At 45.0% G+C, this 288,358-nt stretch overlaps 2 protein-coding genes and 1 pseudogene across 2 annotated transcripts; 1 reads left to right on the top strand and 2 right to left on the bottom strand.

Moving 5' to 3' along the window:
• Positions 1-13,671: 13,671 nt before the first annotated feature.
• On the bottom strand, positions 13,672-14,475 carry LOC123252074 (caspase-3-like). Its single transcript, XM_044681441.1, has one exon. The coding sequence runs from the start codon at positions 14,473-14,475 to the stop codon at positions 13,672-13,674; it is 804 nt and encodes a 267-aa protein (XP_044537376.1).
• A 15,812-nt stretch (positions 14,476-30,287) lies between these two features.
• Positions 30,288-30,972, top strand: LOC123252175 (annotated as a pseudogene).
• Positions 30,973-70,509: 39,537 nt separating this feature from the next.
• DLC1 (DLC1 Rho GTPase activating protein) lies at positions 70,510-279,700 on the bottom strand. Its single transcript, XM_044681134.1, has 17 exons — positions 278,660-279,700; positions 251,819-251,974; positions 248,874-249,020; positions 207,793-207,826; positions 99,808-99,879; positions 97,805-97,886; positions 91,183-91,246; positions 88,524-89,872; positions 87,588-87,755; positions 84,264-84,423; positions 83,977-84,175; positions 83,393-83,606; positions 80,608-80,722; positions 79,939-80,157; positions 75,342-75,559; positions 73,961-74,134; positions 70,510-72,336 (listed from the first exon to the last, which is right to left on the bottom strand). Exons 1-17 carry the CDS (start codon positions 279,698-279,700, stop codon positions 72,216-72,218), a joined length of 4,533 nt encoding a protein of 1,510 aa, XP_044537069.1. The 3' UTR covers positions 70,510-72,215.
• Positions 279,701-288,358: the final 8,658 nt, after the last annotated feature.

Here is a 288,358-nt window from a genome sequence, read left to right as displayed (position 1 = left end):
ATTGACTCACACTCTAGGATACATTATTTAATGAGTTGATCTATTGGTCTATCTCATTGCTTCTTATAAGTGATCTGGATTTAGTGTAATTGGATCATATGTAGTCTGGCTGCCTGTCCATTTATCCATCCATCCTTCCTTTCCTATAACCCTAGCTACTTTCCTGCCTGTACCTAGGGAAATAGCTGTAGAGAGCAATATTTTACAGTCTGAAGGCAAAAAATGATCATTTGGTTGTCTCAAAAAATTTTTTTCTAGTTACATGTAAAAATTATTTTACATTTATTTAAAAATTTTGAGTTCCAAATCCTTTGCATTCTTCCCTAGTCTTCCCTCCTTCATTGATAAGGCAAACAATTTGATATAGATTATACATGTGTAGTCATGTATAAGAAAAAGTCATGCATAAGAAAACAGACCAAAAAAACCTCAACGACAATAACAAAACCTCCAGCAAGCCAAGGAATATAAAGTAAAGAGTATGCTTTGATCTGAATTCAGACTCAAATTCTTTCTCTGGAGATAGCATTTTTCATCATCAGTTTTTTGGAATTGCCTTAGATCATTGTACTGCTGAGAATTCATTCACAATTGCTTCTCAATGAGACACTAGTCTTCCCTGAACACCCGTCCACCATGCCCTTGATGGAAGGGATGGATGAGAACAATTTGTTCCAAAAGCTCTGAAAGCAGAGAAAGTGGGTGTTGTGGAGAGCTTAAAGACCAAAGAAGCCAGGGTCCTCCACCGCATCCCAGGCCATGTCTTTGACTTTTGTCTTACCACTGGACTTTGGTGACTGGAGGAGAAAATGGGGCTGGTGATTTTGTGCAACTCTGCCTCACTTCAATCTAATTTATGCACAAGTCAAAAGATATCACCCAGGAATATTGATTTGTTTCCCTTAAGTTATGAAGGACAATCCCCAACCAGTCAATGAGTGTTAGCACTTTGTTGGATACTTAGCACAGGGGCATCTTCATTTATAACAGATATCTATCTCTAGTTACTTTTTCTACATTGATTCTCACTGGTTTAATCTATGAAGACAACATCTGTGTCAGGAAAGGAATTTGTCATGATCTCTTTGGCTATTTTTGCAAACAATATATGTGATGGGATTAATTTTTCTTTAATAGTTGATAGAATTCACCTGCTGTTTTATCTGGTCCTGAAGTTTTTTCTTTGGGAGTTTATCTATGGTTCCTATTTTTCCTCTGGAACTGGGTTGTATAAATCCTCTCTTTTTCTGATAATTTGGATATTTTATATTTTTGTAAAAATTCATTTATTTCATTTTAAGTTGCTGCTTTTTTGGTATGTAGTTAGTTGAAATATTTTATGTCTTAATTTGTTGTGCATTCGTTTTCATTTTTTATACAAGTAATTTGGGTTTCTTTTTTAGGCAAACTACTTAATAGTTTATAGTCAATTAAAAATACCTTTTGTTTTAAATTTAGTTAACTTCTCTTTAATTTTCAAGATTTCTATTTTGGTGTTTGATTAGTATTTTTAGTTTGTTGGTTTTAGTTGCATTCCTAATTCATCGATCTGTTTTTTTGTTGTTGTTAATAAAAAAGATTTAGAGGTAGACTTTTTCTCTTAAAAGACTACTTTGATTACATTCCTGAAGTGTTGCTATGTTATCTCATTATTGTTATCATCTAATGATATTATCAATTTGTATTTCTATGATTCTATCTTCATTTCTTCATGTAGTTCTTATTTTGAATACAAAAATAGTGGAAGGTTAAGTTGAGGCAGGAGCTAAGAAAGAAGACAGTGGATAAAGCATTGGGTCTGGAGTTAGACTCAAGTTAAAATCTCGCCTCTGATACTATGTGACTGGGCAAGTCACTTTACGTTCGTCTCCTCCATCCTCTGTAATTTAGGGGTAATAACAGCATCTACCTTTCAGGGTTGTTGTGAGGATCAAATGAAATAACATTTTAAAAATTTTATTTATTTTTTAGAATATTTTTCCATGGTTCATGATTCATGAATTCTTCTTCTCCTCTCCCCTCTCTGGAAGCTGTCAAGCAATTCCACTCGGTTATACATGTATTATTGCTCAAAACCTATTTCCATATTATTCATATTTGTAATAGAGTGATCTTTTAAAACCAAAATCCCCATTCATGTACCTATAGAACCAAATGATAAATCATATGTCAGTGATGGGCAACCTTTTGAGCCTGGTGTGTCAAAATTTGCCAAAAAACTGAGCATAACTTGAGTAGTGTGTCACTTTGAGAAAAAAACCCATAATTTTGTGATATTTATAGTTTAAATAACAAAAATGTATAATTGTAATATATAACTGTATTTAATAAACCAAAATAGGTAAATTAATATAGGTAGAATTGTCACCTATAGTGCACAGAGTGTCTACACTACAGCAAATGTTTCATCCTCAGCATGCAACCCCATACTTCTCTGTATGCAGCTGCGTGTCATCAAAAATGGCTATGCATGTCAGTGCTGACACGTCATAGGTTTGCCATCACTGTCATATGTTATTCTGTGTTTCTACTCCCACAGTTCTTTCTCTGGATACGGACAGCATTCTTTCTCATAAGTCCCTTAGGGTGCTGTAGCAAAAGCTATTACATTTGATTGCATCACAACGTTTCAGTTTCTGTGTACAGTGTTCATGGAGGTTCTTCCAGTTCATATAGAAATCAAGCAGTTCATTATTCCTTGTAGCACAATAGTATTCCATCACCATCACATGCCACAATTTGTCAGCCATTCCACTATTGAAGGATACCTCCTCATTTTCCAATTTTTGCCACCACAAAAAGCACAGCTATAAACATTTTTGTACAAACATTTTTCATTATCTCTTTGGGGTACAAATCCAGTAGTGGTATTGCTGGGCATGCATTCTTTTAAAACCAATTCCAAATTGCCTTCCAGAATGGTTGGATCAATTCACAACTCCATCAGCAATGCATTAGTGTCCCAATTTTGCCACATTACACCACCCCCAACATTTATTATTTTCCATTATGTCATATTGGCCAGTCTTCTAGGTGTGTGGTGATACCTCAGAGTTGTTTTGATTTGCATTTCTCTAATCAGAAGGGATTTATAACAGTTTTTCATGTGGTTATTGATAGTTTTGATTTCTTCATCTGAAAATTGACTATTCATATCCCTTGATCATTTGCCAATTGGGGAATGACTTGATTTTTTAAAAAAAAATTTGACTTAGTTCCTTATATTTAGGAAATTAGATCTTTGCCAGAGAATTTTGTTACAGAAATTTCTCTGTTTGTTGCTTTCCTTCTAATTTTGGTTGCATTGGTTTTGTTTGTACAAAAATATTTTAATATAATCAAAATTATTCATTTTACATCTTATAATGTTCTCTCTTTTCTGCTTGGTCTTAAATTCCTTCCTTTCCCATAGATCTGACAGGTATACTATTCTATGTTTTCCTAATTTATGATTTCACTCTTTATATTTAAGTAATTTTTCCATTTTGATGGAAAAGTTTGTTTTGGCATAGGGTGTGAGATGTTTATCTAAAGCTAATTTTTCTCATACTGTTTTCCAATTTTCCTAGAAGTTTGTCAAATTCTTGTCCCAAAAGCTGGGATCTTTGGGTTTATCAAACACTAGCTTGCTGAGGTCTTTACCCTATTCCATTTGATCTACCCTTCTGTCCCTAAGCCAGTACCATATTGGTTTGTGTGTGTGTGTGTGTGTGTGTGTGTGTGTGTGTGTGTGTTTTTTAAATTTTAAACCCTTAACTTCTGTATATTGACTTATAGGTGGAAGATTGGCAAGGGTAGGCAATGGGGATCAAGTGACTTGCCCAGGGTCACACAGCTGGGAAGTGTCTGAGTCCGGATTTGAACCTAGGACCTCTGGTCTCTAGGCCTGGCTCTCAATCCACTGAGCTACCCAGCTGCCCCCAGTACCATATTGTTTTGATGATTGCTGCTTTATAATATAGTTTGAGATCTGATAACACTAGGCCTCCATCCTTCACATTTTTTCCCCATTAATTCCCTTGATCTTCTTGATCTTTTGTTCTTCCACATGAATTGTGTTATAATTTTTTCTAATTCTAAAAGAAAAGTTTTCTTGATAGTTTGATAGGTATGGCACTGAATAAGTAAATTAATTTTGGTAAGATTGTTATTTTTATTATATTAGCTCATCTTACCCATGAGCAATTAATGTTTTTCTAATTATTTGGATCTGGTTTTAAAGTTGTGTTCATATAATTCCTGTGTTTGTCTTAGCAGAGAGATTCCCAAATATTTTATGTTGTCAAGTGATTAAATTTCTAACTGTTGTTGCCGAGTTTTGTTGAAAATGTATAGAAATGTTGATGATTTATGTGGATTTATTTTGCAACCTACAACTTTGCTAAAGTGATTATTTCTGCTAGCCTTTTAGTTGATTTTCTAGAATTCTTTAAGTATATTATCATATCATCTGCAAAGAATGATAGTTTAATTTCCTCATTACCTACTTTAATCCTTCAATTTCTTTTTCTTTTCTAATTTCTGCCACTAGCCTTTCTAGTACAATATAAAATAGTAGTGGTGATAATGGGCATCCTTGCTTCATTCCTGATCTTACTGGGAAGGCTTCTAACTTATCTGTATTTGCAGATACTTGCTGATGATTTTAAATAAATACTGTTTATTATTTTGAGGAAAGGCCCATCTATTCCTATGCTCTCTAGTGTTTTCAATACGAATGAGTGTTGTATTTTATCAAAGGCTTTTTCTGTATCTATTGAGATTAATCATGTGATTTCTGTTGGTTTGGTTGTTGATTATGGTTAATTATGTGGATGGTTTTCCTAATATTAAACCATCCTTGCATTCCTGGTATAAATCCCACCTGATCATAATGAATAATCCTTGTGATAACTTGCTGGAGTCTTTTTGCTGGTATCCTATTTAAGATTTTTGCATCTATGTTCGTTAAGGAGATTGGTCTGTAGTTTTCTTTGTTTTTGGTCTTCCTGGCTTGGGAATCAGTACCATATTTATGTCATAAAAAGAATTTGGTAAGACTCCTTTGCTTATTTTGTCAAATAGTTTGTGTAGTATTGGGATTAGTTCTTTAAATGTTTGATGAAATTCACTTGTGAATCCATCTGGCCCTGGGGATTTTTTTCTTAGGGAGTTCCTTGATGGATTATTCAATTTCCTTTTCTGAGAAGGAATTATTTAAGTATTTTATTTCCTCTTTTGTTAATCTAGGCAATTTATACTTTTGTAAATATTCATCCATTTCACCTAGATTGTCATATTTATTGCCATATAATTGGGCAAAATAGCTCTTATAATTGTCTTAATTTCTTCTTCATTAGAAGTGAGATCGCCCTTCTCATTTTTTGATACTGTTCATTTGATTCTCTCTTTTTTTTTTATTAGATTAACCAGTACTTTATTTTGTTTTTACAAAGTACCAGATCCTACTCTTATTATTTCCATAGTTCTTTTACTTTCAATTCTATTAATTTCTCCTTTGATTTTTAGGATTTCCAATTTAGTTTTTATCTGGAAATTTTTAATTTGTTCTCTAACTTTTTAAGTTGCAAGCCCAATTCATTGATCTCGTCCCTCTTTATTTTATTGATATAGGTACTCGGGTATATAAATTTTCCTTGAGTACTACTTTGGCTGTATCCTCTAGATTTTATATGTTGTCTCCTCTTTGTCATTCTCTTCAATTAAATCAGTAATTGTTTCTATGATTTGTTCTTTGACCCACCAGTTTTGAAGAATTAGATTTAGTTTCCAGTTCATTTTAAATTTGCTTCTCCACGAGCCCTTATGATTTTTTATCACATTATGATGTGAACAAATGGCATTTATTATTTTTGCTTTTCTACATTTGTTTGCAATGTTTATACGCTAGTATATGGTCAATCTTTGTATATGTACCATGTGCTGTTAAAAAAGTATACTTCTTTTTATCCCTCTTCAGTTTTCTCCAGATATCTATTCACTCTAATTTTTCTAGAATTAGAATTATTTCCCTTACTTTTCTTATTTATCTTTTGGTTTGATTTATCTTGTTCTGATAGAAGGTTGTGCTCCCCACTAGTATGGTTTTACTATCTATTTCCTCCTTAAGTTGTAATAGTTTCTCCTTTAAAAATCTGAATGGGGGGCATCTGGGTAGCTCAGTGGATTGAGAGCCAGGTCTAGAAACGGGAGGTTCAAATCTGGCTTCAGACATTTCCCAGCTGTGTGACCTTGGGCAAGTCACTTAACCCCCATTGCCTAGCCCTTACCACTCTATCTGCCTTGGAGCCAATACACAGTATTGACTCCAAGACAGAAGTAAGGGTTTTTAAAAAAAAAAAATCTGAATGCTATACCATTTGATGCATAAATTTTGAATAAATACTGATATGTCTTCATTATTTATGCTGACTTATCAAGATGTAATTCCCTCCCTTATCTCTTTTAATCAAATCTATTTTTACTTTAGCTTGTCTGTGATCTGAAATAATATTTATAGAGCTCTTAATATAACTTCTGGCAAATGGCAGGTAGGTACTTAATGAATTCTTTGTTTCCTTCTTACCAAACCTAGTATTTTCTTTTTTCTTTTTTTTTTTTTAAACCCTTACCTTTCCCATAGATCTGACAAATATTCTATTCTGTGCTCACCTAATTTACTTATATACTTGTCAGATCTATGGGAAAGGAAAGATTTTACAAACAAGCAAGAGTTAGAAAAAAATCACAAAATGTAAAATAATTTTGATTACATTAAACTAAAAATGTTCTTGTACAGATAAAACCAATGCTACCAAAATTAGAAGGGAAACAACAAATTGGGAAAAAATCTTTATAACAAAAAATTCAGACAAAGGTCTAATTACTCATATATAAGGATAAATCAATTGTACAAAAAAATCAAGCCATCCCTCAATTGATAAATGGGCAGGGGACATGAATAGGCAATTTTCAGATAAAGAAATCAAAACTATCAATAAGCATATGAGAAAGTGTTCTAAATTTCTAATAATTAGAGAAATGCAAATCAAAACAGCTGAGGTATCACCTCACACTTAGCATATTAGCTAAAATGACAACAGAGGAGAGTAATGAATGTTGGAGGGGATGTGACAAAATTGGGACATTAATGCATTGCTGGTGGAGTTGTGAATTGATCCATCCATTCTGGATGGTAATTTGGAACTATGCTCAAAGGGCTTTAAAAGAGTGTCCGCCTTTTGATCCAGCCATACCACTGCTAGGTTTATACCCCAAAGAGATCATAGGGAAAAATATGTGTACAAAAATATTTATAGCCACGCTATTTGTGGTGGCAAAAAAATGGAAAATGAGAGAATGTCTTTCAATTGGGGAATGGCTGAACAAATTGTATCTGTTGGCGATGGAATACTATTGTGCTCAAAGGAATAAAGAACTGGAGGAATTCCATGTGAACTGGAGAGACCTCTGGGAATTGATGCAGAGAAAAAGGAGCAGATCCAGGAGAACATTGTACACAGAGACTGATACACTGTGGTACAATTGAACATAATGGACTTCTCTACTAGCAGCAATGCAAGGATCCAGAGCAAGGCTGAGGGACTTACAAGAAAGAAAACTAGCCACACTCAGAGGAAGAACTGTGGGAGGAGAAATACAGAAGAAAAACAACTCCTTGAACACATGGGGCTGATGGGGATATTATTGGGGATGTAGGCACTAAAGCAGTGATTCCCAAAGTGGGTGCCACCGCTTGCTGGTGGGTGCTACAACGATCCAGGGGGTTGGTGAATAACTGTAAGGGGGCAGTGATAGTATGTGACAGGGGGTGCTAAGTAATATTTTTTCTGGAAAGGGGGCAGTAGGCCAAAATAGTTTGGGAACCACTGCACTAAAGGATAACTCTAGTCCATCTATCAATAATATGGAATTAGGTCTTGATCAGTGATACACATGTAAAACCCAGTGGAAGTGTGCTTTGGCTAAGGGGGGTTTGGGGGAGAGGGAAAGAACATGAAATATGTAACTATGGGAAAATATTCAAAATAAAAACTTAAAAAAAAATAAAACCTTTACCTTCTGTCTTAGAATCAATATTGTGTATTGGTTTCAAGGAAGAAGAGTGGCAAGGGCTAGGTCATGAAGGTTGAGTTACCCAGGGTCACACAGCTAGGAAGCATCTGAGGTCAATTTGAAATCTAGGACCTCCCATCACTAGGCCTGGCTCTCAATCCACTGCTGAGCTACCCAGTTGCTCCTTATCCTAGTATTTTCTGAAAGTGCCCAAGACCCTTTCAGGCAGGCAGGGTCCGGTGTATGTGGGTCTATTCAGCCATTCCTGGCCTCTCTCCCTTCTGTACTTTGCCTGTGAAGGCCGAGTGGGATCCACAAATGAGAATGTATTTGTCATAGGGCTGTGGAGTGTAGCTGCCCGTGGGCAGATGAAGAATGGTCTACACATTCCCATTGGTTTTGTCACTGTCAAGGTACCATGCAAATGCCAGTTATGATTATTAACTATTATTAGTATTTCTTCTTCCTTTGCCATTTCCATCTTTTCCAATTATTATATGTGCTGTCCATTATTGGGGCAGACGGTTATATTAGATGAAGTCAGAGAAGATGTGTTTGAATCCTTTATCTGATGCTTGCTGTCTGGGTAGTGTTGGGGAAGTCACTTTCTGTTGTCCTTGACCCTCATTTCCTCCTCCGTCAGAGGAAGGAGACAAATGTTTTCTAGCTATAGATCTAAACCCTTATCTACACTTTACTAATTCATTAAGAAAAACAAATTATCCAGCATCTCCTGTGACAAATACTATAGGCTGTGGAGAGAGGCAAGGAAATGGAATCCAGGGCACCTGGTGGATGGAATTTAGAGTCCATTTCAGGAAACAGGGCCTGTCTCAGAGTAAGGAGAGAAATGTCACAAGGCCTTCCTAGATTTCAGATTATGCACCCATAGCCTTAAAGCTGGAAGCTTCTTCATCTCTAAGAAGAGGGGGCTTAGAAAGCTGACTCCTAATGCTCGAGTCCCAAACGTCACACGAACATCCCCCGTCGTTTGGCCAGCAAGCGGCAAAGCTGAGGATCCAACCCAAGACACTGACTATGGGGATGCCCTTTCCGCTGCCTCCTAGAATCGAACTAGAGATAATGTAGCGGAACCTGTTTGCCTCTCTACCAATGCGGGTGGGCCGCTCGCCCTTCATCTCAGGATCTTTGAGTTGTTTGCAACTCCCAGTTGGTGAAATGACTTGTTCAGGTTTTATATATGTCAGAGGCAGGACTTGATCCCAGGTCTTTCTGGCCCTGAGGCAAGCAATCCGTGGCAGCTCTGTAATTCTGCTGTTTCGTGTGATAGACATTTTGGTAGGTCAGTTTTGTATTTCCACATGAGTGTGGGCTCCTTCTGGAAAGCTTGGGGCTCATTCCCTGATAACACCTCAAAATCTGGCAGGGTTATGAAGCTCTTTCCTGGCTGTAGCACTAAGGGAGTTTATTTTGCTTATGAGAAAATTCAGACCCTATAGGAGTAAGAGACCTTGAGCTCTGTTGGGTCTCAGTTCCCTCTGCTGAAGAACGAGTTGATACAAACTCCACAGCTTGATGGAAATTACCCTTGTCATCACTATTGCCAGGCAGCTGGGCAGAGCCAGGGAAGGGATGCAAAGAAAGGAAAATCCTTCAAAGCTGCCTCCACTTCGGCAGTGTCTACCAGGGCTAAACTTTTTTGAAAATTTGAAGTGGGTGCAAATCCTGAGCTTTGAGGATGAAAAGGCACTTTGGGTTTACCAATTCTGTGAAAGGGGGAGTAGGGAAGATCACTCTCCCTGGTCACGAGATGAGTGGTGAGGAGCATAGTGCCTCATCCCCTGGTACCAGTCCATGCCTCCAATGTTTGGATCCAGGTAAGGAGGCCAGAGTGGGGAGGGGGGAATGTGGTCAGCCTCACCTCAGATTCAAACTTGCAGTGTTCATTTCCTTTTTGTTTGTAAAGCTCTAGAGGTGGAAGGGACCTCTGTCACCATCTGGACCAACTCCCCCCTTTTGCAGAGAAGGAAACTGAGGCCCAAGGAAGAGAAGAAACTAGCCAAGATCGCAAGTTATCAGCATCTAAAGAAGGATTTAAAGCCAGAGCTCTTTCCACTTGACCCCATTGTCTCAAAATTTTTTTGTTTATCCCTATAGTTATTTCCATCTGCTCCTTTGTAAGTGTAACCTGAGGCCCAAAGACCACTGGTGTGGGACTTTCTCCTCCCTGATAGAGATCAATGTCCTTTACCTGTGGGAGAGGAACAGTGGAGTTGGCTAGAGGCTCTTCAGGTTTCTTCAGTCTCTTTGGGCACTTGTGGCTTCCATCTTTGAGAGAAATGATAAAAGGCATCAAACTCCATTTCAGGAGGCTGAAGGAAAGGCCTCTGGGATGACGTGAGAGGAGCCGGCCGCCACATCTCTGGCCTCAGTTTGCTACACTGGAGAAATTGGAGGAACTTGTGCTTGTAGGAGATCTGAGACTCTCTGAGCCAAGTTTACACTTTATGGAGAGCTTCCTCCCTCTGTATTGTCTCCCATGTATATCTTCTCTGGTTTCTGTTTTGTTATTGACTCGGATAGATTTTTTTTCTCCCAACCACTGTGTTATTATTTATCGTTATTATACAGCTGGTATTTGGTGGGAAGGTTTTGATACACAGTTTGGGTCCAGCTCAAACCTTGATATCACATCCCTTAGACTAACAGTATTTAAGAAGCAGATGGATATCATTCTAACCTGGTACCCCTCCTCTCTGAGGAGAGCAGAGTGGCCAGGCTTCTGGACTCAGTCTTCTGCTCCCACTCTGGGCAAGAAATCAAACCTCCTTTGGAAGAGGTAGAAGAAACTAGAAATGTCTGTTCTGCCTGCTTCTGAGCTATACTACAGAATCCTCATGCTATTGTTGAGGGCAAGGTGGAATGTCGGGGAACCACACAGCTACATAATTGTGAAAAACAATTAAGCAAAAAGACAATAGTAATGCAATGTGTGCAGCATTCTGCACCTTTCTAGTGAACACGTTTCCCAAAGTGTTCTCTGGGTCTGAGATGGACTATTGCATTATTGATTTCTCATAGAACAGGCTAGCTTCATCAAAGGCTTGTGACTTTCTAGTGTGGAAGGGTATTTTAAAACCTTTTTGGCAAAACTAAATCTATTAAAAATAGTTTTCCTTTAAAGGATATTTCAAAGAAAGATTTTATTTATTCATTCATTTTTTAAAAACCCTTACCTTCCACCTTAGAATCAATAACATGTATTGGTTCCAAGGCAGAAGAGTAGTAAGGGCTAGGCAATGAAGATTAAGTGACTTGCCCAGGGTCACATAGCTAGGAAGTGTCTGAGGTCAAATTTGAGCCTAGGACCTCCTGTCTCTAGGAGTGGCTCTCAATCCACTGAACCACCCAGCAGCCCCCTGCAAATATTTTAAAATATTTTCCTTTCAATCCCTTTCCAGATGTCTGGGGAAAGGCCCCTTGGAAGAAAGTGGGTGATAGGTTAGGAGAACAAAAGAGCCTTTCTTAGTGCAATGAATTAAGGGTGGTGACCCAGAAGAAAGTCATCTTCTTGTTTCCCTATCCACCTGGGGCCAATTGGCCGCTGGGGATCAACTCATTTCCACTGAAAGAATTAAGTTGAAAGAATTCAATGGAATGGAGAAGGGCCCTTAAATTTGACTTTGGGAGTCAGATTGATGGAAATGAATTGGATTAATCTATACTTCAGAAATGTTCATCCAGTCTGTATTTGTTGAGACTTCAGGAATATGTTCTCTGAAATTCTTGGGGCAGTCGTGTCCAAAAGCACGCGGTGTATCTTTGAACTCCAATCTCACATCTCCAGCTGCCTTTCAGACATCTAGTAGAGGCCATCTGAAATTCAGTGTTCAAAATGGAACCTGTTATCCTTTTCCCTAAATCCTCCACTTCTTGTCGTCCTCCCTATTACTGTGGGGGGGGGGGCACCACCCTCTTCTGGCTCATCCTGGACTCCTCCCTGTCTCCCCCCAGTTCCAATAGTTTCCTACTGAAGCAAAGACAAAAACACTCTGGCCTTCAGAGCCCTTCAAAACCGGCTTCCCTTAACCTTTACAGTCTTTTCTTAGACCTTATTCTAACACATTTTTTGACCAAGTGACCCTGGCATCCTGGCTATTCTCTCTGGCTCTCCCTCTTCTAATCTGCTTCTTGGCTTCCTTAATGCCCCACTTAAAATTTCACCTTCTTCAAAGCCTTCTCTAACCACTCTTCATTCCAGTGCCTTCCTACTGTTAATTAACTCCTAGTTATCCTATATATGTCTTGCTTCCTGTGTGTCTGTTTACATGTCTCCCCGTTAGATTATAAACTCCTTGAGGGCAGGGACTGATACATTTTTTTTTATCTCTAATGCTTAGCACACTATCTGGCACAAAACAGGTGCTTAATAAATGTTTACTGGTTGATTGATATATACATATACCTGCTTTACTAGTGCATTGTTTTTCTATACATCTATATCTATATCGATATCGATATCATGCATTTACAGACTATTCCCACTGTCTTGCAACAAAGTAAACCAGTTAAGTAAAGTAATACAGTAACCTTTTCTGAAAGTACTTGTAGCAACCCATAGCTTTAGCACCCCACCATCTTGTTTTTAACAAAAATTATTTATTCTTCCTCTCATGCTACCCTTCTAAGAAATTTGTTTTTCATTAAAGAAAAATCGTATTGATGTCAACTTTCAGCATTGTTCCTTTACAGGGTTGTCATCCTTTTATATGGCTCTGTTCCATTTCTTTCCTCAATTTCTTTTTTTTTTTTTTTGAATGTTCAAAATGCATTTTTTATTTAACAGATAAAAGATCCCTGCCCCATATCCCTTTTGTGTCCACAAACTGTGAATGGAACTGCAGCGTGTATGTTAAGAAAAATTCATCTCTAGATCTCCCTTGTTTGTTTTCAATGATTTTGCAAATAAAAGTCTGCCACTGCTAGTCTCTAGCAAAGCCATGATTCTGGAAGAAGTCCAGAAGACATCACACTGGATTATTTCTGTTATTTGAAAGCATACTTACAAATTTAATTTAAAAATCCAAATCGGAATGAGTGATCTCATTTGTCTGTGGAAAGAACTCCCAGAATGGAAACTCACTCCACTTATGCCGATCTTAAATTAATCTCAAATTTAGTCTTCATTGCCTGGGGCCTTGAGAGGCCAAGTGATTTGTCCCAGTCACATATTTCAAACAGGGCTGCAAACCAGGCCTCCCTGATTCCCAAGGCCATTCTTTTACCCACTATGGAATGCTGCTTCTCATAGTTTGGTAAAAAGATACTTTTAAAATGGGTTATCTATTCCATAGCACCCTCAAAACCCATGATATTGTATCAGTAAGAAATGATCTATCCTTTAAATCTCTAACTTCTCTTAAAGATTTGAAGATAAAATAGTTCCTTTTTATGAAAAATACATATTAATTCTTAATTAGCTTCCATGTCAAATATTTGAATTTGAAGTAGCAATGCATTTGTTCTAGTAAAAAGAAAGAGATATATATGATGGTTGTCTCTCAAAAGCTAGGCTCAAGATTTTTAATTTACCTTACCAAGGAAATGTAGTTCTCATCCTATCATTGGCATACAAATTAAAACGCATGGAATTTCTCAATGGAAAAAATACAGTTCCTTGGTAAGCATGGACATAATACACGGCACCTGCTTCTTTCCATGGAAGGAAATGTCTAAGGAATAAGATTCAATCTCTGTGGCCACCTTCCGATTGACTTGGGTAAGGAGTTGCATAATCTCAAGCTTGTGAGCATACTGTTTGAGCACTGCACAAAGTGCCTGAATAAACCACGAACCATCCTTTGAATTTCTCCAGGAATAATAGCCAGGGACTGTTGAATATGCATATAAGAAGTCAGCTTCAACAGGTATTTTCTGGCATGCTACATCTTCATCTGTACCACTGTCTGTCTGAACACCACTATCCAGCTCTGTCCCTTGGCATGCCTGAATAATAAAAAGCTTGGGTTTTCCTGTTAAGCTTCTACACTTATCTCCTCTAAAGAAGCATGTTAAACTTTTCAGTTCAACAGATCCATCTGTGCCAAAGATGACTCCTTCACCATGACTTAGAATCACACAAACAAAACTGCTCCTTTGGCTGTGATCTTCTCTAGAAACACTCTTCAAGTAGTTAATTATTTCTTTACAGGTCAGATTGTTTTTATCCCTGACTTCATATTTCAAGCTTTTGAATATATCCTTGAGGTTTGCTGCATCTTTTTCAGTGTCTTCGTCAAAATCTTTATTATTGATTATTACACATAGCCCCATTTCTGGATAATCCATTTTATAACTGTCTAATGATAGTCCAGGTTCCACTGAATTGCTATCATGGAGGCTCTTTATTCCTGAAATTTTGGTGGATTTTGAGTCTACTGTAGTTCCAGTGTCTTCCATGGTGCTTCTATTAGTGACATTTTCTTTGGTTGCCATCTTTTTTGGTACTAGACGCGGTCCTTGGAATCCAGTAAACTTCCTTTTTAAACCAATGGATAGTTTTGGTTTCTTAGAAGGTTTCAATTCTTGTGCATTCAACTTCGGTACTTCCGTTCTAACTTCCAAATTACTAGGGATGTTTTCAACATTTTTTACATCTTCAACTGTGATTAAATATCGATCACTTTCTAAATCAGCTCCAGGTTTCACCTTACACGGCTTCAAAAATAAACTCTCCAAGGACCGTCTTTTGTCATCATATAAAGTTGCTTTATTTCCTGAAGAACTTGTCTTCAGTATTCCATCTTGCCATACTTTTGATTTTTTCATCTTTTGATGAGTATATAGTACAATAAATTCTTGACTTGCCATTGTTTATGCTAGAGATAAAAATCTACTTGGGTCCAGGAAGTCTTCAGTAACTGCTGCAGTACTTGCTTATTTTGCCCTGAGCATATACAAGATTCACAGAGTTCGTCACGATGATTCCAATTAGCATCCATGAGTCTATGAACTGTTATATCCAATGCAGGTAACAGGAAACAGTCAATCAGGTTCAATAGAAGATGCCCTCTTTACATGTGAACAATGAATCCAAGAGTCCTTTTCTCCGATCTTTGTAACTGTTGGGGTGGTTATTAAAATTTCAAACGGGCCATCCCACGAAGGCTGGGTTGCCCCAGTGCGCTGGAAGTTCTTTATATACACTTTGTCTCCTGGATTCAGGTCGTGAAGTGAAAAGTCTATTGGTCCTGCTTGTACTGCAGTTCCAGATTCATGGAGTTCACGCAGTCTGTGTTGCAATTCCAATCTAGCAGCTTTATATCGACCGAAGCTCCACGGCGTGCTGCGAGAAGGCTGACCACGTGACAATAGAGTGTAAGCTGTCTGTGGTCTCAGGAGATGCTTCTTCCTCCAGTTCCAGACGGCAACTGCCTTTTTTTTTTTTTTTTTTTTTTTTTTATCAAATTTTAGTTTTCAATTACATGTAGAAAAAAATTGACAATTTTTCCTCAACATTTTGCAATTCAGATTCTCTTCCTCCTTTCCTTCCCCCCTCACCGCAGTGGTAAATAGTCTAATATAGGTTATATTATATATATACATATACATAACTAATATAGGTTATGCTTTCATGCAGTGCATATTTCCATATTCCCCATGTTGTGACTGAAGACACATAACATAAAATAAACAACTCATGAAGGAAATGAAGTGAAGGATGATTTACTATGATCTACAATCAGATTCCAACAGTTGCTTCTTTAGTTTTGGATTGCATTTTTTGTCAGGAGTCCCTTGGCCTTATCTTAGAACTTTGCTTTGCTGACAATAGTTTGGTCCTTTACGGTAGATCACTGTACAATAATTCTGTTACTGGATCCAGTGTTCTCCTGGTTCTGCTCACCTCACTTTGTATCAGTCCTCACTAGTTTATAAAAGTCCTCAAGACTCTTCATTTTTATGTTGATATTATAGCTAGGCTAGAAACTGGAGCACAGAGAGATACAGACTTCCTTTCCAACTGTCAGTTTGTACACACTTATTAAATGCCAAACACTGTTAAGTATTACCATAATTCCTTGACCTTTTCCTAAAGATGGGAACCACTTGGCCATTATGCTTTCCAGCTGACCTGTTGCTTTAGGTGATACTCACTGGCTCTCGGTAAGTAAGCTGTGTGTGTTCATTTTTAGACATTTCAGTAAGAATATTAACATGTTTTCAAGCTTCATTTTTAGTTTTCTTCTCGATGGTTGGATTAGATGATTCATACATAAAAGCAGCTGACTTATTTTTCTAGTAGGGCAATAGACTCACCCAGGTCACAGCTATAGTGACTTACTTGGCACCCCTTAAGGTTGCCTTGCAAACTTAATAAATCATTTGAGTGATTATAATCTAAGCCTTTTTTCTGCTTAGTGGTAGAAGGTCCAAACCACAGCCCCTTAGGGTCCACTCTGCAGCCTGTGCATCTGTTTGTACTTTCCTCACCTATTCACCTATTCACCCAAGGAAGGTACTGGCTGGGAGATGGAGTGGAGGCTCTAAAATCAAAGGAACCAAAGAGAGAGTCCTGCAAGAAGTCATGGATCTCCGTAATAAGGAAAAAGACTTGTAAAAAATACTTATAGCTGCGTTCTTTGTGGTGGCAAAAAATTGGAAAATGAGAGAATGTCTTTCAATTGGGGAATGGCTGAACAAATTGTGGTATATGCGGGTGATGGAATACTATTGTGCTAAAAGGAATAAAGAACTGGAGGAATTCCATGTGAACTGGAAATACCTCCAGGAATTGATGCAGAATGAAAGGAGCAGATCCAGAAGAACATTGTACACAGAGACTGATACATTGTGATACAATTGAAGACAACAGACTTCTCTACTAGCAGCAATGCAAGGATCCAGAGCAAGGCTGAGGAATTTATGAGAAAGAAAACTAGCCACATTCAGAGGAAGAACTGTGGGAGGAGAAACACAGAAGAGAAACAACTGCTTGAACACATGGGCTGATGGGGATATTATTGGGGATGAAGACACTAAACGATATCTCTAGTCCAACTATCAGTAATAGGGAATTAGGTCTTAATCAATGATACATGTAAAACCCAGTGGAATTGCATGTTGGCTAAGGAGGGTTAGGGGTTTTGGGGAAGAGGGAAAGAACATGAAATATGTAACTAGGGGAAAATATTCAAAATTAAAGTTAAAAAAAAAAAAAGTCATGGATCTCAGACCAAGAGTGGTCACAGCATTTCGCAGTTGGAAATAGTCTCTGGTGATTGTCCAGTCCAATTAGAACCTTGGACAATTGGTGGGAAAGGCAGCGCTACAACCTTTGACTGAGATACTTTGTATATGGCTAGTGCATGATGTGTTTTTGGAGAGTAAGAGTGGGTTTTGTATGATTTGCTCCAGACTGTGCATGATTACAGCATGAAAGGGGTCTGGTTACAGTGTATATACAAGTTACTGTGTAATTTCCATTTTTAAACATTTTTATTTTTTGTAAATTGCACAGGATAAGGATAAGATCATAGTTAAGTATTAGGAAGAGACACAAAGCTAGAGAGTTAAGAATAGAATTAGGGTAAGAAGAAGGATATTGGCATTTTTATAGAAATGGTGATGATTTATGCGAGTTTAGTTTATATTCTACAACTTTGCTTAAGTTATTGTTTAAACTATTTTTTAGTTGATTCTCTAGGATTCTATAATTATTTCATATTATATATTATACTATGATAATGTAATTATTATATTGTCTCCAAAGAGACATAGTTTTGTTTTCTAATTGATTATTCTTATTTCCTTCATTTTTTCTTATTGCTATAGCTAGCATTTTCCTTACAATATTGAATAATATTGGTGGTGAAATGGGTATCTTTGGTTTACCCCTGATCTTATAGGGAAGGCTTCTAGCTTTATCCCTAGTATAGATAATGCTTGCTGATGGTTTTAAATATAAGCTTTTATTTTTAATTTTTAAAGTCCTAACCTGTCAAAACTATATATTGATTGTAAGGCAGAAGAGCAGTAAGGGCTAGGCCAGTGATGGCAAACTTTTTAGAGAGACTGAGTGTTCCAACTGAATCTTCACAGTGTATGTGAGCTCCTTCCCCCACCTCCAGATTGGGGAGGGAGGAAGCACTCCCATTGGGCTGCTGGGCAGAGGGACAGGTGAAGTGAGAAATGTCCTCAGGCATGTGTGGAGAGGGAGAGGGGAGCAGCCTCCTTTGGCATGTGTGCCATAAGTTCCCCAACACAGGGCTAGGCAATGTGGGGGGTGGTTGTGGTGTATGAAAGTGACTTGCCCAGGGACACAGAGCTTAGAAATATCTGAGGTCAGATTTGAACCCTAGATTGTCTCTAGCTCTGACTTTATTCACCGAGCCATCTTGCTCCTCCCAGAAGCTACTTATTTTAAGAAAAGCTCCATTTGTTCCTATGCTTTTTAGTTTTTAGTAGCAATATGAATGTTGTATTTTCAAAAGCTTTTTCTACATCTATTGAGAATGATTGTTGTTGGTTTTGTTATTAAAATGGTCAGTTATGCTAATATACTGCACCAGCCCTGCTTTCCTGGTATAAATCCAACCCGGTCATAGTGTTTGATCTTTGTAATATATATTGTTGTTATCTCCTTGCTAGTATTTTTAACAATTTTTTCATCAATATTCATTAGGGCAATTCATCTATAGTTGTTTTCTGTTTTTGCTGTCAGCATCATATTTATGTCATAAAAGGAATTTTGATAGGGCTCCTTCTCTCCTGTAGCTTATGTAGTACCCGAATTAATTCTTCTTTAAATATTTAGTAGGATTCACGTGTAAATCCATCTGTCATTTTCAGTTATTTTCCCATTCTTCGTGTCACCATTTGGGTTTTCTTGGCAAACGTACTGTAGTGATTTACTATTTTCTTTCCTAGTTCCTCAAAGTGAGGAAACTGAGGCAAACAGAGTTAAGTGATTTGCCCAGTGTCATACAGCTAATAAGTAACTGAGGCCAGATTAGAACTCAGGAAGATGAGTGTTACCAACTCCAGGTCCAGCACCCTATCCTTTGTGCCACCTTCTCACAGCATGGCACCTAAAACACTATTGTCCAAACCTTAGGATGGAGATCCAGGACTAAAAGAGGCTCTCCACAAAGGCAATCATGCTTGCCCTTTCCAAACCTTGCATAGAATTATAGACTGCAGGAAAGGAAATCATTAGGTCCTTCTAGTCTCACCCATTCATTTGATAGAATAGATGGGGCATAGAAAAGGGGGGTGACTTGCTAAGAAGTTGCAGAATTGGAATTTTGTTGCAAGGCCTGATCTCAAATCTACTGGTCTAGTTCTGTAGGTGATTTCCTCTCCTGTTACCTCAAAGTCAAGCTTCACCCATGGAACAAAGAAGCATGCCTGAGGCGGCCATAACTCAGTGCTGGCAGATAAGAGTGAGTGATAGGAGAGGTGAGAAAAGCTTAAGCCTGGGGGAGAGATATGAGGAACCACCCAGTTATCCAGAGTTCTAAGGAGAGTCTAAGTGGTCTTGTCCTGGAAGGACCCAGCTTGGTGAGTGGGCCCCATTATGATAAACAAATACCATAACAATGTGTATACTGTGACTGTCTATCACAAGACAATTCCACTTTATCAATTAGGTCACAAATTCATTCCTTTATAAGGCATCTCTCCAGTCTTGGAGATATTCTGGCCCACCCTTCTTGGGTTTCTCAAACTGAAGGGATCTTTTCAGATGGATTTCTGGTAGACATCTGCCTAAAGCAAAACTACTCTCACAGTCTTACCCTTCGCATCTCTTTTATGGAAGGGGGAAGACTGTGGATTTAAGGTTGGGATGATTGGGGCAGCCCTTGACCTGAAGGTATCAGCAATTACTTATCAGAACCTATCTTCCTCGTGCATTTCTTTCTAGCTAAACATTGCCCAGAATTACTGAAGGTCCTAGAGAGAGACAAACATCCACATCAATCCCAATTGACCTTTAAGCAATCAGGATTTTTGCTTCCATAGAAAAGTGGGAACCTTCATGGTCTACACAAACTTCCTTTTGCTGGTATAACATCAGATTTGGAACCATGGAGTCCCCCATATCAGACCATGATTTCCAGCCTGGATTGTCCATAACCCTGGTATGGGACCTGGGGTGGTCCTGGATGGTGTTCTCCTCTGAGCTCAAGTCGTATCAGTTTTGCAGTTCAGAGAGGAGGTTCTCAATCTCCCAGTAGAGTTTTTTCCAAAAGAAAAAAAAAGTCCCATTTTATGACAGTGCTGGATCCAAGATACACTTTGATTCAGGACACAGCTGAGATTCTTCTCAATGAAGATTGAGTTGTTTCTGCAGACAAGACCTTTTATGATGATGCCATAATCCCCTGTGAACTTTGTACCCATTAAGTGCAAGAATCAATAAGTCTAACAAAATTGGCAGCTGCATACTGTGTCCTGGCCTAGTCCCTGGCCATAGATAAAGCTAATTTTAAACTTGGTGTCTTCCCCAACAATATATGCAAGGCACCTTGAATCAACCTCAGATATTGGCTTTTGGAGCTTCTGTTCTTCCACATTTGAATTTGTGACAAGGGGATTAGAAGCAGAATGTTATACCCTTTCTATGGTGTTCTACTTTCCCTGCTTCCCAACACACACAGTGCTCTGGATAGGGGCTCCAATGAAGATGTGCTAAGCACTTTGCAAGTATATTATTCAAAAAGTGAAACTATAATAATTGGTTGGATTTGCACAAGCCTCCATTTTTTTTTCCCAGGGGTTTCTGATACATAACAGTAATCCTTTGCAACTATAAATTAAGCTTCAGAAATGATAACCTACCAATCGAATCCCACTCTAACTGCACCAACTGGGCTTGGACTTGGAACAATCCTAGGAACCTTTCCTGATAAGATGATCATTATCTCACCAGGAGAGGCTCCAGAGATTTTCAGAGAGCTGTTAATCAGCCTATCTCCTTGACCCCCCAAAAGTCACTCCAAGGAGTTACTGTCAAGAATTTGCTGTTATACTCTGTCATTCAAGACAATCTGTTTTTCTTTTTTTCTTTTCCTCATCTTTCAAATGATAAAAGTGGGCTAATTTCTGTATCTAACAATCTCCTCTCCTTAGGAGAGGGATTCCCTCATACATGCTCATTCTGCTGAGAATACATTTAAATACCTTTTGCTTCTTCCTCAGTTTCTAGTGTCTTTTTCTCACACCTAGTTCAACTCTGTCAGGTGGGGTCAGACATGCAGGAAGATAGTGGAGTAACGTTATCTTATTTGAGATTCATTTTGGAAGGAGCCAAGAACTGGTTCAAGGAGATGAAGCATGGAGCATGCCACCACTGCATACAACTGACTTACAATGAAGTCTTCAACAACCACATGGGGAAAAGGAAGGCTGTCAGTTTATAAACCCATATAGGTATGGATGAAGTTCACGGTCTGAAATGAGGAAAATGAGAGTATAAGGAAAGATGATAGAAGAAACAGGTGGAGAGGGGACCATCAAAGGAGAGTGATGCCCCTATTTACATACATGAACAAAATCATAACTGATTTCTATACTAAGAATTAGATGCAAAATGGATGACCTATATAAATGGGGAAAAGCCTAAAAACATTTTGGTGTAAGAATACAAAGATTGCTGGTGTTCAAACAAGCATCCACCATGAATAATTCAGATGAACTTTGGGAGAAGGGGCATGAACTAGGGTAGAGAAAGTCAGTAGTAGGATCAGAAACCACCTGTAGCATGAACAGCTGTTTGAAGGAGAATGTTCCAGGAGACTCCAGGACAGGGCAGCACAGCTTTTGTCAGAGGGGTAGCCTATTAGAGGTGAGTGAGATATGTATTGTTGGACACAACCCATGTATTCGTTTTTTTTTTTTTCCTTCTCCAAATCTGTAGTCAAATAGGTCTGTCAACTCTTGGAAGCAAGAACTAAGAAGGATAAATGGGAAAACACTTTAGCATTTCTGGAACTGAACAATCATTTGACCTTTGGCGAGTTTAGTGTCTGATCCTACCTACTAAGTGGGCCACTTAGGCTAGAGAGTAAGTAGATCTGCTGAATAGTTTCTCTAGGAGGGTTGAGAAGAGAAATGGCCACCTTGGGCAGGGCAAGCCCATGATCACCTTTGATGGAAACAGAATGTCCTTCCCAAGAGGATCTTGGAACAAGATGGACAGACATTCAGAAAGAATCATCTTTTCATTTGTCTTTTGTTACTATGGGAGTACTACAGAGAAGCTTTAGTGGCTTTCCCAGCATGGAACCCACTAAAATCCTAAAAGACCTTCTGGGGAGGGGTCTCATTTTCTCTTTGCAAAGATTATAATTGGGGGATGGGGAGAAATAATGTACAAAGGACTCTCATTCTCCAAGAAACAATAAAAAGATGTTGATGAAATGGTCCAGAAACTATAGAAGAGATTTGGCAGCTGGAGTGGGGCTAGTGCAGAGGAATCATCAGTTCTTGTTGAGGGGTATTGAGTTAGCAGCTAAAACAAGGTACATATCAAGTCACGGGAGCCCTAATCAAGCCTCTTCTTTTGGCCAAAGACCACAAGAAACCCGACTCTTGAAAGGACCCAACTGCTTGATTCATGTTCATAATAGGAGTGATCCAGCTCTTTGGAGACAGCCTGGATGCATCACTTGAAGAGCTTTTCAATTGTATTTCCTGCTCTGGAGGAAAGCCAGGTGACTTTGTGAGCCATTTTCTGGGATCTATTAGCATAGGGTAGGTACATGGCCAGTCTTGGCATAGTACCTCTCTTTCTTAGGGTCAAGATCAGAGAAAAAAATGTTGGTTATCAGTGTAGAAGGCCATTTCCTTAGCTAGTTTTACTAAGTCACATCTATGCAGAAAGTAGCTTTATGTAGTGTGGGTGTGACTATGGTTCTCTGCCCTGTCTTGTTCTAGTTCTACTTCCTGTCCCATAGAAAGGCAAAAGCTCAAGAGGGCCCTATAACAGCACTGTCTACCACAAGTCTTATTTCCTCTTGTGACATCTAAGCAAAGACCTCATGAAGTTCTTCATTTTCCTGGTCTCTTATAGCTGAAGTGTCCTCGGAGTGTAACGATTTTTAAAACTCAAGTACAAATGACATTACATTTGGAATTCTTCTACCCATTAGGTAGTCATCTAAGACTAGGTTCAAAATAAAAATAAAAAATTCTGTCAGCCCTTGATTCCCAGTAAACCTTTCACCTTTGAGGGAGCCAGACAACTCTAGATGACTCTTACCCTTCCTAGTGATTCAGTGGGGGGGGGGGGGGGAACCTTCAGGTGATGTATCAACTTCCATAATCCTTTGTTCTAGAGTCCAAGGAGATGGTTCAAGAGTTCCAAGATCCAGAATTAATGACTCTTGAGAAAACCCAAGTGTAACATGTATACATAATACTATTATTTTATTACTATACTATAGTATTATTATAATAATAAATTATTTTATTACTATACTATAGTATTATTATAATAATAAACTTTGGTTATTGTGGTGCCAGGTAATTTTTTGGGGTGTCAAAGCTCCTGGTCAACGTCAGAGAAAAGTATCAGAAAGGTTAGGAAATATGAGAAGGCATACATGCCCAAATACTTGGGATTTGGTTTCCTTTTCCCCATTTTTCTTTTCTTCTGCCTAGAGCTGATGGTCTTGGACTAAGAGATATTCCCCCAGTAAAGGACCTAAAAGGAGGTCTGGGATTAGGGAGTAGAAAAGAAGGGAGAGAAAACTAGAACTATCAATGAGAAGAGACCAAAAGACCAATGCAGATGGTTCAGAGGACCATGGCTGGTTCATGACAAAGAACAGTTGAGCTGACACTTGTGCAAAGATGGCTAAATCTTGGTGATTCAATTGGGTTGGGTTCTGGTAGCCCCATAACTCTAATCATTTCCTTCACCTTTCCTTTCCACTGAGCACCTACAGAAGAAATTGCTTCAAGTTCCAAAGGGTGTCTAAATCTTGGCTTTTTTTATTCCCCCTATTACACTAGCTGAGATAACGGTGATGGTGGAACTGAGGCATGTTATCTGACAGTCTAATAGGCTGCAGGGACCTCCTTTTACTCCTGTGAATTAGGGTCATGATAGAGGGGAACAGAGTAGAGATGGTACATCCAAGTCCATAGGATGGGAGGGAAAATGAGTAATAATGAGGGATTTTGTCCAATCCAACTAGTCAAGTAGGGAATAGCTTTAGGGGGCCTTTTCACCTCATATTGGTTATTTATTGAGCCCAAGAGCACAGACTAGAAGAGGGGAGGAATAGGATATTCAAGAATACCTGGGACATAGTCACTGATGACATATTATACCCTCCTATCCTCCTACTGCTTAAGCATTTGCCTGGCCACACCCCCTAACTGCTTCTTGTAATGATAGAAACCAAGAGAAAGAGCTGGGGTGAGGCATCGCTAACCCTTGCCACCTAAAAGCCACACATCTTCTCTTTCAATGAAAGAAAAAAAAAAGGCAGTATATATTTTAACCATCTTCCTTTGGTTTTATGTCCCAGGTTGTGTTACTTAACAAACACAAGAGAGACTGTCAAGGCTATGAAATCCCAATAAAGCTGTGAAAAGTCAGACATTTCTATTCTCTTTCTACCATCTCCAGGAAAAAAAGGGAAGAAACAGCAAGGAAAGTCACTGGCCAATGACTTTTGGAAAAGGATCATTCTTAGCTTTTCATAGGGGAGGAGCCAAGAAATCACAGAATCTAGCGTCCCCTGTTTGGAGACTTCCCTGATTTCTTACACTGGAGACTGCCATATACCCAAACCCAATTCCAAAGGGATGATATTTACTGTCTCCTCAGCTCCAGAGATTAATGAAGTTTAGAGAAGGTTGGCCAGAAAGGAAGTGGGCAGAAGACAACAAGTGCTCTAAAGGGGGAACTCCAAGCTTCCTGAGCAAGAAGTCTAATGTATCCCATTGGATCTCAGTAGCATTTAGCTTCAAGGAATCTTCTTAATCTGTGAGGCTCCCACAATGTTTGTAGCTTGTCTTGATGAGGACAATTTTCCTAGAGTAGAGAGAAGTCAAAAAGATTGTCATCTGGAAGAGAAGCTGGCTGCTTCACTGCATAGACTCTTGCAGAAAGAAATGAGCAATTCATGTTTGGACATGGATCATCTTTGCTTTGTTTTTAAAGGCTAGCCAGGAGTTTGAATTTTATTTGTTTTTGAGCATATACCTTCTTAGTGTCAATTCTTTTTTCACCTTTGTTAGTATTCGTTTAAAAATATTTTTATTGCCATGCAAAACACGCTTTCATATTGGCCATTAGTTTTGTTTTTTTTAAGCCCTTACCTTTCTCTTGGAGTCAATACTGTGTATTGGCTCCAAGGCAGAAGAGTGGTAAGGGCTAGGCAATGGGGGTTAAGTGACTTGCCCAAGGTCACACAACTAGGAAGTGCCTAAGGCCAGATATGAACCTAGGACCTCCCATCTCTAGCCTTGGCTCTCAATCCACTGAGTCACAACAATGTATTGGGGGCAGCTGGGTAAGGGCAAATTCATACAAAACCAAAACCCCCAAATAAAGCTAAAAATGCACTGATGTGAAAGACTACTCCAAGAGTTCTTTCTCTGGAGGTGGAGAGCATTCCCCATCAGAAGTCCTTCAGACTGTCCTAGATCATTGCATTGCTGAGAGGAGCCAAGTTTTCACAGATAATCATCGTACAATATTGCTGTTTTGGAGTACAATGTTCTCCAGTTCTACTTAGTTAGCTCTGCGTCAGTTCCTGCAGATCTTTCTAGCTTTTTCTGAAATCTTACTTAATTCTTAGAGCACAATATTCCATCACTGACATGTACCACAATTTGTTCAGTCATTTCCCATTTGATGGACATTCCTCAATTTCCAGTTCTTTGCAATTATATGAACTGCTATAAATATTTTTGTACAAGTAGATCCTCTCCCCTTTTTCTCTCTTTAGGGTACAGACCCAATAATTTTATTACCAGATCAAAAGGTATGCACAGTTTTATAGCCCTTTGGACATAGTTCTAAATTGCCCTTCAGAGAGTTGTATCAATCCGCAGCTCACCAACAATGCATTAGTAATGGATCATTTGAGGAAAGACTTTCATTTGAGCTTTGCCAAACTCTTCTCTCCATTCTTATGTCTTCTCTCCATTCTCTCAAGGATCCCTCAGATAAGTGCCTGAAGCTCACAAAATGAGACAGGCCTACCTGACTGAAAAAGAAACCTGTGTGTCTAATGGCAAAAATGGAGCATAAAGGACAGAGAATATCCATTGTAGAAGAGACATTTCCTTGTCCAGAAAGAGTCAATAGGAAGGACACTGAGGCCAGAGTGGACCAGAGTGAGGGGACAGTATATCCATTCAAGAATGGATCCTGCTACATCACGAACAGAAAAAGGACCTTCAAAAGTGTGGCAGCCAGCAGGGAGAGCAGAAAAACATTGGATTTCTGTTTAGTTCTGGCATAGCTATTGTGGTCAGGGTCATGTAGTGACTAAATCACTCTCTGCTGACCTTCAGTTTCCTCCTCTGTAAAGGACTTGGGCAGCCTGGGAAGGAAGTATTGGTCTGAAATCCCATTTAATGATATACTTAAAAATACTAACTCAACTCAGGAGTTTTTTATTTCCATTCTCCAGGTGTTTGAGATTAGCCAAAGGCCTGACCTTTCCACAAAACCCAAGAAGGGACTTCAAGGATCATTTGAACATTGCCAGTCAAACATTGCAGATGAGCCCATCCTTCATCAAGGGGCAAATGGCAAAAGAAAGAAGTGGTGGTGCCTCTGCAGAATCTTGTCTGAAAAGGAGGCTGGGGTGATGGGGGAGAAGAGTCAGCAGAGCAAAAGGCGAGAAGGAGATGCCTGAGAATCCAATGAGCTGCAGGTGTCATGAGTAACAAAGGTCTAGATCAGCACAGTTGTCAGTCCGACTGAGGGGGGGGGTTTGACCCAGACAATGAGACCAGAGTAAGGTAATATAGCAGAGCTTTAATGGAGGAAGGAAGGGTGGGGGGGGGTGGCCTGTGCACTTAATTTTTGTCAGGGGAAAAAGGAAGGGAGACCAAAGTATTAGGTCAGGTAAGGCAAAAGTTGATGAAGCTAGCCTACTTTGTGGGGCATGAATGGAAGAGGTCAGGCCTGGGTCTTTAGCAGCACCAATTGGAAAGGTGGGAGGAGAGTCACTCTGCTAGCTCTGGTGGAACCAAGAACGAGGAAAAAAAAAAAAAATCACACCTCTGTACCTGTATTGCCTGCTGGCCCATTGGAGCCTCCAATTGGCCTGAGGCCCTTGCTATACTTGGAGGGAAATTGTCCCCTACACAGGAGAGGACATTTCAGATGAACCAAGAAGAACACGATCTCTGGGAGATGCTGACATTTTGAACAATGGAAATGTTGATTGCCCAAGTATAAATGAAGAGATTTTTCTATTAAGAAAAAAAAGAAATCTGGGCTCATTGGTGTTGTGTAGAACCAACTAAGTTTCTACCCTTGCTAACAGTTTTTTCTTCTTCCCACAGAGAAGCACACCAATGGTTAGGGCAAGGCAACTGGTGGAACTGGCAGGGTCCCTGCAAGCAGAAAGCCCTCTTGGGCTGAGCTAGAGAGGATCAGGGAAATGCTATTCCTCAGCCCTGTAGCCACAAAGGGAGAAGCAATTTATGAGGAAGCCAGAAACACACTTCCAGACTCATGGGTGTTTGGCCCAGTTCTGATTTCCCAAATTAGGAGGCACACCAGATAATGTAAAAGCAAGAGGTACTGTTTTATTGCAAGCTCGAGCTTGGGTCCCACAGCCTTCAAGGCAAATGGAATGTTGAATGAGGGGCTTAGCCAGCTTATATAGTTTGAGTACCAGGAACTCGGGGGCTGGATGTTTGTTGCTTTTTATTAACAGATGCTATTGTTTGAGGGTCTTCCTGTCATTCGTTCAGCAGATGTTACTGGTTGGGGTCTTCCTGCCATTCTGCAGATGCTGCTTGTCAGCTCTTATTATTTGGGGCTTAATCGGCTTCCCAGGCCTATCATCACTAGGAGCTTTAGCTTGCCCTGAGCATAGAGGACACAATCTAACAAAGCCCATAGTCCCATCATGGACAGCTCTCTATTTTATGGGAGTTTCACCGGCCATCTTTCCCTGCAGGAGGTTACAAAATCACATCTGGGAAGTTCCTGCTCTTTGAACCCAGAACATGAACACTGTCATCAGGAGGACTCTGTAGCTATACCTTCTAGGGTAAGTTTACCCAAGTGTAGGCAGGAATTCCATAGGAGGTCACGTGTGAAGAATAAAATGAAGGGTTCAAGAGTGACTGACAAGATCCAAGCTGTGACCTAGGGAACTTTGGCATGCGACAGAGTAGCAATGGGTGTACTTTAAAGCCAATAAGCTGATGCTACTCCTCTTCTCAGCTAAGATCTGGTATCCTGGAAGGAGACTGCTCCTCCTTCTGAGGATGGGCCTCCTTTCTGGCAAAAGGGGAAATTTTTCCTCCCTTCCTAGGCCTCTGCATGTCCACCACTCTTGAATTTGAGCCATGAGAATGACCAGAGAGAGAAGGGTGAATAATAGCCTGTCTGGTATAACCAGAAACCCGCAGGGATCACTCTCACTTAGGGAGATTTTTTCCAAGGCCTGTAGTCATCATCTGCTGATGAGCTTCATGTCATCCTAGACATGTGGAAGGCAGGCTTGGTAGCAGGGGACTTAGCTTGAGCAAACAACAAAGAATTATCAGCAGAGATAACCGGGGGTGGCGGGGTAGTGGAGATCTTCCAATCCAGAAGGTCAAATGCTAGGAGTCTCTTTCCTAGAGTCCTTAAAGAGAGCCAGACTAAGGACCCACCTTTCTCCAGACCTCTCAACTGAATGGATCATGCCCAGGTGACTACTGGGGTGGGTATCATCGGAAAAATAACAGACAGTAAATAACAATCAGCACTGGCTATGTGGAAGTTTTTTGGAAATACTTTTGAAGATTAGAGTAAGGCTGGGAGGGGAGATGGAGAAGAACAGTCCTAGAAGTCTTGATCTGTTTGTTCCCTAGGGCTTGCTCAAATATGTGTTCCTCAGCAGAGGACCTTAAAGTGGCTGCCATAGGAAGACTTGTTTCCTGTTCAGTAGGAGTGAAAATAGGCTCTTGTCAGTGTGAGGAGATGCAGGATTGGGTTCTTTGAGTCAATGGAGACTGTTGAGGCTATGAAATCCCAATAAAACTATGAAAAAACAGACATTTCTATTCTCTTTCTACCATCTCCAAGAAAAAAAAGGGAAGACACAGCAAGGAAAGTCATTGGTCAATGACTTTTGGGAAAGGATGATTCTTAGCTTTTCATAGAAGAAGAGCCATAAAACCCCAGGATCAACCATTCTGGAGAGCAATTTGGAACTATGTGCAAAGGGCTTTAAAAGAATGTCTGCCCTTTGATCCAGCCATACCACTGCTGGGTTTGTACCCAAAAGAGAAAATAAGGAAAAAGACTTGTACAAAAATATTTATAGCCATGCTCTTTATGTTAGCAAAAAATTGGAAAACGGGGTGTCCATTGATTGGGGCTTAGTTGTGGTATCTGATGGTAATGGAATATTATTGGGCTGAAAGGAATAATGAACTGGAGGAATTCCATGTGAACTGGAATGACCTCCAGGAACTGCTGTAGAGTGAAAGGAGCAGAACCAGGAGAACATTATACACAGAGATGGATATACTGTGGCACAATTGAATGTAATGGACTTTTCTACTAGCAGCAATGCAATGACCCAGGATAATCCAGCGGAATTTAGGAGAAAGAATGTTGTCCATATCCAGAGAAAGAACTGTGGGAGCAGAAATACATTAGAAAAATGTGATCAGTCACGTAGTGCAATAGGGATGTGATTGGGGTTTTGATGTTAAAGGATCATTAATAACATGGAAATAGATATTAATAACATGTAAATAGGTTTCGAACAATGATACATGTATAACCCAGTGGAACTGCTTGTTGGATTTGGGAGAGGAGAGGGGAGGGATCATGAAATCAAGTAACCATGAAAAAATATTCTAAATAATTAGGGAAAAAAAACAAACAAAAAAACAAAAACCCAGTACCCTAGGGCCCTTTGTTTGGAGGCTTCCCTAATTCCTTACACAGGAGGCTGCCATATATCCAGACCCAATTCCAAAGCCACTGGTTAAGAGAAAAACATGGCAGACACTGTGCTAAGGGTTTTTAAATCAGGATCAGGGTGGGGATGGGTGGCCTGACCATGGGGCTCAATAGGAACCATTCAGAGAGCAGACTGATTGTCCACAATACAGAGAGCATTCTAATGACCTGATCATGTGGAGCTCTCCTTCAGTGACATGGATCACATGACAGATCCCTTCAAAAGAGCCAAGAAAGGCAGCCTCTATTTAACTTCAGTTATTTTTCTGTCCAAGGGGAGAGATTCCATGCAGTGATTCATGATGTCATTTTACCTAATGAAGGACCATGAGATCAAGCAGCCTGTGTTTGGTGCAAATTACAACAGGGGAACAGTGAAGGCAGAAGCAGGAGGTGGCTGGGAAGGATCAGCTATTTATGAATTGACCTTTGCAGCAGGGGTGCCATTGAGTTCGGACAGTGAATGCTACAGGTGGCCTCCCAAGTTTCCAGAGGTGAAGTCCCCAATGGAGCTAATGCTTTCTCCATGCCAGCTGCCAATGGAATGTACCCAAACCCTTCAAGTTATCCCTATGCACCACCTCCACCTGAGTTTTATCCAGGACCTGCTATGATGGAAGGGGATATAAGGTACATGCTGTCCCCACCACCTCCATATCCTGGGCCCATGGAGCCACTCCTGCCCTGAGGCAAAAGCTGGCGAAGCTGCTGCCAGCACCTACTACAACCCTGTCAGTCCCTATAATGTCTACATGCCCATGGACCAGCCCCCAACACCTCCATAAACACCACAGAGGAGAAGAAGACCCAGTAGATGCACCTACAGTTCTCATCACTCACTTGGGTCCCTTATTCCCCCAGAGCCAAGTTTGGATTTGGTGGGGAGGCTTTTGTCAGACCTGGCCTTTCCCCTCTAGGCCTGTGTGTAGTTAGCAGTAACAAACATGGAGAGAAAGGGAGTAGCCTGGGAGAATTCCAGCTGGCTTAGAGACACTGATACCTCTCCTCCACCTTCATCAATGGGACATTTCCAATTTACTCCTATTGCATTTACACAGCATCCCATAAAGGAGGCATGGTTCTTGTCCAGCTTCTCAGCTCCTCCCCAGAACTCTTATTTTTAATTTTTTTCATTTGTTTTGGGCTATACTTGTGGCTCCTCCCAGCTCTGATCAGCAGAGTTATCTGTATCTCCTAGCCCTGGGAAGTTGGCTTGAACTCATGGTCTAATGGTCCCCTTCCAGTTCCTACTCATATTCCATCACTGCTCTCCAGCTATGAAGCCTATCCAAGTTTCTGGTGTGATCATAAGATTGGGCAGTAGAGTTTGCCCTCAAGGGTCCCATTGTTTCCATTCCTCTCCTTTTTGGGTGTCACCTGGTCAGACTTCCTTTTTTTTTTTTTTTTTTAAATACCACCACTTTGTTATGGTTTTTGATAGTGAGCCGGTGATGCCCAGGGTGGGTTCGGTGGGGGAGAATAAAGGGAAGATTGCTCAGCTGGGGGAGAAAACACATAAATGATTACTTGGCTTTGCTCCTTTGTATTCCCAACTCACGCTTTTAGAGGGTCTTGAGGGTCCCTCCTGTGTTCAGTGGGCTGCCTAGGTCCAGAGCTGAAGATTGCACAACCTTTCCCACCCTCCTTAGGGCTCTTCACTAGGGAGAAATCAGGTATACTTGGGGCCTGACTTAGTCCTGAGGAAAAAGGTATCTGCTGTCTGTCCCAAGTTTCATGCACCTAATTGGTGACTCTCCCCTGGATACACTAACTTCCTTTGATTTCCTCTTATTGGCCAGAGTGTGAGAAGATCATTATTTATTTGAACAAAAATGCAGTTACTTTACCCTATACCACTCTTCCACCTATAAGTCAATACACAGAAGTTAAGGGTTTAAAATTAAAAAAAAAATGCAGTTACTATATTAATGTGAACTAAGTGTTTTTAAATCTCTCATTTGATGTACAAGTTAGTTTCCAGTCAAAGTCACAGCTCATTTAGAGGTTACCACCTGTATCTTGGAGTAGAAAAGAGCCTTAGAGGTCACCAAGTCCAACCTAGTCCAATTTTATAAACTGGGAGGCCAAGGCACAGGAAAGTTTAGTCACAGCTGCTAAATATGTAAATCATGAAACATGATTCAAATCCAGGTCTTTCTGAGTCCAGCACTCATCAGTTTTCTACCCTGCCTCACAGTATCAGCTCGTGTCTATTATCCTGCTCAAATCTCTAAAAATATTTTGATGAAATGTAATGAGAAAAAGTCCCTAACCAGGATATAAAGACCCTTGCAGATTTCCTTTGGGAAGAAGAGAGGTCATGGGAAATGAGTAGAGAAGCCAGAGGGGGATAGATGCAGCCAAGCATCTTGCCTTCTCTAGGCATCATGTCCCTCCTCTCACATTTGTTGATCTGAACCTCAGACCAGCTCCCTTGAGGTCCTTATCTCACCAATAACGAATGGCTTTGTGTAATCATGGCTCAACATGTTCCTAGATTTGACCATTTTGGTTCAAGGGTCCCTGCTGAGGGACGACTTGTAGGAATAAATGAGATGGGTGCCAGACTGCCCATAGACCCACTTGTGATCAGGCTTAGGCATGGATCCCTTTAGGAGGGAGTTGAGTGAAAGAAGGTGGCAAGAGGATGAGGCACGGGGAATCCAGCTGTGGTCCTCAATCTGACCTTCACCAACATCTCTCTCCAAACACATGAAAAGGAAAAGGACGTTAGTTTGTAAAGTGATGCCTCAAGTCAAATTCAAGAGGGGATGACGTGTGAAGCCAGGAAATTGGGAGGAAAGAAGTTGAGAATGGGCCCAAGTGGGATGTTGAAGCTCTATATTTACACACATTCACACAATTAGAGCTGAGCATTCTGGAGTATGCTGGCACTGGATATCAAGTGGGTTCCCATCAACTGTGGAATGGCTAAATGAGTTTGTGCATATATGTACAGAGTTATTGCATTATAAGACATGAACAATATGAAATAAAATTCAGAAGACATTTGGGTTGGGTGCATGAAGTATGGAAGAAGAGATTCAGTAGCCAAAGCAGGCCAATTTCCATGAGAAGCACAAGAATTGGAAGGGAAACATTCCAAGCCCCAAGGACTGATGCTGGAGCATGCCTTTTGGCAGAGCGGTACCAAGTGAGACTTGGATCATCAGGCACAGCGAAACATGCTTTTTGGTAATCTTTCACTAGTTACAAGGAAGGGGGTAAGTGGGAAATGACTTGAGTTCAGAGGTAAGAGCATCAATATTGATTGCCTGGAAAAAAGATAACATGCCCCATAGAACTGATGAGCAAGTATTTCTTTTCCCATGATCCTAAAGAAATATGGATGTGAGGGAAAGTCAAATATAGAACACTTAGCAGAATCCTAGGGAATGAATATAGAATTAGAGATCTCAATCTGGAAGGGACACTCCAGAGGTCAAGTCTTCTCCTCCCTTCGTTTTACAGCTGAGAACTCTGGCCCAGAGCAGTTTAGTGAGCACAAGTTACTCAGGCAGTCAGTGGTGGGAGTGGAATTTGAACCCAGGTTCTCTAACTAGAGTCAGTGCCTTTTCCCATTAGACCCCACTAGCTAACAGAGTAACCGTTTCTCCACCCTATGTAATCGGACTCCAGTTTAATAGATTTCCCATGGGGGCTCAGTCCTGAAGTGGGCACTCCCTACCAGAAAGGCCAAAGTGGAAAGCAGGTCAGAACTCACTAAATTGAGTTTGCTAGATGCTGTGTCTGCTCCTCTCCATTCTAAGGGGAGGTCGGTCAAGGGGAGTTAAGACAGACCAAAGCCTACGGGCTGCTGCTGACCTCCCTAGAAACATGCAAGATAAAAGCTCCCAACACAGGAGGCCTGCCTCTCCTATAGATAGGCAGAGCGTGTGTCTGGTGGTTATCAGACACTCAGAATGGCCAGGCACCTCAGCTCTTAGAAATAAAGCCAACGTGGACCTCCCCTGCTTTGCCCACCCTTTTCAGTCAAAAGAACTAGTCCAGATGGATGCTCAAAGGAGGTCAGGGAAGCTCTCCAGGACCCAGCAGATCACTGCCTAATGGCATTTACTACTTTCAGATCAATATAACAGCCCCTGGAGAGTTCGCAGGGTGACAAGAAGCAAAATGAAGACTACTCTAGCCTTGCTTCTCCTGGGGAATATTACCATTTACTAGGAGATGGATAGAGCCTGGGGATGGGAAGTCATCAAGAGGGAAAGGGTGGTCCATGAAGAATTTCCTGAAGTACAGAATGACCCATAAAGAGCTTTGATCTCTATTTGTGTGTGTATGAGAAGGCCTTAAATTCTGGTCTTTATTAGGTGATTTGGCTATAATCATTTACATAGCACCTACTATGTGCCAAGTACTTTACAATCATCTTATTGGATCTTCATAGCTCTGGAAAGTAGGTTATTCTTATTCTGCAGATGAGGAATTGGATATAAACAGATTAAAGTGACTTGTCCAGAGACCTACATAGCAAATGGCAAAGGTAAGATCTGAACTGACTCCTTGCCACCTGGTCGCTACAACTCCACCATCTCTCTTCTCAAGAGCTTGTAGGTCAGAAACAGCAGCATTTTTCTCCTAAGATGGCACAGTCTCAGAAACGCTTTACCTGATCTACCCCATTTCCTTCTTCGGCAAATTAACCCTTGAGCTAAAGATGACATTTGAACTCCTTCGATGCAATAGATCATTCTCCAAACTTCTTCCAGATGCCAACATTCTGAGGGTTATGGGCCATGTTAGAAATGACAATGGCATGGAAGTTGTTTTCAAGCTGACATGGTTGGGGGCCCCCCAAATCAGTCAGTTTAGCACCCACCCCCAATGATCTTGAGTCTCATATAGCAAGCAAGTGGTCATCTGCCTTCTGTCCACAGCTTATGGACCACCTCAAAGGAAGGTCAATGGTGTGAGATACAAATATTGGGCAACAACGTGCTTTGGTTTGGGCCATGAGACTAGACATTTCAGATATTTCTTTTTTAAGATCTTTACATGTCTTAGAATTAATACTAAGTACCAGAAGAGTGGTAAGGGCTAGACAACTGGGGCGAAGTGACTTGCCCAGGATCACAAATTTCAACTCAAGTCTTCCTGGTTCCAGGCCTGTCTCTCTATACATTGAGAGACTAACTGCCCCATCAGATTATATTTCAATTATGTTTTTATTTGGGACAGGAATCTAAATCCTGGGTTGTTTCTAAACTCAGTCTGGGGAGGAGAGTAACATCCACAATCGAGGCCCAAGTTCAAGCACACCCTTGTTCCCTGGGACATTCTCTTGGCTGGAAAGAAGATGTATTCCTTGCCAAAGACCTTCACAGTTATTCAGAGAAATGTTTCTGGAAAGGAAGAGGGATAGAAGTAGCTTATTAGGAGATGAGTAGCTGCACAGATTCCATGACCTGAGAGTAGGCTCATTGCACCCAAGCTGAAGCAGCTGTGCTCCCTTATTGTGCTCTCCTCTAAGACCGAGGCTTCTCTGGATCAACACTGCTCAGAAGCAGGGCAAGGAGACTAGCTGGATTCTGAAGAGAGAGCTCCCTCCCCAAGAGTGTTCCTCCATAACTAAAGAGGACCCAGTGTTGGCTCTCCAATTTGCTAGTACAGAGAGAGTCATGTAGCCAAGCTTCTTTGGTTCATGGAAAGAATCTGACTGGTAAGGTGCTTTTCAATGAATGCTGGCACCCTAAAAAGGAAGAGGCCAGTCACAAGTCTGCTTTAGAGCTCTGGCTGAAGCCACCTTCAATCTATCTGAGAAAATCTGAACAATCCACTTAAAAAAAAATTAAAGAAAGGGGACAGGGTAGGTGGTTCAGGGGATTGAGAGCCAGACCTAGAGATAGAAGGTTCTGGATTCAAATTTAACTTCAGATACTTTCCAGTTGTGTGACCCTGGACAAGTCACTTAACTCTCATTGCCAAGCCCTTACCATTCTTCTGTCTTGGGATGACTATACAAGTATTGAGTCTAAGATGGAAGATTAAGGCTTAAAAAAAAAGAATTCAAACAATCTCCAGTAGTATGCTTGGAATTCAAACCTTGTTTCTGCTCCTTTTTTTTTAAGTTAAAAAAATCAATTGATTTGAATTTAAAGAATGAGATTAGAAAATTAGTCATTCTGTTGACATAGATATTTACTGAGTCTGTTTCTTATTGCCCGGATCATAGGATCTTCCGGTTTCTTTCCTCAAAGTTCTCAAGTGGAGCAGAGCTTCCTTTCATCTCCCCCCCAAGGCGGTGGGGTAAGATCAAGTGAGATAATGTTGGTAAAAGTGCCCGGCATGTAATTAGAGCTTATGAAATGCTCATCCCTTCCCCCTTTCTTTCTACAGATAAGGAAACTGGCTTTTGGAAGGCAAATTTGCTGCCCCTGGCAATGCAGGTTTTGAGTGCAGGGGCTGGGATTTGAGCCCAGGACTCTGGGCTAGGCAGTACCCTGACCTTTGTAACTGTGGATTCTTTGCTAAGGATCCAGCTTCATGATATACACGTTGCAATGTGGCAGCAGAAATTTTCCCCAGCCAGGTAGACCCTGGTCAGTCTGTGATCTGTAGTTAGAGATGAAGGTACACAAAAATACTCATTTATCTTGTTCAGATTCACCAGGAAACCAATGGTGGAGGAGTTAAGGGTATAGAGATTTTTTTAAAAAGGGTATAGAGATTTTTTAAGAAAAGACTAGAAGGGGGCAGCTGGCTGGCTCAGTGGATTGAAAACCCGGAGGCCCTGGGCTCAAATATAGCCTCAGATACTTCCCAACTGTGTGACCCTGGGCAAGTCCCTTAACCCCCAATTGCCTAGCCCTTACCGCTCTTCTGCCTTGGAACCAATGCACAGTATTGATTCTAAGATGGAAGATAAGGGTTTAAAAAAGAAGATTGAAGAGAAATTTAGTTCTGGAGCCAATAACCAGGAGTCAAACAGAGCGCCCCTTGCAGTATATTTCTATGGTCCTGACCAGTTTTCAAGACACACCTGAGTGGAGTTGGGGTGGTAATAGCTGAACCCAGGATCAAGGGGGTGGTTGGGAATTTTTGTGGTTCTCAGCCTTGCTCCTTGGGGAATCACGGAATTGAGAAGAGCTGGGTTCAAGTTCTGACCGACATGCTCACTATGTGACATCTCATAGGCTAGTCTTTACTCTCAGGGACACACACACACAACTCTGAGAACTGAGCTAGAAGGATTACTGATATGTGCCTGTGGATGGAGTCTCCACACTAGAAGCTCTCATCACCAGGGGAATCAGCCCTTCACAACTGACCTAAGCTGGCAGGGCAGGCACTAGGTGGTTGCTATCATTTTATTTGATGACAAGTAATTTCCTCTTCCCAGATCTCAGAGGAGGACACTCAGGTGGAGGGACCTCACAAGGTAGAACCTCACAAACCCTAGTTAGACCCCTTATAAATCCTGGCTAAACAAAGAAGAGATACCCAATGACTGGCCTTCTGAGTCTGCCCTGTGGGCACTAATGGAAAGGAGGACACCTGAGGACTGACTCTCAACATGGTACAGGAGAAGGTATTCTGGATGTTTATTAAATGGCCCTGGGGTCAGCCCTCTGCTCTTCTGCTACCTAGCTGTGTGCTCTTGGACCAGTCACTTCACCTCTGTTGTCAGCTGTAAAAAGACAACTGGCCTGACCTCTTAGCTCTTTAAAAAACAGAGAGGTTCAAAGTCCAAGAAAGCCCCTTAACTAGTCACCTCAAATTAAGTAGATAAAGTCATCACCTCAAGTCTACTAACAAGGAAGAAACTCCAGGCAGTACTTTTCTGCTGCCACCCATGGCTCCCCAACCAGAGAAAATCAAGAATAAAGGTCCTGCTTGATACTGGATTTGGGCCTAGGAAATGCTTCTCCCTAGAGACAATCTACTCCAACACCCTCCTTTGGGAGGCGAGAGATACAGAGGCCTAAAAGGAAAAGGGACTTGCTCAGGTGTCCCAGTCCTATTGACAAACAGGTGAAGGCAGGCTGAACTTGGAATTCAGGAGCAAGGAACAGTCCTTGCCTCCATCGGGTCTCCCAGCTGAGGGTTCTCTCTCCCTAGACCTTGGAAAGAAAAGTCTTTTCTTGGAGAAAGCAGAAGAGGAAGCATTTTGTTTGAGAGGTCCAGAGGGGAAAGAGGAGATGAAACGCCCAAGCCTTTTGGGGTGGGTTCCAAATGAACCTAGAAGGAACTCCATCCTGGAAAATAAAGGACTCGAAAAGATCTTTTTCTCTCTGAGGCTAACACTTGGTTCAGAGGAAAGCCAACCCCACCGCCCACCCCTCATCCCCCTGTTCCTGGGAAGAGCTTCCCCCTCTAATCCTAACTCTTTCTTTGCAAGGCTGCTTTAGAGGAAAGGCTCCCAGGAACTCCCTTTTCCAACTGGATCCTTTTATTTCCACCCCCACCCCACCCACTCAGCCCTTCACCTGCGAAAGCTGAGGTGGCACATGGTACTCGAGCCAGGGAGCATGTGGGGCGGGCTAAGCTCCAGCTGCAGACAATGATGGGACTTGGTTTTTTTTTTTTTTTTTTTTTTTTAAATGTACCTTTTCCTCTATAAATAGGGGTGGAGCGCTAGTCTGTGGGCTGGGAGGACCTTTGGGTATAGGAAGTTAGTCTTGTATCTCTTCAGGCAGAAGGAAGCAGGTCTGAGAAATGACTGGCTCCGAGTCGCCTGGTCCTGCCTCCTTGGAGGCTTAGTTGGTGGAGGCAGCTAAGGGATTCTGGACTTGGTCCAAGCAAGGAAACTTTAAGGGACTGTGTTGGGCCTGAGAGCTGCATGGAATCCAGTATCTAAGAAGAGATGCTTGGAAGAGGCTGAGGTTAGGGTTTGTGAGAATAAGGGACCCAGACGGCCCTCGTTCCAAGTCCTCAGCTGGTGCCGGCTCTTCTAACTTCCAGTAGATGAGTGAGCTGGTGTCTGTGAGGAGCTCCGTGAGCGCTCGTCATGTCACGTAGCGGGCATTCCTCTCTGGCTCTTCCCAAGTATTCCCCCTCCAAGCTGCTGTCACCTGCCTCATTCCCCCACATCACCCTTACTGTGTGGTTCATGAAACATTGGCCAGCGAGGGGATGCTCGCAGGACCGCGTCCACCAGCCTGGGTCACCGTCACAAGGGTACAGTTTTCAGGGTAGAGAGTATGGCACAAAGCGTTCAGAGCCCAGAGCGACATGGCTTAAGAGCTTTTGTGCTCTAGGGAATAAATGCCAACTAACTGGCTGCCAGGCAGAATCGCTGCTCTTCTGGACTGTTCAGATCTCCTGCTCAATGAAGCCTCTCCTTTGGAGCACTGAAGCAGGGGAAGCTCTTCTACCAAACAAGAGCCTTCATCCTGGGCTCTGAGCTCAGCTCTGCTCTCTAGGCTGGATACGAGGCCAATTTTTGTTAATTTCTGAATAGAAAGATTTGGGGTCCACTCTTTAGACTGAGGAATTTCTCCTTAGGCAAGGCTTTTGAAATATCCCCCCCCCCTCTCAAGCAGTAGATCACACTAGAGAACAACCTGCTCTTTTTTCCCATTCTACAACGCTTTTGTTCTAAATGTCACAAACACCAAAGAAAAAGAATATTTTCCTATCTCCTGTAGGAGGAGAGTATCTTAAAATGATGTCTCTTTGTAGAGTTTACTCTTCTATTTAAGTCTAAATATATTCAGCATGCAACTTTCATAGTTGTCTTGTTTGTATGTAATTCCTGATGACTGTCCTTCTGTTTTCTTCTCATTGGTTTTTAATTTGGGGAAGAACTATGTCATGAATCCCCATCAAATTCATTCTCTCTCTCTCTCAACAATGGTGGTAGTGGAAGGAACCTTATAAGAAATCTACAGAATTAGGAAAAAAATTCCCTCTTCTTTTGGATCTAAAAAAGGTCTTATTCTTGAATCCATCACCCCTAAGTGGGGAGCACACATTAACATCAGTCCTCTTGAGTCATGATTGGTCATGTTTTCATTGACAGCTCTTTAATTGTTCAAATTTCTGGGTCTTTGCAAAGCTATAATTTGTAATAGAAATTATTCTGCTTCCTTTATTTGTTCATACACATTATTGTTTGCTTTATTTGCTTATACAAGTCTTCCTACTCTCTCTGAAACAATCCATTTTATCATTTATACAATGTTGTGTTACATATGGTGCATCCACATACTGTGCTTTGTTTAATAAAGCCGCCATTTAACAGGTACTCTCTTAGTTTCCAGCTCTTTGCACTACAAAGGGTCCCTATTAAAAAAAAGGTAATTTTTCTCCTTTCATTTCAGTAAGGAAGAGATCTAATAGTAGTATCTGAGTGAAAAGGCCTGATGGCTTCAGTGACTTTAAGCATAGTTCTAAATTACTTTACAGATTGGTTAAACCAAATTACAGTTCTACCCAAAGCCCATCACTATGCACATTTTTCTCATGGCTTTTCTTGCATTTAATACTTTTTCCTTCTTTTTTTGGTAAGCTTTTGTCATTCGGGATATGAAGTAGAACTTCCCAATAAATTTTTATGTCTCAAATTATTGACTCAAAGCTTTTTTTTTTTTTCATGCATCTATTGAGAACTTGGGCTTCTTCAGAAAACTCTGTTCATCTCCTTGACAATTTATCAGTTGGAGAATGTGTTCTTTATTTGTATTTGTTGTTTAGCTTAAAAACAAGACCTTTATTGCTGAAAGTTGATGCAAAGACTTTTACTCAGTTAACTGTTTCCCTTTTAACTTCATTGATTTTGCACAAAACCATTTGGATTTTGTTATAAAAAATGGCAATTTTGATGGTCTTTATCCCTTGTTTGGTGGCTTTCTCCCCTTCTATAATTCTTTTACATTCTTTAAATGTATATGGTGTTATGAGTAAGATTAGATTAGCTGGTTATTAGGTATTGATTATGTATTGATTAGGAAGTACCTAGCAGGAAGGAGCTGGAGTTGGGAATTCCAGGTTGGAATGAAGGAGGAGGAAGTCTGTCTGTGCCCTGAGTGTGGACTGCATTAGTGGTAGGCAAAACTGTTGCCAGCCTGGGAGACCTCAGAGCAAAGGACACCCTGTTTCCTGTTTTCCCCTGGATCCTGTGTGGTGTGTCATCTAGCAAAAGGACAGATCTACAGAGCCAAGAGAGGAGGAGAAGTTTGAAAACTGGAGGGCAGTGCTTCAAGCAGAACCCTCTCTACTTGGTACCTGAGACAACTTTAGCTCCTGGCATCCAGAGATCATCAGTGGATTGCAGTGAGAATCCCAAAGCCACTAAGTCCTAGCTGTACTCAAGCCTGGCAGGTTCCAGGTTTGAGGCAGAAACCCAGAGACTCCATTTATAGCTCCTTGGGCCCTGTTAGTTTAGACTTAGATAAGAGTAGAATAAGTCCTTCCCTGTCCCTGTGGTTTTATCCCTTAGATTTTAAGTATAGAAATCCTTTCCCACCTTTTAGTCTAACATAATTAAAGCTGTTAAGTCCCTTTTACCTTGTTAGCCTGTTACTATACTCTGGTCTAGTGGAAGCTGGGTGACAGTTAAGATCAACTGCCATTCCTGTGGAAATCCAGTAAACTCTGGTCTCTTCACCCTGGTCCAGTCTGTCATAAATCCTAGAGTGTGTTCCCACAAACCACTTAGTTTATTGTAATATCCCTGGTGACCCCATTACCTTACTTATATTTTCCTACCTCTTATCTAGGCCATGAATCCACTTGTATGCCATCTTGGCCTTAGTGCCAGATGGAAGTTTGTTTGGTTTTTACTAGACTCTTCTCTGATTTCTAGTAGTTTTAGCTGTAGAGTGAATCCTTACCCCCATAGCTGGGGTCTCTGGTTTATCAAACATTTGCCTACTAGGTTGACTGTTTCTGGATGGTACGTTACTAATTTGTTCCACTGAATAATCTTTAGCTTTGATTGTTAAAACTTTTAGGATTGTTCGATACCTGGTCCTACTGCTTTTTCTTCTTTCATTATTTCCCTTGAATCTTGACCTTTTGTTTCTCTAGATATTTGATTATTTTTTTTTACCTCTATAAAATAACTTTCACAACTTGATTGGTATATTTAGATTTGTCTATATCTTCTGTGTTTTCCATTCATATAAGACCTGCATATATCTTAGCAGACTTCTCTAGTGGTTTATACAGTCTTTCTATGTTTTCCTACTTGAGTTTTGTCTGTAATATATGGAAATGCTAAGAAATTGATTTTATGTCCTGCAAAATCTCTGAAGACAATCTTCATTTATTTCTATCATAACCTACTCTTCATGTCTTCATTTTGTGGTTTTCTTGGCAAAGATACTGGAGTAGTTTCCTATTTCTTTAGTTGTTTTTTTTTTTAATAGATGAAGAAATGGAGGCAAAAAGCCAAATGACTTCCTCAGGGTCACACAGCTAAAAAGTGTCTGCGGCTATATTTGAACTTATGAAGATCCTAAATCTCAGTGCTCTATCCACTGTGCCACCTACCTTCCCAGTTGACCATCTAGTATTCTTTAAACCATCATATCATCTACACATAATTATAACTCACCCTTCCCCACCTATGTATATTGCTTTTTAAAAAATCTATTGCTTATAGCCATAATTTCTGGAACTATATTGAGTACAGTGGTGATAATGATTTGTCCCTAATCCTATTAAGTGTCTCTATTAAAGTCCTGTTATGTATAATGCTGTTTGGGGATTTTAGAGAGATTTTAATTGCCATATTAAGAATTGGATGATTTGTTCCTGTCATTTCTAGAGTTTTTTTTTAAACAGAAATGAATTTTTGTCAACACTTATTTTTGTATTGATATGACTTTTATTGTTCTTGTTAATATTGTCTATTGTGTTGATAGTTTACTTGATATTGTACCAACCCCTGTGTTCCTACTTTACACATGTTTATATTTGTCACTGTGGCCACTTTGTTAACATTTTATTTTTTAAAATCTTAATATATATTAGCAATATTGGTCAATAGTTGACTTCTCTGGCTTAGATGCCAAGGCCAATATATAAAAATATTTCTGAAAAGAATTTGTGTGGTATGGGAATTAATTTCTGATAGAATTTGTCTGCAAATATATCTGGTCCTGATTGTTTTCTTTGAGATTTTATTTATAGCTTACTCGGTTTCTCTTTCTGAAATTGGGTTATCTAAATTTTCTATATTTTGTTCTGTTAACCTATATATTTTATGTACTTTAAAATGTTCATCTATTCCATTTAATTGTTGAATTTATGTGTTGGGTATAAAAGTTTCTAATTTCCTTTGTTTGATGTGTTAGAATTATCTTTTTTTCATTCTGATGCCAGTAATTTGATTTTTCTGTTTTAAAAATGAATTATTAATAATGGTTTACTTTTTTTAAAGCAGTTTATATTTTCAGAAATTCATGGACGGGGTGGCAGCAATGAAGAAGTTTTGATATTTTATTTTTCTCTTTTTGAAATGTTTAGAGAGAAATTTGTCCTTATGGATTGTTTTTGCTGAATCACTAAAATTTTGGTAAGAGGTGCCTCATTATTATCTTTGAAAGTGTCTATTGTTCTTTGACCCATGAATTTTTAAGTTATTTTAGTCTTCTATTGGTGTTTAATCCTTCAACAATCCTTTGCTAAATATAACTTTTAATGTATTGAAATATAATTTTAATGAATGTTAAAGCAATGGATTTTAATTTTATGTCCTTACACATTTATCATGTTTGTAAGTCTGCTATGCAGTCTGGAAAAATATGTACTGAATATTCCTGTTTCCTTTGGTAATAACCAGAGACCTCTAATCTCTAAATTTTTCTTAAAAATCTAATTTTTTTGGAATCCTATTTAGGTCTTAAAATTCCTTTTAAAAACTAGGTTAGTATAATTCTGGGTACATCAATATCCACAAATATTATATATTTTTTTGGTTTTAATTCCTCTTATAACTCATCAAGCTTTTCCACTAAACATATGGACATTATATCATACAGTACATATATACTAAATTTTGATATTCATTGTCTAGGGTACCTTTCAGCATGCCTTTCTTGTTCATGTCTTTTAATCAAGTCTATTTTTTACTTTTGACTTGTATAAGTTCATGATTGTTACCCCTACTCCCCCCACCCCTTTCGGTTGCTTCCCACAATCCTTTTTATAAAGATGAAAGTAGGGTGCTTGGCTCTAGCAATCAATGCTTGAGTCAGTGCTCTAATGGCTTCTGTGCATAGCTACTAATGTTGGTTTCTACTGTCTTATTCCCTGGCTTGTTATGTGGTTTCTCCATGTCTCCTCTGCCTCAGCTGAGCCCCCACATATAATGTTCCACTTTTATCTTCAGTAGGGAAACTCCTAAACTCCATTTCTGTCAGAGAAGACAGTCAATAGAGAATTATCCCAGAATAGTCCTTTTGATTCATAATTTTCCAACTAGATAATTCATAGCCTGAAAAAGTCACATAAAACAGTTGCTGGGAAATCATGCACAATAACCATGTTTCCTATTAGATTTTCTATTTCTGAGAGTTAGAAAACTAATTGAATTAGGGTTAGAGTTTGAACTTGCTCAAATCTCAAAAGCTATACTTGTCATCAAGATGACTTTTTGTCATGAGTATTTCTCTTCTCAATTTGGTACAATAATATGTCCTCATTTGAAAAGGGCAGTACTTTATATTAATCCTTTCTTGTTTTATTTTTTGAGCATATGTGTGCAAATTCCATCTATTCAGTCATTTTAGTTTCATTTATTTCCCCGTGTTTGGGAAACACACAGGATAAAGATACACGCAGGATAAAGAATTCAATGCAATGTATTGGAGCATTTCATTATATCAAAAAGCATTTTATTTATTACTGTTTACTTTTTATTTATTATTTACTATGTCAGGCACTGTGCCAAGCACTGGGGATACTAAAAAGACAAAGGAAAAACATTTCCTACTTGAGAAGCTCAGTCTAAATAGGGAGAAAACATGTGTAAACATGAATCTATATATAAATTATATATGCATCTGTAATTTATGAATGTATATATGCATACAACTGGTTTCTGTCTGTTTGCATACAAATATACACAGAGATAAGCTATATCCTGTAGTATGATTTTGTAGCAGAAAAAGTTTGCAAGATGGGGAGAAGTGAAGGTTCCTGTGTCTGGTAACACTGGCCTCTGTCCATGGTCCTGAGTTATCACTAAAAGAATGGCTGCCACAAATGTAGGTGTGATATATTGGGGGGAAAGGAGATAGAGGGAAGGCATTCACATAAAGGGAGAATGGAATCTAGGAAAGATTTTTTTTTTTTTAGTAGGGGAGATTTAGTTGGGACTTAAAGGAAACAAGTCCTTGAGCACTTCAGGACACTGAGAATATTGGCAGTTATCTAAGTGATGATCTGCTGCTTAGATTATCTCTCAGTCAGAGTAGATCCATATCATCAAGCAAGGGTGAGAGATCTAGATTTTCTGAAACACTGGAAACAACAAGCAGGAAATCAAAGACACATCCAGATATCTTTCCTCACTTGCTTCTTAGCTTTGGAGTGAAGAGCAGACTCTCCAGGGTTCTAACATTCTAGTTACTGGCAGGGGAGAGATACAGATGAGAAAGTCAATGGGGCAAAATTCCAAGTGGCTTTCTCGTCTTTTCTTTCTGGCCAAACTTGGCTCCATGCTCCTATGCACCCTTGCTAGTCAATTTTCTTAAAGAAAAATACAGTGCTTTTCCACATTGAAAACTTGGAGTTGGATGTCTGTCCACCAGAAGACATCAATTCAGAAAGGAATCTTGTCCATTTAGGAGGCTCCTCACTTTCATTTGGTACTACCACATTGGATCAAGAAGGTCTTCTCTTAGAACTAATTAAGAGAAGCCACCCTCTCAATCTATGACCCACTGAACATTATTATAGTGGCAGAAACTAGATGTATCCTGCAGTCTGTTTCCATAGCACAGAACATTTGCAAGATGAGGCACAGTGAAGGTTCCAGTGGCTGGTGCATGCTAGCTTTTGTCAATGGTCCTGAATTGTCTCTAAAAGAATGGCTGCCCCATGGCTAGCTCAGCTGAGCCTCTTGAAGACAGGAGCATATCTCATTCAGGCCTCCTGCTGATAGACTCTGTTGGAAGACCTGATTTATCCTTATCTTCAGCCCTTTTGAGATTCAGGTAATGCCCTTCCCATTCAAAGAGTTGGGGGTTTTATTTTGTGGGAGAAGATAGAATGAATCTTCAGACATGAGGAACAGTATGAGTGAAGAAATACTCAGTGTTGGGAGAGTAGAGGGATCAGATTGGAGAATAACTGAGTCTGGTTGGGTTGGAATAGGGAGCACATGAAAGTGAATGGAATGTTCATTGGAGCAATTTCTCTAGAGGCATGGTCTTATCATGGTTTTCAGGCTAGGTGAACTACATGAATTTTCTGCTTTTCTAATTTTTTTCCTGACTCCATGATTCTATGGGGTGGATAAATCTACATCAGTGTTTCTGGGCAGGCCCTAGAAAATAGCTATTTTTCTCTGTACATTTCAGGTTGCTGAAGGATAATGTCTCTGGCATCTACCTTGGCCAGTTTTAATGGGAGACCAACACATAAGGAACCCCTGAAATTTAATCCCTTCCCATTTTCCTACTCACCGAAGCAGAAGAGATAGGATAATAGGTTCAGTTGTGAGAGAAGGATTTGGGTCCAAGTAAAGTTGCCAGAAGGCAAGGGGTAGTTGAACACATTTGTACACAGAAAAGAAGAATCCAGAGGAAAGTTTCTGGAAGAAGATTGAGTACAAGATCCTTACCATCATATAGTAAACAAAGACATTGACTTGAATGCCATGTGACATCTAAAGGGGGAAGAGAAGGGAAAGAAACAAGAGCATAGGTGGCAGGCAGGGAAAGCTTTGATGGAACGAAGGTTACTTGAAACCAAGAGAAGAGGATGTAGAGAGACTTGCTATGCAATGCATTCAGGAGACAAAACACTGTCTAGAGCTTTAGCCATTTGACTTAGATTTGGGGATAAGAAGTCTATATGTCCCTTTCACTTGCCTCAAAGAATCTGAAGAAAACTAATTTCTTATGCCCCTTGGCTCCTCATTCTTTGGCACTAGCAGGTAAAGAATTTAGATTTTTAGCCCAGCCTACTTTGTTGGGAAATGACTGACTAGCCCAAGAAAGTTAGCTGATGACCTTCATTAAGGAAGTGTCATCCAAAGCAAATATGTTAAACCTTCAGACTTGTATTCTTGATGATTCTCTTGATTTTTATGATGAGCATTTTTGTCAGATTGCTTGGCTCTTAATATTGTAGGATGCTGTAACCCCAAACCATCATTTCTCAAAGTTTAGGATCACAATTATTCTGGCCTCTTTCCTATGTGGACCAGAAGGTTGAGACCAGTGGCCATAGACTTATTATTGTTGAGCCCATTCAGGCCAAGGCAGTCAGTCAGCTTGGTGTGTAACTGTTTTTTTTCCCCAGGGGGCAATCTTGCCTTTTATTTTTTTTCCACAATGTTGATACCTCCCCATGATACTACAAGATAACTGAGCTATTTTGGGTCTAGACCAGTGGCTGCCTCCGGTTTTCGGATTGGAATCCTACTAACTCACCAGATTTGTCCTATTGCTTTTAATTAATAGAATTTTTATAGTATGCTTGAGGTTACTAGTTAGAGTACTGCATGAGCAAAATGAAGATACAATTGGTAGCCTTTTAGATAAATTGTGGATGAATGAGTATACACAAGTCCAGCATTCATCTTACCCACCTGGTAGCTGTTCTCCTATGGAGATTTCCCTGTGATTCCTTGAGAATCCTCTTAGAACTGTGTGTGTGGTTCCAGTGGGAGAGGGTCTAGATTCTTAGTTCTATCTATTCTCTTTGTTGTACCTCTTCTAGAGGCATAGTTTCACATGTGATCCTCTAGTCCAAGTGAACTATATACATTTTCTCCTTTTCTAAATAATTTTTTATGTGACTTCTCTCCCCCCCCCCCCAATCCTAGAGTAGAAGAACCCACACCAATGTTTTTGGGCAGGCCATGGAAAACAATTACTTTGTCTTTCAGGGACCTGAGATATGCACTGAGTTTTTAGTGGCAACTTCTCTAGCCATTTGGGATGGGAGGCCAACCTTCAAAGATGCTGTAGAACTAAATCCCTCCTCATTGGTCTCTTGGGGCTGGCTCAACTGCCATGAGGCTGATGGGAGAGAAAGGATTCTATCCCATAAACTGAGTAATGTCACTGTAGGTGAACTAAGCTCCTAACAGAAATACCTGCCAAAAAAATTCCAATTCCACTTTGTATCAAACCAGAACCTAATACGTTTGAAGGTTCTTCTTCCTTGGAATTAGGGGACTTGCAATTAGGGGATTGAGACTGCTTCCTGCAGCATCAGATATTTCCCACTTGAAAATGTGGCAGCCTGGTTGGGTTGTAGCTTCAGTGAGCCTTTGAAGGGCCCACACATATGAACCAAGTGCTCTAGATGACCCATACTTTTAGTGTGAGTAGGCAAACTTTTTAGAGATAAGCTCTCTTGGCCCCTCTCCTCTGGTCTTCTTTTCTCTGTAGAATTCTTTGTCTTTACTGCGGCCCTTTGGACTGACCTTCTTTAAGGAAGGGAAAGTGGTATTTATGAACATGCTCATTCTATGAACCAGTGTTTCTGGGGATTCCTGTAATGGAATGGGAAAGGATGATTAATGCTGTCCCATCTCCATCTAGATCATTTCTTAGTCAATAGATCCAGTGACTACACTGAGAGTAACCCAGGTTTCTGAGCTATCTTAGGGCCACATCCCTCCTCAAAATTGTAGCAATAATTAACATCTCCAAGTGGAATGGAGACCTTCTTTGCCACAGTGGTTGTCTCCACTCTCTTCAATCAGTCTTCATATATTTATTAAGTGCTTCCTGTGTGCCAAGTATAGTACCAGACAGTAGGGCTACAAAGAAATAGTGAAATAGTTCCTGCCTTTGAGAAGCTTGGAGTCTACATGGGAGAAGACAACAAGCCAATAAGTAGGTATATACAAAACACATATAAATGGACAACTCTGAGGTTCTGGGAGGCACTTCAGCATGGTACAGAATCCAGTTCTTGGAGGTTGGACATATGAATGGCCTCCGTTTCGAGTGTCAGTCTAGTTTGTGTTCCTTAATCTGGTTTTTGTTATCCTGGCTCTTTCTTCCCTTAGATATCATTCTGGATGCCTTTTATGCTAGGATCCATGATATCCTGGGGTGATGTCCTTGGAGTCCACTCAGTCTTTGCCTGACTTCTGTTTTAAGAAGAGCCTTCAAACATATTAGGTTCTAGTTTGATATGGAGTTAAATGGGAGCTTTTTTGGCAGGCATTTCATGAACAGCTTTGAAAGCCCATGGAGAAAGGGGTACCTTCTTCCAGGATGGGTCCAGTTGAGGTTGTTCCCATTCTCAACAGCAGTCCAACTTTCCAAAGAACCAAGACAGCAGTCTGCTCATGGCTTAAAATCCCAAGGTCTGGCTTGAAGTGTGTCTCGGACTGCCAGCACACTTGGGTTTACTTGAATCTCATTGACTTCTGATATTCTTATTACTTTTTCTAAATATACTTTTATGAGTATGTCTAAAACAACATAGGATGTGAGGTGCTTGTATAGAGTGTCCTATAGGGTACCTGAACCCAAAGGCTTCTCTGGAAACAGATTTTCTGATCTCATTTAGAGAGGGTATTCTTCAAATAGAGTAAAGGAAATCTTCCCTCATAAAATTTGAGTTAGTAGCACAAGAGATGATTGAAGATTTCTTATCTGGGTCTGATTCATCAACCATTTCTGGAAAGCCGATCAAGTGCTGCCTGATTTGACAATAATTCCACTTCTTGACCAGATCAGATCATCATTGGGACTTGAGACTATAGGCCCATTGGTCCACATCTAGTCAGTTTTGACTGGAAAAGCTTAACTCCAGGATGATTCCAGCTTTGATGCCACAGATGAAGGAGTTCAATGTGGTGCCTTTCACCCAGGCCACTGCTGAGTTGATGCCATGGAGAGTTAAGAGGTAGCACTTGGCTTCTCTCATCCATGAGAGGCTCTATGAGAGAGACCAGAGATGCAATGACTTTGGAGCTGCCAGCCCCTGAGGAGATGCTAAATGGGTCAGGATCTTCACAAAGAGTCAGAATTCTGTGGAGAAACTTCTTCATTGCAGTTTAATATCTATCTATCTATCTATCTCATAAATATTGTATATGTATATTTAGGAAGTGTTCATTAACAAAAGGAATCAGGAAATTGGTAATATAAAAGAATGCATATTAAAGCATCTGTGAAGTTCTACCTCATACTGTCAGGTTGGCAAAGATGACAAAGAAAATGACAATTGTGGAAGATGTCAGGGAGGGTTCTGTAGGAAATTATGTACACTTATGGATCATTTCTTTAAAAAGTTCTAGTCCTCTTTTTAGGCTCCTTTCTGGGGCCAGTGATGTCATTTAGCCCCTGAGACAACAATCACTCCGGAGGCTACCCCAATTGGGACCAAGTGTTTGGTGGCACACCTTGATTTCTAAACTCTCCCTCCATAGAGCAATCCAAGTAGGTGGCAGGGTCTTCTCACTGAGGGTCACCCTTGATTCTCTTTCTCACCTTGTCACTGAGGAAGCTGAGAGAAAGTTGTTGACTGAGGCCAGTATTATTACCTCAAATTCAGAAAAAATTCTAATCTTGGCTAAGCTCAAAATAAAAATTTCATAGCATGGTGGCACATAGGACATGTTCTTGGGATATAACTGTCTCCCTGTGGTTTTTGGGGAGGATTAGGAATGGTCTCCTCTGGGAAGCAATGTAACTCTAGAAGCGTTCTTTCTACAATCAAGTGATTTTCTTATCCCATTTAGAGAGAGTATTCTCCAAATAGAGTAAAGGAAATCTTCCCTCATGAAGTTTGCTTTGTAGCACAAGAGATATTTGAAGATTCCTTATCTGGGTCTGATTTGCCAGCCATTGTTGGAAAGCCTGATCAAGTAGTGCCTGATTTGACAGTAATTCCACTTCTTCTTGGTTGACCAGATATCTCATCATTGGGACGTGAGACTATAGGCTCATTGGTCCACATCTAGTCAGTTTTGACTGGAAAAGCTTGACTCCAGGATGATTCCAGCTTTGATGCCACAAGTGAAGGAGTTCAATGTGATGCCTTTCACCCATGCTGGCCAACTGGAAGTCACTCTAATCTCAAAGGGTATAGTTCTCTGGCCAGAATGGGCAAGGCCCAGAACTCAAAGTAGGGAGAGTTAAATTTACTTGTCCTTCAAGTAGCTTCTGGCCTTCTAATAGCCTTAAGTAGTGTCTTTCAAATGGCAGCATGCTGTTGAGTTATGACCCCATCTCACTGAGGAAATTATGAGGTCACCAGTATTTATTATATCTTGAGTCAGAAATTTATTTGCAAATAGAGAGGAAACAATAAAGAAGAGAAATGTGAGGGGGATAGAGAAGTTATCTATCCTATCAACCTAAATGCTTTGTTCCAGATCTGCTTAATCCAGGTAGAGATTAATTAGCTCTCAACCAGGAAGGCTGGTGGTGAGTAACCATGTGGCCCCCTCCAAGATGGAAGCTAGTCTCTTAGGAAACTAGGAAAGAAAGGAGTCAGCCTTTCAAAAACTCACCTGATGAAGTAGTGCAGGAGTCAGAGTCTAAGCTGAAGCCAAGCTCCAAGCCCACCATCCAAGCCACAGTCTCCTGCAAAGCTCTCTTAAAGACTATCTCCAGGAGACACTAGATGAGACTCGCCTTCAGGAGACTCCCCCAGCCAAAGGATTTCTTGGCTTTTATGGTGGCTTCCTGGCCCTTCCCCTCTTCACAGGGTCAATCATATTTTCCAAAGTGTCTAGCACTGCCTAGGGGGGCCAGTGTATGTGGGATTCACACCTCTCATCCTCTGAAGGTGTCAACTCTTATCATAGGCCTCTGAAGATGAAAACTTATATTCACAAGTTTCTGATTGATTGGGTTAAAAGAGTGGAGCTCTCTTAAGTGACTTGTGAGGTGGTTTGCAAGCTCCTCCACCTAGTTCAAGTTTATGCTGATTCAATTAAAAGCAGACAAAGGAGAGTTAACCCTGTTTTCATAATCTAGTGAGGTACAAAGTAGGGATACTTAAATTACTGCTACTCCAACTAGGCAAAGAGAACAAAGGATGTCTTTTCACAAGTGTAAACTTGGAATAGACAAAAGAGAAGCAAGAATTTGATCTTTACACACCCTAGGGCAGTGATGGGCAAACTTTAAAGAGGGGCCAAAGGAAAGGAAATGCTCATCTGTGGGTCTGTTTCTAAGGCAACTCTTTCGAAGTTTCATTGTATTGTATCTTACTCGTATTCGTCAGATTAGGAATAATGTCCTGGCTGGATAGAACATTTCAGCCCCGCCCCCCCCCCCACACACACATCTGGCCTGCTGGCTATAGTTGTATTTTGCCCATCACTCCCCTAGGGAATTTGGTTTGATAGCTGTAGTGTGAAGTAAGGCAGAATAAGCCTTACAGGGCCAGATTACTCACACAAGTCTTACAAGACTCCTGAGGATAAAAGTAACTGGTTTACTCACCACCATCCTATTCAACAATTCCTGTGTCTTTTCCTAAAGACTCTGGATCCATGCAAGTTGCAGGGGCCACAGCCTGTGGGGAAACAGCGTTACCTGGCTTTCTGAAGAGAGAAATTTCTCAGGTCCACATTTTCCCCCAAAAGCTGCCCATTTGAAAAATTAGTGTCACTTATTCTCTGAGATAGAGTCAACTTTTGCTGAGTTAACTTAAAAGAACCCCCTTTTCAGCAAATGAGGGCTCCACGTTTTGTAAAACCATATATACCTTCCAAGAATCATTGGAAAGTGGGGACCAATCCTATTTTCTCCTTCTTCTGTAGTAAAAGATTCCAATCTAAGGCAATAAACATGTGTCTGTTTAAGAAAAACAAAAGTTTTTGTCATGACTTCAATTGTATCGTTTGCACAGGATGCCAAGAATCATGTTATAAAAGTGTAAACATAAAAGAAGATCCATTCCTCATTAGCACAATCTTACATATATTTTTAGTTCTTTCAAACTATCAACTTCAGTCTCTCCTTTCAAAATATAGGATTCTCCAGATTTTTCAATCATGCTGATCAAGCTTTGGGTTTTGTATATTTTTGCTCCTAAAAGAATAAAGTTTTTAAAGCCACTTTTCAAAGAATTGCCAGACATTTTCATTGAAAGATTGTGTATAACTTTGTCCCTAGGAGAATACCTTTATTTCCTGCCTGTCAGATTGCTAAAGCTCCTCCATCTTTTTCGACAGACGTCTCAAGTCACTTTGATGCCCCACAGTGGTGTGTGGGTTGTAGAGCAGAGAGGGTGGGGCATAACTGACTACAGAATTCTTCTGTCAGTTAAGGAGTTTAGAATCTTGGGAAAAGTGCAGTTGGTCCTGGGAACTCGTGAGAGAACCAGAGTCAGACTGAGCTCCTTCTTTAGATTGAAACCTGGCCTATATTTTGCAGCTTTTCTTTTGAGATTTGTTAATTTAGCTAATTCCTTTGAATCTCCCTACCATACCCTATTCCATCTTCATTCTCCCTGCCTGAATTCCTGTGAGGGTTTGAAAGGAGGGTAGTTCTGAGTGTTAGTTTAAACTTGATATTTTAAATAATCAAATAGGGCTTACCCTTGCAACAAACTATATATTGAATCTTTGTATCCAACCCCATTTCCTAACCCTATTGATTACAAAGCCATCTGAGAGTTGAGTTAAGGCAGGTCCTTTCTCAGTCTCACATTCCTGCTTCCCTTCCCCCACCTGAAGTTTCTCTAAGTGGCTGTTAGGGCTACCTTGTGTCCTCTACCCTGCCAATCTATCCTAGAAGACAATAAACCCCGTTTGTATTTAATCAAGACCTTCTGGTTACTTCATTAGTAGCTTAATAAGAGAGGGAGGAAGAGAGAGAGGAATAACATACTCTCTGGAGTTTGAGGGAAGCTGAGGGTATCCATTTGAAGGAAGTTTAACTTCAATACTTCCTTCCAGTCCCTTCCTGTGAAACTGACTAAAGCCTCGAGTCGGTTCCAAGCTGGCCGTGGCTGGCTCTAACCTGGCTCTGTAAAGTGTCCTTTTACTTGAAGGGCTCAGTCTATTTCCCTTCAATGTTTGTCTCTAACCTGAGTATCCAGTCTGTGTTTCCCTGCTGCTGTTGCCTGCCTTAGATTAACTCATCCTCTCCCTTGCAACCCTTGTTACCTCAGTGTTATACTCCCTAAACTCAGACATTCCCTTATTTCTCCTACCACCTCAACTACCAACCTTCATCATTGTACCTTCTTCATTCACTATATTGCCTTAGGGATTCACAAACCCTTATCCACAGTGCCTATCCTTTATTCCAACCAGCTACTACCTATAGCCTAGTCCTTTGATTACCTCCAGCCTTGGGTCCCTTGCCTTGCCTTATTCCCTATTCCTACCAGCTATTACCCCTAGCTTCAGTCCCATATTACATCCTGCAGATTCCCTTATTACATCCTGAAAATCCCCTTATTACAGGGTGGACCTAGGTTCTGGAGAATCATGCCAGAAGAGCACAAATTCTGACAAGGAGTCTTTCAGTCCTGATATACCGACATACTGTTTGTATGTCACTTAACATCATCCTGGGCAAGTCTGGAGAGAGGTAGGGCCTGGACCTGTGATTTCATGGGTGCAAGGAACTCCCAGGTAAGGAAACGCCCTGTGCCAATGCAGGTTGTCTAGAGCAGTGGCAGCAAACTCAAATGCAAATGGACTGCTGTGGGCCACAGATTGACTTTGGAAATCACAGGTATGCTGTCCTGTATTTGATTTCTTTGTTAAATGTTTTCTCAATTACATTTTCATCTGGCTCCTGTTGCACTTATACAATATATAAATTTATAACAGGATGGGAGACAGACGCTCTAATTTCTCTTTGATGTGTTCTGGTCATCTTCTATCCCCCCATCCCTACCCTGTACCTAGTGAAGTAATGGGTACAACTGAGGTGGATGGATGTTGTTATCCACTCTAGGGAATTTGGTTTGAGACCTGTAGTGAAGTAAGGCAGAAGTAAGCCTTACCCCACAGGACCAGATGACTCGCATACAAATTTTACAAGACTTATGAGTATAAAAGTCAGTGTTTTATTAACTATCAAGGATAAGGAGGGAGGATTTAGGAACACGAATGCCCTATTCGCTAATTTCTGGACTCAGTCCACCAATCTAAGTCCCTTTCATAAAGGACACTTTGTTCTTCCAAGTTATCCTACAGTTCCCTCTTCTGGCTAGATATTCCTAAAACCTCTCTGTTCTCCCTGATTAAAAATCCTTCCTTATTGGTTTAGTTAGTTGGTAAAAGTTTTCTGTAAGGTGAATAAGAGATTAACTCAAATTGACTTAGTTCACCCAGAGCTGGCCCTGGCCCTGAGGTGTGCACCTCAGACCCCACACCCACAGTTTTTAGATAAACTCCTGCTCAGTCAGGGTTGATGGAAACAGTAGAAATAGAGAAGTCTTTATTAGATGGGTTCTTCCATGGAAAAGGTACCTCCAAGAGTCATGGAAAGGTTTCCCTTCTTCCACAAACCAATTTTGGGTTGAAAAGCTCAGCGGAGAGCAGGCCCCTTCCTCTCCCAGCTTTTGGACAAAGAGGGCAGTTATCCTCTATCACACACTTCTTCTAGCTCTCTGCATTCCAGAATCTTCTGCATCCAGCTCTGGCCTAAGTTGCATCAGCTCATTTGAAAGCAACTTCCAATCTTCTTAACTTCACTCCTATCCAAAGTTCAACCCTCTATAATTCTATCCCTCCACATTAATAATATTTATAATAGGGCAGGAGACAGACAATATAATTTCTCTTTGATGTATTCTGATAATCTTCTTTTTCCCTGTGCCTACACAAGGCAATAAGGTGAAGAGAAGGATTATCTCCCTCTGCTTATGGGAGTGACAGCCTATGCCGAGAATGGTAAGGGTTTCTTCCTAATGCTCTGACCAGAGAAAGCTTAATGATGAAAATTGGAAAAGAATCCTTTCACCCAGCAGGCCAGAGCAGAAAGAAGCACAGCCATTCTGTGCGGCCTTCTCCTATGGACCATCAGATCCATTTAGATATTTCAAGTTTCCGCGCTATCCTCAGCTGGGTATTCCTTTCACTGACACATAGTGTGGGAATTGCTATGACTGATCTGGTGGGCACTGCAGAGGCAGGAAGGCTGGGGAAACCCCAAGGCCATGTTCAAAGGCTTTTGTCTTGAAAGGGGCTGTTGGAACCTGCTCAGAGGGCCTGTGGCTACCTCCACATTATGAGAAAGCACTGTGGTAGGACTTTTGTGCCACTTAGCAAATAAAGAATGAAAAAAATATACAAGTGCCGCCTTACAAGGCAGAAACCTGCTTAAAGTTTTACTTCCCAACACAATCACATTTTCTTCTAGTTAAAACTCAAAAAAAGGAACCCCTTGTTTTCTGCCATTTCAAACATAGTGGATCGAACCCCAACAAAAAGATGCCAACTTGCAGGCAGGTCTTGAACTCACAAAGTCGTGTGAACACCTTTCTTTTGGAAAAGAGCACATTTATATCTATCTTCATGCTCGACTAAAGAATTACAAGAATGGAAAAACCAGCAGGGCAACTCCCGAATCAGTCATTGGACCCCAGTTTTCTCCTTGGCCTTTCAAAGCTCTCATTTCAAACCTGTCCTACCAATTCCAGGCATTGGGGCCATCTGACTGAGGCTACAGCAAGAGAACAATGGTGAAAACCATCAATCAGAAGCCATATCATTGCATGGAGGCTTGAGAAAACACATGTGATCTGAGAAAAGATTTTATTATGCTTTTAGAGGGGATTTTAATGAATGGATGACATGCTGTCAAAATTAAAAAGCCAATTTCATCAAAGGCAACATGCATGGAAAAGAAGCTAACTGTGAAGAACCTAGAGATGAGCATGACTTTAATAACTCACCGAGTAGTCTTGCCATATGGTGAGGTGTAACTGATAAAGGACATTCCAGCCTGAACCACCAACTGGGATCCATCATTGAAAAGAACCCACACAGCTCCACTGGGTGGCTGGGATGAATAAGGAGATGTTCAAAATTATTCTGTAGACAAGAACTTGAGTATATCTACATCTCTGATGAATAGGGTTTAGCCGTACAACTGAATAAGAATATAGGGAGGAAAAACCCATCCCCAAGTAGGAGATAAAGAGACACCCCCAATGGCATTTGGGTTGAGCGTCCCCAGCTATGGAAGATCATGTGACTTCTGACACATCAACATTTCCAAATTCTAGAAGACTGAAAAAGGGAAGGGAAAAGATCTCTTTTTTACACTTTCAATATTCACTGTGCTTAGAGGAAACAGGATTTTGTGGCTATTGTGGAACCTGAATGCACGTATGAGCCAAAATCACATGAAAAATTTTGAAATGTACCATTTCTCAAGAAGAAAATATCAGAAGGACTTCATCTTGGGGAGAAAATATTTTTCTGTAAGATATGTAATTATATAATGGACCCAAAAAGAAACTGATAAAACTAAAAAGGAAATGCTTTAAAAGTAACTTTCCTAATTGACTGGCTACTCACCTGTGTAGTAGCCCAACCAATATTTTCCACAAAAAAGACTAGAAGCTGTGCTGATTCAGGAAGAATCTCTAAGCTGGTAGAAGACCCCCCCCCCTTTTTTTTTTTTGGCACAGCTGCTGTGAACCCAGATCTGTTATATCAACCAATCTAGAATCAGGTAAAAGACTGTTTTTAAACTATTATCATGTACAAAGGACTCTGCTGCACAGATTTGAGCCAGGATAGAGAACTGGTGGATTATTTAGTAATACAGGGAAAATATGGTGCTAATTAGGATAGGAGATTGGTTTGGATACTTTGTTTGTTGCCTATAAAGTATCCCCATTCCCTTTTGTGAAGGAAAGGCAAAAGTGAGTCTTCCTCTATAAATTATTTATAATTTGTTTTTATTTATAATTCACAAGTAGTTATTCAAACCCTAAATTTCAATCATTACACTGTCTTGGAGACTATCTTATGGAAGAATATTTTATTTGTAAATCAGTGTTAGAATATAAGGATCATATACAAGGATGCCCTAGCACTAAGGAACTAATATTCCACTCCCCACCCCCAACTACATTCACTTCGAGGTGAACTCTTCAGTATTTGCTGTTACTCTAAACTTCCTGTCACTAGCTATTTTCTCACAAAAAGCTACCTGACTACTTGACTAGATCCTTATTCGTTGGTTTGATTATTTGTATTAGAAGTTGTCTCCAAGAATTGTTAAGTATGAGCCCAAGATGGCTGAACTCGCTCAAGGATGAGCCTGGCTCTGAGGTGGGTCCTCAGAGACCAAGCAAGCAATGTCTTCAGGTAATACTTCTTTTAGTCAAAAGCTGTTAAAGCAGCAAGTATGAATGAATCTTCTTTCTGATGTTTCTTCCAGTAAAAAAAAGGAAACTCCAAAGATAATTTCAAGGTTTCCTTCTCCAAAAACCAGGTATTGGCGAAGAGCCAAAGAAGAGAGTCGCTCCTTCCCCCAGCTGCCAAGGAAAGGCACTGTCAGTGGTTCACAGACACAGCTCCCCCCTAGCTCCTAGCTCTCTGCACTTTCCAAATCCTCCACAGGATTCCTGGCATGAGCTTGTGCTTGCAATTTTCCATTTTTCAAGCTTAACCTTACCAAATCATATCTTTTTATAATCCTATTCTTATAGTCTTGATTAACCCAACACCACTTCAGCCCAATGTTCAGAAAAGGTCACAACCAACATGGTGCTATGAATGAGCCAGACTAGCCAAGGTCCTCAGAATAAGACACTCAAATGTCACACTTTTATTTCACTATAATTATGTTCTTCAAATCGACACCACACTTTGACATGGCAAATAAATTATTAATAATTACTTTGTTCCAGAAGATGGAAGTTTTTGGCATGGGGCTGAATATCAGTATTTTCAGTGTATCGAGAGATTTAAATTTACAAAACAGAACTGAATTGATTTTTTTAAGTCCTTACCTTCTATCTTAGAATTAATCCCAAGTATCAATTCCAAGGCAGAAGAGCGGTAAGGACTAGGCAAAGGGGAGGGGGGGGGGCGCTAAGTGACTTGCTCTCGGTTATCCAGCTAGGAAGTATCTGAGGCCACATTTGAATCCAGGACTTCCTATCTCTGAGCCTGGCTCTCTCTCACCAAGCCACTAGCTGCCTCCACCTATGGATTTTTAAAGAGATGATCAGCCACACTGATTGAATTTTGTCAATAAGTACGTAGTCCTTATTGTACAGTACAAGTATAGTGACTTACGGAAGGAGTGGTGTTGGGTGCCTGGCCAGTAGCCCCAGGGTGGCTCACCACCATCCTTTTTAATAACGCTGTGTCTTTTCCTAAAGACTCTGGATCCATGCAAGTCGGAGGGGCCACAGCCTGTGGGGGAAACAGCGTTGCCTGGCTTTCTGAAGAGAGAAAAGTTTCTCAAGTCAACACTTCTCCCAAAAGCTGCCCGCCTGAAAAATTAGTGTCACTTATTCTCTGAGATAGAGTCAACTTTTGCTGAGTTAACTTAAAAGAACCCCCTTTTCAGCAAATGAGGGCTCCACGTTTTGTAAAACCATATATACCTTCCAAGAATCATTGGAAAGTGGGGACCAATCCTATTTTCTCCTTCTGTAGTAAAAGATTCCAATCTAAGGCAATAATGATGGTACCTGTTTAAGGGAAAAAAAGAGAACTTTTGTCATGACTTCACTGTATCGTTTGCACATGAAGCCAAGAATCACGTTATAAAAGTGTAAACATAAAAGAAGATCCATACCTCACTAGCACAATCTACATATATTTTTAGTTCTTTCAAGCTATCAACTTCAGTCTCTCCTTTCAAAATATAGGATTCTCCAGATTTTTCAATCATGCTGATCAAGCTTTGGGTTTTGTGTATTTTTGCTCCTATAAGAATAAAGTTTTTAAAGCCACTTTTCAAAGAATTGCCAGACATTTTCATCGAAAGATTGTGTACAACTTTGTCCCTAGGAGGATACCTTTATTTCCTGCCTGTCGGATTGCTAAAGCTCCCTGGCGCTTACTCTCCATCTTTTTCCACAGACATCTCAAGTCACTTTGATGCCCCACAGTGGTGTGTGGGTGGACCGAGGTTCTGGAGAATCATGCCAGAAGAGCACAAATTCTGACAAGGAGCCTTTCAGTCCTGATGTACTGACACACTGTTTGTATGTCACTTAACATCATCCTGAGCAAGTCTGGAGAGAGGTAGGGCCTGGACCTGTGATTTCATGGGTGCAAGGAACTCCCAGGTAAGGAAACGCCCTGTGCCAGTGCAGGTTGTCTAGAGCAGTGGCAGCAAACTCAAATACAAACGGACTGCTGCGGGCCACAAACTGACTTTGGAAATCACAGGTATGCTGTCCTGTATTTGATTTCTTTGTTAAATGTTTTCTCAATTATATTTTCATCCGGCTCCTGTTGCACTCTGGAAGTTTGTTGTTTTAATGCTTCTGGTTTAGTGAACAGGAAGAGCTGAAGTGATGTGCCCAGGGCCATGCGGTCAGAGGGGCTGGAGATGACCATTACTAAAATGGATGCAGGTTCTGCAACTCTCCCAAAGGTACTGATCAGGCCTTTAGGGGGGCTGCAATCTGTATCCACCACTCAGGAAGCTGCCTCTCTCCTAAGCACTGCTATGTCTATGTACATCTACCTATGTCTACTCTGGAGAAGGCAGGGAACCCCAAAAGATGGACTTGGTCTGCGGAAAGATAGCTATTCAGATTCCTGCAGGGATTTTGTGAGAGAAGGTCAAGGTGACGTAAGCTGAGTGAAATGGGCACATCTAAATTCAAGACAATTTAAAACTATTAAAAAAAACCACTTTGCTTTGACCACACTTCAGATTTCTTCGGGGCCTGACATATTTCTATTTGTCTCTCCAAAGCAGAGGATGGGATTTAATTTATGTCACTCATTCCAAGTGTCAAAAAATACAGCATAGTGACAAGGACAAGAGGACACGGACACACAAGACCTGACAAATGTCTGGTGTGAGATATATGTACAATGATGAGTCATAACATGGTTCTGTTATATCTCAAAGCATAAAGAAACAGATAAATATATTACCTGAAGGAAATAGTATCCTTACGTGTAAGCCATCATAAAACCGAGCTTCAAAGTCAGCATGAGGGGAATTCTCCATCAAAATGCACTTAGTGTAGTGTGAAAAGACAATGACTTTAGGTGGTTTTTTTTATCTTATTAGCTGCACAAATCTGGGAGCATATTGATACTTTCTTGAGTATTTTTCTGGTAAAGAATCAAAGCTACTGGATACTCGAAGAACTTCCTTCATGTACTCCTGGGAGTCTATTTCCTTCAGCAGTTCCACACATACCTCTCCTATATCAAGTATACTCACTGTGGGAAGTGAAAGGACCATTCATAAAGACGGGTGACTAGGATTTTGCTTTACCTAGTCAGGGATGATGATCATTTCTTGATGAGAGGTAAGATGATAGTTCTCTGATCTTAGACCAGTTAAAACCACTTTGACGAAAAATAACAGGATTTATTATAAAAACAGGTTTAGGAAATGGTGAGGGAAAGTGGACTTGTGGATTTCCCCTAAACTTAACCAATTCTACCTTTCTCCCACCAACTGATCCTTCACAGAATTTCTTCATCCCTTAGCCAGGCTAAGGCTGCTCTATCTTCCTCTCTGCCTCAATTTCCCTGTCTATCTAACTAAACCTAAGCTAAATCCACAATAAATAGTCTTAGATTCAGTTATAGTTGAAGATGGACTCAGGTGCCAGGTTTGACCCTGTCCACCTTAGTGAGAAACCAGCCCACCAAGGCAAACTCAATAGTTCTGGTCAGCATTTATGGCAGGTTTCTTCAGGTGTAGAAAACAGAAGAAATCTGCCATAACTGCCATCACCCAAGTATGCAGGACCTGGGTTTAGGAGATGATACTCTCCCCAGAGATTCAACCCTTCTCCCCCTGGCAGTTGGATTTCCCAGAAATTACCTCTCAGGATTTCTGTTTCCTCAGCCTTCCTTGGATTCCTTCCTTCAGTTCTCTGCTTCTCCACTTCTGATTTGTTTCCTTCTTCCCCAAATTTCCATTTATCAGAAGGGAGCACATTAATGCCAAACTCATCTATAGGCAGGGCTGCTTTCCCCTTCCCTCTAACCTGTAGATACATTTTGGAGAAAATGTCTAATCTTGTTTCTATGCTCAAGGATACAAGGTGGTTTAGTCGTTGGGGCAAGAAACTTGTACCTGCTGCCATTAGGTCCAAGAAAGTTTTATTCTCTTTTCTCTTTATAGGCTGTCTCTGGGCAGTGGGTGCAAAAGGAAAAGCCTGTACCTCTGGGTTACTGTTTCTAAATCATCCTATGCTAGGAGTATTTATCCTATTTAAGGATGCCTGCTATGTCTTTTCCTAAAGAATCTGGATTGAAAGATTGTGGCTATGAGAATGAGGGAATAGGTAGAGAATGAGAGAGTTGGAAGGGGAAAACACCAGTACAGCTGGGTTAGAAGCAGCACACAGCTGACTTGGAAGAAGTAACACAATATCACACTTAGCTGGGGAAACAAACAGTAACTCAAACCAACATAGCCAGGGAAACAGTTTAAAATAAGTGGGTTCTTGAATACTGGGAAGGAGAAGACAAGGAAGCTTATATAACAGGGTTTTTAATAACTGATCAGGGATGGGAAGTGGCAGTAAGAAGGAATAACTGTCTCTAAAGACTACTGGTAATTCAGGGACTGGGGAATGGAGATAGCTAACTCTATCTCTAGTACTACAACAGACAGCTTGTGGTTAGCTAGAGGCTGGCTGGTCAAGGGAAAAAGGATAGCTCACTAAGCTAGTCCTTGTGTTGTTGTATAGATGATGTCTCTGGCCTCATGAAATTCTAGTAAACAGCAAGTTAATCCAAGTTAGAAGTCAGGGAGACTGGATTTTCTGGACCTTTCAGGGTCTTGATTATAGATCTTAAATTCAAGTTCCAGGAACAGCCCAAGTCTCGAGATCCCCCAAACAGGCTCACTCAGAAAGTTGCTTACACAGCCCCAACTGCCAGCAATTTCCTCACTGCAGAGTCTCTGTGTCAAAGTGTCCCCTCTGCCAGAACTCCAAGTTTGCCACTGTTTTTATTTTTCTGTTTATATGTTATACCTTACTAGGGCTCTGCGGATGGTATGGGACATGAAATTTGGGTGTAATCCCCAAATATGTATACACTTGCTTTAAAATCGAGTCTGTAAAATGAGACCATCTGTCCAAATCCAGTTTGAGAGGCAAACCAAATCTTGGAATTTCTCTCAACAAGATCTTAACTACAAAGGTAGAAGTATTTTTGCTAGATGGAAAAGCTTCTGGCCATCTAGTAAGTTGATCTAATATTACCAGACAGAATTTAAACTTCTTTGCTTTTGGCATGCTGATGAAATCTATTTGTGAGTGTTCAAAAGGAGTGAAATCTAAAGGTCTCCCACTGGCCTTTTAAGCCTTTTGCTTAAACACCCCTTGATTAAATTTCTGATAGATAGAACATACTGTTACATTGAATCTCTGGGAGCCAGGAGTTCACACTGTGATTGACAGGTGGATCCATTGGAAGTCGGAATGTTCCCAGAGAGGCCTGAGGACACAGGAGAGGACAGTTGGCCCAGGGGGTATAAAACCACCCTGGCAGCCCTGGCAGGGGTCCTTTCTTTCCCTGAGGCCTGAGATCAGTGGATCCTGGTCTTTGTGGGATTAAGACTTGCAGACTCAGCCTTGCAAGATCCTCCTGTTTGTTCCTGTAACATCATCAACCTGTACCCAGACCATCATCTCTGATTCTACTGCCCCTAGATATTAGGAAATTAATCATCTTAGTTATCTAGGTTTCCCAGGGCCCGGGAGGGATCCGGGAAGTGGGCAGGAGAAGAAGAAGAGGGTGGAAAGGGGTGGTTATCTCAAACTGGTTAGGCATATCATCTAGTGAAGAAGAAGCTGAAACATCATACAGCAGTTTGCCTGCTCTGGTGTGGCTGTGGCCAGACTTGACTAGGGAGAAGCTAACATCCTGATTCATTACTTGCCTACAGTTTAGAGATTCATCATTATCAATTTTATTAGGGTCTCCCAATACCTCTATCCAATCCCATTATCCTTCTCTGTTTAAATACAATCAAAGTTTAAAGTACCTTCCTGAGGTGGTTATTCATAGCTTCTTTGGGAAGGGAGAGACGCAGTCTGGTACCAACAGTTACCAAGCTAAAGAGCCCATTACATAGTATCAATTAACCACAGTTGTCCTGAAGGGATATCATCCATTGATCTAAAGGATCCTGCCTGGGGTACTGTTATAAAGGAGAGGGAGGTGTCATCTCATCTTCTCTCTGTACTTCATCTACATACATCTAGTAGAGAGTATTATTATAACAATACAGAGAACACTTTATTGGCAGCTGTGCTGATTCCCGGAACAATCCAAACTTTTTTTGCACTATCTATGATTGCCTGTGTCCCAAAATGACCTTTGTTATGAATTTCTTGGCAAATGTGAGTATAAAATGCTTTTGGGAGGATTGGCTTTCCCCTTCAGATATCCAAATACCATTTTCCTTTATGGCTCCAAAATTTTGCTTCCATTTCTGAATTTCTGTGTCATTGTAAGCTCTTTCTAAATCTATTTTGTCAACAACAGAGAGACTCATTATGGAAGCTGGAGCATTCTGTGCCGCATAGTGAGATGCCATGTTGGCTCTACGATTCCCATGTGAAATGAAATCTTGCCCTAGCATATGAGCTAGGTAGTGACTTACAGCCAGTTCTTTTGTTTTTTGCAATGCTGACAGTAATTCTGCTATTATTTCTGGGCTCATTGGGAACTATGGCAGCACCCTGCATTGCAGTTTTTATTACTATAGTTGGGCCCTTGGTATGAGTTGCTATATCCATGGAAACCATTGTTGAACTGATTGTTATTGGGCATAGTTGTTCTGCCTAAACCCATTGTAACTCTTGAATAGGCTGCCTTGGTTTCCCCCGTATCCTTGTCCAGAGACCGTCCTCTGACCCTACATTCTCTCATCATGTGGGCCACTCTGTTACATAAGTAGCATCTTGGATTCTGCCTAAACTGCCTAGGATTGAAGTTATTCCTAGGAGGCTTATAAGATCTTAATGTTGCCACTGCTTTTACTTGCTGGATATCATTATCTTTTATCTTTTGTTTTAATTCTTTGATTTCCCTATGCAAGCTATCAATTACTTCTGTCTTTTTGTCTGACTGCCTGTCATGTTCACCTTGCCAATATACATTGCAACTCTCTTCAATTCTTCTAGCTCCATGGTAATCCAGTCTGGGCAGCTAGTTCTAAAAAATTCCTTTCTACAGGAGAGGAATTTTTAGCAAACTGGTGACGTACGTGGCTGATATTTTCCTCTGATAATAAGTCAAATGCAAGCCATTTCCCCCCACAGTATCACCCTGTACAAAAAACTAGCTGGGGTTTCTCCTGCCTCTTGTCTATGCGTCTTAAACTTAGATCAAGTTCCAGGGCATTTTGAATTGGCTTTCATGGTTTCTAGTATTGCTTCTCTTGCCATTCCTAATACGCTTTAAGCTTCAACAGAGGAATATTCCCAACCTGGATCAGAGGTTGGCCAGTTGGGAATTGTGATATTTCTATTGCATTCTTCAATTATTCTCAGTTTTTCCCGTTTTGTGAGAACTTCATCATTAACATTTTAAAGTCCTCCCAGGAAGGATCAAAGATTGTGATGACTCTTTTAAATTCCTTTATCACTTGCATTGGCTCTTTCTCAAAATTTTGGAACTCTTTTTTTTTTTTTTTAATTTTTTTATTGCCTCGAGATCTGCCTGAGTAAACCTCTTGTGAGCCCTTACATGCCAGATCCCTATGTCAGGTGATACCACAGGGATTTCCTGTAGTGGAAACATTGCTGCAGGGTTTAACTCTAGTGCTTGAGTTTCTAGTTCTAGTTTAGTAGGCACATAAACTTTCTCTGCACCCAGCACTATTGTTCTTGCATTCACTAGTCGTTCCTTAATATCATTACCAATAATCTTATTCCATGAATTTGCAATAGCCATTAGTGCTCTAATCATTATCCATGCTAGTGTTATAGGGGAGCAAATTGGTGAACCCCTGGGTTCGGGAAGGAAACCATTCTCAAGAATGAGAGGACTCCAAACTTAGCTTAAAAGTAAAAAAGAAAGATTTATTAGTAAGATAGGATTAATGGCCAGCAAGACAGCATGAGTGGAGCAGCCATGGGAGGCTCTCCCCGAGTCCCCCAGTTCTCGCCCTTTTGTCTCCTTTCCGGTAGTGTGTACGTGACTCCCTGCACTCAGGCAGGGAGTTGGTGCAGGGTCCGTCCTAGACCCTCTGGGCCTAGACTGTCCGGGTGTGTCCAGGAGGTGTATCTCTTTGCCTATCTCAACTCAAAGGAATTCCAAGGACAATGGTCCTTGCCTTGGGGTCTCAAGGGCAGGAAGGGGGAAGGGAATTCCCCTGCTCACAGCCTGCCAGAGTCAAGGGGTACAGGGTCCCTGCCATCTCTGCACAATGCCCATGTCACTAGGATCAAAACCAGGATAGGCAAATACCATAAAGCTTGCGGTATGGTAAGAGATAACACAGGCTGTAAACACTCAAAACTCATTTGATAGTGTACTTATTGAGGCATAATCATGAATAGTAATGTTAGTAAATAGGTGGCCTCCAAAATATAGTTCCACATTTTCTCAGTGAAACCACCGCAAGCTTGAAAAGGCTGGCTTACTGAATAAACTGCAGCTCACTAGGAGAAGGCTTATGGAGCCGCCTAGTGTTCCATACGTAGGTAACTGCAGGCTGTCAGCTGCTGGAGTTCTAGGAGTACCTGGATCCCCTGCTGTGAACTAGCCTTCCAAACTGGCAGTTGGAGACCAAAACTGGGGTTTGTAGGTCCAAAATTCCTGTTTAATTCACCAAACTGAAGTATTGGGATTATCTGTGGTGTCGTTTAAGAGGATGCTGTGGCAAGATACTTTAAGGAAAGCCAGGAGTGACTTCCCTCCACCAGGCCAGTATGTACTTTGCTTGGAGCTTGGATATTTACAAAAATCTGCTTATTGTAACAGATATAAGCATAAGGAGTAGTAACTCGGAAACCTTAACACTAAAAGGGAACTATATCCACCCACCTTCTAGTTTGTCTCACGACTGCAGTTCTTCCAGCTACTCTAAACTACTTAGCACTTTCTGAAAAACCCCAATATGCTATTTGACTATAACTGCAATCCTTATTCAATTAACTTAATTTGATAAAGATATACCCAAGTACATCCAGATTCAGTCAGCCAATATGACAATGGCTAACTGGCAATAGGGTAACTCTGGTATGGCCCAGAGTCCAGGCAAAAGCAGGACTTCAATCCTTTTTCCCCCAAAATTGTTCATCCCAACCTGCTTACGTTGATGCTGACAGTGGTGTCATTTTGGTCCCCTTCCAGTAGGAAGGAGAACAATCAGACAGACAAATCCAACAGTCTTTTCTCAATCCTTATCCTTTTTGATCTCTCTGTGGCTTTGTTGCTGCTGACCATCCTCTTACCTTGATGCTCTCTTCTCTTGTGGTCTTTATGACACTCTTTTCCTAATTCTCCTCTTGCTTAGCTGACCACTTCTCTTGGTTTCCTTTGCTGAATCTTCATCTAGGTGTCCCCTAGGATAAGTCCTAGTCCTTTTCCTGCATATTATTTCACTTGATGTTGCTAGCTCCCAGAAATTAAATTGGCATCTTTGTGTTGATAGTTCACAATTATTTGTTCAGCTTGAACCTCTCTCCTGAGTTCCAGGTTCACCTCTTTCTTTGCCTTTCTTTGCATCTCCAGAGCATGGCACAGTAACCAGTTTATTAGTAGGGGGAGAAGAGGACCAAACATTTATTCAGTGTCTACTGTGTGCCAGACTATGCAAAGTGCTTTAAAATATTTCATTTTTATTAAATAGGCATCCAAAAATGCTAGTTGACCCACTTGAATTTTTTCCCTGGAGCCCTGAGAGACTGACTGACGTACCCAGTCTCATGGTGTACTTCAGAGGCAGGACCCAATCCAGGTCTCCCTCTATCCAGGCCAGCTTGTTAGTCACTACATTATCTGTCTGTTTTTATATTAAAAATTACTTCTGAAATATAATAATAAATATCGATTTGTTAGAGGTATTTGAGGGGAGGAGATGTATTAACTATGTACATACCAGATATATAGTGTAAATAGAGGCAATCTCAGAGAAAAAACACTGGTAGCGGGAGGGGGAAGAAAGAGGAAAGCCTACTGCAGGTGAAATTTTTTGTTGTACCATTTTAGTAAATCCCTTTTCTAAAAGTTGAGGGAGTCTACTGGTTGGTTGTTGATAGTATATAGGAGTAGAAGCTCAGGAAGTACAGCACGAGAAGCCCCAGCCTTAGAACTCTGAGAATAAGTATTCCAGTAATCCTTTATAATCATATGTTTTCTATTTGATGTATTTAAAGACATGATTCTGAAAAGGGGCCCACAGACTTTGTTAAATTGCTAAGGAGGTCCACAACTCCAAAAAGGTCAAGAATTCTTGCCTTAGAAGATGTGACACTAAGTCTAATTTGCTTGGTGACCCACCTCTGACTACTCTTACTAAGGGAGGTATTCTCCATAAGGGTGTTTGTATGGAAATCCACCACAGCCGTTTCACAACTCAAGTGGAAGAGAGATCCTTGGGAGAGGATTCTCTGCACAGCCTACTAGTGCTTCTATCGGTGAATGAGATGGTGCTGTTGTGTCAAACGCTGGAATCCTACAGATCTCTGAAATGGGATCCATAATCATTCAGTTAAGTTTGATCCAATTATGGGGGCAGTTGGGGACGGAGGCCAGGGCAGTGAGGGACAGTAGATGCAGGATGCTTCATGTCCAGGCTGTGCTATTCTATTAGAGCAGGGGGCCTGAATCTGCATTGGGGATTCTGATGAAGTCTCTGGAGTCCTTCCCAGAATTGCATATTACAGAGGAGACCAATTTTGTCCACACCTGAGTTATCCACATTATAAAAGACCACTGAGATGGATGTCCAGTTCTGGTTGCTGATCTTCAATCATGAACAATGACCTGAAGGGAGTTGCGTATAGGAGAAAGGGCTGGCCTCTATTTAGGAAAGAAGAAGGCCACTTGCATTTAGGGATTGCTCCTTCTTGAAGAGAGGAAACATGACGTGTTTGTTAGTAAGTTAAGTTCATGGGTGGTATGAATCCAGGCCAACCATAGCCTCTCAGTGTTTAGGTAACTGCAAGACTAAGCTAAAAAGAAGATCCCAGGTAGTGGCATGGAGGCAGGTCCCTCTCCCAGTGGCATTTCTGTTCTTCGCTGTCCTGATTCTTGTCTGTGTCGATTATAGGGATTCCTCCAAAATTCCAATTTTATGCTATTTGCAGCCATTATTGGGTGAAGTCCATCATTGGACTTTGCCTGTGACCCACAGAGCACTGATGAGAAGATCAAGATGTAATGAGGACACAGTGTCTGATGCCTCAACCAGCCAAGTGCTAGAATGGCCATGGGCAGAAAAGGGGGAGAGAGACCTGGAGAATGAGTCATAGAGGATGAAGAGGTGAGAAGCTGTCCCAGGCAGCTCCAACTCAAGACTCCAGCCTCATCTGGTGACTCTTAGGACCCTGGTTTGCCAGGCAGCATTTCTCCATGGAGAGAGAACCAGACTCTGAAGTGGGAAGTGGTCAAAGGTTATTCAGACCTTCACGATGACTGGTTGTGCGATTGGGCCAAGTGACCTAACCTCTCTGGGTCTGTTTGCCCATCTAGACTGAAGGAGCTGGCCCTGATGGTCTCTAACAACCTTTCTGACTACCAATCTCTGGTCCTATAACCTTTAAAGCCCAATGTAAATATAGTTGTTAAATATTTCCCCTTCTTTTGGATATCTTGTCAAATATGTGAATGAGGAAGGCTGGCCCGTAACTAAGCCCCATATTTTAGGTTTACAGCTTAAGTTAAGAGTTCAGGCTTCACCGTCTTTCTGAAGCTAATGTTCAACTTTCCTGCCTCAGTTTGCACAGCCCCATGTCTTGTCTTTCCCTGGGCTCTTGAGCCTGCAACACCAAGCACCCACTCTGTTTGGAGCGAGATCCTCCAAGCCTGATGGGAGTGAGATTGGCATGCTCTGTAAAGAGTGGATTGTCGGGGAAAATGAACACAGGCCAGGTGGTCCCCTCATGTTAAACATTTAATAGTGCAATTGTTGGTTATATTCTGTACATCATTCATAGCAAGTTATAAACCTTTTCTTAGTTCATTTATTTCCATGGTAATCATGAAAAGCTTTATTTACAATAAAGAAAAAACAAACATATCGAGGTATAAAACCCAAAAGACTGATGTATAAATACATGTCAATTTTAAATAATAGTCTGGATCATGCGTTACCTGCGTGACTCAGTGGGACGGTATGTTCAACATACAATCTTGCACATAAGACGTTTTAGACAGAATCTACAAGGTCTAGATATTCACAGAGAGCACGTGTTCAAGAACACTGACGGCACTTTTTGGCTGAATCTGATCTCCCCCCTCACACACACACATACATGCACACGCACTCAGTTTCTTCATCAAGAAGAGCTTTTGAAGTAACACTGACAATGGTAACTGAGGTGCACGATCAGCTAAGTACAACCTTCCTGATCATGCTCACTTCCAGGCAGCCCATCCTTGATTGGGACAAAAGAAAGGGATCCAAGAACCTGGGGCTGTTGGAGATGGATCCTGCCGTGACATGGACACCTGCAGGAAGAACTCCTGGCCAAAAGAGCTCTTTGGGATCGCAGCCTGAGCAAATGGCCAAAAAATGAAAGGAAAAAAAGAAAATAGTGGCACACCAAGAGGGGCTCATCCAGAAGATACAGGAGCTCTTCTTGGTGCTTTGGGCTTATTACTGACTTTCTTGGGGGACATGGGGTTTCTTCTTCCTCCAACATTTTTTTACTCTGGACATTAATACAGAATGGACTCTAGTCACAATGAGAATTATTTATTTGTTTTTTGCCTTTTGATAGGAATCATCAGAGAAGGTGTGACCCTTGTTCTGATTTTAGTTTTGGCACTAATGTGTTCTTCATCCTCATCCTAACTTCTGCTCTCTTAAAAACAACAACAACAACAAAAAACTACCCTTATTGCTGGATTCTAATTCTCTTGACTTAAAGCCAACTGGGAGTGAGAGAGGATTCACTACAGTGTGGAGATGGGACTATCAAGATGGAGCTTGTAACAGCAGAAATGTATGAAAGAGTCTACTCAGGCTGGAGTATCACCCTAAAGAGAAAAAGGGAGGAAATGGGTTCCCTGGAAAAGTGCAGGAATGTCCCAAGGGGTGAGGGTTACTCCTCATTGCTCTTTGGAGGGGTCAGATACAATGCAATGGGAACATCTCGACCATTCTGGTGGCTCAACAGTCCAACAGAGCCCATTCTCCTGTGTCTGCTCTGCATTCAATCACGTACACTGACTCTCATACACACATCTCTCTGTGGAAACCCATTTTTCATTGTCGGTTTCCAAGAGAACTCCCACTCCCCACCCCAAACACTTCCTCCTACAGTGGCTCTGCCTGCCCCCCCAGCCTGAGTCTAGAGGATCCAGGGCAATATCCCAGGAGAACAGTCTTCATCCTATTCCTTCAAGAGTCCTGCTTCGCAGAAGCAATCTCAACATGTGGTACAACTGATGGTTTTTCCCACAGGGCCATGCATTCCAGTCAAGGTCAACTCTCATGGTGCATCTATTATATAATCACAGCCCAGCTTGATTCTTTATTTGTAGTTTGATCCATCCTGCTCAGGGATGGCCCATTTGTCTATAAACAAAACCTTTGGTAGTCCTGGGCCTGATGCAAAGTCTCAGCCTGTAGGTCTGTGGTCACCTGGATTTTCCATCTTTAGAATCCAAGCTTGGGCGACTGAAAGAATCTCGAATCTTCACCACTTCAGCAACACACATGTGTCCGAACACCTTAGTGTACCATTCTGGTATGTGGCCCCTAAAGTAGAAAGAGAAAGTTAGTCACCTACTGGGTGGGACCCTCCTGAAGAAAGGTGATGTACTTCAGGAAAAGTCTGAATTCATTTCCCATACCAGAAACACCAGGACACTTTATTATCCTTGTGATTCTAAGTTGATCGCAGCGGACTAGTGTACAGAAGATGATTAATTGTGAATCAGAGAAGTGGAGAGCTGGAAGGGAGCTCAGCAGGCGAGAGGCTGCCCCATAAAAGAAGGAATCTCCATGATAATATCTCTGACAATTGGTCATTCTGCCTTTGCTTGAGGACCAGCAGGAGGGTGAGCCCATCACCTACCCTAGTAGCCCCTTCCCCTTGAGCTCAGTTCTCATGACCTCAAACCCAAATTGGCCTCTAAAATGCCCCTTTGTGGCTCCTGGCTTTGCCTTGTGGGGTCCAACAGAATGAATTTCCTTTGTTTTCTTCAACTACTTGGATTGGGTTTTGCTAGGTGGCCCCTGAATCTTCTCTTCTTGGGTCTCAACATTCTAGTGCCTTCAACAAGTCATCACCTGACACATTTTGAAATAACATCCTATTTGGCCTCACTGCCTCCAATCCAATCTCCTCTCTTTAATCTGTCCTTCACACAACCGCCTTAATTTGGGCACAGGTCTGACGGCGGCTCTGTCTTTACCTAGTCTCACAGAAGACTCCAGACTGCCTTTCTTGACAGGCTCCCTTCTGGGCCCTCTTGGGCTTGGCCAAAGAGGCCCATTTCACATTTATTAGTTTAGTATTTAGTTAACACATAAGCAAATGGATTCTGGGATATTTGCCTCAGTTGCTTTTTTCTTTCTATCTCCAGTCCCCGGCACAGAAACTCAGCAGGTGTTTATAAATATGAATCCATGATATGGTCTACGGTTTCTTTTCCAGCCTGGCCATCCTCACTAGGATGCGTCTCGCCTTGTCAAAGGTACCGTCCATAGGCACCTCCCAGTCCTCGGTTTCCTCACGTGTACCATGAAGGGGCCAGCCTCTGTGATTTCTAAGATTGTACCTCTAAACTTGTGAGCCTCTGCCCTCTTGCTCCTTTGGGCTTCGCTTTCTTCTTTCATATTAAAAAAAGAATAGGTTAGCCTTAGTGGCCTCTGAGGTCCCTTTCAGGTCTAAGGTTATGATCCTGTGACTTCTTGGCCTCAGTTTCCCTTTTTGTAAAATGAAGGCGTTGGCTCTGTTTAAGAGCTTATCCAACTCAATGTCTTTGACCCAGTGACCTCCCTGAGTCCCAGAAGTGGTCTGGGGAGGTCTTGGCCTCTGATTGGTAGGAAGGAGCCCTTGGTCAGGGGAGAAAGAGAAAGCTTTGCCAGGAAGACTTCCTGTCTATTCAGAGTAGATGGGCTTGCTGGGCTCTAGGCACAGAAGACCTTAGAGAGACTGAGCAGAGGAAGGCAGGTGCTCGAGCCGACAGAGAACACGGGTCTTGCACCTTCACAGGCCACGGGCAAGTGTTCCCATGGCCTAGCCACGAGCACTCATGCCCCACTGAAGCCCTGTAGGGAAGGTCGAGGCACTGTGCCCAGATGGAGCCCGACTGAATGTGCCCTATCTCCTCCCCCATTTCCCACTCGCCCCAAGGCCCGGGGCACAGGGACATACCTCAGGTCACTCCGGCACATGTAGGTGAGCTTGGATCTTCCGGCTCCGCAGGGCTCAACCAGGTATCGGGCCAAGAGCACGTTTACCCTGACCCCAATCACAGGGGCCTGGGTGTGATCCACGGAGGTGAGCAAGAGCACACAGGCCCCCTTGGGCAAGTTGGTCCTCCATGTTCTGTGGAGACAGAGACTTGGGACTTGAGAATGGTGACTACCACGATCACTATTCCCTGCCTCCTTTCAGAGTCTATCAAGCACTGTACATGATAGGGTATTGGGGCCCCTGTGAGTAGGATCAGAGAAACTGGGGTTTTCGGAGGGAAAGTGGTCCTGCAGGTGGGATTCTGGGCTCCTGCTGCCGCACCAGCTGTGCCTCTGCCAATCATGCTGCAGCACCCAGAATCTCAGAGAAGGTGCTTTCCAAACCCCACGGCCCTATCTAGATGCCCAGGAGCTGTTGGAGTCCCTGTGGCTTGGTGGGTGCTTGTGGGCTCACGCTCTCCCTTCAGTCACCCCCTCGAGGGATCCTGCCAAAGTGGGAGCTCTCCATGACTCCCCACTCACATCCAATCGACTGCCACCCCACCTGTTGCTTCCTCCACCCCATCTCTCCTCCCCATTTGCCCAGACACGAACCTCGAGTAGGTCCCCCTCACGTCTCCCTGAGATGATTTCTCCTGCCTCCTCCCTGGGCTTCCAGCCTCCATTATCTTCCCCCTCTAGCTCATTCTCTACGCTATGGCCAAACTGATTAGCTCACTCTCGCCTCAAGACTGGATTGGAAAACCCCGTTGGGATTCTCGAGCCTTTTCTAGCTCCCTCCTGCCTTTCTAGTCTTCTTGCCCATGTTGCCCCCCAGTTATTCTTGGGGCTGGTGACATCAGCCTCCAGGCTGTTCCACGCATGCCTTTCCCCCCGGCTGTCCCCCGGAATGCTTCCCTTTTCCCACAAGAAGCCTGTCCTAACCTTCCCGAAGGCTGGAGGCCATCCCCCTCCCCAGTGGCCCTTGTTTCTTTCCCGCTATCGGGGTGGGATGGATGGGGACGCCGTCGTCCCGGCGGCGTAGAGAACTCCAAGATTCTCCCTCCACGGAAGCAGGGGGAAGCTTCTTTCCGTGTTGCCTGGAGCCCCATCCGAGGCGGGGTTTGAACCCAGGGCTCCCTGGCCAATGCCCCGCCTGCTAAACCAAACTGCGCTTTGTAGGCCGCGTCCTGGGCGTGCTTGTGGGATGGGCTTCGGAGGGGTCCTTTGTAGACCCAGCCCCCCGTGCTTGGGGATAACCCGGCCTTTCCTGCCGCTGCCCCAAGACGGGACTCTGAACGGAAAAAGCGCTTCTTCCCAGCAGGCTGCGTCGGCCTCGCTCCACCAGGGGGCGCTCTTACCTCAGGACGACGTGGTCCCGGGCGGGATGGGGCGCCATGCTCCTCCGGACAAACTGGTAGATCTCAGTCTGGCTGTCCAAGACTTCAATCACTTTGGCATCCAAGAGGTCGGAGTCCCACACGTGCTGCTCCTTCAGGAGGCGGGTTAAGACCTCCTCGGGTTTGGCAGGGACCTCGATCGCTGACTTCCACAGTCGGAGCGGGGGCCCTTCGCTCAGCTAAACAAAGCACAAAACCACGGTCAGTGCCGGGGACCCTCTCCCTCCACCGAGGCAAACGCCAAAGGTCTCCCCAGCAACAGACTGGCAGGTCAGGAGGGAAGGCAGTGAGGGCACTCAGACCCTCAGATCCTCTTCTCTCAGGAAAAGGTAAACTTACCCTTTTCATTACCTTTCCCTTCTGAGGTAAGGAGACAATTTGAGATAATTTGGCAAGAAGAAGGGAATGGCTAGAAATTACGGGCAGAAATTAGGTTCTGGAATGATCTCCTGATAAGCACAGGACCTAACAGGAAACTACCAGGAATTAGGGTTGCCATTGTGTAATTAGAATTTTGTACCCCAGAACCCCACTTTTGTTCTTACGTTATGTCAAAGTTTTGGTAACCCCTTCCTCTTTCTCTCTTCTCTGGCTACCGCAATCAGGAAAAACTGTTCTTTACTCAGGCTTCACTTTTCCTCTATTTCAAGTGATTACTAATAAATCTTATGAAATTTGATACTTGGAGCTATTATTGATATTAATTTTAATCTTACACCAGCTAGTTAGTATAATGGTGCTAGATTTGGAGTTAGGAAGACCTACCCTGAGTACTTACTGGTTGTACAACCCCATGGAAATCTATTTCTCTCTCTCATCTCTCTCAAATCTCAATGGTAGATTTCAGCCTGGCTGTCCAAGACTTCAATCACTATAAAATGGGGCTAAGAATGGGCCTAGCTACAAGGATGATCGTGTATTTGAATGGGATACTCTTTGTAAAGCAGTGCATTAGAATCTTTAAAGAGCTTGATAAATGTCTGCTATTCCCATTAACTGAAAATTCATCTCATTGTTCAAACAAGACGGAGGGCTTTAAAAAGCTTTTGAACCAACTTAATCTTTGATAATATTAATTATCAAATAATATTTGTAGGAAGGGACCCTGGAGGTGAGCAGATCCAAACTTAGTTTCCTCGCCTGTAAAATAAAGATTTGGGAAGTTTTCTGTCATGGTTACACAGGGAGAAAACAGCAAGCGCAATGTTGGAACCTAGGTCTCTTGGTGCCAACGTTCTGATGGATGGCATAATTCTGAGCATCATATTTCAGGTGGGATGTTAATAAACTAGAACGTTTCTCCAGGCAGATGACTCGGGTATTGAGGGGGCTGGAGAGGATGCCAAAGTCAAAGGAACTGGGTCTGTCTTACTTGGAGAAGAGAAGACTGGAGGGACAAATGCTACCAGATGCCTTTGGCCTGACTCTAGGGAAGAATCAATAGCCATGGGTGGATGATGCCAAAGAGGCAGATTTCATCTCAACATAAAGAAATTTCCTAAGAAAGAGCTTTCCAAAATTGACATCTCCTTTGTTCGGGATGCTATTAGCAGGAAGTCACACTTAGACCATGGATTCTAAAACTTGTTTGTGCCTCTTTGGTGGCAGAAAACCAAAGCCCAAGAATGAGCAACTGTGATAGGCTTAGCTACTCTCGGCAATCCAGGACAATTCTGAGGGATGTATGACAAAGGATGCTCTCCAGCTCCAGAGAGAGAATTGTTGTTGGAGTCAGAAGGCAGATGAAAACAGATTGATTTATCACTTATTTATTTGGGTTTTTATTTTGGGGTTTTGGTTTTATTTTATAAGATTATAAGATTAATTTTATAAGATTTATAAGATTATTATAAGGGAAGTCACACTTATAAAAATGAACATTATGGAAATACATTTTGCATGATAATACATGTATATAAGCCAGATCAAATTGCCTGCCAGCTCTGGGATGGGGAAGGGAGATGATTTGGATCATATAACTTTGGAAAACTTATGTGGAGATTTGTTATTACTGATTGGGAGGGAAAAAAGAAATTTAAAAAAAAGAAAAGGGAAGCCCATGGACCCCTTTTCAGAATTATGTTTTGAAAGGCACCTTGGGGGAGGGGGGTGGGACTAGGCAAGTGTGAAGAACAGGAAGAGGCCAGGTTATTGAAGAAGAGCTTTAAATGCCAAATGGGATTTTCTATTTGATCCAGGAGGTAACAGGAGCTCCCTGGGGTTAGGAGTGAGATCAGACCTAGAGATTGATGGAGGTAGGAGGTGTGTCAGAGGCTGAAAGAGTGAGTGGGGTGCAGGCTGGAGGTGGGGAGCACTCCCCTCATTGATTCATCAGAGTATGGCCAGAAGGTCTGGTCTAGAGGCTGGCCAGGGATTGTTTTGGCTCTCCTTTGTAGAGAGTTTCAAACAAATGCAGATCTCAACCCCACTCCAGACTCCAAAGCAGCAGTCATCAAAGCAATTTGGCAAGGGTTAAAGAACTGAGAGGGTGATTAGCAAAACAGATTAAGCACAGAACACACCAAAGTAAACCTAACCTAGAAGCACTGTAGTGTTTGCTAAATTCAAAGACTTCAGTTAATGGAGGAGGACTCATTATTGGATCAATGCTGGATTGGAAAGCTGGAAAGCAATCTGACAGAAATTCTATTTGGACCTGTAGCATCTCACTCTGTATAACAAGAAAAGATCCAAATGGATCTTTGACTTGGACATAAAACAAGGAAGAAAGACATGGAAGAGTCCATGATCAAATAACGAATGAATCTGACTATATAAAATTTAAAAGATTTATTTGTGCAAAATCCAATGCAGTTAAAATCAGGAGGTATTTTGTAATAGGGAACTGGGGGGGAGGGAGAGAGAAAACCATTGTATCATTGTAATGAGTTTCTTTGATAAAGATCTCATAAGACAATGAACCATTCTATGACAGAAAAATGATCAAAGATATGAATATGTAGTTTTCAAATGGAGAAATCCAAGCTATTAACAACTTTACCAAAACAGTTTAAATAACTAGAGAATTACAAATTAAAGGAGCTTTGAGGTTCTAACTCACACCCATCAGATTTTCACATCTCTTATGTCAATCTTTGCCAATTACTAAAGTGTCCTGTGGGGAGAGAGAGAGAGGAAATAAACTATACTAATGCATTGTTGGTGGAGTTGTGAATCAGTCCAGCCATTCAGCTAAAGCAGTTTCAAACTATATTCACTAAATTGTGCATACCCTTTGATTCAGCTATGCTGCTACTAGGTCTACTCTTAGAGATCCAAGAAAGGGGGAAAGGACCTAGAGATTCAAAAATATTTATAGCAAGTCTTTCCATAGAAGTCCCAAATCAGAAATTTAAGGAGGTGTCCTCCTATTGGGGAATGATTAAATGAATTATGAATATTATATAATGGAATATCACTGCACCAAACAAATTATGAAACAGGTTCAGAGGATACTGGGTAAATTTTTTGCAAAGGGTACAGAACCAGGAGAACAATTTTGTAGTTGATAAATCCCCCCTTTCTGGAGGAAATCTTTCTAGATTCCCCCTAATTCTAGTGCCCTTCTTCTTTTGGTTACTTCCAGTTTATCCTGTATACAGCTTATTTGTACAAAGATTAAATTGTGAGCTCCTCCAAGGCAGGGATTATTTTATTGCTTTTATCTTCCTAGCATTTAGTCCAAAGCCTGGCACATAGTAGGTGCTTCCTAAATGTTTACTGACTGACTAAAGGAAAACAACTTGGAAAGATTTGAGAATTCTGATCAGTGAATAATATAATCTATTATTAGTCCAGAAGACTTGAGATAATCACATCCTCCACCTCCTACCAGAGAAGGGATGGACTAACCAGGCAGAAAATAGACACTTTCAGGTATGACAGTGGGGGAATCTGTTTTTTTTTTTTTTTGACTATGCATATTTGTTATGTGGATCTTATTTTAAAAATTGTCCATTGGGGTCAGAGGAGGAGCAGTTGAAGAGAGACACCCCTTTCCCCAAATGCAGTTGATGCCTGGCCTGTACTCATCCTGTGTGCTCCTTAGCTGAGCCCTAGAGGGCTACCAGGAGGATCTGCCAAATGCAGTTTCAGAAGGAGAAGGTGTGAGCCTAAGATGGTGTCAGAGAAAGGAAGGAAAATTGCACGACCCATGTCCGTGAGGGAAAGCTTCCCCCATTTCCCAGAACACCAAAATCCATTGGATTGGGAGGCAGAAGGGACCTTGGAGGCCATTTCATCCAGTTTTACTGTTCTATTTCACAGATGAAGAAACTGAGTCCAGAGACAGAAAACAATTTAACTCATCTGGGATCTAAGCTTGGGTTCTCGGAACCTCTGGAGCCCATGGAGGACCATGGAGACATTACTGGGCTTGGAGCCAGGCTCAGACTGATTGTGTTGCATGTGACCTGGGACAAATAGCTCCCCTGCCCTCCAGGCCCAAACTTAGCCACCTGTGGAATGGGAGTGATGCACGTCCACTCTGTGTGCTTCCCCGGAAGGTGCGAGCCCAGCCCTTGGTGACACCCCACAGCCCACACTGGGCACAAATTACCTTCTTATAGGCCAGCTCGGCCTGCTCGGACGTCGGGTGGTTGACCCAGCCCTTGAACTTGTCCTTGACCTCCTTAAACAGGCTGTCCATGCAGTCCTGGAGGAAGTGGCGATAGTCCGAGGTGTCCTGCCCATTCAGGCGGCTCAAGGCCTCCAAGCTGAGGGGCCGCAGCTCCTGCTCTGAGTAGGAGTTTCGGCACCGACTCATCTCCTCAGGGACCTGGGAGGAAGGAGACCCGGCCCAGAGCTTAGCCCCTCGGGGGTCCTCTGCCCCACGCCAGGCCCCCGCCTCGGCTGCTCTCGTTTGGAGGCTCCAGAACAGAGGGAAGCACCTTGGCCTTGACTCAGGACACGGGACTGCTGCAATTCATCTCTATTCCCTGAACCTCAGCTTCCCTATCTGTAAAACTGGCACAGGAGCCCCAGATCTCCCTCTGGAGGCAGATCCCCCCTCCCAGGTCCTCAGAGGGAAGGGGGGCCCCGCCCTGGCCACATTTGCCCCGTCTGGTGCCCTGTGCTCTCGGGGAGGGGGGTCAGGCACAAACCCCTCATCCATCCCCACAGGGAGAGACGCATCTCTTGGGCCACCACAGAAGGGATATCTCCTTCCAGGGGGATGAAGGTGGGCTCCCCCTGCCCTGGGGCCGTGTCTCCCCCCACCCTGACCCACCTGGAAGAGCTTGTGGCATTCTGCGATCATGTGTGCCAGGCCTTGGGTCGCTGCCAGGTTTTCATTGAGATCTTTCTGGTCAGGTTTGCCCAGGCTTTGCTTTCTCTGCATAACCCTGGGCCAGAGGAAGGAAAAGGGAGAAGGAGATAAGAAGGGTGAGACTCAGGGAGCACTAGGTGGCTGAGCAAGATGGGGAGGTCCTGGGTTCAAATCTGACCTCAGGTACTTCCTAGCTAAGTGACCCTGGGCAAGTCACTTATCCCTCCTTGTCTAGCCCTTACTGCTCTTCTGCCTCAGAGACAATACACAGCATTGATTCTAAGACAGAAGGGAAGGTTTTTTTTTTTTTTTATTAAAAAAAAGAATGATGAGACTTGTAGTGGTGGTAAGGGGAGATGTGGGTCTCCAGCTGGAGGAAGGAGCCTCCTTTCCCGGGTATTCCCAGAGGCTTGGAGAGGGGGATGAAGGCGGGAGCCTAGATGGCATTTATAGCCTACGTCAGATCACCGAGTCTCTAGCGGGGGCTGTTATTCCCATGTTACAGTGGAGGACACTGAGGCAGGCAGAAGGAAGTGACTCATTTTGGGCCATACAGGGAGGAGGTGTCTGTGGTTGGGTCTGAACTCAGAACTTCCTTATCCCTCGGCACCCCCTGAGAGACAGACAAGGGAACACAAAGGTGAGGGAGAGCCCATTTCTGCCCCAGGGGTTTCTTGCACAGTGGTGCCGGGACCTGCTGGGTGAGGAAGGTTCTGTGGGTCATCATTGCTGTGTTTGGGGTGCTTCTGCCTCAGAGGAGGGAGGGGGTGACAGCTGGGGGTACCCCCTCCAGCTCTGCTCCTGCCCTTGTCAATAAACAACACCCTTTCAGAAGGCTGCCAAGGCCCTTCTCTTCTCTCTTCCTGGGCCCCTGTGGGAGTCCCCCCTCATCTGCCTCGGGGAGCCCCGCCGAGCTGGGCTCATCTGGGTCTCTGACTCGCCTGCCTCCCCCAGCCTGCCATGGGGAATAATCCAGGTGCGCCCTCCCCACCCCCGCCCTGCTCATTTGACAGATGAAGAAACGGAGGCAGCCCAGGTGGGGAAGGAACTGGCTCCAAGTCCTAAGCAGGCAGTACCCTAACCAAGGCCAGGCTCCTCGCTTCTCAAAAAGGACTTGTTCCCCTTATCTCTCTCTTATCTTTCTCATTCCCACCGTCCTTCCTGGCTTCAGGGAGCTGTTACTTGTAACAGAGGATAAAAAAAGGGGAAATCCAGCATTTCAGCCAAACTAGCCAAAGCCTCCACGGACGCTACGGCACCCCGAGAGTCCCCCCGCCTTCACAATGCCAAGAAACGAGTGCGGGGGGCCCTGGGGTCAAACCCTGCTTCTGGAAGTACCAGCGGGTGCTGGGCGAGTCCCTCAGCAGCTCTCTACAACTACAAGTGGCGGAAGAGGGGCTCACTGCTTTGGGGGACAGCGCAGCCTCCCCCGGGGAGTTCCCTAGTCACATCCCAGTGGTGGGTCCCTGGCTAGCGTTGGAGCCGGGGCCCTCTGAGAAGTCTCGGGGTGCCTGCAGATTTGTTGGGGCAGCAGTGAGACACGAATGAATGAAGGGGTTCTGCCTGTCCCCCGCCCCCACAGCCTGGCAAAGCAGATGAGCTGAGGGCAGAAGCGAGGGACGTCGGGGCTCCCCGATGCCTGTGGGGATCTGGCTCCCGTGGCAGGTGAGGAGGGTTTCCCTTTTCTTTTCTCCATATGGTGGTGGGGACGTGGAGAGTTAAAGGAAGAGGAAAGAAGTGCCTGTAACGTGGGGGGATCCGGGTGATTTGGGACCACAGACAGGGAAAGGGAGGGGCTTCCAGAATAAATGGAGTGTGGAGTAAAGGCCGTGGGCACCCTCCCGGGAATGGGGATCTGCTAGGCTTGGGCTGGCCTCCAAAGGCAAATGGGGGACAATGGGAGGAAGTTGCTCGAGGCCCATCCACACAGACTGGACATTGGAAACAAGTCACTTCCTCCGTCCTGTAAGGGCTGCCCAAGGAGGCTGTGGGCTCCTCCCCCTCCTCACAGGTCCTTCAGCTAGGGCCGGACGACCCATATAACAGGGGGCATCCCTTTGGGGGGCGGGTATGGGCTCAGGAGCTGCCGAGGGCCTCAATTCTGTGATTCTGAAACACGTCAAGACTTGGAGGGGGCAGCTGAGCAGAGAGACGGGAGGTCCTGGGTTCCCATCTGGCCTCAGACCCTTCCTCGCTGTGTGCCCTTGGGTGAGTCCCTCATCCCCCAAGGCCTAGCCCTGCCCGCTCTTCTGCCTTAGGCCTGACACCCCATACTGATCCCGAGGCGGGAGGTAAAGAGACTTAGACAGAATGGGCGAAAGTGGCAGCTGCAGGGCCCAGCGCAATGAGGCCCAGGTGCTGGGCATGGAGGGCCCCCGAGGCTCAGACACCGGGCATGGGGGGCCCCTGTGCCGCGAGGCCCGGACGCTGGGCACGGAGGGCCCCCGAGGCTCAGACACCGGGCATGGGGGGCCCCTGTGCCGCGAGGCCCGGACGCTGGGCACGGAGGGCCCCCGAGGCCCGGGCACAGAGGGCCCTTGCGCTCCAGCTGCCGTCCGCCTTTCTGTCCTTGGATTGTATCTCTAGTCACTTCCTTTGGGACGGGTAGGTCTGGGTCCTTCCCTCCCACCCACAAAGGGGACGGTCTGTGTCCGGAGGCCCTAGGGTGGCCTCCGCGTGAAGGGAGCTCCGGGGGAGGCTGGGGGCGGCGAGCTCAGGCCCAGAGCGGGGAGGGGGCGGCGGGTACCTCGGGGAAGAGTTCTCCCGTTTCAGCGTGTTCAGGTGGAAGAGGGAGGGCGCCAAGCACACGGCGAGGTTGGTGGCCGTCATCTGGTTTTCTTTCACGGCGGCGGTGACCTCGCTCAGGAAGCAGAGCAGGGTCTGCAGGACCTCCCTGTTCTCATCCGGGAGGAGCAGGACGGCCGCCTGGATGGCCTGCAGACGCTGGTCCTTGGGCACATCTGCAACATCAACACGGATCCCTCAGGAGCCCCGAGCGGGCACGGGCAGGCGGCACGAGGGGAAACGTCGCTGAGGTGGGCACAAAAGCCCCCGGGGGTCGGCCGGGGGGCTCGCGAGAGGCAGAGGCCTGGGTGCAAATGTGGCCTCAGACCCTTCCTAGCTGTGGACCCTGGGCGAGTCCCCTGAGCCCCGGCCCAGCCCTTGGCCCTCGTTGGCCCTGGACCCCGTGTTTGGGATCGATTCTAGGACGGAAGTGAGGGTTTGGAAAACAAAAACCGCCAGCCAGCGGGGCCCTCCCTCGGCCTTGCTGCCCCGCCGGCCGGGCCTCCTGGCCGAGAGCCCGTGCCGGCCGGCCGACCCCCCACTCACACTGGTAGATCTGCAAGAAGGTCTCTGAGAGCTTGTGGGTCATCAGCGGCTCGGGGAGGTCCCGGAAGTACTGCTTCAGCATGTCGGCCACGTCGTAGGCGGACTGCCCGTCGTAGCTCACGGACGCCGCGGAGCTCTCGTTCATCTGGCGCAAGGCCTGGATCCTGGACTTGACGCCCGACTTTCTGAAGAGCCCGACCTGCTCCCAAGGGGGAAGCCGGGGATGGGGTGGTGAGGACACGCCTTGGAGCCCCCGCTCCTCCCCCCTCCCCAAGCGTGGGACCCACCTGATCCAAGCACTGGTCATGCAGGTAGCCCATGGCCTGCTGGATGCTCGGGGGGAGGGGCTGTCCGGTCCGCTGGACGTTCACGGAGAGCGGGACGCCAAACACGCTTCGGTCCTTGTAGTCTGGGACCTTCAGTCTCTTCATGAACTTGGGCACCGCCCTGGGGCAGAAGCACAGGAGGACGCAGACGTTACCCCTGGCTGGTGCCCCTTCTGTCGGGCCCCGTGGGGGAGCCCGAGATACGGGAAGGGCACTCGGGAGCTGGGGGCCTGCGCTCGGCCATCTGTGCAGGGGAGACGGCTCGGGGGGCACGTGGGTGGCAGAGGAAAAGCGCCCAGGGACGGAGCCGTGTAAGCCGGCGTGGCTCTCCGCCACTCTCTCCGTCTCTTCCCGGACGGCGGCCCTGGTTTCCTGCTCTGTGAAATGCCTGGGAACTTGGGGAGATCCCCCCAACTCTAGTTCTACGACGTCGGCAGCTCTAGAGCCGCCTCTACTCTCGCCCAACCCTGACGGGAGCGCTCACCTCTCGTACGTCTGCGGATGCGGCCCGGGAGGGAATCTGTGCTGCCACACTATGCATCCAATTTGCTCACGCTGTGTTGTGTGGGCAGAGGGGGAAGGACAGATCGCACACAGATTCAGGGAAGCCTCGACGGACTTGGGGCGTCTGAACCGTGCATGGCCGTGCTTCTCCCTTCCCCACAACTGTCTGAATGCTTCCCTGATTCCATGATTCAATGAGGCCCGTTTGAGTCAGATTATGAACGGGGAAATGGGGAAGGAATGACTGGCTTTGCCCTTTGAATGAAATAATTCAAGAGTATGTCATTGTCTCCTGTTCCAGGGGGTACCACACTGTCTCCATCAAAGTGTGAAGAAACCTTCACGCCCTGCCCAGGTCATCCTGGCTCTCTGAGGCTCTCCATCACCCCAGGGGCTCGGCACTTGTGAGGGGCCGGCTGCAGGGTGTTGGAGGTGCCGAGTGCAACCTCTGCCATTTACCAGCCAAGGCACACAATACCTGCTTTGTAAGGGAAGAGAGGCAGCCTGGCGGCTGAGTGGAATGCAGGGGGCACGCAGGATGGTGGCCAGTGAGAATCTTGGGCACATGAGGAGAGGTTGCCTAGTACTTATTTATTTTGGGCATTTGGAACAAACAGCTCCTGTGTGCTGCGAGGCTCCCCAAAGCATAGCCAAGGAACAGAGATGCTTTCTTTAGTGCCTGGCGGTTAGCTCTGAGGCCAGAGGTATCAGAGAGGCCCCAGGAGGGCCACAGTGGGCAGGAGGCACCCCTCTGGACTAGCTGGCCATGCTCTGCTCATTTTCCCAAAATGGATTAAAATGGGGCTGTCTCTCCATCGTACCCCTGAATCTTTAGAGATGCCTATACAGGGCTCACATTCTTCAAGCAAGAGATGCCCCCAGGGTTTCTTATGTTGACAACAGTGGCCTGTGGCCATCCAAAGAGAAAGCCCCTCCTGAATGTCCATCCCGATTCTTGCTTTACCACATATAGTGGTGGGACCTAAGCCCTCCCCCCTGCCCACTTTGGTTCTCGGTGTTCTCATTTGTAAATTGAAGAGGTGGGAAAGGAGGAATCATCAGCCCTGCTTAGCATGAAAGCCTCTGACCTCTGCTCACATTGTAAACACACCCTTGGCATTAGTTCTCTTCACTTCTCTCTACGCTGGGTTAGATACACAAGGGAAGGGACGGCTTCTGCCCTAGCAAGCCCGGTGCTGGGGATAAAGAGGCTTGCTTGTTTGCCTTTCCTTGACAGTGTGGGCACACAGATCGCACTTAAATACTCCCTGCCTGCCTTTGTTCCTCTTTAGCACCAACCATTCTTGCCCCTTTGCTCCAGCCTCTAAGGACAGAAAAGTCCTTTTCTTAAACAAGGCCAACACCTAGATTTTCTTCCCCAGGAACCAATGCAATCGATCCTTCTCTTTCCCATTTCTACTCTCACCTTACCTTCTCCCTTAGCCCTGTCTATGTTATCTATACACATATGCTCGGATCAACCACATCCTTAAAAAGACTTCCTGTGACCTTCCGTCTGCTCATACTACCAAGTACAGCTCTTCTTCCTTTTATAGTTCAATAATTTTTTTGCCTTCACTTCAGCTCCTTTTCAGCCTTTTCACTGCCTTTTCAACTCCTTTCAGCCTAGTTTACTGACCGTCTCACTCAACTGAAATGGTCCCCTCCAAGGAGCTCCCATGATCTTAGCTACTGGCCTCAGCAGCCTCTTCTCAACTGCCCTCATTCTGACATTTCTGTAGCTTTGGACAGACCCGGCTACTTCATGCTCATCATGACATTCTTCTTTCCTGGTCCTCCTTTTCTGTGTCTGTCCACTTCTCCTCTGACTTTTTGGTTGGATCTCCATTCATTTCCCTCATGCTGAGCATTAATCTCTCCCAAGGCTGAGTGCTCACTCTCTCTCTCTCTCTCTCTCTCTCTCTCTCCCCCACCCCCTTTTTGGGCGATCTCCTTGTCTCCTAATGATCGTGTATACATGTGACTCCCAAATCTCTATCAGTGGCCTCTATCTCCCAATGCCTGCTGGATGTTCCCCCTCATTCGCTCCCCCAAGCACCTTAAACTTGATGTATATCCAAAGCAGAGCTCTACCATCCATCTTTCCAGTCACCCTCGCCTCTTCCTTCTCACCTCTCCCTGGTCCACTTTGATCTCTCCTCATGAGGCTGCCCACCTCATTCCAGCCCTCTCCCCTTCTCCTCTGGACTCTCCTTGGGATGCTCTTCCTAAAACCACATTCCCCTTGCTCAACACACTTTGGCAGTCCCCATGACCGCTGAGATAGAACACAAAATTCTCTCCCTGTTGATGTAGGATGCACTTTCTACTTCCATCCCAATTACCTGTGACTTTGTCCTCTCCCCCATTCCGGGCTGCATCCAAACGGTGACATTTCATCTCCCACTTCCATAATTGGAATACTATCCTTATTGGGAGCTATGGCTCTCCACATCTCCCCTCTCCCCCACCTTAGTGCCAATCTCCAGTTTGGAGCCCATCCTTTGTAATTCTTCAGAGGAAAGGATGCTCCCTGGGAGCAGCAGTGATTTTGCTTTTGTCACCACATCCTCAGCCAGCGCATAGAGCATGCTTGGCTCCTGCTTACTGATCTATGGTTTCCTCTTTAGGAGAATGCTCGGGTTATTTTCTCCTGACTTCAAGTGTGAACGGTTGTGTGATTGGAGCCGAGCCCAGGTGCTGTGCACAAATGCTCTGGGCTGGACGCCACCCCCCCTCCCCACGACTGGTTGTGGGGTGTCCCTGGGCTCCTTCACTCACCAGCTAAAGCCGTGCTTGTTGGATGGCGTGTACCTCTCCAGCAAGGCTGTCAGCTTGAGGAGCGAATACTTCTGCAGCAGGTTCATCTGTGCCACAGACTGGCAGCTGATCTGGGGCCCCGTTGAGCTCACACCAGACTGCTGGGAGCTCTGCCAACTTTGCCTGGGCCTGGAATGGAGTAGGGAGATGGTCACGGGTCAGTCTCGATTAGAGCATTAACAACAATAAGCATTTCCAGAGTCCTTTATCGATATCCTCTCACGGGTGCTACCCAGAACCCCTCTGCGTCCTAAGCTTCCCCTCCTGTGCTGCTTGGCTGCCTAACTTGTGTGATGAGCACAGCTGTGCACCCCCCTCACCCCAAAGGCCTGGCAAAGTCCTCTCCTCGTGGCCCCCGAGTGGGAAGGTGACCGAGGCTTCTTAAGCCTCTGCCAATATGACCTGAGCCCTGGAGGCTTGCTCAATGTGGGCATTTGCACTCTGTATCTTGGGGTCTGTTGGGGAAAGACACAGAGATCTGCTTCTCTTTGAGTTGGACACCACAGGACGAGGGCATAGGAAAAGCTCCTTGGAGTGATGGAGCGAGAGAGAAGAAGCCCCCGTCCCTAACCCATCTGAGGTAAGGCTAGGATTGGCAGGGCTGCTGCCTTTCTGAAAACTGAATGGCAGGATCTGAGGATCTAAGGACTAGAGCTGGAAGGGACCTTGGGAGCCATGGAATTTAGCCCCTCAATAATACACAAGGAAACTGAGGCACAGAGAAGCAAAGGTCTCCGACAGGATTTGAACACAGGCCTTTGTGACTTCTCTTCTATGCCATGATGCCGCTTCATTCTGTCGGTTAAGTTTGTTCCTTATTCTCAGAAGGAACTCTCCAGGCACCAGGGACTGATTGTCTGTGGCAAGCTGCCCGGTGGGGAGAGGCGGTCTTCTCACCTGTTGGTGCGGGTCAGGGATGCCCCCACGCCAGAGTCCCTCCTCTCCTGGACGTCGGAGGGCTCTTCGGTCTCGTTCAAAGAGTTTCCCACGCTGTCTAGGTCGCTGGGTGAGGTGCGGTCGTTGTCGCCCTCCAGGTGAATTTGTTTGGGAGAAGACGGGCAGGGAGAGACGGAGTCGAGTGCCGAGTCGGAATCTCCCTCGTCCGAGAACTTCTCCGACCACTGGTTGACGATCCTCTGCATCCCCTTGACGTGGTACAAGATGTCATCGAGCTCGGGGAAGACGTCGTCCTGCTCGAGGTCAGTGTAGAGGCCGGGGCCCGGCACGTTGTCGTAGACGCTGAGGCGGCTGCTCACGGAGCACGAGTTGCGTCTGCGGGGCTCCTTGGAGCCCTCCCGGGCATGGCCGTGGAAGCTCCCCGCTCTCCAGCCTGCGGAGGAGCCACCGCTCCCCGGGGAAGGGAAGCGGCCATTGGACAGGGCCTTGGGGAAGGTGCCCGGCTTGTGGTCTTCGGGGATGTAGAACACGGTGTCTTCCGGGCAGCTCTCGCGGTTCCTGAGGTTCTGCTCCAGGACGCTGTCAAAGGCGGCCTGGTCGAAGGGGTCGAAGCCTTCCAGGTACATCCCGCCCCTCTTCTTGCAGGTGCTGAGGCTGCGGGTCCTGGTGACCGGGCTGGGGGTGCTGACGGCGCTGCTGCTCTCCGACTGGCTGCTGCTGCCGCTGCTGGTCAGCGTGGAGTTGGAGACGCTTCTCTTGCGGACTCCGGGGCCTCCGAAGCGGCCGCCGGCCCCCAGGGTGGAGATCTCCACGCAGTGCAGGTGTTTGAGCTTCTCCTGGTCTGCCCCCTCCTGTAGGATGGGCCCGCTGATGACCAGGCCCAGCTTGGCGGGGCCTGCCTTGGGCCTGCCGGCATGGGAGCGCCTCAGCTTCAGGCTCTCCATTCTCTTGAGCAGGCTGCGTGGCTTGGCCTTGGCGGGCTGCCCCTGGCCTTTGGTGTTGGGGCTTGGCGGCTCCATGGGGGTTGGTGGGGGACCCTCCTCCTGGGGGCTCGAGGAGCAGACGCTAACCACGGAACTTGCCCGGGGGGTGCTGGGCTCCATGGGGAGGCTGCTGGCACTGCCCAGGCTGCGCAGGGAGGCCAGCTCCTGGCTCTCGCTCAGGTTGGTCAGCAGGCTCTCCCTGCTGGCTGTACTGGCCAGGGCCTGATTCCCCGGCACCCCAGCAGTCAGACCCAGCACCGGAGGGAAAACGTCAAACTCGTCCATTCGGGACCACCTCTTGCTGTCCCTTTGGAAAGTCCACTTGCCGCTGATGGCGCACGGCTCATCCTCGTCTGAGTCCTCGCTCTGGAAAGAGAGAAAGGGGTCAGCCATGTGCCCCGGCCATCTCCCCCCCCCCCCCGCCCCCTACTCTTTGTCCCCAGAGGCCTCTTCCAGCTCCCTGTCCCCAGGCATAAAATACAAGGACGTGTACACGTATGGAACCAAAGTGGGCCGAGAGGAGCGGCCAGAAGCCCGGAGGCCAGGGGAAATTTCTGGCATAAAGAAAACTTCCAACTGGAGCTGGAACTAGAGAAGAGGGGCTGCCCCTGGACACCCTTGGGTGCTTATGCCCCTCCAAAGGGGTGGGGTGGTATATGTTGGGGGGAAGGTAACCCCTTACACTCTCTGAGATGTGATTACTTGACTGCTCCCTACCTACCTTAAATAAGTTTAAAGAGCTCGCCCCATACCTAATGAAGCCCACCATAGCCTCAGAGCTGGGGGGGGGGGCTTTTCTTCTCCTTCCTACTCTGGTGGGGAAGCCCCAGCCTCAGAGCAGCTCCCAGTCCCCCTCTCTCTGGTCCCCCCAAGCCTCCCTGTCCTAAGGGAGGTAGTTCCCATCATGGCCAAGTAAAGGAGGCCTCTGCACAGAGCTCTAAGCGAGGCTGACCCTGTCCGACCTCCTGTGTCTTGTCCTTTAGATTTAGGGGAGCTGCCTTCTCTTGAGGGGACCCCCGCTCTGCCCCAGGACAGGACTCATTGGCCTCCTGGCTCGCTCTGCAGTTCGATGACCCCCAGCCTCAGGCTATCTGAGTCAAGTTTCCCTATGCTAGGTGACCCAGATGCAGGATAACTCTGGAAGACCTGCTCCCCAGGGAGGGGATGGTGGCTTTCTTGGGAAAGGACCTGTGCTTATGCAGACACGTGCCATGCCCTTCTCCAGGGGCTGCCCGCTCTTTCCTACTGCCTTATAAGAGGCCTCCCCCTCCCCAAACCTGAGAGAACACCCCCTTGTCCATCCTGGGCCTCACAGAAGGGAGGGCTGAGAGGAACACCAGAGTCCAGTCCAGCCTACTGAGGCTCAGGCTGGAAGGGCCTCAGAGGCCACTGGTTTAGCCTTGGTGGGCGCAGGGAGGCTCCCCCAGACAGCCTGGGTTTGAGCTGGGCCCTGACTCAGAATTGGGCATCCCCGCAGCTGGGGGACCGCTCTTGGGCTGGCCAGAACCTCGCCGTTTCTCCAGCCGTGGCGTCCGTCCCTGGTGCCTTCTCTAGGCTCCCTCACTCGAGGAAGGTCAGGCTACTGCTTTCCCTCCGGGAGCCTCCAGAAGGTCCTCCTCGGGACCCCGGCCTCTGTGGCAGGACGCCCGTGCCCACGGGGCCCTCGGCTCACTCACCCGCTTCCTGTGTGGGCTGATCTCTAGCTTCATCACTGCGCACTTGTTCAAGGTGTTCAGGCGCCTGCGGAGCAAAGAAACACGTGTGCTGAGCAAAGCGAGGCAGCGCCGGGGGTCTCCCCTGCCCGCCCATCCCGAGGCAGCGCCGGGGGCCTCATGCCCATCGGTGCCCCTTGACGAGGACGAGGCGATCGGCTCCAGTCTCTGCCCCCAAGTCAGACACGGAAGATTTAATCAATGGAGACAAACTTAAAGGAAGAGCGGAGATGGGGGCAGCTGGGTGACTCAGTGGATGGAGAGCCACACAAAGAAGAGGGAGGTCCTGGGTTCAAATCTGGCCTTAGACACTCCTGGGCAAGCCATTGAAGCCCCCTTGCCTGGCCCTTACCACTCTTCCTCCTCAGAACCGATCCCCAGCACGGACTCTAAGAGGGAAGACAAGGGCTTCTATTCGTTAAAAAAAAGGCAGTGCGTGGTCAGTTTGCTCCTTGGCCAGTGCCCTAAGGACCTCGGGGCCTTTCTGTCTCCCTTGCAGCGGGGCCATCTTGGAGAGGGGGTCCGAACGGAAATTCCTCCAGTTAGGTGGACGGTCTGTTTTTGGTCTGTACCCTCGGAGTTCAGCGTGGCCCCTGGCACCCAAAAGGGGCTCATGAATGTGTTTTCAGTCACTCGTTGACAAATGGTGGCGGCCTCTTCTTTAAAGCACAGAGGACCCTGTGGGTCAGCCCCCTTACCACCGTGGCTCGCTCCCGTCTACACTACCACAATGGGCCTGGCCTAGGAGGCCCTCCCCACTTCCCATTTCAGAAGCCTGCTTTGGGGGGCCAACATAGCCGCATGCAATGTCCCACTGAGTTAAGAGCAGAAACCAGCTGTAAATCCGAGGCTGAGCCTGTGCCCCTCCCCTCCCCCTCTTCTTGCTCCAGAAGCCCACCCAAGAAGGAGAGGAGGAACGAAATGCATGAAGGGCCCCTGGAAGAGGGCCGGCCCGGGGGCAGCCGGCCTCCAGCCTCTTGGCCGAAGGCAGTCCTTGCCACTCAGTCTGGGAGCCTTTTCAGTGAACAAGAAGCCTTCCCCGGGGAAGGTGATGCACCGGATAGACGCCTGTCTGTCCGTGCAGGGGGTGAGCGGTTCATCAGGACAAACAACGCCAACTCCTCTCCCCAACTTTCTTTTGTCCCCCTGGAAAATGCCTTTCAGGGCAGAAATACCCAGCTCACTGCCAAGGCCTGAACAGAGCCTGAAAAGGCCGCGACGACGGGGCCACGTTAAAGACATTTTTATGGAGGCTTCCAGGCACGGACGAATCACGAGCGCACTAAAGATGTGCCCAAAAGCTGACCCTAATGAGCCAAGTGCCCGTGGACCAGGCTTAGCTGGATTTCTGGTCCTTGCCTTGAGCTGGGGCTCGAATCTATTTTTAATACGTTCACGATTCATTGCTGCCTGGAACCCTGCCTTTAAAAAGGCCGCTTCCAGATTTCTCGGCTGCGGATGGACTCCTCGGGCCCAGCTCCTCCTCCCGGTGCCCAAAGCCGGGTCGGTCTGGGTTTGGGGGCGAATGTTAACTTAATTTTCTCAAAAACCAAATCCCCCAATAAAAAGCCCCCGGAACGTCATGGAATACCTGGGGCTCCAATGAGTTAACTCCAACGATATCCTGGCTAAAAGAGCCCGCCATCCCGTTAATGACGGGCCTCGGGCCCCACTTCCCTCTAACGGCTTCCAGATGACCCCGGCCTGTGTGCTTCCTCACTGAGCCTCGGCGGGGGCCGCTCGCCTAGGCAGCCCCATCTGGGCCTGGTGTCGGGGGACCTCCCCGGCAGGGGCCCAGCTTTCTGCTCACGGCCATTCTGTATAGGCCGAGGTTGTTAATCCACACCGGCATACCTGGCGTAGGCCACAGGCAGGCCATGGCATTCCTTTGATGTTTCAGGGTAAAACACACGGCCTAACTGATAAGCCGTCAGGCCCAGGGCAGATGAAAGGCTCCCTAGGCCAGGATCCTGTTTATAGAAGAAAGCCCCAGGCGAGGGCCGCAGATAACCCAGAGGGCCTCCATAAAGAATTTTCTTCTTGAGAAAAAGAGATGGAGGGAAGTCTGGGGGCAGGGAGGGAGGGAAGGGAAGGAGCCGGGGTAAACGAGAGAAAGGAGGGCACCTCCTAGGAAATGCTGCGAGCACCCCCGGCCTCACTGAAACCATCAGGAGAATGGCCGCGGTGCCAGGCGGCCCTCGCTTTGGACCTTAAGGGAAATTCTGTAAAGAAACAACAATGTGAGATAGGATCTCGGGCTTCCCTTAACCCATGGGGCCTGCAGAGTGAGCTGCGTCCCATCCCCTGGCCTCAGTCTGGTCTGCAGAGTGACTATTCATTCAGTCCCGCTGGGAGGCTCTAAAGGAGCCATCCTGGACATTATTTGGTTAAGGAACAGCACAGCGGAGATAAGAATCTAGAATAATCCCACTCCACCCAGTGGCCTGTAAAAGTGAGAACAGAATACTTGTGGGACAATGTGGTAGTCACATAGGGCGGCTGCCATGATTAGGAGGAAGAAAGCAGTTTGGCAGAAATTAGGTTTAGGCCAACAACTGGTACCGTGTGCCATAATAAGCTCCAAGTGACAAGCATATAGTCACCCCATTAAAACAAAGAGAACCGAACGAGGGGTCATTTCTTTAACAGAGGTTACTGCATGCACTGCTCAACTGCATTGGTTGGCTACTTTTAATTAACTGCCCCCTCTTTTGTTTTTAACAAGGGACAGTGTGCTGTGTAAAGGAGTTGGGGGATGGCTCTATACGGCAAGGAGGTGACTTAAAAACAAAAAGATACTATGTTTTAGGGTTCTGGTTTTTTAAGGTTATTTCCCGACAAAAATGAATAACAGGGAAACATGTTTTGCGTAATAATATATACGTAACCCAGATGGAATTGCTTGCCAGCTCCAGGAAGGGGGAGGAAAGAGGAGAGGGAGAAAATTTGGATTATATAACTCATGTGGAAATTGGTTATTAAAATAAAAAAATGATCGTTTGTTTCTATTTTGTTTTTAAATATTTTATAGAGAGCTGGAAGGGACGTTAGAAATCCTTTATTCTAAAGCCCTCATTTTCCATGAGGAAAGTTGAGGTGGGTTGAATGAATGGTGCCTCGAAGGCCCCCAGTGCTAGAAATGGGATGACTAGCCCAGAGGAACTGTACCAGCACCTCTGCTTATTCCAGAAAAAATGGGAATATTTGCAAGACACGTTCTTAAGGCACGATTTTCAATGATTCCAAATAATCAAGCTTCTTCCAAAGGAGATATTTAAAAATTCTTACAAAATGAGACCTTCGTCTCCCGCAGTTGTTCCATTTAAAAGAAAACCTTTTAATTTTGGGGATTTCGTTTTCCAAAATTAGCTTAGCAGAAGCCCTAATCCTTAAAAATAGGATGTAAGGCCCTAGAGACAGGAGATTCTGGGTTGAAATCTGACCTCAGGCATTTCTTAGCTGTGTGATCCTGGGCAAGTCACTTACCCCAATTGCCTTACTACTCTTCTGTCTTAGAGCCAAAACTTAGTAGATAGGAAGTAAGGGCTTGAAAAAAAAAAAAAAAAAAAAAAAAAAGGAGGCAAGTATGTAATCCATAGGATGGGAAAGGGCACATCATCATGGAAGGGTAAATTAGTGTCTGGCCCCATTGTGGATGCATGATCTTGGGAGAGTCACAGCATCCGAGAGCAACTCTTAAGACTATCAACTGTGAGGCGCCCGTCTATGTTGGGAGGGTTTTCCTCGTTTTCCTCACTGTAAGCCCCCTTGCCAGCTTTCAGCCAATAAAAGTTGCTGAAAGGTTGCCGGGCACTGTGGTCCGAAGAGCTGGCCTTAATTCTTGGCTCCCACCCAAGTTATGTGGCTAAGGCTCCCCGAGACCCCTCTCAGCCCCTGCCTCCAACTGGGAGAGATCAGCCTTGGCCCTCCCGTCCCCTTCTAGGACGGGTTAGCCTTGCAATGCTACAACAACAGGTGTCACTACTACGGAAAAATGGGAGACGCTCCGCTTCTCTCTGTAGCTGAAGCGAGGCTGGAAATCCACAATGTGACTTTAATGAGATTTGCCCCGACCCGAATGAATCTGGGTACCGCCAGGGTCCTCCTCGTTGCTGCCCCTGGGGACACCCCAGCATTCTCGGGGTGACCCAGACCACAGGGGCTTTTAACAGCAGCATCGTTGTCAGGACTGGCCCCGGGCCTCTGTGATATGTCACCCCTCTGTACTAACCTCTGCCATTTACAGATGAGGAAACTGAGGCCGAGAGAGGAGAAATCATTTGTCCAAGTTTACAGTATTGAGAAGTGACTGAGGCAGGGCTGCAACTCGAGCTCATGCCGATCCAAATTGAGCCTTCAAACTACTTAGCCACACTGCTTCTCCTCTCTCATGCTTGGTCCAGCTTGACTCAGCCCCCACTAGAAGCCCCAATCTTTTTGGGGCCAGGCAGTCATCTCCGGCCCCCTAAATATGTGCAGGGCAGACCTCTGCTCTCGAGGGCAGTGTTCCATAGTGGTCCCAACGCATCTCTTCTTAGATCCAACCCTTCATGACAAACCAGCCACTGATTAAGGGCAAAGAGCAGGAGATACAAAGAAAGACAAAAACAAGCGCCCCCCCGAAGGAGTATGGGGTACGAGAGGAGGGAGACCGTGCCGACAACCCCGTATAAGCGTTAGGCAAGATAAATTGGAAATAATCCTTAGGATGAGGGCTTGAGAGCTTGATTAGGGGAATCGGGAAAGGCTCGAGTTCTGGAAAGTGGGACCCCGCTTTCTCTCCAACTAAGAGGCACCCATGAAGGCACCCTTTCTTAACCTCCTCCAAATTCAATGGGCAGGAAAAGCAGCACAAAAATACAATGGAAAGTCTTTGTCGAAGGGGAAATAATGTTCTCCCTTGGTTGCCAGGCACATCCATTGTCCTGAGACATTTGAACTAAGTGGAGGAGGAAGTGTTGGGGACAAAGGCTCTTTGGGAGCCCCCAGGCACCACCCTACAGAGCTCGGACCCCACGGATGGACGCTCCATCATGGCCACAGCATCTGGGCCCGTGGAGAGAGCTGTGGAGCAGGCAGGCTCCCAAGAGGGGAAGAGAGGATGAGTTCAGGTTTGGACACATGGATGGAAGATGTCTAGCAGACCTCCATTTTGGGATGTCCTAGGGAGAAGAGAGGATCTAGAAGGGGGCGAGTGACGAGGTCAGAGGCTGTGGGGGCCGAGGAGAATGAACACTGAAAAAAAGGCCATTGGACTTGGCCAGGGAGAGAACAATGGTTATAGGATGGAGCTGAGAGGGACCACAGATGACGTCAAGACCAAATGCTTCACTTTACAGATAACAGAGACAGAGAAGCTGACCTGCCCAGGGTCACACTGATAGGAAGGGCTTACGATAGGATTCAAACCCAGGACTTCCTGATTTCATGCCTAGGTTCTACCCACTACACCATACTACCTTTACTGAGGTGGGCTCTCTCCTATGGTGTTCATTCTGCTTCTGCAATGGCCAACAAGCTGTTTAAAGAAGCCCCGTAATCCTTGGGGTTTAAGAAGAATAAAGATGGCCCCCCATGCCTGCCTGTTGGGCCACAGAGCACACACGATGGTCCTTCAGGCCTCCCTTAGCCTCCCGGCGGCTGTGCCCTCCCAACCTCCTGGGTTTCTTCACCTGCATTCAGAGACGCCTCAGGGTGGTTGTCTCTAGGCTAGCCTGGCCCAGCCCTTCTGACCTTCTGGGTCAGGAACCCCATCTTTCTCCTGGCCAAGAAGAGTCTGTTCCCCCCACCCAAGGCCCTGACACGTTGGGCCCGTTATCAGGGGACATCTCATCCTGAGTGAGCTCAGGCCGTGCGTTCTCCCCAGATCAAGTGGGTGAAGAACCTGGCCATGGCAGAAGACTGGTGAGGACAGATTTTCCCTGCATCTGGACCCCCCCGCCCCCCGCCCCGTGCCCTTTTCTTTTCCTCCCAGAAATGTTCGTTTTGGAGACAATAAGACCCTAGGTCCTGAGCTGTGACAAGGGAGTCCAGTCCCCCATTTTATGGGTGAGGAAACCGAGGTCCATGCCCAGCGTCCAGAGATGACTTCTAATCCCATCCCACGCCCTTTGACTCCAGAGCTAATGTTTCTACCATACCTGCTAGTGGGGAGATCGGCGCCCCCTTCCAGAGCTCTTTCCTCCCTGCGCTGGGTTTCAGAATGACTACACGGCCCCTCGTTTGAGGAATCTCCAACCCTCTTTCGGAGGGGCTTCCCACTCCCCAGCCCTCCCCTGACCCCGTGAGTGAGCCGCTCTAGCCCTGAGCCCTTTATCAGAGAAGAGGCCTCTTCCTCTGCTGTCCCAAGACCTTATCTTGGGAGGGCCTGAGGTGCTTCTAGCCACCAGAGGTCAGCAGGCAAATGGTGGGCAAGAATCAGCCCAGGACCGGGTGAGGAAGCAGACACGGCTGTGGCCTGTGAATCTCAGAGCAGGAAGCAGACCAGCTCTGAGGGCACCCTGAGAGGGCCGACCCCTGTGCAGGACAAGAGCTGATCCCCAGCCCTCCCCTTCCTAGGAGGGGGCTTACCAGAGCTCCCACTTACCGGTACAACGCCTCAATGGAGTCTCGGTCCAAGAAGTCGTGTTCTCTCTTGACCAGGGCGATGTCGATGGGAAATAGGAGATCTGTGGGGAGGAAGAGACAAGCCCTTGTGAAAGCAGCCACCTGCCTGCCCGAAGGCACCCCTGGGCCCGGCACTGCAAGGTTGGAGATGCCGCCTCCAGGGAAACCATCCTTTCCAAAGACAATTCCACACAGACACCTCCATCTGGGAGCAGACGTTCCCCAGAGAGCAAGTGAACTTTAGGTCACACCGGAGAGGGGGAGCCACTGTGTGAGGGTGTGTGTGTGTGTGTGTGTGTGTGTGTGTGGATGGATGTGTACATGCACAGGAGGGGAAGAGAGAGAAGGAGGAAGGGGGGGGAGGGAGAGAGAGGAGGAGGAAGAGAAGCGGAGAGAAGAGGAAGGGAGGGAGAGAGAGGAGGAGGAGGGAGAGAAAGAGAGGAGGAGGAGGAAGGGAGGGAGAGAGAGAGAGAGAAGAGGAGGAAGGGAGGGAGAGAGAGAAGAGGAGGAGGGAGGGAGAGAGAGAGGGAGGGAGCACAATGTATGCCTTTGTTCACCAGAGGAAAAAAAAGATCAGAGATCAAACCACCCCTAGCGACCAAAGGGAAGCGAGCTGACTTTCATCCAGGGGCAGGCGGGTCTGGGGAAGGTGGGGGCAGGGAAGGGTTCCAGAGAATCTATTTTAAGCCCATGGGTTTTCTAGCCCTTGTCTAACTCCTGTGAAAATAAAGGGTGAGACGGAAAAAAGGCGCAGGAGAAGCAACAGCAGGGTGCAGGAGAAATCCCAGGGGCAGGAGTCCGAGGACCTGAGTGCAAGCCTTGTCTGGGGACTCACCTCTCAATTTCTCCATCAATAAGATGAGAAGGCTGGGGCTGGATGACTTTCAAGACTCCTTCCATAATAATAATAATAGCAAGGAACATTTCTATAGCCCTTATTTATGTACCAGGCTCTGTGCTAAGCACTTTATAATTACTTTCTCATTTGCTCCTCAGAATAACCCTGGGAGGGGGTGCTATTATTCAAACTGTTTTACAGATAAGGAAACTGAGGCAGACAGCAGTAAAGTGACTTGCCTCAGATCGTACTGGTGGCAAGTATCTGAGACTTGAACCCAGACTGACTCCTGACTCCAGACCTGGTACTCTATTCACTGTGCCACCTCCACAACTCTTGAGCCAGGATCCCGGGCATAATACCAAGGAGACTACCCAGCACAAGACCTTCTGCTGCTCCTGCTCCTCCAAGACTCCATGGAGATGTCTGGCCAACCTGAGGGCATTCTACATCCCCCCTGAGCTATGGGGAGGAGGAGGAGGAGAAGCCAGACTGGCTCTCTAGCCCGGTGCTGGCTCCATCTTTGGGAAGTAAGAGGACTTTGTGTCCTGGGAAGGTGGCCCTCGTTTTAGACACGGGGACGCATACCAGGACGTGACACAGTTTCCCAGAGTTGGGACTTGAACCCATGTCACTCCAGTGAATGTTTCCCCAAGCCCCAGAGTGAGTGAGCAGTGAAAAAGAAAATAATAAGGAATAGTGAGGGGAAAAGGTCAAAGGAGGAGTAGCCCGTGACAGCAGCCACAAAGCAGGAAGGTGGCCACTGAGTCCGGGGCAGATGACAGAATGGCTGCTCTTCTGCTGAAGAAATCTCTCTGGGCGCAGGACCCTCGGAAACTTTGTGTTGTTTCAGCTCTATAAAAGGGCAGAATGGAGGCGTGTTCCTGTGAAGAGCAGAGTTTAGGGCTCGAGATGCCCATCTTCTCTCCTCTCCATTGTGGCCTGGAGCACGGAGGTAAGTAAGTGCCTGTCCAAAGCCACACAGCCAAACACCTGGGTGGGAGAGGAAGGGCCAGAACCCGAGTCTTCCTCTCCATCCCCCATAACACGCTGCCTTTTAGAGCCTCTTCAAAAGAGGAGAAGATGACGGTGCTTTGTTGACATCACAGGAAAAAGCAGACACCCCGCGCCCCTTCCCTACTCACCTTCATACAGCTGGGCGTACTGGGGAAAGCCAGCTGCCCGCAGCCAGTCACAAGCTTCTTTGGCCTCGATTTCTGGAAGGGACAGAGAGGAGAAAAGATACTTGATTAGCCAGCCATTCAGGACACCTCAGGGTCTCCCGAACTCAGGTGAGCAAGAGTACATGGGCTGGGGGCAGCTGGGTAGCTCAGTGGATGGAGAGCCAGGCCTAGAGACGGGAGGTCCTGGGTTCAAATCAGACCTCAGATGCTTCCCAGCTGTGTGACCCTGGGCAAGTCACTTGACCCCCATGGCCTACCCTTACCACTCTTCTGCCTTGATACCAATACACAGGATTGACTCCAAGACAGAAGGGAAGGGTTAAAAAAAAAAAAAAACACATGGGCAACATCAATGGCAAACCTTGGGGATGAAGTTTGGGATCTTTCCCCCACACCATGCTTATTATTGCTGTGTTATGACTGAAGAAACTGAGGCTGTTTTTCAGTGACGCGCCCAAGGCCACACGGCAAGGGAGTAGCTGCACCATGAATTTGATGACCAGGGTTCTGATCCGTCTCTCCTCCCACCTAAGCGGGAATCACAGATCGTCTTCTCTTCCTCAACAACATCTGTTCAGGTGGAGGTCATCCTCTCACTGCTCATGCAACTGCCCTCTATGGACCACTGCCTCAGTCTCTACTTTAGTCCCTTCTCTACTCAGCCACCGAAGGTCTATCCAGTCACACTCCAGCGGCTCCCCGTGGCCTCCGGAACCCAATACAAAGTCCTCTGATTGGGTCAAAGCCCCTTCCAACTCTTTTCCCACCGTGGCTGCCTCCAAGACTCGGCCCCAGTCCCAAAGCTTCTGTCTTCTCAGCCTCTCATCCCATCACCCTGCTATATACCTCACAGTGTCTCGATGGCCACTTGGTGTTGCCTCCTTCATTAGAATGAGACCTCCTTGAGGCCAAGAAGCTGGTTTTTGCTTTTGCATCCCCAGCGGTTGGCACTATTCTGGCAGGTGGCAAAGACTTCATAAATACTGATTGAGGGATTGACTTGCTTGAAAATGGTCCCCCTGGAAGGACTGTCACGAGGAAGAGGAAGTCGGTTGCCTTTTTGTTTTTTAAAATAGGGACAAGCCCTATTATCTTGTGATTCTACATTATCTCCTGTTTTCAGAGGCTTTGAAAGACCTCAGAAAAGAGGTCAGGGCTAGAGGCTGAGTTTGGGAGAGGTTTGGATGGAGTGGAAGCTGAAGCTGAGGAAGAGTGAGATTGCCGAGGGATGGAGTACTGAGAGAGGGAGAGGGACAAGAGAGGAGAGAGGCCACAGACAGATCCACGAGGACTCCTCTTGAGGAAGAGGAATAGGAAAAGGCAGGAGGCTATCTCAAGGGAAAGGGACTACACACATCAAGTGCGATGCAGACCGAGAGACGGCCCTGGCCCTGACACGAAGGATGCCTGGAGAGCCCTCCAAGGAAAGGGGGCTTTTAGCAGCGGTGTGCTGGAAGGAAGGGGCTGGTGGAGGAGGGAGCCTGTGTACTTGGGAGACATGCTGATGCACAGTGACTTTTCCACAGGTTTGGGGATCAAGGGGAAGAGAGAAGAGATTTGAGGCAAAAGTCCAAAAGATTTAGGAGAAGGGTTTAGAACTGGGCAGACTTAAGCTTATGTGCGGGTGAAGGGACGAAGCCAGTGGCCATGGTAATGGAGTAAGAACTCTAGTTTCTGGGACACTATTTCATACCTGCATACGCACATTGTTTGCCGTAGTCATAGTGACATAAAGGGACCACCAGATCTTGCCCTTTGCCTTGCCTCCAGACCCTGCAGGTTCCTGGGACTGTTTTCTGACTCACTGAGGTTCCCCAGCTGCCCTACAACGGTGCTTTGTCTTATGTTCTCCTTCCCAATCAGAGTATGAGCTCCTCGAGAGCAAGTCCAAGCTTCCTTTTTGTTTTATTCATTTAATTCACTTGAAAACTGGATCCCCAATAAAGGTCTGTGCTCATAATTGAAATAATTGGATGATGTCAAATTAGGGCAAAGAAGTCTCTGTTTTTCACTTGAGAGAGAGCCTCATTTTCTATTAAACCAAAGCTTGTGTGTGTGTGTGTGTGTGTGTGTGTGTGTGTGTGTGTGTGTGTTTTGGTGAAGTTATCTTGCATGGCTCTCTAGGACCTCTCCTCCCTAGGCCCCATCAGTCTTGCTCAACCCAAAGAGCCTAGTGATCCTCCTGGACTAAGGAGAGTGGTGGGTGTGGACAGCAAACACAGGGAGAAGAAGGAGAGGAGGGTCTTGTTGGAAGCTATTCTCCAAAGGACAAAAAAAAAAAGCCTTTGGATTCTAAAAATACAATGGGGGTACAATGGGGCCTTTATTCCTGGCTTTCCTCAAGTAAACAGCTTGCAAATGTGTTAAGGAGGAAACAGGAAATTTTTATTGGAAACAGCTTTATTTGCTGGTCTGTTCCCCAAAGTAGCTCCACACAATTAGGTAAAGAAAAGGGGAGCTGTTGGTGCAGGGACCAGGAGTCAGGTACCCTGTCTAGTGGTGGGCGCCATGACAAAATAGTGCCAGGGGAAGATGGCCTCAGAAGTCTGCCCGCCATCTCACCCCTTCCCCCAAACCCATTCACCAGAAGTGTGAAACTCATTTCTAACACCCATCGCCATTCTGGTCTACTCATCATCAAGGCCTTGGTCAGCTTATAATGCCAACCTGGGAAAATCGGTTTCCATCATGTTCATTCATTTATTCAATCAACAAGCACTTGTTATTTTCAAGGTACCATGATAAACACTGAGAATATAAAAATGAAACAGAAGAAGGTAATGCTTTTTCTACTATCTGAGGAAATGCTTTATCTGTCCCCAGGAAACTCCTTGAAGGCAGGAACTATTGACTGGAGGAAGCCACTAAGGTTGGATGTTGATACCAGTTCATTCCAAGGCCCAAATATGATAGATACAGAGGAGATTCCAAAAACTAGCTGAAGACCTCGTCCAGGACTCCTGAGTTCAGAATAGATGGTGGTTCTTGGCCTGACAGGGGTGGGGTTCTACCCTAGACTGCCCTCACACTCCTCTGGTCCACAAGAAGATATGAAATGACTCAGATTAGGAGAACCCTTTTAGGTCATCTCCCGGGAAGACAAAGGTAGGAATATCAGAGGGGAAGGATAAGAAAAGGCTTCAATATGCTCCAGAAAGGGCTGTATTCATGAGGATGCCACACTAAATCTGGTTTTCAAGAGAAGACTAAGGCATGAATGGGAGAAGAAAGGACAACCCAAGTATTTCTTTAGACTCTTCTGCACCAGAGCTGGTGGTAGAGGTCCTGGCAGCTATGGGAACCAGCTCCCACTTTCCAAGGACATCACTTGAGCCAAGTTGTGCCCAACCTTTTCTTCTCCAGCTAACTTAAGCTCCCCTCTGGTTATACTGGCTCCTGACCTAACATCAGGGAAGATCTGCTCATAGCTTCTGTTGCTTCTTCTTAGGGGTCCCTTCTCCAAGGTGGCATGAACTCCTAGAGGCTTCAGACCCATAGTACACAAGGGAGAAGGTCCACCACCCTCCTAGGGCTCTAGCTCTTACAAGTCCCAGTTATAGCTCAACAGAGAGTCACATAATGACATAAGAGGAATTTGAACCCAGACCTGACTCCATGCTTTCCAATTTTTTTTTAAAAAATAGGTCCTATAGCATAGATTAAAGAAGATGTTTCCAACAGCAGCCAAAGCCAAGCAGTTCTCCTGATCCATGTTTATTCACATTCATGAAGGGGTTATTGAACCCCTGGGCTAATGCAGGACCAAATAGGGCTGCCTCTGCTCTAAACCCACTGTATTTCAGGATCCCTAACCTCTCCTGCTGGCTCAAAGGCATCACAGTGCTATATATCTACAAAATGAAGGGGGTCTCATTTCTAAGATATACAAGGAACTGATTCACATTGACAAGAATAAGAACTATTTCCCAACAGATAAATGGTCAAAGGAATACAAACTGACAGTTTTCAAAGGAAGAAATCCAAGGTACCAGCAGCCATATAAAAAATGCTTCAAATCACTAAAAATTAGAAAAATGCAAATAAAATATCTCCAAGGATCAGTTTCATACCTATCATTGGCAAAGATGACCAAAGAGGAAAATGACACTTGCTGGCGGGGCTGGGTGAAAATGGACTCATTCCCATAAATGCTGGTGGAGCTATAAAAGGGCTCTGGCTTTCTAGGAAGTAATTTGGAACTTTGCCCCCAAAGCAACTACCCTTTGACTTGGGAATACCTCTATTAGGTCTATACTCCAAAGAGATCAGAGAAAGAAAAGGACCATATATATATGTGAATATTTGACACAGCTTTTTTTGTGTGGTGGCAAAGAATTGGAAACTATGGGGATATAACCATCATTTGGGGAACAAGCTGGAGTAGATGCGATTATGGAATATTACTTGTGCTGTAAGAGATGTCGAGCAGGATGCTCTCAGAAAACCCTGGGAAGACCTACACGAACGGACACAGGGTAAAGTGAGCAGAACCAGAACAATTTACACAGTAGCAACATGGAAAGACGAGAACTCTGGCCAATGCAATGACGAGCTCAAACTGAAATTGTGGGCAGCATATTTACTTAGAAAACCACAAATTGATTTTTATTTATCTTGTTAAATACTTTGCAATTACATTTTAACTTGGTTCAGTGGAAGTTGGACCAGTCTGAACTAGGACACCCGAGACCTGTTCACCACTCCTGACTGATGGGGCACAGACGTGGCTGCAGACAAACCGGTGTGGGAATTTGTTTCACAATGCATACTTGTTACAAGAGTTTTTTGCTTTTTCAATAGAAGGTTTGAGAGAGAAAATAGATTTTTAATTAAAAAAATTTTTTTAACAAGGAAATTGGACTCAATGACCTCCTAAGTTCCACTCAGCTCTAAGCCTATGATCTTACATGTTACGACAAAATAGCCAACATTTCCCATCCTCAAAAAGTGAGCCACGTATCCCACAGCTGGGAAAATACTTGATGATAAGTAAATACAAAATTCAGGAGGCAGGGAGTAGGGACAGACAGACAGATAGACACACGGGGTGGGGGGAACCCTGATTGGGGCAGGCTGGCATTGGGCCAAAGGATTCCCAGGCTAGGAAATGAAGAGTGAAGGCACCCCAGGTATGCGGTGTCAGGGAAGCTGCAGGCTGTGTAGGTGTCCTGTAGGAACTGGAATGTCCTGAGCCTAAGGGGAGTAATATGACGTTGGTCTGGAAGTACAGGCTGGAGCCAGATTGTGAAGGGTGTCAAAGGCCCAGCAGAGGGAGGTTTAAGTGTTGGCATTTTGTCCACCGGTCCCTGGGGAGTGGCTGGAAGTTTCTTGACTAGGGAAGCAATGTGGGCAAAGTACTCGGATTTTCCTGAGAGGTTTTGCTCTAAAGCCCTTTCTGACCTGGCTTGTTGGGATGTGCCTTGGTTTTGGAGGCAGACTGGGAGTTAGTTACTCCCCAGACAGAAAGCACACTACTCTCTAGTAAAGAGAAACTCTGGGGGCAGAGAAAAAAGACATTGCCAGAGATAGCCAGTGTCTGGAATACGGGGCCGGCTGGGGGTACGAGGAAGGGAAGGCGGCTTCCAAGGCTGAGCTGATGGACACGCTGCATACGTTCAGCCATGTGGACAGAGCAGGGGCAGAAGAGCCCAGAGCTCGGGCAATCCACCCAGGGGAAAGCCAGAGGGCTGTCGTCCTTTGTTACACAGGAGAAGCAGCTCCTTGGAGCCTGTGAAGCTCCATTAGCCACTGTCAGTGCCGGCGATGGCAACCCAGGACAAACGGGGGCCTCCACAATCAAACTGGTCTCTACGAGGCTTGGGAAATGCCACAAAGTAAGGCCAAATGGGGAAGGAGGGAGATGGCGGCCCTGAGGAGTTGGTCACTCTCCTTCCTCTGGGCCCCTGGGAACCACGGAAGGTTTTGAAGCAGAGAAGTGCTGAACTCTACCTTCTGGGCATCAGGGATGTGACTCTGCCACTGACTGAATGTCCGGGAGGATGAGCACCAACCACAAACCCTGCTTGTCACAGCCTTGTGACCGTGGCTGAGTCCTGGCTCCGGCCTCTGCTCTCCTGTCTGTACAACGACAGGGGCTGGACGAGGGGGCCCTGAGGTCCCTTCTGGCTGGAGGGCTAGGACCCTGTGGCCCTAGGGCATCATTTCCCATAGTCGCTTGGGGCAGAAAAGCCTCTTCTGGCGGGGGCACCCAGAGACACCCTGCTATGTGGCCGAAGAGCCCCATTTTCCAGTCTCTTAGGTTCTGTGCCATGGAAAGAGCTCTGCTTTTACTCATGAGATCTGGGGTTGAACCCTGGCTCTGGCATTTATGGTTGCTAACGTGGCTAACTACAAGCAGCAAAGAACTTTAGGGGAAAGAGTGCTGGGTCTGCAATCAGGAAGACCTAGCTTCCAACCTTGCTGGATGGATGACCCTGGGCAAGTCACTCATGCTCTGTGAGCCTCAGCTTCCTCATCTTTAAAATGGGTAGTTGTGAGCACTTTGAAAAGTGCTTTGAAAACCTCCACATGCCAAAGAAATCTTAGCTAACAGCCTCTCTCATTCTAGTGAACTTGTGGATGTGTTGTGTGAAAGTCTAGGTTGAGTCCCCTCCAAGAGCAAATCTCTCTTTTAGAGGCCTGGGCACTTCTTGCCACCCCTCCTGCCCTGCCTGGTGGAATGCTTGTCAATCTGGAGGACTGTCCCCTTCGAAAAACAAACCCTGCCGGTGGCGGGGGAGAGTTCAAGGGAGCCTTTCTTCCCCATCCCTCCCGGCCCTTCTTTCAGCCCATCTGCAAAGCAAGCAGAGATCCCCCCATCCAGCTCTGGGGCTGGCGGGCTGAGGGAAGCTGGGCTTGAGTTTCTAAAGGACGGTGAGTGGCCAGAGGTGTCCTCCTTGGGAAATGGGTACCTCTGGGCCCCTGGCCCTTCCTGAGGCAATCAGCCCAGCTGTGCGTGTATGGGGAGAAGGGGGTACTATAGATATGGCCCTCCAAACCTCCAAGCACCTCAGTTTTCCTCAAATCAGCCTGTGCAAACGTCCTGGCCAGGCTGCTGAGCCCAACTTTTGCTGCTCCTAGGGAGGGTTTCCTGGCTCCTGGGTGAGAAAAAGCCTGGCCACTTGCGCTCTGGAGGTGTCCATTCTGTTCCAAGCCTGCTTTCCATCTGGCAAATGACCCTGGGGTAGGCCCAATCTGCTGCCCAAGTCCTTGACTTCCTCCTCATCCCCAGCCCCTTTGGTCAAGCTCTTCCATCTCTTCCTAGAGGATGCTGGGAAATGGGGACTGCCATTTCCCAAGCCGTGTCTACGAGCATTTATCAAGTGCTTTCCCCACGTGCAGGGCCCCGTGTGTGCTGAGGGAGCGAGGCCCTTCTGGCTGGAGCTCGGGCTTTGCAGGCTGAAGGACACTATGCTGAAGGACACGGAGACTGATAGGAAGCTGATACGGATGCCTGGCCCTCCCCTAACCCCTGGGTCACACCCACCCTTTATTCACAAATGACTAGATCTCAGAGCTGGGAGGAACCTCAGACATCAAGGCATCTAGAGTCCTCTCTTTACAGATGGATAAACTGAGGCCCTGTCTAAGGCAAGATTTGAACTTGAGTGGCCCGTCTGCCTCGCTGTATTTTTAATCGATTAGTCTGCCGTCTCTCCAATAACAAATGAACTCCTTGAAAATGGGGACAATTTCACTTTTGGCTTTATATCTCCCCCAGTGAGCACAGTGCAGGGCACAGAGGGCCACATAATAGATGCAGGAGAGGAATCTAGGTCATTCTGAACCACAGGGTCCTCAGAATGGAAGAGATTGGAGATGGAAGTCTAGCTAAGAACCCTCAGTAGTACCACTCAGTGGGATTTACCTTGACTTAAAGCCCCCGGACCCAAGATGCGCCACAGCCCCCACACAGCCTCACAGACTCCTCGTTGTGGGACTGGCTGCCTCCTGAGCCCAGGAAGACAGGAAGTACAGGCTGTGGGTGGGGAGAGTTTATGTCCCATTCACATCCTCTGTTTAGGGAGTCTCCCACAATCCCTGGTGGGAAGGAACAGCCAGTGAGGGTGGCTTAGGCAAGGCGCTGGCAATGCCCAGACTTTTTACCTCCAAAGGGACCCAAGGGACCTCAGAGAAACTCTACCTAGATCGAAATCCTGCTCCTAAGGCTTCCTGGGGGACCTTGGCTACCTCTCTCTGAGCCTTGGTTTCCTTATCTGTAAAATGAAGACATTGAACCCAATGGCCTGAGTGGTCCTTTCTGGCTATATCTCTGATTCCAAGACTCTTCATCCAGGGATTTCAGGAAGAGGAAGCACCGAGGTTAGCAGTGGTTCTTAGGACTTGGGGCTGGATCAGGGAATGGCTGCCAGGCAGCTCACAGCACCCACCAAGTAGAGAGAGACTGTGTGTGTGTGTGTGTGTGTGTGTGTGTGTGTGTGTGTGTGTGTGTGTGTGTGTGTAAGCACAACCTCTCTGGGGCTCAGGCTTCCCATTAACCTGTAGGGCAGAGACTGAGAGCCCTCCAAAGCCAAACCTGACTGGCTCTGATTTCTCCCCAGATAACCTCAACTTAAGCCTTAATTCTAAAGCCTGATTATCTTAGCAAATTCCCCAGAAAGGAAATGATGCTCAGCCAGCAAACAGAGCAGACAATAAGAGGCCTTCCTTCCATGGGAAGCTCTGGGCAAAAGTCCAAGCCCCACCTACTGTCTCCCTCTTCCCAGCCTATTCTGGGCCTACCTGAGAGGAACCTGAGGACTTGACACCCATAAGCTCGGACTGCACAGGGGCTCCAGCTCAAGGCTGCTCCCTGGGGGACCTCCTCCAAGTCTCCAGGGCTGAGAGCCACTGGGCACAATCTAGCCAACCCAACCAAGTGTGAGGGGCCCGGAAGCTCTCTCGGAGAGTCTCTTCCTTCAGTTGGTCAACCATGATCATTGGAATGTTGTTAGGTATAAAATGAGTCAATATTGTTAATGAAATATTATCAATAAGAATAAATAGTGAGCATTTCCATATTGCTTTAAGGTCTGCAAAACCCTTTGCATACGTAATCTCTATCTTCAGAACAATCCTGGGAGATAGGGACCAGGGAGTGAATGGCCTGGGCTCACATAGTCAGCCCAGGTTGGACCCAACCTTTGGTCTTCCAGGCTGGGGGGAGAACAAGGCTTCCTGGATAGAAATACCCAAAGTGCTTAGGATTCATTCCCCTGCATTGCAAAGAAGGGGTAAGCCTGGCTCCTGGGCAGCTAGGTGTTATGGTAGAGAGAGGTCTGGACTTGGAAGTCCAGGAGAGTTGGGTTCAATTTCTGCCCCAGAAGCGTAGTTGGGTGACTCTGGGCCATCACTTCACCTGTCTGGGTTTGTTTCTTCATCTGGGAAATGGAGGAGCTGCACTTGGGGCCCTGAGATCCCTTCTAGTTCCAAATGTATGACTCTCGTGTCCTTCGGTATGAGGGGACTTGGCATTCTAGCAACACAATGCTCTCTGGGACAAACACAGTTCAACCCTAGAGATTCAGTAGTTTTTTTTTTTTTTTTTAAAGAAAAAATGATCCCCCTCCCTCCATCCCTTCCAATTTTCCCTTGGTCTGAGCCCTGGCAGTGACCTTCCCAGACTCTTCACATTGGGGCGTACCTACTACATACAGCTATTGCTAAGCACTCAGCAATTATTTCATTTAGTAACAAGTGTCTGAGGCGGGATTTGAACCTAGGTCTTTTTCCACTCCAAGGGGAAATTCACAGATTGCCTTCTACTGTTTACACAGGAAACCAAGGCCCAGGGTCACCTTCCTCGGCCTTCAAGTGTCCCCTTTTGGGGCAAGAAAGACAGGAAAAACCAAATGGAGCTGAGTGAGCCTAAAGGTCTGTCCACAGCACCTCAGGGAGTCAGAGGAGGGAAGAAGGAATCCCCACTATAACATCCTGGACAAGTGGACATCCAGCCTCTGCTGGATGGGGAGCTCGTTATCGCTGGAGACAGCCCCTTCCACACTGGGAGTGCTCTCATAGTTAGGAAGTTCTTTCTGAAAACAAAGCCAGACTTCTCTCCTTCTTCCCCACCCCGGCCAGTGCAAGGAGAGCAAGTCTGGTCCCTCTGCCCCCTGACAGCCCTTCAAGTTCTCCCAGATGCTCCTCATCCTGCCACAAGACCACGAGGACTTTCCCTATCCTGGATACTCCCTGGAATTGGGGCAGGGGTCAGAGGTGCCCTGAAGGAACTACAAGAGAGACCCGCCACTGTATTCCCCTAGTCTTCCCGAAGAGGCAGAGACAACTGCACTCAGGAGGCAGCCCCACGCAGGGTAAGGCAGAGAAGACTCCGCTCCCATCCCCCCCTTTCCACTCCAGCTCCCGAGGTACAGCTGTGACAGAGGGACTCTTGGCTGAGTTTCAGACTATAGCACACTGCCTCCGGAAGGAGCGAGGGCAATCAGGCAACCTAGGAGACATCAAAGGTTCGGGCTAGAGCCCTGCTCCCCCTGCAGAGCTACCAAGGGCTCTGGGTCTCTGCTGCCCTCCCTCCCCTCCCCCACCTGGCTTCTGAGGGGACCTCGAATGTCCAGGATGCTTTTCCTTCTGTCCTTCTGTCCCGCCGGTAGCCCCATTTGGTCTAGCTGTCACTGCCCACCCGCCACATCTGTCTGCCCCAGGGGTTCCAGAGGCTGCCTAGGGCTCAAGGTGGGGAGGCTCTCTCTGTCCACACTTGAGGGAGCCCGAGGGCTTGCTGAAGTTCTGGTCCTACCTCAGCAGCTTACAGACCCCACCTCCCCCTACGATTAGGAGAGGAGGAGTGGGTGCCCAACTAACGGGAATGAACTGGATGTGTGGGAGCCTGTGTGTGTGTGTGTGTGTGGGGGGGGGCAGATTTGTGCCTCTCAGGCAGCAGGGTCCTGGGGAGGGCAAGCAGGGAGGACTGAGCTGCCCCCTCCGTGGCCCCCAACAGCCAGAAAGTTTCCTACAGCAGAGAGGAAGCCCGGGGCCCAGACATGGAGCTGGAAGGGAATGTTAAAGTAATGGGCATCGGCCCGTCTCCACTCTTTAATGAGGAAACGAGCTCAGAGGCAAAGTCACTTAGTTTAGACTCACACAGCTCCGGGAGAAAGGAGAAGGGGAGAGGAAGGAGACATAAAGAGCGGAGGGCTTGGGGAAAGAGAAGAGAGAAGCCACCCTGGAACAACTCAGCCGCAATCCCGTCCATTGCTGTCCCCTCAAAACTGACTCCTACAGGATTAGCCGGGACCTTTAAGGAGCCTCAGATGGCCAGCAGCCCCAGTGGCAATTATCACAATGTATCCCGTCCAGCCTGGGTGGATCTCTCTAGGGATATTGCCTTCCACCCTCCCCACCTTTGGGTCCCGGGTCCTCTCCCACCTCTCCCTAGCACAGTCCTGGGCGCAGAGGAGCAGAGATAGATGGGGGAGAGGATCTGATCTCTGGCACCCCCCATCCCGACCCAGCCAACTAGGCTTCCCTGAGTCCTCCCAGCCCCGCAACAGCCAACTCGTACCCCAGCACTGCCCGACCCTGACCCTCGGCTCTCTGAAGGCTCTCCCTCTAGCCCCAGCGGCCCCCACCCTCCTCAACCTCCTGATTTCCTTCCCTTAACCCCGGAGGAGAGAGCTGCTTACGCGTGACGATCATGGTATCCGGAGGTGGAGGTGGCCTCTGCCTGCACATGGGGCGTTGCGGACGTGCGGGCCCCCACGATGCTCCTGGCCCGTCCCTGCCCCCTGGACGGTCCCCTGGGCGCTCAGGTCCTTGGGGCCCCAGAGGGAGAGAACTAGTCCTGGGGGACTAGAAGCTCTCAGGGGACCCGTGGGCTTGGAGACAAGGAGCCATCGTGGCACTGCTGCCTTTGCTGCCCACCTACCCCTCGAAGTGCTGCGCGCGGAGGCTGGAGACGCGCTGTGGAGCCCCTAAACTCCGGGCCCCTCTAGACTGCCTGCTGATCTAAAACAGGGAACAGATACGCTCGGACCAGCAAGCTTCACCCACCAGCAGCCAACGCCCGCCCCTGGCCTCGGCCTCTCCACAGCTCCGCCCCTGGCCGTGCCCCGCCCCTGGGGGGGACCCATTTCCCCCTCGCCCTCTCCCCACCTCTGGCTCCGCCCTTTCCCTACCAACCTCTCAGCTGAGGCCCAGACTTCGTCCTAACATTCCTCTTCTCCCCTCCCCTCCCCCGCTGGAGGAGGAATCACTTGGCCTCTCCCCGCCTTTGATGCCGTCCTGTGTCAGCCCTGCTTTGGCCAGGGACCTCCACTTCCAATCTCCCCTCTAAAAAAGGCTCCCGTTGTTGGGCCCGAAGCGTGGCCCTGGGATGGAGCCTCTCCCATCTGGTCCTGCGCCTTGACTTCTAGGATTCGGGGAGACGGGGAAATTGAGGCAGCCTGAGCCAGGGGAGAGATGGGCCCTGGGTTGCCTAGCTGGGCAGTATTAGGGCTGGGAACACACTCGGGCTCTCTGGCAGACAGGGCCACCGATGTGTCTATCACGTGTGTGCCTATGGAGCAGGCTGTTTTAAATCTGCCCAGAAATGTGTTGACTGATCATTTCAGCCCTTATAACTGTCAGTTCTTCTAGGAAGCTAGAAAAAACGCTCCCTCCGCCTCACTTGGGAGGCAGTCTATTATGAGAGCATTAGACCTGGAGTCAGAAGGAAAGCCCTGGATTCCAGTCCTGCCTCAGACGGGACCTAGCTGTGTGACCTGGGTACAGACACTTACATATAAGGGAGCTGAGATCCAGAGAGGGCAAGTTCAGATGCTGAGGACCCTCTTACCTTCCCAGAGTTGTTGGGTTAGAGTAAGAGTAAAATGACATTCCATACATTAAGGGTAGACTTGAAAGTACAATAGAAATGTGTATGATCATTCTGAACCCTATCATCCTATCTTCCACAGAGCTAGGTACTTAAGTAGAGACTGCTGAACAGAATCGATCCCATTGCACTCAGAGGAAAAGTCAAGGCTGGTATCAGGCTCAAGAACTAGTCACTCACTGCTTCCCCAACTTGGACCATGGTTTCCTCATCTCCCAAAGAAGTTAAAAATGAGGATCTCTGTCTCTGGGCAGTCCTGCTGCTCTAGCATCTGAATCTCAAGTACTGTGGACAGTCAGATGAAAAGTCTGTGGCCCACAGGATGAAAAGGGCTTTAGCAAGAAAGCCTGGGAAGTGAGGGTTTCCCAAGAGGCACCAGATGGAAGGACACTAGCTAAAGGATGCTGCCTTCTGTACCTTCCCTTCTGGGGGGCTCTAGACTGACTGCAGAAAGGTAGAAAGGTAGAGTTTGCCTTCTGAAAGCCACCTCCAAACCTTCTCCTATTGGAGGCCCCCTCCCAGACACATGATGAAATTACAGAATGTTTGCTCCCTGTTTGACTAGGTGTAGAGGGGTTTTCTGTGAAACTTTATAGAGTCAAAGGTGGTTCCAAAGGCTCAGGAGAATCCCTCACATCCCTTTAAAAAGCAAGACAGCTTTCTAGGTTCGGTTTATTTGGCAACAGATGACTTCAAGTAGGTCAAGCTCTGTGAGTTGGAAAGAGGTGAAGTTAGCCCTGGAGAGGGAACCCTTCTTAGAAGCAGGGAATCTCTTTCATCCTTCCCCCACTGGCCATGATGGAACTACTCAACCAGGAGGAAATAACAAGTTCAGCAGAGGGAACCCACAGACTGCTATGCCCCCAGAGACACTGGGCAGCAGAATGACGACACCAAAAAAAGAGAGAGGACGTCAGGGTTCTGTAAATGGGAAGACAAAGCAGTCGTGGCCATGGGTTCCCCTAAGTACTTCTTCACTACCGTACTTTATGTGTCCGTTCACTTTTCCTCCTGAAACCGTGCAACTGTAGAAGAATTCACCCCAGGTTTAGGAGAGTAATGCTTTCGGGTTTTCCTCTATGGTTCCTACTATACCATTTCAATAAATGTGATGGCTTTGAGCCATTTGTGTCTACTGGTTGACAATTTTGGTCGGTGACGGCAAACCTATGACACGCGTGTCAGCACTGATACGAGTGGCCATTTTCGATGACACTCGGCCGCAGAGAAGTATGGAGCTGCATGCCGAGGATGAAACATTTGCTGTCGTGTTAGTGTAGACACTCTGTGCACTATAGATGACAATTCTACCTATATTCATTTACCTATTTTGGTTTATTAAATACAGTTATGTATTACAATTATACATTTTTTGTTAAACTATAAATATCATGAAATTATGTTTTTTTTCTTGAAGTGACACACCACTCGACTTTTGCTTCATTTTTTGGCAAATTTTGACACACCAACCTCAAAAGGTTGCCCATCACTGCTTTAGATCAGCACCCCCATGGGGGATTGTACATTACAGTTTCAGGAATGGCTAATCACACTTCACGTAAGTGCACACCTGACCTTATCATTCCCATGCTCCATAAACTGCCAAACTTGCTTTATCACCCCTCAATAGAATGGAAGTCCCTTAAGAGCAAATACTGTTTCGTTATTGGGCTCTGTATCCCCAGTAGATCAAAAGTATCTGTCGTGCTTGTTGATTGATGGGCTTTTCCAACTACGTCTTCCCCAATTGAAGATGATGACTTTATTGAGCCCAAATGTAAAGCTTCATAAATATCTTTCATCATTTCCTCCTGATTTGCCTGGGTCCAATATTTTAGTCTGCCTCCCATGTGGTCTCTTTTTGTCCTTTGGTAGGAAAATCATCATGGCCTGCTTTTTGCCTGTCCTGCTTTGCCCTCCCATTTCCCAGGAGAATATCTTCAATCTCTTTGGGTCCTGACTATAAACTTCAGGATGGTACCCATTCCTCACAGTGCATGGTTCTATGCAAATTGGGGGGCCATACCATCTCTTTCTTTATATTAACAATAACTATTATAGCTAATGTTAGTCTTGGAGTCTGGGCCTGGCAAAGCTCCAAAGTTGATCAGATTTCTAAAGAGAAGATGGCTGAGCATGTTTGTAATTCTGATTCACTCCACTGGGCTCCTCTGTGCAAATGGATGCTGAGCCATTGGCAAACACTCTGATGGCCATCGTACCTGCTCCCATTCCGTTCTATTCTCGCTTGTCCCTCTGGTCCTCAAGAAAGGGAGGAGTAAGACCATCAGACTTACAGGCCCTTGATCTGCCAACTGGGGATCTCTATTGCCCAAGACACTAGCCCTAATTCAGCCTGATGCAGGCTCGAAGCAGCCATGGTGGCTCTCTATAGTCCCAGCTTCTCTTTTTAGTGTCCACTATAACCCTTTAACAGAGTCCAGATGTTGCCTAGGAATCAGACTCAAGGGGACGGCCTCCCATGCGGACTCTTTTTGTCCCTTGCTAGGAAAACCACGATGGTCTGTTTTTTGCCTGTCTTACTGAGCCTTCCCATTTCCCAGGAGAACATCTTTGACTTCTTTCTGCACAGCCCCGTTTTCTCCATTCACTCAGTTCTAGTTCTCGTTCTCTAAGTCTTCTGTGGGCCACTAGAACATGCCTCTCCCCTTTCAGCTCTCGAATTCCCCTCCCCATAGCTGGCGAGATAGAAGCTCAGGTCTGATCAGGCCACTCACTCCTCCTTCAAAAGGCTTTAGTGCTGCCCTTCCACTTGTAGAAAACATCTCTTTCTCTTCCAAACCCCTCAGTCAGAATGAGCCAGACTCATTTCACATTTGTTCTGTTCCAAAACTCTAGCACTGATTGATGTGTCTATTCTCCATCCCCCAATATTATTGTCCCGTCACCCACCTTCATGCATCTCCCTCTCCCTGGACGCTTCTCCATGCCTGGAATATGTGCCCTGAGCTCTCCACCTGAGGAGGCCTCCTGGCATACCACGTGGCCTTCAGGTGTCCCCTCAGCAGAGCCTCCCCACATCCTCGTAACTGGCATTGTCTCCTTCCTCACTCTTCTGCCTTTCTCTCTCAGTGTCTGGGGTGTACCCCTGGGGTAAATCCCCCTTGAGGGCACGGGCCTATTTCCATTTGCTTTTGTATCTACAGGGCCTGGCATGCACCAGAGCCTTCGCCAGGGTTTCTTGATTGAATAGTATTTGTAAATAGCAGGCGTATAGATACTAGTCCAAGGAAATTTGGATGCAATTTGTTTGGAATGTAGAAAAATGAAGGCATTCCCAATCCTGGGACATGATGTGATATACTGGAAAAAGAAGTCCTGCCTCTGTAGTCAGGGGACCTGGATTCAAGTTCTGCCTCCACAGTTTTCACTGAAGCTTCGTGACCTTGGCAAATCATGTCACCTTTTTTTTGATGTTGGCAGAGGGGCAGTCACTGTGCCGCTTCGATGCCCACCTAGCACATAGTGGGTGCTCTCTTTCCCTCTCCCTCTTGGTCATCTTTTCCCTCCACTGATATGTGAATAATGGCTACATTTGCTTGCTACCACATAAAAAGAGCTGAGTTAATGCTCAAAGGGTTATAAAAGACTGTCTGCCCTTTGATCCAGCCATACCATTGCTGGGTTTGTACCCCAAAGAGATCATAGATAAACAGACTTGCACAAAAATATTTATAGCTGTGCTTTTTGTGGTGGCAAAAAACTGGAAAAGGAGGGGATGCCCTTCAATTGGGGAATGGCTGAACAAACTGTGGTATATGCGGGTGATGGAATACTATTGCGCTCAAAGGAATAATAAACTGGAGGAATTCCATGTGAACTGGAAAGACCTCCAGGAACTGATGCAGAGTGAAAGGAGCAGAGCCAGAAGAACATTGTACACAGAGACTGATATACTGTGGTAAAATTGAATGTAATGGACCTCTGTACCAGCAACAATGCAATGACACAAGACAGCTCTGAGGGATTTATGGAAAAGATGCTACCCACATTCAGAGAAAGAACTACAGGAGAGGAAACATATAAGAAGAACAATTGCTTGAACACATGGGCTGAGGCGGACATGATTGGGGATGTAGACTTGAAACTACCACACCAATGCAACTAACAACAATTTAGAAATAGGTCTTGATCGATGATACATGTTAAAACCAGTGGAAATGTGCATTGCCCATGGGGGGGGGAGCAGAGGGGGTGAAGGGGAAAGAAAGAGCATGAATTATGTAACCATGTTAACTTTTCTAAAAAATAAATATTAATAAGTGTTTAAAAAAAATAAAAAGAGCTGAGTTAGACTGTAGCTCATGATGTCAAATGGCCTGCCCAGGATGGGAGCTAGCAGCTTGCTCTCCCTCTGAGACTCTCTCTCGAGGTTATTTGTGGAATCTCTTCAACTTGCTTAGAAGTTGAGGAAGCTCGGCCACAAGATTCCATTTTCCTTGGGTCTAAGTTTCCTTTTTCTGGTATCATCACTTTAAGGGTCCAAGGGCTGGAAGCACGGGCTTATGGGCCCTCCTGACATCCTTCTCCTGCTCTCCCAGCTTGAGTTCTCTTATGCCGGGCCCTGTGTCATTCAGTGTCTGGGTGTCTCATTCCAGAGCCATGTTGCCATGACAAAAAGAGCTCACCCTTGGGCCTCCCCGCCGGGAGGCTGTGCTGACCCTCACACTGGACATTCTCTGAGTGTTTTAATATTTGCCCAACACTTTTCATCCATGATCTCACTTATTCCTCATGAGGTAGTCGTGGATATTATTATTATCCCTCTTCGTCTGCTGAGGAAACCGAAGCTGAGGGAAGGAGCCCACGGCTCCCCGACCCACCATGCACCTGGTCTCTGAGTGTGGCACGGGGTAGCTTCGGTTCCTTCATCCTTTGACCAGAGTGAGGTGGTTTTCCAATGAGGAAGTGTCCCTCTTTTGGCGAGGGGCAGTGGAGCCCGTGACTCACTCTCTCCTCTCACGTCCAGTCATGGCTCTTACTGTAAAGGGATAAATAGATGTCCAGGCAAGCTATGATTTAGTCAGAGCCTGTTCTGAGTTGTAGGGATCTCCCTAGAGAAACCCAAGGTTTCCAGAGCCCTGGGAGAAGGGGCCGAGGTGAGGGGAAACATCATTATATAACTTCTCTTCAGTGGAACATGATAAAATGATTTCCCTCACTAACTTCATTGGCAAGCTCCAAAGAGGATATGAGAAAGAATAGGAAGTTTAGAAAAGGAAACAAAGATTAGCCAATTAGGGAAAAGTAATTAATCTTAAAAAAGATGCAGAGTTGTTCTGGAAATAGCCATTTATGATGAACCATCACCGGCCAAAAACTGGTTTCCTTTTCAGCCTCAGGAGTGGACCCTTTTCCCCGAAGGAACGTGATGTCGCCTTCCTAGAAGCGCTCCCTGACATTCCTCTGCTTTGCCAGGCATCCTGGTCTGCCTTTTTTTCTTCACGGCTATTTGTCAATGGTGCCTTAAGCCCCCCCCTGGATTCAGACCCCCGGAGCCCCCAGGCAGCTCTGGGCTCCCACCAGTAAGCATTTAACAGCTATTTGTTCAATGAATGCCATAGTAAAGTCATCCTAGAGACCGCCGGGAATGGCGGGCCTTTAACTGTATGTTGTCTCGTTCGGGGAAGAGAGCTTTTTGTGTCCTCCGCACGTTCCCAGTCCTTACGCTGTGCCTGGTGAGAGCAAGCCGCTAGCCAGCCAACGGGCTGGGGCAGCCCCAGAGAGGGAAGGGCCTCTGGCCAGAGACCCCTCACTTTCAAGGACACGTCCCGGCCTCTGAGCAGGCCGCTGGGAGGGAAAGAGCCCCCGAGGCACCTGGGGCTGCTCCGAAAAGCTGCCCACTCTAGCTAGATATAAACTAGAATATATACATACAGTATAGAACTGTGCATCCTATAGTGTATGCATACGTGTCCCATAGCTGTACATTCTAGAGCTTTAATATCTAGCTGTAATACAAATATATAACGTAGGTGTACATTATGTAACTATGTAGTATATAACTGTTATATATGTACTCATGACTATATATTATATAATTTATATGTGGCTATGTAATATAAATGAAAATTTATATGACTATTATATATATAACTATATAATATAATTTGATATATATGACTACATATTATATAATTTATATATAACTATATATTTTAATATATACATTGCCTAAATGGAGATTTTGAACCATGGACTGCATCCCCCATAAGTCCCTTAGTATTTCCCCAAATTCCTTTTAGTCCCTCCTGCGCCTCCATGTTTGCGTGGCCACGTTCGCATGTAGTTTGCTGTAACTCTGCCCTCCTTCTCTTTTGCTCTTAGGAGCTGGCTGGTTAGTACCGTTTTTTTTTTTGTTAGTTTATTATTAATAAAAATTTATAAAATATAAGACTTAGTTATTGGATATTCATTTTAAAATCCACAACACAGATAATATAACTACACAGATAATTTTATATGTAACTATATGATTTATATGTAGAACTGTATATTATATAGTTAATATACATACATAATATCACCATATATGATATAATTTCTTGATTCTCATTTACTCTCGCCGTGTATGTCCCTGCCTTTGCGTACATTATCTGTGGTGTTTGGAATGCAGTCCCTCCCCTGCCCTTCTCTGCCCTTTAGAATTCCTTGAGCGTGGGTCCCTTCCTCTTCAACCCTACCTGGTGCCACCCCAACACGTGATCTCATCTCAACTTGGACTGGATTTTTATATCTGCTTTTGGGTGCTCAGGTTGCTGGGCTGTTGGATTGTAAACTCCTAGAGAGCAGGGACCGTCTGCCCATACCTAGCACAGTGCCAGACTCACGGCAAACATTTAGTGGATGCTTGTTGACTGATCGGTTGTCTGGGGAGGTTTTTATGGCACCCTCCTAGAGGAATTTCCCAGAGTGTAGGGAGTGATGGTGGGAGAGGGAGACCTGACCCTCGGGAAGCCAGAGTCCCACAGAGGCAACCCACAGGGTTCTGTCCTTTGGGGGTGGCATTCGCAGCTCCTTGGTAGAGGAGGAAACTCAAAGTTGGCCCCAGGAGGATGGATCCCACCCCACAAGTGGTTAGAGAACCATGTACCTCCTGGGGGCACAGCAGCCAGAGGCCTGGGCAGTCTAGGGACAGCAGGAAATGAGGAAAGGGAGTTGGAAGAATGGGAGGAAAATTTGGCTTCACCATAGAGCAGCGATGGGCAACCTTTTGAGCTCGGTGTGTCAAAATTTGCCACAAAACCAAGCATAACTCGGGTGGTGTGTCACTTTGAGAAAAACCCCATAATTTCATGATATTTGTAGTTTAATTAACAGAAATGTATAATTGTAATATATAACTGTATTTAATAAACCAAAATAGTAAACTAATATAGGTAGATTTGTCATCTCTAGTGCACAGAACGTCTACACTACGCTACAGCAAATGTTTCATCCTCGGCACGCGGCCCCATCCTTCTCTGCATTCGGCTGCTTGTAGCCGCGTGTCATCGAAAATGGCTCTGTGCGTCAGTGCCGACACGCGGGCCATAGGTTAGCCATCACCGCCAGAGAGCTTTAGGGCTAACCTTTCTGACGCTACTTCTCATGGAGAACCAAGTCCCTTTACTTGGCCAAGGTGAATCCATTTGCAGCAGAAAATATATGTATTTTTCTATGGTGAGCCAGAGATCATGTGCATCAATCTTTTTTTGGGGGGAGGCAACTGTCAGGAGGCTCACCTGCAATTTTGGTCCAGGTATGAACCATATGATGCCAGCTGGCCAACCCTAGGGGTTCGTGTACCCCGTTTCCTGTTTCATTGCAGTGGGGCAATGTCTGCTTTCTTCAGGACCCCGAGGACCCTTGGATTTGGCATCTAGAGTCTCCTTTAGGTCAGGATAGGAGTTCCTTTGGAGCAAGGATAGTTTCCCTTTTCTATTTGTGTCCCGGGGGATTCAAGAAGCATATCATTTAAGGGGAAAAGACCAACTTTTACAAAAATATTTAGAGTAGCCCTTTTTGTAGTGGCAAAGTATTGGCATCTAAAGGGATGTCCCTCTACTGGGGAATGACTGAACAAATTGTGGCATGTGATGATGATGTAAGGTATGATGAGCAGGATGACTTCAGAAAGAGCTGGAAAGACCTACATGAACTGATGCAGAGTGGAATAAGCAGAACCAGGAGAACATGGTACATAGTAACAGCAATATTATGGAACGATCAACTGTGATAGACTTGGCTACTATCAGCAATACATAGTGATCCAGTACATTTCTGAAGGACTTATGACAAAGAACGCTATCCACCTCCAGAGAAAATCTGATGGAGTCAGAAGGCAGGTCAAAGCAGATTAATTTTTACTTTAGTTTATTTGTATTTGTAGTTTGGGGTTTTGGTTCTCTTACAAAATTGAACCCTATGGAAATATATTTTGCATGATGGTACGTGTATACTCAATATTAGATTGGTTGCCCTCTCTGGGAGGAGGTAAGGAGACAATTTGGACCATACGACTTCAGAAAACCTATGTGGAAAATTGTTAGTACATGTAATTGGTAAAATAAAATATCTTAAAAAAAGAAGCACATCATTTACTCTCTGATTATTCATTTCAGGGGGAGAATCTGAAGGGTGTCGGTGTATTAGCCAGAGACTAGAAGCATTGAATGCAATGCTAGGGTGGTGCTTGGCCCATTTGTGCTAGCTAATTCATGCATACTAGCCCAGAGGTGAGTGTGCACACATCTGCACGTGTGCATGTGCACACACACACACACACACACACACACACACACTCCTTTCTGATTCCCAGGCCCCTGGCCTCAGCTTCCCAAAGTCACATAGGTAACTCGTTAAAGTTCCAGCTTGGGCTTGGGACCTGCCTTCCTCATTGCTCCAGACTTCTCTCTAGGATCCTGCAGGTTGGAGCTCCTGTGTCCCATTTTCTTTGGATCCTACCATGTTCATTCAGGTGGTGCTGAATTTTGTTTTTCCTGATCTAAGCTATTGTGAGTTCTATCTCCAGGCTCTGTTTCGTTTAAGGGAATTCACTTAGGTGGAGTCTGAGTAGTTCCAGAAACAAACTGATATGCCGGACAGCCTACTGTCTGTCTGTCTGTCTGTCCTAGGGTGCTTCTGGCAATGCAGGAGATCTCTCCCCTTCTTAATGTAATCAGTAGGTGATTAGATCTGCCAGCTAGCCTGGCGCATCCCTGAGTCACTAACTCAGATCCTCATTTTCTACTCATGAAGGAGAAAGAAGCTACAAGCTGAAGGCAACGGTGTGTATCGGGTCTGCCAGCAGCAACGGGTCTGGACCCAGAAGCTGAAGCTTGCAGAGATCAATCTCATTGGCCTGGTGATTGTGAGCGATGGGTGAGAGAGCTCTCTCTCTGTCTCTGTCCTCTCTCTGATTTTCTTTGTTCCCTCCCCCCTTCTTTCCTTCCAGGTGCCCATTTTTACCCTTCTTGTGGCCAGACACCATTTGCTACCATTTGTAACAGTGGTGGCCAGAGCCTTTTGGCTGAGGGATGGGGCAGGAGAAGGGCCCTAAGGGAGGGAAGAGATAAGGGACAGGAAGGCAGGCAGAGCAGAAATATGGAGACCACATGCAAGATGGGAGGTGGTTTGTGGAGAAGGCCAGAGATTGACACTTTGGGATAGGAGTGATGAGTTAGATCTGGAGAAGGAGGAATAGGGTGCCACATTGAAGAGGAAATTGGATGTGGCCAGCAAGGTGCTAAAAGGGGCCAAGGTGCTAAATGAGATAAGAGAGAAGGCTTTCGGGGCGGGGGGTGGGGTGCAGACTCCCACAAGCTCATGTTATAGAAGCAGCAGCTGCAGCAGCTGGTAGAAGAGGGAGAGCTGATGGTCTATCAGGGCTACCTATAAGTACAGGAACCAGAGACCATGGACAGGAGGGTGGGGAGAGGGGCTTTACTTGGCCATCAGAAGGTGGAGGTGGTCCTCATTTTGCCTAAGTTCAGTGACTGCTGCTGGTGCTCCGAGTGCCCACGGCTCTCCCTCCTAGAAAAGGACACCCTGCAGGAAACTAGGTACAACAAAGCCCCCTTTAATCTCCCCCACCCCATCTACCACAAACAGGCAGAAGAAGGGCTCCAAGATAAACAGAAGGAAAAAGAAAAGCCTCTAAAGATATGATCAATCACTGAGCAGTCATTATTGGGCACTTTGGACTTCTCATAACTAAATGAACAAATTTCTCCTCATTTTGGACCTAATTCTCTCATATTCAGGTCCATCAAGACAATTCACCAAATATAATTAAGCACCTACTGTGTGTCAGGCACTGTGCTAAGCACAGGGGATATGAAGAAAGACAAAAAATGCCATCCCTGTTCTTAAGGAGCTCCCAGTATAATGGGGAGACCATATGTTCCTATCTTCCATGCTTATGCCCAAAGGAGATATATACACAGGATATGCTAGAGATAATCAAAGAAGGCATCTGCATTAGGGGGGATCTGGAGGGCTTCTCGGAGAAGGTGGGTTTTGAGCTGGAATTGGAAGAAACCAGGGAGGTGATAAGAAGATGATGAGGAAGGAGACAGTTCCAGGCTTGGTGGACAGTCAGAGAAAATGCTTGGAGGAGGGAGATGGAGGGTCTAGTGTGGGGACAGGCAGGGAGCCTGTGAAACTGGATTGTAAAGGAACTGAGATCTGAGCAAACTGGAAAGGTGGCAGTGGAGGAGCTGGTTATGAAAGGCTTTAAAAGCCAAACACAGGACTTTATAGTTCATTCTGGAGGTAGTAGGGAGCCCCCGGAAGTTTATTGCACTTGGAGAAACTCGGTTTTCCCTGTGTGGCTGCCTCCTTGCCCATCCTCCAGGACTGGCTGTACCTTCTCTGGTATAGGAGCTCCCCATAACTCTGTAGCCCTGGTCCTGGCGGTGGGGGTTCCCTGCCTTCTCTTTTAATCAGCAGTCTCTCCTCCCTCAGAGTTATCTTATTAACACTTCATACCCAACATAGATCATGGTAGCCACATTGTCTATCAGCCCTCCTCATCCCCAACTCCTGCTGTGACATCAGGGGTTTCTATCTTCATCTTGCTGCTCCCCATAATGCCGCAGCTCCATGTTCCTTAGTCATCTCATCTCACGGTGTCCTTCCTCCACTTGGCCTCAGCCATGGGCAGGGATCTTGCTCTCCTTCACGGGTTTGCCACTACTCTAAAGGCTTGTACCAACTCGTGAGATTATTGTTAAATTTCGGTATGAGCACTGATACGTCAGATACGGGCAAATGGCACAAATTAGGGCCCGATTTGTTGTTTGGTATATTGTCTAGACTTAAGAAAATGATAAAGAAACTATTAATAGTACAGATTAAATGTCAAAATAGCACCTCTCCATTGCTGCCCCACTCCTCCCCCAAAGTTGGTTGTTAAACATTCGTCAGCACGCTCCTGCTGCTAGGATGAAAAATTGATTGCATGAGCAATGCTTAACACAGCACTTGTTACATCATTTCCTTTTTCCTTCTTTACTTTTGGACAGAGGGAACAGATGTAGGATAACCACAAAAAGATAGAAAAAGAAAGAAAAAAGAAGCATCGAAACTTGTTTTCGAAACGCGTAGAAGAGAACGAAGGGAAGAGGACAAGGAAGAGGAAGGCTAGACGGAATCCCGGAGAAGCAGGGCAGCTGTGAAAGGGGCATCGGATTGAGGCTTGAGGTCCAAAGAAAAGCAGGCACTGCCTACTAGCCCTGTAGTTTTGTGGATCTCTCCTGCCATTTCTGTGAAAGCATCTATTTTAGCTGATGTTTATGTTCTGAATCCTTTTTAAATGAAGAGAAAAAAATGTGATCGGACAACAGGAAGATCGTGATTCATCCCAGCTCTATTGCTCTCTGTATTCCACTGAACAAGAGGAGAAGAATGGCTTTTATAACAGAACGTTAAACATAAAGGGGTCGTAGCCAGACGTGACTTGTGCCAGGACGATCTTTGTAAGAATTCCACGGAATCAGGGAAGAAGCTAATGGTAACCGTGTGACATACCTGTGTGCGTTAAGATGTTTACACTCTTTCTCCAATGGCAGGCAGGCAGGCAGGCAGGCAGGCAGGTAGGCAGGTTATCTGTGACCCCGCGGTCACTGGGACAGAGAATTCTTTCCCCTGGCTGTGGGGCTTTGCACACCTGGGGCCTGCAGTATGAATGGGAGCCTCTAAGTGATAACCCTCGACATGTCGCGCGGATGGCAACACGTCCAGTGCAATGAAGTTGCTCATTCCACATTTTTCCTGCTTGGAATGTCAGGCTGGATCCCTGTGAGGCCAGGCTGACTCATGCAAGCTGGAGCCTCCTTCTAATCCTGGTTTCTAGGTCTCCCTGAGGGTGAAGATGGGCTGGAGGTGGTCAGTCTCAGCTCAGGTGACCCAATTTGAAGTCAGGGTTATTTCCTCCTTTGCTCTAGGCTGAGTGTCAAACAGCCACACGTGTGTTTATGTAGTGGGTAACCAGAGCTGCCTAGACTTCTTCCTAGCCTCGGGGTCCACTTCCTGCTGCCCTCTTGCCTGAGACTTTCCAGTGGAAGGGCGCTCCTGGTCCTGCTGGAGAGGTTACACACTTGTCCATGTGGGACTGATGGAAGGTGAGAAGTGCCTGCTGGTCCTGGTGGGTGGGTGGGGTGGGAGTGGGGCCCAATACTCTTTCAGGCTATGTTAGGCTTGAAAACAAATGGGGAGGGACCCCTATTTTTTCAGAGACCCACGATACCATCCGTGCTAATTGCCAGAGAGAATGAATTACTAAATGAGTGAATGAAAAGCACTTGGAAGAACGTTCTAGATAGGTAAAACATTGAACTGCTTGCTGGAGATAAATAGAAAAACGAGCATTTCCTGCTCTCAAGGTGTTCAGTGGGGAGGCAATACATAAAGCGGTGGCCAGGCAGAGAGCCGGCGAGGGGAATAATCCAGAAATCCATTCACACCCCCTTGCCAGAGGAGGCATGGTGCTGGGGATTTATTGATCATTCTTAGTTAGAGGTGAGATCTGGGAGAGTACTGGACAGAGATACCGAGAGACAGAGACAGACAGAAAGAAATCGATTAATCCAAAAGCATCTGTTAAACACCTACGATGATCAAAAATGTGGTATTGCTGGGGAAAAGAAAGAAGAAAAGAACGATAGAGGGAGGAAAGGAGACAGGGAGAGAGAAAGACGGAAGGAAGGGGGAATGAAGGAGAGAGAGAGCAGAAGAGCTGAGCACTTAAGAAGTGTACAGCCTAACCAGGGAAGAGAGCAGGTACGTAATCCATATAAATGTGGCAGCAGTGGTCTGGAGCTCACTTTCCCAGCCCACACAGACAGATTGGGTTCCCAAAGGGCAGTTGGCTACTGCTCTCTTCAGGGTTCTAGAGGTAACCCTGAGGCCTCGGGACTGGTTTTTCCATTATCACTCATCAGCCCCTCGCAAGTGCACCCCAAATCCGTATCACTTAATTACTAGTCATCCGATTTTACAAAGAAATTTTTATCGAGAATGTATAGTAAGGAACCAAGTACAAAAAGTCCCTCCAAAATAAGGGGCAGACTCACCCATTTATATAAGTATTTGATCCTTGGGTACAGAAGATTTAAAAGTAAAGTGTTTGCTTCAACTCTCCCCCACCCCTGGGAAGACGGTACTCCCTGGCCTTTGGAGTCCTTTTCTCCCTTCCAGGAGTTCCCACCAAGATCATGCCTAGGGTATGGCACAGCCAACGCACAGAACACTCTTTTGGCTTCTCAGCTAGTTTTCTGCTGGGCTGAGTCTAACATGTCACTCCTCTGGACTGATTCCCCCTGGACTCAACTAGTATGGCCACTGGCTTTGATTGATGGCTGATGTATCCTTCTATGGTTCTTCTGGCCTTTTGAAGTTTACGAAGCCATAACCTGGTCTGTTCTGTTTCTGAAATGCGTTTACCTAGGACCAGAAAGAGTAATCGCCAGAGACCAAAGAAATGGAGGGGCCATGTCCTCATGCCCTCGTGGTGTTGGGTGGGGAGAGTGGACAGCTTTCGCCAGCGGCAGCCCCAGCTGGTGCCATTCCCTTTCTCCTCCTCCAGAGGCCCACATCACTTCTTCCTAACTCAAAAGCTACAAGGGAAGAGCGAATCTGTTTGACCCTTGGCATGAGTATGCTCTGTTCCAAACAGGAGCCAATTAAAGGCTTTTAGTCACTCCACAAAGGTCAGAGAATAGCTGTGTGACCTCTGAAGCTGGGAGATCCTTCCCGATAAGTTTCTGGAAGGAAGCTTACCAAGCTTCCCTGAATATTGGGAATGCCCTGAGGACTTCACCTTTATTGGCCAGTGTCCTCCCTCTAAGAGACGGGAGAAAGGAGGCTATTCCAGGCAAGGGGGACTGGACAGAGGCACAGGGATGGGAAAATAGGAACAGCTACAAGATCACCTTTCCTGGACTTCTAAGAGTTCCCGAAGGGGGACTTGATGTATAATAAGGCTGAAAAGGGAGGTTGGAGTCAGGGTGCAAAGGGTTAAACAGGAGACTTTCTATTTGATTCTGGAGGTAAGAGGGAGCCACTAGAAGGGTGAGTAGGGTTGGCACAGCCAACGCACAGAACACTCTTTTGGCTTCTCAGCTAGTTTTCTGCTGGGCTGAGTCTTAATAGGAAGAATAAGTAGCTTCAGGGGTTGAGCTAGTGGGCAAAATTTATTTCTTGAGTAGAAACATGACAAGAAGCTAAGCAGAAGGGAAGGTAGCAGGCTGAATTGAGTCAGGAAGCCCAGGTTTGAATCCTGCCTTGAACCTTTTCTAAGTTTTGTGGGAGGTTCTGGGTGAGCCATCCCACCAGTGCCTGTGAGTACCTGTGTATCATAGGTGGGGATAAGGCTCCCATGAGATCACTGTCCAACATACTTGCCAATCCTTCTAGGGTTCTAGGACAGTAAGATCAATGCATTCCATTAGGAGCTCCTAGCAAGCAGAGAGGGATCATTTTGGTGCCCTCAGGGGCTGGCACACTTCCTGAAATGCCCAAATGAATATGAGGGGCAGAGAGGGGTGTTCCTGGGGCACCAGAATCAGACTTGGAAGTGTCAAGAACCTGGCTTCAAGGGCTGCCTTAGACACTTACTAGCTGTGTGACTCTGGGCAAGTCCCCTCTCTGGGCATCCAAGGACCTCATTTCCAAGATGGCAGAAAGACAGTGGATGTGATAGACTCTAATCTCCCTTTGGCCACACACATTTTTTCCCCACAAATGAAATGAGGCAGCTGGTAGAAGCAGAAGGGGAAGTTAGTCATCCCAAAGAGCCCGACCTCTCTCTGTTGCCAAAGTCCTTCTAACCATAACCATGATGGCCGTTGTCCCTTGGGAAGAGCTCCAAGGTTGACAAAAGATCTCTCTCCCGATAGGCCCAGGGCCTGCATGGTAAGGGCAAGTAGGACCATCCCCTTTGTACACAGAAGGAAGTGAAGCCTCAGTGACTTTCTGAGAGTCACGCAGTTGTCCCAGAACCAGTGAGGGGGCCCTAGCTCATATCCCGCTCTGTCCTGCACTGTGCATGAGGCCATCTTCTCAAGAACTTTTGTGCCAGGAAATGCACAGGGCAGCACTGGCTACAGGACCAAGAAAGTTAGAATTCTGGGTCAGTATCCCCTTGGACACTTTGGGTCCTGAAGCCATGAGACTCAGGGATGACAGGCCTAGACTATGGCCAGGACAAAGCAAAGAGGTGCAGGTGAGATTCTGTCCAGGGCCAAGGCCTCATGGTCACTCTACTCTGACAGAATAATGACACAGACTATTCGCTGACCCAGAAATAGACCCAAGATCTGGGCCCAATTGTATCTATGACAGCTCTGGATCTCAGGCAGTCATGTGTGACCCTGGGCAAGTCACTTCATGCCTCTGGAAATCATCTGTAAAATGATGAGAACAAGAGCACCTATCCTCCAGGATTGTTATAAGGAACAACGAGATAATGTTTGTAGAGTGTTTTATAAACCCTAAAGGGCTATAGCAGTAACAACAAATTGTGCATCATGGAGCTTTTGACCAAGCAGTCACCAGTTATGATGCACCTGCCTACTGTCTGCCAGGCTCTGCACTAAGCCCTGGGGATACCCTAAGAGGCAAAAGGTCATTTGATATTCTGCTCCTGTGATGCAGACTGAGCCAAGGTATCCTCACCATCAGGCCAGCTTTAGTGACCTCCACTATTTACTGATTCATTAACCTGACCATAAACATTTCCTGCTTCTGTCTATCCAATCAGCTGCAAAGTCCTTGAGCCTCACCCTGTCCATGCTCACATGGGCCTGATCACCTCCTTCTGTTATCTTCACAGTGACCCCTTGCTGGACTTCTGGCCAGTCGTTAGAGTTTCCTCAAGCCCTCCTCCTTCTCACATCTTAGCACGTCACTTTTCTAGGGCACAAGGATGACCATGTCATTAGCGTCTTTGTACCTGGAACATGGGACCCAAACTCTCCTTCAGCTTTCCATGTCAAGTTCCTCATAATCCACTTCCAGCTTCCTTTGGCAGAATGATTTCCCATCATTCTCCTTCTTGTGAGGGAAAGCATGGATCCACCCAATGAGTAGAGAACTGGCTTCTGAGTTGGGCAGTCCTGGGTGCAGGCTCTACTCAGGAGTTGCTTTGGGTATTGTCCAGTACGTACCAAAGCCTAAAAGTTGGCACAGAAAAAGTGCCAGCCTTCACCGGTAACACAAGTCTGCTCATACAGGGGGGCGGGGGGCTCCCTCTGCCATCCCATTCTCTTCTTCATCCAGACTCTGGCCAGTCCTTCAGTAACTCTTCTTCCAGGCACAGGAGCGTAGATTCAAGAGGAATGGTTGGAGCCAATGCTGCACTACTGGGCAGGCTGGGGCTGGGAGAGCTGGGTTCAAATTGGTAGCATTCTTGCAGAGTCTCAGTTTCTCCTCTGTGCAATGGGAATGAAGGCAACACGCACTTGCCTACCTCTTTCCTACATGCTCTGTACACAGAGACCTACATGTACATATACAAACTTTGTCCCTTAATGCACAAGGGAGAAGGAAAGTGCTTTTTTTTTTTTTTTTTACCCTTAACTTCTGTGTATTGGCTCCTAGGTGGAAGAGCAGTAAGGGTGGGCAATGGGGGTCAAGTGACTTGCCCAGGGTCACATAGCTGGGAGGAAAGTGCTTTGTTACCCAGGACTGGTTCAAGGTATAGGAGTCATTCTCACTGTCTCAATTAAAAATGACATGATAGAAATTGTATCTTCTTTCTTAGTCACTTGCAAACTAATCCAAAGTCCATCCATCCATCTAGCCATCACCTCTATGTCCTTGATTCTGGCCAACTTCACTTCTTGGAGGCAGTGTGGTTCAGTGAAAAGATCGCTGGCTCTGGGAGTCCTCCCTCTGTTGCTTATTGGCTGTGTGACCCCAGTGAGTGATTTTCTTTCCTGGGTTTGAATTTCCTTAATTATCAAATTTGCTCTTGTCCTAGATGGCCCCAAAGTTCCTTCCAGCTCCAGGTTTATGATCCTTGACCTCCCTGGGCTCTTTTCCTCCTCTCTAACAGAGGGGGCCAGACTACACGGTCTCTGAGGCCCCTTCGAGCTCAGGATCTAGTGGACCTGAAGTGCCAGTGGCCATCAGGCCTGCCAGCCCATGCCCGAGCAGGAAGCGGCACTCTCTGCAGTGTCCCTGGGCTCCCACCGGGGAAGGCTGCCCATTGAACATGGCCCCTCCTCCCAAGGATGGCTACAGCAGCAGGGAGGTCAGGAATGTGGTAGGAAGGTCACTCACCCCTCTGAGCCACATTTCTACACAGAGAGGGTTTGTGTTGGCTTCAATCCAGCTTATTGTCCTAAAGGAAACCTCCTTGGGGTATTTTTAATCACTTTTACTCCTAGCAGGAGCATGGGGCTATTTTAATCATTCCTGTTAGGAAAAAAACCGGCCAAAGCCTAGGACAGTGATGGTTCAGTGCCTTGGGTGCCTGGTTGGTGGCCAGGCCCCAGCAGCCAAGCCGGAAAGGGTGGACAGAGGCTGGGGAAGGAAGGAAAGGAAAGCCGAGGGAAAGACTAGGACAGTGGCCCTTTTGTCCTTTGTTTCAGAATGGGAGAAATAAGCCACGTCCAGTCCTCCCCAGGCCCGAGAACACCCACCCTTTGGATTGTCCTCCACTAGAGATCTTCAATGGACAATAGGGCTTTTGATTTGGTGTGTGGCCCCACTAAGGCCTCATCTGTGGCCTGCTCTGAAGGCATGGGCACATGAGTGATCCTCTGGCCATCGGGGTGCTCAAGGACCGAACCCCAGCTGGAGTCAGGGAGCAAGCCGGAGCAGCAGAGCTTCTCGGGATGGGCCATACTTCTTTACATTGGATAGGGGAAAGAGATGATCAGAGATGAGGGAATAAATAATAAAGGCCAGACCAGGCGGGAGATGCTGTGTTCTACCTGGAGGCAGGAGGGAACCTGGCTTCCCACTGATTTGTCCATCAAGATTTTTATGTCAGAGAAACACCTGCCTGCCTGTTCAAATATTCCCAGCAACCTTTGCTCTTATCCCATCTTGCCTAGGATCATGGTTAGCTGAGCACAAGGCTTTTCCCTTTGCCAATCAAAGTGTTAGATTATTAGTAACATTAATATTAGTAATTTTATTTTATATTAAAGACATTAAAGTATATAATTAAAAGAAATACAATTTAATATTAGTAATAGTAATATTATTAATCATTAGTATTATCAGTAATGGTAACAATACCTAGCAAACAGTATATTGATAATTTACTATTTATAATTTCAATCATTTAATGTATATTAATAAAATTTAATATAACGAATACGACATAATGCCTTTTCAATATCATGTAACGACACTCTTTTAGAATGGCAAAATGCTTTACATATTTTGACTCATTTGATTTTCACAACAGCCCTGGGAGGTAGGTGCTATTATTATTTCCATTTTACAGATGAGGAAACCGAGACTTTGGCTTGTCCAGAGTCACAGTGTCTGAGGCAGGATTGGAACTCGGGTCCTTCCTGACCTTCATCTGTACCACCTCACTGCCAGGTAGGAAGTGAGAACAATAGTTCTTATTCCCATGAGTGTTTCCCCAAAGCCATTTCCTGAGAATCAGCCGAGGGAGGGGTAGCCTTCTCCAGAATGGCCCCTCTCCCTGCGCCCAAGGCTGCGGCTGTAGGGCACAGGGGAAGCCTGCTCACGGAGGACGAGAACGACCAGGGAATGGCTCCTTGCTCCTCCTAAATCCTTTTGTCTAGCCCAAATGGACCAGTCGGCTTTAGCCAAAACAGGTAGAAGTCCTGACAGCAACGCGTTGGCCACGACTCAGTTCCCCGTCTTAGGCTGAGCTTGAACCCTTGTAGTCCAGGCCGGCTTGAAGCCTGAATTCTTTCTGCATGTTTTGAGCCCCGGGTCCTCAGGCCCTCCAGTTTCTGGTCCATGGGCTGGTGAAAGGGGAGGGCAGAGGGGAAGAGCATCCCTCCTCTGTGCTTTCCCCAAAGTCCCGTGCCCAGAGTGAGCCTGCACTGCTGGGAGATGGGGCAGAGCTGGGCATGCAGCCTGCTCCCCACTCTACAGGCTTGTGAAACCCTCCTCCTTAGGCTTTTGGCACTGGGCCTTCCTTCATGCATCCTCTGCTGGATTTATTCGTTCACTGAATTATCATTCTTTCATTCCCCGACTCACTTACATACTCGTGGCTCTCCAAATGTTCGTGTTCTCTAGCACGCCGGGGCACAAAGGAGGTTGGAGCATGGCTTAGGAGTCCCCTACAATTGGGAACCCACCTTGGAGGATCCCCGCCACGCCCTTTGAGAGTCATGGCGCACAGCGTCCAAGCTTGCACGCTTGCTTCTTCGGGGCCCCATTCCCAGGATCCTGGAACTAGACAGAGCTAGGAGGGACCTGAGAGCCGACCCCTTCATGGGATAGATGAGGAAACTGAGGCCCGCCAGAAAGGTGCCCTGACGTGTCTAAGGGGTGGTTGTTATTCAACCGTTTCAGTCGCGTCTGACTCTTCATGACCTCGTTTGGAGTTTTCTTGGCAAAGGTAATGGAGTGCTTTGCCATTTCCTTCTCCAGGAAATCGAGACAAATGGGGTTCAGTGACTTGTTCAAGGTCACCCATCCAGTAAACGTCCGAGACTTGTTTTGAACTCAAGAAGAGTCTTCCCGACTCCTGTCCCAGGGCTCTATCTACTGTACCATCTAGCTGCCTGAGGTTACGCAGTTATAAATATTGCTGCCTATCTATTTGCATTTTTGTCAAAAGTAATAGATGCAAAGTGTTTTTGGTTAATGGTTCAAGAGTTACGTAAATGTTATTTTTTTACTATTATTATCCCTCTAATGGGAGCACCACAAGGGTAGGGATCGTATCTTTGGGTGCCCAATACAGGACTCTGGATAGACTGAATGTTTGTTGAGTCAATTTACGAACCAAAGAATATATAAATGAGTCAGGGAACGAAAGAATGATAATTCAGTGAATGAATAAATGAATAATTTAGGGAATGGATGAATTCATGCCCAAGTGGGGCTGGATAATTCTGCAGGGTTTTCTGGCCCTGTTCCCAATCTTTCACCTTCAGTAAATACTTGTGAGGGTGTTTTGATAAAGGAGAGACTTCAGGTGGGTGTGGACGTGCTCTTTAGAAATGGAAACCTCCAGAAAGCTGCCTTTATTATCTAGGTCCTCCCATCTAGGAGCACCGCAGGGGTCTTTTGGGAGGAGGGGAGTACCCGGGAATCACTTCAGTTAAAAAAAGGCACAATCTCTCAGAGGACAAAAACAAGTCCACAAGCCTGCCCAATTGTTTGCTCCTATCTAGGGAACTACCGTCCGGCCAGATGTTCCTTAGAAATGGAAGGACATTTCGTGGATTAAGGCTGGAAGGAGATTTTAGGTCGATGGCAGGGATATTCTCTGAGAGCCCGCTGGGTATTTGGTGAACAAATATCCTTAGGATTTAATTTTGATTTTAATTCACAGGAAAATGTCATGGCGACCCTCCCTGCAAAGCAAACCTTCTGATAGAATAACCGTGTTGGATTATATTAGAGACTGCTGGGCTAGGAAGAAAGGGAGAATGATACAGAAACCTGGCGTGGCAGAATAGTGATGGGAACCTTCAGTTATCCAGAAATCTACTACAGCTCTCATGGCGCTCAAGCCAGGGCAGCAAATGAGTTTTGGACTTCCTTTAGTGACTCTTTCATCCTTCAACATATAGAAGAAGCGATAAGGGGGACGACTAGTCTGCATCCGACTGACAAGTGAGGAGAGATTGGGAGCAGAAATAGAAAGGATGGAAATGGTCAAAGGATACAAATAGGAAGTTTTCATATGAAGAAATCAAAACTATTAATAATCATATAAAGATGTTCCAAAATCCCTCTTGATTGGAGAAATGCAAATTAAAACAACTCCAAGGTACCACCTCAAACCTATCAGATGGTCAATATGACAGTAAAGGAAAGTGATAAATATTTGAGGAGATGTGACAAAATTGGGACACTAATGTATTGCTGGTTGAGTTGTGAATTGATTCGACCATTCTGGAGGGCAATTTGGAATGATGCCCAAAGGGCTACAAAAGAATGCATGTCTTTTGATCCAACAATACCATTACTAAGTTTGTGTCCTGAAGCGACTAAAAAAATGGGAAAGGACCTGTTTGTACAAAAATATTTCTAGCTGCACTTTTTTGTGGTGGCAAAGAATTGGACACTAAAGGGATGTCCCTCAGTTGGGGAATGGCTGAACAAATTATACTATATAATGCTGATGTGATACTATTGTGCTATAAGAAATGATGAACAGGATGATTTCAGAAAGAGCTGGAAAGATCTACGTGAACTGACAGAGTGAAATAAGCAGAACCAGGAGAGTATTATACACGATAAGTAAAATATTGTGGGACAATCAAATGTGATAGACTTTGCTACTAACAGCAATATGATGAATGATCCGGGACAATTCTAAGGGACTTGTGAGAAAGAATGCTCTCCACCTCTGTTGGAGTAGAAATGTAGATGAAAACATAGGATTTATCACTTTTTTTTTGGGGGGGGGATATGACTTGGGGTTTTGGTTTTATAAGATTATTCAATATGTTTTGCATGATAATACATGTATGACCCAGACTGAATTGCTTGCCAGCTCTGGGAGAGAGAAGGGGGAAAAAGGGAGGGAGATGACATGAATCACATAAGTTTAAACTTATGTAGATATTTGTTATTAAAATAAAGATGAAACATAAAAAAGACAGAAGGTGAAGGTTTAAAAAAAAGAAATAGAAAGGATGGGAGCCTTGGTGAGCACTGACCACTCTGCTAGAAATTCATGGGAAAGCATGACTTCAAAGCATTCAGGGAAAAGATAGGTAGGATCTAACTGTGGACTGAAATTTTATAGGAGTTCAAGTAGTATGGGAAAATCTAAAAAAAAAAACAAAAACCCAAACAAAAAAACAAGAGCCTCTTGGCGGGTTTCCCTGCTTCCAGGCTCTCCCCATCACGGTCCATCATCTACTCGGTTATCACACTGAGCTTCCTGCAGCACAAATCTGCCCCTGCCATCCTGTCCCCTCTCCAGTTCAATCTCCTTCAGTATTATCCCTATTGCCCCCATGATCTAATGTAAAGCCTTCTCTTTGTCTTAAAGCCTTTCCCAAGCTGGACCCTCCTTCCTTTCTGGTTCTCTTATAGCTGACTCCTCTCCCAGCCTCCTCCACATTCTTCGGGATCCCGTGACACTGGCCTCCCTTGCCATTCCTCATATGACACGTTCTGACTCTGGGGCATTTTCACCGGTTGTCTCCCAAGTCTGGAATGTTGTTCCTCGTGTCCTTCCGTTGGCCTTCCCTAAGGCCTTTCAGGTTCCAGCTAAAATCCCACCTTCTGTACAAGAGGCCTTTGCTCATCTCCTGTCATTGCTAGTGCCTTCCTTCTGAGAGATGGTTTTCCCTTGGTTCTGCCCACACCTCCTTTGTCTGTATGGTGTCACCCCCATTAGACTGTGAGCTCCTTGAGGGCAGAGTCTTGTTTTCGACTTTGTAGTCCCAGCATTTAGCTCAGTCCTAGGACTATAGTAAGTGCTTCATCAATAGTAGGAGGGTAGCTTTGGGTTCTCGTCTGGCTCTGTTGTGAGGCCAACAGGTGCTGGTCTACAGCCATATCATCTCTATGCTGTATTCAGGAGCAAGCTGAATGGACAAGTTTTTCAGAAGAAAATCAAACCCAGCAGCCTCCCAGAGGTGGGCCGGGCAGGCTGGGGTCCTCTATGGACTTGTAAGCTGGCCAGAAGGCAATTTTCTGGGTCATCTGGGAACAACTATTGCTACTGTCAAAGGAAGTCCTGTAGGCTGGCTCAAAAGGAGGGTAGGAAGGCTGTGAACTTAAGGGCTAACCTACCTGTGGCACAGCCAGCTCTCTGGGCTCCAGAGTGATGTACTGAGAAGGGGCTGGGCACAGAGAAGACCGGCTACGTAGTGCACCTGAGGGAGACTGCAGGGAAATTCTTCTCTGACTCTTTGTAAAGACTTAGCTCCCATCCTCATCCTGAACGAACTGGCCTTTCTTCTTCTCAGGACGATTTTTTCTTAGCCCTGAGACACTAATGTCCTCATTACAAAAGACAAAAGGTAGACTGCATTAGACTGGCGTCTTCAGTGGGATATGCCGCTGCTGTGGACCCAGTGGAAGTGGGACCGCTTCCAGGACTTCCCATTCTCTAAGCAGAAGAGACAAATCCTGAACTGATGAGTGTTGCCTGGGGATTTGAGGTGACACCCTTTGCCTAGAACTCCTCATCCCAGAGTTTGTGTCCTTTGATTCTCATCAGCCCCACTGGAGGACTGGAGGCTAGAGCAAAAATCAAAGAGGGCTCCCAGCCCCATCATTCCCCTGCACCCTTTGGACTGCATAGTAATCGTGCCTATCTTGGGACCTCTCCTCCCCACTCCACTCTCTGTCAGCCTCCTTTTTGTACACCCTCTTCCAAGCTCCTTCAGGAAGGGGGCTGCCTTTCTTTTTATTTGTATCCTCAGAACTTAGCCCAGTGATTGGCATATAGTAGGCACTTGATAAATATTTGATTTGAATCGAATCAGAAGTAATGACGTTATGGGCAGCAGGGGATTGGGAACAGGCCAGGTATTAAAAATAAGGCCACTGAAGCCCAAAGGGAGGAGCTGCCTGCTTCTGTCTATTTGCTTTATGTACTGAACAAGGGTCCTGTTGAACAGCTGCCTAGAACTGGTTCTCCGCTGCCCCCACATCCAGGAGATATATGCCTGCTTAGGTGAGGGGATACCAAACCATCTCTAAGACAGCAGAAAGGGAGCAGGGAGCAAGAAAGGACATGGCCCCGGGGGCAGGGGCAGACCCAGGACTTTCTCTGGGAAAGTGGCAGGAGCTTCTCAAGTATCCCAAGAGCATAAGACATAGGAAAAGGGAGGAAAGACAAGGTTTGATCTAGCTGGGAAAGAAAGCTTTGAAGAAAACCAATGGGTGTCAGATAGTCTGTACAAGTTTAGAAAAGATTGGCTTTTTAAATTTAATCAACAGCAGATAATCCACCTCTTCCCACTTCACTAACACTTGGGGATCCATCCACAGTGACCACATAACCTCTGGGGGCCCTGGGGTAGCAGAGGGAGACAAGGCCAGGGCCTGCCCTTCATACATATTTTTGCCCTGGATTCTTTAGATTACAGACTGCAGGCAATGCTTGGATGGCTGAATGGAGAGCTACTGAAGTGGTTGGGTTTAGACATTCCAAATTCAAATGTCTGTATCTATCCATCCCCTCTCCGTGTTTCTGTTTCTGTCTCTGTCTCTGTCTCTGTCTCTGTCTCTCTCTCTCTTTCTTCTTTCCTCTTTGTCTCTGGCTGTCTCTGTTTTTAGGGGAAGACTTGGTGAAAATTGAATGAAATATGTCAGACACTCTACAGAAATTTCAAAGCACATTTTCTACATATTTCAGGGACTGAGTGTGTTTCTTAAGCATTTGTTTCTACTGTCCAAATCAGCAAAGAATTATTTTTTCAACACCTGCTCTCCTTTACGAGTAGGAATAACAAGCTGAATAATACAACTATTTAACCTTCATTGGTTTTTTTTTTCAAACTTTTGCCAAATGAGCTAACTTTGGAGAGATTTACTAAGGTTTTTCATATGAAATCATAGCTTTGGAGCTTGTCAATATTACTTTTTTTTTGTTGGGGCCACACAGCTTTGGTTTTGCCTCAAAAAGAGAAATTCTAATGATATAATTCCTTCATCTCTCTCCACCTCCTCTCCTTCTTAAAGCAGCAGATTCCTTGGGTGGTGTGACCTCAATTGCTTGTTTATAAAATTCTTCATTTGAGGAGGACAGGGCTCTTTTCAAGGTTTGGGGAATTCCAGGAACTTTGGGATGCCAGAAACTCTTCTGAGCTATGTAAACAGAGTTACCGTCAGTATACTCAGTTTATTGTTTATGTATGTCTTAAAATGTTTGGGATGTATCATACATATGCTTTTAGTTCATCAACCTTCCCCAAAGTTCTCATTCTCTCTCTCTCTCTCTCTCTCTCTCTCTCTCTCTCTCTCTCTCTCACACACACACACACACACACACACACACAGCCCTACCTGCCTATAGAGAAACTCAGAATTGGAAAGGCTCTCAGAGGTCAACCAATTCCCAAACAAAGATTCCCTTGGAACCTGGTAAAGAGGGGGTACTTACTGCCTCATAAGTCAATACTTTCTACCTTTGGACAGCTCTAATCATTAGGAATTCTCCCCCCCCCCCATACGGAACTTGGCTGTGGGGACTGGGGTGGGGGAAGTTACAACTCATAAAATAGGCAGAGCTTGAGTCCAGAGTTAAGTTAATCTGCAAATTCTATTAAAGCAGAATTGATTAGTGGCAACTCAGGAAACATCTAAAATTGCCTTCAGTTTTGATTTAGAAATTTAGAATAACCCCTGCATGGAAGCTCTCTGTTGGCATGATGGCCTGGAGACACACTGGAGATGATTTATTTCTCTGGTGTACTGTCCCAATTGAAGCATCTTCTGGGGAGTCAATATCTGGCTTTGTCCAAGGATGGCCATTGGGTTCCCTTTCAAGTGTTAAAGCTCCCTTGACTCAAAACAAGAGCCAATGTGGTTTACAGATTAATGGGTACTAAAAGGATTGCCATTTGATCCCACAGAGATCTGGTTGCCTTTTCCTGAGAGATCTGAACAGATTCAGTGAGTTACTGTGTTGGGTAGGAGTAGGTTAAAGGAGCAAGCTGGGCTTGACTTCTGCATACCCATGCAACCATCTAAGATTCCCATGTCTAGGTTACATTGCTCATTCTCAACAGGTATGTCTAGGTGTGACCAGCCATTGCTCCATAGTATTCTATTCTCTCTACCCCTGGCAGCTCCTTTCCAGCTTTGCTCATTCATAATTCTTCCCCTTAGAGCTCACCCCTGTTGCTGGCTTTCATAGCTTTGTCAAGATCTAGCAGATGGCACACATCACCTTCCCCAGGGCACTGCTCTTTAACAGTGGAATGATTGCCCTGAAGCCTTCCAGGATGTTTCTTGTAGCTCATAGCTGTGTTGATAAAAGTTCTCTCCTCAAGGGTAGTCTGACCCAGCTCATCTTACCCAGCCTGCCATTTGCATGCTTATGCTGCATGAACAGACGGATGTGGACGCACGTGCATGGGAGGGACAGAGGATAAAAGTTTTGGTGTGGCACCACCCTCTCTCTGTTTCCTGGAACCGGTTAGATTAGGCTTTATACTTCTGTCTTTAAAATTTTTTTTTCTACTTCAAGTGATTATTAATAAACTTTATAAAAATAATAGTTGGAGTTACTGTTATTGAAATTTAAATTTTACATTTTTGGCAGACCACAAAGGTTTTGACAATTACCCTCAATCTTCTCCAATTTTCTTCATTTTTTTTACTCTAAGTCAATTTGTTAGTAGTTAATTCTGGAGCTCAGCTCTGCTCTAAGTTGGTAGAGCAGCCCTTTGACCCAGCCATACCATTGCTAGATTTGTACCCCAAAGAGATCATAGATGAAAAGACTTGTACAAAAATATTTATAGCTGCACTTTTTGTGGTAGCAAAAAACTGGAAAATGAGGGTATGCCCTTCAATTGGGGAATGGCTGAACAAATTGTGGTATATGCTGGTGATGGAAAACTACTGTGCTCAAAGGAATAATAAACTGGAGGAATTCCATGTGAACTGGAAAGACCTCCAGGAATTGATGCAGAGTGAAAGGAGCAGAGCCAGAAGTACATTATACACAGAGACAGATACATTGTGGTAAAATCGAATGTAATGGACTTCTGTACTAGCAGCAATGCAATGACCCAGGACAATTCTGAGGGACTTATGGTAAAGATGCTACCCACATTCAGAGGAAGAACTACAAGAGAGGAAACACAGAAGAAAAACAACTGCTTGAACACATGGGTTGTTGTGGACATGATGGGGGATATAGACTTGAAACTACCACACCAATGCAACTATCAATAATATGGAAATAGGTCTTGATAGATGACACATGTTAAAACCAGTGGAAATGCACGTTGGCTATGGGGAAGGGTTTTTTTGGGGGGTTAAGGGAAAGTAAGAACATGAATCATGTAACCATGGAAAATTTAAAAAAAAAATAAAAAAAATAAAGTTGGTAGAGAGGTTTTTAAAATAGACAAAAAGACAGAATAGGTTCAAGTCCACAACTGTTGGTCAGATACTATAAAGCTTTAGAAGCCCACCACTTCCCTTTGCTTCCGCCATCCTCACTGTTTTTCTCCCCTGCCTCCCAACCACTACCAATTGCCCAGAGGTATATGAGCTGTTTGGAAGCACCTGGTTTTTCCTTTGTGAAAGGATGAGATCTAAATCCCATTTTCTCTTCTTAAATTGAAAGCAGCTAAATAGCCACTGCTTGCTACAGCTTCCCAAGTGTTTTTTTTTTTTTTTTTTTTTTTAGCAACAATTAGTCTCCTGAGGGCTGGGTCTCAAGCGTGTACTAGCCACTTTTTAGCAGGGGAGCACAGCTTGGGAAACCACTACTATGCCAAGAGCAGTCCATCCATGCTATCCATCCCAATCCCAGCCTGGCTAACCCAGTGGGGCTTCCATGCTCCTGGCTGTGGGGGTTGGGACTGAGATGCTAGCCCACATGGGGGTCTCCTGTCCTGCCCTCTAGACCCTAAACCCACTTAGCATAGTAGTGGGTCAGCTGAATAGCTTAGTGGATTCACAGCCAAGCCTAGAGACTGGAGATCCTAGGTTCATAATCTGGCCTTAGACACTGCCTACTGGCCTAGCACCCCTAGCCCCACAACCTTGGAAACACATGGCCACTGGCTTTACCCCAGAGTGGGGGAAAGGGATGAAACTTTTCTCCTAAACATTCCTTGTGAGGCTCTTACCCCTAACCAGTACATACTAGGGTAGGGCTACCTATAGACAGGAAGTAGATTTGCAACCAATTTAATAATTAGATTTAAAAGCATGGCCCACTCTATGAAAGAGCAGCGCATTATCGAGCTTGTGCAGTTCACAGCTTTAGAATATCTTTTCTTGTTGCCATTCCTGGGTGTGCTTGTACCAATGGGATACCTTGCAATTTATCCATTCCTTCCTAAGAAAAAACAACAAAAAGAGAGGTTGAGTAATCTCAGGGTTCAGAAGGGAGATTCATTTCTCTACAACATCCAATATGAGGTTCATCTACACTATACTCAGTGTAGAAATCCCCCTCAATATGGAGGATCCCAGAGGCGTGACCAAAGGAATCTAGATGAATGATGGTACTTGGGTAGGGAAGGAACCTCAAAGAGTCTGGTGACTGTTAAGCCTTTTAAGGAGGTGACTATTAAGCCTTTTCAGACTCCATTGCCTTATTGATGTTAACTATTTCAGTTTGTTCCCCTCCCAATACTGAAGAAGTCTCTGTAATGCAATTTTAAATACAAAGTATACATAAAGAACTTCCAGTGAACTGGAGGAACTCAGCCTGCCTGAAAAGGTCCATTTCAAGTCCTATTAACCAGTCCAACAGCTATCAAAATTGGAGAAAAGGACTCTTGGATTCATTGCTCACATGTAAAACCTTCTATTGCCACTGAGTGACTATATCCTGTCACATTTATTGTATTTGCTGATTGTTAATTTTGTTTTTAAGTTCACATTTTAATCTGATCTAAATATTCTGTTACACTATGTCACTTTTAGTTACTGTGTTTTGGCCATTAGCTATATGTTCTGTTACATTGTCTTTATTTGTACCCTCCCCTATGACTGGACTGGAGAAAATACCATTATAAAAGTCTGTAGACAAGTTGGACAAACCCTTTTCTATGGCAAAGCCATAGGTCCTTATGGATGCTGGGTTTGTCACCAGATCCATTGGTGACTTGCAACACAAGGAGGTCACATGTTGCCTAAACGGCCTTTTGTTCCTTTTTGCCTTTGTTAATTGTCACATAGAATCATAGATGATGATGGATGGACTCCATCAAACTGGTTATACCTGTATCAGTAACCTTTGAAAAATTTAATGAGCTAAAAATCTCGATTTATTTTAATGAGTCTTCAGAAGTGATTTTCAGATATCTAGGAGTGCCACTACTTCTGACTGATCATTTGCCTACCTTTGACTTGAGTAGAAGTAAATACATAGGTGACAGAGTGAAGTGTGATAGCACTATTATATTCCTCACCTCCACATTTGCAATGGATGGGATATATAAATACATGCCTTTTATGGCTGTTATAATCTCATTCCAGAGGTGGGAAGGATTCCCAGGGGCTTGGTAACCCCTGGATGGCTCCCAAAGGGAGAATTTCCCATAGAGCTTGGTGGCTCCTGGATGGTTTTACATTTGTTACTCTTTAGCTTATTCTACCTTTCCACCAGGATGGTAACCTAGATTCTTGGTGATGTTTTAGATCCAAAAGATCTTCATCAGCTGTACAAAGGTTTTTCTGGGCTCTCCTGCCGAATTTTGGAATGATGACAGTAATAGACTCTGTTAAAAATATCTCAGCTGAGGTTGATAGATTGGCTCAAGACATAGCTCAAGCCATCCAAACTACTTAGGCCATCTCTTTCCTATAGGGCATCAGTCTTGTTGTTCTTATGTAAATAGATCTGGAGATCTTGTGACAAATGTTCATGAGCTTCAGAGATTTTTAAATGACACATGGTAAGTGGCTATAGATGTTCATGTGAACCCTAATAATAGTGGGTTTGTTTGTAGTTGTCATCAAATAGGCTCTTATGATTTTGAGGATTTTGGTACTTCTTAGAATGTGCATTAGTTATTGTACTACTGCTTTAAAAAAGCTGTTATCTGGTGAAAAATTACGTACACTCACACTGTGGATCATGGCCAAGTTAAAAGGGAAAGAGTGAGAAACCTTTGTGCTTTGCCTCTGCTTGGCTAACACATTGTCACATAGAATGTGAACTATGAATTTATGATTTTTAAAATTATTGTTTTTCTTTATACTTGCAATAGAATATTTGATTTTTCTTTTTTATCTTTTTGTACTTGAAGTACATATAATCAATATGAATATTTTTTTATTTTGAGTCTTAATATCAATGTATACCCAAAGCTTTAGACTATGAAAACCTGCCATTGATTGTTAAATATTATGGGACTTTGACTAATAATTGTGTCTGATTTCAGAAAGAAGGGATAACAAAAGAGCCACTGTACAGTGCCAAGAAGCACAAGGTCAAGAAAACCAACCAATCCTGGTGAGATTGATGAGAATCTGCACCAAGACAGAGGATTTGTTTTGGGATTTGAGGAAGCGGCTGTTTGACAACATCAGATGCAGGATTCCTTTAGGCCAGATTTCCAACAAGTACCTTTGGCTGCCATTTTGGCTCCTCTATCCCTGAGAGAGAAGGTAAAATCAGACCAGGAAATCATACTTCCCTTTTACTTCAAAATCTAGTCCCTTTTCTCTCTTTCATAGTATGGCAATTTTCTGTAATCCTGGCTACTGATTGGGTAAGTGCATAATCGCTACAATTGACCTATAGGTTTGTGGGACATAAACCACTTTATTGGGCCCTGATTCAAAGACCTGTTATGGGCTTATTCTTGCTTACTCAGAATTTTATATACAATTTGATTTTGATTTTTTCCACAAAATTTAATTTTTTCTCTTTTATTTGGTTTTTTATGTTTTTCTAATTTTCTTTTGACAATTGATTCATATACCTCATAACTCAGCCATGTATCCCAAGGTGATCTGGGTGTTGGTCAACTCTTTCCTCAGGAGGGAATTGTATTATTATCCTAAAATGTAAGGTTTAAAATCTTTTAGAGAAATTTCAGGAAAAGAAACTCGCTAATTCCCTGAATCAAGAAAGTGAACTGTTTGGAAAAGGTGCTATAAAGATGCCTGTAAAAACCACACACTGCATCAAAAGATCCAGAATGAACTTTGGGATGTAGTGAATTGAACTGAGGGGGGTTGAATGCATTTACTCTGAATGCCCCCTAACTGGTTTTTTGTCAATGCACCTACCAACCATTAGTTTTGCTCTCTTTCTCTTTTATTTCCCTCTTATCCCAAAATTATTGTAATTTTGCCTTAGTGCATGCAATATTGTATGCACTTCTTGTAAGAGATCTTTAGAGATATAAGCTGGTTATGTGAAATGATTCATTGGGGAGACTAGGCATGTAAATCTGGGAGATTTCAACATGCTCATCTCCCAAAGAATAACAGGAGGGGATTGTGTTGATAGAATTCTCTCACCAAGGGTTGTCTGACCCAGCTCATCTTACTCAGCTTCCCATTTGTGTGCTTATGCTGTGTGAATGCTGTGTGAATGGATGGACACAAATGCATATGTGGGAGAGATGGAGGATAAAAGTTTTGGCGTGGCAACTTTCTCTCTGTTTCTTGGAACATGGCTGAGGAGCGTGGCTGAGAGCCACAGTGGTCAGTTAGGTTAGATTAGGCTTTATAATTCTTCTTAAAATTTTTTTTCTACTTCAAGTGATTATTAATAAACTTTATAAAAATACTACTTGGTGTTATTGTTATTGAAATTTAAATTTTACATAGCAGCCCCTCAGTTCTCCACTCAGAGTACCTTCTAGCTTTTGAAATAATTTTTATCCCCCCCACAGATCCTAGGACTCTAAATCTTTTATGCCAAGATGCTTACAGGGTCCTATAGCATTTCTCTCTACTTATGTTGTTCATTGGAGTTTCTCAATTAAGCTTCACATTCAATTCCATTTGGTTTCTCCTCTCACTTATCACCTAGGCTTTGTGCCAACCAACTTGCACTGGCACCTCCCATTGAGTGAATCTTGGGGTAAAGAAGGCCACTCTGGTTCTTTCTGCTTATCTTTCTGTCTGCTATCTTCCTCCTGGACTCAGTTGCTCAAATGACCTCAGAGGACCTTTACAAAACTTGTGCTCTCCCCAAACATCTAGCTCAGTATTTGACTTGTAGAAGGTGCTCATAAATTTTTATCAATGGATCCAGAAAGAGGTTCTGATCAGGGACAGAGTAATCCAGAAGGAGGTGGGGTGAAGGTCTCTAGAAGCCACATCGAACTAGGTGGCTATCCATTGATAAATGTGCTCACCTATCTCTTTATCCAAGTCACTGAATAAAATGGAGATGGAATAGGGCCAACCACATATTCCTGGGCCACTCCTCTGGAGACCTCCAACTATGTTCACATTGAACCATTAACAGCTTCCTCTTTGAATTGCAACATTCAACTAGTTCTGAATTCATGTGATTATATGGTTGTCTAATCTCATCTCTCCATCTTTTCTACCAACTAGTAGGACACACTACTCTAGAGTTTTGCTAATATTAATAGTCACATGGAAAAAATGCTCCAAATTCCTATGGATTGGAGAGCACAAGTTTTGTAAAGGTCCTCTGAGGTCATTTGAGTAACTGAGTCCAGGAGGAAGATAGCAGACAGAAAGATAAGCAGAAAGAACCAGAGTGGCCTTCTTTACCCCAAGATTCACTCAATGGGAGTGACAACTAAAGTGATCCTGAGCGCATGCTCAGTAGTTTACCAACCAGAAAACGAAGATGCTGGAGGGGTTAGAAAAAACTTAGATGCACTGTTAGTGCAATCTATCTCGAAAGCCATTTGGAACTATGCCCAAACAGTGACAAAACTGGGTATACCCTCTTGACTCAATGATACAGCTACCTGGCTCATACCTCAAAGAGAAGAAAATGGTCCAGATGTAATTTCCATAGCAGCTTTTTTTTTGGTGGTGATTAAGAACTATAGATTAAAGGGGGTGCCCACCTACAGGAAAACGGCTGAACAAATGATGTTATATGCATATAAGGGAATAATAGTCTCTTACTATTAATAAATGACGAGGGGGCTGGAGTTGGAGATGTGGTTTTAAGCTCTAATTGCTCAGCCATCTTTTTTCCTTCTCTTTCTCTTCTAAGTAACATTCTTCCACACTCCATCATCCTGACAAGGGCCAACTCTCCAAGGGTCCCTCCCTTCACTTCAGTTGATCTCTTCCCCTTCATGCTCCTCTTCTTCTAAGGCCTGTATCTACTTCCTTTAGGTATGTCCCCCTTCTCCCCAACAACCTGGAGAAGGGGGTGGCATTCTGGGAGTTTCTTCTTTTTCTCCTCTAGAAAAGAGCTCTCAGCCTACCCTTGAAATACTGATAACAATGGCAGTGGCAGAAATATTGGCATTGAACATTCCAGTGGGTCAGTGGTCCAATTTTTCCCTACTCCACATAATAGTTGTGCTTTCCAGCTTTTTTCCCAGAAACTACTGATGGTGGTGGTGTTTACATTTCAACTTTAAAGGTTCACTTAAAACAACTCTAGCTATCTTAGAAAAGTAATTGAAAAAGCCATAAATGAGCTCCTTAAGGGGGAAAAAACCAACCCTAGGTTCAGATGGATTTACCTGTGACTTCTATTAAATGTTTAAAGAACAATTAATTCAAATATTGTATAAACTGTTTGAAAAAACACAAGAAAGGTATTCTACCACATTCCTTCTATGACATAAATATGCTTTTGATACCATACCAAGGAGAGCAAAAACAGAGAAAGAAAACTATACACCAATTTCTTAATAAATATTGATATGAAAATGTAAAATGAAACATTAGCAACATTACAGCAATTTGTCACAAAGATCATACACTACAATCAGGCTAGATTTATGGCAGGTATGCATGCTGGTTCAATATTAGGAAAATCATAAAGCATCATTGGTCATATCAATAAAAATTACTAAAATTCATATGATTATACCATCAGATGCAGAAAAGGTTTAAGAAAATACAATAGCCATTCCTATTAAAAACGCTAGAAAGCATAAAAATAAATGGTTTTCCTTTTTTAAAATTTAAAATTTATAACTGGTAAAAGTTATACAGTGGAGGTTAAGTGACTTGCCCAGGGTCACACAACTAAGAAGTGTTTGAGGCCACATTTGAACCCCTAGACCTCCTGTCTTCAGGCCTGGCTCTATCTACTTGAGCCATCTAAGTGTCTCTGGAGCTTTCCTTAAAATGATGTCTTGTCTATCTAAAACCAAAAGCAAACATTATTTGTAATGCAGATAAACTAGGAGCCTTCTCAATAAGATCAGAAGTGAAGCAAAGCTGTCCATAATCATCATTATTATTCTATGTTGCTAGAAATGTGAGCTACAGCAATAAGTAAGAAAAAGAAAATGACAATGGGAAGAGACAACAAGGAAACAAAATTATCACTATTTTCCCAGTGATAGGATGAAATACTTAGAGAATCCTAGCATCAACTAAAAAACTAGTAAAAACAATAAACAACTTTGTCAGATTTGCAAGATATAAAATAAACCCACAGAAATCAGAATTTCTATATATTACCAACAAAACCCAGTAGGAAGAGACGGAAAGAGAAATTCCACCCAAAACAACTCCAAACAGTATAAAATACTTGAGAATCTGTCTGTTAAGTCACACACAGGAACTTTATGAACACAATTATCAAACACTTTTCACAGAAATAAAAACAAATTGAAATAATTGGAGAAATATTCATTGTTTAGGAGCAGGCAAAAATATCAATAATATGAAAATAGGTCTTGGTCAATGACACATATAAAAACCTAGTGGAATTGCATGTAGTAGGAAGGGAGGGAAAGAACATGAATCATGTAACCATGGAAAAATTTTCTTAATCAATAAAGAAAAAGGAGTAGGTCAAACCAATACAAAAAAATGTGATATCACCTAATTTGATTTACTCATTCAGTGTTATGCCAATCAAACTACCAAAGAATTACATTATAAAGCCTGAAAAAAAAAACCAATAACAAAATTCATCTGGAGGAACAAAAGATCAATACTATCAAGGAAACCAGTTTAAAAAAAAGGAAAGTAAGGGGGCTTAATTGTACCAGAACTCAAATGGTATTACAAAACAGTAAACATCAAAACAATTTGGTACTAGAAAAGAAATAAAATGTTTGATTAAAATAGACTAGATTAAGTACAGGACCAAATGAGTACAGTAACCTAATGAGTCACACAGTATTTGATAAACCCAAAGATCTAAGCTACTGGGGCAAGAACTCACTATTTGACAAATACTGCTGGGAACAATGGAAAGTAATCTGGCAGAAAGTAGTCTTAGATCAACATATAATCATACAATACAATGAGAGAAGATCAAAATGGGTACATGATTCAGACATAAAAGGTGATATTATAAGCAAATTAGGGAGAATGGAAGAAATTACCTGACAGATCTATGGCTAGGGGAAGAGTTCAAAATCAAACAAGAGATAGAAAGGAAAAATAGATCATTTGGATTCCATTAAACTAAAAATAATTTTTTTTCACAAAGCAAATTTAGAAGCAAACCAAAATTAGAAGAAAAGCAAGAAACTGTGGGGGGAAATTGTACCACGTTTCTCTAAAAAAGGTCTCATTTCTCAAGCATATAGAGAACTGAGCCAAATTTATAAAAAAGGAGCCATTCCTCAACTAATAAAAGGCCAAAAGTTATGAAGTTTACAAAAGATAAAACTAAAGCTATCTCTAATCATATGAAAAATTGCTCTAAATCACTCATAATTAGAGAAAGGTATATTAAAACCACTCTGAGGTACTACCATACACTCATTAGATTGCCTAAGATGTCTGAAAAGGAAAATGACAAATGTTAGAGGGAGAGTGGGAAAACAGAGACACTATGGAGAACAATCTGGAGCTCTGCCCAAAGGGGTATCAAACTGTTTACACTTTGATCCAGCAATACTACTACTAGGTCTATATCCCAAAGAGATCAAAGGAAAAAGGGAAAGGACCCACTTATAGCAGCTCTCTTTGTGGTGTCAAAGAATCGGAAAGGTAGGGGGTGCCATCCATTGGAGAATGACTGGACAAGTTGTAGTGTAAGACTGTGATGGAATACTGATGTGCTATAAGAAATGGTGAGGGATATGGTTTCAGAAAAACCTACTGAAGACCTGTACGAGCTGATGCCAAGTGAAGGGAGTGGTGCCTCAACCAATCTTCACAGAAACAGCAATGTTGTAACAGTGATCGATTGTTAAAGACTTAGTCACTCTTATCAATACAGTGAGCCCCCAGGAAGCCCAAGGACTTGGGCTGAAAAATGCTATCCACCCTCGGGGAGAGAATGAATGAGCACATATACAGGTGGAAATATTTTTCCCCCTTTGTTTTCCTTCCCTCGTATTCCCCCCAACTCAGAACATGGCTAATGAGGAAATATGTTTTGCATGACTTCATACCTAGAATGGGTATTGTATTTCTTGCCTTCTCTATAGATCAGGGAGGAGATGAAGGGAGGGGGAGAGAATTTGGAACTCAAAATAAAACAAAATATGTTGGGGGAAAAATGACTACATTCAACAACAACTTGTTACCTATCTCAGTCAAATTTCTTCCTGTCTCCTCAAGGAGTCCACAGTCCCACTGCCCTTCCTTTCAACTCTAATCTCCTGTCTGCCCCCTCCCCCTCCACTCTATCTTTTCCTCCCATTTACCTTTTCTCTGAGCTTCTCCTTATCCTCCTTGGGCCAGTCTCTTCCCGTTTGCCTGTCTAATTTTCTGTAATCTTCTTTAACACTTTTAATATCTAGCCTCAGTCTTTCTTCACTCCAGTCCAAAGGGATCTTCCTCAAACATGCTTCTTCTTGTCCCCCTATTGAATAAAGTCCATTGGCTCCCTGTTGCCCCCAGGATGAAACAAAAGCCGCCCTCACCATTTTCTTACAATTTTTTACAATTTCTTATTACAATGACAATTTCTGACATTTTCTTACAATCCTTCAAGTATTCTCGGATCACAGGACAGACACAGGACAGACCTTGCTTTTCCTTATAGAAGATGCTCCATCTCCCAGTGCCAGGATCTTTTCAGACTGTCCCCCACGCCTAGAATGCTCTCTCCCTCCCTCCCTTCTGCTCTCGAGGGCCTGGCTTCCCTGACTTTCCTCTGCTCCCAGCTAGAATGGCTCTGCAAGAAGCCTGTCTCTGCCCTTGATTCGAATGCCTTCCTTTTCTCAATCATCTCCCATCGATCATATGTGTGTGACACACACACACACACACACACACACACACACACACACACACACCAAGCTATATCAGATGTGCAAAAGCCAACTCTCTGTCTGGTTTGCCTCTTGTTTCCCCTGTTAGCCTGTGTCTTCAAGAAACAGACTGAGCTGCCAGTCTGAGCAAAATGACAAGGGAATGGGCCCAGGATTCAGGAGCTGCCAACAGGGGTAACAGGAATTGGGCCGCAGCACCCCCGAGATGGAGGATTCGGACAATGAGGACGCCTGAGACCCCTCTCCTTGGGGGGAGCTTCCTGCCTCCCTCTGCCCTTGATAACCCAGGCTTCTGCAGTGCTCTTCCAGTTAGCAAGGGCTTTCCTTACCCTGTAAAAGCTTGCTTTTCCCTTTTCTGGGAGGGAGGGAGAGATGGTGAGCTCCTTAGGGCAGGCCCTGCTTTCTCCTCTTTCTATACCTCTGCTGCTTACCATAGTTTTCTTCACCTCATAGGAGGTGCTTAATCAATGCTTATGGCTACCCATTTGTCAGCTGAGGAAACTGAGGCTCAGTCAGGCCAAGCCATCAGTAGTTAGGGAATGGGATACAGACCCAGGTCCTGTCTGATTTTTTTAAAATTTATTTTTTAAAGTTTTCATTTTAAATATTTTCCCCTAGTTACATATTTCATGTTCTTTCCCTCTCCCCAACCCCCCTTAGCCAATGCACAATTCCACTGGGTTTTACACATATCATTGATCAAGACCTAATTCCATATTATTGATAGTTGGACTAGAGATATCGTTTAGTGTCTGCATCCCCAATAATATCCCCATCAGCCCATGTGTTCAAGCAGTTGTTTTTCTTCTCTGTTTCCTCTCCTGCAGTTCTTCCTCTGAATGTGGGTAGCGTCTTTACCATACATCCCTCAGAGCTGTCCTGGATCCTTGCATTGCTGCTAGTACAAAAATCCATTACATTCTATTTTACCACAGTGTATCCGTCTCTGTGTACAATGTTCTTCTGGCTCTGCTCCTTTCGCTCTGTCCTGTCTGATTTCAGGTTCAGACCACTTCCCACTCCTCTGCACTCTCTCACTATTGATACTCCTAGGCTCACCTCCTCCCAGCTCTTCCTCAGCCATCCTGGCGGCTCTCTAGCCTGAACCTTTCCGCTGACCCATTAGAGGACCGTCAGGCCTCCGCTGCTCCTGGCCTCAGCCCCTCTACTGTCTCCCGGGGTCCAGGGCCCAGGCTGTCTGGTTCCTGTTAGAAGACAGTCGTTAGCCAATATGAGCAGCATTGCTGCCTCACTGGGATGCTCCCAGGCAGAAGTCTCCCTTCTTCTGGTGAGGAGGAGACAACAGCCTGCGGGCAAGGTGCCCTCGGTGTCCGAGTGCCAATTGTGGACAAGGGGAAAGTCCCTGCCCTCCCCGTGGACCCAGACTGCAGGGGATGGTGAAGATAGCTGTTCCTGAGGTACTAAGCTGGACGTCTTGTCCACACTGGTCACTCCAACCCCTGAGAAGCCCAGAAGGACAATTAGACGTTTCCAGGGTTCTGGGAAGCTTTCCACTGAAACTGGCATTGAGGTGGACAACTTTGGACCAGAATTTCTTCCCTGACACAATGGCTAGAATTAAAACCAAACCAAACCAAACCAAACTCTGCTCTTTGTTTCCTAAGCCATAAGAATAGCCCTTAGAATGCGTCCCGTCGTGGTCCTCCATGGCCTTGCTGTGAGAGCTGCCCTCCTCACCCCTCCAGGGAGCAGGGGAAGTGGACGGGCCACCCTGTGCTGGCGTACGGGCTTACATTTATTCCTGATGAGTCCGCCTCAGCGGATTCAGCCCCATGGACTAGCGGGTCCAGCCATCCAAGCAGGCTGGGAGCTCTCTCAGCTCAGTATCACCTGCCAGTCCATGAAAATCCCATCTCGACCTTTATTCAAGTCATGAACAAACATGCTAATCAGCGCAGGGATCCCTGGGGCAGCCCCTGGTAACCTCTTCCTACTTTCTCATTGAACTGTTAATAACCCCTCATGGGATCCAGCCAGTTCTGAATTAATTTTATTCTATTACTGTCTAATCTGGCCCGTTGATGCAGTGGATAGAGTGCAGAGCCTGGAGTCAGGAAATTTCATCTTCCTGAGTTTAAATCTGGCCTCAGGCACTTTGTAGCTGTGTGACCCTGGGCAAGTCACTTCACCCTGTTTGCCTCAATTTCCTCATCTGTAAAATGAACTGGAGAAGAAAGGGCAAACCACTCAGGATCTTTGCCAAGACTGGAGTCATGAAGAGCCAGACGTGACAGAGACGACTGAACAACAAGCTAATCCACAGCTCTCCATCTTCTCCACCAGAATAAACAAGAGACTGTAACAGAAGCTCCTTGCCAGAATCTAAGTACTCCCTCCCCTAGCAGCCTCTCCAATGAGGGAAACTGGAAGCTTGTTCCTCCCTGGCTCATCTCTGCTTCCCTTGCTGTACGTTCTATCCTCCCTTTAAGGATCCTGCCAGAGGAGTCCAGGGTTCAAAGACAAGCTCACGGGCCTCTAGGGTGAAGGCTCCATTCTCTTGCCTTTTCTGAAGATCAGGGTGACATTTGTCTCTCTCTCCTCTCCAAGGATAGCATTCATTTGAGTTGGAGGACTTCAGTTCAGCTAGGTCAGCTCCAATCTCTCTTGCCTTATCTTGGGCATCGCTCCCTCTGAGGCATTGAAGGTCCGACCGCCTCCTTCCTTCAGGCAGCATTTCCTGATTCTTAGGTTGGCACCAACCTTTACCCTTAGAACTCTCAGTGGGAAACTCTTTAATCCCTCGGTCTTGGACAATTGTGTTTGTGGGTTCCTCTGGGGGTGAGTCTTATCTTCTTATTAAATGATATTCTCCATGAGGACAATGACCTAGTCTTATCTAAATTGCCCAGCAAGGGGATTGGAAGGGCTCTTAATGAATGTCTGAGTGAATGAATCAATGCAGGCATGTCTCAAAAAAAAAAAAAAAAAAAAAAAAAAAAAAAAAAAAAAGGCAGGGAAGAGTGAAGCCCTGCCAGGCAGCTGGAGATTTCTCCCCCACCGACCTTCCTCCAGCTGCAGCCAGCACAAACTGGGATATTGGGGAGATAAGAGGATTTTGTTTGTAGAAGCTTTGAGTGGGATGAAGCTTGCATTCATTAAATAATAATTAGGAACTACTGGGTTAAAAAAGATGCTCATTGCTCGCCTATACTTCTGAATACAAACTATTTAGCACTGTCTTTTGCTTCTTTCTGTATCCACAGCACTTAGCACCGGTACCTGGTACACAGTAGGTGCTTAATAAATGCTCATTGATTGAATTAACCCTCCCTCTTCTCTTTGTGACAACAACAACGGATAGATAAATGGACAAACAAACAGAAGGGGATGGAGTGTAGGTGGGCACCCCCCCAGGCTGGCTGTTTCCTTGTGCCCAGGTAGGAAGTCTCTCACCCCCCTTTTAGGAAGGTCCACATGATCCTTGGTGGGAGCATGGATTCACTCCAGCAGAGAGCTGAGAGCGAGGGATGGATGGAGCTTATGGTCTACGAGTGGAAAATGGCATGGCTGGCTTCCCCAGGCAGAGAGAAGAGCAGACACAGGCACTAAGGCATACATACCTCCCCTCTACATACACATGTGCTTATATGAAAATCCTTACATGTACATATATGTGAGTGGATAACATATATATTTGTGGGCAATTGGGTGGCACAGGAGATAGAGTACTGGACCTGAAGTCAGGAACTCTGAGTTTAAATTCAGCCCCAGATACCACTTGTGTGACCCTGGACAAGTCACTTCACTCTGCCTCAGTTTCCTCATTGGTAAAAATGAGCTGGAGAAGGAAATGGCAAACCACTCCAGTTCATTGCCAAGAAAACCCCAAATGGGGTCACAGAGTCCAGCGTGACTGAACAACTGACCAGCAACAACAAGAAGACATATTTATGCATATATACTTGTACACATATAGGTGCAATAAATAGGGTTTTCTGAAAGTCTTATTGTAGTTTTAAGCTCTTAAAGTTTAAAGCTGCTCTGTCTGTAGAGCAGAAAAATGCACGTGTACTGATACACATACACGTCTGCCTGGGTACACGCGGGGATCTGTGGTTCTATATGTTTATGCATGTATACCTGCATGCTTTCTCTGCTATGTCCAATGGAACTTGAGAATCTTTTCTCTGATTTTGGAGTGACTGTACCGGATGCCTCAGTGAGGGTCCGAGAGCTGAGCTAGCTGTCTCCCAGGTGTGCCATTTTGGCAGCCGAATGCCTGCTTCAATACCCGTGAGCAAATGGTCCACGTAAGCATGAAGAGAAGCGGATGATGCCACGTGTGCTACTGAAGTTGGACTTCCCCCCGGGCTTTGGGATTTCCTGCCTTTGCTGCTCTCCCATTCTTCGTGTTAGCATCACTTCAGCCCTTGGTTCCACGTGGGTCTCCGTTGGTCAGAAGGAACGGGACGGACAGAGGCCGAGGGATTTTTCTTTTCTTCTTTCTTCAAACGTGAAGTCGCCAGACCAAGAGAGGGAGGCAAGATCTTTTCTGGTGAACACTGGAGTTGAATGTCCATTTAGTGCCCAAATGACTGGCCATCTCTGCTATTAAGTTACTTAACAATAATACCCATGGTCCTGCTGGGCAGGTGATAAATGACAGAGGTGGGGATGCTCCGCCATAATTCAGTAAGGAGAAATGCCCATTCCTTTCTAGCAGACATGGAAAATTAAAAGCTATTTGTTACTAGCATGACAGCTGTGTTTCTCCAACTAAAAGGGAAATAAATTTGAGCCCTGCAGTTGTGTTTAAAATTCTTGTAAATCTCCACAAAATCTTTGGAAGGAAAATAATCCGATGGACAATAAATGTCAGCATTGCTGACAGATGGAGAGAGGGAGGAAGGCTTAGACCAGGAACATCTTGAGAAGCCCAAACAGTGAGACCATGGAGCCAGCAGTGGAGTGGGATGGATGGAGAGCACCATTCACACGGAGCACTGGTCTTGGCCCCAGCAGCCTGGGAACCCAAAGAGAAGGGATTTTGAGAGTCCTTGGGCCGAGGCCATGCTCACCTTTGTCTTTGGGACCCATGGCCTGTCTGCCCTTCCAGTCTGGCATCCTTTCCACCTTGCCAGTGAAACTCTGACCTTTGGAAGGAATGCTGGGGGTTCATGAAGTCCTGCTGCTGCTCTGAAAGGGCAATGCTTTTGTGACTGATTGTGAAGCATTGCTTGCACTTGTCCTGATAAGAGTTTTTCTCTCACTTCTAGGCAGAAGAGACCTTCCAGTGCTGATATCCAGGAACCACCTCTGATGTCCAGTCATAGGTTGGGTGGGGGAGCAGTTTGTATAGTACCTGGGCGGGTGCTGCTTTTTCCAGTGCCTGTCCTCTAGTCTCCTATGAACCTTCAGGCGGGAGGCTCAGGCTCTCAGGGTATTCCCTCTCTGGTAGCACTTGGCCAGGACTTTGCACAAGTTAGGCTGTCATGATTCATGCCTAAATACCTCAGGGATGTTGGCTGGAGCTGGACAGACCAGGACTGTAGAGTCTGCCTCTTCACTTAAGTCTACAACTTCCTAAGCACATAATGACACAAGCCAAATCTAAGTGGTCCTTTTCATACAGCTGGGAGAGGCCTCACCCCTGTACCAGCTGTAGAGGGTTATAACACTTGTGCCCTTCATAATGGATCTTGAATGGCACCATCACTTGGAATCTGCTGCCCAGCCCAGGGGGATGCCTTATACCTTCCATCTTCACTGTCTTTGCACCAGAGAAAAAGGATCCAAGAGTTTGCCTGGGAAGGACCTCAGAGGCCATCTAGCCCAACTCCACTCATCTTAAAGATGAAGAAACAGACTTGGGGTCAAACTATAGTTTATCTTTACCCAAGGTGAATCATTTAAGTAATTATCAGAGGTGGCACCATAGTGCATAGAGAACTGGGTTTGGAGTCAGTCGACTCATCTTCGAGGGTTCAAATCTGGTCTCAGATACCAGCTATGTGGCAAGTCATTTAACCCTCTTTCCCTTAATTTCCTCATCTGTAAAATGAGCTGGAGGAGGAAATGGCAAACCACTCTAGTACCTCTGCCAAGAAAATCTCAAATGGGTCACCAAGAGTCAGTCACAGCTGGAAACAATTGAACACCTCTGACTAAAAATCCAACCTCCTTTCCTCTATGAATTGAGGTAGAAAGGAAAGATGAATTGGATTGGGGCTAATTCTTATGGGCCTGGGCAGCCCCCAAGTCTGTCCCACTTGTACTAGTCTGATGAACATCAATTTCTGCCAAAACAATCCTGGATTGCTACTTCATTTGCATCCATTAGCCCAATGTTGGCCAGTCCCTAGAATCTTAGATTCTCCCATCACCCAAAGAAGGGTGTGAGAATCTTTAAATGGGACCCTCTCATCATAGTCCATTGGTACACCCCAATTCACAGTCCTTGGGGATACTCTTTGCCCTATCTTTCGGGCACCAGTCTCCCATTACTTGGACAGCTACCATGACTGCTTCACTATGAAACACACATGTGGGATGTGCCTTAGGCTCACTTTTGTCTTGGGGGGCCCAGGAAGCTAGTACTGACTTGTGCCAATCTCTAGCAGCCGGACCCTCTGCCCTCAGAATCAGTGTGTCCCAGATAAGTGCCATAGCTGTAACCAACTACCAATTACTAGCCCTGCTACCTTTTCTTTGGTGTTTGCTGGTGTTTGGCCTCTGGTGTGCCCTGGGGATCAGAAACTTTTTTCTTTCTTTTTTATAGAGTTCAGACATGTGAAATGTCCATCCCCTACTTTCCCATCAGCCCTCTGACCAGCAATTATTAAGCTCCCATTCTGTTCCCAGCCCCGTGCAAGGTGCTTGGGATATAAAGACCAAAATGGGACAGTCTGCCCTTGAGGAGGTCATGACACAGACCAAGGTCACGGATGCAGGGTGGGATGGGCCCGAGAGGCTGATGAGGCCAACCCCTTCTTCCACAGATGAGAAGACTCTGGGTCCAGGTGAGTAAGTCTAGGGACGTGGTCAGGGAGAGGTGGAGAGGATGGGACTCATTTAGTGTGGCTGCAATGCAGAATGAGGGAAGACTAGGGTGGGCGTAAGACCATAGGACAGCGAGCATTCAGACAGGAGAGCCGGATTTCTAGCGCTCTGTACCAACATCCTCTCGCTTTAGGAGGAGGGTTTAATTTGCTCATTTTACAGATGGGGCTCCAAGGTGAAGCAAGTGTCCCAGGATCTCACAGCTGGTTAGTGTCTGACCAGTGATTCGAACCCAGGCTGTCCTGACTAACAGGCAGGTACTCTGTTTATTGTACCATGCTGCCTCTGGGGTCAGACCATGGAAAGCCTTGAAGAATTTCTATTTCATCTGGGAGGAAATGCAGTGATTGGATATTTCTGTCGTGGCAACTGAGGCAAGGATGATTTGGGAAGGGGAGAGAGGAGAGTCTTGTGAGGATCTAGGGGGATCCAGGGCCTGGGCCACATGAGTAGAGAGGAGGGGATGGGCATAGAGATGCTGAAGAGTCAGGCCTTGTTGACTACTGATGGAGCCCAGGCTATAACTGAATGGGGATGTGGGGGGAGTGGAGGAGATGTCCTTTCTTGAGCCAGGCCCTCCTCTGAGCACATAGCCTCACATCTGCCCTTACTTGATGACTAGACTAGAAGCCAGGACTTAGCCCTTCATTGGGAGGCCTTGGGAAGAGTCTGGGTTTTGAGGTGCTCAGGAACCCATAGTTAACCAGTGAATGTGATGAAGAAAAAATGTGACTCACCCATTAGTCCCCAGAAGGCAGAGTCACTGCAAGGAAACACTGACTGGCCAGTATGGTATAGTAGATGGAGTAGTGGGCCTGGAGTCAGGACTTGAACCCTGCTTTAGACACTTACTAGCTACATGATGACCTTTGACAAGAGATTAGCATTTCTGAGCCTCAGTTTCCTGTCTGTAGAATCAGGAGTTGGGACTATGGCTAAGATTGCTCCTGGTGAGTTTCCTGGTTAAGATGGCGGCTGAGTAAAAAGTAGCTGCCTGACCTCTCCTAACCAAAACATATAGGACTCCTCAAGAAGACATAAAAACAAATCCAGAGGAACGAAGGGACTCCACAACAGGGCGCAGCATTGAAGGTACGTGGAATCGGGGCATTAACATGCTACAAGGGGGTGAAATAGCTCTCACTAAAATGCGAGCTGAGCAACCCCCTCCCCCACCCCACACCACCTACAGTGCCAAAGCCAGTGCACAAGAGCCAGAGCAAGCTTGGGGCACCCATTAAGTCATTGGCAGCTACCTGGGGTCACTAGGGCCTGCTCCTGAGAGCAGCAAGACTTAAGACCCCAAGAGGCTAAAGAACATGTGTAGGCTTTGAATGCAGACCCTGAGCGCAGGTGCAAGTGCAGGCTCTTGAGGCCATGGATCCTGAGCACAGGAGCGGACTCAGATCCTGAGCACAGGAGTGGACCTTGAGTGAGGACCCAGTGCAGAGGGATGCACGACTGTGGAAACAGTGCCCTGAAACTATTAAAAGAGCCTCAGACAGAGGAACAAACAAGGGGGCCACCAGGAGGCTTGACCCTGAGAACAACGAGATCTGAGACTTTAAGAGCCTAGAGAGCTCAAACAGACTCTGGGTGTGAGGAAAAACCTGAGAGTGCGCAGGGCTAACAATGGCAAGCCAGAGATAAGAACCCCAAAAGAGAAAGATCATCAAGAAGAAATCTGTAACACTCGACAACTTTTACACAGAGAAAGTCCAAACTTTCTCAAACAAATAATCACATCCAAACCTTCTCAAAATAATGAAAACTGGTCACAAGCTATTGAAGAGTTCAGATCTGAGATGATGAGAAAGATGGAAGAGATCTGGCAAGAAAATAACAGTTTAAAAGGCAGAATTTCACAATTGGAAAGTGAGGCAAGTCAACTGAAGACCAGAAATGACCAGATTGAAAAGGAAAACCAAAAGATTATAACCGAAAACCAGTCCCTAAAGGCTAGAATTGAGCAATTAGAAGCTAATGATCTCTCAAGACAGCAAGAACAAATAAAACAAAATCAAAAGACTGATAAAATAGAAGGAAACATGAAATATCTCAATGAGATATTGACAGACCAAGAAAACAGGACTAGAAGAGACAATTTGAGAATCATTGGTCTTCCTGAAAAAGCAGAAATTAATAGAAACTTGGACTCCATACTAAAAGAAATTATTCAGCAAAATTGCCCTGAAGTTCTAAAACGAGAGGGCAATATAGACATTGAAAGGATCCATAGATCACCCTCTACACTAGACCCAGAAAAGACAACCCCCCAGGAAAATAATTGCCAAATTCAAGAGCTTCCAAGTAAAAGAAAAAAATCTTACAAGAAGCCAGAAAGAGACAATTCAAATATCAAGGAACACCAATCAGGATCACACAGGATCTGGCAGCCTCCACGCTAAAAGACCAAAAGGCTTGGAATATGATATTCAGAAAGGCAAGAGAACTGGGTCTACAACCACGGATCACCTGCCCATAAAAACTAACTATATACTTCCAGGGGAAAGTTTGGGCATTCAACAAGATAGAAGATTTCCAAGTATTTGCACAGAAAAGACCAGGACTAAATGGAAAGTTCGATATCCAACCACAAAAATCAAGAGAAACATAAAAAGGTAAATAAGAAACAGAGGGGAAAGAAAGAAAACTCGTATCTTTAAAATGTACCTCTTTAAGGGCTTCAATAAGATCTAATTATTTGTATTCCTATGTGGAGAAATTTTATGTATAATTCTCTGTAGCGAACTTTATTCACTATTATAGTATTCACTATTATAGTAATCAGAAGAATTATACTTAGGGAGAGGTTGGAATACTAAATGGTCTAAGATGATATGGGGATGGGAAAGAGGGGAGTGAATAGTAGGGGACACCAAGAGAAACTTGAATGAATGAGAAAAATAGGATAATCTATCATACACAAAGACGGCATGGGAAGGGAAAGGGATGAATACTATTATAAGAAGGAGAGGAAGAGAGCATTAAGAGGTAATATTTAAACCTTACTCTCAGTGTAATTAACCCTGAGAGGGAAGAGTAGCTATATTATCCATTGGGATATAAACTCTATCTAACCCTACTGAGAAAGTCAGAAGGGATAAACCAAGGGGAACAGGGGAGTGGGGAGGTCAAAAAAGGGAGGGGAGAAGAAGGGGGAGGGAATTCATTAGGCCTTAAAAATAAAAAGAGGGGAGTAACAAGGGAGGGGGTAGAAAGGGAAGTTAATCAAGGGAGGGGACAAGGGTTACTGGCTTAAAGCAAACTACTGGTTTAAAAGGAAATAGTTTAAGAAGAAGGGGTAGAACTAGGAGAGGATACCAAAATGTCTGTGAATACACAACTGATAATTATAACTCTGAATGTGAATGGGATGAACTTGCTCATAAAACGGAAGCAAATAGCAGAGTGGATTAGAAACCAAAATCCTACCATATGTTGTCTACAAGAAACACATATGAGGCAGGTGGACATACCCAAATTTAAGGTCAAGCGCCTGAGAAAAATGTTTTGGGCGTCAAATGAGAAAAAGAAGGCAGGAGTGGCAATTTACTGAATTAGGAAAAACTATAACAAAGTTCATTTGGAATAACAAAAGATCAAGTATATCAAGGGAAATAATGAAAAAAAATGTGAAGGAAGGGGGCCTAGCAGTACCAGATATTAAACTATACTATAAAGCAGCAGTCATCAAAACGGTATGGTACTGGCTAAGAGACAGAAGGGAGGATCAGTGGAATAGACTTGGGGTAAGTGACATCAGCAAGACAGTGTATGATAAACCCAAAGAACCCAACTTTTGGGACATGAATCCACTATTTGACAAAAACTGTTGGGAAATTTGGAAAACAATATGGGAGAGATTAGGTCTAGATCAACATCTCACACCCTACACCAAGATAAATTCAGAATGGGTGAATGACTTGAATATAAAGAAGGAAACTATAAGAAAATTAGCTGAACATAGAATAGTATACCTATCAGATCTATGGGAAAGGGAAAATTTTAAAACCAAGGAAGAGTTAGAGAAAATTACAAAATGTAAATTAAATGGTTTTGATTATATTAAACTAAAAAGCTTTTGTACAAATAACAACGTAGCCAAAATCAGAAGGGAAACAACAAATTGGGAAAAGATCTTTATAACAAAAAACTCTGACAGGGGTCTAATTACTCAAATATACAAGGAGTTAAATCAATTGTATAAAAAAAATCAAGCCATTCCCCAATTGATAAATGGGCAAGAGACATGAATAGGCAATTTTCAGGTAAAGAAATCAAAAGTATCAATAAGCACATGAGGAAGTGTTCTAAATCTCTAATAATTAGAGAAATGCAAATCAAAACAACTCTGAGGTATCATCTCACACCTAGCAGATTGGCTAAAATGAAAGAAGGGGAGAGTAATGAATGTTGGAGGGGATGTAGCAAAATTAGGACATTAATGCATTGCTGGTGGAGTTGTGAACTGATCCAGCCATTCTGGCTAGCAATTTAGAACTATGCTCAAAGGGCTATAAAAGAATGCCTTCCCTTTGACCCAGCCATACCATTGCTGGGTTTGTACCCCAAAGAGATCATAGATGAACAGACTTGTACGAAAATATTCATAGCTGCGCTTTTTGTGGTGGCAAAAAACTGGAAAAGGAGGGTATGTCCTTCAATTGGGGAATGGCTGAACAAATTGTGGTATATGCGGGTGATGGAATACTACTGTGCTAAAAGGAATAATGAACTGGAGGAATTCCATGTGAACTGGAAAGACCTCCAGGAACTGATGCAGAGCGAGAAGAGCAGAGCCAGAAGAACATTGTACACAGAGACTGATATACTGTGGTAAAATCTAATGTAATGGACTTCTGTACCAGCAGAAAGCAATGACCCAGGACAATTCTGAGGGATTTATGGTAAAGATGCTACCCACATTCAGAGGAAGAACTGCAGGAGAGGAAACATATAAGAAAAACAACTGCTTGAACGCATGGGTTGGGGTGGACATGATTCAGGATGTGGACTCGAAACTACCACACAAATGCAACTATCAACAATTTGGAAATTGGTCTTGATCAAGGACACATGACAAAACCAGTGGAAATGTGCATCGGCCATGGGTGGTGGGGAGTGCGGGGGGGGGTGTGAAGGGGAAAGTAGGAGCATGAATCATGTAACCATGTTAAAAATGAATATTAATAAATGTTTAAAAAAAGATTGCTCCTGGTTCTGGACCTTTGACCTATATAACCTTTGACCTAGTCAGTGGGCATCATGCTCAAGTGGTGAGGACAGGATGGCTGGGGGCCTGGTTGCACATCACTAGCCAGATGGCTGGCACATCCATGGCTCAGGGACCTCCAAGTTGTATTGGACAAGATGGGGCCTCCTGAAGAATAAGTGCCTGATCCTATGGGCTCTAGGTCACAGCTCCCACTGGCCTCCTGCCTATGATGCATCTTCCTCAGCCCTGGCTCACTGGGCACCACAGCCCAGGAACCTCTGTTCCACATTAGGCTCAGGGAATGCCAAGTTCTCCTCCAGCTGTCCAGCTCATCTTCCTCTCCCTGCATCTGCCTCCCCCCAGAATCCTACTGCTGATTTCTGCCAATATTTGCTGAGCACCTCATCTGCACCTAATAAATGGTGGCTGATTGATGGACAGGGAAGTCAAAACAACAATAAACTGGTCATTGTTTTGTTTCTGTGTCATCGTCTGGGCCGTCTGTGTGTCTTTGGGGTCCCCGTGGGCCACTGGTGATGCTGATGGTGACTACTTTGTCTTCTATCTTTGGGCCACTGATGGGAGCTGGTCCTGATAGCCTGCCCTGGCCACCGGTCAGGTGGAGGTGATCACTGCATGCTATTGTTCCTGTCTCACAAGAGAGGAAGTGTGGCTTATTGAAAAGAGCAGTAGTCTTTGAACCAGGAAGACCTGGGTTCTAGTCCTGTCTTACACACATCCTGACTTCTGTGACCTTAGGCAGGATGTGCCAGAGTAGTGGTAGAGGAGGGCTTCCTCTCCTGGGAGTCCCCTCTGAGGCCATGCCCGAAGCTGTGCATGGTCAGAAATGAAAGGTCCAGAGCCTGAGGAGATAGACACCAAGAGAAGGGCATGGAGGGATGTCCTTTGAGGACGGCTTGAGGTAAGACACGATAACAGCCGACATTCATCTAATGTTTTCATGCTTGCAAAGTGCCATTTCTAGGTTAATTTATTTTATCTTCACAACTCCTAGGAGGTAGTTATTATTATTCCCATTTTATGGAGGAGGAAAGTGAATCCCTGAGAGGTTAGATGACTTACACAGGGTCTCACAACTAAGTGTCTGAGGCAGGACTTGAACTTAAATCTTTCTGACTCCAAGTTCTCCTTCCTATATGCTGTGGTGCCACCCAGCTGCCTCCAGAGAAGAATGCCACAGGATAGAAGGTGTGGGGAGAAGGACCGTGATCTGTACCACTGGAGGCATTGCCCTAGGGACCAAAGGGACTCCCTAAGGAGTAGACAAGTTGACCAACCATGCAGCGGGATTGTAGGCATGGGCTCTGTGATCACAGCCCTAGCTCAGGAGGGCATCCATGGCAGTGCAGAGGGGTTCTGCAGAGAGACTGTGGCCATACCCTTTGCTCAGAGGTACCCCAGACCCTCGTGATACAGAGATCCACTCCATTTCAGGAGTGTGACCTCAGACGTGGATGGTGGCTCCTGGAACCTTAACCTGCTTGTCCACCAGACATATCTCCCACTCCTACTTCTGTTCCCCTCAGTGACTTCTCCCACAGCTTTCCTTCATCTCATGGGCTCCTTCCTCTCACTATCTCCTCCAAGTGTGAGGGCTGCCTCTGCTGTTCTAGAGCATCACGTTTCTATGGAGGAATGGGGCTCTCTGGCCTGAGAGCTTTGAAGTAGCCTCCTGGGCTCTCCTGCTTCCCCCGCCTCACTGCCCCGATATCCAGGTCCCTGGCCACAAAGGCCAGCCGTTGGACAGATATCCCATCCCATGACTCGATTGCTTTTACCAGATTCTAAGGATGCACACCACAACAACGTACCACCAGTATGCCCAGATCCCAGCCATCATGCCCAGACACTGATCACTGCTGCACAGTGTGGCAGGGCTTTGTATGCCAGCGCCCAAAGTGGTCCTAGTGCAGAATCACCACAGCCAACCAGGACTGGACAGCACTCAGAAGTGCCCTCTGGAGCCCTGAGAGCATCGCTCAGCCTTAAAGGGGTCCATTTGCTGCTTGTTATGTTTCTGACCTCAGAGTCCCTCTGAGACCTTAGACTCAGCACCGCCTTGGTGCCAAGGCCAGAGAGAGCAAGACAAAAGCAAAACCAGCACCTGCCCTCTAGAAGCTTCCATTTTACCTGAGGAATGCAGGGTGGCATCTCCAGGAGAGCAAATACAAGGTAGGCAGGAAAGAAACCCAGGAGGGATTTGGAAGGGGAGATCCTAACCACTGGGCCACTTGAGAGAGTTGTTGGAGGTAGGGTCACTCTACTATGGAGGGCCCGTGGTCAGGTCTGATCACTGAGTCACCCGACCGGAGAGGGGAGCTGGGGGCTAGCGAAGCCCGGGCTATTTCTGCTCAGACCCTCCTGGATCCAAGGATCTAGCCAAGCCGAGGGTGGTGCTTGAGTGAACGGTCTTATCAGATCCCCAACAGCACCTCCCTCCCAAGCCTCTTTATCAGAAGGACTTCAATTCAGAAGAAATTGGGGCCTTCTGTTTTTGTTTGGGTTTTTGAAACACTTCCCCAAACAGGAACCCCTGGTGATAAGGAGTAAGAAAGATTCAGGAAGCAGTACTTTGCTCAGTTCTGAATCTGAGGAAGCATCCAAAAGATAACCCAGTGGTTCTATCTTTTCCAAAGGAAAGGGATCGTGGAGGGCACTGTGGGGGTGCTGGGTGGGGCACCCCGAGACCAGGGTTCCATGGTGCCAGTCTACTTCTTAGGAGTGTGACTCTGGGCAAGTTGGGGAATCTCTCTGAGCCTGTTTCCTCCTCTGGGAAAAGAAGGTGAAGATACTACCTACCCACAGTCGCTGATGATGGCAAACATCAATTAAACACCTTTTGTGTGCCAGGCACCAGATTGAGTGCTGAGGATGCCAAACAGGGTAACAGACGGCCCCTGCCCTCAGGCACTTACAGCTGGAAGGTAGGGGCTTTCCGTGAGGGAAACACTTTGTCAATGTGACAAAAATTCAGGATGGTTTGATTATGCCAATGAGAATTATTATTATGGTAGCTTCATGGAAAGGTGTCAAGGTGGAAACCACAGAAGGCAAACGAGATGTCCAAATGTCAGCCTCTAGCCTGGGCCAGTCACTGTGAAGACCCAAGAGAGGAAGGGATTAGGGCCGGGGTTCCCTGCTCCAGGGGAGGTGGGCCTAGATTCAGCAGGGCTTTGTGGGTCTGCCATCGGTCAGAGGATGGCCTGGCTTTGGGGTGTTATAAGAGAATTAGGGAAAGTTTATCAATAGACATAAGTTAGCTGGATGGCTGACAGAAGGTTCCAGGCATGGAACAGTGGAGGGAGACTTCTTTTTCTGAGAGACTCTCTGGATGCAACTGCTGGCAGTCAGAGGCTTTTCTTAGCTGCTGGAGGTGAAGAGCCCAACTTGATCTTTCCCAGGTAGATGGTTTTACAGGAGACAGTTATTTTTCTGGGCTCTTCAGAAATTCAGAAAGTGAGTGCTGGAGGTGGTGGGTAAAAATAAAGGTTTGCCTGGGCCTAAGCTGCCTCCAGGCTCCTTGGGCTCAACGGCTCTTAGCATTGTCCTCCCAGAGACCATCCTTTGGAGTGTTTGAATTGTCCCTCTCTTCCTCCCTCTCAAGAAGACCAAACCCATAAACACAAAGTAGGCTATTTGCTGCAGTTAGAAGCTCTGGGTACAACTGGCTCCACGTAAAGTCTGGGGACAATCTATAGACTCCAATTATTTAAACTCATGGTGAACTTGGGTTGAGACCTGGGTCCAAATCCCAGCTTCTTCCCTCCACTTTGTGTGACTGGGGTGTAAGTGGAGATTTGGGAGAGCGTCAGCTGAGAGAGAAAGGAGATAGGAGGCCATAAGCCCACCACACCCCAAAAGCAAGAAACCAAAAAATCAAGAGGCCGCCAAATATTTGTCCAGTGTGATTAATGATGGTGGCAGGTTGGGGCTTGGGAAGAAGTTATGATTCTCAGCAGGGCTTTTTACCCTTTGGTATTTCTCCTTGGGCAGTCAGTCTATGAACTCCTTCTCAGAATCATATTTTTAAATGCATAAAATGAAAGACAGCAGATCACAAAAGAAATGAAATACATTGAAATGCAGTTATCAAAAGCTATACTAAAAACAAGTTTATAGACCCAAGATGAAGAGCTCCTGCAAGAGATGGGAGAGATAGGATCATCAGTGTGAGCCAAGACACAGATGAAGAGTAATGGGCTTCCCTTTGACTCTCCTCCTGAGGCAAGAGAAGAGCACTAGGATCAGGTGAATATGGAAAATGCAAGCTTGCCTTAAAGAGGAGAGCCTAGACCCAGAGAGCCATCGTTCATATTCCCCTTAGACCTGAGATAGATGACATGCATCTGAGAAGCACTAACTCCCCAGTGGATTCTCATCATCCATGGGGCATCCTCTGACAAATGAGGCTATTCTCCCTTAAAGGGATACAATGGAGTGCTGGCACTCCCCACTACACATCTGTTGGGACCTTCTTCTTGGGAATTAATTTTCAAAAGGTTCTTTTTCTTCTTTCTCCCTTCCCAACTCCCAAGACTTTCTCTGTGGTTAATTGTGACTTGTATTTTAATTAATTTTTGACAGATTACTTGAATCCTCCCTTGTGCTTGGAACTTTTCAGTGACAATTTGTATTTTGCTCTTTTGTTGATACTGGGATGGGGGACAATGTCCTCATTCAACTTTATTGTACTTTTCTATCTCAGCTGTTTAATTTTAAATATTTTTCTGTTTATTCATTGATTTTAATCCACTGTGATTTCTGAAATCTTGTCTTACTATCTCCTGTTCTCTCTCTCTCTCTCTCTCTCTCTCTCTCTCTCTCTCTCTCTCTCTCTCTCTCTGTCTTCAATGGAATTTCCCTCTCCCTACCCTGGGAATTTAATTTATCTGTTCTTTTCTCTACTGTGAGCAGTTCCATTTGAATAGATTTTCCATTTTATTCTCATTTTGGTGGTGTGTGACTTAAAAAAAATACTTTCTGGTTATTTACTATAATTTTTGCTGTTTTTCTTAAAAGTCTAAGAATGGGGCAGAGGGGTGACATCCAGGATCAGATCCACCATTCTTTTCTGCCTTTCACTCTTCATCTTAGGTGGCAGGCAGGGAGGGGAGTGATAGATGGAAGAATTCTTATCTTTCTTTGTTTCCTCTAAATGAGCTAATATTTATAATATGTGTTTAGCCCAGTGCCTGACACATGGTAGACACTCTATAAATGCTTATCCTCCTTCCCTTCTCTCTTCACAGTTCTCAAACCCACAGGCTGAAGACATCACTGCATCTATGAAATCTTGGGAGAGAGTCTCTTCAGCCCTTTTGGAATCTTTTGTCTCCATGGCCCCATTTTCCAGAAAGGTCTCTATAAAGATTGTTCCAGGCATCTACCACTCTTATTCGTATCTTTTAATTTGATATCATTTCTATTTCTCAACGTTCCTTCCTCTCCCTCTTGCGATCCACCATCCCAATAGTACAGAATAAAAAAAAGAGGAAAAATAAAAGACCAATGTGAAGAAGTGGCATTCCACATTGTTTATCTTGACTTTTTCCAGAAGGTAGCAGGTGGTGCCCACTCCAGCCTCTTCTGGGATACTTGAGCACTCTTGTTGCGGAACATTCAGTGTTAATTGTTTTGTTACTGTTCTTTTCATCTCAATCGCCATTTTCAATACTATTTTCCTGGTTTTTCTCCTTTGCTTTGCATACATACCAGTTCCACACTTCTTTGAATTCATCGTCACAGTTGTTTCTAGTAGCATGGCAGCATTCCATTACGTTTGTGGGCCACAATCTATTTAGCTGGCTTTCTAATCCATGGGCATCTCTTTTGTTTCCAGGTCTATGCCACTACAAAAATGACTCTGGGAGGATGATGCTGACTATATATATATGTGTGTGTGTGTGTGTATACATCAATATGTACATATATGTATTTGTCATCTGCTAGTTGGCCATCCCAATCCTCACAGCCACACAGACAGACCTTTTCTCTCTCTGCCATGTTTACTTTCCCATAAAGCCACCTTTCTAGAGGGTCCATCCTCTTATTTCTTGGAGTTTCAGCCAGAGTTTTTCCCTCTCCTCAGGGGTAGTGTCTGGTGCTGAGTCTGGTTTATATTGTCTCTTGAAACCAGTTTCAATGACACAAAGATCAGATAGTTGGGATGCTTTGACCGCAAACATGGTCATTGGTCAGGCCCGCCTTTCATTCATCTTCTCTGTCCTCTCATGTCCTCCAGGCAAGTCAAAGTCAGACAGACTGTCTGACTCCAGACAGTCAGACTGATGGACAGACAGACCCAGACTGTGGAGGGAATGTGTACATGGCTAGCTGCTGGCTCTTTTGTTCAGTGAGGCTCCAAGGCTCCTTCATCTGATTAGTCTCCGAGTAGCTCAGGAAGCAGCAGTATCTTGATGCCCAGCCAGCACCGGGAACACGGCTTCCAGAGAGATAACTAGACTGAATCGAATACCAGCTTCCATTTCTATAGATACAGTTAAAAAAAAAGATGCTCTTCCTACTCTGCCCCTGTGAGGTGTTATGAGTAAGATGAGATTAGCTAGTTATTAGGAATTAAGTTGTACCTAGCAGGAAGGAGCTGGAGCTGGGAATTCCAGGTAGGAATGAAGGAGGAGGAAGTCTGTCTGTGCCTTGAGTGTGGACTCCATTAGTGGTGGGTAAAAACTGTTGCCAGCCTGGGAGACCTCAGAGCAAAGGACACCCTGTTTCCTGTTTTCCCCTGGATCCTGAGTGTGGCATCTAGCAAAAGGACAAATCTACAGAGCCAAGAAAGGAGGAGAAGTTTGAGAACTGGAGGACAGTGCTTCAAGCAAAACCCTCTCTACTTGGTTCCTGAGACAAATTTAGCTCCTGGCATCCAGAGATCATCAGTGGATTGCAGTGAGAATCCCAAAGCCACAAAGCCTAGCTGTACCCAAGCCTGGCAGGTTCCAGGTTAGAGGCAGAAACCCAGAGACTCCATTTACAGCTCCTTGGGCCCTGTTAGTTTAGATCACTTAGATAAGAGTAGAATAAGTCCTTCCCTGTCCCTGTGGGTTTTGTTATTAGGTGTTAAGGGTTTAGAGTAGACATTCCTATCCCTCCTTTTGTTGTTCCTAATTAAACCCAGTTTCATCCTGTTGCCTTGTCTGTTGAATTTAAGGCCTCTGGCCAGAGTGACAGTTGGCTGTTATTTTTCAGTTGGGAGTGGCTTAGCTGTACAAGTCTTCAATGTTCAGTTTTAGTCTCTCTTAAATCCCAGAGTGTGTTCCCACAAACCCCTTAGTTAATTTATAATATCCCTGGTGACCCCATTACCTCATTTATATTTCTTACAGAGGTCAGTAAATCGAGCCTCCATTTCACACTCCTCACATGGTGTCTTCTACAGTCATCTCCATTGATTTTTTTTTTAAAAAGGTATCTGCCAGGGGCAGCTGGGTAGCTCAGTGGATTGAGAGCCAGGCCTAGAGACGGGAGGTCCTAGGTTCAAATCCAGCCTCAGACACTTCCCAGCTGTGTGACCCTGGGCAAGTCACTTGACCCCCACTGCCTAGCCCTTACCAATCTTCCACCTATAAGTCAATACACAGAAGTTAAAGGGTTTAAAATTAAAAAAAAAATCTAAAAAAAAAAAAAGGTATCTGCCATCTTAACTAGTGATGGTTTAATTGTTCTTTCTCCCTAGGGAGAATGGGAAGGTTCTTCCCTCTTCTTGGAGAGTCTTCCCTCCTCTTTGTAAGGCTAGCGAGAGGGACTGTCATCTGGGAAGAGACTATGTTCCTGCCATAGTTGAAAAGCGATACAGAGAGACTTTCCTGAGATGACTTATTTTAAGCCTGATACTATAAATAAATAAGTAGTTGAGAAAAAAGTTTGAAATGGCATCCTAGTGACTGTTCCAGAAGTGAGGAGAAGTCAAAAGGCCTGGGGATGCTGAGAGGAGACTTTGGCTGGGTTTTTTTCTCTTAGCAAAAGAACTGTAAATCTACTTGTTTATTTGTGCTATTTTATCTTATCTTACTAATCCATTCCAAAACCAGGAACTTTAGTACCTATTTAAATGTGGGACATTATATATGTATAATTTATATATAATGATGCATATATTATTTATACATTTTATGTGTGTGCACATGTTTATATATGTATGAAGAATGATCTATATCTATATCTTTAGAGAGAATGACAGAGTGAGAAATGAGCAACTAATTATATGAAAACAGGTTTTCCCAGTTTACTACATCAACAATATTGTTGGGCTGGGGTGAGAGCTCAGAGTTAATTGATCCATTGATGAAAGAGACTGCACTCTAGGCAATTAAGGATGTATCGGAACATACTCCTGGATTACTTTAGAAGGTGGGATGAGGAGAACAAAAATGGTAAAAGATTAAGTGGGTCGTTGATGGGTGTGACTCCAAAACATGGTTCTTTGGAGATGAGGGACCTGAAACTGGGAATTCCCTGAGGCTGTTTGGTGAGCACTAGAGCTGATCCTCAGATGCAGACTTGGGGTCCTTCTTCAGCTCAGTATTGAATGAGATCACACTAGCAGGAATTGTCCCAATTGGCTTCCAAGAGGATTAGGGAAGATGTGCTCCTGCCCTTTGAGGGAGAGGGTTTGGTATTAAAATTTAAGGCACAATATATGGGGCAAACTGAGTTCAGGGATTGTTTAATTCTGAGGTAAAAACAAAGCAAAATGATTTCAAGAAAGTTGGGAGAATAAACTGTGTATACCTAGGAGAAAGAAATTGTTTTTATGTTTTCTGGTGGGTGACCTGAGTTTGAACTTCCCTTCCTTATCCTCTTGAGATTTAGACCCATCCACAAATGTTTACTGATTGGCACAAATGGGGCACAGAATTTTAATAGGATAGAGAGATATTGGCTAGCTTGATTTTTTTTTTAATTTTAAACCCTTAACTTCTGTGTATTGACTTATAGGTAGAAGATTGGTAAGGGTAGGCAATAGGGGTCAATTGACTTGCCCAGGGTCACACAGCTGGGAAGTGTCTGAGGCCGGATTTGAACCCAGGACCTCCCGTCTCTAGGCCTGGCTCTCAATCCACTGAGCTACCCAGCTGCCCCCCAGCTTGATTTTTAATCATGATGATCCTATGCTATGGTATGAGAGAATCATGGAGGCCATCTAGACAGTCCTCTTGTTTTTGTAAATGAGGACACACTGAAGCCCAAACAGAGGGATGGATAAAACATTTATTAAGAGCTTATTCTGTACCCGAGAAAGCAGCTCAGTGCATTGGTTATAGAGCCAGATGAAGCCAGAAAAGGGCCTGGATTGAGCCTCACTTCAAACATATAATGGCTCTGAGACATTGGGCAAATTGATTAATCTTTCCATGCTACAGGGAATTCTCATCTTTGAAATGAAGCGCCTCCTGCGTTGGAAGAGGTACTTTCCTCCTCTGGGACTTCCCTGTGCTGAAGAAAGTCCAGATCATTGAGTGTGTCTCCCTATCCTAAGTGCCAAGCACCAGGCTGATGTCTAGGGATACAAATCTATGTGGATTCATCCCTGTTCTCAAGAAGCTGCCATTCTGTTAGGGGGACAGCAGACATAAGGGCAGTTGGTAGTGATGGCCAGTGTGAATATTGGGATGGTGAGTAGAGCCCTCTCCAAGAATCAGGGCAGGATTGCTTTGATTATAGTTCCAAAGAGGGAGAGGGAGGAAGGGAGGAAAAGTCTGTATGCTGCCTATGGTGAAGGGAAAATGGCTGGGACCCACCTGAGCTAGAGGGTGGCCCCAGTCTGGTAAGGTATTCAGCCGACAGCAAGGCTATGGCAGGGTTAACTCCTCGGAGGAAAGGGAGTCCCTTGTGTTCCTGGTCCCACAGCTGGGAACTCTCAGAGCCAGGGCTGTGAGCCAGAAGAATGACGGTGGTCACTGACATTCTTGGAGCTATCTACAGTTTTGGCAGGAGGGGAGCTGCCTAGTACAAAGGGAAACATTCTGGAGATCAGAAAGGGCTCTAGGAATGGCCTCTTTTTTAATGAGTGAGGGGACTTGGCTAAGATTGTGCAGAGGAAGGGCCAGCCCCCACCAACGTATCAGGAAGATTCCCCTGGGCAGTGGAAGTGCGGGTGCTGAGGCTGGCTCCCCGGGCGTGTAGGGGAGCTGAATGGCTGGTGATTTCTTGTCTCTGCATCCTGCTATGGGTTCTTTGCTTTGCCAAGCATGCATTTGTCCAGGGCCCCATAAATCTCCCAGTCCTGAGGTTCCCAGCGTCAGCATCATCTTGGATTCTCTGCTCTCCTTCACGGCTCCTACTCGCTTTGTTCCCACATCTTTCTGCCTCTAGACATCTCCCTCCTTTATGCCCTCTCTCTCCTTGCAGGGTTACCATCCTGGTTCAGGCCCGCTTGGCCTCTCACTCGGACAAGGGTTATCCCTGCTCAATTGGTGTCTCTGTCACCTATTTCTCTTCTCTCCACTCCATCCTCCACACAGCTGCTGAACTGACAAAGTCCAGGTCTGACTATATCACTCCTCTCTCTCTTAGGGAGAGGGCTGAGCCTGCTCCTTTGGCCACTTCTGGTGGGCTCCATGCTTGGACCCCTACTTGTATAACACATGGGCTGCTAGGTGATGCAGTGGTCAGAGCACTCGAATTCAGAACTGGCCTCAGACACAAGCTGTGTGACCCTAGGCAAGACGTTTCACCATGTTGGCCTCATTTTCCTCATCGTTAAAAGGAGCTGGAGAAAGAAATGGTGAACTAGTCTAGGTCATGAAGAGTCGGACACGACTAAAATGAATCAACAGAAGAAGTGTAACCTGCGTGCTATTGGCAAATTTCTCGTAGGCTTCTTGCCTAGCCCTGGGGCGGCAGGAGAAGGCTGACTCTTGTCCAAACACAGGGCTCTGCTCCCATGTTTCTGGACGGGGCATGTTTTCTGGGATGGGGAGTAACACGATTCCTAGAGGCACATGGAGCCCTCCAAGCTTGGACCGGTCCTCCTCGGCTGCGGTGCTCCTCAGGAGCTTCTGCCAGAAAGGAGAGGGAGTGTCTGTCTCACTGAGGACCTTTTAAACATCGCCAGCATTTCAGGGAGTCGCTGTAGTGACCGAGTGGCCCAGGACCTTCCATCAGGCTTGCAGGACCGGAGATCAAAGGTGGAAGTTTCCCCATGTTTTCGTTAACTTCTAAGCAAAAAGTGACTGTTTGCTTTGGAAATTCCAACCTCTTAATATATCAATGTTATAAGAAAGATTAGCATTTGGCCTTGGCCCAGGGTGGCCAAATTTCTCTTGTTACCCAGTGAAGTTTCAGTTCTGTAACAGGAAGTGCCGCCTGTGGGAAGATTGACTCCAGGCAGGCGGCCCTGAGATAAAGACATCCTTGTTCAGTTGCTATTTTCAATTAAAATGGGCCTGTGGGATTTGTTTATCCCATGTCAGAGAGTGAGTTATGCAGGCGATGGGGAGTGGAGAAAAGGAATCAGGTCAAAAGGGAATATTCTAGGTGTCTTATTTGTCTGTGACCTCCTGTGGCTTGTCGAGGGGAGAGGATCGCCGTGGCTCGGGGCATGGGCCCCCAGTGAGCATCAGAAATGCCAGGGTAGGTGAGGCTCCTGCCTAACACGAGTCAGAATCGATTTTCTAGCATAGCCCTCCATTTCGAAAGCTTTCTTTGAATCCTTTCCTCTAATAATCCAATAACGTACCAGGAAAGCAATTGCTTGGCGTCAGCAACAAGGTTTGATTTGTCTATCTTGTACACAGAAGACATTTTTTTTTGAAAACCCTCACCTTCCATTTAGAATCAATACTGTGTATTAGTTCCAAGGCAGAAGGGCTAGGCAGTGGGGGTTAAGTGACTTGGCCAGGGTCACACAGTTAGGAAGTGTCTGAGGCCAGATGTGAAGCCAGGACCTCCCATCTCTAGACTTGGCTTTCAATTCACTGAGCCACCTAACTGCCCCCTACACAGAAGACATTTCATCCATGCTTACTCAATTAAGTTAAATGGAATTGAGTTATGACTATCATGCATTCATTTATCTATAACTTGCTTATATCTCTTTAGATTCCACTGTGGAAATCCATCATCCAGATGAATTTATGGACCTCTTCTGACTAAGTCCATAATTCTATTATGCATTTCCTTTTACTTCTCCTAATGCTACTTCATCTACTCTTGGAGCAATGATCCCTTAGTTTGGGATTTACTAATATGAACCCATGTTCTGCCTGTTCTCTCATTTTAAAAAAAGATGTAAACGCTATTTTTCCTTTGCCATTCAAGGCAAGCTTGTCCCCAGAATCCTGGATCCTTTTCTTTAGACCTCCAGCTAGTCTTTTATGTCTTCTTGGAGGTGACCAGAATGCATATGATCCAGGATAGAAAAGCATCCTCCATCTCTCCTGCTGACCAAGTGGTTTCTAGATATTGCCTCACAGACATCACTTCTGCTTCCCCTTTTATCTTTACCCAGATGCTTTCCACGGACCTTTGCACTCCAGTTCCTTAATGAATTTTCTACCTTCTTAATGTACAAGTTACTCTTTCCACATCTTTTTGCTTCATTTCACTCACTTTCTCAATAACCCAATTCAAGATGCTATTTTTAAGAAAACTTATCCGTATTGGGAGCCATAGAACCCAAGTCAACAGGCTCATTGCTTATTCCATCAGAATTTCTGATGGTGTATAGATACATTTTTTAAATTGCAAAAATGAACTGCTTTATACCTGGGATAAAGAAAGTATTAGCTGAAAATTGCAAATGCCTGCATTGAAATAGGAAGATATTTGTTGAATGTTTTTGACATGTCAAATGAATAAAGTTGGGTTCAAGGGCTTTTACATATTTAAAAAATCGGGGGGGGGGCTGGAAGTGGGGTTAGTGAACATCAGCAGGATATCAGACAGATGCCATAATTTCTCTGTGATGTATTCTGGTAATGTTTCTTTTTCCCTGCACCGAGTAGTCTTGCCATTTGGTGAGGTGTAACATCTGATAGAGGACATTCCAGCCTGAGCCACTGCCTGGGATCCATCACTGAACAGAATCTGCACAGCCCCACTGGGCAGCTGTGTCGTCCAACCAACATTTTCAACAAAAACAGGCTTTAGAAGCTGGGCTGATTCGGGAAGATAATCCTCTGGGCTGTTAGAAGACCCTTCTGTTTCAGACACAGCTGCTATGAAGCCAGATCTTTCCTATGAACCAATGGAAGAAGTGGCGTTGGGTGCCTGGTGGCTCGCCACCCTCCTTTTTAACAATGCTGTGTCTTTTCCTAAAGAATCTGGATCCATGCAAGTTGGAGGGGCCACAGCCTGTGGGAAAACAGGGTTGCCTGGCTTTCTTCCAACAATCACTGGAAAGAGGGGAGCTCTTTTACTTTTTGTTTTTTCTTCTGAAGAGATTCCACTTCAAGGCAATAACAATATCCCTCATTAGCACAATCTACATATATTTTTAGTTCTTCTTTCAAGCTATCAACTTCAGTTCTCTCCTTTCAAAATATAGGATTCTTCAGATTTTAAATCATGCTAATCAAGCCTTCGGTTTTGGGTATTTTTGCCCCATCATAAAACCGAGCTTCAAAGACAGCATGAGGGGAATTCTCCATCAAAATGCACTTAGTGTAGTGTGAAAAGACAATGACTTTAGGTGTTTTTGATCTTACTAGCTGCACAAATCTGGGAGCATATTGATACTTTCTCGAGTATTTTTCTGGTAAAGAATCAAAGCTACTGGATACTTGAAGAACTTCCTTCATGTACTCCTGGGAGTCCATTTCCTTCAGCAGCTCCACACACGCCTCTCCTGTGTCAAGTATACTCATCTCTAGGCAGGGCCGCTTTCTCCTTCCCTCTAACCTGGAGATACATTTTTGAGAAAATGTCTAATCTTGTCTCTATGCTCAGGGATCCAAGGTGTTTAGTTGTTGGGCAAGAAACTAGTACCTGCTGCCATTAGGTCCAAGAAAGCTTGATTCTCTTTTCTCTTTGTAGGCCGTCCCTGGGCAGTGGGTGAAAAAGGGAAAGCCTGGACGTCTGGGTTCCTGGGCGTAGAGCTATGTGTTTTCCATAGAGGAAGAGCCACCAAACCAGGGGAGACCTTCTGAGCAATGTGGTTCTGGGGGAGGTCAGTTTCCTCTGTGACTGTCCCTCTCTAGGTCTCTGTCATCCTGTGCTCTCTTCCTGGCAAAGTCATTGGCTCGTGCTGAGCTGCTTGAGGTCCTGCTTGTCATCTCTATAATTCTTCAGATGAAAGGGCCCCTTCCTGACCCATCTCCCTGTGTTTTCCTCCATTGGAAGGTAAGCTCCTTGAGGGCAGGGCTTGTTTTGGCCTTTGTATCTTTATCCCCAGCAATGAGACAGTAAGGGGCACAGAATGATTGCTTAGTCTGTGTTTTTTCATTCATTCGTTCGTCTTCCACAAAGCAGGTATCACTGTGCTTACCTTTGGGAATTCTTAAATCCCTGTATGCTGTGTGTGTGTAGTACAGGCTATCTTTTGGCAGCTGTGTCTCTGTTCTCTGTGAGCAGGATCAGGTACTCCAGTCATCCTAGCTGGGTGGCCTGGTATCTGAGCAGGCTTCAGGATTACAGCATCTCTGGGATCAGGAGGTTGCCACGTGTATCACAGATGTGCTCTTGGTTAGCCAATGGCTGCCTAAGCTTTCCTCCCTCATCCCATGCTCTGGATGCGCTCAATGCATTGACCTCTTGCCTACCTGATTAGCAGGCTGGGGAGAGCCAGCATGGTATTTGGGAGGGGAGCCATGCTCTGGACTTCAGAAGACCAGCATTTGGGTCCCTCTTGGATGCCAGCCCAGAGAGCTGGCCAGGGCCCAGCACTGGCACTCCTCTTCCATGGGCCTTCCTTACATAGATAAGAGATGGAATGACCTGCTTCTTACTGGAGCAATGGGCTTTGGCTCCAGTGCAAAGAGGAGCCTAGCTGGCTCGGAACTGCTCAAGGATTCCTTAGCTTGGTATCCTTCCACCCCACGCACTCTCTGCTCTTCTCTTAGCTGACATGAGCCGAGTCCAGTGTTCATGCTGTTTTCAGAGGCGATAAATACGGTGACTCCAAGTGTAGATCTTGCCCAGCAGTGACATGGAAGCCTGCTTGGAGGGGCTCTGGATGGGAGCCTTGGGACTCCTCAGAAAGGAACATGGTCTGCAGCAGCCCCCTGGGAGGAGGGGGCTTCTACAGGAAGTAGCAGCAAATTCAGATAGAAATAGGGCTGCTAATCTGAAAGTCAGGATCCCTGTGGTCTTGACCTGATAATAACATAATTTTATTTAACCTTGGTTGAATTTTCAGTCGGATATTTTGCCAACTACTCTCTAATTCTGTTTCTTTCAAACCTTTACTTTTTGTCTTAGAATCAATATTAAGTATTGCTTCCAAGGCAGAAGAGTGGTATGGGTTAGCTTGGCAATGGGGATTAAGTGACTTGGCCAGGGTCACATAGCTAGGAAGTGTCTGAGACCCAGTTCTGTTTTGATCTGGCTCCTTTGTACTAGGAGCTCCATGGGCACATGCAACCTGAGGGCCAGGATAACTTGAGGGCATCTCCATGTGGCATCTTACTGGAAAAATGTATTCAAGAATGACATATCTGTGTTGTTGAGGCAACTTGCCATAATACTGATAATGGAAATGCAACTCAGACCATCTTTTTTCAAAAATATCTCTCAAATATGCCCCTTCTCTTCTCTGACATGATAACCGCCATAGTTGCCGGGGACCTGCCTGCCTCAAGTCTCTCTGCACCCTAGTCCAATCTCTATTCAGCTACCAAAGAGATTTTTCTAAAGCACATGCAAATCTGACCATGTCACCCCACTATTTAATACACTTGAGATCTTCCTATTGCCTCCAGGATCAAGTACAAAAGGCGTTGCTTGGTGTTCAGAACCCGTCATCACCTGTTTGCCCCACCGCTTCTCTCTCTAGTCTTCTTATACCTTAAATCCCCTCCATGAACTCTATCATCTAATGACCCTGGACCCCTTGCCGTCTCTTAGCTCCATGTCTTTGTCCCCATCGTCATCGCCCCTTCCTAGCTTCCCTGGCTCCCTTCAAGCCTCATCTTCTGCGAGACGCCCAAATCTCCTTCATCGTCTGGCCATCCCTCTGAGATGATCTCCATTGTACCCTGTATCCATATTGGTACTATTAAAATGGCACTTGGACATTCACACATTCTCTTTCCCCTTTAGTTTGAGAGTTCCCGAAGAGCAAGGACTTCCTTTGGTCTTTCTGTGCGTCCCCAGCACTTAGCATGGTACTTGTCACCCAGCAGGTGCCTACTAAAAGACTTATTGATTGATTGATAGGCAATCAAGCTGCACTAAAAAAGGCTATAGACCAGCTGTCTTTTCTGGAATCCTAGCCAAACTAGCCACCTGTAAACACATACCTACAGCTGCCTAATTTATCAGAATGAAAAACTGTGAGTGGGGAATGGCTGGAAACAGTGGGGCATGTCCACGTTGGTGGCGAGGCTGGGTGAACCTCAGTGCTCTAGGCAGTCCTCTGAAACTCCACAGTAGAGAAAGAGCTGACCTGCTGTGGCAGAGAGTATATACCTGGAAGTTCCCTTATCGGTGTAGTCAGAGTCCTACTCTACCAGAATGACAAATATGGAAATGGTGTAAAGAAGCATGAAATGATGCCCTGTGAAGAGAGATGGCCTACCGGACTGAGAAAAGCATGGCGTTTGGAGTCAGAGGGCCTTGCTTCAAATCTCATCTCTGCTCAGCTATATATTGGCTGTGGAATCCTAGAGGAATTGTTTAAGTTCTTGGGTCTAAGTTTCCCTATCTATAAAATGGATATGTGTATTTTTCCAGGGAATGGATGACGTGATTCACCATCCGATGATAGGTGAGGGACTCAGGGGACAGAATGCAATATATACCTCTGCATAAGTCAATGAAGGAATTTGTTTTGTTCATCTCTGCCTTTATGGGTTACAAGGGGTGATAGAGCAGGTGCTGGCAAGGAGAGAAGGCAGATTTCATTGGAGAAAAATAATTAAGAAAATGAAGATGTTTGATCGCATGGCCTTTCCAGCTCTGACTCTGACCCTTTGGAGAAAGCAGATATAACCATATTCTCTGTGACTAGCCCTGTATGTTAGATGCCAACCAAGAAAGATCCAACAGAAAAGACATCTGAAAGGAGAGAGGGCACAGAGCATAGTCAAGATGGCTGTTATCTGGGTTTTGGACTTTCATTTGGGACTTCATTCCTCATTTGTTTTTGTTTTTTGTTTAGGTTGTTCCTATCTTTATGCTTGATTCTTTTTTTTCCTTTCTTTTTTTAAAAATCCTTACCTTCCATCTTAGAATCAATACTTTGCATTGGTTCTGAGGCAGAGGAGCAGTGAGGGCTGGGCAATGGGGGTTAAGTGACTTGCTCAGGGTCACACAGCTAGGAATTGTCTGAAGCTAGATTTGAACCTAGGACTTCCTGCTTCTGGGCCTGGCTGTCAATCCACTGAGCTACCCAGCTACCCCTGTACTCAATTCTTTTTGAGGAACACCTCCAGCAACTTTCCCTCTTACTGCCCCCATTTGGGGGAGTGTGTCTCTAAACCTTTAGCTTGTGACTGGTGGTTTATAAAGCGCTTTAAATAGGATTATTTCTCTGGGAAAGATTGGGGGAGTAGAATGATGAGGTAGTCTCACCACCATGCTCAGCTACAAAATCGAATGATAATTTCACTGAAGGAGTAGGAATGTGAGCCCTTTGAAGAAGCAGAGCAGGGAGGACAAAGAGAGAATTTAGAGGATTGTTAAGGGGAGAGAGGGCAGAACAAGAGGCATGTCAGGTGCCACATTGGAGGTGAGACTACCAAACCCATCGGCAATGAGAGAGAACCAACCTTTCATCATCAGATATTTCTCATGAAAACTCCTTCATGGGTAGCCAAGGGAGGCAGACATCTCCAGATCTGGTGCAGAGCCTTTCTGATGCACTGGGCTTATGTTGTAACTAGACTCACATACAATCTAGAAACCTACCTCCCAAGAAAAGGAATTCAGGGCATTTGGTGAAAATACAAGAAAAACTCAGGCCTCTGACAGCACCTGCCAACTCTCCATCTCTGGAGATTGTGCAAGGACCTCTCTTCCCCAAGAAGGCTGGGAGTATCTGTGCTTGAGCCCCATTTTAAAGAGAGGGCAACTGAGGGTCAGAGAGGATGAGCACAACCCGTGGCTTTTACAGACAAGAAATCACAACTATTCTAAAGTGTAGTAGAAGACCCGCATTTTTTTGGGCGGGGGTCATCCAAAAAAAACACTCCTGACAAAGGAGATGGTGAATCTGGGTCACTGGGGGGCTGGTGCCCCAAATGGGGAATTCAGGAGGAGGGATGGGTTTAAGGGTCAGACTGAGGCCCAGCACAGCATGCCAGGAAAATAGCATCTTTTAAAAATTTCTTTTCATTTACATTTCTAGAGCCAACATGGCTTTCTTTGAGTTCTATTGCATGATCCATTGAGTGAAGGACCTTTTTCATCTGAGAGGCAGTGCGATAGAGTGGCCAGAGAGCCAGCCTGGGCTCAAGTCCCAGCTCAGACTCAGAGAGAAGGGATAGGCCTTCCCTTTTGCCCTCTGCAGAGTTCCCTCAAGTACAGAGGCTTCTGAATATGCTTTCTGCCTGGAGTTCAGCCTCAGGTTCATCCACATGCTGGCCAGGGCCCCATCTAACCCTCTGACCATCCCATGACAAACTGGCTGTCCAGAATATAAGGAGCATTGGGCCTGGAGGGGGTACACTATGTATGGGAAAGACCCTTAGATTACAGCCTCTGGCTTCCAGGTTGACTCCTGGGATCCCCCTGGGTGTCATGTCACTCTCATGTAAAAAGAATGAGCCTGGACCAGATGACTTGCCATAAGCTTTCCATCTCTGAATGCCTATGAATTTAACAGTCCTAGGACCTTGAGGTAGTTCCTCCTCTCTTCCCTCCCCATTCTGGCCACATCAGGGTCTCAGTTTCTTCTTCCGACATATGTGGGCTCTGAACTAGATTATCTTTAAGCAGGGGGATATGGGCAGTGTTTAATAACAAGCTTAAAAATTGTACACAAGACATATTTTTAAGTTTAGTTTACATTATTAAAGTCTTATCATTGTAATCTTAAGTCTTAAGACAATCAACAAATCAATAAATCCAGTTCTGATTTGTGGCATTTGTTGATTTTCAAGGTATAACCCCTCACACACAACACTGACCAATTGGCTCATTAGGACTGGTTCCAGCATGCCTCATCCAGCCCAGATGGCCCATGGCCTTGGGCTGTCACAGTCACAGGAGCATCAGATGTCCTAGGGAGCCCTAGCCTGGGGAGGGGGAAGCTGCTCTTCCTTTTCTTGAAGTATTGAATTCCTGGGGTGTGTTAGTACAGTGCCTGGCACAGAGTAGGGGCTTAATAAATACTTTGACTGACTGTGTGTCCAGACAGATCACTGAGTGGCAAACAAGATTTCTGATGACATACTCCAGATTCACAGAATCCTTGGCTGCCTTCCAAAATGACCCCAACATTTATTTTTCAGATTTTGATATTCACTTAGAATCATAGACCTTACTTCAAGGATTGGTAGGGACCTCACAGGCCATCAAGTCCTAATTTTACAGAAGGGGAATCTGAGGCCAGGGAGAGGAAGTGATTTGCTCAAGATCACCCAAGTAGCAAAGTTGTAGGAGGCAAGATTTGAACCCAGGGTTTTTGATTTATCCTTTAGGATTCTTCTTACTGCATCCGTGGCCAGCCCATCCTCTGGGTTTCTGGCATCTTAAAGGAAGGTTCTGTTTGTATTTAGTTTTCTTCTTTGCATTCTCAAAGTCTAATACTTAATAGCTTACCGGGCTCAACTCTTCCCCTCCCCAGCCCCCAATAATTTCCTGTTCTGTTCCTTCCATCTCTATTCCCCTGGGTAAGCTCTGTTTCCTTCCTTCTCCTTCACACACATTTACTCCAAGGGTAGTTTATGTATCTCTTGATCTGGACTGGGACCAATGGAAAGGGGGGAGGAAGGAAAAAAATTATAAGCTGTATCCCATAATATCCATTGGCTTGATTACAGACAGACCCTCACATCTGAGGGAAGGACAGTTCTTCATTGCTGTTTGTGGCCCAGAGCTTCTGCCCAGATGTTGGACCTGCCTTGGGCCCTCTTTGTTTTTGCTTATTTGTTGGACTCATACATGGCAACCTCAGTGAGCTAAGTGCTATTACTAACCCCATTTTACAGATGAGTCTGAGGCCAGGAGAAGATAAGTGACTTTCCCAAAGTTCATATAGCTAGTGAGTATCTGAGGTGGGATCTGAATTCACATCTTTCAGACTCCAAGCTTGTGCTTTATCCCCTCTTATTACGCTACCCAGCAGCTTAATAAGCCAGGCACTGAGAAGACTGCCTAAGAAGGGAAGAGAAGGAAGAGAGAAGAAAAGAAAGAGGGGCCAACGCTTCAGGGTGCTACTTTGCTGCTATGAATCCTGGGACATCTCTTCGTTTCCCCCACCCCAGCCCTTGAGGCCAGTGTCAGAAAGACATAGTGCTCAGAGACTGAGCCAAAAACATGCCAGGCTGGAGGTGAAAACACTCATGGATAGATACAGTAGAATCAATGATCTCTTGTTAAAGCAAAAAGGAGAGAATTCTGTCAGAGATATTGCTGGGGAAGGGATCAGACATGCAAGGAATATAAGACCATATCCGGTACGATGCCAGTTTAACAGAACGGTCCCTTGAAAAGCATGGGATGAGGGCAGACCTTCAGTTCAGCAGTGCCAGTCAGCTGCCTATAGACATAGGCTCTCAGAGCCAGAGAGGGGCCATCCTCAGAGGCCATCAAGTCCAACCCATGCCTCAATGAAAACCCCCTTCAAAATGTAGCCAGACTCTGCTTGAAGACTTTCATGAAGGAATATCTGAACTACAGACTTTGAAAGTCAGAAGGGCACTCAGGAGCCATCTGATCTGACCCTGGAATCAATCAGTGCCCTTCGATGGTTTTTGGGGGCTACCACATCATTTGAGCTTGTAGCCCAGTATAATAGCTCTAGATCCTTTTCTGACACATTTCTGCCTCACTTTTCAGACACATTTCTCCCCCATTGCATTTGTGTCAAGTGAATTTTTTTTAACTCAAGTATAAGACTTCCCATTTCTCCTACTGATTTTCATCTTTGAGTCTTCATAGTTACTTAGCATAGCAAGATGGTGTTGGGTCCTGTTTGTCATCCATTACATTAGCTTTCCCTCTAAGCTTGGGGCTATCTGCAAATCTGATGAGCATCCCAAGTCATTGCAAAGAGCCCGGAGCCAAACACAGATCCCCGACGCTCCCCACTGGAGATTTCCATCTAAGTTGGTCTAAGTGTTTATGACTATTCTTTAGATGCATCCATGAAATCAGTTAGTTAGCTTGGAGCATGAAGAGCTGACATCTATCATTTGCTCTGTCAGTGTCCTGGAGGGATGACTTTGTATACAAAGCTAGCTGTTGTAAGTCACAGCTTCCAAGTCTCCATTGGGACCAGCTACATTTTCCCCTTCATTAGATCTCAAGTGCTCTCTTTGTCTCATATGGAGTAGAGAAAAGTGAAGGGATGTGGTGTATTTAAATGTCCCAGCCAAACTGAACATGATGGGGACAGGGATTGTTTTATTCTCCCTACTCGTATTCCTAGTGCCTGGTGTGGTATCTAGCGAAGATTACACAATTATTAAATGTTTGAAGTTGACCCTCATCCATGCCAAGTCTCCAAGTTCAACCCAAGGCAACAGACCAAAGGGACTTGGTTTCTGGAAGCTTCTGATTCACTCTTTTCTAAGTTAAAAAAAAACACAACTTGCCTTCTGTCTTAGAATTAATACTAAGTTTTGGGCCCAAGACAGAAGAATAGTAAAGGCTTGGCAACTGAGGTTAAGTGTCTTGCCCGGGGTCATATTTCAGGGAAGTATCTGAGGTCAGATTTGAACCCAGGGCCTCCTGTATCCAGGCTGGCTCTCTATTCACTGAACCACTTCGCTATCCCTTCCTTTGGTCACTCTTGAGAGAAAAGAAGGCACATCCCACTTGATGTGAGGGAGTCAGTTATTGTGTAGTGGTTAGAGGACTGGAATTGGAAGAAGAAAGAAGCTGGATCAAGTCCAGGTTCAAAGACATTTACTGGTCAGCTGGATGAGAGTTGAAGTATTTAACTTCCTTGTGGCTTATTTTCCTCCCTTTATGGACAGGGACTCTGTGGCCTCTGAGGTCCTTTTGAACTATGACCTTCTGAAGTCAAGATCATCTTGGGCATACAATGGCTGAGACAATGAAGAGAAAACCTTTTGCTCTCCAGATCCAAGTTCTCCCCCAAACTGTCACATCAATCTTGATAGTTGCCCTTGGATGTAAGAAAGCTCATTGCAGTTGTGTCCCTGTTAATCTGGTGAAGATACTGAGATAAGCACCATCTTCTCCAGGCCAGAACTGCTGGCTCTCAGGCTCCTGATTCATGACACTTCTATTCCAGATCCATGGAATTATTACTTTTTTTTTTTTTTGAAGGAGACAGAAAATGAAGAACCAAGGCCTGAGACGAGAGGCTATTGGCTCTGACTGAGTGATCTTTGGGGTTCCAATGTGTCTCTCCCTACATATTCTTCCTGGTTCTTTTCCTCAGGTCTAACTGGATTGAGACACCTCTTATCCCCAGGTAGAGAAGAATCTCCCCTGATCCTCTGGATGATCAACAATCTGGTCTTTGTGGTTCCTTCTTTCATGGGATAGTGGTTATGCTTTTTCTGGACCTAGTTTTCATACTACATAGCCCTGCAGCAGCCACAGGTTATTATGTGCCCAAGACGTCTATCTTGGGCTAGAAGTGGTCTTGACAAGTTCAAGGAGGTTCATTACTGGAAATGGCCAAGGCTCGGAGGCAAACCCTGAAATCATTTCCTGAGGTCAGTACACAGAGGCTATGGTCTAGTTTGGTGGTGCTGGTGGTAGTAGTGATTCTCTGGCAGTGATGGCCAGACAACATTACCTAAGGGAGGGAACAGGATGGAGCTTTATAGTGAAAATGTCTGTACCCTGAGAGGTGGTGTGATAGTCCCTCATCTAGGAGGTCTCCACCCCAGTTTCTTTCCTGTCCCAAGAGATCACTAGCTGTGCCGACCAAAGCTCTTCTCTATAAAGACGGTTGGGTCCTAGGAGTGTTGAGTTTCAATCGGAAGCTTCCCTAGAGAACACTGAGCCCAGTTCTTGGGTCGGGACAAGACCTTGTGGAGCTACAACTGAGCATGCACCCAGAAAGCTCAAACAGACAGTGCCTTTCTCTCCAGTGGTGCTGAGTGAAGACAGAAGCACTGTAAGCCTCTGGGTGGGGGGAATGATGGCTGCTATGATGCTACCCCTGATGGCTGTTTTGTCTCCCCACCCAAGCACCAGGTGTCTGTGGAAGCAGGGTTTTTGTCTCTGTTGCTGTGTCTCATTCTCTCCTGATCTTGGGCCAATGTGGCTCGGAGACAATTGATCAGGTTATGAGCTTGGGAGCTTGGAGAGGACAGAAGAGCAATCGAATGTGCCATCACCCTTGGAGATGGAAGCAGCAGCAGCAGCAGCAGCTAGATCTCACGAGGAGCAGCCTATGTGGCTAACTGGCCCAGGCACCCCATGTGGAAATCAGCCAAACGACTGGCCTATCAGCTAAGCCACGCGCAGTAGTCGCCATCCCTTTAATTTTGAGTGCACTTCTCCAGAGGCTAAGGAGGTGGAGTCAGCATTGATGAAGCCCTGGCTATGTGCCAGGCACTGTGCTGAGCACCTGAGATGCAAAGAGAGACCACAGAGAGTCCCTGCCCTCAAGGAGTTTAGGCTCTAGGGGACAATGTCTTCCCAGATGGAAGTGGGTAGGTGGGGACTTTTGTACTTTGGTTCCTGCCATTCCTTTTTAGTAAAGAGATACAGATGTTATGGCCAGTTGGTGGCTCAGTGGATTCAGAACCAGGCCTAGAGACGGGAGGTCCTGGGTTCAAATCTGACCTCAGACACTTCCTAGCTGTGTGACCCTGGGCAAGTCTCTTAACCTCCATTGCCTAGCCCATGCCACTCTTTTGCATTGGAACCAAACTACAGTATTGATTCTAAGATGGAAGGAAAGGGTTTTTTTTTTTTAAGAGAAGATAAATTTTAACTGATCATATCTATAGTTAGTAAACATTTATTAAATGTCTATTGTGTGCCAAACACTGTGCTAAGTGCTAGCCATGGATGAAATGGGGAAGATGGTACCTAGCCGTTGATATTGGGAGGAATGTACCAGATGGGGGTTAATGAGCAACAGGATTAGAAACTGTGTGCCTCCATCTCAGGATTGCCCTGGAATGCGGAGGGCTTAAGCAGTGGTCCCTTTGAGTATCCAATTGGAATTGATTTGTCTACATAGGGGCTAGGTTGGGGCCCTTGAAGCCAGTGCCACATTTAAAAGCACCACAAAGGGTTGGCATGCTGGGCCAGCCCTTCTGATGAGAGGGCCGAGGTGTCCAACAGGGAGCAAAGAGGGACCAGCTAGGGCTTATCCCCTCGAGGATTAGGCTGGCCACCATCCCGAGCCAACCACTAGCTGCTGCCAGTGTTTGCTCAGTGAGCCCTCTAGGAGAGGTTAGCTTTCCTCATGGAAAGGAGCCAGGCTTCCCCATCAGGCAAGCGTAAGACCTGTTCAGATCCTTGGCCCCGTCACGCCTGCCTTGTCCCAGTGTTTCATCCAGCTAATGCTCCATCTCTTGTCCCTGAATCTGATCTGTGGTTTGACTTACAGGACGCAGTTGAATGAGACAATCGACCTTCCTAACAAGACTGTGTCCCTCCCTGTCCAGCTCAAGAGCGTTCTCCCATGGGCCTCTTCCCAGAAGTCTCTCCCAGGCACCACACTGGGCCTCTTTGAGGCCAGTCCATCCAACATAGAAATGGCCTTGACCAAAATGAGCCCAGGACTCAGTCAGAAGCGGGGTGAGATTCATGACTCAGTGACTCAGAAATTCACTCCTGGCCACAAACACAGCCCGGTCTTTGCCCCCCACCTCCAATCCTCAGATGTCAGCCATTCTTGGGATTACCAATGACTGGGTAGGAAGAATGGGCTGGGGCTGGTTTTCGTGTTGGCTCTGGGACTTCACAGGCAGCAAGAATTCCCTCCACCAATGCAGGCTGGCGCTTTTACTCTACCTTAGTCTTAGAGAGCTTGTTGTCCAGGGCACCAATAAAAGTCAAATGACTTGGCCAGGGTTACACAGCTAGAGGTGGGTCTTGAATCTGGTTCTTCCTGATCCCTTCTGGGCCAGGTCTCTGTCTACTACAGGGGCAGTGTTTGCTAATCAGTAAAAATGAGAGACTTTCTCCATTTTTTCTGTAAGCGGCCCCTCTTCTCAGGGTTGCAGGGGCTGGTGGCCTTGCCAGCTGGTGGAAGAGTACCACTCCCCTTCTCTTTCAGGATACTTCCAATGTCTGCCCCTGGCAAGGCCCAGTGAGAGGCTGCCAGGGGAAATGCCAGCCATACCTTCCTGTTCTGCCCTCCTTAGCCAGCTGGCACTCAGTTTGGTAGGCAGGGACTACAATAGCACCAGCTGCAGGGCACAGAAGGGAGATGCCCTCTCTAGGTTGGGCCACATCAGGCCACACCAGCAATGCCCAGGAGCTGAGTCACATCCTCAGCAAAAGGGGCCACCCCATGGATCTGGGTTATGGAAAACTCCGGGATATGACTTTCTTGCTCAAGGTTAAATATCTTACATTCGAGCTTCACTCCTCCCAATTCCCAAGCCAGGCAACCTCCTCTAAAAATAACCAGCCTTACCCAGCACCCAAGAGCAGGGGCAGCTGCCAGGGCAGTGCAGAGATGGGCTCTGCCCAGCGGATGCGCCCAGGAGGTCCCCAGGTCAATGCCAGCTAACAGTGCTCAGCGGCTCCTTTGACTCCTCTCTCTCCAGCCTGCTCCCCCTCTGCCCCTCACCTGCCAGTCGTCTCTCTCTTGAGTTTTTCCAGATAGCGTCCAGGGCTCTAGCGGTGGAGTCTCGGATATGATCACTAAAAGATCTCCTCAGAGGGGCCTTCGGGCGTCGCTCCATTCTGCGGGGCAGAGTGTTGCCCACCCATAGCATCTCTGCGCCTTGGGGGTGCATTTTCCTCCTGGAGGAGGAGGTATCTAGGGATGGATGGAGCCGCCTCCTGTGCCTGGTCTGCAAAGGGATGGGGAAGGGGAAAGGGATGGCAGGGGGAGGAATGAAAGAGCAGCGACGGGGCGAAGAGGAGGATGGGGTGGGGGCGGGGGAGGCAGGCGGGCAGGCGAGGGGGCTGAGGGTGGGAGAGGGAGCCCCTGCAGGAATCTGGCACTGCGGCTCTCACTGCGGCGGCGGCGGCGGCAGCAGCGGCGGCGGCATGGGCGGCCCAGGGACTGCAGGCTCCCTCCTGGAAGGTTGCCAGGCTCCGCAGCATCTGGAAAACCTTCCAGATGAGCTGGCTCAGTGCACCGCTCCCCCTCCGCCTCATTGCAGCAATCCAATGGGCAGAGATCTCAGTGCTTCCACTGCCCCGTGGAATCCAGCTGCAGCTGCCCTTACTGTAGGATACTTTTGCATGGGGCCAGGAAAATGCCATAGCTCTGGGGCAAAGCAGCCCTATCTTTTTAGGACTGGGGCTGGGGAGCCAGGGGCCACTGTGGTGCGTGCCTGTGCAGAGAACACCGGCTCTACAGCCAAGAAACTTGAGCTAAATCACGCCCTGCTAATCACTATCCTAGAGCTTTGGACCAGTCTCTTCCCTTTTCTGGGCTGCCTTAATTTCTCCATCTATGCAACAAGGGAAGGGAGAGGTGCATTCAGTGGACTCCTCCAGCTCTCAAAGACAGAGGGTGAACTGGGAGGTGAGAATGGCCCAAATCTCCCAGAGGAATAGAGAGGACGGGCCATGTGATTGTCCTGTTTGGGGTCGAAGTTTATTTAGGGCTGAACCTGTCTTCATCCAAGTAGTTGCCTTCTAAGTTCCCTCCCAGCCCCAAAGGTAAGATTTCAGGATGTTCACCCACCCCATGTAAAGACTTCCTTCTGAACACTGGGATGACTCTATATATGAAAAGACCAGGAAAATGTCATTAATTGGAGAAGGCATCACCAGTCTTGCTCCTTGAGGTTGACTTGCCTGGATGATTTTATCCCCCATCCCCTTATCTACCTAGGGGAGTAGAAGTGGCTTGGGGTTTAAAACTTGGGGATTCCTAAAAGCCAGGGCTGACATGAAAGGACCAGCATGGAGACATGTGGAATGCCTATGATGAACTGGTCTGAAGTCTCTGACAGAGATAATGAGGAGGAGCCAAAAGAAAGGGTGAAGCTGGGATGGCACTAGGGGAGGATGCTGCTTTTCCTCTGGAGTACTCCATGGCTGCCTGACATTGTGAATATGATGCTGGGGAGATGAGAGGTGGCCCCTGACAAAATTCTGCAGGAACAAGATGGGGACATTCAAGAGGAGGCTTTTTGCTAGTTCCCAGGTTATGGTATCAACATCTTTTTTTTTCCTTAAGCCATCACAGTTTTAATTTGCCCCCCCCCATATATTTTATAAATATATAGTCTCCATAAATATATAGTATATATTTTATATATTATATGTAATATATATAGTTATATATTTTATATAACTCCTTCACAGAGAGCCATCTCATATAAATTTTTTAAAAGAATAAAACAAAATACTTCAGCAACTTAATCAACACATCTAAATATGTGAAATTAAATGTAAGATCTACAATCCTGCATATCTGCAAACCATCTGGGAGGAGAACTGCCCATCTCATCAGTCACCTAGCATTTACTAATTCACTTTGTTTCATGGTTTCTGTTCTTTTCATTTACTTTGTTGTAGGTGTGGATGTTATTTTCGTGGCTATGCTTTGCATCAGTTCAAAGAAGTCTTTCTATGCTTCCCTCGATTCTACATAGCCATTATTTTTGACAATATGATAATATTCCATGACACTGAGGTTGCTTCCATATCGTGCTTCCCCAACTGATGTGTCCACTTTGGGTGGAAATAAATGTCTTGGTGAGTATGGGCCTCTTGTTTTTGCCACTGACTTCTCTGTGGTATACATATTCAGTTGTGAAATCTCTGGATCAAAGCATATGGGCAAGTTAGTCATTTTCTTAAAATAGTTTGAAAATTGTTTTCCAGAATGATTGAATCAATTCATAGCTCAATGCATTAGTGTTTCTGACTTTCTACAATCCTTCCAACGTTGACTCTTCATCATCTATTCCATTTGGTAGGTGCCAGGCGAAACCTCCGAGTTGCTTTGATCTGCATTTCTCTTATCAGAGATTTGGAACATGCATATGGTTGTTAATAGTTTGCAATTCTTTTGGGAACTGCCTGTTCCTGTCTTTTAACTTAGCTTTTAGAGAATGGCTCTCAGTCTTAGACATTTCAGGTAACTGCCTGGATCTAAACCTCTATGAGGTATTATAATACAAAGATTTTCCCCCAGTCATTTGCTTCTATTCTTGTTCCAGTTGTGTTAATATTGTCTATGCAAAAGCTTTCCAAATTAGAGTAATCTAAATGATAGATCTTGTCTTTTGTGATAAACTCTGATCTGTCCTCTACTCATAGATATGGAAGATACCTTCTTTCGTTCTTTCTTAATTTAAAAATGTTTTGAATTTTATTTTTGTCACATGACTTTTATTTTTTCGGGATATCCATCTACTTTGATTTTATTGTGGTAAATCATGCAAAATTTGTTCTACAACTAGATTCTACCAAATTACTTCTTGTCTTTCCTGTGAATTTTTGTCAAATAGGGAGATTTTCCCTAACCAGTTGAGGTTCTTGGCTTTATCAATCCCTGGGTTATTGAATTCAGCTACTTCTAACTCTTCCTTGCTCAGTCTATTACACAAATTTCCTTTCCTAATTTATTTTTAACCAGTACAAAATTGTTTTGATGACTACTATTTTATAATATGGTTTTAGAACTAGAAAGGTTATTTCTCTTTTTACGTTTAAAAATATTGCTTCCTTTAAAATTTTTATAATTTTAAATTCCTACAAGTGATTTTATTATTATTTGATTAATAAAATACTAACAGCAAGTATTGATGAACACTTGACATATATTATCTAATTTAATCCTCAAAAATGCCAGAAGGTATGATTATCCATATGTAGAAATTGAGGCTGAGGAAGATTACATGAATTTGCTCAGGATCATACAACTAGTAAGTGGATAAGTCAGGATTTGAACTTAGGCTTTACTGAGCCAATTGTTAAATTTTCAGCATGAGTATTTACGCCTTGGAAATCCACAACTTCTACAGTACTCGACTTATTGTTCATTGTTTAAATTTAAGAAAGTTTGTGAGAAAATGTGAATGCTGCAAATTAAACTTAAATTGTGTTATAGGCACATTTACCAATATATACCTGGCAGGGATCATGCCTTTATGCAACTCTACCCCAACTTGAACCTAGTACAGTGCTCTCTGCAAATAGCACTTCAATTAACTATTAAGAAGCACTCAATTTGTGCCAGGAATCTTCATAAATGTTTATTGAATGTATGGTTGGATGGATGGATAGTTGCATGGATGACTGAGCTTAGGGGAAAGTGAAAAGGGATATTTACTTTGGAAAGAAGATTGGGAAAAGTTGTGGACAAACAAAAAAATAGAAGCCAAGCCATAACAGAGCTCTGAGTCTGTATCTATTTAGCAGAGAAAAGGGAAAGTGAGATCTAGAGCAGGAAACAGTAATTGAGGATCCCGTCTAGCAGCAGTTCAGCCATTCTAAAGTTTGAGAGAATTCCCCCATATCTCCCATCTCCCCAAGAATTGCTGCTGCTCAGATAGGGACCTTGGACCAGTGGACCACTGAGTCTAACAACCCTTCCATCTGGGGAGATCAAGGGTGAGGAGGCTCTCACAGCCTCTGCATAAATAAGTGTGTTTATTTACTCTGGAGGCTCTTCTGCCTGATTTTGTCGGGACTTCTCCCTCTCTCTGCTAAGAGGATGTGAGCAGCCAGATTCCGCCCTAACCCTATTAGGGGAGATCTTGAAAAACAGGGAAATGTGATTTCAGAATTTATTCTAGAAAGAAAAGACTTCGAAAAGCTCTGGCACAGGAGAAAAACAAATTGACTCGATGGAGATGCACAAAAATTTACACCCTATTCCTTCATCTCTCTGTCATAGAGGGAATATTTCTGCATTGGTCCTCTGGAATCATGGATGGTCACTGCCTTGATCAACATTCTTTTTTTTTTTTTATTTTTTAAACCCTTAACTTCTGTGTATTGACTTATAGGTGGAAGATTGGTAAGGGTAGGCAATGGGGGTCAAGTGACTTGCCCAGGGTCACACAGCTGGGAAGTGTCTGAGGCTGGATTTGAACCTAGGACCTCCTGTCTCTAGGCCTGGCTTGATCAACATTCTTATAGCTCACAGAACTGTTTGATTTTCCATGATGTTGCTATTGGACAAACTTCTCCTGGTTCTGCTTGGCATAATAATATTAATTGTTCTCCTGAAACTGCTCCCTTCACTCTCCATCGATCAGTCCATGCAAGCCTTTCCATGTTTTTTCAAAATCATTCATTTCCTTATTTCTTCCAACATACTACGTAACATACATATTTGTTAGAAACATTCACTTTTCTCCTCCCCAACCACAATGGGGTAAGGGGAGAAAATAGATTTCTGTTCATTGGGAAGAAGAGAGATGGGGGACGGGGAGCTCCAGCTGGGGAATGCTGCATGCACTTTCAGAGGAGGTCATTTATTGTTAGTTTTCCTTTGTTAGGAGACTGAAAGGAATCAGAAAATGTTAATAAGTCAAGTCAATAAACATTTATTAAGTACCTACTATATGCCAGGCACTCTGCTAAATGTTGATATAAAAACAAAACACATCAATGAAACAGAAAATATAGAAAAACTAAGCATACAAAATGCATATGTTAGTATACATATATGTAGCTAATTGTGTATAAACACACCCATAGCCAAAAAAAAGAAAAGCCCTGGTGAAAAGGGGAAGTCGCGTGTGTGCACGTGTGTGGGGCCGTTTCCACTCGTTCACCTTCCTCTCCCTCCCTGAGCCTTAGTTTCCTCTCTCAAGGGGACGAGTCCTCCCAGAATGATCTCCAAGCCCCCGTCCCTAGGAGAGCCTGACCATCTGTGTCTTAGCTTTTGGAAGCTGAGAGAAAGGGCCTGCCTCAGGGGTCGGCGTCCCTGTGGAGAGGCGCTGAGGGACTCTCCCACCATGGCCGGGTAGTTTAAAGAGCTCCTCCTCTGAAATGCACATGGCCCCAGCCAGGTGGAATCTGTGGGTCATTCACACCTTAGTGGGAACTGATCTGAGGGGTCTGCTTTCCTCTTAGCACCTCCCTTGCGCCAGCTGCTTCTAGGGCTAAGGCATTTGGCCCTGGGTAGGGCAACAGGAGGAGGGCCAGTCAGGAGGGTGACCTTTGACTGGGGGAAGATGGGACCAGCTCTGGTGGGGAGCCCCAAAGAGGGCAGGTCAGGGGTCAGAAGATGGGGAGAGGGCCCCTTGGCCCAGCTGCCCCCGGGGATGCCTGCCTCTAGCCCTGCACCTGCCTTGGTCCTGGCCAGGGCTCACTGACTCTCAGGAGGGTCGAGTGACAGGCTCTCCATCCTCTGAAGACCAACCTAACTAAGGGAGAAGGAGAGGGACTTTGGGCATGGCTGGGATTTGTGCTGGGCCGGAGGGTGCAGACTTAAGGCTGCTTGGCTTACAGAGGCCATCCAGCTCTCCAAGGGGGAGATGAAATCTACTTTTTGACTGGTCCTTTGAGATTTCACGAATAGAAGAGCCAAAGTTCCTTTTCCCTCTCTTCATCCCTGTGTGAACAGGCCTGCCGAGGTCCCCAAGACCTAGTTTCTAGTCCAGAGATCAGACATGGAAGGACGAGCTCTCTGAGGTTCTCAAGGCCCACCGGACTGTCTGGGCAAGTAGTCACTTTCCTCCTGCCTCAAAGTCAGACAGCTGGAGAGTAGCAGAAGGGGATTAGAACTCAGCTCTCCTGCCCCCTGGGGTAAGACTGCTACTATTACCAAGTGGGCTGATAGAGGGTAGCCCAGGAACCAGAAGGCCACTGATAACATGGGTTTGGGAAAACTGATTTAAAAATGAACTTTAGGCCACGGCTCACTGTAAATTGGCTGCAGCCTGTGTCCATCTCTGTTCTTTTTATAAGTTTTAAGTTGGAGATGTTCATCGTGACCAGAGAGCTTGCTTTAAACATTCCTATACCTGGGAAGCGGGTGGGTTTTGTCCAAGTTTGAGCCGACATTGACCTGAAGGCCACCGCAGCTGCTGGGCCGCAGCCACCTCCATCAGTCTTGCCGTCCTAAATGCAGGGATTCACACACGCTGGTGGGCAGCTTTCCACTGGGAGGGAGCCTGGCGAGGAGGCTGAGCTGGCTCCGTCGGCCCTCGCCGATGCCCCAGACGGCCAGTACGTAGCTGCTCCCCTCTTGTTAGCCCTGGGGAGGCAATGGCGTGGGTCCGACTTGTGTACCTGGCCCAGGCGTTCTGCTGGGGAAGCAGAGGCAGCGGATCGCTTCTGATACTTCGAGTCCTCCATAACATCGGGCGGCCTTTGACGCAGATAACTGGAGCAAAGTGTGCTGCAGTCCTAGAAACTAGAAGCACGAAGCAGGGAGGAGCGGAGAGGCTGGTCCCAGACGTGGCAGGACCCAGACAAGAGGCCTTCTCTCAGGGAAGGAGGCTTCCGTGGGGTTCTGTTGGCTCGCTCCCTTCTGGAGCCTGGAAAAAGTAAGCCATGAGGTTCATTCCTCATCGCTTTTTTTAGCCTAACTAAATGTGATTTAAAGGAGCAGAAATTTCCTGTCTGGACTCATGGCTGAGCCCTCCATAAAGAGCAGAGGCACTTTTACATTTCCAATGGAAATGGCTCCTCGGATGCTCTGGGATTGGCTAGATGGACTATTGGGAGAAACGAGTCCGCTCAGCCCTGACCTCACAATCCCCCGCCCAGGATGGCATGGCCTACTGGATCGGAACAACCTTCTCTGCTGATACTTGGCTGTGATGGAACACTGGGGACTGTGTCGTAGTCCAAGCTGCAGAATGCGAATGGGAAGCGGGGTGAGGTCAAGGCCAGGATAAAGGCTCAAAATCACAACGCGGCAAAGACCAGAGTGCTGTAGAGACAATTTATTAATGATAAGAATAAAGTGAGTATCTAACATTCTTTAGGGAGCCCGGAGATTTGATGGTCAGATTCATGTTTGACAAATATTGCCAACAATGAGTGTCAGAAATGAATCGTTTCTGCTGAGGTATCACCTCACACCTAGCAGACTGGCCAATATGGCAGTAAAGGAAAATGGTAAATGTTGCAGGGGATGTGGCAAAGTTGGGACACTAATGCATTGTTGGTGGAGTTGTGAACTGATCCAGCCATTCTGGAGGGCAATTTGCAACTATGCCCAAAGGGCTATAGAACAACGTTGTACCCTTTGATCTGGTCATACCACTTCTAGGGTTATATCCTAAAGAGATCATAAAAAAGGGGAAGGACCTAGTTGTACAAAAATATTTATAGCTGCTCTTTTTGTAAAAGAATTTGCAAAGAATCAGCTGAAAAAATTGTAGTATATGATGGTGATGGAATACTATTGTGCTATAAGAAATGATAAGCAAGATGATTTCAGAAAAAGCTGGAAAGATCTGTAGAGATGCAGAACTGGGAGAACGTGGCACACAGTAACAGCAATAATGTACAATGATCGACTGTGAAAACTTGGCTACTCTCAGCAATTCAATGATCTGGGACAATCCTGAAAGATTTATGATGGGGAATGTTATCCTCCTCCAGAGAAAGAACTCTTCGAGTCAATCTTTCACATCTGGGTATTTTTTTGTTTTATTTTGGGGGCTTGGTTATGTATGAGTGTGCTCTTGTAACAATGACCAATAAGGAAGTCTGTCAGTATGACAATAAAAATAAAATCAAATAAATTAAAAAATGAGTTGTTTTGTGGAGTGAATAGTTTACTGGACAGGAAGATGTGAGGACTTGATTCTGAGCAAGAAACTTAACCTCATAGTACCTCAGTTTCCTCATCTGCAAAATGAGGGTGAACTTGATGGTCTCAAATGTATGTGACCTCATTTATAACAGGCTAGCAGCGCCAGGGTGAGGCCAGAGCAGAGCTGAAGGTCCATTGGGAAAACTCCCAGCAGAGCCTGGTGAGTATCCGGCTGGTGACCCCAATGATACTTCTTAAGGTCTGTAGAGTGGAGGAGGCCAAGTCTACCTCATTTACTCCAGAGAAATACCCCAAGCCCAATGGCATTGACATTTCCCTAGAACAGTGGCTGTCCAGGTAGCATCACTTCCTTTGCTTAGGCTTTGCCTCGATTTCCTTTCCTGCACCAGCGCAGCCTCCAGGAAGGAGCCCTCCCCCTGGGCCCCTTCTCCACCCTCTACTTATAGCTCTTTATTGGACTCCTTTTTGTCTGATTTTTCACTGTTCTACCCTGTTCTCAGTTTTTGGTGCATGGAGGAATTAAGGGGAGCTGAGCTGAGCTGAGCCTGGATCTTTCCCTCATCTGACTGGCTGACCATGCCCAAGGCATTTAATTTCTCACTCTGGCTCAGTCTGTTCATCTCTCAAATGGGGATTTTTATAGTAACTACTCCCCAGGCTTGTTGTGGGGGCCCAGTGAGATCTTGCATGTAAAACACTATGCAAGCTTTCAAGATAGCGAGAAATGCTGGCAATGAGCAATTCTTAGAGTTATGATTGCAGTTTTTTTTTATTGTTGTTGCCACTTTGCTGGAATTCCTCTCCAAGAGAACTGTTCTCTAGCTGTGATTTTCCCTTCTTGTTCCCTGGATCATGGGTTTCATTATTTTTTAAACCACACCTGGGACTTTCCATTTACAATCAGGGAATCTGCCTGTATAGCTTCAGTTTCATCTTGATTGCTTTAGCCCATTGTTCTCACCATCATTTTGGATTCAGTATAATTGAACTGAATTACAAAAATGTTTTGGATCCTGACTCCTCCACCCTGGGTCTTAGCGATTGCTGTTAGATGAGTGTTTTCTGCAAAGGTGATAATCACATCCTCTGTGCAGCTATCCCAGTGATTAGTAGTAGGCTGGGACTGGAGGTTGATCCCTGTGGCACTCTTTAAGAGACCTACCCCCTCAGAGCTAAAACTTTAAAATTAAAGACTCTTCTTGGAGACTATTCATTCCATCAATTCAGAGTTAGATGTCTGATGTCATGGACCTCTAAATAATTTTCCAATATTGATGGCAATTTCTAGAGCCTAAGAAGAAATCCCAGATTTGTGGTAACTTCACATTTGAGGGAACATCTTCAGGAACCATCTACAAAGAGGATCTTTAGGAATGTAAATTGTGCCCTGGAAGTGATCCAACCTGGATTAAGGAAGACTTGAGTTCAGATACAGCCTCAAACACTTCCTGGCTGGAGACCTTGGGGAAAGTCACTTCACTCTGTCTGCCTTGGTTTCCTCATCTTTAAAGTGACATAATAATGCTGCCTGCCTCCTAGGGTTAGTGTGAGGATCAAATGAGAGCATGTACATGCAGTGCTTAGTAAACCTGAAAGAGCTATGATGCTAGTAGCTCTGATGATGATGATGATGCTTAAAGAGTCACAGAATTCACTGAAAAGGTCAGATGGGATTAACCAGTAAATGAAGAGCCCTGTAGCTACTCAGGCTCCTTGCCTCCCCTGTAGCCATCTTTTTCATCATCATCATCATCATCATCATCATTTTCTTCTTCTTCTCCTTGCTCCTCCTCCTCCTCCTCCTCCTCCTCCTCCTCCTCCTCTTCTTCCTTCTCCTCCTCTACCTCCTCCTCCTCCTCCTTCTCCTCTTCTTCTTCCTCTTCTTCCTCCTGCTCTCCTCCTTCCCCTTCCTCTTCCCCTTCTCCTTCTTTCTCTGGCTTGTGATGGTGAGAGAGTGGTTCTGATTCTTGAGAGCTCTGCCCACAGAGTGCACAGATGCTCTTGTAGCTCCTGCCTAGCTGGCCAGGCTTCAAGGATGAGCTCAATAGTTTGGTGGTACAGTGTCTAGAGCACTGGACCTGGAGTTAGACCTGAGTTTGAATCTGACCTCAGACCTTTCCTGACTGAGTACCCCTGGGAAAGTCACTTAACCTTGTTTGCCTCAGTTTCCTCATCTGTAAAAAGGGGATAATAATAGCACCTGCTATCCAGGATTGTTGTGAGAATCAAAAGAGATACTTAGCACAATGTAAGTGCTATATAAATGCTAGCTATAATTTTAATGATAATTATCATTGTCATGCTAGTGCTGGTCCAGCAATGAGGGTGACATTAGAAGCATGGCACCCAGGGCTGGCCATCATAGCAGGTCAGAGAGAAAGGCTATGCATGGTTGGGAGGAGGGAGCAATCACCTTGCCCAAGGAATAGATAGATACTTCGGGAAGTAGGAACTCTTCATGACCTGCCATCTTGCAGAGACTATGGATGCAGGGAGATGTTTTCTGTTGACAAAAGCCCATAGAATCTCAATAAGACCCACACAATGGCTGCCCATTGCTCTTCACTGGAATGTGGCACCGTGCATTCAAGGGGTTACATCCTTTCAGAGGAGAATTAGCTCCATCGGCAGACCTGGCATCTCTGTTTGGAGGAACTCACCGCTGTTTATCAAATAAATCCGACCAGCCAGCAGCAGGAAGATGCCAGATTGCGTGAAGCTGGCATTTGGACTCCCAATCACACTAGCTTGAGACCTTTTTAAGGGTGGTGAGGGCATTTGCTTGGCTCTGCCAATAACACAATGACCTGACAGACACATTTCTCCCCCACCCCTAGACACCCACCTTCTCACCTCCCAGCTACAAACCTAGGAACACAACCCGCATGTTGTATTATGGGGAACATTCCTGGGATGGCAACAGTGACTGGCTTTTAAGAAAAGTTAACTCGTGGTCCTTAGGAATTCCTGGATATGGAACATTTAATGTTATTTCCTCTCAGCAACCAAACCAACCCTTCATGGGTGAGTTTACACTAGTTTTCAGGAGAACAGAGTAGTTGGTTGTGTGAGGACATACCCTAAATTCCATCCTCATAAAAAAAGAAAAAAAGAAAAAGAAAAAGGGAAAAAGAGGCTAGCCAGAGAGCCTGAGACCAAGAGTGAAGTGAAGCCAGTGAAGTTTTACAAGCCACTGCATTAAAAATGGAATCCACTTTCTGAGGGGAAAAAGGGAACCAAGAATGTGGAATGTGGGCTCTGGTCCAGCTGAGCTGTGGCAGAGCTCCAGCTCTTATACATCCCTGTAGAACACTCTGTGTATGTGTGGGTGGGTGTGTGTCCCTGCTCCGGAGTATTTAATGCTGTGGTCTAACTAGAAGGGAGATTTGCCACACTTTGGGAAGCTTCTCACATTCAGGAGAGGGCTACTTTGAGACTATTTTTAAATGGTCTTTTTACCTTTTTAATATCACTCTCATTTCTGAATTTACATCGCCACTTCCCTTTGCACCTAGCTTTTCTTTGTAATAAAGTTGTTTTGAAAAAGTTTCAGGAAAAGTAACTAATTTATTGATAGTGGCTGAATTGTGTATGCAACATTCTGTATCCACAGTCACCAGCATCTCCCATTAAGGGGGGAGGGATATTCATTTCTTCGTCTTGGTGGGGGGAAGAGAAGAATTTAATAATTATACTTAGTCAGACACTTAGCCAATAAACATTCGTTGAGCTCCAACTATGTGCCAGGCACTGTACTAAGTGATGGAATACAAAGAAAGGCAAAAGACAGATCCCCAGAGGCAGCTGGGTGTTACAGTGGATAAAGGTACCATAGACAATCAAGTAATATTAAAAAAATTACACTTCCTCTGAAAAAGAACCCATCTCTCAAATATATAGTGAAGTGAGTCAAATCTATAAACAACAGTCATTCCTCAATTGATAGATGGTCAAAGAATATAATAAACACATAGTTTTCAGAAGAAATCAAAACTATAGTCACATGAAAACATGCTCTAAATCATTAATGTTTAGAGAAATACAAATTAAAATAACTCTGAGGTAGCTCCTCACACCCAATCAGAAATGACAAATGCTGGAGGTGATTAGGGAAAACAAGTCCACTAATAAAGTATTGGTGGAGTTATGAACAGTTCCAATCATTCTGGAGAATAATTTGGAATTATTCCCAAAGGGCTACAAAACTGTGCATACCTTCTGACCCAGTATTAAGTCAGTACCCTAAAGAGATTAAAGAAAAAGGAAAATGACCTATTTGTACAAAAATATTTATAACAACTCTTTTTATGATGGCAAAGAAGTGAATTCGAGGGAATGTTCATCAATTGGTTAATGGCTTGATAAGTTGTGGCATATAATTGTGATGGAATACTATTGTGCTATAAGAAACGAGGGGCATGGTTTTGGAAAAACAGGGCAAGACCTTTGTGAACTAATGCAAAGGGAAATGAACAGAATCCTTGTTCACAATAATAGAAATATTTTAATAATGATCAACTGTGCAAGACTTAGCTGCTCTGATAAATAGAATGATCCAAGACAATTCCAATGGATTCAGGATGAAAAAAAGTTATCCATCTCTAGAGAGAATGATGAGCGCTGAGTGCAAATTGAAATATAATTTTCTCATTTTTCTCTTTCTTTTCAGTATGGCTAATATGGAAATGTTTTGCATGATTTTACATGTATAATTGATATCGTATAGCTTGTCTTCCTAGTGGGTGGCAGAGGTGTGGGAGGGAGGGAGAAACTTTGGAATTCAAAATTTAAAAAGAATGCTTAAAATAAATAAACAATACATTTAACAAAATGCTTATTGACTGGACTCTTGTTTTCTTGATTCAAACACATTTTCTGTATAAATCCTTTCCCAATTTTCCCAGCTTCTAGTACCCTGCCTTCCAGATTAAATTTCTGGCTTTCGAACATTTCTTTTACATACTTATTCATACCCATTCCAATAGAAGTGACCTTCTTGGAGGCAAAGGCTCTTCTATTTTTATCTCCTGCTCTCTCCATGGCTTAATGACTGGCATGTAGGAGGTACTTCATAGATCCTTATTGGTTTGTTAATTGGTAGTGGGTGCAAAATCTACTTAAGAATTTCTTTAGATCTCAGAAGAAGAGAGAGGAGATGTGGGGAAAAGAAAGGCTTTCCAAAGCTAGTAGTTTCATTTTCCTGTTCATGACAAGTGGCAACATTTTGGATCTGGAGGAACAGACTTCACATCAATTTTCAGAATTGTGGTCAACATTTGCCCTACGTTATTGTTGACCACATCCCTGGATTTTTATGGTGAATGTCAGAGCTGGCGGTGACCTTCAAGACCAGCTTGGCCAGAGGTTCTTCACCTTGTTTGTATCATACACTCCTTTGGCATACTTCCTAGTGAAGACCAGGGATCCCTCCTCAGAATACTGCATAAAACAATATGCATGGGCTTACAAAGGCGACCTGTTAGGTAGAAATGAAGTTATCAAAATATATTAACCTCAGGTTAAGGAACTGATCTAAGCCAATTCCCTCATTTTATAAATGGGGAAGTTGAGATGCCCAGTTTTTCTCACCCTCAGCTTTGTGTTCTCCCTTCTCATTCTCCATGCCTGGGTCACTCGGCTTGTTCTGAATAACGATGGTACCTTCTCAAACCCTGGCCTCCTTCTACAGCTCAGAGACCAGTGGTCCTCACTTTAAAAAAGTGGGGGAGCATAGAGGAAACCTGGGCCTGAGGCAAATTGAGAAAGGGTTTGGAGACACAGGAATCATCATGGAATAAGAATTTAGAATATATATCTATATATCTTGTCATCAAGGAGGTAGACTTTCTCGAAGGGTTTCCTTAGGTTTTCTCATGTCCTTATAAATTTTTTGAAATGATTTCCTCAAACCTTTAACTTCTTTCAATCAGAAACTTAGAACAAATGTAAGCCTATGCACTCACATCTCATGTAACTGGCTCATGATGTCTCTTCCAAGTCAAGTTTTTTATTCTTTTCATTAGCGGCATGTACATGTATTCTCTTAAAGTCCAGCTTGGAGTAAATCCCAAACATTCTCATTGGCTAGAACCACAGAATCTTCAAGATTAGTGGGACTTTAATGGGCTTATCATCCAATCTAAAATTAAGACATCCCTGAAAAACAGAGGGTATTGGGAGAGCCCCAGGGAAAGAGAGCCCATTCCTCCTCCCCAGGAAGCCCATTTCACTATTGGACCACTCTCACCAAAGCTCACTTTACCTTTCTGTAACCTTCCTCCCATCATTCCTAGTTCTATGTTCAAGGGCTAAGCAGAAGTTAGATCTCTCTTCCCCATGACATTTGTCTAGACTTGAAGACAGCCACCATGACTCCTCTTTATCTCTTTGCTCAACCTTTTTATTTCTTTCAACTTTCAATCTAGGTATAGCATGACTGAGGGACCTCGCTATTCTGGTCCAGTTTATTCAATGTCCCTCCTGAAATGGGGTGCTCAGCTTACTCCTCTATATGTGGTTTGAACAGGGGATGAGGCAGAAGGATGAGGCCTAATGATCTCCTCAGTCCTGAGCACTGGGCCTCTCACAGTAGAGTCTAAGAACACGTTATTATTATTATTTTTTAAATTGCAGCGTTTCATATGGAACTTTCAGCCTTACAAAATTCCTCCTATGTCTTCTTCACATCATCTATCATTAAGCCAGCCCTTCCCAATTCCAAAGTAATGAAAACAACAACAGCTAATGTTTGTATTATACCTTGGGACGCAGGCAGCACTTTATATTGATGATCTTGCTTGACCCCACTGCAACCCTGCCAAGATAGAGGTTGGTGCCACACCGATTGTATTTAGACAATTCACTGCTAGAATTTAAGTGAAGCTCTAAGAGTCAAGTTGGGCCAACTAGCTCTGTTACACACACCACTCTGTCTCACTCTCTTAACCATGAGGCAAATAAAAGAGAGCAAAGATTTTTATTTTAAGAAAATTTTAATAAAATATTTGCATCAATTGCCATGCGTGGTCCTTCTAGGACTAATGATCTATGTAAAGGTCTTTCTATTTATTGAAAATAACTGAGTTCATCAGTATGAATTTAGGGAGACAGAAGCTAGGCAAAAGTACATAGACCCATCCCACATCCCTGAAGGTCCCACCAGGATGGCCCTGGCATCAAGAGCATGCTTCCTTTCTTCTCTTGAGGGTGTGGTTATTAATTGGTATAACTCGAGTTCCACCTAACCTTAAGGTGGTATAGTGTACTTCTGTGGAAGGAGATGTGGCTCCTGATTGGTGAAGAGAACAAAGAATACAACATTGTGTACCTGTCCTTAGGGGTTTGGGTCAGTTGATTGTATACAAACTTTGAAGCCACACAGAGAGAAAGAACTTTTTGGAAGGTGGTGAAGAGAAACATTTTGGAAAGGCAAATCGGCACAGGAAGCCAGCCCCATCATGTTCCTAGACTTGCTTAAAATTCTAGAGAATTCTGAGAATGTATCTTCCTTAGATGAGAAATTCTTCTTTTCCTGGTTTGAGTTGTGTTCTTATCTCTCACTTAGAATTCATTTATTCTTGTGCATTTTTTGGTATATTCTAATCTAATAGAATTCTAATTTCTGTTTATTGTTTTTGCTTGGGTAAAGGAATTTACTATTTAAAAAAAATTATTTTTTCTAATTACATGTAAAAACAATTTTTAACAGTTAAAATTTTTTTGAGTTCCTAATTCTCTTTATGGAGAAAGCAAGCAACTTGATATAGGTTATACATGTGCAATCATGCAAAACATTTCCATAGTAGTCATGTTGTGAAAGAAAACATACATCAAAAAAGAAAAACTGTGAAAAAAACCAGTTGGTATACTTTGATCTGCATTTATACTCCATCAGTTCTTTCTCTGGAGGTGTAAGTCCTTCAAAATTGTCTTGGATCATCACATTGCTGAGAATACATTGAATTGTACATTGTATTGCTGAGCATTGTTGGGTCAAAGGGTATATAAAGTTTTATAGCCTTTTGGGCTTAGTTCCAGAGTGGCTGGTTCAGTTCATAATTCTACAAACAGTGCATTAGTGTCCCAGTTTTCCCACACCTTTTCCAACATTTGTCATTTTCCTTTTTTTCACATTAGCCATTTTGATAGGTAGGAGGTGGTACCTCAGAATTGTTTTAGTTACCATTTTTCTAATCAATACTAAGAGCATTTTTTCACATGATTATAGATTATATACATATATATATATATCTTTGATTTCTTCATCTGAAAACTGTATGCTTACATTCTTTCACATTTATCAATTGGGGAATGATTTGTATTCTTATAAATTGGACAGTTCTTTACGTATTTGTTTACTCACTATTTGTAATGGTCTTTTGTGTAACCAGTGTTCTGCAGCTGGAAGCCTGGAGTTACCTGTCCTCTCCCCAGTTAAGAGAATCAAGAAAATCGCTTTTGTTCTGAACCAATAGTACTCACAAACCAGAGATATCTGAGGACTGGCTGATAATATAATCTCAGCACTCCACCTGTCATGGAGACTGGAGGAAAGAGTGCCCAGACTGAGCGGTGCTGCTGGGCTCGGCCTTTCCCTCCCAGGAGGAGCTGGTCTTCCTCCTGCTCTGACCATTGACTTAGAACTCAGATCAAATCTATCCATGCCACCCATAAGCAATGTATTTATATATATTTAGATACCTCTCCTCCCCTTGCCACATACAATCTTACACATGAGCACCTTATATTACATTAGCAGGGCTGTCTCTGTCTACTCCCAGGGTTATCTTAATGAGCTGAACTACTGCAGTCAACATGTCAAAATAGAAACTTCCAGATAATTTTGAGTGCCACTTATTTCACTCTCTGATCCACGTTCTTAGAAGAAACAGTCTGAGGCTACTTGACACAACTACTACAGTCTCTTTTATCCACGATAAGAATGAAGTGCAGCTGCTTAGAAGGGAGAAGCAGGAGCCTGGGATGTTTGTTCAGTCCAGCCAGAGCTAGAAAATAATTCTTTGGACTAAAGACTAAGGGGGTGTTGCTGGGGACCAAAAGACAGAAATAGCAAGTAATCCCCACCCCTGAGGAGCTTCGATTCCGTTGACATATTCCCCATCCCACAGAACTTTCTAAAGTGAGATTCTTATTGTGCAAGTCTTAACAGAGCTTCTGAGTGGGCAGAGTTCTGGATTTGGGGGGTCAGGAGGGTCCTAGTTCAAATCCTACCTTAGACATTTACTGGCCATGGGATCCTGGGTAAGTCACCTTATCTCCCTGTACCTTGGTTTCCTCACCTGTAAAATGAGGGGTTTGAAATTTATGACCTTCACCTAAATCTTTGATTCTGTGAAAACCGAAAACTGGGACTGGAGGGGGGAAGTGATGCTGGGGCTCCTGAAACAAGGGCAATATCGGTCTTTGGTCTGTTTTGTAGTGACTCCTGTATCATAGGGAACATTCAACTCCTCCTCACACATTGGAGGCAAAATAGCTACTCCCATTTGATCTCTTTCTGAGTGATGCTCAGAGTCTGCAGCCTAAAATCATTTAGGCGTATAGCATAAGTAGGTATAGTTCTCCTACTCTGTTAGAATTGCCATGAAAAACCACAGATCCCATCAAATGAGTGACCATTTCCTCTTGAATCTTCTGATGTTGTCCTTTTACCTTCTGATATTATAGGACTAAAGAAATGGACCAGACACAAAATAATAGGAAATATGGGACATCCCAAATATCCAAGTGTAATATGTCTACAAATCAAAAGGGATACTTAGATGCAAAAGGAGATTAGTGAGATGAAAGGACCTCCCAAGCTCTCTGGAAGAAAAGACTCCTTCCTCCATCCCAAAGATTGCTGGGGTTCCTGATATCCTCTTCGGTGACTGCCTGAGATCTTTGGAGTGTGGCCCTGCCTCAGAATCACCCCAGGGAGAGGGATGACTCTCCCAGGACCTCACCAGCAGCTGAGGTCATGCCCTGGGGTGGCGTGGGACGGACCACAAAGAAGGAAGAAGTCAAGACCCAGGGTACAAGATTAGGTTGCCTCCATCTTGAGGTCATGTGGACTTCTGCAAGGTCAAAGACTTCACATGGGGATCTGGGCTTCTCTGTTCTCTCCTTCAAAGCCTCTGAAAGAAGTGGCAGGTGCTGGCCCAGCAGTGGCCACCCCATTAGCAATGCAGCTGTGACTAGAATGACTGACCAGTAAGCACTGACCCTGGTGGGCCCGTTTGGTTGAGGTGACCCCTGCTGCCCCAAAGGACAGATTCAGCTTCCCGCGGCTAAGCCCAAGTGAGGGCAGATGCTGATAGTTCCCTGGCTCCTCCGGAGTCTTCTCTACGAGGGCAATACATCCAAAGTAGCTGTCCTCTCTTTTTGGGGACTTCTGTCTTTTCCTTTGCCACCATTTCATCTAGTGGGATCTAAAATGTACCAGCAGCTGCTAACCTTTGTGTATGGTTGAGTGGACAAAAGACGTCGGGAGCCCAGGTGGTTTAGACTAACACAGTAGATTTATCTGGTGCTCATTATGGAAGGAGGCAAGAACTAGGTGTGGAAACAGTAGAAATATGGACCCAACTCTCTGGAATTATGACAATTTTCCAAGCCAGGCTAAGATGATGATAATAAGGCGAAATAGAAGGAAGGAAAGAAAATTTTAATGTGGAGCCAACATTTCTCCCTGGTTTATTGTTGTGAGCCACGGCCAGCTTGAAGAGCAGAGGAGAGGGGCGCATCTCACATGCATTCTCTTGGGTTCTTGTATCCACCCCCACCTTCCCACTCAAATTCAGCAGTTCACTACCACAGTAACCACATTGTCACACATAGGTTATATATTATCATGCCAGGAAAAAAAATTCACTTTGCTAAAAGCATATAAGCCAGCTATGCCTGTCTACACATCACCAGAGTATTCAAAGATTCCTCCATATTCATTCATCTTCCCAGCAAGAGAGAATTAAAGGAAATTACAATTCCATTTGACTTGAATTCAGACCAATCTGAAAATGTCAGACATCTCCTGAATGTCCTTTAAGGCATGAAAATCAGTGACCAAAGAGAGATAAACAGCCACTGGGTGGCAACTTACCAGCTTTCCCCTTCTCTGAAGCACTGGGCATGGCCTGAAAAACAAACAAACAAACAAACAATTAAATCATGTTACTAAGAAAGAAGCACAAAAAATACGTACTACGAATCAAGATGATCAATACAGCAGAAACAGGAATGCCACACAAATCTGTCACAATCAAGTAGGAGTTCCAAGAATAATTCTCATTTCTAAGAGCATGTGAAGGTTTGGCAACCCCTTTCCTCAGCGCCATTCTGTATGATAAGTCGACCAAGTATTTTAGTGTTATTCTCATTTTCCAGATGGGAAAGGTTATTAAGATATATCGACACCCAAAGTTCCTGAATCCTCACCACTGTCAGGGAATCTGAATTCTCATTCCCCTTATGGTCAAGTCCCCCACTTCTCAGTCTCCTGTTCCCTGATTCTCCCCTGGCAAGCTTCGTCCCCACTGACTTCTGGCTTCCTTGAGACATTCCCCCCATCCTCCTCACAGCAGTTTTAGCTCTTCCTCATTCAGCTCTGTTTCTCTGAAGCTCAATGCTCCCAGGAATGTTATTTCACCTTATGCCAGGTTCTTGTAGGACTGGTTAACAATAGGGGGTGCTGTGTGTGTGCTGCTCCCATCCCCTTCATGAACTCTAAGGAAGTAGGATGTCACTGAGTGTGTAGGCAAGAAGGGCATTCAGTTATTCACGATTCAACTGATTTCTACAAGCTAAGTCCTGTGATAATTCTTGGGGATACAGAGGTACAAATGGAGTGCTCCTTACCAGCATTTCTTTAGAGATAACAGGTACGTAGAAAAGAAAATGAAAGATACAGACAAGGCAAAAAGAAAACACCAAGTAGGGGGAGAGAGAGAGAGAGAGAGAGAGAGAGAAAGACAGACAGAGAGAGAGAGAGAGAGAGAGAGAGAGAGAGAGAGAGATCAGGAAAGAAGACTCTTGGAGGAGAGCAGAGGTGATATAGTGGATACATCTAGACCAAGACACAAAGGAAGGAGATGGGAAGGAATACCTGGGGAACAACTGGCTAATGGAGACTGATATGAAGAATCCTTTGCCCCCTTTTTGTTCCCCTCGGAGATCGTACTAATTTCTTCCTCTGGCCATTTTGACCTTCTCCTATTTTGTCAATGAATGAGAATGTGACTGGCCATAGACCCACCTCCAGAGAGAAGGAAGGTGTCATGGAGAGAACACTGGCCAAGGATCCAGCTTTGATTTGGCAGCTAACTGACTAAATGACCGTAGGTATATCCCTACTCCTCTCTGGGCCTCCGTTTCTTACTCATTAAAATGAAAGGTAACTATGTGACCTCAGAGGTCCCTTTCAACTCTGAGATTTTGTGGTTCTTTGTCTTTTTTTGTGGCTGGACAGGTCCTCTCAGCAGCCTGGCACAAAAGGAGACACTTGTGAAATGGCAAATTACTCCAAGTTTACAAAAGATGACGAGTAGAAATCTGAGTTGTGCTGAGTACATTTTGGAGAAAGTAGGATATTGGGATCTAAACCTAGGAGGTCTCTTAGAGTTCATGGGATCACAGGATTATCCTTTGGGGCTAAAAGAGCATTGAGAAGCCATGAAACCCCTCCTTCTTCCAGGGAGTTTAAGTGACTTGCCTAGCATCACATAGCTAGTGTCTAAGGCAAGTTTTGATCCTAGGTCTTCCTGCCTTCATTTTCAGGGTTCTCTTCATTACCGTAGTTTTACTTCAAACATTTTTTATTTTTGGAACAAAGTAACCGAGGTTCAGGGAAAGGAAGTGCCTGCCTCAAAAATACAGAAGTAGTGAATGTCAGAACCTACATTGTCATTCAACTCTGATTCCAGTTCTTAGCTCTGCACTGCCTCTTACTGTCCATTCCCTATTGTATCTACACCCAGCTCAGTGAGGAAATGTTGCCTGTGTCAGTGCTCCCACCTCAAGAGTAGTTCTGAATCCGCCAGTGTCCTTGGCTAATGGTTTCCATCTGCTGCAGTTGAACTGCATCTCCAGGAAATGAGTCAACATTTTTGGCAACGAAGCAATTAATGGGATTTTCCTGCTGGCCACATGGGTCTGCCCTAACTTCACCAAGACTCTTCCCTCCTCAAGATGGAACAAAGGAACCCCTACTAATAACTTCCAAATGACAGATCCACAAATGTGGAAAGAAAACCAAACACAAACACTGAAGGTCTCCCTTGTTCTGCACTCTCTGCTCTTGAGCTCAGCATCTAGGGAAGCCAGCTTACCAGTTTTGTCCATACCTCCTCAATGCCATCACTGCAGGAAAAGTGGTGGCTGAGTCACTGGGACCAACCACCCCTTTCATAATGCAAAGCATGGGTCTATCTAACGGACCACAAACAGCAACTATGGGAATTTATCTAGAGGATACTATTTATAGAAATAATGACAGACTTACACGATTGGGAAAGTATTAAATAATTATGGTCAGGACATCACAATGTAATAAAAATGGCTGTATTGTGGAGATTAATCTACTTACTGAATGCTATACCAATGAAACTACTAAGGGGTTACTTTGCAAAGATAGAATAAATAACACTAAATGAGTCTTGAGGAAGAAAAGGTTAATTCATTTCTCTCATCTCCATCTCTTTCTTCATCAATATCTACATCTATATACAGTACAAATATATATAGTACAAATATATATATATACACATACATACATATACACACACACAAGGTTTTAAAAGAAAACCTTACCTTTCATCTTAGATATACTTGGGGCAGATAGGTGGCTCAGTGGCTAGAGAGCCAGGTCTAAAGATGAGAAGTCCTGGGTTCAAATCCAACATTAGATACTTTCTAGCTGTGTGACCCTGGGCAAGTCACAACCCCAATTGCCTAGCTCTTATTGCTCTTCTGCCTTGGGACCAATACTTAGCATCAATTCTATCTGCCATCTATCTGTTTATTAGTGGAGCAGATTCTTTACACAAGACCCAGGAACATAGTTTTCATAGTCTTTAATTAACTTAAGAAAACCAAACAGTAGAGTAAGGATCATTATATGATAAAAAATGCTGGGAAGACTAAAAAAGCAATATGGCAGAAATTAGATTTATATTATGATCTCATACCATATACCACAATAAGCCTCACATGAAAACATGCCCTAAATATAAAATTCTTATTTAATGTTTGGAAGATAGTGTAAAAACATTTCCAGATTTACATACAATAATCCATGTGGATACCATTCTCCCACAGTAAAGCCCATAGGAAGAAAGACAAATGCTTTAGTGTGCCAATACTCCTAAAGATTGGTATCCAAAACTATACCCTTGCAGAAATCTTGAGAAAGCTATTGAAGACTTGTGGGAAGGGTTTGGAAGGTTACATCAACATCTGACTGGTTTCCATGGTAAAAAAAAATCTGAATTCCATATTATCTGAGTACAGGCAAGCAACATGGTAGCTATAGAACAGACCTTGGAAAACCAAAGAGTATGACAAATTCAAGATTCCATCCAGAAAAAGCCAAAGGTTATGACAATGCAAAAGTCAATATCATATATGGAATACAATGAAAGAAAATCAGCATCTCTCAAAACCTTTGGTGTATAGTTTTAAGAAACAAAGATTTCAGAAACGAGAGAAAACCAATGGAAAAGACAGATGTGGATGGGTAATAGAGGAAGAAGGTGTGAATGGGACTTTCTCCTTTGCAGCAGAAAACATTTCTTTGTTAAGGGAGTGGGCGACAGGAGGAACTTAGGGGAGTTGGGTTACAAATGCTAGAGAACAAAATTTACCTTTCATGGAATCATACATTCAAAAAGTTGGACGTGACCTCAGGGCCTCACAAGTCCCAACCCATCTTCCTGCTGGTGCTGGCCCTCTGCATGATTTCCAGTTCATTTTGCATATGTTTTGCTTGTGCATGGATGTATGTGGTCAGGTTGTCCTCTCCCACTACTTATATTGTAAGCCCTTTGGGAACCAGGACTGTCTTTTGCCTTTTTTGTATCCCCAGGGCTTAGCACAGTGCTTGGCTTGTTGGCTGACTCTTCTCCAGTTCAAGCCATACAGGAAAGTATACTATAAAACTATATACTATACACTACTATGCTATACTACTGTAGTATAAAACACCAGCCAAAGGAATGCTAGGTTCTGCTCGATGTCCTCCAGGAAAGAGGAACCCCGTCCCCATCTCTCCAGGTCGCTCACTGCATTTTGGGACAGCTCACGTTGTTAAGCAGTTTTCACTGATGTCAAATTCAAATTGGCCTCTGTAATTCCCAGTTCTTGCTCCTGGCTCTCTCTTCTGGGAACACTCATTTCACTGGAGTTTCATGAATCCTGGGGTGTCCCCAAGGTTCAATCTGTGACCCTGCTAGGTATGCCAGTGCTGGCTAAGGGTGGTAAGATTGGCATGGGAAGACACAGGGTGGAGAAAGGACTAAAAAAACGACAAACCATTTCCTTATCTCTGTATATTAGTCTAATTTATTAGTGGGAAGGAAATCATTTGTGAGATCATCTGCGTGGGAACTCCCTGTATGGTGAAGAAACTCCCTCCACTAAGCTCCACTGGTCACTTGGAAATAACTTTTAGTCCTAGAGATTTGCCTAGGAAACCACAAGAGGACTTTGCCCATGGATTCAGAGGCAGGGTTTCCCAATTCGGAGACTGACTCTATCCATTATGTTTAACTTAGACCCTACAAGATGTGGGTTCAAGTTCAACCTTAGTTTTCTCATCTGTAAAGTGGTTCTAGTTTCCCCTCTCTGCTCTCTTGTAGCCCAGGGCTCTGCTGCCTCATGGGAGTGGGTAGGTTCCTGTAGTTCCAGTTTCTCCTCTCTGCCCCCTTGTAGCTCTAGGGCTCCAATGCCACGTGACAGTTCATAGTTTCCTTGCTTTCTCTACCCATGTGGAATGGCTCCGGTTGGGTTCATTCCTGTTCTGCAGCTTTGTGGCCCCTGGCACTCATAGACTGCTCCAGTTCTTACGGATGCTCTCTCCTCTTACCCCAATGAGACACGCACCTCCAACTTACCTTTGTTTTGAGGATATTTATTTTCTTTCTGTGTGTGGGTGGAGGGATAAGAGAGCAGAGCATCCTTTACTATTGTAACATCTGTAAAATGAAAATGGGGATAATAATGCTCAACACGCCTACCTCCTAGGGTTCTTGTGAGGACCCAGTGAAGTTTCTGGGTTTGTAGTGGGGAGAGGTCACAAGTCACTCTATGTCACTTCCCCTAGTTCAACTGAGTAGATGAATAACCTATTCTTCATCATTTGTGGTGCTTGGGACAGGGAGAGCATATATTTCAGTGATTCCCAAAGTGGGCGCCACCACCCCCTGGTGGGTGCTGCAGCGATCCAGGAGAGCCGTGATGGCCACAGGTGCATTTGGGGGCGGTGAATAACTGTAAGGGGGAGGTGATAGTATATGACAAGGGGTGCTAAAAAGTTTGGGAACCATTGGTATATTGGGTGGTGCAAAGATTGTATGGCCATCGTCAGCCACAAAGACAGGAATGTGGATTATTACTTTATTTTGGTTTTTGTCTTTCCTTCTTCCTCTCATTTACTTGGGAGACCCAAAGGATCTTGGGCAGATGAGTTAATACTCTGGGGCTTAGATCCTTAGAAGCCTTAGTACTTAACTGTATGCCTTTGAAGTCCCTTTGAAGGAATATATGTTGGCAGTCAGGGATTGATAGACATTAGAGGAAAGTTTCCAGTTTCAGGTCAGATGGAGGTTGCAACAGTGACACTGACCCTGGTGACTGGGACGGAGCAGGTACAGGTAGGGTGGCCTCTGGAGACAAGAGTCTTTCTGGAGAAAACAGCTGCATACAGACGAGCCTCAGTGATTCCCCTCCTTATGGAAAGAAGACACTTGAAGTTTTCTCCCTATTTGAAGAATAAAGCCGGAAAGGTCCTACTCCCTGCATTTAATGAGCGCAGGCTTCTCAGCTTTGAAGAGAGAAAAAGCAAAGCTCATCCCTTCAGTGAGGGAGAAGAGACGGCCCTTGTCTCTAGATCCCAATGAAAACCCAGAGGCTGCCAGGAAGAACCTCGGCCACCATGAGCCCAGGGGAGATGTCCAGCAACAAAGACAAATCCAGCAGAACAGCACCCCAGCACTGGCCACTGGAGATCAAAGGGGAACAATTCCTTACCTAGCAGGAGCAGGACTCTGGGGAAGGGGGACAATGTAATGACCACGAGACAATGGAGGTTCAGTAGCATGACCAAGAGTCCTGGTCATCCACGTTTCATATTCTCTCTCTTGTGTGTTCCTTCACTTGGACATTCGGGCCAATCGTGTTCCAAAATACACGCTTCTCCACACATGTTCCCTGGACATGTCCATTCTTCAGGATTTTGTAAATTTGTGGAGGAGTAATCTATTGGTCCTTTTCTTACTGTTATATCATTAAATATCTTTTCTTTGTCATCTAGTTATTTAGCAAGTATTATTAAGCGTTTGCTACAAATCACGAGTGTGCTAAGCTTTGGGGAGACAGAGAAAGCCAAAAAGGGTCCCTCCTCTCAAAGAGCTCACATTCTAATGGGGAGACAAAGTGCAAACAGCCTTATATGTGCAAGATACATGTATATATATGTATATATACATGTAGTAGAAACATGAGGTAATCTCAGATACAAGGCACTTTGAGCTGAGTCTTGAAGGAAGTCAGAGAAGCTAAGAGGCAGGGGTGATAAGGAAGAGCATTTAGGTATCATGGAGTCAGGAGATGGTGTCTTACATGAGAACAACAAGGAGGTCAGCGTATCTGGATGATAGAGTACATGGAAGTGAGTAAGGTGTAAGAATGCTGGAAATTGGGGCAGCTGGGTAGCTCAGTGGATGGAGAGCCAGGCCTAGAGACGGGAGGTCCTAGGTTCAAATCTGGCCTCAGACACTTCCCAGCTGTGTGACCCTGGGCAAGTCACTTGACCCCCATTGCCTACCCTGACCACTCTTCTGTCTTGGAGCCAATACACAGTATTGACTCCAAGATGGAAGGTAAGAGTTTAAAAAAAAATTTTTAAAAATGCTGGAAATTGAGGAATTTTACATACTAAACAGATTGCTTTTTAGTAGAACCTAGGGGGAATGGATTGCCACTAGTGTTTGAGTTGAGAGTAACATACTAAGAGCTACATTTTTAGGAAAATCACATTGGTGACTAGAGAATGGAATGTAGTAGAGAAGGATTTGACACAGGCAGACCAACCACCAGGCTATTGTAATAGTCCAGGCGGGAGAGGAGGGAGAATTGAGCCAGGGGTGGTGACTATAAGAAGACCAACCACAGGAGAAATGTTGTGAAGGCACAAATGATAACAGTTGAATGAAATGATAACGGATTATATATGTTAGATGATTGTGAAAAAGGAGTCAAATATAACACCAGGACAATGTCCTCAATGTCCAGGAGGATGGGGGGCCCTTAAAAGTCACAGGAAAATTGGGAAAAGGGGAGAAATAATGAGTTCTAGTTTGGACATACAGTTGTCCCTCTATATTGCAGTTCACCGCACAACTTCACTGTATTGTGGTTTTTTTAAAAAAAAAAAAATCCAATTCTTTATTGGGGAGTTTTTGCTATAGCATAGGATTTTGCAGATGAATACCATACCGCAGCAATGGAAATGCAGTGTGCCACTACCATTTGCTCAAGTTTGCCAACGTGAGATTGGCTGATGGAATGAAAGGCGACCAAGCCCAGCGCTGTGTTGTGTATCCTGGGCGCTGATTGGCTCAGCGTTTATAAGAGTGTGGGAAAGGTTTATAGCTGAGTGGAGAGGGTTTATAAAGCTTTAAAATCTATATAAATAATAAAATAAATGTAATGCCGCTACTTCGCGGATTTTCACCTATTGTGGGGGTCTCTGGAATGTAACTCCTGTGATAGGTGAGGGATCACTGCATTGAGTTTGAGATGCCAATGGGATAGCCAGGTGTGTCCTAATTATGTCCTCTGGCTGGCAAAAAGTAGACACACCAATGGGGGCTCCTGAGCCATGCTTTTAAGTGAAAGGGCTACCATGTTTGAAGGGGTCTGTGTAGGATCAGGGATGCCTTGAGTTGCTAGTCAAAATAGGAATAGTAACAACAAATTACTTTCATGGCCCCCTGTACTGAATTGCTCCTAAGAGTTGGTAGGTAGCTGTCTAAAGTGAGACTCTTTCCCCTGTTTGCCTATTGAGAACCATATAGATTTTCAGTGTCTTCTCCATGGGGTAAAAAAGAACAGAAGCCAGAGGCTGTACCTCTGTACCTTATTCTTTATTGGTTTTACTTATGGGGGGGAACCTGATTCTCAAAGAGGACCTAATGTTCCACTCACTGGGGATTTGAGAACTCCAGCCACAGTTGCAGGTAGCAACCCTCTATGCCCTACGGTTGTTTTATGAGTTTGTGGGCCCCCAAACCTTTTCCTTGGTGGGCAGCCTTCTCGTGCACCCGGCACATAATCCTTCAATGATTGATTGCCACTGGAGTTTTTCTAGCCTGGCAGGACCTGGCCAAGCCTAGACTACTCTGGCATAGTTTCTGAGAGCCCTGGGTCCCATCCTGACCCAGACTGTCCATGGGGGAGGATACTTGCAGAACTGGGATTCCTTAAGGAGGCTACTTGGCTTGGTATAAGAAGGGGAAGACCAGTGAGCTCCAGGGAAGGACGGAAAAATTTGGCCTTTTTCACTAGTCTGTGCAACACAGTCTGACTCTGTTTGGACCATCTGTGCCCACTTCCTATGAGGCCACCATCCATTTGTGATTAGAGGCAGATGACTGAATAACTTAGTTTTCCCTGTTGTGATCAAAGAGGTTTCTCTGTTGCCAGGACACAGAAAAAGCTATGCTATTCTGAAAAAGTCGAATTTAGGAAGGCCTTAAAAGGAGGGTCCCCTTCCTTGGTCCTTGAGCTAAGCTGTCCCTCCTCCTGCAGGGGTTCAAGCCGAGCTCAGCAACATGGAGTTATTTCCCCCAATGTCATCTGTAGAGTGACTGTTTAGCTTAAAGAGCTGTTTATAGCAACCAACACAACAACCCAAGTAGAGCTTGAAGAGACCAAGGGTCATGGGAAGCATGGAAAGGGCCCCAAGGCTTGAAAGTCAGGTCCCACAGACAGAGAGCGAGGATCTTGTGTTTCCTATTTTTCCAGTCCTGTGGAATGGTTAAAATGTTCCTTCCCCCCTTCCTCCCATCCTCCTAAGCTCTGTCCCTTCTCTGCCTCCTAGTCTTAGGGAAAGGCTAACAGGAGAGATAAGAGACTTTTGGGAATAGACGCTCCTCCCTCAGAAAAAAGGGAGATGCATTGTGTTCTCCCAAATGGCCCTTTTGGGGGCTAAGCCGTCCTCTCTTCTACGTAAAAGTTGGCTCCAAAGTCTGGCCTATTCATCTGTGGCAGGTCGTGCCCTCCCGGGGGTCACCCTTGTAAGTCCAACTCTCTCATTCAGGAAAGAGCCCTTGTCCTTCCATTTAAAAACACTAAGACAAGCCCTATTATCCCCAGGATCAAGGATAAAGTGCTCTGTTTGGCTTTTTGAAGCCCTTCGTAGCCGGACCCTCCCTCCCTTCCTTTGCAGCCTGCGTGCCCCTTGCTCCCCCTGACTTCATTTGTCCAGTGATCCTGGCCTGCTCACTGTTCTTCCATTTCCCACTCCGGACTTTCCTGAGGCTCCCTTACCCTCTTTACCTCTATCTCCTGCCTTCTCTGCCTTCTTCCAAAGTGTATGTAACTCTTCCTGACTCCGGTTAGGGGTTTTCTTGGCAAAGATACTGGAGTTGTTTGCCATTTTCTTCTCCAGTTCATTTGACAGATGAGGAACCAAGGCAAAGAGGGTTAACTGACTGGCCCAGGGTCACCCTTCTAGTAAGTGTCTGAAGCTGCATTTGAACTCAGTTCTTCACTTACTCCAGGCCAAGCACTTTATCCACTGCACCACCTACTGTATTTAAACTCTACTTTTCTTGATGACATTGGGAAAAAAATCTTCCCTTCCCTAGGATTGGGTTTCTTCTAAAAAGGGAAGTGATTGAATTCAAAGATATCTAGGGTTCCTTCCACGTTCATATTCTGTGATCTTGTGTCCTTGGACTAGGTTTTTTGGCAGTTATCTCATGATATTTGTTTATTTCTTTTCATCCTGAATCCCATGTTGGGCTCTTCTTAACCAAAGGAGGCAAGAATCAGTTCAATGAGCTTCCTTTACTCTTTCCTTAGAGTTCTCATTGTCAAAAGACTGAAAAACTAAAAGAAAAACATCTGACCGACAAAATAGGGTAAGGGGAGTAACAATCTACCTGAAAACCATAACTGAATAAAAAACTTAGATGCTATATTTCAAGAAATCATAAACAAAGATTTCCCCAGTCATACTGAACTAGATGACAAAATGAAAATGTAATCCACAATGAATTTTATGAAATGCCTCCAAACTGAAAACACTTATGAATGTCATAGTCAAAAGCCCAGAACTTCTATGTCAAGGAAAAAATATTGCCAGAAGTCATAAAGAAAGAATTCAAGGACTAGGAAACCAATGTGAAGATTGTACAAGATTATGCCCTAACTACTTAAGAGGAAAAGTAATCTTGGAATATAGTATTCTAAATTAATAAATGGTTACAGTCAAGAATAACTCAACATGAGTACTCAGAGTATAATACTAGTGCAAGGGGAAAATGAGTCTTTTAATATAGTAGAGGACTCTTAGGTCTTCTTAATGAAAAGACCATAATTTGGAACTTCAATTTTCTTTAAACTAAACAAAGGATGATAAAGATTGAACACACAAATATGTGTGCACACATTTGATGCAGGAATACATTAAAACAAACAGGGAATGGATGAATAGGAGGAAGGGCAAGAAGGATTTATTTTAGGGGAAAGGTAAATTTGGGGAGGAAGTAGTCACAAATAAATAAAGTTCAATTTGGAAGGATAGGTCATAAAGGGAGAATTAATAGGAGAGAAATAAAGTGTAAGGACCAGTAATTGGGTTCTGATCTTGGAGAAGAGAGGAGAGGTATAGAGATTGAGGAATGCACTACTTCAATAGCAGATTACTAGTGTCCATGCTATTCTTTTTCTTTCCCGAACTTCTTTGTAAATTGGTGGAGGGGCAGGAGGGAAAAAGAAGAGAAATCATAAAATGAGATTAAAGAGGGAAAAGCAAAATTAACAATAATAGTCACAAATGGAAATGACTTATCAAAATGAGGATTGTAATAGAATGGATTAAATAAGAGAATCTAACAATATGTTCACGAGAACTACACTTGAAATATAAAAGTTCGTAAGAGTTGAAATAAAGGGGGAGAGCAGAACTCATTATGCATGAAGAGAATTTAGAAAAGCAGGGATTGGTAACCATAAGCAGAGGGAAACAATAGTAAAATAGAAATGATAAAAGACATAAGACAATTTATATTATGTTTAAAAAATAGAAAATAAAACAATATTCCTATGGGACAGATGAAGAGATGAGTAGATAGTGGCAATATGCATTGAATTACATTACCTCTAAATATTGAAAGACTAAAACTCATTGAATTACAGGGAGAAAGATAGCAAAACCATATAGATTGTAAAACTATAATGGCTGAGCATTTCAATGCACCCCTTTCAGACAGAGAAAAATTTAGCTTCAAATAAAAAGATTTTCATCAAAATTTTAACAAGTTAGATATGAAAGACCTTTAAGGATCAAGAGAAGTATAAATATTTTCCCCCTTAGCTCATCTTTTGAAAAAAAGGACCATATGTTAAAATATAAAAAAACCTCATAAAATGCAAAAATGAATAAATATTAAACATACTTTAATGACAAGGATGCAATACAAATTATAATCAATAAGGGCCACTTGAAAGAAGTCAAACCTCCATGAAAACTAAAAAATATAATTCTAAAGAATATGTGGATCAAAGAACAGAGAAACAATAAATAATTTCATCAAAGAAAATAAAAACAATACGATTTAGGAAAACTTTTCAATATGTGGCCAAAAATAGTCCTAAGGGAATTTTCCCTCTCATCTAAATACTTTCATCAACAAAAGAGAAGAAGAAGAGATCAATGACCCAGTCATGCAAATTAAAAAAAAAACTGAAAAGGAAAAAAACCTCTAACTTAAAAAAATGAAAGTTCTGAAAATTAAAAAATTGATAAAATTGAAATAAAATCTTGAGTTATTTTATGGGAAACTCTACTGTGGCAAAATCTAATGGAGAGATTTTTTAAAAACCTAATTTGGTTTTAGAAAGAAAGAAAATCCAATTACCCTATTCAAAACTGAAGGAGGAGAATTAGGAACAGATGACAGAACTTGACATTATGATACCCAACCACAGACCAATGAAACTGATAAATTAAATGGGTGAATATCTACAAAAATATTATTACTTAGATTGACAGAATAAAAAAGGAATTTAAATAAAGCAATATAAGAAAAAAGAAATTGATTATGCTATAAAGCAGGTTACAGAGACAAAAATCTCAATTCCAAGTGGAGTATAGAACTTTCAAATTACAATTAACTCAATTTTTTTGTAAATATAGAGAAAGAAAGCAACCTTTTGAATTTCTTCAATGAGACAAGTAGTCTTGATGCCTAAACAAATGAAAAATAAAGCAAAGCAAAAAATGATAGGTCAATGTGTCTGATGAGTATTGATGCCTAAAGATGGAGTAAAATATTAACAAAGAGGTTTTGGCAACATATCACAAAGATTATACATTATGACTGCATTGGATTTATGTCATGAATTCAGGGTTGGTTCAATATTAGGAAAATTATTAATGAAATAGACATACTAACAAAAATTTAAAAACCCTATTAGAGGGGCAGCTGGGTAGCTCAGTGGAGTGAGAGCCAGGCCTAGAGACAGGAGGTCCTAGGTTCAAACCCAGCCTCAGCCACTTCCCAGCTGTGTGACCCTGGGTAAGTCACTTGACTCCCATTGCCCACCCTTACCAATCTTCACCTATGAGACAATACACTGAAGTACAAGGGTAAAAAAACAAAAACAAAAAAGAACCCTATTAGATGCATAAAAAAGTTTTTTGACAAAATATAATAGCTTTCTACAGGAATACTTCCTTTCCACCCCAAAAAGTGTTAGAATAAATGAACTTTTTCTTTATAGCATAAACAATATTTGTTTAAAGCCAAGAGCTAATGTTATCTAGAATAAGGAAACGACAGCAGCTTTTCCAGTAAGATCAAATAAAGGCACAGGAGATATAAAAATACCACCGTGCAGATGACATGATGGTTCATTTAGAGGACCCTAGTGTTTCAAATAAAATTAATTCGAGCAATTAATATCCTTAGTAAAGTAGCAGAATATAAGACCCATTGAAACCATGGGCCTTCTTTATATTGCCAACAAAGTCTGGCAGAAAGAGATAGAAAGAGAAATTTAATTCAAAATAACTATCGAATGTTTGATATATTTGGGAGTCTACTTAAATTACATGAATACAACTATAACATACTCTTTAAGGAAATAAAAGATGTGTAATTGAAGAAATAAATTGTCCATTGTTGGCTTCATATAAAAATGGTAATACTACTGGAAATAATTTTATGAATTTTATGAAATCAATGCTACATTTAAACTATCCTTCAGATAACTGTGAAATGATTGAGATGTGGTCTGGTGTTGACTATCACCTGTGGTGATAGTTTATGGTGCCCTCATTCCATGTGTAAATGGCTCTTATAAAGAATCCACACTGATGAGAGAGTGGGCAAATATACTGGTAGTTCTTTCAGTCACCTCTTTTCAGTATTGATAAGGTCCCAGAATTTCCCTACATTTTAGTGCCTTCATTCCTTCAGATGCCTTATTTATGCTCCCACAGTCTCGTTGGTGTCGTTTGTACTTGCTTTATAAGCATCTCTGATAGAGAAAAATTTGTTATAAGGATTTTTGCAGATCTTTTCCGTTTTTCTTGTCTGTAGCCCTCCTTCTAGTTTTGCCCTAAAATGCGCTAGGGATGATTTTGATAAGTTACTTTCTTTAAACTGGTTTTACCTTCCCCTGCTTTTCTTTCTATGATGATGTGATTCTGCTCCTAATCATTCAACTTCCTTCTTTGTAAGATTTTCTAAACAAGTTTATATTCTAGTCTGGTGTCCTGTGTCAACCACCTCTGTTTGGCAAGTAAGTCAACAGTTGCTCTACTAAAGATTTTTCTGGGCTTCCTCGTTCTTGTTGTGCTATTTAATTAATATTGTTTAAAACTTATCATTGATGTCCACCCCACCTTTTTTTGCTGTCCATTTTCCAATTTTGCTTTTCATTTGCTTGTTTAAATCAGTTATGATTAAGCTCTTTCAATTATATGTCATATTTTTTCTTATTTTAATTCTTCACTTAAAAATAATCTTTGGTTTGTTTAAAAACAGATAGCTGACTTAGGAAGAAAGAGTTAACTGTGTCCCCCAAGAAAGTCACTTGAACTCTTTGTCTTGGTTTCTTCATCTGTAAAAAATAGATATAATAACGTCACCTATCATACAGGGCTGTTAACGAAGATCAAATGAAATAATGTTTGTAAAGTGCTTTACAAAGCTTAAGTTGCCCTGTCAGTGCTTATTAATATCAACCATAGATTTTTATGATGGTATTGGATACTCACCATGCTGACCAATTAGTTTTTCAAAGAAAGTATTTGTCGTATGGAGGTGGGAGCTTTGTGTAATCTAACAATCTTTGGCTTCTCTCATGCTTATCCCTTGTATTTCTCCTCATCTTCACTTTTTCTTCCCTTTGCATTTTCTCCCTTTTTCTCACACATTGAAGTATCAGAGTGTCTGTTGATCTGATTTGGAGTCATATCAAATTGCTTTTTTTTTTTTTTAACCCTCACCTTCCATCTTAGAATTGGTCCTAAGGCAGAAGAGTGGTAAGGGCTAGGCAATGGGGGTTAAGGGACTTGCCCAGGGGGTCACACAGCTAGAAAGTATCTGAGGTCGCATTTGAACCCAGGATCTCCCATCTCTAGGTTTAGCTTTCAATCCACCTAGTCACCTAGCTGCCCCAACATTCTTCTTTCTCTGGATTCCATTGAGTAGGCTATTGAGATGGACAAGATTCAGCTCCAACAGCACCAGGTCCATCCTTTGGTCATTGGACAAGAACTTCACATTTAGAGTGATGACAGTTTGTTGGTGGTCTGAAAATGGTGTAATTCATAGCTTCCTCGGCCATTTTCTTGCAGAAGGGAGGGCCGCAGGGTCGAGGGCCATTTGTTATTTTCCTCTTTCACGGATTGTCCCAGCCAAACAAATTCATCCCAAGATGGCAAGCTCGTTGGTGAAGTAGGTGTGTCTCTGCTCTTAGGTGGACTCTTGCTTGGAAAGCAGACTCTCTCTGGTCCCAGGGCGTAATTTGAAGCATGGCAGAAATGGCAGGAGCAGTATCCTCTTCCCATGTAGCTTTCAGGAAGCCAGAATCGCCTATCTTCAACCCAAGGATGATTGAGTTGTGAAATTTAGAGCACAATTCCTTTCTTTTGGAGTTTTGGAGTAAGTTTATTATAACCAACATTAAGACCCTGTTGCTCATGTGTGATCCCAAAATTCATTTTCTTTTTTGAAAAATTATTTTTATTGATACTTTTTTTGTTATCACCTACATTTTCCAAACTATCTTTCCTTCTCCCCCTCTCAGAATATACCTTATAACGAATACTTTTTTTTTTTATAATTTTTTTTTAAACCCTTGTACTTCGGTGTATTGTCTCATAGGTGGAAGATTGGTAAGGGTGGGCAATGGGGGGGTCAAGTGACCTTCCCAGGGTCACACAGCTGGGAAGTGTCTGAGGCCGGATTTGAACCCAGGACCTCCTGTCTCTAGGCCTGACTCTCAATCCACTGAGCTACCCAGCTGCCCCCACGAATACTTTTTTTAAAAAGAGAAAAACATCTTTGGGCAAAATTAACCAGTATACCCCAAAGGGTCTGATATTATATGTGGTGCCACCCCTCACAGATCATTAGATTGTACCAAAAGAGGGAAGGAAGGGCCTTCTCTAAGCTCTCTGGAGTCAAACTTGGCCAAGCTACAGCCGGACTATTCAGGGTCAACGTCCCCTTCGGCCACCTCCCGGACCGTCAGCCCTGGAAATGCTCAGGAGCACAGCTTTTAGGCCAGCATACAAAACAGAGATGCCTTTTCTTTCACGGCTTGCTGACAATTTTGTAAACGGTACCAGCACCTACATGTCCTTGCCGATGGGGGACGGGCGGCTTGGAGACACCGGATCTCCCAGGACTGAGGACGAAGCGCCGCTCCGCCGGACTGCTTCTTGTGTGAGTTCCGGCAAGCCTGCCCCGCGTCTGCCTCCGTTTCCTCATCTGGGGAATCAGCCGATCAGACTCCAGGAAATCTAAGGCCCCTTCTCACTCCTAAACTGGGGGTAATAATAAATGACAGGCAGGATTCTGGAGAAATCACTAGAAAGATAGCTCATATCCACACGGCCCTTCCCGGGACAAAACGTGCTCTAAACTCATTATCTCATTCGGTCCTCACAACAGCCCTGGGAGGGAGGAGCTGTCGGATCCCGTGTCGTAGCCGAGGAAGCCACGCCGGAGAGAGCTGCGCGGCTTCTCTGGGTCACTTGTCCGTCTCTGAGGCAGGGCTGGAAGGCGGGTCTAAGTCCTTGCAGACTCCGCGCTGCTCCGGGCTGCCAAGGGAGACGTCCTCCACGGTCTCTGCCTGCCTCCCTGGCCGGCTCCCTGGGCATCAGTCCGCACTCTCATCACTGCTGGCATCTCGAGGTATCCAAAACGGGGCCAGATTTGGGGGAGGGAGGGATGACCCTCTGCAGAACTCTAAGGAAGAACTTGTCATCCTCTTTTGTCTTTTTGTTGCCTCTGATCAAGAGCAGAAAACACTCCTGGGAGCCAAGGTGGCGGCGCTCCTGAGCTCTGGCTGTTTCTGAGCTTTAATAAGGAGTGTGTGTGTCTTCCAGAGGCCTCCGGGGCCTGGGGCTCCCTTTCCTCCTGGGCCCTCAGCAGGGCTTTCTGAGTAGCCTCGGGGCAGGGTGACAGTAGGGTCTGTGGGGAGGGCCCTGGGTTCAGAGGCTGAACACCCAGAGTCACGCTCTTGCTGGGTGACCTTGGCCGGGTCACTTACCCTCTGGAATACTCAAGAGTTTCCTCCTCCTAAAATGAGGGGTTTGGACTACATGACCCACCCCGAGGGCCCTTGAGGCTGCAGTCTTTGTCCTTGGATAACTCTCAGGAAGGGTTCTTCTCTTTCCTCCTGCCTTCTCAGCCTCAGGCTGGCTGCTGCTCTCTCAGCCCTTGTTTGGAGGCTCAAGCTTCCACATCTCAGTCTCTAATTGCTTCTTGGGAGAAGCTTCGATGGGATCTGGGGCTTCCCGGTCAGCACGAGGCAGGCAGCGCCGGGCTCCTGGAACCAAAGGCGGGGCGCCCCGGGCTCCTCTCAGCCCTGCTCTAGAATGCGCAGGGCTGCTGCCCCGGATGGAGGTGGGACTGGCTCAGAAAACGACAGTCCTGGATTCGGTCCCTGGATGAGCCGGGGGACCCTGAAGCCCCCAGCGGCCAACGACTTCCCCAGCGCTTGCCAGCCCTCGGCGGTGGCCTGTCCCTGGGCCCTCGGACTCCAAATGAAGGACCTGCTTCTCTCCGCAGGGGCACGAGTGCCTGTTCTCATCCTCATTCAGGGACAAGCACACATTAGCCACCTGCTCCAGCCGGCGCCCCGCACTGCTGCAGAGCCCAGAGGCCAGAGCATCACCCCTGCCTCCAGGAGCCTCCAGGGCTGGCCTCAAACAGGCTGCAGAGGACACGAAGCTACCACTGCAGATAATGGGGTGCCGCACATAGAGAACCCCAGAGAACAAACCCCAAACCGCTAGAAACAATGAATAACTGGCAAAGTTGCAGGGTGAGAAACAGACCCACATAAACCCTGAGTATTTCTATTCACCACCAAAGTCCAGCAGCAAGAGATAGAAAGAGAAACCCCATTTTCAGTAATGGTAGACAGTATAAAATAGTTGGGGGTGGGGTGGGGTCTACCTGCAAAGACTGCAAAACCCTGCAACTATGTAAATGTGATTATAAAACACTTTTCACAAAATAAATTCAAACCAAAGCAATTGGATATATATTAATTGCTCATGGGTAGGATGAGCCAATAAAATAAAAAATGACAATTCTGCCTAAGTTAATTTACCTCTTCAGTGCCATACCTATCAAACTACCCAAAAATATTTCCTAGAGCTAGAAAAAATAACAACAATGAATCTGGATGAACAAAAGGTCAGGAATATTGAGGGGAAATTGGTGAAAAAAATAAACATGTCAAAGACAGGAGAAATAGGAAATATTAAAAAAAACAAACAAACCCGTACCTTCCATCTTGGAATCAATACTGTGTATTGGTCCCAAGGCAGAAGAGTGCTAAGGGCTAGGCAATGGGGGTCAAGTGACTTGCCCAGGGTCACACAGCTGGGAAGTGTCTGAGGCCAGATTTGAACCCAGGACCTCCCGCCTCTAGATCTGGCTCTCCATCCACTGAGCTATCCAGCTGCCCCAGAAATAGGAAATATTAATAGAGAGAAGGCCCTGGAAATAAGAGGGGATGGGGAAAGTTTCCTGGAGGAGGTGGGATTTTAGCAGGGACTTAAAGGAAGCCAGAAAGTGAAGATGGAGCAGAGAAGGGAGAGCGTCCCAAGCAAGTGGGGACAGCCGGAGAAAATGCCCAGAGCCAGGAGATAAGGAGAGTCTTATTAGTGAAATGTTTCTTGAATCAAAGAGTACATGTTGGGGGGGAGTAAGGAGTAAGGAGCCTGGGAAGGCAGGAGGGGCACAGGTTATATAGGACTTTGAATGCCAAACCACAGCATTTCGTATTTGATCCTGGAGGCAACTGGGAGCCGCTGCAGTTTGAGTAGTGGAAAGACAAGGTCAGATCCATGCTTTAGGAAAATCTCTTTGGTGGCTGAACTCAATGGAGAATGGGCTGGAGTGGGCAGAGACTTGAGCCAGGCAGGGCCCCCCAGCAGCTCTTGCAACAGTCCATGTGTGAGGCGACGAGAGCCTGAACGAGGAGGGCGAAGGAGGAGGAGGAGAGGAGGGGAGGGGAGGGGAGGGTGCCCTCTCAAGGTTTAAGTCTTATTTTAGGACTAGGGTTCCTTTCATTAAGTCATGGTGGAAACTAAGGAGAAAAGTCAGGGGCAGATCCAAGGAGAATGGGCCAATAATGAAGTCAGTTCCCCTGGCGTTTCTTTTTTCAGAAATTACATGCACGATGCATGAACAGATGGGGCACATTTGGTGCAGACGGATGTGGGGCTGGAATCCAGGCCCCCTGGCTCCTGGCCCACTCCCCTTTCCTGTAGATCATGTTGTCACCCTTAGGGTGTCTCCAGTGATCTGAGCCCCAAAGCATTTCTGGATAAGACAGCTCTGTGGTGGCACCACTGAAGGTCCTGCCTATTCCACTCTTCCATCTCCTGACTTGTCCACGCTCACTTTTCATTCATCTCCTTTTTTTTTTTTTTTTTTTTTTGCCCCTGGGAGGTCACTTTAGGATCTCTCTGTCCCACAATCCCACAATGTAGGCAGAATCATCTGAACCCAAACCCAGAGCCAGATCACCCCATATAGGCCTTCTTGGGGAGACACCTTGACACAAGTGCCTCAAAACATTCTGAAAATCAGATCTCCCTTCTGTAAGTGATGGGTCTTCACAGAATTAAAATAATGATGGTGATCATGATAGTTGGTTTGCAAAACATTTAATAATATGTCATTTGGTCCTCACAACAACTCTGGGAGGTAGGTGATACTATTATCCCCATTTTACAGATGAGATAATTGGGTGGACAGGGATTCAGGGGCTTGCCCAGCTAGCTTTCTCAATGAAAAGCCTAGCACTCTGCTGTCCCCTGTCTCCCTTCCCCTGCCTCCCCAGGTATCTCAAAAGAAGAAAAAAAATTGGGCAATCAAGTAGCAATAATGACCTCACACTATGTACCGCACAATCTTGTCTTGTTTTGCTACAACATCTCAGGTACTAATGAGTGGCCGAATCCACATTTTCCAAGATGGAAAATGGAATCAAGGCAGTTTAGGGCATTTATAGATGACCTGGGAGGGAGCTAAGAGGCATCACCCTAGACTAGGGGTTTGCAGCCCCCTTAGATCGTGAGTTTAGTGAAGCCCTGGACTCCTGCTCGGAAGAACGTTTGTAAATGCCCAAGACACATGGGATTGCCAAGGAAGCCAATTCTATGAAAATATAGTTGTCCGACTAAAAAAAAAAAAAACAAAACCAGCTCATAGACCCCAGGTTAAGGACCACCCCATTCCTGTCTGGGATCCATGTCTTAATGGATCCATGCTACTCCCACCCCCTTTATTTTCAGGCAGGGCAATTGAGGCTCAGATCAGGAGGGTCACTGGCCTCTGGTCACATAGTCTGAAAAAGATGGTTCTGGGACTCTCACCTTGATGAGTCCCTGTTTGGGTTCTATACAGCTTATGGCTTTCTAACCAGAATTCCATCTCACCCTGCCATTATTCTGCATTCGAAGGGGTGTGCCATCTGTACTGCCATGAGGATGCCCAGAGTTCCAAGCTACCTCCTCAAAGGGGAGGCGAGACCCGGCTGTGCCTGGACCTGCAGAGGATGGCCACAGTAATGGTTCTTGACCAATAAGTGCATAGATATCATCTATGTTTTGGCTCTCGAGGCATCAGGTGAATGTTTAACAATTAGCTCTCTATAGAGGGGGGCACCGTGTACAAACAACACTCAACTAAAAAGTAGCAGCATAATTCACGTTTTCTCCATCACATCCTTCCACCTAGACAGCCAAACAAACAATAACTCAAGGCCTGATTTTGATTTCAGAGGTATAAATACTCCTTCTCCTACACACCCGTGCAAGGGACCCCAAGGAGAAACAGGAGGTGGCCTGTGCCAGGCAGACCTACCCACCACCCACCATTCATTCCCCCTCAGACCGTCTTGGAAAGACCCTCTGCCTAGCTTCCAGCCCAGGGCCCACAGCCAACATCTAGGGAGCAACCTTTGTGGAGATTTGGTGTGGCATGTGCTGTCCCACTACCTGAGCCATACTAGCTCCTGAAGAGCCACCAGAGAAAGCCGTCACTCCCAAATTCCTCGGCATCGTTGAAGTATTCAGCCTCAGCATTGGATACAACCACATCAAGGAAGAGCATCACCCATTCAATTTGCCACTGAGCTCTAAGAACAGGGGGGCCGTCCCGTCTGCCTTGCAGCCAAGCCCTCCCATAGGGGCTATCTCCCCCCATGAGAAGCGAGCACCTCGAAAGCAGAGACGAATTCTCCGGGCATCGCAGTGGCTGGCACTTGGCGGGCATGTTCTCGATGGCTTTTCATTCATTCCTTTGTTCTTGGATCCTGAGTGCCATCCTGCTTATCTGGTGCTCTTGGGTCAGAGCCCAGGGGTTCAGCCACACAGCTTGCCACTAAGAGCACATTCCATTTCCCAAGATGGCTAAAAGCACGTGGGAAGAGAAACTAGGATGAAGGTTATATTCTCAGTGTCCTCAGGAGCTCCTCTCCAAACTCCCAAGTTTTATTTTCTCCTTGCCTACTAAAGGGCCTGCAGCAGAGTCCCAGGAAAATTGTTCTGGAGCTCAAGCTAACCCCAACTGGCCCAAGTATGGCCCACGACTTCCTTACTCCCAATGGTCCAGGGCAGGATTGTGGGCGGGCGTGCGTATGTTAATTCTAGCCTGCAACAATGGGTTAATGTTCAAAGAACTGGGTCAGAAAGACCTGAGTTCCTTATCCTGTCCGTGTCTGGGAAACTCACAACCATAAGTTATGGAGGTGTTGACCTATATTAGAGGAGAGGCTTTCCTCCCCTGGGAGGTCTCTAAACTAAAAGAACCCTAGCTCCCGTCCCACCCCTCACACAGGAGCATCGAGGAAATGCTCACATCTACTCCTACTTGTCATTTTGGAGATGAGAAACTGAGGCCCAAGGAAAGGAAGTGATTCGCCCAAGGTCACACAGCTGGCAAATGTCCATCTAGGCTCTGTTTTCCTGATTCTAATGTCCAACCCTAGAATGTGAGACTTAGCCAAGACCAAAACCAAAATCAAAACCAAAACACCAACGAGAGACCTCCCAGTATCAAGAACCCCCCCAAACCCACTCCAAATAGGAGGAACAAGGCAGCAGAAATATCCATGACCACCATATGTGTGTGGGATACCAATGGCTCGTTCTAAAGTCCAGATTGTCCTTGGCTGTCCTCTGGTCACAGGAGGTCATGACCACCTCCTCAGGCCCAGCCAAGGACCCAAGTCCGGGGCTCTCTCTGCCTCCAAGTGGGGCTTTTCTTCCCTGACCACAGTTCATCTGTGACCCTTTTCCCAACACTCCGTCTGAGTGCAGAGGGCAATCGAATGAATTGGGGGAGAATGGGGCCTTTCAGAAGGTGACAGACAGGAAATAGGTGTAAAGAGGAGAAGCCAGAGGCCTCACTCAATGTCACTAGGCAAGTTGTGGCAGCAGAAGCCCTCCTGGTCCAATATCCTTTTTTCACTATATCATTCATTCATTCATTCATTCATTCATTCATTCATTCATTCATTCACAACAATTATTGTAAGTCTCCGAGGGGCAAAAAACAGTGTGTGAGATGCCTAGGAAGAGACAGGAAGGCCCAATCTTTTAGATGATAAATGATGGCTCCCTATAAAAGGTACAGTAGGAAATGTAAGTGATGGCACAACAAAGGGATAAGAACTGGACCTGGGATTTCCTTTTAAGAGGAACTCCCAGGTGAGGAAACTCCCTTTCCTGATGCAGACTGGCACCTTCATGGGCTTAATTACAAAGGTTTAGAGGTTACATGACCTGCTCAGGGTTACACAGCCAATAAATAGTGTCTGAGGGGGGACTAGAACCCAGGACCTTCCAGTTTCAGGCTGGCTATTGACTCAGTAGCAGCCTTTCAGTTCACAGCACCCCTGGGAAGTGCACAAGCCCCGACTTTGTTGTCAAAACAACACACATGAACGTTATTGAAACAAAAGAAAGTCCTTGTCCTAAAGGTGTTTGTATTCAGTCAGGGAGAGGGTGAGATCAATGGATCAAAAGATATTTATGAAACCCCTACCATATGCCAGGCACTGCGCTAAGTGCTGGGGAGACAAAAAGAAGCCCCCCAAAGTGCCCCGTCAAGGAGTTCCCAGTTGAATGGGAGAGCACGTGCAAACGAGCCATGGGCAGGGTAAAAGAGGAAAGAATGAACAGGGAGAAGGTACTGGAATTAAGAAAGGCTGTAGTAAAAGACGGAATCTGAGAGGGACTTTCGGGAAGCCAGAGAGGTCAGGAATCGGGGTGCAGTGGTGGCCCACGTGTGAGGGCAGGCAGAGATGACAGAGGGAGGGTCTCTGATATTGCTGGATTGTCCAGGAGACTGGAAAGGCAGGAGGGGGCAGGTCATGAAGGGCTTTGAATGTCAAACAAGAATTTTGTATTTTCTCTCCAAGGCAATGGGGAGCCGATGGAATTGATTGAGTGGGGTGAAGGGGGACGTGTGGGACCTTCGTTTTAGGAAAACCACATTAGTAGCTGAATGGAAGATGGACGGGAGTGAGGAGAGACTTGAGGCAGACAGGCCACCCCCCCATCCCAGCAGCTATTGCAATAGTCCAGGTGTGAGGGGCTGAGAGTCTGCTCGAAGGTGGGGGCAGTGTCAGTGGAGAGAAGGGGGCATATTGGAGAGATGATGCAGAGGTGAATGTCACAGGCCAGGACGTGTCCTAGGATATTTCCAGCCATGCTGGGAGGATGCTGCTGACTCTGACAGTAATTGGGAAGACAGGAAGACCTATAATCTGTACGCGCATGAATGAATGGAACAGCAATAAATTGTGAGCATCAATGGCTGGGAGCTGGGATATTGGGAGGCTTTTTTTTTTTAAACCCTTGTACTTCGGTGTATTTTCTCATAGGTGGAAGATTGGTAAGGGTGGGCAATGGTGGTCAAGTGACTTGCCCAGGGTCACACAGCTGGGAAGTGGCTGAGGCCGGGTTTGAACCTAGGACCTCCTGTCTCTAGGCCTGGCTCTCAATCCACTGAGCTACCCAGCTGCCCCCTATTGGGAGGCTTTTAAGAGGAGGGGACCCCTGAGTTGAGCCTTGAAGGAAGTCTGGGATTCTGAGGGGCACAGGTGCGGGAAGACTCCCTTCCAGGAAGGAAGGATGGACCCTGTGACAACAGAGAGGCTGGAGAGGAGAGGGAGTGCTGGGTCTCCAGTCATCCGGGAATGTAGAGAACAAGAGGAGGACTCCAGGTAACTCAGTCTGCAAAGATCAAAGGGAGGCAGACTGGGGGGGGGGCTCCCACCCCACCTCTCTCTATTAGACCTTCTGGCCCTTGCTGGTCATGGTTCATGTCAAGGGCTTCTTCCTCCGCATCCTGGCCACCATCTTTGTCGTGTTCCTCATTTGGGTAAATACACTCAAAATAGCCTGTGATGCGGAGACTCTTCGGGATCAGAACCCATCATGTCCAGGGCTGCTTCCCAGCAAACCCACTGATAACCCAAAGAGATTAAAGGGGAGAAGGGGGTAGCCTGGAGCCACTGGCCTGTGACCTCTGACTCATCTTTCCTGGCTCTCGGCCAGTGACCCCCAGCCCGTGGCTTAGCAAAGATTATGAAATTCTGACCCAGGGTTCAGGGAGACGTCTAATTCCCCTTCTATGAATCATCGGTCCAGTTCTTTTCATCTCGAGGATTCCTTTCCCCTGGCAAATGCACTGTGGGGAGGAGCCCTTTGGGGGAGTCTGTCTCACCTTAGAGACAGCGGCACTGGACATACTGGATGGCGCTGGACTTGGGTCAGAAAGACCAGGTTAGCGAGGTTGGTGGCGAGTATTTCTCGAGGGCTAATGGCACACCAAGCACTGTGCAGAGCAGAAATGGAGAGAGGAAGGATCTGGAAGTCTGCAAAGTCAGGAGCCCAGCTTCTTCCCAACGGAGGCCTGGAAGGAACTCGCCAGTGGGAGAAGGGCACCAGCCTGGAGGACAGATGCTCCAGGGGGAGGTGGCCTCTGGAGTGAGGGAAGCCCCAAGATGAGGCTGCAGCAGAGGCAGGGTGAAGATCCTGCTTCCTACTCCTTACCAGATGGCCGACCCTGGGCAAGTGCCTTCCCCTTCCGTCCCTCAGTGTCCTTGGGGTCTCCTCCAGCTCTAGCTTTAGGATCTTGACATTCTCCCCCCTTTCCCCAAAGGAGCACTTTGAAGGTCTGGATCATGGTGAGCAGGAGACAGCCATCTTCCTCCAATGGCTGTGTCTAATCCCTGGTATCTGATAAGAAGCCGGTGAGTTGACTTCTGGTTGTACCTGACACTGAATGCAAATAGCTGCCCAGGTGACCTGCAGATTTCTCTGAAAGAGTGGGCACAACTCTAGAAAATTCCAGAAATCCATCCTGGTGATAAGCTCTCCCTCCGCCATGGTTGGGGCTGTTGTCCTTGTTGTGCCAGGCTCCAAAGGCAGGCTGTTCGTCACACTGCCCTGGGGTCCTGGTCAGGGAAGCTGTGGGCAGGGCAAGGGTGGGGGCAGCCCATGAGGGCATCCAGGGCCCTTGGTGACCCTGGCCTCCAGACCAGGCTTTTGTTGCTGCTGGGCTTCCAAGAGAATTAATAGGAGACGGGGAAGCAGAGGAATGTGGTGGCCGGCTCCCATCCACCTTCCCATGTAAACATGCCTCACTGCAGAGGAATGTCCCAGAAAGATTCCATCCAATGCCTGGGTCACCACACCAGAGATCCCCTCAGGCCTGCAGTCCCTGGCCTCTGGTCAACCGTTTAGCTGTTCCATTCTGCACTTGGGGACTTACTGCCCTGGGGATTCCCCGAGGACTTCAAACGTGTTGCTCTCAATGGTCAGGGAGCAAAGTGACACAGTCTGGGGTTTGAATGTAGCCTGGGGCAAGTCACTTTGGGCCAGGCAGATAGGGGATCCAATGCTAAAAAAAAGAAATTAGTTCAAATCCTGCCTTTGGGATTCCCTTCCTGCATGACCCTGGGCAAGTCATTTGACCTTCCTGAGCCTCAGTTTCCCCATCTGTAAAACGAGTATAATAACAGTACCTATCTTATGTAGTCATTCTGAGGATCAAAGGTAAAGTGCTATGAATCTTGAAGGACTATCGAAATGCTAGCTATTTGTTTTATTACTATAACTGATGAAATTATTTTAATTATTATGTAACTGATAGTTATTTTAATATAGATAATTGGATACAATCTAATTATAATGTAATAATGCCAACAGTAGTAGCTTTGCCCCACTGGAACCTAGTTTCCTTATCTCACAGATGAGGGGCTGAGACCAGGTGCCTTCTGAGCTCTTGATCCTTAGACCATGAAGACCAGGATTTCCTTCCGCTTTGGGGGGCATCCTGGAAGGCTTTGGGCAGTCTTTCTGGGGAAGCCCTTGGACCTCTTCTCAAAATCCTAACTGAAGGTAGAAAACAAAATACATCCCACTACAGAGGAAGTTAATTCCCTTGCCAGGCAGTTATCACTTTCTTAAAGTTTCCAGACTGAGAAACCCCAAACTGCTATCGCTGCCAGTCTTCGCTTTCCCCTTTCAAACTTACAATGAGGTTGACAAGGCAGCTTTTGCTCGATGGCCTGGTGAGGGAGACGCTTGAGGCATTTCTCCCCCATTTTACAGATGTGGAAAGAGTCAGGAAGGAAAAGTTGCTTTCTGGAGGATATAAATCAGAGTGATCCTGTTGCCCCAGATGACTAATGATGATAAGGCACGGGAGCATTTCTATGGTACCTTAAAGTTTGCCAAACACTTTACAGGCTATTTCAGTGCACCCTCCCCCACCACTCTGGGGGGTTGTTATTATTTTATTATTATCACTATCATTAATTCATATTATTGCTATTATTATTCCCATTTTACAGATGAGGAAACCAAAGCTCGAAGAGGGAATGGAATGCCACTACTTGTGACTCCTAGTCTAGCGCTCTCTGAGGCGAGCCCATCCAGAGCTCTTCTTATTGACCCATCCTGATGACTTCTTGACATCCACAGGTAGGCTTCCCCTTCCCCTCCCTCCCACCCCAGTTGGGCATTCTCCCCAACCCCCCTAAGGACAACGATGGGGGATTGACTGAATTTGCTGCTTGTTTGGGAGAGGATGTGAAGGTCGCAAGCTGAGGACCAGGCATCTGAGTGAATCTTGGCCAGAGTGGGAAACAGAGGGTGAGGCTGAGGTTAGCACCCTGGGACAGTGGCCCCCCTCTCTCGGTAGGAAGGGGGGCATTCTGTTCCGGTGAGGTGGTGCATCTTACATCTGGAGGCGGTCAGTGGCTGGACTATTGTGTATCAGGAGAGAAGAGGCCCAGCAAGATCTTCTTGAGCTCAGGGAAGTGGTCACTGAGGCAACAGGAAGCCTTGGAAGAGAACTCAACAGGCACAGATCTGTCAAGATTAGGGCTGACAGTGTTGGTTTTGTAATCCCTGTTGCTTCTACAAATCCTTCAAGATCAGTCGGCGTTACCAAGAATTCTTTGAATGTGCTCAGTTCCCAGTGAATTGGAATCCATTTGGCTTATACGTGCCAGTCCAGGTGCTAGAGGGAACACAGCCTTGTATGTAGGGGGCCGAAATGAAGAAAGGGTTAACGGCACTTGTACTTCTTTTGGGGCGAAGAAACTGTACTCATAAGCAAAACGATGAGTTAAAATCACACACTGCTTGATGGAGATCATGTCCTCCCTTGGGATCCTACATTCCAGGTAAGTTCCCCCTCAGGAGAACTTGTTTCCTGTGCCCAGGGGTCTTGTCTTAGATTCTCAGCCTCTCTGCCTCCCTCCCAGCCTCCCCCTTCCCTCTAAACTGAAAGGGTCTTGACCAGGCGACCTGGAGGAATGTTTCCTAAAGCTTGGCCCAGGCTTCAGAGAATGCTCCTTGCAGCTCGGTCTGTGGGCCACCCAGGACTGTAGCAGAAGATGAAGTTCTGATGTGACACGCCTCCCAGAAGACTGTCGCAGCAGCTCTAAGTTCAGTACCAAACCTCATTTTCAAAGTTCTCTTAGACTATGCTATGCATCTTTTATCTTTGTTAGAAGGCTTTGTGGGTAGGAATAAAATAGCTGTCCCGAACACGATTTGTATTTACAATAAGTATGTTTCTAGCTCTGACCTTTGAGGACTTCTAGACAGGAGGCAGAGTTGAGCTTTGGACAATTTGGCCCCGGAACATTTGGGTGAAGGTTTAAGGAGGTGAAGTATGAGAAAAGGGAGCTAGTGTGGTCTAATGGTTAGGGATCTGTTTTCAGACCCTCCCTCAGATCCTCACATGCCCTTTGCTTTAGCTTCCTCCTCTGTTCAATGGGGAAATGGGCTTGATGACTCAGAAAGATCCTTCCAGTTTTAGGTCTAAGGCCCTGGGGAAAGGCTGAAGGAATTGGGCAAAAGCGTGAAGTAGAAGAAGGCCAACAGAGGAAGAGAAACGTGTGACCCAGGAGACCCCAGGCATGTGTCCCCAACGCTGGAGCCGAGCTCGAGCTACCCGAGGACAAGGAGATATGGATTTCCATGCCATTCAGTGACGAGGGCTTGAATGCTGGAGCCGATCTGCTCAGAAAGTCATGCTGAGCCTGCTCGACTCTATGGATTTGCAAAACGAAGAAACCTGGCAAGGGTTTGGAAGGGGAAAGTTCAGCTGTCAGAATGTCAGAGCTGGAAAGGGACCATAGGTCAACCTCCTTTTTCAGTAGAGAAGGGAGCTGAAACCCAGAGGGGGAAAGGGGAATATGGAGCTGTGTGGGGAATATGGAGCTGAGTCAGAACTTGAACTCAGGACTTAGGACCTGTGTAATTGGGATTTTGTACCTTTGAACTACATTACCTAACATCCCTTTCCTCTTTCGTCCCCACGTTGAGTCCTTACACTGTATTGATAAAGTTGTGTGTAATCCCACCTTTGTGCGTTCCTCCTTGCTCTCTCTCCTGCGCCCCTGTCTGGGATCCTCCTCTTTGCTCAGGCTATCACTATCCTTTCCTTCATATTAATTTATAAATTCTTATAAAAATATAATACTTGAAGTATTTGGATATTAACGTTTAAGCTTACAGACCTAACATTCCACCACGTGGCAATGCCAGCCAAGGGCTCCAGATTTTAAAGCTAGAGCTTTCTCAAGGCCAGTGGGGTTGAGTCCCGCCTCCTTTTGCTCTTGCTTGGAGTCGTGGGGCTCTCTCTTTCCTCCCCTTCGAGCCTTTTCTTAGGGCCCAGGCAATTCAGATCCCCTTGAAGAGTCTCTCTTGGGAAGAATGAACTCTTAGAATGCTTATCTTAGATGTCTCTTCTTGTCCCTGGGAACCCGCGGCCTGGACATTCTGGGACCATTTAGACATGCCTGTGGAATTGGATTAGGGCCAGTGTAGAGTGACCCTAACTCTCCGTAAACCTTCAATGGCTGCATTCTCCAGCAAGATTGCAGAATCCACAGCCTTCCCCCTGCCGCCCCCCACCAGGCCAACACATTTCTCAATCTTTGTGGATTGCAAAATTGAACTTCCTTGGGGTCTCGTTGACATTTGGAACCCGATGCAAATGTTAGCACACAGGGAAACTGGACTGCGTGTTTCATAGTTGGTTTGGTACAAAGGGACTGAGGGCTGTCGGTGCCATGCCAAGGTCCCCATCAGACTGAGGCAAAGGGGAAGGAGGCTGGGGAAAGGCTTACTTTTTAGGGAGAAAGAATTTCTGTTCTAGTTCTGTTTCCCTATCTCTAAAATGGAGGTGAGCATATTGTCATTGCTGGCGACGCATCGATGGTGAGCCAAATGTCTCAGAAGCTTTCCAAGGCTCTATAAATATGAACTAGATTTAGACTTCACTCTCCATTAGCTGAAATTTAGGGTTATAGATGGTCTAAAAGAGTGACTCTTAACCCCCTCTGTCTTCTCTTTGAATTCTGGGCCCCTGTCTTTGCAGGAAAAGAGAACGACACAGGACTGAGAATCAATGGAATACTCTTTGTTCCATGAGTCACTATGCCCCTAGACTCCCCACCCAGTGGCCAGGCTGGGCTTGGTCAACTCTTCAGGAAATAAGACATTATCTCCATCTCCATCTCCAGGTCCATCCCCAGGACTGTCCTACAAGCTTTGCCAATCTCTCTGGTCCTGAACCAAGAGAAGCTTCAAGAAGCCAGGATGACTTCCATTACATGGTAAAGCATCCTTGTGAGGTCTTGGTGGACTTCAATATTAATTCAAGTTCTGACACTTTCACTGTGAGAACTTTGGCCAATGGTCAGGGAGTTGACCCACTGGTAGAGGAATCTAGAGAGACAAGGACTGAACTTGTGATTTTATTGGCATAGGAAACTCCCAGGTGAGGGAACTCCCTTCACCAATGCAGGTTGGCACCATCTCTGAAAATCAAAGCCTTAGGGAGTTGCTTTGGAACTGAGAGAAGTACCTTGCTTCAGATCATGGACTAGATATGTGTCCAAGGTGGATCTTGAACCCAAGTCTGTCTAGCTTCCAAATCTATTCTCTCTCCATTATGCCACATCAATATTGACATTTTTTGTTATCAACGAACCCATGAGACTACAGAGGGAAGCTGTAGGGATGATTCATAGATTCTCTTTGGAGAGACTCCCCCAACCCTCTGCAAATAAAAAGAATGAATGGATTTTGTTTTATCTGGTGTCCACAGCCAGTAAGAAATAGCTTTCCAGTGACCCTTGGCCACCTCAGCTCACAGTCACCATGATGAGCACAAACAATATGGTCTCTACAAAGATAACTGGGCATTTTGCACTGACATCTGTGGTAGAGAATTCTGAGACAGAGACAAATGTGATAACATCCTCCTAACTAAAATCAACTAACCTCCATCTTAGGTGGTTTTAAGACAAAGGTAGAGAGAGGGTAGGGAGGGCAGCAGAGAAGTTAGAAGACGTGGCTAAGGGTCAAGAGGAAGGAAATACCAAAGGCTTAGTGATGACCCACAAACTACATGTCTACATATCTTGGATGCTTTCTTCCTGAAAGTTTTGAAGATATGGCAAGCCCCAAACAATATCATGATGACTTGTAGGCAAGAAGTATATAAGGCATAGCTCAGGAGATGGGGATCAGGAAAGGGGAGAGGCTAGCTGGATATGGAGACCAAAGGATAAAAGATGGGTAGATGGTACTACGTGGGATGTTAAAGAATGAGTGATAATCATAATGGCTATCATTCTGATGGTGCTTTGAGGCTTATGAAATGCTTTGAGCGCGCACGCGCGCGCGTGTGTGTGTGTGTGTGTGTGTGTGTGTGTGTGTGTGTGTGTGTGTGATCTCATCTGAATCTCACATCATTCCTGGAAAATAGGTGATCCCCATTTTACAGATGAGAAAACTGAGGCAGAGAGTGGTGAAGTGACTTGTTCAGAATCACACAGCTAGTAAATGCCTGAGCTTGGCTTTGAATTTGAGTTTTTTCTTGTCTCTGAGTCCAAGGCTCTATCATCTGTGCCACCATTGACATTTGAGGCACCTTGGGGGGACACTAAATGCACACAAGGTACACAGGATCTGGTGGTAATCTGCACTGGTGGTGGGAATGTCCCCACTGATGAGATCATAACTGCTTTCTGCTTCACTGAAATCCACCTTTAATTGGGGGAATGCAATGTCTTAACCAAATTTAGCTTCTGCCCCAGTTAGTTTAGCATATGTCTCTGTCATAGTTTCCTGGGCTGGGGAGATGCTTACTTAATACTTGTTGAATGAATGAATGGCCCTGTTGTTTTAAGAACAGACCCTGCATTTTGTAAATCCCAGGGTGCTCATTGGACTTCCTTATCGCGTTTTCAAATCTTAGCCTCCCTGACTTCACTGTGGTATTGGACAGGATTGGTCTTTCCTTTCCTTTGAGATACTTTGTCCAGTCTGGGTTTTAGAGACCCTGCTCTGTCTTGGTTCTTCTCCTCCATTGGACTAGAAGCTCCTTGAGGGCAGGGTCTGTGGTTTGGCCTTTCTTTGTATCCCCATCACTTAGCTTAGTGCCTGGCACACAATAAGGGCTGAATCAATGCTGATTGACTGACTGACTGTCGGACTAACCACTCCTTTTCAGTCTTCTTTCCTACATCGTCATCCATCTCACACCCCGTTTGTGCTTATACCCACAGATTCCATTCAGGGCACTCCTTCCCTTTCTTGCAAGTGTTTTAGATATGGCGGACAGCAGAGATAGAGCTTCCTGAGCGAGAACTACTAGGTGGTCTAGTGTAATTGGAGTAGAATATGGAATGGAAGGTGGTAGAAGACTGGAAGAGAGGAAGGGGTCAGGTTTCAGAGAGTTTTAATAGCCATATGGAGGCAATAGGGACCACTGGAGATTATGGAAGTGGAGGCACATATCTGTGAAAAGATTAGACCTAAGTTTTCTGAAGATCCTTTTGGCATCAGGGTGGATTGGATTGGGGAGACCCTTGAGCCCCAGGCATGACGTGATGAGGACATGAACTAGAGTGATAATTGAGGGAGTGGAGAAGAGATAGATAAGAGGGAATCTGGCATCTGACTAGCACAGAAGATTAGAGAGAGCCATGAGTCCAGGATGCCTTTATGGTTTTGAGCCTGGCTCACAGGAAGATGGTGGTGGCATCGTTGGCAGTCATGCAGAAGTTGAGAAGAAAGTGCCTCCTGTTTTCTTTTTTGAGTGGGGGTGGGGTGGGATTGTAGCTCACTTTTGGATCTAGTGAGTTTGAGATGTTTACAAGAACTTAAACACCTTAAAATATCCAACAGGTGTTTGGGGGTATGGGAATGGAACTCAGCAAAGAGACTGGGGTTAGAAAATAGATCTTAGAGGCATTGGCATAGAGAGGATTAACAGAGCCCATGATAGCTTATGGATTGCCAAGTGAGAGAGTGGGATAGAAAAAAAGAGGGAGAGAAGAGGGCCTTCAAGAGAAACTTGTGGGTAACCCATAGAATGTAATCAGGCCATGAATGAAAATCTAGGACAGGAAATTGAGAAGCAGCAGTCAAAGATATAGGAAAGGAAGCAGGAAAAGCATTGTGAGAAAAACAAATAGAGAAGAAAGTATCTGGGAGAAGAAAGTGATCCTTATCACAATTCTTTCCAGGCCATTTGGGGATCAATAGGACCCCAAACACCTTCCTTTGATTTTAATAGCAATGCTAGACTTAAAGGAAAATCTGTCTATCTTGTCCTAATGTGTGGACATTCAACCCATTGAAATATTTGGAGCTATCTGATTACTGAGAATCCCTTGGAGTCCATTGAATGAGATTTTTAAAAGGGTTTTGACCTTGCATTAAAACTTAATTTATGTCCCCCAGCTACTCCTTTCTACCCAGAGATCAAAGAAGCAGGAATTAGTGGCTGGAAATAGCTGGAAGGGATGGGCCACATCCTTCCATCCCTATTTGGTCTGGGACAAATATCTTCCTTTTTAGCCTCTGACAGTTCCGACCTCAGGGAGCCTGTCTGGGCATCTACCCAGGACTAAAGGAATCCACTGCATCTTCTACCTCCAGCTCCTAGACTCCCAGGCTTGGCCCGGGAACAATCTGTGGTCTTGCTCATCCCCTCCTGTGCACCAGACTCAGGGAGGAAACTATGATTTGAGTGACTTTTCTGAAATATTCCATTTGAATAAATAAAAGATTATTGGAGATATTGTGGTACACTGGAAACATGGCTAGTTTGGAAGTCTGAGGGCCTGAATTCTATTTCTTATTAGCCTTTAAAGTGGGTTTATTTACTTCATCTGGTGGGGTCAAGGGGTCAAGAATATATAAGGGAAAGATGGCCTCCCAGGTAGGTCCCTTTGGGCTCCTCCACTTGTCCTAATGTTTGGGAATGACAAGAGGCAGAGATTTCTCTATTATGCACTCAAATTTTCCCATCCTCCGTTTTCCCCTTGGGAGTATCCTGTACCAACAACTCAAGGTCTCCCTTTACCCTCCTCTAAGCCCTGGATCAGTATTTTTGGGTTTCATCAATATTTGCCAAGTTCCTTTGAAATATTCAGGGCTTGAGGATTTTGTTTTTCCACAGACTGAGTGAGACATATAGGGTGCCTTGGCTTATACTCATGATGGTAAGGGCACCTGGGAGCGTGGCAAGCCTTGTACAGGGCTTTCTATTTGTTTCCATTTAATATCCATCACTCAGAGAGTTAGGTGGGCTTGGAGTTGAAAGACTTCATGAGTTCAAATCTGGCATCGGACATGGTGACCCTAGGTAAATCGCTGAACCCTGTTTGCCTCAGTTTCCTCATCTGTAAAATGATCTGGAGAAGGAAATGGCCAATTACTCCAGTACCTTTGCTAAGAAAACCCCAAATAGGGTCACAAAGAATCAGACACAACTGAAAAGTGACTAAACAACAACAAAACCTTTGCTCATTAACAAGCATGATAAACATCTACTGTGGTGTGCCAGGACCTGGGCTAGTTGCTGAGGACACAAAGGCAATGAGGAAACTGGATCAACACATACACACATCATTTTATGCAATATATGCATATATGTACACATGTGTGTAAAAGATAAAGTCAATCACATGTGTAATTGTATTAGGAATAGTTATATGACTGTGTTTATATGTTGTCTCCCCTGACATGTTACTATAGATTACATATATAAAACATCCCAATAAATACCAAACCATGAATATCTTCTACACTTAACTAAAATTATTTTGTTTCTATGTCTGTCATGAGCTGGGAGCCCAGGAAGAAGGGCCTTTGTAAGGCCCACCTTTAGTCATCCTTAGGGTGGTTTGCAGACCTCTCGTTGGTACTGGAAATACAAAAATCAGACATGGAAGCTCCTGCCAGAGGGGGCTGAGAGACCACGCACACGTGGGAAGGAATCTACATTTGATCCGACACGTGGCAGTCGTGCACTGGAGGTTTTGAAAGGGGGAATCCTATGGTTGGATCTGGAGGTCAGAGCAGTCAGTCAGGCAGCTGGGGAGAGACTTGAGACAGGCAGGTTAGGGAGGGAGTTATTGCAGAGGCCAATCTATCAATAACCATTTAGGAAGCACCACCTATGTGATGTGCCAGGGAGACAACAGACAAATAACTCTATGTGAACAATAGATATGGGGCAACTTCTAGAGGAAGGGATCAAGGATGGAAGAGCCTCTGTGGAGAGTGAGCTGATGAGGGAGGGATAGTAAAATTACCTAGCAGCAGCGAGAGCCCAGTTGAGGTTTAGTGACATGATATTTCGTGGACCCAGTCAGAGTAGTTGTGTGATTTCTTCCACCTCCGTTCAGCAGCAGGTGCGTAGGAGGGAAGGCGATGAATGGCGACATCCAAGGCTGAGGCATGTTTGGGCATATGGTAAGGGGACTAGGGTCTCAAGAGAAGAGGTCAGTGTGGAGCTGAATTGGTTCACTAAGGGGTCAAGAGGAGGAGAAGAGGAGAGAATGTCTAGTGTGAGGGAGGTGGCTGGGGAGAGGATCGAAGGGTCAAGGGATCAGAGGTCATAGTGTGGACAAAGAGTAGGAAAGGGAGGAGTGAAAAATCAGTAGATTATAATCAGTGGTTGGGATTTCAGAATTCTTGAACATGGAACTGGTACATTTGTGAGTGATGGGAAGATCAAGGGTGGGTGACCATCTTTGTGTGCTCCTGAAGTGGAATGAAGGGGTACATCATGGGAGGTGAGTAGGCTGAGGAACTGAGTGGCTAGAGTATTCGACGGAGAATCAATATGCATGTTGAAGCCTCTGTAAGATTAAAATTAATATCCAATAATTCCAAGTGTTCTATTTTATGAGATTTAATAATAATCACTTGAAGTAGAGGAAGTAAAAAGACAAAAGTAAAGCCTGAGTAAGGAGCAGTTTTCCCCAACCATGTTCTGGGGAAAAGAAAGAGAGAGAGGTGGGGTTACAGAGACTTTCTCTCCAAAAACATAAGGATGTAATGTGAGGATGAAAGTGGGATGCTGGGAATCATAGTTCAAGGGTACAGAAATTCATTACACAACCCAAGGATGAGGGCAGGAGCTGAGGAGGAGAGATAAACTAAATACTAAATTCATTGAGGAAAAAAGGGATATGACTTGGTGGGAAGTGATGAGGACCTGAGCTAGGGGGGAAGTGGGTGAATAGAGAGAAGGGGGCAAATGGGAAAGACGCCGAGGAAGCAGAAACCAGACTTGGCAACCGATGGCTCTGTGGGGTCAGAGTTAATGAGGAGAAGAGGAAGATTCTGAGACCGGAGGCGATGGATGGGGGAAAGATGACTTGTGTTTTGGATATGATGAGTCTGAGATGCCTGTAGGACATCCTGCCCAGATGTACCAGGCAGGTGGTCGTGCTGGACCTAAATTCGGGTGGGAGATTCAGGCTGGCTGGGTAGACATGGGAATCTTCTGCAGTGATAATAATGAAACTCAAGAGGGCTTAAGATGTCACTGGGAGAGTGTGTAGAAACGAGGGGCCAGGCCAGGCCCACCCTGTGAGACCCCCATGTTCAGAGGGCACAGTATGGTAGATGAAGCAGCAAAGGAGATAGAGAACGGTCCTGGTTCTGCCAGGATAATGCCGAGTGAGGGCAGAGGAGACAGAACGGAGGGGTCTATACCAGCAGTGGAGGAGCTTTACCTCTGACTCGACCCTCACTCTCACACATGGTGGCCGAGGCTCTTGCATACCTGGGTGGGACTGAGTGGGCAGGACACATGCCAGACCCGTGACGCTGGGGTCTGGCCTCTCCCCAGTGAAATCCACAACCCCTTCATTGTAGACCACGGCAGCAGCAATGGAGAAACTATGTTTTCTTTCTGGGTTTCCAGACATGTCTCATTTCCAGCCTCATATTTAATAGCATATAACTGCCCAAAGTGGAGAGCCCGGAATGTATGGCATGTCTCACTGAGTGAACATTTAGTTTAAAAAAAACTCACTTTCTAATGGAAAAAATGAAACTCCCTTCCCCATTCGTTACCCATAAACATCCACCCACCCACCCACACTTGTCCCCCAGCCCCCATCTAGACATGATGACATATTTACCTTCGATATATTATGGACCTCTCTAGAGGAGAGTGAGCACCCCAATGAGAAGCACCCTCAATGATAGAAGGACCCCTATTCCTTGCTGTTAGTTGGTCTGTAAGCCTTTCCTTCTCTCCTCTCCTTCCCTCCTTTCTCCCCTTCTCTTCCCTTTGCCCCAAGGATAGCAGCTGATAAAACAATCAGAAGCTGAGCTTTGAGGTTGGGGATCTAAGGAGCCTGGTATGGCCCATGGGTGACCAGTGGTCAGTCTGATGGACTCCAGGTGACTAGCCTCTCCAAATCAATGGGCTTTTTGGGAAACCCAAACATTCATAGAATATTGGAACAGGAAGTGACCAACGTGGCTATAGATGAGCAAGCTGAGGACAAGACAAGGCCATTCACCAATCCATGGTCACAGAGCTAGCGAGTGGTAGTGTCAGCCTGTGTCGGGTTCATTCTAACACATTAGGCTGCCTCCTCGGAGGATGGGCAATGGAACAATGAAAGCACCAGCTCACTTTGAGCAGAGAGAATGTGTTTGGAGCCTGAATTTTGCGTGACTCAATTTTTCCTGCCATTTCTCTATTTTCTGAGCTCCCACTGTGACTTGAAAGTCATAACGTTGAATCCTGGACTGGAGGCACTTTATCCCCTTAGACTATCCCTTTCAGCTCCATCCCAGAAAACTCCCCCAAGGTGGCAGTCCCATTGGCTCTCCCTACATGAAGAAGCCGCTCTTCATGCTCCCTTCTTCCAGACACAACTAAGTCCAAGCCTGCAGCCAGCTTAGAGGTCCAGCTATCCCAAGGGGAGGGGAAGGCTGAAGTCTCTTTCCACTACCCCCTTCCATCATTTTAGCTTGCCTTTCCTGCTGCAGTAGGACCTACCTCTCTTTATCCTCTCCTGTGGCAATTCCTTGTTCTTATGTCACTGGGAAAACTATGAATGGCTTTAGGTATCAAGTCTAGGAGCTTAGAGACAGTAGGAGCCAAGGAAGCTTCATGAGCTAGTGAGTGATTTGGGAAAGGGTCAGTCCAGGAAACATATTCAGTCTCATTCTGGTGGACAGTAGTGTCGGGTGGGTTGTGGGCAATGCTAAGGTTGGTAGGGCTGCATTTCCATATTCCTTCACCAGTTCAGGGTAATAAGTAGGAGATGGAGACTCCATTGGACTGTGAACTGCTTAGGAGCTGTTTTTATGTTCCTTTTATCTCAAGCTTTTAGTGCAGCCTGGGAAGACTTAAGAAATGCTTGTTGACTTGACATAGAGTAGTAGAGAATAAAACTACCCTAGACTCTAGAAGGTCAGCTCCTTGGAACAAATAGGAGCCTGCCTGGGGCCAAGAGGATCCTCTTGGATCCTTTGCCAGTATATACCTGGACTCCCCTACTGGATCTAATTCTATCATTGTCCATCATCGGCAGCAGCTTTCTGGTGGATAAAGACATCTGGAGAGTCAGGGATTCCCCTTAGTTCCTTTAACCTAGTACCTACCCTGCTTATGGAATTTTTAGTCCCTCCCCCAAAGTCTAGTCTATCCAGGAATAAATGCAGGACTCCGAAACCTATCCCCTTTTTTAGTCCATGTTATGTGTGGGAAGTTAGCCCTTCTTTGCTATTACACAAAAATAAAACTTTGGCACAACAGAAAATTAATTGATCTTCTTAAAGTACAGACAAGCCTGACCATGTCACACACACACACACATGCACAGGCTTACCCCACTCCCCCTAAGTCAGTAAACTGCAATGGCTCCCTGCTACTGCCAGAATCAAATACAAAGTCCTCAGTTTGACTTTTAGAGATGAGGTGGTGCAGTGGATAGAGCACTGGGCCTGGAGGCAAGAAGACCTGAGTTCAGATCTCGATACTGTGTGACATGGAGGAAGTCACTTGAACCTCACTTGCCTCAGTTTCCTCATCTGTAAAATGGAGATAATAATAGCACCTTCCTTCCAAGGTTATTTTGAGGACCAAGTGAGATAATATTGCTAAAGTGTTTTGCAAGTCTCAAGGCACTATTTAAATGCCAGCTATTATCATCTAGCTATTGTCATCTTTCAGTGCTAGCTAGTCTTACACCAAACTCCACTCTGCATACTGTGTGATTATCTACACTAGCCTGATTGCTGGTCTTTGAATAGGACACACAGTCTATTTACTCTGTGCCTTCATCTTGGCTATCTTCCATGCCTAAAATGCTCTTCCTCCTTCCCTCTCTTTACTTCCTTCAAGGTTTGTTCAAATGTCACCTTCCACAAGAGGTCCTTGTCTAGCAGTAATGCTGGTGGAATCACGGGTTAGTCTAAACTTTCTGGAAACCAATATGAAATTTTACAGTAAGAGACACAAAAATTTGACCCAGTAATTCTGCTTTTGGAATTATGATACTCAACGGTGGCAAGGACACTGGGGGTGGCACGAATGGGGGGAAACCTAATGTACACACATATACTCAGAAAAATGCCTGACAGTGCTAATTACATTAGGAAACCATGTAGAAAGATACTAGGTGCCTTTTGATTGAAGACTGAAGAATTGTGGTATCTGAATATGATGGGATATTAGGGCATCCTAAGAAATAATGGTTCCCAAGATTTTAGAGAAATACGGGAGCCTTATATGACGCTAAGGGAAGAAAACCCATAGGACAATCTCCTCATGGTCTATAAAAACGAACATGTGACAATGATTTTTTGTCAGGACCTCAGAAAAGAAAGTCATCCTAGGATGAGGAAGCTGGGATAATTTGTACGTCCTTAAGGTGAGGCCAAGAAACTCATTTTTTGGGTGGGGAACAATGGCTAATAAGGAGAGAAGGGGCATCCTTTTTCTGGGAAGTCATTGATAATCCTGGGTTTTGTGGGTTTTAAAACATGTTCATTTAAAGTTTTACTTTTCTTGAATTCTTTTTCATATAGTCCATTTCAATGGAGCTAAAATGAAAGTTAGTTATTCCTAAAAAGATTATTTATTTATTTATTTTAAAATTCCTTACCTTCTGTCTTAGAATCAATGCTAAGTATTGGTTCCAAGGCAGAAGAGTTAAGGGCTAGGCAATGGGGGTTAAGTGATTTGTCCAAGGTTGTTTGGGGACAGAGGGTATAGGCCTGTGTTGGTAAACCTATGGCACACATGCTGGAGGGGGCTGCTCCCTTCCCCCTTTCCACGTGCACCTGAGGACCTTTGTCATATCACCTGCCCCTTTGCCCAATGGGAATGCTTCCTCCCTCCCCTGTCTGGGGTAAGGTGGGGGGCTCACACGCAGCATGAGAGTTGTAGTTTGGGTGCTCGGTCTCTAAAAGGTTCACCATCACTGGTATAGATTTTTGTTGGGTATTGACATACTCAAGAATGTTGACACTGATATGTCACCAGCATCTGTGGATGGTCTTAGGATGGGAGTATCATCCTAAAAGTTATTAAAGCCAATGACTTGGGTAGCCCATTATGCCTGGCTCCAGATTGGGGTTTTTGTCCATTGACTATGGGTCTTTGAGATAGAGCATCTCAGGACTTCCACATTGCATTGGCTCTTACTTAGAAAGTAGACATGCTCTGAGGAGGAGCAGGCACCAACCATCATGACTGAAAAATGCCTTCTGTCCATAGGACAACAATCTAGACGAACTCCATATTTTAACTTTCCTACCCAGTGACGCAAGCCAGTAGGTACTTAATTAGGTAACTCAGTTGAAGCCTGTCCTGAAGTTCTCTTTCTATTGGAGGGAAAGCAAAGTGTCATGTCCCTTCCTGTCAATGATGTGCATCAATCAACCACAAATGATAAGTTAGGTCTCGGAGGAGGGGCACTCCTGGGACATCCAGGCTTTGCCACACGCTTTGAGGGTAGGCACCGAACTGGGATCTATGCCTTTCATTCTCTCTCAGGGTTTTTGTCCCTCGGGAACTAAAGTCAGTCCTAGTCCTCATCTGATTATCACATGTACTTCAAAGATAAGGCTGAAGAATACACTTTCAATCCCTTGGAACTCACCAATACCTTGGGTTTGGTTGCAGAGCTGGCTGCGGGGGGTAGAGAGGCTGCAGCAGCCACCGGGGCTGCTTCCTCCCGGTGAGAAGGTACATCCACTTGATCCTGATTTTTTGGCCCAGCATTTTCACCACTCTCATCTCTTGGCTCCTGATCCTATGAAATATTAGGCAATAAGCAGTCAATAACGTTTATGAATGCTTACAATGTACTAGGCACTGTGCTAAGCACTAAGGATACCAATATTGATGAGAGACCATTCATTAGTGGCCAGGACATGTCTGGGAAGGACAGTAGAGTTAGTCCCTTCCAAGCCTGCTTCACTGGCCTTTTAATGATAGATGAAATTCTATTATCAGCACCACGGTTTAGAAGTGGGTACCCTAAATGAATTGGAAATTGAGAGAATGGTTGAATAAAATGTGATAAATGTTGATGCTGGACTACTATTGTGCCCTATTGTGCATCAGAAATGTTACACAGGATGATTTCAGAGAAAGCTGGAAAGATCTGTGGGAACTGATGCAAAGCTAAAAAGGAGAACCAGGAAGACATTATAATACACAGAAATAGCAATAATGTATGACGATCATCTGAGGAAATTTGGCTCCTTTCAGCAATGCACTGATCTGGGATAATCCTGAAAGGCTTATGACGGGGAAGGCTCTCCACTTCCAGAGAAAGAACTGTTGGAGTCCTCTTTCACATCCATGTATTTGTGTTTTTTTCCTGGGGTTTGGGTTATGTTCGACTTTGCTTTTAGCACAATGACCAATATGGAAGTGTGTTTTGCTAGATAATAACAACAAAAAAAGGAGTAGGTGCCCTGGGAAGGGGCTTAATTGCAAAGTCCCTATTGTTGACATTACTGTAGTCCTAACTCTGAGGATAGATGTGAACTAAATCTGCCAGTGAATAAAAAGCCACAACCCCAAGAATAGTATTTGCTGGTCAGAGACTTTTGGCTGAGAGCAAGATCATTTTCTTGATGATTCTGTGCAAACCAGGTGGAGACTCCTGGGAAGAGTTTTCTTTTAGGTTTAGGGAATGGCTTTTCCATTATGGTGACTTCCCATAACCCACAAAGTCAGAGGGGCAGTTTTTTTCTATCTTACCCAAAGCTAAGAAGTTGGGGAATCAACCCAATACACACAAGCTTCTGTGTTGCCTGACAGAGGCCACGGGGCATAGGAAGAGCTGACCATCCCTGGAGTGAGGGAGCTTGGCTCTGACATCTTCTGGCTATGCCTAAGGCTACTGCCACAGATGTTTCAAGAGATGACTGGCAGACTTACATCTGTGGCAGGAGTTCCTTTGCCACGAGTTCTCTGACCAGATGGAATTACACACACACACACACACACACACACACACACACACACACACACACACACGCTCACGTGTGTATGCACACTTGTTCCAGGATTTGTGGCTTCATTAACGTAGGACTCTTTTTCAAAGCCCAGCTCCCAGCCCCTCCTTAGAGCACTATACAAATACCAGTTGTTGTTGTTGCTACTAAATCATACTAACTTTGATCTCTGTCTATACAGATTTATTTTGCTTACTGATTTTTTGAACCACAAATCTGTATTGAGATTGAAATCAACTTTGAGAATCGTGTGCCATTTAAATACAAGGAGCAAGGATTAAATATGTGTGTGTGAGAGAGACAGAGACAAATAGAAACATAGAGAATAAAGGAGGTAGAGAGAAAGGAAGAGGGGGACAAAGGGAAGGAAAGAGAAGGAGGGAAGTAGAGATTAAGAGAGAGAAAAAGAGATGGAGAGATAGAGACAGAGAGGTTGATTTCTGGCCAGAATAATGGTAAATTAAACAATTTTCCCTCTGCACAAATAAGATTCTAGGAGGTAGTGAGTTTCTTGGACCTACAGACCCCTGCTAAAGGCTGGATGGCCACATGCGAAGTTCATTGGAGAAGATTCCTGTTTTCCTACTGGTCAGAATGATGCTTTCTGAGGCCTCATCTCCTCTGAGATTCTGGTAGGAACTACTGAAGCTGTCTATGCATTAGGAAATGTAAGCCTCCAACAAGAAGGATGTTTTCTTCCTTGTGATACTAGCTGTTGAATGGTGGAATGGAGTGTGGGTTTATGCATGTGTATGTGTGTCCGTTCTATAAGCAGCAGTGATGTGACTTCACATGTATAATTAATATAAAATTTTGGGGGGAGGAAGGGGCAAGAGGGAGAGAGAGAATTTGGAATTCAAAATTTCAAAAAGTGATTAAAATTTTTTTTCATGCAATTGGGAAATATTTAAATAAAAATAAACAAAAATTATTTTAAAAATAGCCAAGATTAATTTGCCACAACATCCCATGAGATATACGGACAAGTAGAATACAGATTAGAGAGGGCTCCATCTATAGATAGAGAGACAAAGTATGCTTGCCCAGTTCCCACTCCCTGAGTCCCCTGCTGGGAACTAGCCATCTTGGTAAGGGAGATGATTGAACTGGAGAAAGAAATGGCAAACTTTATATTTTAAGAGTGTGAGGTGAGAAGGAATAATGACTTTTGTCCTGAGAAGGAAAAATGACAAGGGGTCAGTTTTATATGAGAGGGGCACTCATGCCCAGATTAATTTCATGTTGCCATCTCGCTGTGGTGGGCTTGGGGAGGATGAGGTGGTCCCTTATGATCCACAGTCTTGTCTGCTCTAAGCCAGAGTTCTCTCTGCCATGCTTAGTCACTCAACATGGACATAAGACAATTAGTCTCTCCTCTGCCCCTAAACAAAACAAAGCAAACAAAAACTTCCTGGGATCCCATTCTATTCCACCAGCTCTGCTTTTGGGTCTGTGCAGGATTGCTCAAGTGAGCAGATAAGGACTAACAAGAGTGGCATTGGAGAGATTTGTCCCCTGTCGAGGCCCATGGGGAAGGGATAGGGCTGTCGGGATCTGATCCAAAAGAGGCATGTAGACTCACAAGAGAGGGCTTCTGCTGGGGCTGATGCTCCTGGGGGCTGGCTGGAGAAGGGTTGGTACTGAGGGCATTCTCTATGTCTCGGTCCAGCTGATCCAGTTTCATGATGAGCAGTGCCATGGAGTCAAGTCGTCTTCGCCCTCCATCTTCTCTCATTTCCTGAGGAACAGAATAAATTGTTACTGTATTAGAGAGGCCATTTCCTGAGAGGGGAAAAACTCTTGTGATGGGATCAAATGTAAAATCCTTGTAAAAATATAAAAACCCAGCCCCCTCCTCTTCCTTTTCCAGTCTCCTTACTTCCCTGATACTTTGATTCAGTGACAACAAGCTTCATGAATAAGACTGGCTGTCTTACCACTCTCTCCCACAAAACCCTCCACAATTCCCTTGGCCCTGACTCCTGTCCTCTCTCTTCCTTTAAGTCCTGACTAAAATCCCACCTCCTACAGGAAGCCTTTCTTGAGCCCTCCTCAATGTTAGTGATTTCCAGCAGAGATGACCTCCAGTTTATCCATTCTGTATCTTATAGACATAGTTGTCTGGAGGCTTCCTGAGGGCAGGATCTGCTTTTTGCCTTTTCTTCTTTAGCATTCAGTCTCACAACCATGCACATGAGAGATCTGAGTTTTAGGAGCCCTAAGATGCAGCCCATAGGGATAGATAGGGCTGGGACCTGTGATTTCCTCAGGAGAGGAGACTCCTTCCACCAGAGCAGGTTGGCACCTTTTCTGCGTCTTGCAGCCTTAGAGAATTGCACTAAGAGGTGGAATAGACAGAATGGGTCAGAGGTGGAACAGAACCTGGTTCTGGATTTCTTTTTGGCTCATCTTCCACCATGTCTTGCCGCTGATACATTTAGAAAAAAAAAGACACTTTTCTAGGAAAAACAACAAAAGAAGAACTCGGGATGCTTATCCTAGAGAAGGGGTGGAGGTATTGGTACCAGCCTGGAGAAGCAGGTGGTTTGGGAGCCAATCAGTAAAGTAAAAGGGCAGAGACATGGAGAGGCAGAGTCCCATGTGTGTGGCTTAGTGTCAGAGGGTCTTGAGGGTAAATGGGTTTGAGTTATAGAGAGAAAGATTTGGCATCAGTTTCAGGACAAAATTCCTGACAATGGAAGGTGTTTGGTATTGTGATGGTCTGCTTCAGGGGGTCAGATGGAGCCTCCCCCTTACTGTGGGCTGGCAAATAGAGCCCAGAAGGACGTTGTGCAGGAATGTCGGTGAGGGGATCCTAGGTGGGGCGGACTCAGACCTAGGACTGAGGCTGCTGAGGCTCTTCCACCTCTTCCAGGGACTCGGTGGGATGTTTGAAGGAAGCCAGGGAAGCCTAGAGGCAGAGATGAGGAGGGAGAGCATCTCAGGCATGGGGGATAGCCAAAGAGAGATGCATGTATGTAGGAAGTCAAGTACAGTTTTATTGCTCTCTCCTCACGATCTCCATGATTTCACTCATCGCTTTTGCTTGCCAAGATCTTTTGGAATCTTGACTCAGCAATCCAGTATCTGAGCTGTGTTTTCCAGCTTTGTGGCACCATCTACCCCTTTATCCCAGTCACTGATGAGCGTGTTTCCTAGCACAGGGCTGAGAAGACCTTCTCCTATTGTGAAGGGACTCTTCTGTTCTTCCAGACCAGGCAAAGATCATCTGGAGGAGGGCTGGCCGGCCAGCTCGTGGGCCTCTTCTCTCCTTGCTCTTGGATGCATTTGTTAGGGGTCAATGGCCTGAACTCACTAAGGAAGAGGGAGCTTGCTTGACCTTCTCCTCACTGCCCTGGGCTGTCCACCCCCTCATAAATATTTTGCTTTATCCCTCTCAATCCCAAGATGCTTTTCCTTGGAAGAAAAAACAAGCCGATTAAGGGTGGTAGCAGAGCCTCCTGACTGACTAGTGCCCCTTCCATCGTCCTCCTCTGCCCCATCCCTCACAGCTGCCCTGACCCTGGCTTGCCTTCAACCTCCTCCTGTCCAGCAAAAGTAAAGAAAATAAAAAAAATATACACACACACATATACATAGACACGCACACACCCATGACATACAAACACGTGCATACATGCACGCTACTTGTTTTTTGGATCACCATCTTTCAGCTGCCTTTGTAGTCCTGTGTACCTTCTGTGATGCTATCCAAAAATATCATTTTGATAAGGAGTTTGTGTCTTTTACCAGACTGACGGTCCAGAGATCTGGGACACATCTCAAAGGTGAAGAGTCCCTGGCCTGGATGGTCTTACAGCAGGATTGTGCCTGCTTCTGCCTCCATTGATTCTCCCTCAGAGGATCTCTACTCTGTCTCTTCCCACAGGTGTCTGGATTCCCTGACAAGATTCCTTAACGTAGTTCTGCCCTCCTTCTCTCTAATTTCATTCCACGTGAATTAGGAACAAGGCTCATTTTGACCGCTTCCAATCAATTTCCAAGGCACAGGGTCCCTCTCCTAAATCCCTGGAACTCCTCTGGGTTCACCTTGGCCTTCTTGCTTTAGGAAGTCTAATTTACCCAGATTGCTGCCCTTTGGAATAGACAGTCCCACCTAATGCCCATCCAGACTGGTCCTAGGCAGAACCATGAAGATTGCTGCATTTGTTTATCTTTTATTATATTTATTGTATTATATTTATGTATTTATCGTATTTATCTTTGCTGTCCTCGGTCCCTTTTTCTGAACTCTTTCTATGCTGTCTGGGGTGCCCCTTCCTTCAAGCACGTTCTCCCTGAGGTGACTGACAATCTCACTCACTGAATAGGGCCCTTTCTGATGTTATTTCCTGACTGCTGGGGGCAACTAAAAAGAATCTAAACATAATCAAATCTCAGCCAGCCTTCAGAAACCATCATGTCCAATCCTAAACCAAGGTTGTTCAGTGCCACTAAAGACAATCTATTTAAAAAAATCACGATAGCAGTACAATGTTTGAGTAGCTTCTATTAGTGACCCCATAACGTCAGTAAGAAAATGTGCATGAGATGGAGTGACCAATTCTGAATCTAGAAGATATAGATACAGGGCAACTATAAAAGGCAAACAAAAATAGAAACTAGGAATGGAGGAGAAATGACAGAGAACAAGTCTCCTCTTAGATGGTCCAGTCCCCATCCTTCTCTGTTTGCTAGGCATTGGAAAAGCAGGCACTGTAAGAGCCTTGTGACCCAAAGTTCACCTGTGGGCATCTCTGTCCACCTCCCACATAGTCATGACTCAGCCTGAACCCCTCCTCAGTCCATGGGAAGTGGGCAGATGCTGATTCTGCCAAGTGTGGAAGGTAAAGAGGGAAGAACCTTAGAAGGGAAGTAGAAGACAAGGACTAAGCAAGCACAATCCATAGTCAAGCCTGAGGGAAACATACTCGGACTAGTCTTCTTTACCAAGAGGTTACTCAGGGCAGGGTCACCAGCCAGTACCATCCTGATACCCCCAACTCCCACCCCAATGCAAGTACTGAGGATAAAAAACAAATCCCACCGCAGAGCTCTGTGTGGCCAGAGCACAAAACTAGAGGCAAGAGACTGAGAACACGAAAGGAAGGCAGACACATCAGCTGTTACAGAGAAATCCTGGTTTTTATAACTTATCTCTCAGCAGATAATCAAGAGAGGGGTCATACAAAGAGAAGGAAGAATGAAGGAAATCTAAACCTAAACCAAAAACGAAATCTGAATCACTATGAATGTTATACTATGAAGGAAAACGAATCTAAATTACCCAGTGAAATAGTGAATCCCCAGGAACTGCTTCTAGATGCTTCAAAGAAGAAATTAAAGATTTAAAAGATGAATTCAGGAATGAATTTATATCATAAATCAATGAATTCAGTACAGAATTTGAACACGCAGGCACGGAACTGTGTAGAAAGACTAGAATTGTGATGGAGGATCTCTCCAAAGAAGTAAAGGGACTGAGGGAAGAAAGAATAGACTGAGAATACAGAACATTATCAAAGTAGAAGACAAATTAGCAGGGGAGAAGCACAAATCCATTGTGGGGAGGTGGGACAGAGAGACACAGATTGGGTTAATTGGGAAAGTTTTTAAAAAGAAGAGAAACCCAATATAAGCATATCAACCACATGATTGGCCTCAAAGACAAAATGCACATAAGGATCCAAGGTCTCCTAAAAGCACACAAGTTTGAAAACAGTGTTTAACTGTATTCTTATCAGGCAGGAAAGAATAAGAGAAAACTTGCTAGAAATCGTGAATCATAAACTTCAGCTTTTGGGGGCCAATTCCAGAATATATATATATATATATTTCCAGAATCTCTCTCTCTCTCTCTCTCTCTCTCTCTCTCTAGCTCTATCTATCTATATATCACTGAATGTCTGGGATAAATCTCTGAAGTAGGGGAGGCAGGCACTAAGCTTTACCTTCCAAACCAATCACAGACCCATAAGAAAAGGAATAGCTTGTGGAGTTTTGTCCAAAATATATAATATAGTGAATTTTGGGCAATCAAGTCCCCCAAAGCCAGGCTACAAATATCTAGGACAAAGGATTGATTGATGGGATCCACAGATCACCACCAGAGGAAAAAACCAAAGCAAATCTAACTAAAACTCCATGCTTCCATCTCTAAGAGAAAGTTCATTGACTATGAAGAGAATTCAATGTGAATATCGGAATCATTCCAGATCCATGAGATACTGTAGAACAGAATAGATTAGGCTATTTTGAAATCAAAATAGCTTAGCTGCAACCCCAAATACCATCCTGTAAACCCGAGCCCAATTCTTAATGGACTTCCGCAAAAGAGAAGCCTTTGAGACCCCTGGAGGGGGCGTTGGACAAACCCAAATATCCCCTAGAGGCGAGCAGAATATTTGACTATGTATTTAACAAAAAATGGCAGAAATTGATGCATAAAAAAGGCAGGAAAGGAGATGTAGCCAGACTCTAGTAAAGCCAGGAAGGGGCAGAGAAACTGGGACTGAGGACCTCCCCAGCTGGAAAACCAATTCTGTCTACCTCACCCCCCCCCCCTTTTAAAAAAGAGGCTTATAAGTGGGAGACCAGGAACTGAGCCAATGGGAGGAAGGACCATGACTGCAGAGCCAGGGAGAGCAGCCAGTCCACTGCAATGATCCTACCCTGGGACTGAGAGGGTGGATCAAGCTGGAACCATATCTTGAGTGAAGTCAGTGCAGCCACTGGGGCAGAAGAAATGAGAGATCAGAGACACACCTCCATCCCATCCTCTCTCTCTCTCTCTCTCTCTCTCTCTCTCTCTCTCTCTCTCTCTCTCTCTCTCTCTCTCTCTCTCTCTCCCTCCTGGAAGGAGAATTACATTCTTATGGGGTCTTTACTCACATGAATTTCTGACTTCTCTTTTTGTTTCTAAATCCTATATTTATGTGTGTAAAGAATAGATATGGAAATCATACATGTCTATGATTTAAAAACATCTTAAAACAACTTGGGCATAAATCCACAATTTCTTATACAAGCCTTTTTCTTGGCCTTTTTAATATATTGAAATGTTACTTGGCCATTACTCAATTCACAATAAAACTTTTTTAAAATTAAAAAAGAGACAGATTCAAACCTCTCCCCAGCTGGCCTCTGGGGTCCCTCTCAGGGGCCCCCATCTGTGGTGGAAGCCCCTGGCTTGAAGCAGGATGGGGAATCTAGGCACAGCCTGGTTTGCCAGGAGAGCAGTCCCCTGCATGAGTTACTGTGGGGGATGTCCTTCTACTTTGTGGTCCCAAATCTGCTGCTGAGCCAGGAAGCTCATTGCCTCCTGTAAAGGACATTTCCCAGGAGGAAAAGCATCAGTGGGCAGAAGCAGAGATGGAATCAATTACCCTTGTATTTATTTATAAGTGTAAGTAAGCCCAGGCTTCCCAGAGCATGGTTTTGACAAGGATACCAGGACCAGAAATAGCCCTGCCTCCCTCAGAGAACCGGAAGAGCAATAAAATAAAGGACAAGATTGGTCAACAATTTTTATCCCTTAAAAGCTCAGAAACCAAAATGTACGTTTAAGAACAAAGAAAACAAAGGCCAAGGATTCCCAGGCTCAGAGGGATGCAAAGAAGTGAAAATGGGCAAACAGCCCTCAGGGACATTTGGCTTTCTTCTGAAGAAAGATGCTGGAGACAGGGACCTGAATGTCTCTCCTGGACCAGGAAGTGCTTGTCCTTAGACTCTCCTTTGGAACCTGCCATGCCTTCACTTCCCCTTCATCTGATGGCCTGATTTTCTCCATCCACAAACACCTTGGCCACACTAAGGTGTGGGAGGCAAGGGGGAGAGTCTAGGTCTCATCTTCCACCACTGAGTGACTCAAAAAGTCCTTTAGATATTGCAACCCCATGGTTCTTGTCCCTGCCCATCCGGAGGCTTCTCTTCCTCCAGGCAAAGGCCTCTCACCTGAGGGAAGGCTTCCAGGCCCATCATCATTCTGGGTGCCCCTTCCCTGAATGTTCTCCAGCTTGCTCATGCTCTTCCTAAGGTGGGAGGAAGCAAACGACTGTAGAAGACCAGCCAGGGTAGGGAGTACACAAGTCTTTGAGTCAGGAAGACTTGAGTTCAAATTTGCCCTTAGATACTTTCTAGATGTGTGACCCTGGGCTGGTCACATCAGTGCTCTAGGCCTCAGTTTCTTCATCTGTAAAATGGAGATACTAATAGCATTCATCCCCCAAGGTTATTGAAAAACAGCATATGTAAAACATTCTGCAAACCTTGGTCTCTTGGCTCTTGGCCTCTGTCTGTTTCTTCCTCATCTGTAAAATGTGGATAATAAGAGTGCCTACCTCCCTGGATTGTTGGGAAATTCAAGTGAGATAAGATTTATAAAATACTTAGCACAGAGTCTGACACATAGTAAGCACTATAGAAAATTGCAATATTATTATTATAAATAACAATTATTATCATTATTTTTCATCTGCCCAGAGAAGAGGATAGGAGGAGGAATGCCACTTTCACTCTGGGCATTGGGCCTTCTAGGAGAGCCTAAATTCCCTCTGTTTTCTCTTTTTGGGGAGAAGGGGAATATCCCTTTCTGCAGTACCTACCATGGAAGACAAGATGTTCCTGCAAGATCTAGGCAGAAGAAGAAAAGAAAAAGCTTTTCTTGGTGGTCTGAGCTGTTACACAGCCTGGCCTTCCCATCTGATAACAGCTCCAGTGGGTAGGAAATCACAGGCTGACTCTTTTGTTCCCTCTCCGTCCAGGGATAGGGCAAAGAGCATCCACTTCCATCTCCAAGGGACGGAATGGGAAGGGAGTGAATGATGCAAAGGAGGAAGCCAAGAGAACAGACACTCGTTGGAACCATCAGCTTGGTGGGCCAGGAGGTGCTGGGGAACACTGTCTCTAGGGGAGCCGGCACAGGCCAAGGACAGAACTTGCCATCAATGGAAACCAAAGGGACTGAGCCCCATGGCTAATGGCCCAGATACCACGGTAATGACAGGGCACAAAATTAGCTGTCCTGACCTATCCCTGGCTTCAGACTGACTCAACCTAGATATTATTGTCTAAACAGGGAAGCCCATTGACGGGATGAAATCATACAGTCCTGGGTTCAACCACCACAAAACAAAACAAAAACACATCTGATTGCCTCCAACCCTCAGAGCTTGAAAAGAGAAGGGAGCCTGCAAATTCTGGACCAGAGAGGCTGTCTCCAACTCCTGGGTAAATTCTAGGAATTATCATGGAAATGAGAGTTAGTGACTGTGTGGAGAAAGGAAGCTGTGATTACATTGAGCCAGGGTGGCTTTGTCAAGAACAGGTGAGGTGAGACTGACCTTCATTTCTCTGAGGACAACTATATGAGGAGATGAGGGAAATCTATTTGCTTAGGTTTAAGCCAAGCACTTGACAATTGTTTGTCCTGTTATTCTTGTGGGAAAAGGTTTAGAAATTTGGCCCAAGAAATAGTAAGAGTAGGTGGATTCAAAGTAAGTAAATGTAAATTTATAAGGAACTAAGTCAAATGTATAAGAAATGAAGCCATTCCCCCAATTGACAAATGGTCCAGGGACGTGGACAGTTTTCAGATGAAGAAATTGAAACTATCAATAATCACATGAAAAAGTGTTCTAAATCCCTCCTGATTAGAGAAATGCAAATCAAAACAACTCTAAGGTATCACCTCATGCCTAGCAGACTGGCCAATATGACAGTAAAGGAAAATAATAAATGTTGGAGGGGATGTAGCAAAATTGGGACCTTAATGGTGGAGTTGTGAATTGATCCAACCATTCTGGAAGATAATTTGGAATTATACCCAAAGGGTTTTAAAAGATTGCATGCCCTTTGATCCAGCAATACCACTATTGGGTTTGTATCCCAAAGAGATAATAAAAAGTTATACAAAAATACTCATAGCCACACTCTTTGTGGTGATAAAAAAAATTGGAAAATGAGGGGGTGTTCCTTGATGGAGGAATGGCTAAATAAATTGTGGTATATGATGGTGATGAAATACTATTGTGCTATAAGGAATGATGAACTGCTTGATTTCTATGTGACTTGGAAGAATCTCCACAAACTGACGTGGAGTGAAATGAGTAGAATCAGGAGAACATTGTACACAGAGACTGAAACACTGTGGGATGATCAAATGTAATTGACTTGGCTATCAGTAGCAATCTGATGATTCAGACCAGTGATTCCCAAAGTGGACACCACCGCTCCCTGGTGGGTGCTGCAGCGATCCAGGGGGGCGGTGATGGCCACAGGTGCATTTATCTTTCCTATTAATTGCTATTAAAATAAAAAAAATTAATTTCCAGGGGGCTAAGTAATATTTTTTCTGGAAAGGGGGTGGTAGACCAAAAAAGTTTGGAAACCACTGATCCAGGACATTCCTAAGGGACTTATGAGAAAGAATGCTATCCATGTTGAGAGAAAGAACTGTGGGAGTAGAAACAGAAGAAATACATGATTTATCAATTATTTATATGGATATATGATTGGGAGTTTTGGTTTTAAAAGACTGCTACTCTATTACAAAAATGAATAATATGGAAATAGGCATCAAGTGATAACATATGTAAAATCTAGTGGAATTGCTTGTCAGCTCTGGGGGGTTAAGAAAGAGGGGAGGGAGAGAAAATAAATCACATAACCATGGAAAAATATTAAAAATTAAAAAAACTAAAAATCAAAGTGGCTGGTATAATACAGGTTTTAGCATTGCCATGTTTGGCTTAGGTCAACATTCCATCCAGGGCAACTGTCAGGTTTGACCTAAGCCAAACATGGCAATGCTAAAACCTGTATTACACTGGATCCAAAGGAAAATTATTAAGGGTTGGAATGTCAATTTGAAGATGGTCTTTAGTAAACTGTCTCAGGATCTGTCTTTGTCTTTGTGACTTTTCCTATTTTTAATCATTAAATTGCATGAAGGATGGATAGTTTATTACTGAATTTACAATGGGCAAAACAGGGGAGGAATTGCAACCACATTGTTAATATCCAAAATCCTAGAGATGGCGAGGTGGCACAGTGGATGGATAGACCATGGGGCCAGGAGAGAATATCTGAGTTTCAACCTGGCTGTGTGACACCAAACAAGTCACTTCACCATGAACAACCTCAGTTTCCTTATCTTTAAAATGAGGGGCTCAGAGTTGATGGCCTTGGAGGTTCCTTTCTGTTCCCAGATTGGTGAGGTGGTCCTTGCTTTTCAACTGAAGTCCTATTGTGCTCTTCGAACTTTAACCAAATATCAGCAGGCCATCACCGTCTCCTCTTTGACTCTCTCAGATTGTAGCTCTCAGGTATGTCACCTCTAGGCATGAGGGGTCCAGCTTCTCCTCCTAGATAATCCTTTCTCATTCAAAGGCAGAACTCTTGGTAAGGTGCTCTGCCACAGCATTTTGTAAACCTTAAAGCACTGTAGAGATTCAACTGATTATCATTTTCATCATCATATTGTAACGATTATGGTGAGGATGCTGCTGCTGATTCAGTGGTCCCCCTTGTTCTCCTTCTACTATAGCTGCCTCCTTGACCAGCACAGAGTGGACCATCTTTCATTCTCAGACTGCAGGAGGCCACCAGAGGGCTATCGGGCCCCATTAGTGGAGAGATTCAGGGACATTTGACTTAGGTGACCAGGCCTCAGGGCCAGCTAAATGTCTAGTTCCAGAGTGCTGCATGGACTCGTGGCTAACAAGGGTTGTGGCCCAGGTGACCACATGATTAGGAGCTGCTCATGTGTAACCTCCATAGTCTTTGGTGAGGAGCAAACTGCAAACCAATGGGATAGGCTGAAAAAGTCCCCAGAGGGAAGACCAGGACGGTAGGACCTAAGAAGTCTGGACCTGGGCAGTGAGGGAGAGGAGGGAAAACTTGCCAGGAACCTCAGGAAACCCAGGTGGTGCCACAGTGGAGAGAGAGGGTCCTGGAGTCCAGAAGATCTACCTAGCCCTAAATCCTACCCCAGACACTATCGGTGTGACCTTGGGTAATTTGCCTCAATTCCCTCTTCTCTAAAATGAGAATAATAATCACCCTTGTTCCCCAGGAGTATTATGAAGTTCAAAAGAAATGATATTTGTGAAACATTTTATGAACTTAAAGAACCAAGTAAAAGCTAGCGATTGCCAGAATATGAGAAGGAGAAGGAAGGATGGCAGCTCCAGCTCTCCTGGGATGGAATGCCTTTCCAGCTCGGTATCTCAGCACCCTGGAGGCCATGAGGTAGAGATTCTCCATTTCAGTAACAGAGGTCAGCCCTGCGGCATGCACACATCAGGGACTCCATGGCCTTGGACGTAAGCTTACAAGGGGGCCTGAATATTTAAAACCATTAGTTAGTCTGTAATAATATATAATCACAGAGAAGGGATACAGCACCTACGGTAAACCTGGCATCAGATGACATCCAGTTTTTTTCTTTTTTAAACCTCAGGTTGTGCCTTTGAGTGGTAGAATTTGTTTACAAAAATAAAACTTGGAAAAAGGGGCAAAAAGGATGGGAATGAGCATTTTTTAAGCACCTACTGCATGCCAGGCATTGTGCTGAAAGCATCTTACAAATAGTATCTCATTTGATACTCATAATAACCCTGGGAGGTAGGTGCTGTTAACACCCCCATTTTACAGTTGAGGAAACTGAGGCATACAAAAAAGAATTCCTAGGTTTCATTTCCCTTGGGATAGGTGGGGAATGGAAACCTAGAAATTTTTGGTCCAAAGTATTTGAGAAAACAAAGGGTTAGCAGGACGTGGTTGGGCAGGCCCCATTTCCATGCAGCTACTGTCAAGCAGAGGGATTCAGCTGAGACATAGAAGGTTCTTCCTGAAGAACAGGACAAGGGAGTGGAGAGATGGCTTCATTCATATAGGGAATTCTTTGGTGAGGAAATGCATCTACTGGTCTAGGCGAGCACCCTTCTGTATCTCAGGGTGCTCCTGAGACCCCTGAGATGTGAAGGGACCTTCCCCAGGTCACACAGAAGACACGTGCCAGGCTTAAGGATAAATAAATAAATGGTGGTCATTCACCATTCTGTGTCACCTTGGCTGGAGCTCGCTAATGGAACGCCCCAGGGATCAGGACTTGTTCTTGGACTAGGCAGCATCTTTGTCAATGACTTCAGTAAAAGCCCTTGAGGCCATGCATTTAGCAGATGGTTCTTCTTCAAGGCACCTTCCCTGATTATCGAGCTGAGGAGCTTTCCCTCCCCTGACTTACATCAGCCTTTTCATTAGAAAGCATCCATTCATGACACCATTCTACTTCCCTTTGTAGATTAGAAGCTCTTTGGAGGCTCAGGCAGAAGGGTTTGACCCAGCTACCCCCCAGCACCCAGGAAAGTCTCTTGCTCTGAGTCTGCACCCCTTGTAGGCAGCCCATTCCTCAAGAGTGAGGGAGGGAAAACTAAGGAGCAATCAAGGCTGGCCAAGTTCCCCATGTGGGCCTTCCTTTCAGCTTTCTCCTTCCTCAGGGAATAGCTTTCCTTTCACAGCCAGCACATCCCAAACAACTGTTAGCAGTTCAGGAGAGCTAGGTGGTGCAGTGGGTTGTGTTGGACTTGGAATCAGGAAGACCTGCAGGTCCCTTCATCAATCTCAGCCTCAGTTTTGTCATCATGAGAATGGGGGTGATAATGATACTACCTGCTTGGCTTTTTTGGTGAAGGTCTGAGGATACTCTCTAGGAAAAGTCCTTTGGAAACCTTAAAGAACTATCTGAATGTTTGCTGTTATGAGCCAGTCATGAAGTAATAAGTAAGCTCCTACTGTGTGCCAGCATCTTGCTAAGAGCTAGGGTTGCAAAGAAAGGCAAAAGCCAGGTCCTGCTCCCTAGGAGCTCACAGTCTAATAAGGGAGATACCATTCTGACAGCTGGAGATGGGATCAGTAGGAGATAATGAAGATAGGGAAGGCACTGGAATTAAGGGAGATCTGGGAGACATTGTGTAGAAAGTGGAGTTTGAGCTGACACCTGAAGGAAACCAGGGAAGCCAAGAGGGGGCTGATGGGAAAGGAGAGTGAAAATGCCAAGTTGGGAGAGGGCAGATGTGGAGTGTTCTTGGCCATTCAGAAGACAAACAATTTAAGCTTACCATATTGCTTTAAACCTCAGAAATGACCAGAGGCTAGTTTGGATGAATGGTCTAGAGACAGAGAGCCTGTCCTTCTCTCATGCTTCGTGAGAGCAGGGACACCCCTCTGTAGACCAAAATCTCATGGCGTTGGATAGATGCATCAATTAGCTAGCCACCCTTCTCCTCATCTCCACAGTTCTTTACATGAAAGAGGTAACTGAGGCACTGCCATGATGAATTTTTCTTCCTTTGTCGCTACTTACAATGACTCAACTAAAATGAACTCAGCTCCTCTAGTTGTAAACCACCCTCCTTCCTTTTAGACTACAAACCTTGGAGGGCAGGCATTACATTAGTTTTCCTCTTTATGCCTTCTGCTCAAAGCAGTGTCTACAGAAGATAATTGTTCAATGGAAGGAAAGGAAAAAGGAAGGGATGGAGAGAAGGATAAAAGAGGGAGAGATGGAGAAATGGACAAGAGGAAGGAAGGGATGGATAAGGAGAGGGATGAAGGGGGGAGAGTTGTTTGGAGGGAGCAATGACAGGAGAAAGCAAGCAGTATCGTAGATTCCATAGATTGCTGCAAGATCGGTGCTCATCTCTAAGGAACTTATTTCTTCCTGATTATCGATAGATGTTTATGTTTATGGGTGGTGGGTGTCTTCCTTCTGTGAATCTTGTATTTCAGGCAAATTGGAAAAACTCCTGCCTACTCCATGAGAGCTGACCTGGCTCCATCTTAAGAGAGTCATCCAAAGCTGGCTTTCCTCTCCCGCTTGGTCTCAGGAGGATTTTCTGAGCCCTGTGAAACTCTCTTGTTTATAAGCTTGCTCTCTGTCTCTCTCAGGCTCTTCTCTCCTCTCTTGGTTTTTCGTTCTGAGACAGGAAGCTGGGGGTGTTGACCCTGTATCTGGATAGCTCCCAAGGCAGAACGAAGGTGGTCTCTTACAAACAATCCCAAGCTTCTGAGTCCTTCCTGGATTTTCAGGGGGTCAGATCTCTAAATATCCCCCCTCCTGCCTCCTTCTCTCACAGCTGTGAAATGAATGATTCTTCCCAAAGCTGCTGCTTCTATTTTTTTTTTTTATGAAATAAAGATGAGTGCTTTGCTTAATTGAATTCCAGAGTTATTCTGCTCCAGAGAGGCTGACTCATCACCCAAGACCCTGCTTACACAACCCTCTATGTTCAACACCAACTCTGGGGACCTCCTATCCGTGCAGAAACCTTAAAGTCAGGCCTGCTACCCTTTCCCATAGTCTTAAGGGTGACCCTTTGCTACCAATGAAAGAAAGAAAAATAATATTATGAAAAACAACATTACTTCCTGTGAGCAAGGGAAACCACACATTCCAAAGGACACAGAAGTAAGACTGTCAGGGATTTTGGTGCATGCCTTTTAAAAAAAATCAAGATTGTCAGAGAAGGGCTATAAAGTAATCAAAAAGTAAAATTTTCTTTTTTATTTTGCTAATTTTCCAAACTTGATAGCATGGCCCCTGGCCCCTCCCGTATAACTTTGCTCCCATCAGGCAGGATACCAGACAAGAATTTCTTAATCCTCTGTCCTTTAGACCTATCCCAATAACTCCCCCCCCCCCCCCCCACATCAACAAAGCTTCTTTCCTTCCTCTGAACTTTTTATCATTCATTTAATATACCTACATTACGCCCATTTGTTTAGTCCAGTCCTACCCCAGCTGACTCAAGTTTCTTGAAGATGGTGCCCTAAGACCCTCCAGGGCTTTTCTATCACACTTGAGGCTGAACCCTACTTTATGTATTGTCTCCCTCATTAGAATGTGAGGCTTTTAAAAAGAGGAGCTATTCTTTTTGTACCTCCACCATTTAGTACATAGTAGGTGCCTACAAATGATCATCCATCAATCTATCTATTCATCCAACCATCCATCCATCCATCCATCCATCCATTTGTTTATTTGATTGTTCATTTATTCATGTCAGTGGAGCTCAAGGTCCTTAGATGCTCCCTTATGGGAAAGATTTTTAATAGAAATCCGTATCTGTATCTATTATCCAAAGATAAGCTCAGATGGGGAAACCAGAGAGTTTGCTGCCATAATCAATTTTTTTTAAGCACACCAAATCAAGAAGACAAAGCATGGTAGTGTTGCCATGGGCATTGTTTTTGGTTTTCCAAATCCAAAACAAAGATTCAGTCCTACCTGACCACTCTTGGTGAAGTGTCTTGAGACAGACCATATGAAGATCCAGTGCTAGAGGAAATAGCAATTTTTTTCATGGGTCAAGATAAGTCTTAATGGCACTCCCTCTTAAGTGCCATTTATATTTTCTAGATAACTGAGAAGTGCCACCATTCCACAAATGCATTGGAAAGAGACTCCATGATGCCCCTTCTGGACAGAGGGGGACCTAAAAGATCTTTGGGGAGCCTTAATTTACTAATAGACACCCCAGCATAGATTCAAGAGAATACGGGTAGAAGCATCAAGAAGAAAGACCAACACTAGTAAGTTCCTCCATCCAGTCCAAGATAGCACAAGAAATCAACCAAGAGACAGGAGACACACCAGGGAAGGTGAAGCCAGCCTTCCTTTGAATCTGGACTCTCTCATCCCTTGTTCCTAAAGTCCTATACACTCAAGTCCCTACTTTCTCCACACGGTCTTCTCTGATTCCCTCATCTGATAGTACCCCTATTCCCAAGACCTTTCCCCTTGAGACTCTCCAACACATTTTGTCTTTTGCCACTTTTTGCATCAAGGCTCTCCAAAGTCAAGGTTAAGAGAATGTATAGTCTTTCATGCCATCATCCCATTATCTTTGCAACAGTTGGTGCCCAAATGAATGCCTATTCAGTGACCTTGACTGAAGCCTTCCAGTGTTTGGTATGAGTCCTGTGGCGGAGAGCTCCTTTGGGTAGATTCTTGGTGACCTCAGCCTTGACAGCAGTTTGTCTATTTTGGACCTTCTATGACTCAAGAGAGAGGGCTCTACAGATGCTAAAAATATAGGAAGAATATCATAACCCAGAGCTGGGTGGGAACTAATTGGATTCAGGAAAAGATGACTTCATAGAAGATGAAAACTCAAGCCCCATTTCTACCTTCCAAACTTTCCTACCTGGAGATTCTCTAAGAAGAGCTCCCTTCTCCTTCCTGTTCTCCTTAGGATTTTGAGGACATTCTCAGGTGCCAATGCCCAGGTCCCTCTCACCAAGGTGAGAGTGGGGTATATGTGTCTTTTTTTGGCTCTATTCCACATTCTAGGTGCAGGAAGGTTGGAGGGGACAGTCTGGACAAAAAGCATTTGCTCTCCTCCTCCAGTCTGAAGACTAAGCCCAGGCAGAAGATGGGCAGGATGGAATAGGGAGGGATAATAAAGAGAGTGTCTATCTTCTGGGTCTGTAATAAAGCCCAGGGAGACAGTCCAGATAGGAGCTGGGCAGAGGCATCTACCCAGGTCCCAATTCCAGGATGGCAAGTTGACACTGGCAGGCAGAAAGCTCATCTGCTCCCTGCAGCATTCCTGATGCAATCATACTTGGAATAATGGAAAGAGTGCTGATTCTGGGCTCTGGACACTTGCTTTTCAGCATGCAACTTTGACCAAAGCACTTATCATCATTTATGGACCTCAGCTTCCTTAGGTGGGTGAACAGTGACTGGCACATAGTGGGCACTTGGTAAATGCTTGTTAAACTGACTAACCAGCTGCCAGGATCCCACGTAGCTATAAAAGCCAATTAGTCTAGTGAGCATTTCGAGTTGGTCTTAAGGTTGGCAAAGCACCTTACATGTTATCACATTTGACCCTCCTAATAACCTTGGCAAGGAAGTGCTATCATTGTGTCCATTTTACAGATGAAAAAAGGAGGTGCAGAGAGGTGAAAGAACTTGCCCTAGCTCATATAGCTGGCAAGTGACTGAGGCAAGAGTTGAACCAAGTTTTCCTAAAGGCCAAATTCAGTGCTCTCTCTACTGTACCACCCCTAGCTCCCTAAATAGTATTCATTCTCTTCATATTAGTATAAAATACCTTGTGATAGAGTATAGTACAATATAGAATCTATGTATCTGTACAGAGATATATTTATGTGTCTATATATCAATATATCTAAGTATGTATATATCTTTTTACTCTTCTATTGCTTCCTTGGGCTTTGTTGCTCCTGTTGCCACCATTTCTGGGAATATGGAAAGTGATGTCCTCCTTATAACAGCCCTTTTCCCTCAGGGAGATACTCTCCATCAATGTTCCCATCTTAGCAGGGACACATGTCCTAAAGGACAGTGACAAAAGCAAAGGAAACAGGCTGACGCATGAGCAGCGAAGTACCATCCTGCACCAAGTTGAGGAGGACACTACTGCTTATTCAAAGGCAAAACAGGGTAGGATGAAGTATGGCTGAGTTGATCAAACATTGTACTTGGAGTCAAGAAGATCTGGGTTCAAAACTCTACGGACACTTTTTGGGTCACCAGGTGACCTAGCCATGGTGCTAGGAACCCATTTTTCTCCTTTGCACAATGGGAAGAATATTAGCCCTTCTAATTACCTCATTAGTTTATTGGGAGGCCTAAAGGACATAACTGATGGAGAATGCCTTGTGAGTCCCAGTGTAATTTCTTTTATTGCCAATGATCTCTAAATTATCTTATAACTCAGGGCATGGAGAAAAGCAGGATCTCAGAGTGGGAGGGGATCCACTACAACTTGTCTCTGCATGGGGATCCCCCTCACACCATACCAAGAAATGGTTATCTGACTTCTGCTGAGCATCACCATTGATGGGGACCCTGTTGTCTCTCTGAATCTACCTCTTTGCAGCTTTCCCCCATTGCTCCTGGTTCTGTGTTCAAATACAAGGGTCACACTTCGTGCTTCCATAGACTCCATTGGTCCCTTTCAAAAGTCTTTAAGTGCCTGCCCAGCTCTCACCCTTAATTCTTGTGACCGTGCGGGTTTTCGCCCATTACTTTCTACAAAACTCTTAAGTCAGTAAGTGTCTGATATAACAATCCACAGAATGTTCTAAATGCATCCACACAGGAGGTGACCTGAAGGCCCTGAACTGCTCCAAAGGGAAAGCAAGTTGAGTCAGGACAAGGGAAATTAACTTAATTGAGAGAGAGAGACACAGAGAGAGAGAGAGAGACAGACAGACAGACAGACAGAGACACAGAGAGAGACAGACAGACAGAGACACAGACAGAGACACAGAGAGAGAGACACAGAGAGACAGACAGAGAGAGAAAGAGAGAGAGAGAAAGAGAGAGAGACACACACAGAGACACAGAGAGAAAGAGAGAGAGAGAGAGACACACACACAGAGACACACACACAGACAGAGAGACAGAGACAGAGAGAGAGAGACAGACAGACAGACAGATAGACAGACAGACAGAGACACAGAGAGAGACACAGAGAGACAGACAGAGACACAGAGAGAGACACAGAGAGAGACACAGAGAGACAGAGAGAGAGAGAGAGAGAGAGAGAGAGAGAGAGAGAGAAAGAGATAGAGACACACACAGAGAGAGACACAGAGAGAAAGAGAGAGAGAAAGAGAGAGAGACACACACACAGACAGAGAGACAGAGACAGAGAGAGAGAGAGATACACAGAGAGAGAGAGAGGGAGAGAGAAAGAGCTGTTCCTGGGATCTACCTAACTAAAGGATCAAAGAGGAAAAATCTATTTTTTGAGTAGGTGGTTCTGGCTGCTTGACTTTTCACAAGAAGTGGGGAAAGGAAGGGAACAAGCATTTATTAGGTGCCTACTATTTAGGTACTGCGTGAAATGCTTTACAAATTTTAACTCAAGCAAGAATGGTGGGAAGTAATGAGCTGGGAGCCAGAGGACCTGGATCCAAACCCTTGCTCCATCACTGATGTGATGTGGGATCCTGGTCAAGTCCCTTCCCCTCTTTGGGCCTCCTCTTTCCCAGCTGCAAAATGAGGTCATCAGGCACAAACTTTCTCTAAACATCTCTGCCAGGTCAAAGTGACTCAGTAAGCTCTGAGAGATGTAGCCAGCTGGATTTTTGCTTTTTTTGGAGGAGGGAAGGGGATGTTTTATTTTTCCCAGGTTTCCTCCAATGGTATCTTATGTAGTATCCTGGCTTATGTTTGGCACAGCCCACCATAAAAATTCTGGGATTGGACCCCATGGTCTCCATCATGGCTTCCTCAGAGAGTAAACTGACTTTCTCTCCAGCAGGAATCCAACAAAACCTTTTAATGTAACAACCCACTGATCACAGCTGGAGGAGTGGGAAGCACATCTGTCTTCTCTGACAATGTATGGAAGGGAACTCGAGTTCCCATGAGGCTGTTTCCTGACCCAGTGGAGGCAAACACTACAGTGATTATTTCAAACAAAGGACTTCCTCCGAGCAAGATCCCTGGAGAGCCGAGGGCCCAGCTCCCTACGGAGCCAGCCTCCTCCCCCTGCTGCTGTGACATCAGGGCTGACCTAGGTGGAGGGCTAACAGAAACCCGTCTGAGAGGGCAGGGCAGTGGGAACGTTGGCAGGAACCAAGGAGATGGAGAGTCTTACGAATCCACACAGATGATAAATACCACTTTGCTCCAAGGGGCCGTCCCTGGAATAAGATGATTCTCTCATTTGGCCAGAGCCCACACTTCTTCCCCCTCCTCCCTCCTCAGATGATTCATTTCCAACTCTCCCCAGGAATGTCTGAGAGCACTGGTGCAGTTTGGGTTCAATTTGCTCAACTTTGGGATCCAAATCTGAAGCCAGAAGTGTCATCCTCACCACCATCATGGGGTGGCAGCTCCTGGGTCTCTATCAGAGACATTGAATCCTGCTTTCATTTATAGATGGGCAAGCTGAAGCCCAGACAGGCAAAGTGAGAGGCCCCCTTTGGCCAGTCTGGGTAGGGATGGGCCTGGGATTTCTTTGGCACAGGGTACTCCCAGGTCAGGAAATCCCCCCTGTTAATGTAGGTTAGCATGCCTGGGGCCTCCTCCCCCAGGAACCTTACTACTCCCAGGCTTTCTCAACTCCTCTCTCCCACTGATGAACTCCTCCTGGAGCTCCCTTTTTTGTGGAAGGGTCCAGGTCAGCTTTTCTTTCCTGCCCCTCAAGACCTAGTTCCTGATTTTCTGGACTTCAGAATCAGACCCCCATTCTGGGCTCTTTCCCCATCCCCATCCCAACTCTTCAGTCTTTTTTTTGGGGGGATGTCGTCTTCCTCACTAGAATGGAAGCTCCTTGAAAGCAGGGACTGTCTTTCTTTTTGTTCTTATTTGTAGCTCAGTGAGCACCTTATAAATGGTTGTCCATATTACCTTCCTTCCTTCCTTCCTTCCTTCCTTCCTTCCTTCCTTCCTTCCTTCCTTCCTTCCTTCCTTCTTCCTTCCTTCCTTCCTGCCTTCCTGCCTTCCTGCCTTCCTGCCTTCTTCTCTCCTCATTCCTGGGCTTGGCTCACTGTCCATTTGAAGCACCTGCCCAAGATTATACACGTGTGTGCATGCATGCATGGGTGCGGACACACACGCACTATGATTTTCATCCATTTTTGCTTTTTAATTTTTTTAGTCATGGTACTCTAGGTATCAATGCATTTAATCTACCAGGAGCAGCTGTTGAAGGACCATCAGTAGGGTTTCCATCCTCCACCCTTCCCTCCATGTTTTTCTTTTCTTTTTTTCATAACAGAAGGAATATATCATATGTGTCATAGGAAACCTCACCAAATGGTGACAGGATTTGTGCCATGAATGGTATCATCATCATGGATAAAATGGTTTGGGTTGGAGGAACTGCAGATTCTCTAGGAAGGGGAAGAGCCCAAGCTCTCAGGATTTCCCGGGGCCTGAGCTTTCTGGTATTGGGTAAAGGTTTGCTGTGCTCTTTTAGAATCTATTTCTCAATGTTGCCTTGCCTGTGACTGCCTGGGCAGGTAGGCAGCATCCTGGGCTCCCTGAATGTTCCTTCTGACCCCCTACAACTCTATCATAATAATCTTGCCCCACTCAGATACCTTCTAAGTTCTCCCCTTTGTGCTTTTTAGTCACACACCCAAAATTGCCTGATCCCTAGGACCAATCGATGGCTGAACCCTTAGTGGCAGTGATTACCTACCTGATCTCTCATTCTGTGGTAACCTCCCTTTCCCAGTGAGTCTGAACCCTTCATGGATATTATTAAAACCCCATTTTCCATTTGCCATGGATAAACTTATGTTACATAACTTCAACTGGGCCCTCACTGCTATAAGGCAGCTCTTGTATGCCCTCCCCACCAGTTGATTTATGATCCCACTCTCCTTAGCAACTCTCCCAGACCTTTTCATCTCTCTTCAAACCTCCTGTGGTTCCTCCTTCCTTCACCTTCTCAGCTGAGGCTCTTTATATTTCACTAGAAAAAAATTGAGGTCATCCACAGAAAGCTCCTTCTTCTCCTTTTCCCCCTCATCTTACATTATCTAGCTGCTAGCTGCTATTCTCTTCCTTCAACTTTATCTCACAGGAAGAGGCACCCCTTCTCTTTGCCAAGGTGAATCTCCCTACTTGTACAAATTATCCCATTCCATCCCATCTTCTCCTCCAGATGCTCCCCTCTATCACCCCCACTCTCATTTATCCCCAGTCTCTCTCTTTCTACTGGCTCTTTCCTTACTGCTTATAAACATGCCCATGTGTTCCCTCACACTTGAACAATACTCACTTGATCCTTCTATCCCTGCTAGCTATCCATCTATGACTCTACTTCCCTTTGTGGCTAAATTCTCCGAGTTCTACAATAGTGCCTCAATTTACTTTCTTCTTTTCCCCCCTCTCCCTATCTCTGAAGTCTGGCTTCCAACATCGCCATTCAACTGACTCTCCAGAGTTCTCAGTGATCTTTTAATTGCCTAAAGTAATGGCCTTTTCTCAATCCTCCTCCTTCTTGAGCTATCAGCAGACTTTGATGCTGTTGATCTCTCTCTTCTCCTGGGCACTCTCCTCTTGAGATTTTCATGACATTTGTTTCTTCCTGTTTCTCCACCTACCTGTCAGGCTGCTCCTCAGGCTCCTTTGATAGAATCATCCAGGTTCTGCCCCCTAACCCTATGTCTACCAAGGTTCTGTCCTGGACCCTCTTCTCTTTTCCCTCTCTACTATTTTGTTGTTGTTGTTATCTCATCAGATCCCAGGGTTTCAATGATCATCTCTGTGCAAATGATGATCAGGCCTGTTTATTTATCCCAATTTCTCTCCTAGCCTCTATGGTCATGTCTCCAACTGCTTAATGAACACCTCCAACTGGATGTCCCACAGACAGTTTAATTCAGCCTTTCTAAAACTTTTAAGTCATTATCTTTCCTTCCATACCCTCCCCATTTCCAAATTTCCTTTTCACTGTCAAGGACGTGATTATCCTCTCTATCACTCAGGCGCGTAAACTAGGCATTATTCTTTAGTTCTCCTCATTCTCTTTCATCAGTCTCTGCCCATTTTTCATCATTTGTCTAGTGCTGTCGATTCTATCTTCAAAGCTTCTCTTAACTATGTCTCCTTCTCTTCTCTGACATTGCTACAGCTCTAGTGTAGGTCCTTATCCCCTCACACCTAGATCATTCCAGTACCTTCTGGTGGGTCCATCTGCCTCAAGTCTGTCCTACTTCATTGACTTGTCAGATTGACTTTCTTAAATCTCAGATCCGATCACATCACACACCTTCCCTCCTCTCTTACCCCCCTCACCAATCACGCTGCCATTCAATAAACTCCAATGGCTCCCTATCATCTCCAGGACCAAAGAGAAAATCCTCTGTTTAGCATTCAAAGACATTCAGAATCTGGCCCCTTCCTTATCTTTCTGGTCTCACACTGTACACCCTCCACTCACTCTAACCATGTATTCTGGGATCCAGTGACACGGACCTTAGCTCTTCCCAATGCAGCGCTCTACCTCTGAGATTTTCCCTGGCTGTCCCCCAGGGTTGGAATGCTCGGACACCTCATCTTCATTTCCTGGCTCCTCTGGATTCCTTCATTTGTCACCTAAATTCTCATCTTCTGCAAGAAACTTTCATGAGCCAGAGGAAGCAGGGTAGCACAGTGGATAGAGCATCAGAACTGGAGTCAAAAAGTTCAAATCTGGCCTCTGACACTTATTAACTGTGGGCCCCTGGGCAAGACACCTCCTCTGTCTGCTTCAACTTCTTCTACTATAAACTGGGTTTCCTAAGGATCAAATGAGAAAATACAAGTGTCCCGTCCACACTGTGACTTTCCCTATTGTGATTTTGATATATTTCGGGTTCACATAAGAAATTAAATGGGAATTTTGTGGGAGTTTTGCAGATGACACATGAAGACAGCAGATGACAAAGAAAAAGTTTAGAAACTCATTTTTACTTAACATCAACCTATAGATATGACCAAATACTTAACCCAAATTTTACAGTAAGGACTGTAAACACCCATAAAAGAAAAAGAAAAAAAACCCAGACTTCTCTGACAAGAAGGGAGGACCAAAAAAGTTTACGTGGATTTTTCAGATTGTGGGGGTGCCACATCCCTTATCCCCAGTGATGTAGAAGGGACACCTATATCTGCAAAGCACTCAGCACAGTGCCTGGCACCTAGTTGGTGCTACCCCTCCCTCTATTCCCTTTAATGCTGGTGTCTTTCCTCTGAAATTTCTTCTAATTTACCCTGTCAATATCTTTTATATATTTTTATATAGATGTGTATAGATTATTTCTATATTGAATATTATATTATTCTACTATATTATATTATTTATATAATAGTTGTATTATTATATATAATATAATTATAAATATTATAAATAGAGTTCATTTGGTTTTCACAACTACTCTAAGAGGTAGGTTGCCATTTCACAGGGGAACGAACTGAAGGTAAGAGGCTAAGTGACGTTCCTAGGGCTCACAAAGTTACTAACGGTCTAAGGTAGATTTTGAACTTGGTTTTGGTCCAAGTCCAAGACCAGGTCTCTCCCTGACCTCCCTCACAGGTCTTTGGAGAAAGAAACCAGGAAGTTCTTGCTATTGTAACCTTCCACATTTCCGTGACAACAATGGGCCCAAGGGGAAATGGCAAGAGGAAACTGCATGTAGCACTGTCTAGAGCCCAGAGCACTAGCCTGGAAGGCAGGAGAACTGGCTTCAGGTCCCAGATAACTGTGTGGGTCCTTTACCTCTTGATGATACTGTTTCCTCCTCTGTAAAATCTGGACAATCAGTCTTGTACTACCAACCTCCCACTGTGACGATCCCTAAAGTACTTCAGAAATGTGAGCTATTCTGAAGATTCTTGCTTCGAAACCACTAAACTGGCTGGAGAGACAGGAAATAGCTTGAGATGGGCCTGACTCTGGGGAATGAGCTGAGGGGAAGAGTGAATAGTCACAGAGAATAGTCACAAGAGTGAATGACTACGGAGAGTGTTTAGGAAGCACTGTTTGAGTTCTGACCCACCTCCCATGCACAGATTTCAAATAGTACCCCAAAAGAAGGTGCTAAAATATTTGCTTTTCCCAAGTTAGCCCTGGAACAATAGATTTACATATAGCATTTATTAAGCACTTGCCATGTGTAGTAGGTAGTACAATGGATAGAGCTCTAGACCTGAAATCAGGAACATGAGTCTTCCTGAGTTCAAATCTGGCCTTAGACACTGTTGGCCTCAGTTTCCTCATCTATAAAATGATCTGGAGAAGGAAAGGGCAAACTACTCTGTAAAATTTAAATGAATACCTAATAATTCCAAGTATTGTATTTTATAAAGTTTATTAATAATCACTCAAAGTAGAAAGAAAATGAAAAGAAATGGAAGTTCAAACCTGATTATCTAACAAAAAGTAAACCTACGTGTGTAGATTCTCCTGCCTGGCATAACACCTGCTTTCCCAGCCAATTAGGGAAAAAGGAGAGAGAGGTGGGGCTACACAAAACTTATATCCTCCCTACCTTAGCAAGTAACATGAGAAGGAACATGGGAAGCTAGGAAAGAGAGTGCTGGGGAGCAGATTCTAATTATACAACTTTAAGATCTTTGCTAAGAAAGCTTCAAATGGGGTCACAAAGAGTGGATAGAATTGAAACCAACACAACATGGTCATGTGTTGTGCTAAGCACTAAGAGCACACACAAATAGAAATTAAAAAAAAGATAATCTTTGCTTTCAAGGAACTTCTGTTCTCTGGGGCTAGAGTTGTTGTCCTTTCATAAAGCAACACCTGAAATCACCTTGTGGTGAGTGGAAGAAGGAACAAACCATAATGGTGAATGAAATAATGAAATGGAGAACAATCCTTGTTCTCTTTTGAAGAAAACAGGATAATAGACATTTTAGGGAGATTGCCATCAATAGGTGAAAGTGCCTAGCAGAGATCTAATTCCATCATAAATTTGGACAGTCATCGTTGAGAGTCATAGGGAAAAAGAGACCTTAGATATTATCCGATCCAATCTCCCAATTTTTTGCAGATAGGGAAATTGAGAACCCAGTTAATGAGGTGATCTTCTTAAAGAAATTTAGTGGCAGAGCCAAAAAATTCAGACTGAGGTCTTCTGACTTTAATTTCAAAGGTTTTTTTTATTTTTCCATTTTGTTATACTGCTTTTATGAATAAGACACTCACCACATGGGCAAGATGAGGGGAAGAATGGAATATGATGAACTCAGCCAGGTAGAGTGGATCTGGCTGAATGACAAGAATCAAAAAATAGAATCATTAATAGGTTGAGGTAAAATTGGAAGCAGGTCCTAGAGATTTGTTTTGGATCCTGTGATCCTTGACATTTTTATCATTTATTCAATCTCAGGTCTACATTTTCAGAGGGTACATAGTGGGGGGCAATAGCTTACATGATTAGACCTAGGTAGATGAGAACATCTGATAAGATGATGTTTGAGAGGAGTAAATTATTTGTATATATATAAATAAAAAAATAAAAGTAAAAAAAATCATACACTCAGGTTAAAAAATCAACCTCACTCTTTGAAGAGGGGTAGGAGTGCCTACTTTTGTTAGAGAGAGATTTGGAGATTTTAATGACTGTCCAGCTGATATCAGTCAGTAGTACAATATGGTCACTGACCAAGCTCAATGAATGTTAAGCTACATTAAAAGAGAAATAGAATAATTAATTAGGTTCATAGAGTGTAAACTTCTTGAAGGCAGGGACAATTTCAATTTTGTATTTGATTTGGAAGTGCATAATACAATATTACATACATACAAGAGTCGTTTAATAAATGTTGAATGGAACTGGGAAACCCTGAAGGGTCCGCTTTGGTAAAGACCCATCTGGAATATGGCATTCAGCTTTGGCTGTCATAGTTTTGGAAGGACACTGGTGATCTGGAGAGTATCCAGCTTGAGCTGAACCACCTCAAAGTCATGTGCTCTGTGGTTATTAGTTGGAGGAAGAAGGGATGGTAAACCTGGAGAGGAGAAGACATAAGGCACGGAGGATAACTGTTTCTAATTACTGGAAGGGTCGCCACGTAGAAGATAGCTTAAACTCATTCATTTTTATCTCCAGACAACCAAGAGCAATGGAGGAAAGTCACAAAGGGGCCGATTTTGACTTGATTTCAGAGAAAACACTCTAACGTTTAAAGCTGTTTTAAAGTAGAATGGGCTGCGTTGGGAGGGGAAGGTGCTGGGATCCTGTTTTTTGGAGGTCCCCAAACAAAAGCTCAGTGGTCCCTTGTTGAGGATATTTTCAAAGAAAATATAGATTGAGCATGAATTGGATTAGAACTAATCTAGGTGGCACCACAGTACATAGAGTGTTGGGTCTGGAGTTACAAAGAACCATCTTTCCGAGTTCAGATCTGATCTCATGTTGTGTGACCCTGGGAAAGTCACTTGCCTTCTGTTTGCCTCACTTTCTTCATTTGAAGAATGGGGATAATAATAGCACATCTCTCCCAGGTTGTGAGGATAAAATGAGAAAATATTTGTAAAGTACTTAGCACAATGCCTAGCACACAGTAAAGCTATACATAAGCTCATAATAATTATTATTTTTATATACATTCTAAGGTCTTTTCCAACTCTGAATTTCACAGAAAAGAATTCAGGGCTCTTACCAAATATGCCTCAGAATGCTATTTACAAACCAGGAAGAAAAGACACTCTCAATACACCAACATATGGACCATGGCCCAAACCATGGAAAACCTTAAGCTTGCAAATCAACCAAGCAAACAGCTAGCTAACCTTTGGGCCCAGGACATCTCCTCTGTTATCTCTTACATCCAAGCAGAGTAATAAGTCAGCTCACATTGAGAAAGTTTTCTGGGTCCTGTCACTAAAGAATAACCTTGTCCATGCATGGGTCTTACCTTTTTTTCTCGAAGAGCGACTTGCGTGCCATAGGGGTCTCCAGTGGCCATGGGAGCTGTTCCATGTTCTGAGGGCCCACCTTCTCTGGAGCCAGCCTCTGGAAGATGTTTGTTTTGAGGAGCACCGGAGTGGGAGTGTGGGATACTACTTTTGTCCAGAGTGTAGGGACAACAGGAAGGCTCCTCCAAGCAGCTCTCAGGGTTTTCTGATCGCAGTTGTGTCCTCCCTGCGCAGGGAGAGGCAGAGAATCCATCCTGTAGAGCCTCGCCAGCACGCCTCTCATTCCTGTCTTTGATGGCGTCAGCACATTTCCTCCGTTGCTGAGCAATCACAGCAGAATGGAGCAGCTGTTTCTCAGGCAGAATTTCATTTGCACTCAGAGTATCTGAGCAATCCGCTTTGGGTACCTCTCTCACTCTACTTACACTGAGGTTGCTACTGCCAAGCTCCTGGTTGTCCCCACTGGGGTCCCAGTCTTCCTTCTTTCTACTCTCCTCCATAAGAATGAACTCCTCCTGCTCAGGTTCACTGGCTGTCTCTGAGGCCTCCAAAGAGACTGGTGATTCCTGATCCCCCTCAGGGCTTGGGGGCATGTTCACAAAGGTGCCCATTCCATTAAGTCTCCATTGACCTGCTGACTCCCCGTCTGGGTCTCTCCAGTGGTTTGTAGCACCCGGTTTTGTCTCTGCATCAGTTTCCTCATCAGACACATGGACCAGGGTTTCGGTGCTGGCCTCCAGGGAAAGGAAGTCCTCTTCCCCCTCACAGGTGTCATTTCTATCCAGTTCCCTCGAAACATTTCCTAGGAGCTGTTCAGGGCAGCTGGCCAGCTCTGAGGCCTGGCAGCAATCTGGCAGAGATGCCCACCTCTGGTGGTGGCCCCCAGCCAGAGCACCTCCCTTTTCTAGGCTTGCATGTAAGCTGTCAGCTACCAGCCCATGGTGGCATGTTGGGGTGGGGGCATCTGGAGGATGAAGGAGCAATCCCATCCGCTGGGTGACATGCTCTTCCCAGCTCCGCTTCCTGACTGCAACAGACATGTCCTTGCAGTCCAGTAGGGGACCCTGGATTTTTCTAATCCGAGGGACACCCAAGGAGGTGTGGTTAGGGCATCAGAGGCACCATAAGAAGAGAGGAGAAGCTTCTATCATTTTCACACCTGTAAGAAAGACAGAAGAGTTAGGGCCAGATGCATGTCCAAAGGCCAATCAATTCTTAAAGTGTAGGAGAATTAAATAAGTCTATAAATGTGAGCTGAGAGGGTTTAAAAAATGATTAATGAGAGGCAGCGTGGGTTAGTGAAAAGAGGCCCAGAAAGACCTGAGTTCAAATACTTCCTATCTCTGATAAGTATGGGCTATATGACCTTCACATGATCTTTCCATGCTCTCAGTCTACCAGTGGCAGAGAAGATGCCCATCTGCATTGGGAGAAGGAATTTCCTCATGTTCCCTACAGGAACGAGACCCAGGACTTGTTTGTATACTTCTGTTAAATGGCTTTAATAGCTTTCAGACACATACTGTGACAGCTTACAGATCTGCCTTTCTAATCAGCCTTTTTAGTTTCTAATTAGTCCATTAGTCTCCGGGAAGCAGGAAGCCCCAAAGCAAGCACAACTTCCTCTTGGGAACAGATCTGAACTAGCCTTGTCATCCTTGGGATGGTACTATGGAGCTGACTTTGTGGAGGCAGAGAAAGAGAAGAGGGAAGAGTTCGAGGGGACATCCATCCACAGCTGGGGATCCAACAGACATGGTGAATCAAGAAGGATGCTGAGGAGTGGTCACTGAGGTAGGAGAAAATCCAAGAGAGAGGATGGAAACCAAGAGAGGAGATAATATCCCCGAGGAGAAGGTGATCATCAGGGTTAAACATGTCCGAGAGCCGGGCAAGGATAGGAATGAAACTGGTCATATTGGCTGATAAGACCCTTCTTCTGAGGAGAGAGCAGTTTTGGTTGTGTGATAAGGATGGAAGACTGCAGAGTTAAGAAAAAACTGAGAGGAGAGGAAGAGGAGGCAATGAGCGTCACATCTTTCTTCCCCCTGGGATTTTGATGGAAAAAGAAAGATGAGATGTCTAGGGATGTTTTGAAAAGACGGGAGATCTATGGAGGGTTGTTTAAGAGTGCAGGAGACAGATGTGTTTATAGGAAGTAGGGAATAAATGAGTAGACAGGGAGAGCCTGATTATTAGAGAGTGAAAGGGGTAATTGTGGTGGCAATCTGCTGGAGAAGTCTGGAGAGGTCAGGATGAAGGGGACCTTCGGGGAGATGGGTGCTGGCAGGGAGAGAGGTCTCTTTCTAGACAGGAACAAGTCGCAGGGAGGGAGAGGAAGAGGGAGATGATGCCCAAGTGTTGTATGATGGAGAGAAGCAGGGAAAGGAACTCAGGGTGAATGCTCTTTATTTTCTCAGCATGAGGAGAAATGTCTGAGGAGGGGGTAGGAAAGAAGAGAAAAGGTTTGAGACAGCCAGTGGTAGTAGACTCTGAGTGTAGAATGAGGTATGTGCCATGCTAGATGGCCAATGTTTGGGTTTGCTGTTTGAGAAGAACCAGTTTTACTGAGAAAAAAAAGAGACAGAGGCAGAGAGATGACAGCAACATTAAAAACAAAACTAAAAAACAAACATTAACATTTTTGAATCTATCAGGACCTTCATGTAACAGTTCAGTTTTACTCTCTCCTGAATGGAATTCATTCTTAGAGCTCTGATGGTGGGCAAGGAAGGAGAGGCCTTTTATTTTTATCCCTCCATTTCCCCATCCCAAGATGGAGCACAGACTCTTCACGGCCATGGCATGAGCTCTAAGTGCTAGCCAGAACAACTTCCCTCTACAAATGTTGCCAAGGGGGCCTTTTTTGACCCCAGCCCCGGAATGTCGTGATGTAACTATAATCAAGGTGAGCATTATTATGCCATTGTGCAGATGTGGAATGGAGGCTCCGACGGTAAAGAGGCCTCCAAGTCACAGGGCTGTTGGAAAGGGTCACAGCCACGGAGCGAGGAAGAATGGAAACTCTAACTGGGGGGGACCATGGCCCTCAGTTTCCTGAATGCAGATCTCTCAAGGTCCTTCCAGTTTTTCATCCTCTGATGCCAGGGCCAAGGCTCCCAGTCTTGGACGTTGTCAGCATGTGAAGGCCTTACTTTTGTGCTTAGTGATGTTTTGCTTTCTCTAGGACATAAATGAGACTCCCTGGACACCAGCAATGACTGGGCAGCTAATGGACGGGCTTTTCCTTTCTGAGTCTCCATTTCTTTTTCTATAGGAAAGACAGGCACTCCCCGAGACTCTCATAGACACCCTTTGAGCCAGGCAGGGAAGGAGAAGGCAGCAGCATGCAGAGACCCTCTCTAACAGGCTGGGTTCTCTGACGTTGGGGCTTCTGGGAAGCATTGCTCAGAGCCTTCTGGTCTGCCAAGGAGGCCGGGCCAGGGGACAAGACTGCACAAACCATTCCCCTCCCGCCCCAAGAGGCCTCTGCAAAGACACCCCAACATTTAGATACTGAGATGGCAGGATCAGTCCCTGGACTCCTTGGGCCTGGGGCACACGCTTCTCCCTTCTGGTCCCGATATATGAATTTCTAGCATGTCCTGGGGCCTCCTCTGTTCTTCTAGGGTCCCTGAGCTCAGGTGCTCTCTGGCTCTGGAAGTCCAGCCTTTCCACAGACTCTCTGCCCGCTGCCGCCACCTTGTCAGGAGTACGTCGCAGAACCCGAAGCTCCTAAAACACTGGTTCTTACAGTCATGGCTCTGGCTTCCGAGCCAGAAATGCTCATCACACCCATTTCCTGCTCCTCATCCATCAGACCTACAGTGGGGTCTCCAGAGTGGGGGCCACTGCTGTTATCGAGCCCTATCCATAAAGGGGAGCAGAGTGTTTGTGGAGGCCCCCTCCTCTGAGCCCGCTCGGACCATGGTAGTGAGTCGGGGGCGAGACATCAGAACCCTCCCTTCCTTCTTTCTCAGAGCTGGGCTCGGCTCTTCCTGCGCTGCACCAAACGAGATCATGAAGCCATTTGGTGTTTCTTTAATGACTTTTAAAATGCCTTTTCCCTCCAATCCTCTGCATTTCTTCTGCCTCAGAGTGAGCTCGGTGCGGAGTGCTCCCCCAGCGTGGCCTTCCTGAGGGAGAGCCCGGAAGCGGAAGCCTTTCACTGGGTGAAGGGGGTGGGGCTCACTTTGTGGACTCATCCGGAGAGACCCCAGAGATTCATAAAGCCAGGCCACCGGAGTCTGCCGGGCAAGACTCCCCCAGGACCAGCAGGCCCTTGGCAGCGTCAAGGAAATACGGTTGTTCTAAGGCCAGTAGTTGTGAATCAGGACTAGAACTGGTATGGGCAACCGATGCCATGTCCGAGGTAATAATGGGCCGTTATGCCAGGAATGTCGTGTCAAATGTTTAGAAAAATCCACCAAAACATGACCTAGTTTTAGTTTAATCTGCATGAGGAACATTTTCTCCGTCGCTCGCTTAAGTATAAACAATCAATAAAAAATACATCGAGTTCCGTTTTGTCGCATTTCTGGGATGTCTGTCCGCTCACACGGAACATTTAGCCGTGAGTGCTCTGGGCCGAGCTAGTTCCCGCCCGGGGGAGGAGGGCCACCCTCTGGGCCTCCTCCCTTGGCCTGCCCAGGCTCTGAGGTCCTTCCTCTCGGGGTGCCAGGAAGTGTTTGTGAGTCTGCTGTGGCGTGGCACACGCCCTAAATCAGGGAGTTAAAAGGTGGCTCCGGCTTTGGTGGCCACAGGACGCTGCGGCATCGGGCTGGATTTGGGGCAGGACAGGATCCAGATCTCGCTGCCAGGACTGACGGACAACCTGCGCAGCTCTGACTAGTTCCCTGGTCGGCAAGCCTCAGGGGGCTGCCTGGCCCAGAGTGCGGGCAGCCCACAAAGCCACGGGCCTCGCTGTGTGCCTGGGGAGCCACGCTTGGACAGGGATCGGGGCCTCCCACGGAAGACGGGGAAGGGGCTCTGCTTTCTCTGCTTTGGTTCCCTCTTCACTCCCAGTTCTTTACAGGCGACCAGGCAGGCTCCGTGCCCTTCCGGAACAAGCTCCCACCGAGGCATCCGCTGAGCCCCGCATCAAGGCGACGAAGTCTCTGCCGCCACGGAGGTACCCGCCTGGGAACAGGCTGGACGTGGCTGCCTCGGCCAAGGCAAAGGGAGCAGAAGTGATGTCCCAGGTCTGGGCTCACAGGTCCTGCGACTCCTAAAGGAAAGCCCTGCTGGACCCAGGCTACTGGGCTGGCCACCTTCACGGTAGGACCGACGGCACCAAGTACTGTTCTTCCTTCAGGCACGTGGTGGCGACCTCTGGCTAGCCCTTAGCACGGAGCCTGGCACATAGCAAGCAACTGTCAGCTTCACTACAGGTCTGGCGTTGGTGCAGCCAGGCAGCATTCTGTAGGGCAAAGAGATTGGTGTCTGGATCCAGAGGGTCAAACGCTGGCTCCTTGGCCGTATGGTCTTGGCCAAGACATTTCCCCTCCCTCTGCCTCAGTTTCCTTATGAGTAAAACAGGGGGTTAGACTAGATGACCTTTAAGGTATTTTTCAATTCTCAGTCTATGATCCTATGATCCTATGGCCATTCCTTCTAATGTGTGGTGCAAATCTACATCTAATCATCTTGTGTGATCTTGTCCATATTCTCTGGTAGGTTCATGACAGGAGGCCCATCCCGTGGGCTGGAAGCCTTCCCTTTGGTGTCCTGGCATTACAAGGATGCAAGTGCAGTTCCCTTGTGGAGCACCCCTTATTGCTCCCCTTGACCGTGAGATCTGCCCTTCTCCCCTTCCTTTCAGTTTCCCCCATGACATCCTTTAACTCTTACTCTTCTTTAAAGTTGCTCCTTGGTTCTAAGCTGAAGCTGCCTCCTCTCACCCTGCATGTCTCTGCTGCCCTCTGAATGATGTTCATTTTTGGTCCTTTGTTTCTGGGGTAAGTTTTGGGTCAGCAAAGGAGGTTTGTGATTCAGCAGAAACAATCTAGAATATTCACATCCTCTTCTTTAATTTTGGGCCCATTGTGTTGGTGCCAGATACACACATGGAGAGAATAACCATATATATAGGGTAGCTGTCCCATCGTATGGCCTTATTTAGGAGGTTCTTCCTCCCTGTGAAATTTCATGTGTGGGTGGCCAGACCAACCCCATTCGTGTGGTTACTGACCTCTTCCAGAGGCTCTACTGTAGCCCATGGGAGGTCTAGGCAAAGAGGAACCGTAAGTGGAAAAGTCTTTCCTTTGAGGCTTCCTCTTTACCTTGGACATTGCTCTGACCTTCCTCAAGGCAAGTAAAAAACAAAGGGGAAAGGAAGGGATTCAGAGGACCAGATCTCAAATAAAAGTACAAGGCAATAAAGTCTAGGGGTTAGAGTATAGAAGTAGATGAGATTAGGAGGTACACAAGTCTCAGACTCAATCAAACATGGTAGCACACTGTCCCCAAACCCTAGAAACACCACTTATAGAGGTAAGGGCTCGCTATTCAACAAAAATCCTGGGAAAACTGGGAAGCAGTCTGGCAGAAATTAGGCAGAGACCAGTTTCACATTCACAATAAACACTACTCCAAGCTCCAAAGCGATGAATGACCTAAACATAAAATTTCAGGCCAAAGGGGCATTTGAAGGGGAAAGATCATAACTATGGATCAGGGAATGTTCTTTTTTTTTTTTTTTTTAAATTTTTTTAAACCCTTAACTTCTGTGTATTGGCTCCTAGGTGGAAGAGTGGTAAGGGTGGGCAATGGCAAGGGCTGCCCCCTGGAATGTTCTTTTTAAAAATAACATATCTAAATTTTATTTTTCCTTCCATTGACAAGTACACACACACACACACACACACACACATACACACACATATAAGCAAAATAAATCAAAATAAGGAAGTCAACAAATGAAATAAAAAAAATTCCAAGTGATTGTATATTGCTTGTAAACTGTTATTTACTGAATGTAAACCTCATTGTATGTCTTTAGCTTTTGGTTCTGTCTTCCACTGCATCTGTTTGTGAGTTTTAGAATACTATTTTTAGGGGCAGCTGGGTAGCTCAGTGGATTGAGAGTCAGGCCTAGAGACAAGAGGTCTTAGGTTCAAATCTGGCCTCAGATACTTCCCAGCTGTGTGACCCTGGGCAAGTCACTTGACCCCCATTGCCCACCCTTACCACTCTTCCACCAAGGAGCCAATACACAGAAGTTAAGGGTTAAAAAAAAGAATACTGTTTTTAATTCTCATTATTTTCACCTAGCAATAATATTTTGTTATATTATATTCCATAATTTGCAAATCCTTTTAATGATTTTTAGATATGTAGTTTCTTTTTGGATTTGTGTATTTTTAAAATTATGGGTCATGGAATGTTCTTGATTAAACAAGGATGATTATAAAAGGTAAGATGATTATAAAAGATCTGATGAACAATTTGGATCAGATGATGAACAATTCAGATTAGATTTTATAGATGAGAAAACTGAGGTCCATTGATGCAGTTATTTGCCCACAGTCACACAGTAAGCATTAGACATGGTTCTTCATCCCGTGTCCTTTGGTTCCTGAGCCAGAAATCCTTCTCTAGTAACATCAGCCCAATGCTCTAGTGTTTCAAGAGATTTTTGGATCAGACTCAGTTCTCCGCTAGGAGCTTCAGGTCACCTGCCAATTGGCCAGATGGAGTGATCTGTTGGCCCTCATGTCATTTTCCCTCTTTCATTGGACAGTTCAGTCCTCAATACACAGTGGTCTTGCTGTCCAGCCCAGCCCCTGCCCTCATACCTGTAGACAACAGCATACATAGAAATTTCTCTTTGACCACACTGACTTCCCACTTTAGCATTTCCCAGATCAGTGCTTCATTTCAGTCCCTGACAGGGGGTGATTATCATGACTTCCATGATCCAGATGGATGAAATTTCTCTCAGATCACAGCCTCTCATCCTTTTAACTCTTCCCTGCCTCACTCTATCCTTATTTTTCATGGTGATCATGACCTCTAAGCACTCTCCCTGCTTTCCCATTTCATCAATCCTTTCCTGACTTTACTTTCTTTCCTTCCTAATCTACATCCTATGACGAAAGAGTGGAACTTTCCTCTTTCCTTTGCTCTCCTGTCCTGCTTCTAGTCTTTGGTTTTTGCTAGCACCTATAAGACATGAGTATTTGTGTTACCTGGAGCAAGTCACAATCCTTTGTGGGCTGGGTCTACTAAAAATTCATCATTCTTCAGGCTTTTGGTTATGAAACTAGAATCTTTCCATTCCCTCTACAGTGACTTTTTCAAACCTTATCTTTCTTCCTTAGTTCACTTGTGCCAACTCTCCCATTCCCTTTCAGTAGCAGACCCTCCCCAATATTGCATGGCTTATGGGGTTCCTCACCTCAAAACCTCTCCACCTTCTACCTCATCCTCTCCTCCTTTCCTACAGTATCCTTATCAAAGTAATTTCTTTTGCTTCTCTTTGATCTCATTCCCCTCTTTAATTCTCACTCTACCTCTTTAATTCTCACTGCCATTGTTCTCACCTTTAATTTTGACTGTTATCATCAGGATCCTTCCCTGTAGGCTACCAATAAGGCAAAGGAGTCCCACATCTTAAAACAAAACAAAAAGACAAACAAAAATCTACCATCTTTGAAAGTTACATTCCTTCTCCCTTACAGCTAAACTTTTAGGAAACAGTATAGTCTGTATTTATCACCCTCCACATCTCACCTCCTACTCACTTCTCAGACCTTTGAATTCTGGGATCTGACCTCACTCAACTTTTTTCAAATTTACCAGTGAACTTGGCATTGCTAAGTATGATTCTCTTTTTCAGCCCTTCATCCTTCTTGACCTTTGTGCAGCTTTTGTCAGTCAGCACCCTGCTTTTGTCCTTTCAGATTCTGCTAACTTCAGTGGCTCCCATGACATCACTCTCTCCTGGTTTTCTTTCTAACTGAACCTTCTTCCTACTCTTTATTCTTCATGTCTTCTCTCCTATCTCTATAGCTTCTCTCTTGGTAACTGCACCTCCCATGGCTTCAATTTTCATCTCTACATAGAGGATTCCATAATCTACAAAACCAACCCCCTCCTCTCTTCTAAGTTTAAATCCTGCATCACCAAGAGCCAATCGGGCATCCTTACTCACCCCGCCCTCATGTGGGTGTCTCTTGGACATTACAAATGCAACCTATCCTAATTTGACCTTATTATCCTTTCCCCTAACCTCAACCCTCTTTCTACTTTCCTTTGGTGGGCATCAGTGACCTTCCGCAGACCCAGTTTCACAACTTCAAAAGTGCTCATGACTTTTCCTTGCCTCTTGCTTCCAAAACTTAATTAGTTTTTGAATGCTGTCCAAGTTGCCTGCCCAGCATATTTCACATCCATCCTTTGATGTCCATTCTCCCAAATGCCACTTGAGGAGAGACTTTTACTGCTTCTCCCCTGGACTAATGCATCTTCCTACTAATTAGTGTTATAATTATTGGGAGTCTCTTGATATGTTTGAGATTGTAAATTGATGTACAGACAGAATAAGATGACCCTTCTCCCTTATAACAGTTGCCCAGGCAGGATCCTTCAGGTCTAAGAGGTATATCCCTTCAGGACCCACCTGGGATTAATTGATATATTGATTTGGGCTCTTTAGCTAGGATAATGCCTTGTATTTTGACTGCGCTTTCTCCCTT

The sequence above is a fragment of the Gracilinanus agilis genome, chromosome 6, assembly GCF_016433145.1.
Source record: "Gracilinanus agilis isolate LMUSP501 chromosome 6, AgileGrace, whole genome shotgun sequence".
NCBI lineage: Eukaryota > Metazoa > Chordata > Mammalia > Didelphimorphia > Didelphidae > Gracilinanus > Gracilinanus agilis.
The sequence above is the reverse complement of the archived record's forward strand: the minus strand, read 5'-3'. Positions and strand labels throughout refer to the sequence as shown.

Coding starts and splice junctions, on each gene's coding strand:
- DLC1 (XM_044681134.1), bottom strand. CDS start 279,700: ATGTCTGTTGCAGTCAGGAAGCGGAGCTGGGAAGAGCATGTCACCCAG. Junction 99,880..207,792: donor TTCAGAGAAGGGGAAAGCTG/GTAAGTTGCCAC, acceptor TGTCCCTTCCAG/AAATCGAGGCCAAAGAAGCT. Junction 84,424..87,587: donor AACAAGCACGGCTTTAGCTG/GTGAGTGAAGGA, acceptor CTTCTGCCCCAG/GGCGGTGCCCAAGTTCATGA.
- LOC123252074 (XM_044681441.1), bottom strand. CDS start 14,475: ATGGAAGACACTGGAACTACAGTAGACTCAAAATCCACCAAAATTTCA.